The following is a 254,223-nucleotide window of genomic DNA, read 5'->3' on the forward strand; positions in this document are numbered from 1 at the left end:
ATGTTTTGTTCATACATCGTTGACAATGTAATGGAATTTGATGCGACTGTCATACAAGTGAGAGGTTTAGCTAGCTATAAAACCAGGTTCAATCCACCATTTTCTACATTAGAAAATGCCTGTACCAAGTCAGGAATATGACAGTTGTTACCCATTCGTTTGATGTGTTTGGACTTTTGATTTTGCCTTTTGATTTTTGATTTTCCTTTTTGAATTTTCCTCGGAGTTCGGTATTTTTGTGTTTTTACTTTATAGCTTTAAAAAAAATATGTATGAATTCTAAATGCTTACTCCGTTTACATGGTTTATTCATTTGTGTTTTTTAGTCGTTTATAGCCATATACTTGTGATTTGCGTACGTGATATAGCATAATCAGTCATTTGCTGTTGTTTGTTTGCTTGTTTTAGTATTTCATTTGATATGAAATCTTCAGTTTTTAAGATCTGTTTGCCACAAACGACATGTTTTTCGTTTTTGGTGAAATATTTTACCTTTACCGAAAGCTGTAATGTATTAAACATGTTAACATATAAACATGTTAATATGTTAACATGTTAATGTTTTGAACAGCGGTATACTACTGTTGCCTTTATTTAAAATGGAATTCATTTGATAGGTCAGATTTTTAAAATACAAATTGAAACATACGTTTCCAACCGGTCGGGGTTCATTTTTCACTCCTTTGAAAGTCATTGGTTATAATGTAGTGAGGTTGATAGAATTATTTTCCTCGGTGTTAGAGTGTAACCTGGATTTGTTTTCTCTTAATCGATTTGTGATTACTGTTGCCTTTATTTTGGGCTGCCTTCCAGAATCCTCAGTAAAAGAAAGTTTTACAGGAATGGACTGTGCTAGATCTAATGTATGTTTCTAGATTGTAAAGTTTTAATTTTTAATGAATGTAAAGTAAAGCATTTCTATACCCAAATCTTATTACATGGGTGTATAATCTAGAAGTTTTGAATACATTGTTCATATCCTCTTTCGACGACATCAATTCCTATCTTATTGATCTATTAAATAATAGTGAAATTCGTGGTCATATCTTGTTAAATTTGAAAAGTGTTTTGACAGTTCTAACAAGTTAAAAATGAGACAATTCTATATTTGTCATAACTATGTTTGCAAATAGAAAAAGTGTCGTATAAAAGTCATCAGATTTACTAGACTTATATATTTGCTCGTCGGACGCACGTTTTATCTACATTGTCACAATTCCAAAATGGTATGTCAAATCTAGCAATCTTTATTTATGCGTAGCGAAGAAAATGAGTCTCAAATGATTTTAATACTTTTCTACAATATCATTTGTAAAAAGGGTGAACATGAAATGTCTTGCCTTGTAATTAAGAACTATAACAAAAAAACACTTTTTATTATCCTCCCTCCCCCTTCGATCGTCCACTCTGAGTATCCACTACTTTAGTGTAGATAATTCCGGATGCACATATATCTCATTCGAAAAGCAAACCAGTTGTACTTTTTGTTTGGTGACCAAGGTTGCATTTTGTCACATGGTAAAAACATAACCTCCATTATTTTTGTTTTATTAAGCCCGGACTATTATCTGTGGCATTCGATCGGAAGTCCATTCCCTAGTAATAATGGACGTCTTATACACATTATCCATCTTAGTAAATACTTACTTAAATCTATATCATCAATAGCTATTATTAATTGCACATACATAATCATAACTTATGTTAATATATTATACTACATTTACCTTTTGTTTTCAATAATATTAATTCCTAATCTCGTAAAAGTCTTTTTTGAATGCTGGTGTTAACTTATATCAGTTCAGCTTAATCATATTGAGATGAATTTCCACTATTACGTCCCGGGTTTTACAGTACTTATCATCATATATGATCAATTTCCTGTTTGTTTCATTGTTAAGGTGCAGCACTTAAATATGCACTTTCTTTCTTTTTGTCACGTGACCATTGTGACAATAAAGTCATATTGAAACTAAAAATCGATATTTTTTTATTAAACAAATCAATCGGTAGTAGAAAATGTCTCGCAAAGTCGTTAGGAGATCTTAAAAATGTCTCCTTTTCACAACAAACACTCCAAGGACATTTATAATATCTAAATATAAACTTCTATTAATAATAAAGCTACCGTTAGTTACCTATTTTTAGATTTCAAAATTCCAATCGACCGGAAATATCTAACTACATGATGAAATAACTTCTGAAAAGTAAGATTTTGTTGATATTCATTAAACTTAAATTATCGTTCGGACCGGTATTTTTTTTTCATGTTTGAGCGGAATACTCATCTACAGCGCAAAAATAAACACATATAATGTTCTTATATTCAATAAGGCAGGTAGATGGATTAACAAATATAATGATTTTATGCTAAATGGTGTAAAACTAGAGTGTGGTAAATATAAATATTTGGGTATACATTTTGGTGCATCTGACTCCTTTACACTAGCCCTCGATGAATTGTATAAAAAGGCACTAAAAGCCTATTTTAAGTTATCTAAAGATTTTTTATCCTTGCATCCTTCAGTCAAAACAAGCATCATCATCATGCATGCATGTTTTTGATCATACCATCAAACCCATTCTATTATACAGCTGTGAGATATGGGGAGCCTTTAACCCAATGTTGGCTAAATATTGAAATGGAAAATTTTCATTTGACCATATCGATCTACTGTAGATTACCTGCTGAAAAAAACATACTTAATTCTGTTAATTTATTCTTGGAGCTCCAAAAAAAGCACCAACTTTGCAGTATTAACTGAGCTGGGAAGATTACCGATATACTTTAATATGATTAAAGCAATGACTAAATACTATTACAGACTAGAAAAATCAGACGCCAACTTCCCATTGTTATATAATGCATTTAAAGAATCAAAGAAATTGTCAAAGAAACCATCGTGGTATAGGTCATCTGAGAAACTTCTTTCACTGATTAATAATTACCAAATATCCTCAGACAGGGTTAAACCAATTGACAACAGAAAACTAAGAAATGACAGGCTGAGAGATTGGGGAAAAAATCTCAAAACTCACTCAGATGGAAAACTTTGCACATATGTTACCTTTAAATCAAATTTTGGTTGTAAAACATCTTAATATTGTTAATTTTTTTAAAGATAGACGGAGTCTAACAAGAGTTCGCATATCTGCTCACCATTTACTTATAGAGAGAGGTAGATATAGTATTACTCCCCGACACAATAGAATATGTAAGAGATGTTGTAGTAATGAGGTCAAAGATGAAACGCATTTTCTTTTCAACTGTGATATAGTTTATCGGACCAATGGAAAGACATGATAACAATCATAAATAAGTTTTGCCAAATACAGCTAAGTTAATATATTCCTCAGTAAGAAAAGCCTTAGTATTTCAAAAATTGAAAAGTTTTGTAAACAGTTTATTTATAAATCTGTTTATCGTCCAACTCCGAGGAGACGGTAACAACTTTGTACTTGTCATAGGAATGTCAAATTATTATATTGATGGAAAGGTAATATCCTTTTCAAGATCACAATATGCCATTACTCTTATGAAATTTTACAACTTGAACAAAATCATGTTTATAAATCTGGATCTCTATAACATTCTTGAGAGTAAATATTTACAAAGGAAAATACTGTGCATAGTGGAAAAGGGTGAAGCAAATGACTGTTCGGGTCTGGCAGTAAGAAATAATAATAAGTATGTTCCTATTCTCTTCCCCTTCACCTCCGAAATATCAAATTGTCGGTCACTACTAAGTTGATTGATTAAATAATCAAATGTTCTAAACGATACAAGATGTATATCTATAATACTAAAATTACGAGGTCCAATTTGTCAGCCGTCATCACGTAAAAACGACGAATCAAAGAATTCAACTTTATATATAACTAATATAGTACAAAGGTCTAGATTAAAAATTACACCACTCCAGGCCCCTTTCACGGTTTTCCACGTAATTAATATTGCCAATAATTAAGAAGTTCCGGGTCGAGTCCGATACCGATACCATGAATAGTATATTCACCTTTTACCTTATCTGTACGTTCCGCATCTGACAGGCGCACCAACAAACGGTGTATTCAGGATTAATATGCTATATACACGGGTCATAATCACTAAAATAAATTGTCAAATTGTTACCTATATTGTAGTATTTTAATCAGTAAGACTTTCTAAGATAACAATACGAATACTAAAAATCTGGGCTAAAAATAAGGCGTATAGGTACAGTTTTCAATTTGTTAGCCGGCATGACGTAAAACAGCGAACCAAAGAATTCAACTTTATTTATAACTAATATAGGACAATGCTGTTGATTAAAAAATACTCCATTCCAGGACCTTTTGTTTTCCAAATAATTAATATTACCAATAATTGATAAGTTCCAGTTCGACGGGTTCAAACAGAGAGATTTGAAAGCAGAGTAAGTGATAAGTTCCAGTTCGACGGATTCAAACAGAAAGATTTGAAAGCAGAGAAAACTGTGTATCTTATAATCGGCATGACTTTATCAGATGACAATACTAATACTAAAATAAGGCTTGCGCATAGTTATATACTTTAATCCAGTCACGGACCCGCGATATCACGGGTGTGTTTTAGTTGATTTAAAAACTGGTAACTTTGTAAAATCTTAGACATATCCCAAGATCTGCATACATATCATCAATCGAAAAGCAGACTAGTTTTACGTTTCGTTTTGTCGTCATATTTGAATTGCAATATATGGTAAAACATTAGCTCAATATTTATCAACCTTCGACGAAAGTTTTTATAACTTTGTATAATATAAATGATCTTGGAAATCCTTTCATCTACCCCATCAATATCAATTGCATACGTAATTTCTGTTGATATAATTAAATTCAGCTTTCGCTTTCCAATAACATTCCAAATCAAGTGTAAATACTCAACATAGTTTAACGCATCTAGGTTAATTTCCAGTGTTGAGTCCGTGGATTAAAAATTGACATAATCACTGATTTCCTGAATGAGCGAAGCACTTACAGGTACGCGACAATGGTTTTAATCTTTGAAATGTGTTCTTTGTATCACGAACGTCAAGTTATCATATCATATGATAACCAAAAATATAAAATTGCTAAAATGCAAAAAAAAAAGTAAAATCACAAAAATACTGAAATACGATGATAATTCAAAACGGAAAGTTCCAAAAGCAAAATCAAAAGTTCGACCAGATATAAAAAATGGATAACAAGTCGTTTCCCTGACCGGATACAGACAAGTTCTGTAGAAAATGGTTGATTAAACCTGGTTTTTATAGCTAGCTACACCTGTCACTTGTATGACAGTTATCTTTATAATTCAAAATTCCGATCGGCCTGATAGTATCTTGAATCAACTAATTAAATTAAGTAAAATTTAAATGGTCAATTTTCTACCAAATCAACTGTTTGTTTCTCTTCCATTAATAACCCGGGAACGAGGAAACAGCTAAAATGCTTAAATCGAAATCTTTGACCTTGTACAGTGTTTTTCAATTAAACAACCACCGTAATAGAAATGTAGAATTTTAATGATTGAGAAATAAATGAAGATCCAAGGGGTAATCCAAATCCTTTGCCGTTCAAGAATATTCTAATGTCTTCAATATCGTTGACAATCCTATCCCTAAACCATCCCGTTCTCTCTTTATACATGTAATTAACCATTGAATAAAATATTGGTCCCAGCTCAAATGTCCAAATGTCTTGCAAATGTGTGAGATCCACATATAGTGTACTGTACATTATGTCAAGATGCATTGAATGAGATATAGGATTAATTTCAAGGGGGTATTCCCAGCCACTATCCATTGCCATTCGAGATCATAATATGGTTGTGGCAACTTTAGAAACCTACGAGATTTTTTGAAAATTGAACTCAAATTAATACACACTGTAACTAGTTATTTCGGCATTTATTGTACTTGGTAGCTTGACAAATTGACTCATATAATACAATTGCTCTTTCGAGTAAAATTTTGGTTAATTTCATGAAGACATTTTTAAAGATAAATGTTCATAGCAATCATATCATGTTGCCCAAAGAATGCGATTCTAATATTGGGATATGTCCCTGAATTCTTTTATTACAATATCAAATGAGCAAAGGACAGAGTAACCGTTTTCTTTATAAAAAGATTACACCAATTTTGAGATAGAACAGTGAAACTTAACTAGAGGCTCTAAAGAGCCTGTGTCCTCACCTTGGTCTATGTGAATATTAAACAAAGGACGCAGATGGATTCATGACAAAATTATGTTTTTGTGATGGTGAAGTGTTTGTACATCTTATTTTACTGAACATTCTTGCTGCTTACAATTATTTCTATCTATATTGAACTTGGCCCAGTAGTTTCAGTGGAAAATGTTAGTAAAAATTTACAAATTTCATGAAAATTGTTAAAAATTGACTATAAAGGGCAATAACTCCTTAAGGGGTCAACTGACCATTTTGGTCATGTTGATTTATTTGTAGATCTTACTTTGCTGAACATTATTGCTGTTTACAGTTTATCTCTATCTATAATAATATTCAAGATAACCAAATACAGCAAAATTTCCCTAAAATTACCAATTCAGGGGCAGCAACCCAACAACGGGTTGTCGGATTCATCTGAAAATTTCAGGGCAGTTAGATCTTGCCTAGATAAACAATTTTACCACTTGTCAGATTTGCTCTAAAAGGTTTGGTTTTTGAGTTATAAGCAAAAAACTGCATTTTACCCCTATGTTATATTTTTAGCCATGGCAGCCATCTTGGTTGGTTGGACGGGTCACGCCACACATTTTTTATACTAGGTACCCCAATGATGATTGTGGCCAAGTTTGGTTTTATTTGGCCCAGTAGTTTCAGAGGAGAAGATTTTTGTAAAAGATTACTAAGATTAACGAAAAATGGTTAAAAATTTACTATAAAGGGCAATAACTCCTTAAGGGGTCAACTGACCATTTTGGTTATGTTGACTTATTTGTAGATCTTACTTTGCTGAACATTATTGCTGTTTACAGTTTATCACTATCTATAATAATATTCAAGATAATAACCAAAAACAGCAAAATTTCCCTAAAATTACCAATTCAGGGGCAGCAACCAAAAACGGGTTGTCCGATTCATCTGAAAATTTCAGGGCAGATAGATCTTGACCTGATTAACATTTTATCTCAGTCAGATTTGCTCTAAATGCTTTGGTTTTTGAGTTATAAGCCAAAAACTGCATTTTACCCCTGTGTTCTATTTTTAGCCATGGCGGCCATCTTGGTTGGTTTGAAGAGTCAGGCCACACATTTTTTAAACTAGATACCCCAATGATGATTGTGTCCAAGTTTGATTTAATTTGGCCCAGTAGTTTTGGAGAAGAAGATTTTTGTAAAAGTTAACGACGCCAACGACGACGACGCCGGACGCCGTATGCCAAGTGATGAGAAAACCAACTAAAAATGATGTGATTCAGTAGTTTTAACGAGAAGTCTATCAAAACTGTTATTTGGAAAAGCACCTATCAAACTAGTTTGTTGGAAAACAGTACGACATAAATTTAGGTGGATCTATTGAATAACAATTGGATGGGATGTGAGTTGCCTGAAAGATTTTCTGACCAACCTTTTTTGTCAAAGATAATTGATCTGATACAAGTATATATTATGACTTTGACTATGCATATTCAAACTTCAGTTTAATTATTCATTGCATACATGTACATAATGACTATTTCATGTGCATTCCAACATACTTCTGATGAATACTTTCACTGAAAAACATATATTGTGACTTTTTTTCCTGTTACTGTTTTTCCTGAGACTTTTTTTCCTAGGTATTTTGTGACTTTTTCCCCGTTTACCCAAAATATATAACGTAAACACCTATATGACCTAACAACAAATTGTAACTGTTTTTGTGACTTGGTTGTAGGTGTTGCTCTCCACTTTTAGCAATTTATTCAAAATTCTGACTAAAGTGCAATTTGTTTTATACAACCAACTGTTCACAAACAAATGCAAGGTGATAAAATAAAGCATACTTATAATCCTATAATTCCACTTCAATAATATTATAAACAAGAATGTGTACACGGATACCCCACTCATAATATCCTTTTCTATGTTCAGTGGACCGTGAAATTGGTGTCAAAACTCTATATTGGCTTTACAATAAGAAAGATATTATCATAGGGAACATGCATATTAAGATTCAAGTTGATTGGACTTCATCTTCATCGTAAACTACCTTGACCAAAATCTTTACTCTGAAGTGGGCACTTTCATTTTCTATATTCAGTGGACCGTGAAATTGGGATCAAAACTCTTGTTTGTCATTTAATTTACCATAGGAAAGATAGTATCATAAGTTGATTGAACTCCATTTCATCAAAAACTACCTTGACCAAAATCTTTAAACTGAAGTGGGACAAACTGAAAAATAAATGGACAAACAGCATTTGCTAAATGACGAGTACAGCATGTTATACATTGATGTAAATTTCATTCAATACCTCTGGAGCGTGCTTATTTTCCTTATATATATGCAGCTAGGTCAGAGAAAGACAGGGGGAATTCCGAAGAATTTGATTTATATGCAGCAAAGATTAACATTTTTCAGATTTTGATTTCAACTTTTAATGCTTTATTCGGATAAAAACTGATCATAAAATATTGTGTATTTGCCTGTATAAAAAAGTAAAATCACCAAAAATACTGAAATCCGAGGAAAATTCAAAACAGAAAGTCCCTCATCAAATGATAGAATATTGAACCTGGTTTTATAGCGAAACTTCTCACTTGTACAACATTCATATCAAATTCCATTATATTGACAACAATCCATGAACAAAATGTCACAAATAGGGGTACAACAACAACACAAGTCCCACCCACTGGGTGTTATTTCTAATAACACAGTTCATCTTAAAACAACAACATGGTTTTTATATTGATTTTCTAGACTCTATCATTATCATATAAGAAAGGGATTTTTCGGTTCTTGTTCACTAGTTTTTCAACTGCTAAATTCAGTCATTTTACTGAAATTTATATTTGAAAAGTTATCAAAGGTACTAGGATTATCATTTAGTACGCCAGACACGTGTTTCGTCTACATAAGACTCATCATTGAACTTATTTGAAATTAAGTTATGCCCAAGAAATTATCTACAAATGGTTGTCTTGATGATTAATGGAGTTTTATTTATAGTAGAACCTTGTAACATTTGAACATTTTTATCACCCATGCAATGTATAATCAATACCTTGTTGCTTTTCTATTTGTATGACATCAATACTTAAATAATTTATATTACGAAACACCCCTCAGATATGATACCCTAGGATATTTTCCTTGCTTTTAATTGGGATAACACATGATCAGCTTTTATTTGGTGTTCTTTGTTAATTATTCATATTAAAATAAACAAATAAGAGAAAAATATTTTTTATTTTACAATCAAATAAAGGACATGGTTTAACAAAATCATAGTAAATAATAAATAAATTAACAATGCAAGTATAACTGGCAATAACAAATTGAAAAGGATTTCTGACTGAATGTGTAACCACTCAAAAGTCATCTAAATGATCGATTGACAGCAGAATGCATTGAATGTGTAGGTAAAGGTAATATCTTTGGTAAGCTTGCTTGCTAGTTGAACCGTGAAGTTGTTATTAGGTTAGGAAAACTACCCTCTTTTAAGAATAGATTAGTCCCACAGATAACCAATCTATCAGTCTGTAAGACTAGACTACTCTGTAGTATACATGGTATGCATAACCTAATAATGACTTCATGGTTCACTTAACAAGCAAGCTAATCAAAAATATTACCTTTACCTACACACTCCATGCATTCTGCTGTAAACCTCTTTAATTTATTAAGGAAGTAAGATAAATGTTAAACCACATGTGAAACACAACACAGCCTTCAAGTTATTTGGTTGGAGGGATAGCTTTGTGCTTTTACCTATACATATCCAATTAAATTTAGGTACATGTATATTAAATTTGGCACTTGTGGCAAGTCATAATTTTATAAGAACTGGTTTATATATATGCAGTCATGTTTTAAAATTCCCTTGTAAATTCATATTGCCAATAACTTTGGTTAAGTCAATATAAGACATTACAAAATTACATTTTTTTATACCAAATATCAGCAAAATATCACTATGAATAGCTGGAAACTTGAGTAGAACCCATATTTAAGTTAAAAGTAGGTCGCTGGAATGGAATCAATTGTAACTACATGTAATTGATGCACATCATAAAATAAAAATACAAACAACCCAATTTTATTAAAACATTCAAGTTATTGCCATCATTTCAAACAAAGGACATAGAATAAGGAAATAAAAGAGACATAACTGCATCTTTTCAGATGTAATGACTTTTTTATGTTTAGGTGTAATGACTAAAAAGATTAGATTTCAAATGTTTAAAATTTAACACATCATTCAGGTCACAATCTGGTAACAAATAATGGTTTATTTTCAAGGGGAATACCTCCAAAACTGTAAAAATTAAACATGGGCTTGTTAAAAGATTCATTAAATAAAATATAATTTGAACATAAAGAGTGAATAAAATAAAAGATCCTAATGAGTTTTTTATATTTTAATTTAATATTTGTCTGACGATGAGTATTTTTTTCTTTCTAATTCACCATGGTTAATTATCTTTACAATGGAAATATGGTTCAGTCTTACCAATAATATAAATGCATAGATATGATGTCACACCGCTTTCTCTCTAATGATTGAATACATTTTATTTCTTATAAATATTTTTCCAACCTTCAATATGAAGATTTGATAATTTATTTCTTCTTGATGTCTTTCCAACCTTCAATATGAAGATTTGATAATTTATTTCTTCTTGATGTCTTTCCAACCTTTAAATATGAAGATTTGATAATTTATTTCTTCTTGATGTTTTTCCAACCTTCAATAAATGTATAATAGTATTATTTGTCGTGTTTTGATCATGAAATCTTGACACGTTTTACCATTGGTTCACCGATTGTTTCTACACTATCGTCTGTAGCCATTTCTACCATTACATTTGCACACTTAGGATCACCAGTGTCTTCATACTGTATACACACAACAAAAGGATCACCCGAAGCACTTTTCTCAAAGTGAACTTTAGTACCCTCTATTCTATGTTCAGAAGATTCGTCCGTAATATCATTATTGCCATTACAAATGTTTTGTGTGATAGTCTCCTCTAAGTTCATACTTGTTGGCATATCTAAGTTAGAACTTGAGACATTGTCTGTAGATGAACACATACTAGTGGCAGGGGACACTTCCTGAACAAGTTCTATACTGTTTTGTGGCAGGTATTGATGGTTCTCAGTTGACATTGTATTTAATATTAAAGGAACAGGTTTGTATTCACGTTTAAGATTAAGTAAATGTTGATGAAGTAAACTCCTATGTTGATTTTCCATTTGTTTAAGAATGTTTTCTATATTTTTGTCTAGGGGTACACTCAATTGTTCTAAATAGTCTTGTTCACGTTTCTGATATTCAGCTATTTCATTTCGCAATTCATTAACCTACAAAAAAAATGTAAATAATGAATTAGGTTTTATTCAAACAGGTTAAATTGGGTCTGTTAGGGAAGACATCAAAAGTTCAATGTAGGATAAAAATCTTAATTCACATAGTTTTTTCACTGACCCCCACACCCCCCTCTTAACTTAATTTGGGAAAAATTGGTTGACCAATAGGGATATATGTAAAATCGATTTTGGATTAACAAAACTTGCAGCAATGTTGACCCCCAACCCCCAAACTATTTGATTTAAGTTTTTTATCCTACATCGATCTTTTGATGTCGTCTCTTATAATGGTTAAAACTGACTACATCAAAACAATTAGAGATGTGATAAGATTGTAAATACCTACCAGATTCAAAACGATTTGTGTGCAAACAACTATGGGCTATCACAGTTAATTGCCTTGAAGAATAGGTAAAAGCTCAGACCATAAGTCAGCAGTAAAAGGTCAAGACATGACAAATTGTGAACTAATTCAAAGAGATAATAAACTGCCTTTTTCATGACCAAACAAAAATTATAAACAAGTAAGATAGACAGCAATGAACAACCACTCTTCCTTTCTCTTTGATTGGTAGCTGTTTCTTAGACAGTTATACCACATATACTTCCATTCAGAGTCTAAAGAATATGTTTGACTTCCAACAGATTGTTACTTTGCCAAAGTTAAAACATTTATCCACTACAGATTTATAACAGAGTTGTTATTTGATGCCAACTTGTGTTTGTAATTCAATATGTCAGACTTTTGACCCCGGGTTCAATTTTTAGGGGGTTCAAAATACCATATGACACCGGTAAGTATACAATAACATATATTTATTGTTATTAAATATTTCTGACTTGTAAGACTATCTTTACTTTGCTTGTTTAAACTTACCCATGTTTGTAATTTAAATGATTCTAACTTGAAAGATTGTTTTGTCTGTCTTAATCTGTGTTTGTAATTCAAATATTTTTTTAATTGTTGTTTATGCTGCCATAACCTACCTGAGATTGTAATTCTGATATATCTGATTTATAAGATTGTTCCACTAAGATTTTCTCCACCTCTAATTTTTTATATTTCTGTTTAAGATCTTCAAATTGATTATCTGTATTCTCTTCCTCAGCAATCTCTTTTTCTTCCTCTATATTAACTTCTATATTCACCTCCTTAAAAATAAGTGAGATAATTCTATTGACATGAAGATAAAAATAACTCTAATAAAGCATTTCACTACCCATTATTTGAGTACAGTAGACTCCACCTAATCGGATATCGGTTAAACGAATATATCGGCTATTGTAACATTATTTCAAAATACCAAACCATTCCCTATATGTTTAATGTTAATTTTATCGTGTAATCGAATATCGGATTTAAGAATATATCGGCAAATCGGATAAGAATATTCAGATAATTTTGTTAAAAACCATGTACAATCGGATATTTTCAATGTTTTTCTGACAGGAAGTGGCACCGAAAGTTATGAATTTGCAAAACAGGAAGACATTCAAGTGGGTGTAAATAAAAAGTGTGATGAAATTTTCCAAATTCTCAAACCATTGGACAACCTTCAATAAGTATCTGACAGATCTAAAAAGTGCTCATGTCTTTATCATCAAGTTGATTACACAATGAGTCATTCTTTATAGGGTAATAGTTTCTGAGAGAAGTATGATGACAAAATGAGTTCAGTACAAGGAGAGACAGACGATGCAATTGCAACATAGCCCCACCATGGTACCACTATTCTTGAATGAGGTAAAACTTATCTCAATTTATGTCTATAAATCGCACCATTTTTTTTATTGGGAATTTTTCATATTTGTCATTTTGGGTCTAAATATATAGATTGCTATGCAGTACATGTTTTGCTTATTGTTGAAAGACCTATATATATATAAACTAAAGATTTTCTTATCCCAGGCATAGATTACCTACTAAGCCGTATTTGGCACAACCTTTTGGAATTTTGGATTCCCAATGCTCTTCAACTTTGTACTTGTTTGGCTTTATAAATATTTTGATATAAGCGTCACTGATGAGTCTTATGTAGACAAAACGCGCATCTGGCGTACTAAATTATAATCCTGGTACCTTTGATAACTATAGTGACTTATAGTTGATAACTTCTAAGTTATATAGTGTCTGGTGGAGAGTTTATACAACATCTTTCTATTGTAATATATGTTAGTAAGAAAAGATCCATAGAAAATACATTTCATCTTTATAGGACAAGGATTTGTTAGAGTTCGCGAAAAGTGTCAGTCCTCAGGATTTCACCACCAAAATTTTGCATAGGACTGACACAATTTTAGTATTTTTCAATAGATTGATAGTGAGGACCAGCAGATTTTCTTCGAGGACCACCAGGGGAAAAAAAAATCACGAACTCTGAATTTTGTGCATTATGTAGACTATACATATCAAAGCAGTGAGCCATCAATTTAGGTTCAAAGGTAACAGTCTACAGAAAGACATGTTCCCCTACATGGACTCATTATTCTGACTTCATATCAACCAGTCTTTACTCTCCCACCTGGCCTTGCGGTCATAAAACTTTCGAGACAGTTTTTTGTACTCATACTCCAAAATCGACTAATCAAAATGCTGGATTTTATCTTTCAAGCATGATTTTTGTGCTCTGACTCTGAGCACTGAGCAAAGTTTTATGACTTCAACCCCTGAATGTTGTGTGCTTAACCGAGAAGTTCAAAAAAACTATTTTGTTTGAATTGACCAGGATTCAAACCTACCACCTTTTGCACTCAGGTGAACATGCTACCACATAACCACTGAGGCGGTTCATAATACTTACATCATTAGCTATAACTTGTGTAGGTGGTTCACAATACTTACATCATTAGCTATAACTTGTGTTGGTGGTTCACAATACTTACATCATTAGCTATAACTTGTGTAAGCGGTTCACAATACTTACATCATTAGCTATAACTTGTGTAAGCGGTTCATAATACTTACATCATTAGCTATAACTTGTGTTGGTGGTTCACAATACTAACATCATTAGCTATAACTTGTGTAGGTGGTTCACAATACTAACATCATTAGCTATAACTTGTGTTGGTGGTTTACAATACTTACATCATTAGCTATAACTTGTGTAGGTGGTTCACAATACTTACATCATTAGCTATAACTTGTGTTGGTGGTTTACAATACTTACATCATTAGCTATAACTTGTGTAGATGGATTACAATACTTACATCATTAGCTATAACTTGTGTTGGTGGTTCACAATACTTACATCATTAGCTATAACTTGTGTTGGTGGTTCACAATACTTACATCATTAGCTATAACTTGTGTAGGTGGTTCACAATACTTACATCATTAGCTATAACTTGTGTTGGTGGTTTACAATACTTACATCATTAGCTATAACTTGTGTTGGTGGTTCCTCTTGTATGATCATTATATGATGTGTCTGACCATTAGAACTATCTACAGTTTCCTCAGCAGCAACAGATGTGTGGATTTCACCTGACTTTACATTAGTTAAACTCACTTGGGTTGGATGGCTTATTGCAGCTGGAAGATAAAAATAAGTATTCAAAGCATTATAAGTGTGCTGTGATCCAGTCAATCAAACCTAAACATCCTCAATGATTACTAAATATAAAGCTTATATGGCTATATGTGTTATGTTGGAAATGATGCTTTTTAGATATCATATGTTGTCTGCTCTTTGGTCGGATTGTTGTCTCTTTGATGTATTCCCAATTTCCATTCTCAAATTCAAACTTTTTTTAAGCAAAGTATTTTTAATGTTTTATGTTACAAAAGAATTTTTTATACAGTTATGGTGGAACATAACACTACAAGGAGATAACTTTGTGAAAAGCAGCCAAATATTCGCCCAAGACCACAATTAATGACCCCGCTTTTTGTTGTCCACGAATATAGTTCTTTTTAATTAGAGTGTATTTTGACTTAATTTTTTTTCTTTCCCTTCCTCACTCATTTCTTAGATTTTTTGGGGTGGAAATGGAAGAAGAGAGGTGAAATAAATTTTTGGAGGTTGTATTTAAACTGATTTTGATATGGAATGAGTGATGAGGCCAAGTGCAAAAAGGTAATATTTACAGTTTTCGGAACATCTCTTGACTTGTCAATAGGGGTATGGATGTGTATTGGCTAAATTTGTAAGATGTGTGAAAGCAATCTTTCTGAATTTTGGATATATTTTTGGACTTGAACTATACATTACACACACAAAAAATTGGACAAAAAGATTCGGTGCAATTTTTTTAATGAGACAAAAAGTTATAAAGAACTAATAGAGGAATTAATTGTGGTCTGTGGCCTGTTATAATCACATTTTATTGTTAAGGAAAAAAAGCTTCTCAATAAAAAAAATTTGTGAAAAATGAAATTTTCTGATAAAGAGTGTGGTTCAAGTTTTTGAAATTTCAATATTTTTATCAAATGGTCAAAGCAAAAATATTTTGTCAAAATTTTTGAAAAATTAAAAGAGCCAAATTAATTTTAGTCAATGTGTTTGGTACCCCCTTACAGTGACCTTTTAACCATAGGTGTTAACACATGCCACAAGTTTGTTACTGACCTAATTCATGTCCAACCGACGTAGACATGACAGCTTCTGTAAGGGCTGGATGGATAGAAAGACCGGTACTATCAACAACTGTAGAGGTCATCTCATCTTCATATTTAGGAGGATACACTTCCTAAAAAACATTTATAAATTCATATATAATATAAAATGTTTGAAGATCTTTTTGTAATCTTTCAATAAACACTGCTTCATATATAGTATTCAATTTAAGCAACATGCAAGGATTATATAAAAACATTTGATATAAACAAATATAAAGAAGTATCTTTCTTTTAAAAAAAAAGGACTTAGGGTGTCTCATGTGGAATATGATTTGCTAACCTTTTTGGTGTACCTGAGATCACCCCCAATTTTTGGTTGTGTTCATGTTGCTAAATCGTTAGTTTACTCTGTAAAGTTTTGTGGACTTTCATTTTTTTTTATTTTTTTTTTTTTTACATGGCTTGGTAATTTCCTCTTAGTTTTATGAGTTTTAAATATCCTTTTGTTTTGATTTTTGATATTTTAAGTTATTATTATGATCAGCATAAAAGATTTTTTTATATTATAATTAGTAAGAAATGTCCGTTATATGTAATCTTTTTTTGACCTGTATTCTGCTTTTGTTTCCTTCTGTATTAGTTTTATAGGTGCACCATCTCATGTGATTATTTTCAAGGTCTGTAATTACAAACAAATTTTCCATTCATTTTTTTCATAAATCACATTCATGAATCTAAAAAAAGAAAAAATTTCTTTAATATTAAAAAAAAAAAATCTTCATTAATTTCCAATTATATTAATGCCATCTTTGTCACACATATTTTGATAGAAAATATACTTCATTCATATATTTACCTGAGCAATTTGAATCTGAAAAGTGGTTTGTGGATTTCTGAAGTGTGTTTTGTAATGTTTAATAGCTTCGTCTCTCCTGTTAAATCCATTACGACATTTATAACAATGCCAATGTGCTCCTTTAAATTTTTTCTCTCCTTTTATTATACCAACAATGTCACAATGATCACAGCAGCGTAAAATTTTCAAACCTGGAATTATAAAATAGAAATTGTAAAATCAGCTCGAGTACATACTTTGGGTTTAAAGTTTGACTGATATTAAAACAAATATCAGTTTTTGTAATCATGTCTTAAATTCTCTTTTTTTTTCCTCTCCAACTCATCTTGCTTATTTTCAGGTAATTTTTAATAATAAAAAATTGTACACTTGAGTTGCAGATCAGATTTTAATTTCTGTGACTTCTATGGAGAAGCCCTAGGTTATGGGAGATAACTCCATCTACCAGAAATGTATAATGTAATTGTTTGCACCTGTCAAAAGTCAAGAACCATTTGTTCAATGGTCATGTTGATGTGGTTCATTTTTAAAGTGTAACTTGTTTTTTATATAGATTAGACCATTGGGTTTCCAGTTGAATGATTTTACACTAATAATTTTGTGGCCCTTTATAGATTGCTGTTCAGTGAGCAAATGCTGTGTTGAAGACCATACTTTGTCCCATAATGGTTAACTTTTTACAAATAGTGACTGGCATGACTGGGATGTTGAGTTGTCTCATTGGCACTCATATCGCATCTTCTTATATCTATCATCTTATTCAATTTAATAAGTGTTTGTAAATTTGAAAGTTCAGTAATGCAAATAATTCAAATACATGAATTTTTATATCTGTTGAAGTATGTAAATTTAGGGAAAATATGCTACTTAATTGGTGCTTTTTTAATATATAAATAGTACAAATGTATCTATTCAGTACAATTATATTTACCAGCAAAGTCTATTCCTTTATCTACATGTTTAACTCTATAATGAGCCTTTAGTATGACTGGGTCATGATACAATTCAGTCTTCACACAGAATGGGCAATGCATGTGTAATGTACCATCACCACACCTTTGATCCACACATCTTATGGGAGTTAAATTATTTTCTGTACCTTTAATCCGAACACTTGGATGAGTCTGAAATATCAAACAAATCACAATTCATTAACATATTACAGATTTTTACATCTTTATTAATATCACTGTTATTCTATCCTTACTTTTAAATATTTACAAAATTGATTATTTGGATCAGGAGATAGCTTATTTCTGACTACAGAGTACCTAGCCTAGTATCCTGGCTCACTGCTTGAGAGTAGAGCAAGACAGAATAAAAAGACATGGTTTCGTCAAGTGGATGTAAGAATGTTGCTAATGAGATACATTGTAGCATCATTTCTTGTGACACTGCTGGAAATATTTGAACTGCGACAAATCTGTTTAGAATTACTTGTAATTTCATGTAAACTGTTTATTTAATAGCAAATCTAATCCAAACGTTATTGATTAACATTGCCATTGTAAATCACCAGTTAATTAATAACGGGGTTGATACCTTAAATGTACCTTACTCTTTTAGAAAGCAAAAGACAGTTCAAGTACCACAGGTAAGAATAACACAATTTGGACTTCACTTCTGGAGCTACACTCTGGAATGACCTGCCTGACGCGACACATGTGCAGTCGAACCTGAACCAGTTTAAAAGTATGATCAACAACTGGGAAGGCAACTCATGCAGATGTGGCTCTTTGAAATCTTAATGCATTTTATTTTATTGTTTTTACATTTTTAATGCTACTTTTAGAACTGTCTTGCAGTTGCTTATAATCTAGTTTAGTGCTTTAATTGCTTGTGCCTGCTTTTATATATATGAACTTTGCTTATACTTATGCAACATGTGCAACATAGCTGTCTCTATATTGTCTATTGTGCTGTCCTAATATTGTATGTGTTATTATTGTTATTGATGTCGTCAAAACGCTCTACAGTCAGTACAGAGCTTATGTTTGTAGTATTTCATGTTACCCTATCATCGTGTAATGTGTTTTCGTACTAATAACAATTTTCACTGCTTACAGTTTTCACTGTTGAGTTTTTATTCCGGTGTTTACTCAAATTTAAAAAGCATGTCCTGTAGATTGATTTAAGGTATCTAGATTTTTTTTCAATGCTTACTACGATTTTTTACTGTTTCCGATTACTTTGCGATTTTTGTATGTCAAAAAAACGGCGTCATATGTATTTCGTATGAAATAAAAATTGGATCAGTACACGGACAGGAAATGACTACAAAATCCGGAAATTAATATTTTCTAAAGTCGTGGTTCTAATGATCGCTTGAATCATAAAAAAAGTAAATAAATACTTTTCAGTACTAAAAATTACTAGTAAATAGTTTTAGGTTGGTAAATTGAGTGCTGAAATTTTAAGATTTTGATTAATTTCAGATTGGCACCTGGTTTGTACAAAATACATTATTTTTTCTAAAATAAAATGCAGTTTTTAAAATTTAGGATTAAATATAAAAAGTCAAGACTGTTTCATCTTCATGAATCAAGGATGTATACAAAAAAATTATAAATGAAATATTGAATAATTAGATTTTGAACAACCATTTTATATAAGAACCCTACTAATTTTAACTCGCTGGTTTGTAATTAAAACGGCCCAAAAAGCACATGACAGTCATATGTCTTGAAGATCCGGTATCTGACTTGCAAAAAACATATCTGGACTTTATTTTAACCCTTCAGAATTTTTTTCTATAGCTATTCTAGTGATGCATATTTTTGACATTAAATAAAAATGGCTAAATAGGTCAGTTTTATTTAATTTGTTCTAACGTCTTTAAAAAGCGACGTTGAATATGTTTAAAATATGTCAAGTTGTAGTGGTGTTGTTGTTCTAAATATAGAAACCGAAAAACACGCCACAATGTACGCGTATGCAGCCGAAACCGACGAAATGTGGTTGATACGAAAACATATGACATACGAAAACATATGACACGACGATATATAATTTTTTTTTTATCTATCTTTATATTTCTTGTTTGTAGAACATACACATGGGAAGTACTTCATTCCTGTTCAGCACTCACAGTTGGTTATGTTGATTTTAGTTGTACTACATCTGGCCCTATGTATGAAGTATAATGGGGGTCAAGATGCCGGAATAATGTGTCATACCAAGGAGTTGTTTCCCTTTGTATTTAATAAAAAAAAAGAACATTTAATTACAGTTATTTATTCTGGATAATTGTTGTCATGTCCACCATGAAGCTACTTTCTATGAATTGCATGAAACTTGATAAGGCACATTCCAGAAAGTGTTTCCCCCAAATAAGAGATCATGCATTTATGCATGGCCATGGGTTGATTTCTAAATATAATAAATTGTTAGCAAAACTCATTATCGATTTACAATTTTGCATGAATTATACAAGACTTGAACAAGTTACTCGCTTACAACATAAGTATTCATTGTCAAAGACAATGCTTCTGTCAGCTAGAAGCAAATTCAGTTTGGAAACTATGAGATTAGTGTCTCCTTCTTTCTTTCCTTGTGTTCACGTCACCAAAATATGTCGACAAGCGCAGAGGGATATGAACGTCACTTCCTGAAATTTCAGTCAAAATCTAGGACGATATAGTTTTCTTTGCCGGGATTTCACGCTGACGGATTTTGGACGCTACTTCAACATTGTTTAAATGCTCAGACAATAGAGTAAGACACAAAGAACAACAATATTTTGTTTAGGTATTTATAATCTTAGTCGTACTTTGAAAATGAACAAAGTCAATTAGTTATCTGATGCAAGGCTCCTTCAAATTTCCATTGCTGAACTGGTTTACCAGGAGATGACCCTTATGTTATAAGTTAATGATTATTAAAGGCATTACATGTACAATCTAAACTGTAAATCTTGGATTCTCTCGTGTACCTGCAAAACTTAATCTCTTGTCTTCACTCAGGTATATATTTATGTTTGAAATGAACAAAGTTACTTATGGGCTTTGCTCATTGTTGAAGGCTGTACGGTGACCTATAGTTGTTAATGTTTGTGTCATTTTGGTCTTTTGTCGATAGTTGTCTCTTTGGCAATCATACCACATCTTCTTTTTTATATGTTATTTAGTTACCAATCTTGATTAAACAACTTATCGGTATTTTGAAATATGCACAGGTTGACCTCAGAATCTGTGCCAGTTGATCTATTGACTTCATACAACAATAACTTTTCCATTGAGGCATCAGGTATTTTGTATTGTGATATCAAATTTTACAGGAACCTTTGTGATGTCCTGCAGTAATACACCTCATCGCTAATGTTGACTGACCCCACCACTTGAACTATAGACACATACAACAATGGGGTACCACGATTTCCTGAGAATTACGAGAAAAACATAATATCCCAAAAACAAATTGATATATCCTGAGAAAAAGATTTTTAATGGTGTTATATAATATAGGTGTTGTACTGCTTAAATTAGTGTAAGTATACACTATTAAGGTTTAAGGCATTCATATTTAATAAAAGTACACGCAATCTTCATAAATTCGATTTTCATATCTTGTATCTTGTAATATCCATCGAATGACAGGACCAAATAACAGCTGGACCCATTGAAAAATGCTAATAACTTTTTCATTTCTCAAAGGATTTATCTAAAATTTATCATTTTATATATCGATGTAAGAAGAAATAAATAGATTTCTTTTTTTAAAAACGTTAGAAAACATGACCCAACCAACGCTGATAATGACAGAGCCAACATTGACAATGACAGGACCAAATAAAAATGCTAATAACTTTTTTTTATTTTTCAAAAGAATTATATCAAATTTGAAACGACAATGACAGAACCAAATGGAGTTCTAATTTCTTTTTTATTTCTCAGAATATTTCTCTGAAATTTGAAATATTATAAAATTAGACCATTGTTTATATACATAAATACGGGAATAATGTAAAAAAAGAAAAAGATAGCGGTAATGTGACCTGACCAACGTTGACAATATCAGCTGATAAACCTCGACAATGACAGGACCAAATGAAAATGCTAATTACTTTTTTTATGTTTCATTAGAACATTCCTTTCAAATTTGAAATATAATAAGATAAGACCAATTGATTATATGTACATAAATATAAGAACAATTACAATACAGGAAAAAAGTATTAAAAGCCGTTGTGGTTATGTGACCTGACCTGGCCGATTAAAGTTCTTAATTTCTTTCTTATTTTCCTAAAATTCTTAAGTTTTGATCCATTTATAATTTATAAGGTATTACTAAAAATAAACCTCAAGAAAAACATCCTTTTTAGTGGGTAAAAACTTGACCTAGCTGACAAAAGTAGGTTGGCGGACAGAAAGTCAATGTTCTGAAAATATTAAAAAAACTATGTGATTTTAATTACTGTCATCACAAACTTTATTGGATGGATCAACTTATTTATGGCTTAATTCACACCTTTTGTTTGTTACCTTATAATTGTGATTAAAAGTGTCAGATTATGACCGGTGATTAAACCATAAAAAAACTTTTTCTCTGGATATATCAGCTTGTTTTGGGGATATCACGCTTTTTTAGTATTTCTCGGGAAATCGTGGTACCATACAACAATCACTTTTCCATTGTGGTATCAGATATATATTGTTTTATGAGTTCAAATTTTTCAGGAACCTGTGCGATATCCAGTAATGGCGGACAAATAGCGATAAGGTGTATGCATTAGCATAATTAATAAGATAAGATATATTAAAAATAAGAGAAACTTTATTAACCAATTTGGACCATGAGGGACATGATATTAAAAGTATAGGGTCTGTTTGCTCTTGAAACACATTTGCATCCACATTTCACCCCTGGGTCTGATTGCACATTTTTTTTTATTCAAATACAAATAGAATTTTTAGATGTTTTTAAATTAAATATTTATATTCTCCTGAATAAAAATTCATGATTTTTAAAAAAAATTAACAATGTTTAATATATTTTTTGCAATTAGGGCCTAAAATAAAATATTGTTTGTTTCCCCAATCCCAACCGACCCTGCAAAAACGGTCAGACTCATACATTTTTATTGTCAAAACTAAGTTTAATATTATTTTATTCATTTCCCATTTTCAGGCTTGCCAGATCGACTGATATTGTTCCAGCTTTTGGAAAAAATAAAATTATTTCCTTACCTATCTACCCACATCTGGCTTGGCAGTATTGGGATTGGGGAAACAAACAATATATTAATTTAGGCCTAGATGATAAATTATTAATCATTGTTAATTGTGAATTATTGAAAATTACTGTATTTACAAAGCTAGTTGGTATAATCCTTCAATGTGTTATAGCTTGTTAGGAGTAAATTCAATGAAGATTTTAAATGAAAGACATGAAAGATTATTATTTTTAACTGCTTGTGACGAGTTTGATAGCTGTTGCCCAATTTTACATGTACTAGTAGAAACATGTGACTTAGTCTTTTTATGTGTTTTCTTTGCAGTAAGCATTAAAAAAAACACCAAAAAAAGAAAATATCAGCTTGAAAACGTTATAAATGAAATATAGGACTATATATACATTACCATCTTGTAAGCACATTCACATGTACAATTCTTGCTAGATGTTTTATAAAACTCATATCCTAGGTTCATATCATCAATGTCTTGGACAAAATGGAAAATCAGTGCAAATCAACATTTTGAATAAATTAAAGAGTTATGCCCCTCAGAAATATTAATTACATTAGAAAGCCCATTGCATTTGCTCTATAGCCTTTATTCTCGAAGACATTTATAAAATGTTTAGAACCAAGTCAACAGTATTTTAAGTTGGACATTAAAAATCTGTTCTTGTATTCATATTCATTAGAATAATTTAGAATCTGGTAGCTGAAAAATTTAATTTTTTAATTCTCAAGGTCAAGAGGGGCATTGACAGTTTGTTTATATTTTGTGATTAGGTTTGTCGATATTTAATATAGATTATTATTATTGATGTATTTGCATTGATATAAAATTCTCTTGTTGAGAGCTCGAGTTGTCTTATTGGCATCCTTACCAGTATTTTTATATGTATATCTGAGAGTAAAGAACAAAACATAAATTTTACAGCATAGGTAATAAAATGGTAACAATGGATAAAGAACATATTGCATGGATGGAAAGATCATTTGACCTTGCAGAAGAGGCATTAAAATCAGGAGAGGTTCCTGTAGGATGTTTGCTAGTGTATGATGGGAAGGAAATTGCTGTAGGCAGGAATGAAGTGAATGAAACCAAAAATGCCACAAGACATGCTGAAATAGTTGCCATTGATAAAGTTTTAAAATACTCAGAAGAAAATGAATTGGATTCCAAAGCAGTTTTTAGACAGTGTGTTCTATATGTGACAGTTGAACCCTGTATTATGTGTGCTGGAGCACTTAGACAAGTGGAAATCCCCTTAGTTATTTATGGATGTGCTAATGATAGATTTGGTGGATGTGGATCCATCTTGCCAGTTCATAGTGCAGAGTTACCTTCCCTTGGACCATCATTACAATGTATAAGTAATGTGATGGCTGAACGAGCAATACAGTTACTCAAAGACTTTTACAAGGGGGAAAATCTGAATGCCCCAGAAAATAAACGTAAAGTTAAAAACAGTTAAACAAAAAAGTAGATCAACATAAATAACAACATGAACAAAAGACATATTTGTGAGCTTTGCTCTAAATGCATTAAAATGATTCTTAATAAATCATTGAAAATATATTTTTTTTATTTGTAGACAATTAAGAGGAGAAATCCTTCCAAATCTGATTTTAAAATGTTTGGTTCATGTACATTTAACATAATATTAGTGTGACACACACGGTGTCAGGAATACTTTATACATATTGATGAAATAATTGGAGAAGAGTATTGTGTAGAAATGGCCTTAAGAGCAGTTAGACAGCTAGTGAGTAGAGGAAAGACTAACTTAGCTAGAATTAATGACATTACAAATCCAGCATCTACAGAAAAACGTGAAAGACTAGTTATTCTTGGAACCGGTTGGGGAAGTTATAGTGTATTGAAGACAATAGATAAAAACAAATTTGATGTGATAGTCGTCAGTCCAAGGAACCACTTCCTGTTTACACCATTGTTATGTAGTACAACTGTGGGGACTCTAGAATTTAGGTATGTTGTAACAATGTCTGAAAGTCTGATGGTAATCAACTATTTGTGAAAAGGGAGATAAGCACATATATATTATCCATATTTTTACCTTTAAACTGAAATTACAGTAGAAGGTTGACACTTCAACAAATAATGAAAAATCTTTTTTGCTAAAAAATATTCCACAATCATTAACTTGGATTCAAGTATTTATGATATAGGTTTTGTTATAAGCAGAGTTTGGAAAATGGCTACACAAAATTTGTAAACATTAAAATATTTGCTTCATTTATGTCAAAAGACATTTCCCAATTATAAATATCATATATTGAAAAATAGAACACAATCAATAATATCAATATCTGAGAAATGTTGGCTGCAAAAAAACCTCAGTTTGATAGAAGAAACACAATAATCATAATTTATGAAAAATGTACATGAATACAAAATACATTTGAACCAACAAGCTCCAGACACAATAATAATACAGAAATGTTGGATTTATCACCTTCAGGATGATGAATAGCTATAATAGGGTTTCACAAACGTGATGAATCAGTCTACATGTATATCTAAATAAATATCATGATTGTATCACAAAAAGGCTCAATTCACAAACTTAATATTTATTATATCTTATAAAATATGAAAAAAAATGGATTTGATTAATATGCATTTATCATATATTTAGTACAAAATACAGCTATTTTGTATATATCTAATAAAGGTTCTTTTTCCCAGTCTGTATCACCTACCCTGTATCGCATACCCCGTATCGCATGGCTAAACCTGTATCGCATACCCCGTATCGCATGGTAAAACCCGTATCGCATGCCTTTGTTTTTTTTTTTTTTTTTAAACTAAATTCAGTTTTTTTTGGGTTTTTTTGCTGAAGATTTTTTTTTTTATAAAAATAGGTCAATTTTTTTAATGACGTCATTGTTTGGTATGTAACGTCACGAACATCAAGTTTTCATATTGTATGTGACGTCACGAACATCAAGTTTTTACAACAAATTTTTTGGCACACTAAATGCAACTATAAAAAATACAAAACACTCAAAATTATAACAATAATAAATCAAAATATATTCAAAACAACAGATTGTAAGGTAACCTAGGTGCTTCGTATAAATAATTGAGCAGTTATTTTAAAGCTTTGAAACAAGACAAAAGCAGAATTGAAGGTAACCCAGTGCTATGGATCAGAAAACAGTTCATATAATATAAAACTCTTCTGTTGAAATATATGATAAAGCGTATAATACATGGCAAAATCCATATCACATGCCGTATCACCCTCGACCAATATCATCCCTTGGGCCTAAAGGCCCTCAGGCTGATATTGATGTCTCGGGATAATACGACATATGATACGGATTTTGCCATGTATTATTCTCTATACAATGACATAAAGAATGTAAAGATGATAAAATTCCCAGTTGTCTTCTGTTGACTGTTGATCTAGGTCATGTAATGTTATCATTTCAGATCTGTGATAGAACCTGTTCGGAACACAATATTTCGTCAGCCTGATCATTTCCACTTATCATTTGCTACAAAACTAGATATTGAAAATAAAAAAATACATTGTGAGAGTGTACTAAAATCTGAGCTTAAGTATACCATAGACTTTGATAAATTGGTGATTGGTGTAGGAGCTTTGAGTAATACATTTAATGTGCCTGGGGTTCAGGAACATTCCTTCTTTCTCAAGGTAAGATTGTTTTCATAGGCTGATCTATGCCCCCCCCCCTTTTTGTGGGAAAAATTTGGTTGATTATATAGGGAATCATTGAAGCATGACTGGAGTGGCTCCCCCTTAGGTCAGTCAGCGGGCCCCCACTTAGGAAAAGTTCTGAATCTGCCACTGGTGTTATGATTAGTCCATCATGTCTTAGTCTTGTCTGACCTATTCATCTCACTGAACAATTACACTATATTTGAAAATACCTTTGAAAGATCATTATATATATATAAATAATATTTACTTTACTTCAACTCACAAGTAACAATTCAGAACTATCAGCCCTTGTAGCTGTACTGAAACACTGAAACCTTAAATAGATTTTTCTTGACCCATATATGTAGGAACATATTTAAAAATACGTTTCTTCAAGTAAAAAATGTATTAGAAAAAGAACATACATGACATATAGATTTTCCAAAAAAATTCTGAATGTATAAAAATTAGATACAATGTATATTTGAAAAGAACACTTCATAAGTTTTATGCGTCAGAAGTGCTTTTCTGGATTTTTCTTCATCTGGAATGCTCAATGCCAAATGTTTAAAAGCCAAGGATGTATAAGAACAGAAACAGCTGAAGTCAGAAGGGCTTTATGACAAAAAAGAATCTAAAAAAAATATTGATTACAAAATATTTGATTTTTTTTTTCAATGAGTATTATTGGGAAGATTTAAAAAGTCTTTTAATTTTAACTTTTCTAAATTTCAGGAAGTAGCTGATGCAAGGAGAATTAGGAACAGAATATTAAAGAATTTTGAGTTATCAGTACAGCCCGGCATAGAAGACGCAGAAGCAAATAGGCTGTTACATACTGTTATAGTAGGAGGGGGCCCGACTGGTGTGGAGTTTGGAGCAGAACTTTATGACTTTGTAGAACAGGTACAAGCCATTTAGGTGATAACTGTATTGTATTTTAAGCTCCGACGGCATCAATTGGCGATTTGATGGTCGCAAATTAAGTTTACTTGCAACGCGTTAGTTGAGACAGTAAACGGGTATTTGCGACCATCAGATCCCCAATTGATGCCGTCGGAGCTTAAAATACAATATTGTTATCTCCATTCTAATGAAACTAACAGAAAACAACGTTAAAACATGTACTTAAAATCTGTCATATGCCGTCTGCGCTTGCGCGTACATCCCAAAGCATCAACTGTCAATTGATGCCATTTAAATAAGTGACGTTATCTAATCAAAATGAACGTTACAAACGTTGTTGCATTAGAATTATTGTTTAACCCTGTTAGAGTGGGGCGCTAATATTTGCTGTGGACACAATTTCGCCGTTTTATGATTTTGAGGTGTAAAAACTTCAAAGGATGGTGGAAATGGAAGAAATATGCTGGTTAAATATATTTTTATAACAAATATGGTTATTTTTTAAAATGAGACAAAATTTCAGCACTAACCGCACAACACCGAAAAATGTACAACAATTTTCAACCAATTTTCTAAATGAAAAAAAAAAATTCAAAGAAGTATTTCTAAGTTCTTTTCTTGACTGATTGCGCAAAATTTCAGTTTTTTACACCTTTCAAATGTCTGCTATTCATCTATAATAAAATTTATTTGATAAATATTGTTTAAAGCTGCAGTTATTTGGTTTTGAATAGATATGCAAAAACGGCGAATATGTGTCCCCCGTATCAAAAAATTAGGAAATTTCAAACACCCTTTAGTCACACTTTTCAGATAATTTTTCTCAAAACAAACAGGTTTTCAAGCTAAGAACAATTTGCATTTGAAGTTATCTTCATATAGAAATATCAATATACTTCAAAAACATAAAGACCTGAACATAAACTGAAGAAAACATGGAAAGATATGGCAAAAATGAGCACCCCACTCTATATTTTGAGCCAGTTTAAAGTCAGGAGCCTGTATCCTTTGTTAATCTTGTATGTTTTTTAATTTTAGATCATTTATTTTGGAGTTTAGTGTGTCGTCCATTTTCACTGTACAGTACACATTTTTATTTAGGGGCTAGCTGATGGCCACCTCTGGGGGTGAGAAATTTTCTTGCTGCATTGAAGACCCATTGGTGGCCTTTGACTGTTATCTACTCTTTGGTCGGGTTGTTGTCTCTAACATATTCCCAATTTCCATTCTTAATTTTGCATAAAATATATATATAAAATATGCATCAATCATGTCAATAGGTTGATGAGTCAATAACATATTTTTTTGAAATCTTGAACTGTATACAACAGCAAATATCAAAGTTAAATAGAAGTTAATTTGAATATGGAATTTGATGTTATTGCAAACAAAAATTCCCCACAAATTATATTCATAGACAGGCAAAACTGTGTTACATGTATACTTATTAACGATATCACAGGGTAAACAGAGAGCATAAAATAGCAAGCTCAATATATTATAAGATATTATAAGAGTCAGATATTATAAGAGTAGATTACCAAGTATCTCTAATCAGTGCATTTGTAGTGAAAGAAAAACAATTTTATTATTTAATTTGGGACTTTGAGTGTCTCAGATTATTGCATTTACCTTTTACTTTACTTTACACAATTCTTTATCCACCCTTTATTCATAGCTTATTTTTAGAATTGCTAAATTTGCAAACATTATAATTAGTACCATACATGTTTTCTAGGATATCTCCCGTCTGTACAAGCAGAAGAAACATCATGTGAACGTTACACTGGTAGAATCTAATCAGATCCTTGCTTCATTTGATGAAAGTCTCAGGAAATATGCAGAGAAAAAGATCAAAGAAAGAGACCGGTTTCAACTGGTCAAGTCAATAGTAACAGGTAAAACAGAGTTATCATAAAGGAATATCTTGTGCAACATGAATGTTCCAGTACATTACAAAAATCACCAAAAATTGGCAGTCTGTCTATTCAAATTTATATTTTAATATATGAGGTTCACATGACAGTCAGCAATTTCTAGAGGTCATGTCAACAAGAAACAAGATACGTTCATTATGATTTTTGATGGAACTTAGGTAAATTAAACATGTTTTCGTCATGTTGAAAAGTTGAGTTAATTAGATTGGCATAATTTTGCACCTAATGCTTCTTTACGATCTTTACGATCTATGCATACATGCATATTTAAATTTTATTAAAAAAATCTTGTTTCAAAGGTTTCAAAAGAATGTTAATCAATGTATTTTGTTTTAGAGGTGAAAGAAGATTGTGTTACATTAAGTAATGGAGAAACAATCCCATGTGGTATGGTTGTATGGAGTGGTGGTATAGCTCCCAGACAGTTTGTTAGTGATTTAGATCTGAAGAAAAATAAACAAGGACAGGTAAGTAACGGAGAGACAATCCCATGTGGTATGGTTGTATGGAGTGGTGGTATAGCTCCCAGACAGTTTGTTAGTGATTTAGATCTGAAGAAAAATAAACAAGGACAGGTAAGTAACGGAGAGACAATCCCATGTGGTATGGTTGTATGGAGTGGTGGTATAGCTCCCAGACAGTTTGTTAGTGATTTAGATCTGAAGAAAAATAAACAAGGACAGGTAAGTAACGGAGAGACAATCCCATGTGGTATGGTTGTATGGAGTGGTGGTATAGCTCCAAGACAGTTTGTTAGGGATTTAGATCTGAAGAAAAATAAACAAGGACAGGTAAGTAACGGAGAGACAATCCCATGTGGTATGGTTGTATGGAGTGGTGGTATAGCTCCCAGACAGTTTGTTAGTGATTTAGATCTGAAGAAAAATAAACAAGGACAGGTAAGTAACGGAGAGACAATCCCATGTGGTATGGTTGTATGGAGTGGTGGTATAGCTCCAAGACAGTTTGTTAGGGATTTAGATCTGAAGAAAAATAAACAAGGACAGGTAAGTAACGGAGAGACAATCCCATGTGGTATGGTTGTATGGAGTGGTGGTATAGCTCCCAGACAGTTTGTTAGTGATTTAGATCTGAAGAAAAATAAACAAGGACAGGTAAGTAACGGAGAGACAATCCCATGTGGTATGGTTGTATGGAGTGGTGGTATAGCTCCCAGACAGTTTGTTAGTGATTTAGATCTGAAGAAAAATAAACAAGGACAGGTAAGTAACGGAGAGACAATCCCATGTGGTATGGTTGTATGGAGTGGTGGTATAGCTCCCAGACAGTTTGTTAGTGATTTAGATCTGAAGAAAAATAAACAAGGACAGGTAAGTAACGGAGAGACAATCCCATGTGGTATGGTTGTATGGAGTGGTGGTATAGCTCCAAGACAGTTTGTTAGGGATTTAGATCTGAAGAAAAATAAACAAGGACAGGTAAGTAACGGAGAAACAATCCCATGTGGTATGGTTGTATGGAGTGGTGGTATAGCTCCCAGACAGTTTGTTAGTGATTTAGATCTGAAGAAAAATAAACAAGGACAGGTAAGTAACGGAGAGACAATCCCATGTGGTATGGTTGTATGGAGTGGTGGTATAGCTCCCAGACAGTTTGTTAGGGATTTAGATCTGAAGAAAAATAAACAAGGACAGGTAAGTAACGGAGAGACAATCCCATGTGGTATGGTTGTATGGAGTGGTGGTATAGCTCCAAGACAGTTTGTTAGGGATTTAGATCTGAAGAAAAATAAACAAGGACAGGTAAGTAACGGAGAGACAATCCCATGTGGTATGGTTGTATGGAGTGGTGGTATAGCTCCCAGACAGTTTGTTAGGGATTTAGATCTGAAGAAAAATAAACAAGGACAGGTAAGTAACGGAGAGACAATCCCATGTGGTATGGTTGTATGGAGTGGTGGTATAGCTCCCAGACAGTTTGTTAGTGATTTAGATCTGAAGAAAAATAAACAAGGACAGGTAAGTAACGGAGAGACAATCCCATGTGGTATGGTTGTATGGAGTGGTGGTATAGCTCCAAGACAGTTTGTTAGGGATTCAGATCTGAAGAAAAATAAACAAGGACAGGTACAGTAATAAACAGAATGTGAAACATATAGTTATTAATAGAATAAGTTTGGGCAATCAAATAGGACAGCAATCCACAAGGACAAAAAAAACAAAAAAAACGAATAGATATCTATTCTGGAGGTCACTATGCAGTCTTCAAAAATAAACATGTGCCCATGCAATATTTTAAGCTCTAATCTGTCTCAAGTTTAAAACATTGTAGATATATTTATTATAAGCATAGACTTTATCAAAGATCTGCCATCAATTCCAACAGTTTCCTAATGGTTAGAAAACATTAAGATATAAGGAAAGAGCTCCACTAAGTTAGTTAATGACTTTGAACAAGCCTACTGACATGTGGTAAATCTAGTTTTTGATCATGTCAACTTCCTATTTTTTTTAACGTTGATTAGTTGATTGACAAAAGGAACTTAAGAAAACATAAATTGCAATCAGATTAGAAAAAAATTAAGGCAGTTTAGGTAATACTAAAGTCATTATAACACATTGGGTCATCATAAAGGTTTTCATTTCAGGTAGTGACAGATAAATACCTGCATGTCTTAGGTGATGACAGTAAGAGTGTGTTTGCAATAGGAGATTGTGCTGATATACAAGACATGCCATTACCATGTACTGCTCAGGTATATAATAATAACTGACATACAAGACATGCCCTTACCATGTACTGCTCAGGTATATAAAAATAACTGAAATACAAGACATGCCCTTACCATGTACTGCTCAGGTATATAATAATAACTGACATACAAGATATGCCCTTACCATGTACTGCTCAGGTATATAAAAATAAATACAAGACTAATGGGATGTGGTATGATTGCCAATGAGACAACTATCCACCAAAATTCAAATAAAGTGGATTTAAGCAATTATAAGCAAACATATGTCCTTTCACAATGAGGAAACCCATATAGTTAGCTGTAAGAGGCTTCAGTGGTTCCCTATATAAACAACCAAATTTTTTCCCAAAAAGGGGGAGCCGCGGCCCCCTGTCCCCCTAAATCCGCCTCTGTTAGCAATCAAATAATTACTATATAATGTAAGGTATGATAATAGAGTGTGTTATTTTTATCTTGTATAACAAGTTCATTTCCTATTATATACTGTAGATTTATAATTTTTTTCAGGATTTCAAATTTTGTTGATTTCTTGGGGGAAAATTTTAAAACAGAAAATTGAAATATACAATAAAGTACAAATTTTCTTTAGCTTGAAACAGACTTAATCAACACTACAAAATCAAATATCCATGAAGAGAAATATTTCCAGCAATATATGAAAATTAGTATCAACTGAAACAAATAAACACACAGAACATGTACATATCCAATGGTGTTTCTTTTATTTAAGGTAGCAGAAAGAGAAGGCAGATATTTAGCTAAGATGTTAAATCATGGTAAAGAGTTTGCTGAACCATTTGAATTCCAGAGCATGGGCATGCTGGCTTATATCGGGAAATATCAGGCCCTTACAGATGTTAAACAAATCAAAATGCAAGGTAGAAAATTCAATATCAATTGTATGATAGGAAGTTAGATTTGGTGTTCTTTCGTATTGAGTTTCACTCTTTGTAAATGCTTTTGCATGCAGTAATGTTTGCTATTTACTTGATGTATGTGAGTGGTTTGTATTTCCTTCTTTCATACTAAGAATCATATATCTAGGATATAATACATTTTGTGGAAGAAAAATAAATTCTAACAAATTTGATGCAATATTACTCTACTGGAAAGAGTATATAACAAAAATACTAAACTCCACGGAAATCAAAAATCCCTTATCAAATGGCAAAATCAAAAGCTCAAACACAGCAATGAATGGGAAACGACTGTCATATTCCTGACTTAGTACATGTACAAGCATTTTTTTCATATAAAAAATAGTGAATTAACCCTGGTTTTATAGCTAGCTAAACCTCTTGCTTGTTTCACAGTCATATGAAATTTCATTTTATTGACCAATTGTGTGAACCAAAAAAACAGGCATAATACGTAAAATGTAAAAAATTGGGTTACAGTGGTCAATATTGTAATAATTTCATCACTATAAAAACAAACAAAATGGCATATAGACAAAGCATTTACACATAGATAATGATTACCGGTACTCATAAATATATATATGAGGGGGGATATGATCTTTATCAGGACTCCGGGATTGGGTGTTTTTAAGCTGTGGATTTCAGGATTGACCCTTTCGGGATCTGGGAATCAATTTTTTTGGATTTCAGAACGTCAGGATTTACTTTATTTAAATTCTGGACCTCGGGATTTCATTTTTGTAAGTCCGGGATTTCGGGATAAGGACCCCTCCTATCCCCTCATACATGTATTACATAAAAAAAAAATCAGACCAAACACATCATTGTATTTTATGATTGAAGATCTTTTTTTGTTTTGTCATCTAATGTTTGCGCACTTATAGCTTTGAAAATGAAATACCGATAGTAGAAATATAATGACATAATGTATTGTTCCTAGGTTTTACATCATGGATAGTATGGAGATCAGCCTATCTAACAAGGTTAGGAAGTTGGAGACTGAGGATGCAGGTTCCAATAGACTGGCTTAAAACTTTGATATATGGTAGAGATATATCTAGATTTGATTAAAATATATGGACTGGCTGTTAATTTGTCTTAGATTTGAATAGAACATGTATCAATGGCTACTATTTTTAATGCTTTTAGGTAGAATTTTGTTAGAATTGAATGATACTAATGACTGGTTTTGACCTCACCTGGTCCAAAGTTATAGTCATCATATTGTTATGTGTTTACTTTTTTACATTGGGTAGAGGTATAGGGGGAGGGTTGAGATCTCACAAACATGCTTAACCCCGCCACATTTTTGCGCCTGTCAGGAGCCTCTGGCCTTTGTTAATCTTGTATTATTTTAATTTTGGTTTCTTGTGTACAATTTGGAAATAATTATGGCGTTCATTATCACTGAACTAGTATATATTTGTTTAGGGGCCAGCTGAAGGACGCCTCCGGTTGTGGGAATTTATCGCTACATTGAAGACCTTTTGGTGACCTTCTGCTGTTGTTTTTTCTATGGTCGGGTTGTTGTCTCTTTGACACATTCCCCATTTCCATTCTCAATTTTATTGTTGTCTCTTTGACACATTCCCCATTTCCATTCTCAATTTTATTACCATCATCGTCTGTCTTGACCTTTAATTTTTGCAAAATATTTATCTCTGAAACTAGACCAATTTTAACTTAACCTTCATCCTGAATGATTCTGATGGTATCAAGTATAAAGTTTTGTTTTTGTTCCTTTTTGTTCCTTTTTGTAAAATGTGTTTATTGTCCAGTGGGGGATCCCTTTTTTTGGCGGACCAATGTATTTGAATGGAACATAAAGTTTGAACCCCCCTTTTGTCCTGGGTTGGGACCCCCCCCCCCCCCCCCCCCCCCTTCCTTTTTAAAATGGCTGGATCCGGCACTGTTGTCTAATACCTTAAAAACAATAACAATTCAAGAAAATCTTACATTCTTACATGGACAAAAATGCACAGAATTTCACTATCGTATCTCCTTCCTATTTACACTGAAATTACCAGGTATCTTTTCTATATGATATTGCCATTAAATTGTGATTCTTTACTAGATTCTATGTTGTTGCCTATTATCTTGAAAACTAAAATGAATATGTAAATAGAAATGATAAACAGCAAAAAGGATCAACATTTCAAGCTCTACTAGTACTGGTTAGTCAATATGACTGACACTATTGGATGATAACTTATTGTACCAATTATTGCCTTTAAGGCCAAGTTCAGATGGATATCTAGAGTAGATAGGATTGACACGGTCATATATAACACCTGTTATGATTGGATATAGCTTTCCCCCCATTAGAACTCAATGAGCCCTGGGTTGTGGCAGGGTTACTAGAGATCGACTCAATATCCCGGATGTTATGACGTCGATCCAATCAAATTTGAATGTAAACATATTCAGAGTAGGGGCCTTGTATTTCCGGTAATCTAGAGTCCTTACTCTTCAAAATTATTTACTGTTCATATGGAACTAGAGTCAGTACTCGAGTTCCATCCGAACTTGGCCTAAATTAATATATTTTTGACTAATGCCAGTTTTTGTCTATAATTGTAAAAATACAAGTGAGCAATTCAGGCTCTTTGGAGCCTCTTGTTAAATGCTTGTCACCTGTGCTGTTAAATTATCGTAATTTAGTATTTAAATTGTTGCATTTTAACCTGAATAGTGTTAAGTATTCAGTTTAACAGTTTTATATTTTGAATAGTATGAAAGGTTTACAATTAAAATGTTATGAAGTCTTATTGTGATAAATATAACTAACAGCTTTGATAAACTGTATAGGAAATAGTGCCATAAATTAATGATATAAAAATGGTTTCGATATGTTATTTATGAAAACATCTAACAATAAAATTTGATTTATAAAGTCTTTTCTGTCAGTTGTGATGAATTAATGATGCTGCTTCTTCTTTAAATGACACAAAAATAAAAACTGAAATTACCAGAAGAAATAATATTTGATTGACGAGATCCCGAACATTTTGGTTCTAACAAGTGATAATAGATTTTTTAACAACATGAAAATGTACGGGTATTATTATTTTTTTATGACAGATCTTATATTTGCGTCTTTGTAGTTTACTTATAAATTTAAAATGTGTGGGCATTCATTTTCCAGTGAAGTTGGTGGCAGCTTTATTTAAAAATAAAATTTTCCTTCAACCAAATGATGTCCTTGTTTTAGTATAGGTCCTTCTCACTGGCAGTTGCCATTGTAATTGTCTCAATGATTGTTTAAATTGTATATTGTATTTCTTAGAAATTTACCGAGACCTATCTGTAATATATGTTTTATTTTATGTAAATAAAAATATAATTTAATGTATATTTCTATTTTACTGCCTAAGTTAGTAAGTAACATTTTGGTTTTATTCTTGAAACAAAGAGCTTCATTTTGTTTCACCACTGTCCGTCATATACATCTATAAAAGGCCCGGAAATGACAATGTAAACCAATTCAGACAAGAAAACTAATAGCCTTATTTATTTTTTAAAAAATGAACGAAAAATAAATATGTAACACATAAACAACAGACAACCACTTACTTGGGACAGGCACTTACAAACATAATGTGGCGGGGTTAAACATGTGAGTGGGATCCCAACCCTACCCTTAACATGGAACAATGGTATAACCGTACAACATAAGAACAAACTATAAAAATCAGTTGAAAAAGGCTTCTCATCAGATGGACAAAGATACAAGTGGACGTGCCAGGTACTTGTACATCCCACCAACAAAAAGACACTTAGGTACAGATCTGAGAGTACTCACAGTAAACTAACAGCTAGTTCAAAGCCACTTGCAGCTAATAAAAAAAATCCTGCATTTAAGAATAAATTATCAATCCTTACACATCCAATGGATTTAGTGTAAAGACGTCATAAAAAGACAGAGAAAAACATAACCTTGTGCAATGCCAAGATACAGATATCGACAAATTGTAGATCCATGAATGTGTATATGTATATTACAAATGTACATACTAGTAATATATATTCAATGTCAGATCTCATTACAGTGTTGAATTGGTTATTTTAGAGTAAGTTAATTTAAAGGATGGTACAGTTTCCTTACAATCATGATGATAGTCAGTTACTAGAGATTCATTTATTTCCATGGGTACCAATATTTGTTGATTGAGGAAAAATTGCAATTTCATGGATATTTGATTTTGTGGTTTTGCCAATGTCTCCATCCACATACACATTTAAGTTTGTGGTTCACCGAAACCCATAAAATTAAAAATTATCCAAGGAATAAATAATTAATCTACAGTATCCAAGAAAAGGTCAGGGAAGTGTTAACCATTAACTGACCATTGACGTCAGACAACTACAAGCTCTTATACACAATACAGTTTTGTTTGCAAATGACCTGTGCAATAGACCTGTTCAGAGTTCTTTGTGATAAATGAGCAATGTCACAAGGTCAAGTAGTGTAAATGACATTGACCACTGAAAAGTCAACTCTTTATACATACTTGAATGGTTTAAATGGTTTTACACCAGTCATTTTTTGGGGCCCTTTGTAGCTTGCTGTTCTGTGTGACCCAAGGCTCTGTGTTGAAATCCGTTCTTTTACCTATAATGGTTTTAATCTGAATGAGACAACTCTTCATCCAAGTCGACTTGGATGAAGAGTTGTCTCATTGGCACTCATACAACATCTTATATCTATTGGCTAATCATTATAAGGAATGTATGATCCAAAATGTACATGCTTTGGCAATTTAACTTCAGTGATCTGTTTCAATTCTTTTTTGAAACTCTTGGATTCCAGTATATGATGTAGATTTTTATAAATGAGAGGCAAAAAAGATACCATTTATTTATTTGATCTTTATTCTGTATAGCTACATGTTCTTTACAAGTATATAATGATAGAGTATTACAGTGTTTTTTATGAATTAATATTACGAAAACTGAAACTGACGACTTATCACAACAATACATTTTTTTAACCAAACCCAGTAATTTTTTTTACTTCCATCAGTGAATGTAAACAACACATGTTTGAACAATAATAGCAAAGCCTTTTACAAAATACAATGTTTTATAAAGTATGAATCCAGATAATCCAGTCACACTTGGAATGTACTCTCTAACAATTATTTCACACAACATTTAAAATCGTCAAAATCCTTAATTGTGAAGTATCGTGTCGAGAATCTGGAAAATTTCTGGGAAGATGTCTGGTGTACCACTTCTTAATGAAACCTGAAAAACAGAAAATAACTTATTTATTAGATACTTTTACTAAGATCCTACAGAACCTATGTAAATGCTAACTGTTCGCTATTTTGCATATTTTTCAAACTAGAGGATGTTTCACAGCCATATCTCATCTGAGGGCTGTTGCCCTTTGATAAGATAGTAGTTGAGAAACACCATCTCATGTGAAAACAACATCGACAATCTATAAGTATCATGCAATACTAAAAAACTGAAATAACAAAAAGGAGTAGGGCCATGATATACACATCATAACAAAATAATTATGGAGGTCATTGTATTTGACCAGTGTCATTTGAAGTAGAAACTATTCAGGAAATAAAACAATAATTATTTTTTTTCAAATTGCCAGTTTTTTTATTTTGTATTGAGTAATATTTTTTTCATATTTTTACCATTTTTTTCTAAGTTCAATTTCAGGGAATTATAGGGCCAATATTGACAATTTGTGAACTTATTTTGGGAATACTTGAATATTTAAAAGTAAAAAGGAATGTTTTTACTTTAAAATATCAAAATTAGCTGAAGGCATTAGATACACTCAAATTGTTACAAAATTCTATTTAAAAAAATATGTAGAAATGAAAATTGCTCAGACAGGAAAACTAAAAAAAGCCATTTGGAGTCCTGCAGCTTTGCCACCTGTGCTTTTCTCAATTCAGAAGCTAAAAAAATTTTTTTTTAAATGTAACCACCTGGAAAGATTTATAAAGGTGTAGGAAAGTTGGTATTAAATAATTAAAGCATTCTTATCTTCGCATAAAAAAACTTGTAATACATTCTCCTTATATGACAGGATATATGTGAAAAACAAACTTGACAACAGACAAACAGTAAATGATATAGCATGCAATATGCTTACTTCTACCAAAGAAGGTGACATACATTTAATTGTGCAGAATGGTATCATAGGCTTTCTGTATAACCGTATATACACCCATAGCTCGCGCCTTCAAGGAAAGCTGTCAAATTAAAATTGATACTATTTAACACTTCTCAAGTGAAAATGATCATTTTACTTTGCATGCAATCTTTTAGAAGTTTCAAGATACATAGTAGTTCCTGCACTGGAAAAATGTGTCAATACTTTAAGCTATGCACAACATCTGGATGTTATTTAGATCAATAACTGAAATTACCCTCACTTACAATAGAGACCAGTGTATCAACAAGTATACAAAAATTGAAATGTTATGGATTGAAGACAAAGGAGTAGGTCCGGTAAGAGCCCTTTTTGGCCCCAAAATATAGCAGTTTTACGAAATTGTTAAAATGTAAACTTTCAGTTATTTATTGGATAGTAAAATGGTTCTGCTACATAAATATTGGCTGTTTTTTGGCAATACAATGCACATATATTGAGTACTAGCACCATTAAGTCATGCTAAATTACTGAAATCATCAAAATTCAAGCATTTTAGTTAAATTTTAGACGGTTTCCGTGTAAAATGAAAGTGGCCGCATTCGTGTTCATCCAAAATATTAAAATGGAAGTTGCATTTGATGATAATACATAACATATATAAAGATTGCGGATGAACATGATTGCGGCCACTTTCATTTTTGACAAAAACCATCTGAAAAGTGACATTTTTTCGCATATTTGGTAGATTTTTCATTTTTTAGCTTGATTCGGATCGTTTTTTATGACTAAATGAGTTAAAATCTTTCTGAAAAATAATTGAATCAAATGAAATAGACACTTAAGTGATTAAAAAGTGGTCAAAATCTTTCGTCAGAGGAAACTGAAATTTGAGGCCAAAATCGGTCCTCACCGGACCTACTCCTTTGAAATAAGAAAAGAAAAATTTACAAGGCATAAGTTTTAGAATTTACTTTAACTGGACATGAATCTTGACATACCGGTAAAAATATTTGAGATAATTCATTTGCTGATCACAGACAAAAGTGATGAGCATATAACTTAAAAATTTCCAGGTCAGGAACAAAGTCAAAAACTGCTTTTAAACGAGCTGTTTCTGAATCCTATGTAGTCTGAGAAATATTTTCAAAAACATGCATCAACATATTTTAATTGGTTAATAATGTTATAAACAATGGAATATAAACCAATGGTATAACGTTTATCATCCTTTTGGTGAATGTTTTTGAAATTACTATTTTTTAATAGATTCTGAAAAATTGAATAATTTGTGAGTGTATTATTAATTTCAAAAACACAACAGAGAAAATAACCGAAACAACTGAAAAATTTTCTTTTGTTCAAAATTGAGATTATGTTCCAGTTCATGACTTTATAAGACCTTTATGTGTAATTTATGCTTTTTTTTCATTTCAACTTAAAATTCTGGTTCCAAGGTGTTAAAAATACATTCACTAGCGTATTAACATAAACATGATTGTAATAAAACACAAACACAAAACTATAACATCAATGACAATCTATGAATCATAGAATGTATTTTCTATTTTTTATGCTCAAGGATGTCACAGTTATTTAAAATAATTAAATGAAGTTAAAAATAACAAATAATAACTAGAAATATGGCTTAATTGATTTTCACTGGTGGAGGAAGGCCAAGAGAACCACATCCTGCTAAATATATTATGTTCATTCATCCACAATCAACAAATGGCACCATTCAATCATTTATTTCAACATTTATTTGGTCAATTTGTGTATTTTAAGGATGTTTGCTACTCTTTTTCAAAATTACAAGTTTTTTTTAAAAGAATGTTATAAATTGATAGTATAGAAAAAAGGATAGGAAATAAAAAAGCAGAAATAAATGAAGGGTCTGTGTTCTTCTTTTCGAAATATGAGCCATTGAAAAATTAGCAGTAATTGATGCTCTCTAGATTTTTAAAACATTTAATATTAACACCTTTTTTCATTCAAAAACTATAAAATATAACATGAATTTTAAAAGATTTTCAAATATGGGTTTTCAAAACTTTGAAAAGAAAAAAATGAAGGGTTATATTTAGTGGACAAAATCTTTTATGGCATTATACAGATAAAAGCAGAGGTCTCCAAAATCTGACAAAAATTCTGAAACCCACATTTTTTCAAAATCATGAAATGACAAACTGCAAACCACACCACATGTATATTTTACTATTTAAACCTTGTTATCAAAACACTCAAATTAAACCTACTTTTCCTATTATAACTACTTTCCTGATAGCATTTTAGTCAACATAAGCATACTTCTGGTTAAAATATTTAGCAACAATATACATTTTTAAAAAGCTATTTCGTAAAACCATATAGTTTCTGTTCATAGCTCCAAACATGAACTTAATACAGAAAAATAGCTGAAAAAATTTGTAAGGGTTCCGCGGAACCCAGTGTCTCGCCTACTTTTGCTGTAAATTGCAGGCTCAACAAAAATGAGGTAAAAAATCAATAAAAATATTCCTCTTGATACTATCTTATGATTGTAAGAAGCTTCTGTCCAAAATTGGTAAAAATTAAAAATAGTTGATGAATCTAATAAATGTTTTGAAAACATTAACTGCAGACTGTATGTAATATGTTAACTGGAAGAAAATCTAAGTCCATTTAAAAGTAAAATACGGAAAAAATGGATTTATTTTTTTACAAAATTTACTTCTGGATACTATCTTATGATCATAAATAAGCTTCTGTCCAAGTTTGGTACAAACCCAGGATAGTTTAAGAAAGTTATTAAAATTTAAAAAACTTTAACCACAGAGTGAATGTAATGTTTCCCCGCAGAAAAACTAAGTCCATTTAAAAGTAAAATACGGAAAAAATGGATTTATTTTTTTTACAAAATTTACTTCTGGATACTATCTTATAATCATAAATAAGCTTCTGTCTAAGTTTGGTACAAACCCAGGATAGTTTAAGAAAGTTATTAAAATTTTAAAAACTTTAACCACAGAGTGAATGTAATGTTTCCCCACAGAAAAACTAAGTCCATTTATAAGTAAAATACAGAAAAAATGGAATTTTATTTTTACAAAATTTACTTCTGGATACTATCTTATGATCATAAACAAGCTTCTGTCAAAGTTTGGTAGAAATCCAGTATAGTTTAAGAAAGTTATTAAAATTTCAAAAACTTTAACCACAGAGTGAATATTTGTGGACGCCGCCGCCAACGACGGAATGTAGGATCGCTTAGTCTCGCTTTTTCGACTAAAGTCCCTTCCCTAAAAAAAACACTTTTTTCTTAAATGTATTCTTTGAATTCCAAAACATCTTTTTGCAGCTATTTTTCTTATGAACTCCAACAACTGCTAGCAATAAACCCAATAACACATGATCTTACCGTCAATACATTTACAAACTATCAAAATATTATAATACAATTCATTCATAGGAAGATAATAAATAAAATAAGAGAAGGTTAGAGACAAATCATGGTTGGTGAAGGATACAAAAATAATTCCCCATGAAATTTATTTCCTATGCTTCCTTATTTCAGAAATTGCATTTCAACTCTATTGAAATTTACAGAATTGTAGTATATTCTCTTCATTATGGTAAATTATCTCCATGTATTCAAACCAAAAATATGGAAAATAAAAAATCTGAGTACCCAAAGTTTTCTCAAGTCAACATGCTGTATGTTTTTATCCAGATATAAAGGTTATTTCAAATTATTTTCATTAACAAGGATTATTTCAAAATTGTCCTTAATTTCAAATTATTTTCATTAACACGAACAATTTCAAAATTGTGCTTAATTTCAAATTATTTTCATTAACAAGGACTATTTCAAAATTGTCCTTAATTTCAAATATCTGAATATACATACTCAAGACTTTATTTATGAATTCCTGAAAAGAGAAGTAAAAACACTACATAACAAAAAATAAATTACCACAAAGTTGGTGTTTGGTGGCTGTATCTTGAGTTCAGCTAATACCCAGATGCCATTGGTCAGTTTCAGGGACTGGTACAACATATCTTGTCCCTCAACATTTCTTTTGGCAACAGTAAATATATTATTGTTCCGTAACTTAGCGGAGACTGTATCTGTAAAGGTAAAGAGGTAAATGTATCATAATAAATTGAACTTATAAAATATATCATCCTTAAAGTATTTTTTTGCAATCATCTTTAACAGGAACCAAAAACAAAATCTGCCAAGAGGTTTGGAAAAGAAAACAAGAAAAATTCTAAATATATCAATAAAAGAGCATAAATAAAGAAAATACCACAGGTAAGTTTTGCCGATGTGAGTTAATTCCTTTTTTTTTTATGTTAATATCATAATAACTTGGAATCAGTAGGTACTCCCTAATTAAACAGATCTATATAATGGCTCTTAACCATTCATTTTTCTTTATACTTAATGCAGCTGCATAAGAAATGTTTATATTTCCTTTTAGGTATACCAATAAGGTGCCCTATCGACATTAGGTAGTAAAAAACAAATTGACTCTAGACAGAGTAAGTACTATAAATTCAGCAAATTTTGCCAGCTTTTATTCGAATGATGAATTAACTATTGTGTTTTCAGGAAATGCTGAATAATGCAATCAAAATTTTCCAAAAAATGATAATTTTTTCCAGGAATCTATATTGCAGTAATTTTCCAAAAAATGAAAACATCACAAAAATTTCTGACTTCACAGAATACGATAAAAGCAAACATACCTGCATTATGTTCAACATTACTAATTGTGTATTGGACTTCATTTTGTGCAGGAATATCTTTCCATGTTGCTAAGAAAACACGTTTTTCCATTTCACCGTCTTCCGTAAAGAATACATGTATAGGTACATTAGAACTAAAGTAAAATACATCTATATTGTTTTTAACAGCAACCTGAAAGAAGAACATAGTCAAATTACTAATAATATGAACAAATTACTAATAATATGAACAAATTACTAATAATATGAACAAATTACTAATAATATGAACAAATTACTAATAATAAGAACAAATTACTAATAATATGAACAAATTACTAATAATATGAACAAATTACTAATAATATGAATAAATTAAGTTCTGTCAACTTAAGGTGGTACCTAACACTACAGGGAGATAACTCTGTAAAGTCAGCTAAAAGTTTTAATTACGTTGTGTTGTAAAGGAATATTAAGTTTCTCAATTGTCAAAATTGGTGTTTGTCAAACTGCTATATAACCAGAGTAATTTTTCTGACAAAACGTTTGGTTAAAAATTTTTGATTTGATTTATATTTTTGTTAAAGGGTCAAAATAAATACTATGTATAAATTTTATGAAAATTAAACGAGACAAATTAATTTTAGTGAAAGTGTTGGGTACCACTTTAATCAATGCAGCATAAGCTCTTTTTGTGTAGTACTAGGTATTATTTTTGAAATCTATGAGAGAAATATTTGCCAAAAAAATACTGATACTGCAAAAACACAGGTGTTAAATTGCATTATGAATGATAAATGCCATCCGCTAAGCTATCTTAGCTACCTTCCTGTAGAATTCAAGTGAGCACAGTTTGAAACTGTTATCCAAATAATGTTCTGACTTATATTACATTTTACAAGTTATTAGTGGTCATCTTTTTGGTAGTCGGTTTTCAATTAAGCATTCACCTTAACAAAATAAGGAGAAGAACAATGTTTGTGCACAAATAAAACTGGTTTTAGCCTGCCACATTTTCTGTCTGTAACTGCTGTGGATTCATTCATTTTTCGTGGGTTCCACTTTTTGGGGATTGAGGAAAATTTGTGTTTTCAATAATAATTGATTTCATGGTTTTGCCGAAGTCTGCATCAATCCTGTTTGAGTGGTTTTACATTAGTCATTTTTGGGGCCCTTTATTGCTTGCAGTTTGGTTTGAGTCAAGGCTCAGTGTTGAAGACGGTACTTTGACCTATAATGATTTACTTCTATAAACTGTGACTTGGATGGATAGTTGTCTCATTGGCCATCATACCACATCTTCTTATATCTATATACAAGCCTGTGCATTGAATAATTGATGGAGGAGTCTTATTTAATGGCTGGTGTGTTCTGCTGTTCTGTTTCAGGTAATTTCTGTTATACCTATGTATAACTTCACACGATTATCCATGCATTGCACACCTTAACAACAACAACAACAATACTTTATTTTAAGAGGGTTACACAGTTAGCTATATAACTAATCTTCCCTGAGGCCCTCATCATAAGAAATTAAAAAAAATGCAAACATATACATTGCATACATTAGTGTAAAAAGTCAAGTATGATAATAATGTTTAATACAACTTTATAAAATGTGATGAAAAAAATAAACATGATGACATGATCCGTTGTTAATATTATTGATACAGCTTGGTTGATTTCAATAAATGATCTGTTATTTTGTATTTGAAAGAATTAACATTGGTAATATTTCTTAACCGAATTGGTAAATTGGTAAAGAATGGTCCAGAATACATAAAAGATTTTTTGAACAGTTCTATTTTTGGTTTAGGGAGTATGAGGTTTCCTTGAACAGCATTTCTTAATGGGTATGGATTTCTGTTTGAAACATAATGAAACTTGTTAGTAAGATATGATGGGGCATCATTTTCAATGCACTTAAATGTCATCACTAACTTACACTCTCTAATTTTAGTATGTTACCTGTAAACTAGTTAAAGGTTCCATTTTCTGTATTGGTCCAGTTGTATTCAGAACTAGAGATGTACTGGCACTCTGATTGGGTGGTAAAGGACTCTGTACTTGTAATGGATTGGCTGGTATTAAACCAAAACTAAAATTTAAAATTGTAACCTTTCACAAACTTTTCAAGAATAAGTTTGTCAAAAATTTTAACTAAAATTTACTCATCAATAAAATTTTGTTGTTACATAAAAATCAGAAAGTACCAATGATGAAACTAGGGGAGGTTTGGTGGATGGGAAAAGAAAAGTGATAGAAGGATAAGCAACCTCTTCACAAAAATCACTCAGCAGCATGACCCCGTTATTCATAAATATGAAATTCAATTATCTTTAATTTTTTTTAAATAAACTTATTTGGTTGAACACTATTATTTTGAACTGTTTCCAAGAAATGAAAGCGTTGTATTCAAATCTTACCTATTTTTATTAAACTGTATAGCAAAGCCTGCCATAGGTTGCATGGCTTTATTACTAAATGTCAGATCCATTATAACTTGTTTATTTTTGCGTATAAATGTTCCTGTAACTTCTAAACCTTTGCCTTTAGCTGCAGGTATCCACACCTATAATATATCAAACAAATAATCATGTACTTTTTTATCATTAAAAGAAATTTATAAAACACATTTTGCGTTCATCTAAATTTCTGAATTCTATATAAAAAAATCTTGTTTCAACTCCAATACACAATTAAAAATTGTAAAATATGTAAAGTATGAAAAACTGTAAATATACCATAAAATTCTTTTTCGATGCAAGCAGATTTACATTCTACAAAATAAACCTTTGAACTCCTTTAATAGTATTTTCGTAGTTCTTTATTTGTTAAAATACTTCTCTTTCAAAATTTGCATGTTTTATTAAAAAAAAATATATCTAATGTGTTTTATTCCAAATTTTCTTTTTAAACAATTATTATCAAGTTTTCACTATGCAATTATAGAAGTGTTTAGTTCTTGTTCTAAGAGTAAACAGAGTTGTACAGAGCTAAATTTACCTCTTGTGGTGGAGTATATGACTGTGATTGTGACATTCCAAAGATATCTCCTAGTCCACCTAAACCTCCATCACCTGCAGGGGCTGGACCTCCAAGCTGTAATAGAAAACAGGAAATATCAATATTATGTAGAACATATCATTCTAAAGTAAAAAGATATTAATTGCAAATAATTTATTGATTGTTCGATTGGTGTTTGAAACAACTTCCAGTGCACTTGTCTATATCATGGTGGCATATTTTATTGGTGGAGGAAGCCAGAGAACTCTTCCTCCCCCCCCCCCCCCCCCCCATAATTGGACTTTGAAATTTTGTAGGAAATCTAGCGATCCTACAGATCCACAAATGGGAAAAATTGGCTTCTTTCTTGTCATTGATATATTTCTCCCAAAAAATGACAGCAGAGTTATTACAAACAGGATCTGATATGAAGCATTTAAAAGCATCATATGTTATTTACAAATTCAGTTTAAATTCTTACCAATGAATCTAAACCTTCTCCTAAGAGGTCCATAGCACCAGAGGTCTGTACTGGTGTCTGTGATGGACCACCAAACATCTGTTGTTGTTGAGCCATTGAAGGACCACCCAGGTCCATATCTAGCAGATCTCCTATCAGTGAGTCCACACCAGGGATCACAGTGGATTGTGGAGCAGCTGGAGCACCCATATTTTCTACCACAGCTTGGGTCTCTTGCTCTGCCAAGTTCCCTCTACAAGGAAATAATTTACTTTTTTTAAATTAGATTAATACATAATGCATAAAGAAAAGGAACATGTGTGTATTTGCTAAGCCAGCCTCTAATCACAAATCAAAGTAACCCTTAAGAGAAAGTAATGTCTGACAGGCCAATAAAGTCACACGCATTACAATTCACCACTATTGAGCTGCTGACCAAATAAATAATGTTTCTGTTCAGTATTACATATAATTGAGAAATGTGTGACGACAAATCTACATTTTCGAAATATTTCAAGTATCTGCAAATAAGAAGAACGTATCTTGACAATTTGGAAAAATCCTCACACAATACAACTTAAGGAAGCTGGCTTGTCATGTTTTGGTTTTTTTTGTCAGATATTCGGAATCCTTTGGTTTATCCATTTGAATGCCTTGAAAAAATTTGACAGGTGACCCCCATTTTTCACATGTATATTGATAAGCCGTCTGTAAAAGTCTTATAAAATTTTAATTACTTCTTAACAGTTTTTGAGAACTTCAACTTGTCAATGATAAAGCTATGAAAAGTCAAGAGAGAATATTTTCCTGCCAAAATTTCAATGGCTAATATCTCGAAAATAAGCACGGTGACCTATATATTTTTTTTGCTCTTTGGATTCCTTTATTAACCCCCTATCAATATAAACTAGTGTTTTAAAAAGTTAATTACTGAGAAGCGAGCTCCCTTAATTTACACTGTCAAGCTGCTGGCATAATATGATTTGAGACTGGAATTCAGTTTCTGAGAAAAGTGTGACAAAACCTTCTGTTGATAGACAGGAGAACAAACTTACAAGGGAACTGCAATTTAGTGTTCACTTTATGAGTGGAGGCTTAAAAAATTGTTCATATTGCTAAAATTTCAGGTAACCTTTTTCAGATTATTTTTAGCCTAACGATTGCTAACAGATCTTCAGCATGGGAGAATTCCATTTTTATAATTTAACATGACAGACCTTTTTAACATTTAAATGAAGGTAGTGTTAGAATTCTTTTCAAGTGAATATTTTGAAAATCAAAAAGTCACAAATGAATTGATGAAAGAGAATATATTAAATCAAGTATATGTTTGGTTGTGAAGATAAGGATTACACATATGGCCTTTATAAGTAAAATGTATGTTGATACAAATGAAATCAGAAATCAGAACACATGCACTTCCTAAAATTCACATGGATAGAAAGAACTGTAGAACATTTTCAGTCAGAATTATACATACTGTGGATTCATTTATTTTTGTGGGTATCAATTTTCGTGGATTACAGGAAAATTGCATAATCGTGGATATCTAATTTCGTGGTTTTGCTCAAGTCTACATACAAGCCTATGGAAAATTTGTTATTTGTTTGGTTCACTTGTACCCACGAAAGCCACGAAAATTGGTATCCAACAAATAATAATGAATTCACAGTAGTTGGACAATATCATATAACATTCACAGTCAAACATAGTTGGACAGAATCATAAACATCATCAGTCAGTATTGTTCAGGTTCTTAAGAGAGACAAAGCATCTTCATTCATAAACATATAGAAAGTTATATTTTACATTCAACCAGAATTTGTGGATTTGATAAAAATATGTTAAGAAATAAGCTTATTTTTTAATTAACTGCCAGGCGCTTAAATTCAGTTTAAATAAAACCAATTGTAAAATAAATAAATTCTCTATTCTGGTAAAATGTTGTTTTTTTTTTTTTTTTTTTTTTTTAACTATTTCCATTAAACCACAAATACTGGTAGCACTGATAATGAACTAAAGAAAAAGAACTTTTGCTTCATCCTACCGTCTAGTGGGCTTTCTGTAACTGAAAAGTATTCATAATATGATAAGGTGGTACCCAACACTTAATCTAAAATTAATTTGGCTCATTAATTTTCATAAAATTTTGTGACCCTTTAACAAAAATATAAAAATTTCAAAAATATTGAACCAACCGTTTTGTCAGAAAAATTACACTGGTTATATACTAAGCAGTTTGACAAACGACAATTTTGATCATTGAGAAAATTAATATTCCTTTTACAACACAATGTAATTAAAACATTTAGCTGACTTTACAGAGTTATCTCCCTGTAGTGTTAGATACCACCTTAACTCAAAATTACATAAGTTTGTATTCATGGATGGATGCAGGATTGCTGTTCCAAGATTACTTTAGGAAATACCAAAATCATTAAGAGCTACATGTTTTAAACAATATTTCAGACATTCCTTTTAGATTGGCCACGTACAGTACAACCTATAAATATGTGCAGTTAATTCATCTATCAACATTTTTAATTTTATGCACAGAAAACACATCTAAAAGAAATAGGTCATTACTTACGATGAAGATTTGGGAGGAAGAGCTCTCCTCAGTCCACCTTGACGACCTTCAACAAATGAATTAGGAGGTTTGTGATACACAGAGGCCAGACTAGATATGTGACAAATCAATTCATCAAGTAATGTTGGTTCTATCAGATCCGTTTCCTCTGAGATCAACGGTTTCTCTGCTAATACTACTTCCTTAGCAGCAGCAGGATCTGTTGATAGCAACCTCCAGTAAATATAACCTCTGTCTCTCAAATCTGGATTGTCACTGTCCTGTTTTTAAAAACAAATAAGAAATGTTGCATAAATCCTGTTAACCTGAATATTTTTTGTGAATTCAAATGTTTAAACTTCTATTCATGTATACATGATCATTAACACTTCATACATATATTTTTGATTTCTAAAATAAATTATGGTTGGTCTATTTAATTCGACTATTTAAGATGGATAGATGGATTGATTTAAGATTATCAATTCTGGTTGGGTCATGTTTTTTCAATTTTGTGCATATACAAAATTATCTCCAATGTGAAATATCCATGTGCAGTGTTTTCATTAAGAACCGGCCGCCGGCCATTTTGAACTGTTCAAATCAATTTCTGGCCGGTTCAGTTGTCCTTAACAAAAAAAAAAAAAATCCGATTTTTTTTATCAGATCTTTTTATATTAAAATCATGACAACGGAGTTCGAAGATTTGTGTTTATATTTTAAACCGACATGCGGTTGCAACGACGATATTCATTGGCTGTTATTTCAGACTTCCTGTTTGACACACGTGCTTATCGTTGTTATGATTGAATGAATAGTAATGTACACGGGTTCCACTGTACCCTCGCAGCTCTCATGGGGTGTTCCGTAAACGGAGGGATCTACGTACATACATACATAGTTTTACTGTTTAGGTGATCTACAACGGACCCCGTCGATCTGCCGGCAACTACAAAGCATCCGAAAAGGGGGCAGGGTACATCGATGAAAAATTGCTTTGGCAGAACTTCTGGTCCCGTTCCAAATCATAGATATATTTCTGGTGATAATACTTTCAGTTGTGAGGTATGTAACCCTTTTAAAAGCTATCAAACGAAATTTAGAAGAAGTGGAAGCTCATGTTTTCTTATAAATGAGCCTGGCCAGCACTTCTTCTTTTTCTTTCTTAACACATCTTTTCATACCACCGGGATAATGGGAAGGGGGATATTTAAAACTGCTGCGTGCAGGGGAAGTGCTGTCCAAATTTTTTTAGGGGTCCCCAAAGGTAGGACAAGTATCTGGTTTTAAATGTAAATAGCACCATAATTTTCTTATTGTCCCATGTCCCTATTTGAATAAAATTAACCTCTTTTCAGGTTCAGAGTTTTTGCTACTACATGTAACCTTTTATCAACAATTATTATATAGCCAGAAATAAATTATGATGCTCAATGTAGTATTTTTTTATTCTGAGGATGATCAGATTTTGAGGACGATTGTTGCTGGTGAACTCTATTTTGGCATGAATAACAAGTTTTTATACATAAGTGTCATTGAATTGTATCCATCAATCATTCTAATAATTAATCTCTTAGTGAAGTGATATAAATGAAAATATTTCAATATTATACTTTCTGACTTAGTGATGTTAGATATTTAAATTCAATTTTTTTACTTAGAAAAACTTTAGGTTGCCTACATTAACAGTGGTACTGTACTGTAAAAGTGACATTTTTAGAACAATTATAATTTTCTGCCATGCCCAGAATTCAGGATTTTGTGTCTATTTTTTTTTTTTAATCTTTGATGGTGGGGAAAGTGGTAGAAATGACATTTTCAGAACTATAGTTTTATGCCAGGTATGCAGGTTTTTAAGCCTTTTTGTTAAAATTTTGAGGTGGGCTAGTGGTAAAAGTGACATTTTCAGAACTATAATTTAATGCCCAGAATGCGCCAGAATGCAGGATTTTGCGTCTAATTTTAAAAAAATCGTGGGGGGCAAGCCCCCCCAAACCCCCCCTGTTAGGTTTGGGCCTGCTTAAATCTCTAATTGGCCCCTTCAAACAAAATGAAGTGAAACCCCTGCATGTGTAGGGTATAATGTAATAACATAATGAAAAAAATTTTATTCATTTTTTTCCTGTTTTTGTATATGTTTGCCAAGCGTACAGGTCTGAAAGTTCTATCCATCTTAAATAGGTGAGGGCTATTCCAGAAAAAAATGTAGGAGGGGGTGGGTGGGTTAGAAGGCACATTTTGTGGATTAAGTTGTCTCATTGGCAATCATACCACATCTTCTTTTTTATACATTATATTAATAATACATGGGTGATGGGTATCAGAGCAACTTTTCACACTATAATGCACTATAATTCTCAATTACAATTGTCTGGGTGGTGGGTGCTGACAAAAAGTGCCTGCCAATCCCCCTATATATTTTTTTTCTGGAATAGCCCTGCATTAATCGACTCTGTACTCAAAGAAATTACTCAAATACAGACTTTGCAACACTTATTCTACTTTCTACAATCAATAGAAAGCCTGATGAGAGAATATATAATTATAAATGTTTCTAAATCTATGTGTTTAGACATTTCCTTCTTACCTGTGTTGCTAAGCTGAGAACTTGTTGGACTAATTCCTGTGTGTCTGTTGGCCTCTTTAAAAATAACTTCACTATAGCTGTCAACAACTGAAGTTGTACCTGTGAAAAATAAAAATTCAAACTGGACTATAATTTGATACATTAATTTTACCCAAGACAATATGTTAGGACTATTTAGAAACCAGAGGTTACAAATAAATGGGCCACCTATGAGGCAAAGATCTTTTTTCTTCTTTAAAATTATTTTCATCTATTTTCAGCTGAATTTTATTCAAATTACTTTATACTCCTATTAAAGCCTCTTGTCTATCCTATAAAAGTTCTGCTCCTCTAAATTGCTTCTTTCCTCATTTCAAAATTTACATTTTAAATGAAAGAGGCTGTAAAATACTAACAAATTAAACACATCTTTACTGAGTAAATAACCATTTCATATTAATGTTTGTAAGAAGTTTTACTTTTGCAAATCAATCTTTACCTTTCATAAATTGGAGGCAAATTGAAAACTGATTGTATAAAGGAAAAGTTATATAACCAACCAGCTTAGCTTATATTCATAGAAGGAGAGAAACTATTCAAATTTAACATATATTTGTACCTGTGAGTTTTCATCCTGAAATCCTTCTAAGAAACTCTCAAGTAATTCATCAGCATTGTCTATTCTCTCAGCGTACTCTCCAATAATCCAAATCATAGAAGCCCTGTAATAATAAAACAAAATATTCAAAATAAGGGAAGTAGTTTTTCTGAAAATTGTTATATTATAATTGTTTATGTAGCTGGTAAAAAGTACAAACAAGGTAGATCTAGTATGTCTGGAGAAAAATCAAATTCTAAAAGTGAGTACTAAAAAGTCTTAATATTGCAACTTAAAATTCATGTTCATAATTAACCACAAGGGCCAAGTTATAATGTTCAATCTTTTATGCCTATTCAGTATGTATAGTAACAACTTCATTAGAATACATAATTAAACTCATCATAGATACCGGGACTAAATTTAGTATATAAGCCAGATGCGCGTTTCGTCTACAAAAGACTCATCAGTGACGCTCAAATCCAAAAAAGTTTAAAAGACCAAATAAAGTACCGGTACGAAGTTGAAGAGCATTGAGGACCAAAATTCCTAAAAGATCCATGTCTATATTTAAATGTACTGTAGAATCTTCTAATTTTAATATTATCATGAAGTGGACAGTAAAACTAGTAATTATGATAAATGTCATATATAAATATCAGAATACATATATCTACCTAGCTTCTGGCTCGTCCAAAGTGTCCAGGTTCTCACACAGTGTTGCAATAATACTCTCATATTTGTTTGGGTACTTTCTGAAGATATCCTGTCAAAACATTATAAAGAATATGAGTTATTGATGCATTACAATATTTTTTTTTAAATTATCATGTATTTTCTATGATAATGACAAAATATTTTGCATTGATTTCAAATACCTTGACCTTAATTGGTCTACGAATTTAAGAAAAAAATTATTAACATTTTAATCAAATGATTAGAAATTATTAATGAGGACCTGGTAGAAAAGTGTAAAGAATTGGTCGATGCCACTGCTGGTGGACGTTTCGTCCCCGAGGGTATCACCAGCCCAGTAGTCAAAACTTCGGTGTTGACATGAATATCAACAATGTGGTCATTTTTATAAATTTCCTATTTATCATACTATACTTTACGAGTAAATCCTTCAAAATACAAATTTATACAACTATTACCTTAATGACAACAATGGCTTCCTGTACGACATAGTTGACCTTTGTCTGTATAAGGTCAAGTAATGTGCTGACACACTTCTCGGCTGCTGGTTCTACCTTGATGGCACATCTACCAATAGCTCTGACGGACTTCCTCACAAAGTCTACATCAACCTCTGTAGCATATCTATAATCAAACGAAAGCAGGATATAACATCAAGATGCATTGTGTTGAACATAATATAATTTAATTTTGGATGTAACGCATTTTCTGATTGGCTGACGTTATTTTGTTATCAGCCCAGACATAATTTAGTCATGTGACCATGACGTCATCAACTTTTTTTCATAGTTTTCAACGGTTTAAAATGGAATTTAGAATTAAATTATAAGAAATGACTAATATTTTTTCTGTCTATTCGAAATAACATAAAAAATGTGGTGCACATTGTTAAATAACCTGCTATGCACGTTATTCAGTGTGCACAAATTTTTTTATGTTATTTCTTCATAGACAGAAAAAATATTACAGTCATTCCTTAAATAAATTTCAAAGGGTCGGTGAATAGAAATTATGTCTCTTGACCAATCGGAAAGCTCTTACACATTATAACTCACCACTATTAAGCTGCAGAGATTTATTAATTAGAATAAAAAATATTGGAGATATATATGAAGAACATATTGAGTTCATTCAACATATAAATAAAAGTAGTGGGAAACAGGAAATTAGTGTCTGATATAATAATTATTGTATTTCACTATGCCCTTGTTGTCCTGCTGAAGATAACCTCTGCATCAGTGTTTATAAATGTTACAAATTGCAGGACCTGAAATTTGTATCAAATATCATTAGTACAAAGGAAGAGGGATTTATATATTGACCATGAAAGTCAATTTGAATTCATGAATTCAGTTTCAGATAATTGTTTATACTACTTTATTTTTCCTAAATTCTGAATCAACTGTAAATTGATTTTAGTCATTACATGATTTATAAATGATAATTTAATCAAAGATACTCAAAATTTCCGTCTTACAACTGATCTGAATCGAAATTTTTCCGTAATAAATCCATGGAAGGGCAATATCTGAGATATTTTTTTTAAATTTAGACTTATCAGATTCATAAGAGCAATGGAAAACTGAAAAAGAGAAATCATTTTAAAATTTGGAATTTCACTAAAAGAAGAATTGATGACTTTGTTTTACAATTGCAAATCCAAGAATTTTGTATGTTGAAGATCTATTCTATCCCACAAACTTACTCTTTCAGTTCAGCGAGAACTTGTGCTATATTAGCCTGACTTGTCAATCTGATCATTATGTCCAATTTCTCAAGTTTGACATATATAGGATCGTTGTATTTCACAAAGAATACTTTCATCTCATTCTTCAGGATGTCTGATCTGAAATAGTAAGAAATAACTGATTTTTTTAGACAGAAAGGTCACAGCTGCTGAAGTCATACACCATCATTAAACATGTGTATTTAATTGTTTTATGCCATGCATACCAGTACCGATGGCTGGTTCAGGGAGTTAAGATCCCCCTCTTTGAAAACAAATAAGTTAAAGTCAATGTTCTGATCAAATTGTGACAGTTAAAGTCAAGTTCACGAGTCCAAATAACCCCCCATTGAAAATTCCTGGCTACAGGCGTGTCATGAACTTTGATAGATCTTTCTAGTGCATATTTGTCTGTTTTTTTGTCCTTAATTTAAATACTTTCCCTCAAAAGAATATGTGGTAAGTGTCATGGAGACAACTCCAACCAAAACTTCTAAATCAATTTACAATTTACAATTTTGACCCTTTGCACATATAATTTATAAAATCCTTTTGTTTTCACATTCATCTAGTCCAATTATCTACAATAAATACTAACCTTTTCTGTACAATGAGATTGATATTTCTCAGAGCTACATATTGTATTTCTGCCTCTGCTGACAGAAGAGTGACAAGAGGGGGAGCTAACTTCTTCACAAGTGTCAGAACATATTCTGATGTGGCATCCAACATCTCCATGAATTTCATTATAACCTAAAGAAAACATGAATAAAATCAAAAATAAAACTCTAAAATATTTTCAACTTGCATAAGTACATGAAGTAGATCTCAGTGTTGCTAAATCTTTTGTTTAATGTTTAATGTTTTGTGTTTTTTTGTCTTTTGTTGGTTTTCTTTGACACATTTTTTATGAATTTCCCCTTTGTATCTTCTACCTGTTTTTAAAGTCATAAGAAACGAGTGACTGGTGAAAAATAATAGTCTTCTGTGCATGAATTTATCATTTTTTTCTCATAAATTTCGTATAATCATCAATTTTTTTTTCAATCAGTCAGCGTTGTTGTGAAAATGTGGCAGGTAATTAAACTTCGTGTTTTGAAGCCGAATTTTAAAGATTTTCACCTGGTTGTCAACAATCTACAAAAGAGCATGGATATTGAGCATGTGTTTAAAATTTACAATCAGATAATAGTTTATCTTAAGGACATACATGCATATGTGAATTGCAATCACCAGATTTTTTAAGAGATGGGTCACACTGAGGTCACTTTGTATACGGAAAATATGTCGGGGGAATTGCTTCCTGGAAGGGGAAGCAATTAAAATAAAGTAAAGTAAAAGAATTTTCTTCAGAAAAAAGTATATGAACATAAGTTTTATAATGAAAACTATCCATTGAGTTATAAAAAAAACATATACATTATTTTTTTTAATTTGAGGTTTCTTATGACTTTAAGGAAAATAAATTGTAAGCCTGTAAAACACACATTTCTGTTTCTAAAATGATAAAAAATTAAATAAACAGCATCAGCTATACAATATGACTGTTGTATTGATTTATCTAATGAACTACAATAGGTTTCTAAAGCATGCCTATGTTTGTACAAAATGAAAATTCAATATGTACTAGGAATAATACACCTTATCGCTATTTAGTCCAATCCAGAAAAGACAGTCATTTAGACAACTTCCTGCTAAGGTCAACCGGCTAGAACAGGTAAACAACAAAGGTCATCAGTAACAAGCTGAGGGAGCGAAAATTTTTGAAATCAATCAATACAAAACTTATGAACCACTTTTACGAAACTCAAATTATAGCCAAATATATTTTGTTTGAAGTATTTACGATGTTTTAAACAGGTCTCATTCAAAAGTATCCTGCATGGTGCCATTTTTAAACCAGGCCCCAGTTGGTTTCAACTGGATGGAAAAGTTGTGTAATTTATCCAAATGGAATAGATAGCAATTAGGTGTATTATAAACCTACCTTAACAGCTGATAGAACAACAGCAGCATTAGCATGAGCCAGTCGTGGTGTCACTCTCTCACAAATACTCTGAGCCTCTTTATCATCTTTTGGTGTGTAGTTAGATATAGCATCCAGGATAAACACCTGTCCCCATCTAATATAAAAAGGGAAGATATATTTCAGTGCATTTTAAACAAATGGCAGAAAATATAGGTTTTTCTCAACAAGGATAATAAATCGACATTTAATTGTTCTTTACCTTTGCAATCTATTTTAATTCATTTTAAGCCCTCCATTATATTTTTACTTATTTTATTATATTTATTTACTATTTCTCATTGATCTGTTTGTGGATTTTCCATAATGCATACATTTTTTTTTAAATAAGCCATTTTTGTACCTTTACCTAAGAGGTTTACAAAGTTTATCTGTTTAGAATAAAATTATTTTTCTAAATTTCTGTTCACAACTTGATTTATGCTTTTTCAGAAATTAATGTCTTTGGTATACATACAAATTACATGTTATTGATCTTTTTTCTTTTTAGTTATTTATAAACTGTACTTTTTTTTAAATGTACCATAATCATGATAATAGTTTAGGTTGTAACACATACTGTAAAAGCAGAAATTTTCGTTGGGGATTTAATTTCGTTTATTTCGTGGCTCGGGAAGGTAATCCTGGGGAGGATCGTTCACATATTTTAGAACTTTTAATCCATTTTAAGATAGACATGTTTACACTTCTTGTTACAATTTATGAATGATAAAATTTATAAGTTCACAAATCTTAATAACATATTTTTTCTCAACTTAAAACCCATGAAATTAAATCCCCACGAACTCACTTTTGGATACAAAACCATGAAATTTTAACCCCACGAAAATTAGTGCTTATACAGTATATGGGAATACATTTACTTGGTAAGATGTAGTAAAATAACTATATAACCTACTCTGTACACTCATTCAATGCTGTTAGTAGTTTATTTATAGTGCTAGCATTCATCTCCAGAACCTGTTGAGCTGTAGGGGAAGATTCTAATATCTCAGAGATAGCTGCTACAGCATTGGCTACAACCTGTAAAATTAAGAAATAATTCATGGGGGCTTGAATATATCGTTATTTTACCACGGGTTGGCCCTTTATGACAAATATTTTACCCTGAGCGATAGCGAGGGGTAAAATATCGGCATAAAGGGACAACCCGTGGTAAAATCTAGATATATTCAAGCCCCCATGAATTATTTCGATTCTAATAGGACAATTATCGGATTTTTTTTGGATCGAGCGCTCTAGGTGGAGGCCATTATTTGCCGTTCCCATAAATTAACGCACTTTTAGATTGGCGTAAAAGAACGGAGCAAACAGAATAAGTGACATGCTCAAACTATTCACTAAACTTATTTAGATAGATTTGGATGAATTGTAATGATAACTTATTTATTTGTCTTCTATGTATATAAAAAATTGGGCTTATACCACATTTTATCATCGTTTTTTTACGTTTCATTGTTGTGATGATTTTCGGTATCAAAAGCGTGTATTTTCCCGTAAAATGCTTAAATTATAACGTCATCATTCTATGACGTCGGGTACTTCATTCATGAAAAAACATATGACGTGGGAGTACGATTGGAACAGCCAATGCAATATATTCATATTTTACCACGGGTGTGTACTCAAAGCGTTTGAAGGACGTCATGTTAGAATATCCGATAATTATCAACTTGACAACAGAATTAATATTGATGTTTGTACTATGTTATGAAATGTATATAAAAATCTTTGATTAACACTTTAGGTGTCCACCAGTCCATTAAACTAGCAAAAGATTATTCTTTGAATTCTCTAACCACATTTAGGTTTCACCAATACTTCTATTCAATTCTGACATTTTTTCAGCATATGTTTTAATAATGATGTCATTTATTTTTGCTTATGTACAAATTCTAGCATGCTTTTTAGTAATGCTACCATTTAATTTTTTTTATACATGATTTTCAATTGTGCTGTCATTCATTCTTGCACATTTACAGATGTAAAGATACTGTAACAAGGTAGGCGTACATAACACACTATCTTATATAGACAGTAAATGTACCACGCATGAAATATGTGCAGAAATCATGCTATTAATGCAATTTTTTTGTATGGAAAATGTCAAAATCGAGCTACATCCGATACTAATTTACAAATCATTTATATCTGATACCTGCATGACTTTTGTATGTTTTGGTTGGCTTTCATGTGTTAATCATGCATGGCACTTTCACCTGTGAATATAAACCTAATTAAAATAACAATGCATGAATGACATGCAGCATATAAAATATAATGAAGTTTTTCCTACCATTGGATTAGAATCAGACAGCATGTCACGTAACAGATCCAAGAAGCCTTGGTCCTCCACCAGCTGTGCGTTTATATCATATAACTTGGCAACACAGACTGCAGCAGTCTTCCTTACATAGGGATCTTCATCCTTTAGACAGTTCCTCAGAGGTTGACACAGGTAATCAATAATCTTATCCACTCTGATACAACCCATAGTTCTCACAGCCAGAGCTCGGATCAATGGATTAGAATCTTCACAGTCCTAGAAAATAATCAAACATTTCTTTCTAAAAATAGACATTCTGTAATCACCAATCATTTATTCCAAAAGTTGAGTTTGTGTATGTTGTCTTTGATTTTAATCCATCTGTTATTCTTGGAGAAAAGAGCATATACAAATCATACTGGATTTTTTTCATAGACATAACAGAGTTAATCAGGGTTTTTTTTACATCAAAAACAATAAACAAGATAAGTTTCTAACATAAAATTTACCTTGACAAATGTATTGACAGCTAAGATAGCCATGTCTGGTTGACTTTTGGCATAATTCATCAGATACAAATATACCAACTTCTTTAATTCTAGATTGTCTGTTTGTATGCAGTTCACAACATCAGGGAACAATGCACTGAAAATTAAAAAAACAGCAATTTCAAAATATTTCTGTTGTGTTTTAACACACACGGATAACATTTCATAATGTATACTTGTTGTAAATTACTGTTTCATTTAATCTCTTGTTAAGAGTTGTTTCATGGGCAATCACACCACATCTTATTTTTTTGTATTGAATGATAAACTTGAAAATAATTTATATGGGTTGGATACGAAATTCCATAACAATCTTTTCAAATACTGAAAAATATTCAATACATTTAAAACATTTTTATTGCTGTTCTTCGGTTGGAAATTTGCTGAAGGGATACGTTGATCCAAAATACAATTTGCTATATTTTCATCAGAAAATAAATGGGACAAGAAGAAATATCACTTCCTCTTGTGGTTGTAACATGTGATCTACATTCCACATGAAGAGATAGTTGATATATCACACTGAACAAGGTGTGATATGAATAAGTGAAGCCACAATTAACACAATGGGTTAATTTGATAGGCCTTTTCTGCAATGTAATACACAATTGTGACTTTAGCATTTATTATTTATTACATTGTACAAAATGTAGATAAATGCCAATCACTAGCAAAGATCAAGTCCCATTAATGATTCTCTCTGGCAATAGTAATACATGTTCTCACTCAGTTATATGCAATGGCTATTAAAATCATATTCTATTTAAGGTGGTACCTTAACACTTTCACTAAATTTAATTTGGCTTGTTTAATTTTAATAAAATTTTGACAAGGTATTTACTTTTGACACTTTAACAAAAAATTCAAAATTTTTTAAACCAACCGTTTTGTCACTAAAATTACACTGGTTATTTAGCAGTTTGACAAACACAAATTTTGATCATTGAGAAGCTTAATATTCCCTTTAAAACACAACGTAATTAAAACGTTTCATTGACTTTGCAGAGTTATCTCCCTGTAGTGTTAGGTACCACAAACAATTCATCAGTTCTTGGCATTAACTTCAATGTCATTATTCTAATACATATAAAATTGCTACAAACCTAACATCTTTACCCACTGTCATACTGGCTATTACTTTCTTTACTGCTTCCTTTTTCTTCTCTCTTTTCTCACTCTGTAATTCTGACTTCAGTTCAAATATCTCACCTGAAATTATACAGTTTATGATTGAGGGATGACTGTTGGACTTCACATTCTTAAAGTTTAAAAGGGTCCAATTTTGACTTTTGTTTATTTTCCTCCTAATGTTTTTACATAACTATACATGTGTATTTTTGGCCTTTACCAGTAAGTGTTAGGGTTTGAGCTTCCCAATAAAAATGAATCCATGAATTCAAAAAAGCACTTCTCATACAATTTTTTTTTTCTTTTTATTCATTTGATGAAATGGTGGTACATTGTACATCATGTACATGCATCTAAAAAAAGAATTTTTGAATTGAAGAAGATTGTCCTAATCTATCATTCTATAGCATACGGATACAATGTCGCTGTGTTGTTAATACATAAATACTACTGGTAAAACAAGATAAATAAAATAAACTTGTAAGTGTATTTCATGTAAATATCTTTTCTCTGTCTTTTCTCTAATTCTAATACCAATTAATACCTGACTTTTAAGGTTTGAATATGTCTTCTTAGGTTAATTTTAATTGGCAAAGTATATTACTGTGTTAAGACAACCTGACTTTTAACATGTTTAATTAGTAGAACATAATTACCCTTTTTGGTGGTGGTGAAATACTTGGAGTCTGTCATCTTGAATGGTCTTATTAATCAACCTGCAATTCAAAACACAAACAATGAATTAATCAAAAATCATTTCAGCTTTATGCATTTGCCCAGAAAAATCTACCTGTCATGCCTGTATTATTCTTTTATTCTGGATTTTTTTCTCTCGCGACATTGAATAAAATATAGGAATAACCCTATATATAGGAGTATCAAATGCTTTCTGCAAATTTTATTTTTTTTATTTTACAAAATTAGTTGAAAAAGAACATTGGTATTTAAATTGGAACTCACTTGCAATTGTATTTACTCTAAGATCAATCAAACTTTATGCAAGGGTTGGCGTATGTTTTATGTATGACAAATTTATACACATTTTTTCAAGCTCTAACATATTATTTCTTTATGAAAGGGTTTAGAATCAGAATAACAGTACTGTAAGAGTTGCCACAGTCAATTTTGATTTGATGGTTTCAAATTTTTGTTTTACTGTCTTCGCTACACGTTGCCAGTAAAAAAGTCTTCAACTACAGTACTTTCAATACATTTACTGTCATTTCTTAAATCCATGGTCCATGAATTAGATTTAAGATGTGGTATGATTGCTAATGAGACAACTTCATATCCATGTCACAATTTGTAAAAGTAAAACCGCTATCATGGTTATAGGTCAAAGTACAATCTTCAACACCAAGCGTTTGTCACCAAACAACAACTTATTAACTGAACATCAGCATGATCAGGTTCCTGACTTTGGACAGGTGCAAACAAATGCTGCAGGTTTACACATTTTAACAGGTAACAACCTTCATCCTTACCAGAAACAATAGTGTAACATCACAACATAGAAACACACACTATAAGATATCAATTTAAATGGCTTAACTCAATCAAATGACTTATTACATGTAACAGTAACACAGGTTAACAACTTAACACACACTGAAAAAAAATATTTGATCTATGACACAATGCAAATATATAAATTCAATAAAATAAATGAGGGTCGTAATGGGGGTAACTACGTGACAAATAACAGTAAATTTTCTTACCAAATGACGTTAACGGTCATTTTTGGAGTATGACTAATTTTTATCCAAAAATGACTGTAACAATAATTATTTGAGATCTCTGACGAATCACTATAAGAATATTTTGACAAATCACAATTAAATTTTAACCAATTTGACGCTAATGGTAGCTGAAATTGACTGGTTGACGCCTGATCATGACGTTAAAGGGCTTTACTACCCTCATAAATACACCTTATCGTTAACCCAGGCTGACCCCAGAATCGGATCGACTCGAACTATTGACTAGTCCGAGATTACTCTGACGTCCGACGGCTGTTTTGCCAGACAAGCTGGGGCCGTGGGACGTCAGAGCTTGTCCCATATCAAAAAGTGGATATTTGCCCACCCAAAATAGATGCGCTACTTTGTCGCTTCTGGAGCCGACTGGGGGCCTTGGAATTTTATAAATCGGGCATCAGTCTCTTCATTTTTCATTTATCTCTTCATTTATGTAAGTTTCACCTACCTTCCAACCTTTATTTTTCTATATTTTAACAGTTTTCATAGTGACCCCCCCATTTCAGCATTTTCACTATCATTTTCAAATATTATCACGTGACCACGAGAAAACAGGGTAAATGACCATAATGTAACACCTCGTTCATTTACGATGCACCTGCCTAAAGATCCGAGAGCTTCCGATCGTTTTCGTGGTCGGAACTAAATGCTGATTACCGAAAAAACGTGGTTGCTTCTAGATGTTAATCATCGATCTCCTATAAAGGAGGTAAAAAAATATAAATATTTGCATATTTGAGTCTCGAGGCCACGAACTCTCTCGTAACTTTGACGTCCATATTTGAAAGTGAAAGTGAAAATGCTGAAATGGAGGGGTCACTATGAAAACTGTTAAAATATAGAAAAATAAAGGTTGGCAGGTAGGTGAAACTTACATAAATGAAGAGATAAATGAAAAATGAAGAGACTGATGCCCGATTTATAAAATTCCAAGGCCCCCAGTCGGCTCCAGAAGCGACAAAGTAGCGCATCTATTTTGGGTGGGCAAATATCCACTTTTTAATATGGGACAAGCTCTGACGTCCCACGGCCCCAGCTTGTCTGGCAAAACAGCCGTCGGACGTCAGAGTAATCTCGGACTAACTATTGACGTCATACAACATTCACTTTTTCATTGTGGAGTCAGATATTTTGCATTATGACGTCAAAATTTTACGGGAACCTGTGTGATGTCCAGTAATGTCACATAAGTAGCTATAAGGTGTATTGGGGTAAGGGCTGTGAGATGTACATTGTACCATTATCTAAATAAGAATTATCAGACACTATTAATGTATAATTAAATAAGAGGTATTTAATCATTATCAGTATCCGTACTTTCTCATTTTAATGATTTTTAATGATCTTGACTTTGCCGGCTATGGGGGTGTGTCGTGAATTTCATTCATTTTTTTCAATTCCACAATCACTTTGTAATGAAATTTTAGTGTTCATATTTATAAGTTTAGCAAATATTTCATCAAACAACGATATATTTATAGATCTTAAGTGAAATAATAACATATTTTGGTCATTTTACCTGCCAAATAATTTTATGTTGATGACAAGCCGGAAATGACAGTGGAAAACTGAGAGCAGCAAGGTCAGATGCGATTGTTTTTTCTCAGCAAGTTATGAAATACAACTAATACACAGGAAAGTTTTAATAAACAACGCACCAAAACGTCCTAAATGGAAAAACAATATATGTAATTTAAAGAATAATATCAACGATAAATACAAAATATATGTACAAAATATTTCCAAAGTTTATTTCAAGGTATGTTTCGGTCATTTTAGGTAAGCATTTTGACCTTTTGGATTATTTCTAATTTAGTTCATTGCTATGCGTTGTTGTTATTGATTTTTTATATATTTAGTCATAGTTCTTAAGGTTCTAAACAGAAACAATCTGACTAGACTTTAATAACCTACAAGCCAAATATGACCATGACCTTCCTTCACAAAGTCCATGCTCCATAGACCATACCAAACAAACTACAAACTTACTTAAAGTTTCTTGATATTTATTCAAAAAAGAAGGGAACTGAAAATATAAATACTTATTTAAGTTAACAGGTCCCTGAAAAACAATGGCCGAAAGTGCAACGCACTTGACATCTGCTGTATTCACTTCAAAACCGTCTATTTTTGAGGTTCTTGCTCAGGACAGTCTTATGAGCACAATAAGACCTGCTCTTAAACATGCTGTAAAGGCAAGGCATTTATTTTCCTATTTGGTTTAATTGAATAATATTCTTGAATGTTTATATGTAGGACCAATATACTCTTACAGGCAATGAAAGGAGTGTAGTTTACCTAACTTAACAATGACTTGACGGTTAGCTTGCTGGTTCAGCTAGCAAGCAAGCTAACGAAAGAAATAACCGTTACCTACACACTGGATGCAATCGGCTATAATATTTTGACATGGTTAAATTCATTTCAAATGGATAATTGTCTCATTAACAATTATACCACTTTATATTTTTAAATGTTTGGGTTCGACGACTTACAGAAAAGAGCGACGATTTACAGAAAAGAACCGAAAAGGACCAAAAAGAACCGAAAATGACCGAAAAGAACCGAAAATGAGATCGACATTTTTGGTAATCGAAGAAAATTAGCAAATTGCAAATTATTCAAGTCTGTTATAAATGAAACTATATTTTTCCAAAAAGTTTATTATTAGGTTTTGAAACCTTATGCTGCGACTGGACTACATAAAATAACTTACTGTACACTGATGTGAAAAAATACAGGTAGGGTCAGTCTGAGACTACTATATGTTATAGTTGTCTCAGGGTCGGATGCCTATCTGAGGGAATACCGAAAGCGGATGAGCTCTTTATTCATTTGTATTTCCTGAAAGACGAAATGAAATGACTGTATAGTGCACAAAATTTATAATATATAGCTGAGACTACTTTAACACATAGTAGTCTCAGTATATATATATAGATAATGATGTATTTTTTTTAATTGATTATTCTCCTTTTATTCTCATGTAGCTCATCGTTTTATACCGTAAATTGAATAAACAAATTGAAATGAATCAAGAACATCGTAAAGTTTGTCAAGGTTTACTACATGCTCCTTTCGGTTCTTTTCGGTCCTTTTCGGTTCTTTTTGGTCCTTTTCGGTTCTTTTCTGTAAATCGTCGCTCTTTTCTGTAAATCGTTGGACCGTAAATGTTTTACTCCTTGAGGAAGTCGTGACATTTTTTTTACATTTTTTTTGTGTTTTTTGCAATTTCCCAGTCTGATTTAGCTCAAAACACTGTATATTACCACTGCATGCTGAAATTATCACGAGGGAAGCTGACAAAAACTTAGATTAATTTAGTTTTCAATCATTTCAATAGAAAGATAATCAATACTGTAACAATCTTTTTCAACAAATTCATTTTTCAATGCTCGATTGTGCCCTGTGAAATTCTTTCCACTGACAATATTTCATGTTTTTAATGGAGTATCCGTCTTATGCTTTGATTATGTCTTGACATAATTTCATAGTTATTCATATCCCTCTTGAGAAAATGTTTTCTTTACACATAATAATGAAATTATGCATACTGTCAAAGGAAAGTTATAATTATCATTAAAGTTTTGTTTGTAATGTGCATATTGTCTTTCAATTAAGTTTATGCACTTAAAAGATGACAAGATTATAGTAATTTCATTTACTTATTTATATGTAACTGTCTTTTTAGGTTTTAGCAGAAACAAAGCCAGCTAAATTTGCATGGATGCTGAGATTTTATGATGAAATATACACAATCCTTGATCTAATTCTACAGAATTATTATTTACGTTCACATAGTAAGCATCTTCAAATATATGGTAAAGTATATATTCATAACAGTATTAATCCTTCACTGGACTGTCTTCATTTCAGCTATCATGTCAACAAGTTTTGAAACATTTAGATAACGTAAAACTACTTTAATTTAACATAGACCATAGAAATTCATATTCTTTAAGGAATGACTGTAATATTTTTTCTGTCTATGTAGAAATAACATAAAACATTTGGTGCATACTGAATAACACGCGTAGCCGGATATTTAACAGTGTGCACCACATTTTTTTTATGTTATTTCGAATAGACAGAAAAAATATTACAGTCATTTCTTATAATTTAATTCTAAATTCTATTTTAAATTGAGAAAACCATGAAAAAACGTTGATGACATCATGGTCACATGACTAAATTATGTCTATGGGCTCATAACAAAATAATGTCAGCCAGTCAAAAGAAGCGTTACATTTAAAATTAAATTACTTGCTTTTATAGCTCACCATGTCTTTCTTCTATAAATCAATACACTGTTTGATTGTTTCTTCTAATTCTATTTCAGGTGGTTCTTTTGCTGAAAACTTTTATGGTATTAAAAGAGTTGCTTGTCAGAAGGATCAAAAACAGGAAGATACAAAACTTCCAAGAAGTTGTCTGCTTAAATCTATCTTGTGTTTGGTAAGCTTGGCTCAAAATAGGAAATATTGTTTTGTTAACATAAACAGTCATTTCAACTTTAGATTTCATGGTTTTAAGTCTAGATTAAAGAATTATATCTACTGGCTTTGTGTAAAATTTTAGAAAGTAAGCATTAAGAGATGAGAATTTATATTACATTGCTAAACAATTGTAAGCTTCTTATCCTAAGGTGCATGAAGTAAATTTGGTCTCATGTAAGATAAAATAAAGTAAAAATCATTATGAACCCACACAATTCTTTGTCCATGTAGACATTTAATTTCTAGCTTTAATGTCAGACACTGTTGTGTACCATACAAACATGTTCTGTCTTACAGTGATTAGCCTTATGAAATGAATATGAATCTATTGACCTCTCTGTGCTTTGTAAATTTATATCATTTAGTATTTATTCTGAATATGGGAGATAACTCTAATTTAAAAAAAGGTATCTTTGAATCAAGAATAGCAGACAATGTTTTGAGATGGATACAGTGTGAACAGTAGCTGCTTTTGCCACATCATAGTATATGTATCTTGAGGTGGCTTTTAACCATAAGCAACTTGAAAAACGGCTTGCTTGTTACTTTATTTTAAATCTACCCTAGTTGGTTTGAAAACCTGGCATTTGGCAGTGTGAATAAAATTAATCAATCTTTGTGTACTAACATGAGTAAGGTAAGCATTATTTTTGTCTCAAATGTTTCGATATTCTATAAAAAAATTGATATACAAGTATCAGTATATTAATTAAAATATTTCATAAATAACTTACCTTTTGTAGGTCATTTTGCCATATATAAAACATAAGTTTGACTTCATGTTTGAAGAACTTAGACACAAAATAAACACAGGAAGACTCAGTCAGGTATATATGTATTTGTTTAATATTATATCGTTTACATAAGATCTGCTTGTATGAGAATTTGGCTATCGTTTTTCTTATTACTACAAAAATAACATTAGCATATTACAATCTGGTATAACTTTTAGACTTTAAAAGACAAGAGGTAGCGAAGATCATGAGGTTAATACAGAAATACGACTTATACAGTTTACAAATACAGATAGAGAGTTATAAATGTATGGTTTATAGTCTCCTGGTATTTGTACTTACAATGAAACAAGAGAAGAGCTTTGCAAGCCTCACTCTAATTTTTCTTTCTAGAGCTCATCAGATAAATGTTATGTTTTCCTACACTGTACGAATAGTGTATATGTTCCAGACCGTATGAGTTTTTGGACCGTATGTGTACTTTTTCAAAATACGCATACGGTCAGACAGTACCTGTACAGTCTGACTAATACTAAGAAGTTGGTCAAGTTTAGCAAATACAAATATAAATAACAGATCAACAAATCTTATATCTCAAGTTAATATAAAAAGTTCAATTGATATTGAAATGAAAACTTAATATTCTAACTTTTTAAAAAGGTCATGCTAGTTTAACCTGTTAATCTCCTGTAATTAGCATGTCAGTAATATATTAATTAAAGGCCAGTATGCTCATTGATATTGAGGTTAACGGATGTAAACAAAACGTACAAGGACAATTGTTTTATAATATTTGCGAACTTTAAAAAAAAAATGCATATGCCAAGGAATATGCATGAACTGCAAACATGTAAATGTAAAATAATAATAAAAAAAACACATTTCTTGTGGTATTTAGTGTCAACTTGAGCAAGAGTACAAAAATGGCATTCAGATATAGAATTAAACAAACATTTAATTTCAATTGAACGTTTATTCACTTATCCATCTAATGTAAAAAATATCATCTTGGGAACTATAAAGCTACATATTTTTGGTATTTTTTTTCTTTTTTTTTTCAATTTAACCCATATGATACCAAAACATGTATGGTCAGCAGGACTGTACGAGTATACGTATACGGTCCGGACTGTACGCGTACGGTCTGGAACATATATATATCTGAGTCATTTTGTCTGTTGCTTGAGTAGACTTTGTCAAATGTATTCACAATTTGTATTGACTAAGGATGATTATACAGCTAGATATTCGCCTATGGTTGAGACCTATATATTGTCCTTCAGATTTCTTTTCTTTTAATTTCAGAACACATTGTTATGTAAATTGTACAAAGCCTTTGTAAAAGTGTATCCCTATATCCATATGGTATGGGAAGGCAGTATACTGGTACATTTAATATCCTACATGTTTGGTAAATCAAAATGGCACTCTCCATTTGTAAGACTTTCTGGTGTAGAATTAGTTCACCAAACAGAGGAAGATTTACAGTCAACACATGTTAATAGCCCAGAAGTGTGGCAAGATTTGAGGTGAGTCAAAAGTAGTTTCATGATATGAAATTAAGTTATAAAAATATTTTGACCTTGAAATAAAACTGCAAAAAAATGAGAACAAAAATATAATTTTTCCTACGAATATTTCTAATTTATGAAGACAAGGAACATTCTCCATTTTGTAGCAGTCATGTTTAACATGTTTAAGGATTGTCAAATATATAAAAACAGGAAATAGTCCAGTATAACTTTGATTTGTCCATATCATTAGGGAGTCAAACCAAACTGAAAATAAGACCTGTAAGTTTCATGGCCTCATTAATATTTTCAAAGTTTATTTTGACATGATGGCAGTTTTGTTTTACAGATTAACATTATCATTTCAGCTTGAATAATAAATTACTGTTTGCATGTAAGAGAGCAGTAAATCTAACAGCCGTGACCTTGTCAACAGGTCTCTCAGTGGGTGTGTTCTTCCTTCAGTTTCTTGATTGGTGGTATACTAGTGATAACAATGCTCCATCATTACTGGCAATGCCTACTCCAGACCCTCCTAAGGTTAGTAGACATCCTCTTTTTATGGTTATTGTCATTCAAAGATGATATTTACCAATGTTTTTGCATTTTTGCCTAACATCTTAAAATCTATAATACTATAGATACTGTAAACCAACCTATTTGCGCCGATAATTAATTTCACGTTTAGCCCTTTCTAGTTCACTTCACGATGATTTAATTTTACAATTTTCTAATGTACTTGAGGTAGTTGAATAAGAAAAGATCCAAACATATTTGAGGCAATTTAAATTCGCGTTATATTTCTACTCGCGAAAGAGATATTTTTATAAAGTTAACTGTTCCTAAAAGATGGAGAAGCAACTAGTTTAGCCCTTTCTAGTTCACTTCACGATGATTTAATTTTACAATTTTCTAATGTACTTGAGGTAGTTGAATAAGAAAAGATCCAAACATATTTGAGGCAATTTAAATTCGCGTTATATTTCTACTCGCGAAAGTCGCCAAAAAAAATCACTCTCGTAATACATTGGTTTACAGTAGATTGAATCTTTAAAAAAGTAGAAATGATTAGAATTTCAGGATCTACAAGTAAGGCCAAATAAAAAAGGATGTGTGGTGTCAGTTACATCTAATAAAATTAGGGTAGGTACATTGTAGGTAGGGATTTTTTTATTTTATGTGTTATTTTTACATTGAGTCTATGGGAACAACATTCTGACTTTAACAGTGCTTAAAGAAAAATGACAATAAAATCTTTAGAGTAGGCCATTTCTAAGACAAAAAAGTAGGGAAGGTAGGGTAACTGGAACCACACATATATTTTTATTTGGCCTAAGTAAACAAATCTTCAGGCAACTCTTTATTATTTATTTTAAAATTGATCAGAATATTGGAAATGTGGTTTATTATAAATTGATCAGAATATTGGAAATGTGGTTTATTATAAATTGATCAGAATATTGGAAGTGTGGTTTATTATAAATTGATCAGAATATTGGAAATGTGGTTTATTATAAATTGATCAGAATATTGGAAATGTGGTTTATTATAAATTGATCAGAATATTGGAAATGTGGTTTATTATAAATTGATCAGAATATTGGAAGTGTGGTTTATTATAAATTGATCAGAATATTGGAAATGTGGTTTATTATAAATTGATCAGAATATTGGAAGTGTGGTTTATTATAAATTGATCAGAATATTGGAAATGTGGTTTATTATAAATTGATCAGAATATTGGAAGTGTGGTTTATTATAAATTGATCAGAATATTGGAAATGTGGTTTATTATAAATTGATCAGAATATTGGAAGTGTGGTTTATTATAAATTGATATATTTTTTTCTATATTTTTCAGTCAGCTGTTGATGAAACACTACCACCTAATGATATATGTCCTGTATGTCTAAAGAAGAGAACTAATGATACAGCTTTATCTGTATCAGGGTATGTAAAACTGTTACAATTAGATTAATGAGTTTCCGTGTCATTTGTTCTATTGTGGAGAGTGAGTTGTCTCATTGCAATCGGTAATCATACCACATTTTCTATTTTCTATTTACATCCAATCTGGTAGGCTCTGTTTTAAATTACATTTTCTAATAAAGTTATAATTGATAATGATCATAGTGTTGTAATCATATTTCAAGTTGGTCTCATTGGGGTCTAAGCGTGACACAGGATTGTCGATTTTTTTGTAAGCCTGAAACGTGAAAGTAAAATTATTATATTGTGAATGACGGTCGCAAATCTCCGTTTTACTGTCTCCGCTACGCGTCGCCAGTAAAACTGCATTTGTGACCGTCAAATCTACAATTGACGGTGGCAACTCTTCAACTACAGTACTGTTATTCCTTAAATAAACGAGCCAGCAGTAATTAAATCATAAGTTTATTTTTATTACTTTTCAGGTTTGTGTTCTGTTATCCTTGTATTTATGAGCATATACAACAATATGGTAGTTGTCCAGTAACCAGTTATCCTGCCAGGAAGGAACATTTAATAAAACTCTATCCACCAGGGGCATAGTAGCTGACTATGCATCTCATTTGTGACAGTACATTGAAGTGCTCTTTATACAGATTTCTTGTCAACTAGAAGATGTTTAAGGACATGACAGTACACATATCTACATAGGCCGAACATTTTTGTAATGTCACCTGTGAATATAAATAGCATCTGCTGGTAGATGAAACAAGATTGTTATACACGTATAAGGTAGAATGCATAGTGTATTTGATATCTGCTTGGCAACAGTTATACCTGTATTTACGACATTGCTGCAAGAAACAACGAAGATTAGAAATCCAAATACCAAAGTAGTCTAGACATTCTGATTAAGAATGAAACCACCATTGTTTTTCCGTATTGTGCCAAATGAATTTAATCAGAAAGCAATCGTTTTATGGTAATCATTTTGATTTTTGTTTAAATTATGTTTTTTGTTTTTTGATGAATGTTTTAGTTGTTTAAATAAACTAATTAAATTGCATGTTGTTAGTTAGATGCATGAAGTTACTTGTTTCTGTGATTAAAATTTGTACATTTATATCCTAATTACAGTCAAACCTGTATATGCTGTATATCAAAATTCTCGTTGGATCCTCCTATAAACACCTTTTTTTCTAAATGCAAAGTTATTATTATAGAGGTACAAGAAGAAAGTTCCCTTACAAAATATAAGACAGGCTTTGGCTTAACAAATGTAACTTTTGTGATAGGTTTGACTGTACTTGGTCGAATAAAATCAGTATTTGCTAGCATGTTACAAAAAAAAATTCAGCAAGATACCCTTTTAAATCACTGCAAAAAGTCAACTGAATGGTGAATATTTTATGTATGGATTCCTAGCAAGGGTTTACATGTCCATTAGAGGATAAACCTGACCTAAACCACATTGATGAAGCTTAAGTTTGTTTGGTCTTGTCCCTATCTCAGACATTGTAAACAATAGGTCAATTATATTTGGTGTATAAAATGTTTGTAAGTTGTTAAGTCTCACTAGCAGGTTTCGATCTGACCTTGACCTGATTTGCATGGTTCATTTTTCCCTTAGAAACTATAAGCTTTAGCAATGTGGCCACTATATTTGGTGTACGGTGTCATTGTAAGGTGTACATGGATGTCTTGCTAGGTTTTAGCTGACCTTGACCTCATTTTTTTGGTTCATTTGTTCCTCAGATGCTTTAAACCTGAGTAATGTTGACACTGTATTTAGTGTATGGAATGAGTGTAAGGGGTACATAGCTGTCTGGCTAGTTTCCTCTCACCTTGACCTGATTTTCAAGGTTCATTGGTATATATATGTTAAGTTTTTATGTGGTTTCGTCTGTGTTTTGGATACAATAAGTAAGTTGGTGTATGGAATGACCTTCCAACTGCAAATTATTGATATACATGATGAAAGAGTCATAATAAAAAAATCGAAATTAGTCCTTAAAAGAGTTCAGAAATGACAAACAGTCACAATTGTCCAGAGTCTGTGTGCAGGTAGCTTTCACTATACCAGTATGTTCTGCCAATAATGAATGTCTAATTCAATCAGCAAACTTTATTAAACAGAACTTGAGGAGTTATTGACCTCTAGAATTGACCTGTATTTAGTCTAAATAGGAAAACATTGCAAATTAGACCTTTGTAATTTCTAGAATCATTATGGCAATTCTTATAAATTTAACAATGGTTGAAAATAGTTTTTGAAAAACAAATATATGCAGTATGGGTTTTATACACTGTTGATATGATGACCTTTACCTTCTATGTCATTCAGTGTCTCTTTTTTCATATTTATTTTTAGAAAGATTTTATTATATATAAAACCTGCTTCATTTAATAATTTATTACATAAATATACTTGACCTAGAAGGCTTGGTGGTAACCTTAAATCAGTACCTTTGACTCTAATTTCACCCCTGGCTTATAAAGTGGATTCTTTATTGCATTCAAGACTAGTATTGATGGTCCTTTTTATGGGTTTTATTCTTCACTAGTTCACAGCATTGTGAATGATATAATACATTTACTTGGGAAAAAACCCAGATATCTTGAGTAGCAGGGTATGGAAATTTATCATTCAGAAAGAACAGAAGAAAAGTTTCAAAAATAGCTGTTTACATGATAATTTATTTTTTATTGATCATCGGAAGTAGTGGTTTTGACAATGTCACCTGTGCATGCTATTTGATAAAGTTTATTTTCAGATGTGAAAAGGTCATAACAACTTATAAAAAGTTCATCTTTATCACTAATTTGCATACCAAACATTAAAATTAACCCACCCCAATTTCTAGTATCAAAAAAAGATATGATCTGACCTTCTTTATCTAATACATGTAATATTGAGGAGTCAGCAATTATAAAATTGTCACAATTTGTAACAACTAGACCAAATGGATCAAATGAATCTTGTTTATTAAGCTCGTTAATGCCTGTATAAATATTCAGAACCCTACCACCCTCATCTAGCACAACAACACGGCCCTTTTTACGCCCTAGCTCCATATCAACAACACCAACATTATTTTCACTAGTAACTATTATATCAGGTAATGTAAATAATTGTTTCTTATTATTGTCAAATTCATATTCCGTTTCATGTTTTCCTTTTGAATCCAGTACTATAATTTTCCGTGGTCGTTCATAAGATGGTCCACTATCTTCTGCACTTGAAATCATGACTTTATTGTTTTTAGTCACATGTATGGACTTTGTAATGAGAGGCGAAATCTCATAGCAACTTTCTTTGATTTCCATTACTTCTTTGGGTAATTCAAGTAGTTTAGATAGTTCACAAGACAAAAGAAGATTCCCGGAGGGGGTTAAGGCTATTGCATAACAATGCATTTTTGGGATACGATTGCTGTCAAGCAATCTGTAGACTTTTACCATTGACCCTATGACACACTCCCTCACGTCATTCGTTTTATTCTAAACATTCGGCAACATCTCAGATTCTTATGATTGTCTTGCTTTAAAAGGTAAAAACAAGCAAAACAATTGAACATAAACAACTTTCCTGTAATGTTTTACTCATAATCTTCATGTGTGATATTTTCCTTGACTTATATGCGTGTTTTTAACAATACGGAAAATCAGAATTAAACAGTATTTATATTTAGTGTTTTTATAAATTTAGAAACACGTCAGAGGGAATTCCCAAATTTTGATAACTTGCGAGAGTTCTCTGATATCCGATCGATAATTCTATTTCTGTCACAAGAACTGAAGTGGAGTATTTCTATATTTTACCGTTATGAAACTGATATTTGATACTGTACTCTCATAAAGAAATGGAGAACCATTCATCATATCATTTAATAAACGTTCTTGTTCCAAATCGTAAGTCGCGGTTTGTGTATGTATAAATGTCCATGCGTGGTCTCACTAATTAGAGACAAAAAGAAATGTAGAGACAAAAAGCGTCAAGAAGCGACAAGAAGAATAATATTAGCAACAAGAAACTATTTAGCGACAAGAAAACATTTTTTTTATTTATATTACTTATTCGAAACAAATATTAAAAAATATGCAAAAGAAAACAATTTCAACGACAGGAAAGTTAATTTTGATAGGGGGGAAAATGAAACTTGTAAATCTAATTCAATTGTTACATTTATTTACATGATATTTTATAAGGTATCACAGGAAGTATATTTTGTCTTTTTAGTTGTTTTTAAAACCATATTTGTACAATATATAATTAACTTGCAAAATGCATTATTTGTGCATAATTGTCCAGAAAATACATACACAAATTGTGAAATACAAATTAAGAACTGAAATCAAACAAGAGGAAAACATAATTAAAATGTGAATATTTTTCATCATTTTATTTAGTGTATTGTCTCATTTAACGATATTTATCATGTTTATGCATATAGATTGAAGATTAAAGGAAACTGATGACAATCTTGAGTTTTCAACAGGTGTTCACTATTCGGTACAATAATTTTATATTCTGGTGCGTGTAATTGATGAAGGTGTTAATGGATGTTATTGTTGCAATAAAACAAAGGACACGCACCTAGTTAATCTCATTTGTTGCTCTTAATTGTGTATTACCTTAGAGTGAAGCCACAGCTAATGTTGGTCCTATCAGGAAAAATTAATTGTACAGTTAGGAAGGAAATAATATTTCATGTTTTTGTTTTATTAAATCCTTCAAAAGGAAGGTGACAAATCTTTGTTATTATTTTCATTTTATAGCGTTTACATTTCCTTTGCTCTTACACATGTTTAATTTCTACATCTATCAATATGATAATAAAAAGTACACAATCTCTTCATCGATTTTTTTTTATTTCTTCATCTTTCAATATAATCTTAAAAAATATTTGAATGTATTTGATAACAAAATGTATTCTTGTCACTAAATAGCTTCTTGTTGCTTTTTGTCACTTATTATTTTTCTTCTTGTCGCTAATTAGTGAGACCCCACATGCGTGTAGTTTTCCTGATTTCAAGGGGTATCAGATTGAGTGATTCCCCGCTTCATTGATTAATTTGAAACTCATGGGATTCTTTCTATGTCTGTCTGTATATGGAGGGCTATTGTTGTTGCATAATTTTAAATCACATGCATAATTTAAATTAAAATAAATGTTTCATCGTAAAAATTACCAATAACACCTCTTCAGCAGAAATGGAATCTTCCATGTTATCGTTTCGAGTTGTCTCCCTTTTCGAAGTATTCGTCAAGAAGAATTAACTCGTTAATGCCGGTAAACGTCGTATTATATTAAGAACGATCTCAATGTAAACAGAGGAGTGTGTACGGAAAGGAGTCATGCCCTCTGACCCAAAGGAACTTCAATAATTAAAGAGTAAGAAATGGGGTTCCTCCTAAACTGGTCTGCCGTTCTATATATAGCTTCGCACCGAAGGTCAGTGTAGCGATAAGTGAACACAATAGGGGTCCAGTTTAGGGTTCCTTCTAGAATTACGGTGATAAGATACGGAAGCAAGTTAACTCGTACCACGGCATTGGAACCAAAAAAGTTAACTTGTACTACTGGGAAGTCGTAACATTCAGAAAAATATATAAAAAATATGATGTTTTATTGTTTTCTGTTTGTAAACTTATTAGAAATAAAGTTGAATTACTTGAATTTTACACAGGAGTTAAATGAAAACTTAGACAAAAATAAAGAATGTTTTAAAGCATTAATGTTTTAACTGATCTTTCAAACTAGAACATAGGCGGATCCAGCCCCCCCTTTTTTTGTGGAAAAAATTTGGTTGATAATAAAGGGAATCATTGAAGCATGACTGGAGCGGGCCCCCTCTTAGGTCAGTCAGCGGGCTCCCCCTTAGGAAAAGTTCTGGATACGCCACTGTAGAACTTAATCCAGAGGAAAGTTAAAACATTGCTTTAACTGTACCTTATTAGAATTGAACATGTTGAATATGTATATATCCAATTTAAGTTAATTAAAGCTGTAATCCATGATCACAAATTGAATGCTATGTTTACAATTGTTGAAAGCCATGTGCTTTTTTTGCGGGGGAAATGCGGACCCCCTTAACAGGAATCAGTTAAATTTCATTGTTACATTTATTTATAGACAGTAAAAATAATTTTGACAATCATTTTGACTAACTGCTAAGATTTAATTATTCATGAAAAATTTTCTTCGGGTGAAACTGTATATACCTTAATTATCTACATCTGCCACAGTATTTTCTATCCAATATACAAGGAACATAAGCTACAAATTGGTCATTGTACTTTCAAATTATATACATTTTACAGACTTAAGAGGTATTGGGTGAAAGTAACGTATATCATGTATATTCATCATTTAACACCATTTGAATGCATTTAAATAAGTTGGTACGAGTTAGCAATGGTACGAGTTTGCATTGGTACAAGTTTTTTTTTAATGGTACGAGTTTACAATGGTACAGGATAACTATAATTCGATAAAACACAATTTAAGTACATGGCTCATACACTTGTAACGGGGATTGGCTATTCTTTAAGTTGAGTGACTATTCAGATTGTTACATTTTGCATGTGCAGTTGAATTAGTTTACAGCTGTACCAGTGTTACCGGCCAAAAATGCTTGAGACTCGCGCATGTTCATGCTTTTTTTGCAACAGTATTCTTGGATCTATTTCTTTCCTCTTTGATCTTTTGAATTTTGGCCAAATCTCATGCATTTGTTTAATGAAAATTTGGCAGAACTGCTATACATGTGTCAATGAAAACTATGGCAATCGTATCCCTCAGAGCATTCTGCTCTTTGATTATGGATGGTGATTTAATCATTCTATTTTCCGACAGCACTACTTTTGTAAGGGTATCTACTTCTGTATCGCTAATCCACAATGAATCATCATTACAGCTCACAAAACTATTAAATGCAGAGTCAGTTTCCCACTGAAAAGCAATCTTAAAATCAAACTCAGTTTCAAATGTCAAAGGAACAGATATATCTACCAAAAATCCATAAAGCATAGAATTAGTAAAATATTCCAAGAGAATAAGTTTTGGGATCATGACTACTATTTTTGTTTTTTCTAGATTTTCTAGTGTTTGGTTGAGAGCACTTTGATTTACACTGAACACCTTTTTGAGGTTATTGAATTTCAACAAAGTATTTGTCTCATCCAACTCCTGCTTGAGAAAAGCTATACCATTTTGAATTATCTTCTTTTCTTCCTCAAATGTTTGAGTATATTCTTTCTTCTTTGTTTCAAGTTCCTCAAGAAGTTTATTTGTGTTCTCACTTATTTTTTCTTTCAATTCTTTATCTTTCTCTAATATTTCTTCTTTTGTTTTTTCATAAATTGAAGGATTAAATGTGTCCAGACTTTTCTCATGAGCAGTTAGTTCACACACTTTCTGATTCATTCTATTTTCCCTAGTTTTAGAATTTTGATTTTTTCATGAAAAGCTTCAGCTATTCCTGTCATGCTATGGTTCTTATGAAATCTAGAAATGCAACTTTGACAAACGAGTTCATTGCACATGACACAAAATGAGCTACACCACTGTCCGAAGTGTTTGACACATTGGATCTTTGTCATGTCTGTGTTTTGTTCTTGATCTGTTTGGTGCTTTAAAAAGTCATTTATGTCTATTAATGTATGCTCCTTTGTAAATTTTGGGTGAACTTTTTCTTGACAATTTTGACACATTTTTATATTACACTCAATACATTTCCACTGAATAACAAGCTCTAGTTCACAAAGTTCACACTTTTTCTGATTTTCCATTGCTAAAACCTAAACTGCTTCAAAACTAAAACTTTCACTTTAAAAAACGATATGAATAACTTTCAGTAAGAGCATCAATACTTATGAAGTAAATAAGTACTCAGAGGTAAATGATATGGGATATAATCTTTGATATGGTCAAAGTTTATGTAACTATCAGTGTTTGTTTGCTTAAATTTAATAATAAGAGATAGTTCAATGATAAATATTAATCAATTATATTTGCAGTTTTAGTGCATACAGTATTAATGTACTGTATAAACACATGTCTGTTGTTTAAAACTTCATTTTTTGACCATCAATGTATTGAATTAGGAAATATACATTTGTAGTTGGAACTCCCCCCCCCCCCTTTTATCCTGGGTAGGGAACCACCCCTTTTAAAAATGGCTTGATAGGCTCCTGATGTTGACTTGTTTGATGTAGTGTGTACAACTTATGAAGTTAAGTTGATGTCTCAAAGACATTTACATCACACACACTTCAATTGAGATATAAAAAATAAGGGAAAATCTGTTTTTTTTTTTTTTCATAATGAATTTGTATACTAATCTAAACATTATGTTATTTGATTTGTTGGTTTGTTTTGGGCTGCTGCATCATTATCTATATCTATTTATTTATAAAAGGTAAAATATAATTTTAACAAAAAAGCAAACCCCAATTCTATTACAAATTTCTGAAAAGAATTGGCTTTAAAAGCACAGGGAAGAAGTGATAATTGTAACTCTACATAGTAAAAATGTTAATGGTATATATTGAGACCAAATGTTGAAATGGAATGAAGTCATATGTTGCTAAACACAAGTTTGTTTACTCTAACTCCTAACAATGAAGTTAGGAATTTGTTGAGCAGATAACTTATTTGCTTTTCATTTCCCTATTTTAATTCCTGAAATATTTAGAAAAAAAAAAATCTTGACTACCTACCTTTTCAATATTAGATATTTTGAATATACTTGTAACAACAAAACTTAAATTTTTAAATTTAAGAGTTATTTCCCTTTATGTATGAATTCTTAGATTATTTATAAAAATTCATCTTTAACATTCATAAGATTCTTTCAGTGAGTAGAACGTTATCATGGGGTGTCTTGTACTCAAAATAAAAACGCATTGAATACAGATTTTTAATTTATAATTATTTAGTTTGACATATGTAATTGAATTTGTTATTAAAAATTCAGTTTAAGTTTATAAGTTGTTAAGATTAATAATTTATTTCATTTTCTTTCAAATTTAATTGATTTTTGCTGTGGTAATTTCCGTTTTGCATGCGATTAATCAATAAGGCAGTTAACTCTTTTTGCATAAAATAGTGACCTCTTTAAAACAGATTACAGCAATGAATTGACTTAATAATAGTGTAGTTTTTTCCAAGTTTCCTGCATTATAAGATCAAAGAAAACTTAACAAATTTTTGCCTTAATTGTAATATGAATATATTTATAATGTCCTGACACAAACCAGGAGGTCTTCTATTTTAATAAACAGTTAATTATAACATATTAGTTGAATTTTCAGGGCACAAGAAATTTTAAAAAGTGTTCTTTTATATTACCTCATAATTTATTAATTATTTCATGTGGAGTTTTTATTAACCATTTGTTGTTAGCAACTTAATTAGTAGACTAAATATTTCCATGCAAGTTTCATCTGAAATTCAAAGAATACGACTTTTCATTGGAGCTGATGAGGCAGAAAAGTTTTATTAACAAAAAACTGTTTCATCAGTGATAAATAATAACATTAGAATTAAGAATGGAAATGGGGAATGTGTCAAAGAGACAACAACCTGACCATAGAGCAGACAACAGCAGAAGGTTAGCAATGGGTCTTTAATGCAGCGAGAAACTCTCACACCCGAAAGCGTCCTTTGTTGGGGATCTGTTCAAAATTAAAGAAAGGACTATCAATGGTGAAAATTAAAGTAGATGGGGAGCTAACATCAATGAGTTTAAAACCCAACAATGTAAATAACACAAAGACATATAGGAGGAAACATACAGGCTTCTTAGCTATATCTGGCTCAATTCTAAAAAGGTCAGAGTACATGTATAAAGAAAGTTTCAAAGATATACCATCAACAGCATTGTTTTTAGACAACAAAATAATAACAAAAAATCAAAGAAATGCTGTAAGACAACAATTGACAAATGTTAACTACTGTTAATATAAATAAAATATGAATACAGTGCTTGATCAAATATTGGGGTATGTAAGAGTTAATGAAATGCATATTTTTCGTACTCTCTTGCCAGTAACATATTAATGTTTCTTATTTCATTAAGCATCACTTTTCTTATGAATTAATGATACATGTTTAATATATATAGGTTCTTATTTCATTGAAAATCACATTTCTAATGAATTAATGATATAATATATAACTTCTAAACAGGCCAATTCACACTTAATTTATAATCTATCATTCTAGATTGCAGTAGCAAGACTGTTTATAGACTTCTTAGCATCTTATTAAGTCATATTTAACTGTTTAGATCTGTCACTTTATCAGTTACGAGGATGAACACAGAATTTACTGACTTATTTATAAGGTATATCTTATCTCTTATGAGTCTATATCAAACCAAATAGGGTTGTAAAAGTTTGATTGTGTTGACTCTTTAAACTTTTCATTTCGTTAGTGGGGGTAGAAAGTTAAAACGTTACTTTTTGATCTCAGCAATTTTCAAGTGTTTTTTACGATGTAATTTTCATTGAATGTTTGTTACTTTTGTACATATACCCGCTCTTAAAAGTTATTGCGTTTATTAAGGTTGAAGAATAAGTCATGGTCATAGTAGTGGAGGTATTTCATTAGACATATTAAACTAGAAATTAACTTTGGGTTAGAAAATATGACAAAACTAAGATTTAATTTTGTAGTATCATATAAAAAAAAAAGATGTGGTATGATTGCCAATGAGACAACTATCCACAAATGACCAAAATGACACAAACATTCACAACTATAGGTCACTGTATGTCCTTCAACAATGAGCAAAGCCCATACCACATCAACTTATTTCATTGGAAGATTTAGAAAAGTGATTGACAAGTTGCTGGCAACTGAAAGAGGCAAATTCCTGAAATTTATTATTAATTTAAGAAAAAGTTATACATGTACCTTTTAACATTCAAATAGTGGCAAGGTAATAAATATTTCTTTTTGCTTAGATAATGTAAATCCAGTGATAACTTCTTTTGGACTGCTTGAATATAACTAACCTACATTTCAAACAAATGTCATTCAGAATTAAATTTACAGAAATGTCTGTTTGCTTTCAGATGGTAGTGATGAAATATTTCTAACAGGGAAATTGAAGAAATTTTCTGTTTGATTAAATTGCATATATTGAACCTTAATAAACAAACTTATTTACTCTTATCACGTTGAGAACAAGATAAATTCAACTTCCAAATCCCGTTCACACATTGATGTAAGAAATGAATTGTATGGCTAATCCTTTCCCTCTATTGTGGTGGCATTAAGGGGAGATAAGTGTCCAGCTACTCTCAAGTGCCTCTCTGTTAGTTCATCATAAATAATAATACCAATACATGGACAGTGTTATGTAAATATAATTATCCATCGAGTGACTATTACCATGTTTGTCTTATACCTTTATTAATAGTTTGTATCCATAACTATGTAAAATAACAACTTTACAAGACATGTGTTAACTACGTATTACTAGAGTTGCTACGTAAAGGATAAGTTTTCATGTAAAATATTTTGTCGATTACATTTTAGAGTTTAATATGCTTATAAGCCATTATTAATATTTAATGAAATGTTTTAAAATGAAAAATTCATTTTATCTTTATTTGTGCATATATTCCTCTGTCAGTCTTTTACATCAGCTGTATTGAAAATAGGTGTCAAACATGTTGTTCCACTTTCTGAAATGAAAATGAAAAAAAAAAAACATTGTTAAGGGATATTATATACATATTTGTTTTAATGTTAAGTTTTATCTAGGCTTTACTTCATTATTTTATAAAATATAAGATACTGTCTGAATGGAGATGGAAGAGGGTAAATGCTTTAATGAGCTTCCCCCTCCCCCCTCACATAAAAAAGTAAAGAAGATACAACCTTGTATTTTCAAAAAGCTATTTGACTTCTTTGTGATTGTTTAAATAAGTACATTGGTTGTTTATAAAATGGAAGAATTATCAAGAAGTCACAGAATTAATATAAATTTAATTTGAAGAACTTACCAATGTTATTTATTCATACAGTTTTTATGGATTTCACAGTGTTTTTTAAATGACCATGAAATATTAATACACCAAAAGCTGAAATAATGAATAATAAAGTTTAACAAAAATTGCTATATACAAATATTAGATTTAGAATTTTATAACATGTTTCTTTTCTTTTCAGTGAATCCCACGTAATCCAATGTGTATTGAAAAATGATATACAGTAACAGATCTTTAAAACGGAACTTGAACAAGTTAAAACAAATCCATGTAATTACAGGTAAATAGAAATAGATACTTTACATTAAAATTTAATACAATATTTAAATTACAAAAGAACATGAAACATATCCCATGTCTGTTGTTGCACTATTGCATTCATTTAAATAGTTGCATGTCAAAAGCTTACATCATTCATGAGAGTAAATAAATCGTTCTCATAAATATTTATCAAAGCTAATTTGTACAAATGTTTCAAATGTTTAAGAGGAAATAGTTTGAATTTTCCAGAATGCTTTTACTTGTGAAAATTCCAATGGATAAAAACACATTCAATATATATATATATGTATTGATTATAGCAACTTCCTCAAATTCCAACTCTTATATAAAATATTTCATTAAATCTATTATGCTTAGATTCAGGTTGCATTTCTGTAAATATTGACAATGCAATTTACCACTCCTTTTACAACTAAAACTGTACCCCTTTTACTATGAGGTTTGGAAAAAAATCTTATCCTAGAATTGAAAGTTCATATGCACCACAATTTTTTTCATAGGTCAAAATATAGGGCTGTGCAGCATATTTTCAACGTTTATATGCCCTGAACTTCTCAAGTTTAAACTAACAGTAATTTTCATTAATTTTCTATGAATATTCAAGATCTTCCAAAAATAGGCCTGTTTTGAGAAACAGCTGTATTTACAAAGTGCAACCATCAGACATGACCCCAAAGCTCTGTGTAAATGTTTGTTAAACTTATAAGTACTCAGGACGGGTGAGAATTTTCTTCTCCATATAGCACATATTATAATCTTGACTTATTAAAAAAAATATGTATATATGTCACAGAAACTACTGAACTGAATGATTACATATTTGGTCAGCAGCATAACAATGATTAGGATTAATGAGCCACTGCTTGTTGTATCTCTCTGACACTTACTTCCTGTTTGCTAATGCTTGAAATTTTTCTATTCTTTTATTGAACTTTTCCTTGTCATATTTTTTTCAGGTACTAGTAACAGGATGACTTTAGTCAGCTGCTTTGCAGACACTTTAATGAGTTTTAACATTTGAGAGCTTTTCCCTGATGAACAGTAGAGGTATTCTTAGTATGTTCAACTTTTATAGCATTATAGCATTAGATTAAGATGTGTCAGGTATGATTACCAGTGAGACAACTCTCCACCATAGATCAAAAGACATAAAAAAAAACCCATAGTAAGCCATAACAGCCCATATCTGACAAAAGCTTAACAATTCAAACAAGAAAACTAACATCCTGAATTAGGTAAAAAACTTTAGAAGAATAAACAAATTTGATATACAGCAACAAACAACAACTATTGAACTACAGGCTCTTGACTTTGGACAGGCACATACAGAATGTAACAGGGTTAAACCATGTTTGTTGGCACCAAACACTCCTGTTACCTGGGCAGCAATGTAACAGTACAACATAAACATGCTTCATGTGTGATAAAAAAGAGAAAGACCCAAATTCAATTCTTAAACAAAATAACACTTTTCTACAGGCTTGTTTGTTTCTCAATGTTAAAAATTTGTTAATATCATGAAATATGAATCATCAATGAAAATTCAGTTTACTCTCATAAAAATCAGTACATACCAAATTCACAATTCACTGTAGTTGGATAGATATTTTCTAGTGGTATACATCTTATATATATCAAAATGAAAAGAAGAAGATGTGGTATAATTGCCAATCAGACAACTCTCCACAAGACTAAAGGACACAGAAATTAGCAACTATAGGTTTTGTACAGCCTTCAACAATGAGCTAGTTCAAAGCGCATACTACAGTCATATATGTGTGGCTTATTTCAATTAAGTTTGACATACTGTTGTGTAATAAAAGAAATATGTGGAAGTTATTGTAAATTATTTGTTCTTTTATAGTCTCTTGCAGTAAAGAAAAATTTCTAATAAAATCTCATAGCTGAAATTTTAACCAAATAGACTCCTAGCCGTCAAATACATTTTAGTATTGAATTGATTGGAAGTGACATATATATCATGTATAAATGGAGAGAAAGGACACAATGTTTTATTTGTTGATTGATGAGGACCTTCCCTGTGGAGAAATCGATGAAGATTTGGTGAAGAGCTTGTTGAACTTGAGCAGAGTATAACAGGTGAGCTTAGAGGACAAACATAAGTATTAGTAGATTCTGTCCTTTACCTTACACTCAGGTATGTGGGTTACCTGAACGCTTACCTTAACGAGATGTTTCTGGTATGTGATAGACAGAAAATCAATAGTAAATATTAACGACTTGTTATCAATAACTGACAGACAATAACTGGTATTGTTTGACATCATATGTCATTTGAGTAATGATTGATCTTTTGGGAATAATTGTAAATTAATGATTTTTTGGGATTAGCTTCTCGTAAAAGAAATTCTTAGACAAACAGTTCATTTGAGTATCATATATATTGTTTTCTATTTGTATAAGTATATGAATTCTTATTATTAACCTTTTTATGCCATGATAGTTTTCCGATGTCTTATGGTTTAGTTGCAATCGTTGGGAAAATTGTCTTATGCATTTAAAAACTTGTCTTGGCCAAAAAAAATTGTGAAAAAATCCATAATATAATCCCCTTAATATTTGAACCACACGTGTAAAGTATTACCAAAGTTTGTTAGGCCTGGTCAAACCTGGATACCAAATTTTTTTTTGAAACTTATCTATAATGAACCCCAAATCTTTCTTATTTATAAACCTATGCTCCTTGGTATGAAAGTTTTCCTGTGTTTTTAAGGTTTTATTGAAATCATTAGGGTATATCTGTTATCTTGCTTTTAACTTTATACACTTTTAAATTGTCTTATTTAGTTTTAAAACATAAAGTTAATTAAAGATTGACAATATAAATACACGTGTGACAAAATACCAACAATACCATGGAAAAAAAAGAAAAACAACTAAAGGTTCAACAATAATTCACAAACACTACATTTTGTGTATATAAGAAACCATATACTGAGCAACACATACCCAAACAAAATCTGGGGATGCTCTGAAGTGTTCCAAAGAATGAGCAGATCCTGCTCCTCATGTAGCACCTGTTACAGAAGTTTGAAAAGATTCTACCAAAATTTGTTTTTCTAAATCCCACATCCCAAAAGCATGTAAACTTCCAGCCCTCAAGCACAAACATCCCATTCCTAGAAAAAAATAATTGAAATCTGCTGTTTAGCAGGTTGTAGATTTTCTTGCTACTACCTATACTGGAAGTTAGCTTAGGTAGCCACTGTTTGTTCAATGTAAACATTTTACGTGCAAAGTTTTAAATTCTTTACTGCTAGCTGTATCCTAATTGATTGTGTTATTCTATCATAGTAATAAGTTGCGGAAAATTATATTTGAGCAAAATGTTGATATGATATGATGAAAGCACTTTGGAAAAAAATTGTGAAAAAAATTCATAAAATAATCCCCTTCACTTTTGAATCATGTATGTAAAGTATTACCAAAGTTTGTTAGGCCTGGTCAAACCTGGGTACCAAATATTTTTATGACACTTATCAATAGCGAACCCCAAATCTCTGATAAACCTATGCTCTGTGGTAATCAATCTCATTTAAAAATCAATAGCTGTCCAATCAAATACATTGATCTGCCAATAGTGAAACAAAGTGGGTTATCAAAATTTACAAAAATATTGACATAGTCGATTTGTATTTTTCTGCCCTTTAGTTCATAGCCCGCCTATGCTTTCGTTTTCATTTCTCAGTTTCTGCAATTAAAACTAGTAATAGTTCTTGTCCAAAATAGAACAAATGTGAAATTAAAAGCGCATTTTCAGGTATTTCAACGTTGGGGGGTTTTACGAGCTATACCTGTCCCCTATCCCAGGTGTAAACGATTTATAATCAGGTGAGACATACTTTGATGATAAGGACTCTATAGAAAGTATAAGTTTGTATAAGGTTTGTTTTACCTACAGTGGAAATATTTAAAGTAACAGTCTATATAAACGTGTATCAGTACATGTGTTCTTTTGAGATTGGGAGTAACTGCCATCTGGTATGAAATTACAGGTAGGATCAAATTCTGAAAAATAAAAACAAAAAATAAAATATGTCACATTATGTTGAAATTCATATTAGTAAATGCTTAACTTTTTACATTTAATAATGGTTACTTTGACTTGTTTCTCTGGGATATGCATTTTGTTGCCATGAAGACCAGTAGAGATGCTTTTAAAAAGAAGCATGGTCATTCAGTCAGTTGAAAATAAATGAAATACTTTTATATTTTGAAAATAAATGAAATACTTTTATATTTTGAAAATAAATGAAATACTTTTATATTTTGAAAATAAATGAAATACTTTTATATTTTGAAAATAAATGAAATACTTTTATATTCAATTCTCTTCAAGGTTATGATAAACAAATCATTTCCAATTTATAATGCCATGACTGCTGCCATCATGGAATGCCATACTTTTTGTTATAATGCTGAGCATAGTTTTTGTCTTCTCATTTATGTTGTATTGATTAAAAATAGCAAGTTTTGGAAAAAAAACAACTCTTCAAAAACTGTTGTGTGATTCAAATATATATAATTTTGAATAGGGCAATGAGGGGGATAGGATCCTTTATCAGGACTCTGGGATCTGGAATTTTAAGCTTAGAATTTTGGGATTGACCATTTCGGGATCCGGGAATTCTTTTTTTTCAAATTTCAGGACCTAGGGATTTCGTGTTTTAAAGCCTGGGATTTCGTGGATCAGGACCCCTCCTTACCCCACCCCCCTGGCAATGCTTTTTCTTCATACAGATCAAAAAGTATTATATATGTATGAATCAGAAGTTTATGATTTATAGATAAAAACTGGAGTTTTTTATAACCTTGACCTCCCATACAGATCAGTATTAAAAATATGTGTGGATCGTAGAACCTTGATAAACACATTTTAGGCTTATCACCAAATGTGTGGTACTTGCTTCACCTCTGATGCAATGTTGAGATTTAGATTCTAGCTTCCATTTAAATCAACATCGCATTTAATAGGGTAATAACCCATTTCCTTGTTAGACAAAATAAAGCAGCAGGTTTAAAAACATGACAATACTATTTTTGTAGAATCTTTGTATTCAATCTATATCCTACTTAATATAACCATATCTATTTATCTGTTTCTGTAATTAGTCATTGATTTATATACTTATTGTAACATTGTAATCATTAACTTACAAATGGATGTATTAAGTTGAAGGATTTTTATGCTTTGATATTCAATATGTGGACTATATTTTCGGTAAGCATTGTTTTGGGTATGTTTATTTGTATATGGTAAAAATCAGGAAATATATGTAACATAAAAGTTATAAAAATAATTCCTCATTTTGTATGGGTTAGGAGTATCAATGAGAAAATTTTGTGTGATACCAATTTTGACACTATCCTTCAATTTATGCCAAATTGTTGTATTATTTCAGTTAATGCAGTACCATAATAAGTTAAAACTCTGATTACATTAGCCTAAAACATAATCTAATAGGTTATGTAAATTTTGAAAATTATAAATTGTGATTTGCAGTTTGTCAGTCAGATGAGTGTTTAAATAATTATTCCCCCACTTTAAAGGCTATATTGCAATCACATTAATTGTCAATCTATCTGTTTGTGGTCGGCCAAATAACTATTACAGTTACAATTCAGTTATATCCTTTAAAATGTGACCACTTTTTGGATTTATTCAGTGTCGATTCCAGGGGGGTTTCTAGAGGTTGGAACACCCCTTTTTATTGATGATCAATGCTTTTGAAAAGGGACATATGGTTGAAACCCCCTTTTGAAAATAGCGTTATCAGCCACTGCTATCAGACAACAACTTCCTATAAGCTGAACAATTACAATATTTTCTTCATATTTTTCATATTTCTAATTAACTGAATTGTTCATTACGTTAGCTCAACAGTGATGAGTTGTAAAGCTACCTATCGTACTTATGTTTTCTTATATTTAGAATTACCAAGGGTAATGCATAGCATCACTTTGAGGTCAACTTCTCATTACAACTTTTTTTTTGTTATAGTTACTTTGTCATTTTAGCCAATTGATATTTTATCGTATGTTTTTCTATGTTGTGATGTTATGCTATTGTTTCAGAAAAAGGGAGAAGGTTTGGATCCATTAAAACGTTTAATCCCGCTGCAAATGTTTGCACCTGTCCTAAGTCAGGAATCTGATGTACAGTAGTTGTCGTTTGTTTAAGTAATATATACGTGTTTCTTGTTTCTCGTTTGTTTATATAGATTAGACCATTGGTTTTCCCATTTGAATGGTTTTACACTAGTAATTTTTGGGCCCTTTACAGCTTGTTGTTCGGTGTGAGCCAAGGCTCTGTGTTGAAGGCCGTACTTTAACCTATAATGGTTTACTTTTTAAATTGTTATTTGGATGTAGAGTTGTCTCATTGGCACTCACACCACATCTTCCTATATCTATTGATGGTGTACTTTTAAGAATCAGAACTTGTCATATTGATAGACTCCAGGCCCTGTCTTTTGTTGACCACCTGATATCTTATGGTTTTCAATGTGTCTCTGGTTTCTTTATGATATATACCTCATATCTCCTTTATTAGTGGCCACAGTGGCTGAGTGGTCTAAATAGTGGAACTACTGTATCACTAGACTGTCGAAACTGATCTTGTGAGTTCAAATACCACACAGGGCGGGTACACTCGACTCATATGATGACATATCTTAATTGACTAGGATTGTCAGTTTTCCTACAGAGGATTAGGGGTTCTCTCCAGGCACTCTAGCTTCTTCCACTCACTAAAAATGACTGCCATGAAATAGCAGAGTAGTGTTCAACACCCATCTATCAACTTTCTCCTTTATCTAATGCAAAAAAAGCTAAGTAGATTTTGACATAGGTAGTTGATAGATACGAGGATAGGTCATGTTGTATTAAGTTATCCTACCAAGATTTACAGGGATCAGTCCTAGAATCTATGGTATTCTCGTTATCATATTCACTTATTTACATTTCTCCATTATACAAACCTACAAATCCATATTCAAATAAAAATTCTGGCATGAATATTTTGTATTTAAAAATCTAGATTTCTTACATTTAAAATTGATGTATTTGGAATTTATTCAAAATGTAGTACAATTAATGCATATTTTTATCCAGGAAAAAATATGAGATATTAAGGTAAGCCAGATAAGATAGATTTTAGGTATATTTTAAAGCTTTTATATTTTTAAAATTTGTTCTTAATCTGACTTTTGTCTAAAAAACTTTGAAATAGTCCTCTTTTTAAAAATCAGAACGAAATTTTTCTATTATAGTAGAAATATGTGTCCAACATGGTTATACAGAAGTACAACTTTGTGAGGTTTATTGGCATTTTTTCGACCTGATGTCTCATTTTAAAGGACCTGGCCAATTAAAATTTTTAAAACAGACTTTCCTCAAATTGGCTTAAAAGTAACCTGTTGATCTAAGCCCCATTTAAACATGACCTAGTGATATAAAAAGTGGCTTTACTGGAACCCCAAAAGATATATTCCAAGAAATTTTACATAATAAAACATGTTTACAGAAAGAGGGAAACCATTGATTTTAAGTAAGGAAAGGTAAACAGTGACAGGCTAAATACATCAGCAACAAAAACACTTTAAATCTAACATGATATCAGTGACCTAGAGGGTTTTGTAGTTGGTCAATATCTAGATTTCAAACCTGTTTAAACTTATCAGAGCAGCTTGCTATGTGTCCTATTGGCTTTGTGTTTTTTGCTATTCCTGTACAGATTTTGTGTCATGAATGATCTTTTCTTCTGTAGTAGTGGTGTTTCTACCAAAACAAATATACTGACTTCCGTTGCCTTTTACATAAATAACCAGTAAACAAGCAACTCTTTACCTTCCTGAAAGCAATTTAACCAGACATATATCATATTGGAGCTGTAACTGCCTCTGGAGTTACTTCCCCTTATTTTCGTCCCTTATTGTAGGTATATGTTTAAATTCATTAATGATTTAACAATCTCTGGAGAAGATTCTTGGCCTGTATTGCTATATTCCTCCATTAGACTCTTATAAATTATTTGTTTTTAAATTGACATAAATTATACAACAGTTAATGGACATTATTCAGGGTCCCTCTACAGTAGGTCTGTTTATATTGGCAGGCATCCAGTCGTCTCTGCATTCGATACAATGACAGACATGTAAATTAACATTTAACAAACTGAAATTAGAGGATAACTGTCAACATTTAATTTGAAATCTGGGTACAAGGAATAGAAGAATTATACAATTTGTATTTGGGTTTGAAATTTTGAAATATTAGTTTTGCCTTCATCATTAGCAATGTTAACCTCAAAATGTGCATCTTGTGCATTTAAAATTGGAATCGAACTGTTTGGTTATTTATATATCTTTGTGGTTTTAAACATCATATAGATGAATAGATCATAAATAAATATTGTGGTTTTTAATGAATTTATATTATTTGACTATAATCTGGGCCACAGCTTAAAACTGATACCTTTTTTTGTAATTACTTTATGTTGGATTCATTTTCTCAAATCACTTTTATTCAACTTGAATGAATGTATTCTAAAGCATGCCAAATGCCAAGTACTTTTCACACCAGTTTGACAAACATTTACACTTTTGAAAGTTTTCATTAACATTCAGATATTTTTATCTGAATTCTACCCTTTACTCTACATTGATATATTTTAATCCTACTTTTTTGACAAATTACTGTTAGAATGAAGAATTTAATCCTTTAAAAATCTTGACTTTAATAGTTTGTCAGATTGAAAGCAAATTAAATAGATATTTTTCTGGTTGAATTGTCACACCTGATCGGATAGATCAATACACAGGTGATTTTTACCTTGATGGGTGAGGACGACTTTGGACAGCCCATCCACTACCCCTAATTATATCTCTGGATTTATGATTATATACTTGTGATGGGCTCTCGATCAAAATTAAAGGTAGGATTTGATGTTAAAGGTTACCCACTTTTTATTTGATATCAAATGATATCTGATGAATGGGCTACGTAATTTGAGCCAAATGCCAATAGTTATAAGAAGTTATAAAAATATACCTTGAGGTGATATAAGTATATGAATGCAGGAATAAATATCAACAAAAGTTAATTAAGCTGTGTGCTCTTGGCTAATTTGTTTTAGGGGTACTTGTCTTTAACATTACAGATGGAATAAATAGCGATAGATGTGATTCTTTTTCAATTAGTGATAAATTTCTATACATGAACGAGGTTGGATATTTAGACTTCTGTTGAAATGTCCTTAAAATAAGTTACATGTATTTTACAAAATTTGGACGTTTATCAGGAATTTATACAAAAGACAATTTAGTGTTTAAGATATGGATGTTATCACTTGGTTGAATGACAGTGAAAAGGTAGGAGAAATTTAAATTTCAAACATTTCATAAATAAATAAATATTGATCTGTGATTTTGTTAAAATTCGATTTGGCAAAAAATTTAATTGATTATACTTAGATGAGTTTTTCAAACAGATTTAAGATGACTTTGCCAAATATAGTCAAAGCTTAAAATGATTACTAGAAAAAAGTATTTGCTTTACATTCCTTCATTCTAAAAACCCTACAAGTACATGAAACAATCTATTGAGCTAATTTATTTTTTAATACTCAATATTAACTGTAAATTTTGTCTTTTATGGAATTTGCAGACATGAAATTCATTGGAGTATTTTGAAGATTTATATGTACAATGACATTGAACATTTTCTTGGAATTTGTTCAGATTTTGCCCTTGTTGACTCTGATGTATGGTTGTTTTCAGTTATCCTTTTCATTTTCTGTCTCTTGTTCTAGTGACAATTAGGTAGAAATGCATCTCTTTATGAACTTTTGTTTTTAGGTTGCTGTCAGTGTTTTGTCCCTTAGAGGGGCATTGTCTGCCCCAGCTTTTCAACATCTTATTTGTATGCAGTGTACTACTTTATATTTCATTGAAGGGTAACAAGAATTTGAGTGTCACATTTATGACTGAGGTTTTTAGTGACTTTTAAAACATACTTGGAGGAATCATCAAAATTCTTGTTTGTTTCATTGTAAAAGAAATACACTTTGCATTATATAAATAACACATTGGAGGTCAAATTTATGTGTGAAGGGTGTATTTATTGAACTAAGAAAACTAAAGAAGATTCATCTATGAGAATTCCTCGATTGTTTCACTTTCAAACATATGACTGCCTCTAACATCCTTGAAAATTTTTCAGAGACTTTCATGGTGAAGAACAACAGTTAAATTTGTGTTCCTTTGGAATGCTTATTGCGCAGTTATTTCCCATTCATCTCATAGATAACCTATTTTAACTGCATTATATATAGGGCAGAACAATACTGTAAAAATACCTACAATATTTGGCAGATTCTCAGTATAAATGAAGTACTTTGACTGAAGTACCCAGGGTGCTATAAATCTTCTTAGGTACTAATATTTATAGATTAAGTCACAATTATGTGTAGAAGACACTCTTAGGAAGGCAATATTAGAAAGTTATCACATGGTGTCAGAAGTCACTATCGCCCTGTGTAAATAACTGGTCTCACTAACAACCTTTTAAAGAGTACTTGATACTGTTATAGAAACTTAATATGGACAGTAAAGAAAACTAGTTGTTACATGTAGTGTAAATAGAAGGATGATTTAAATCATTTGAAGATCAAATAATTGCTCATCAGAACAGATAACGAAAAGGGATTAAAATGGAAAAGAAAAGATTATATCTGTAGCACTTAAAGGAAGTTTTATTTATTTTGTATTGTTTTTTTCATTTAGACTTTGATCAATGAAACAAATCTTTATTTCTTTAAGCTTGTCACAATGTAGCCTTTTTGTGCTGACATGACAAAAAAAGCTAAAACCAACAACTAATTTCAACAAGTTCAGGGTCTTTGAACTTGTTTGATTTTTTTTTACACAGAAAGCTCAAGGGTGCTTTCGAGTAATAATTTCTTATGACAATTATAGCTTATCTAGGCCTTTTATTGATCAGAAACTGTTTGGTGTACTTACTTGTGTAAGCAGATCAGAAAAATTCTTGTTTGTCAGATTTGTTTTAAAACCTGTAATTGAAAGATATAAAGGAAGATAGCATGTTTGATCAAATTAAAGAATACAGGAAAAAAATAAAGATTGTCTTCAGTCGAAATATTAAGGGAAATTTAAATAACTAATTTGAGTAATTAAACAACCGGACTAGTTGGTTTTCTCAGCAATAATGAAACTATGATATTAGTTATTCCTTTCATATTCAGCCAGAGAAACCTAATATCATGATTAAAAAATATATATATAATGACTAAACACGGTTTGTACCTTATTTCAAAAATGGGCCAAGACTTTTATCAATTAACTTTTAATCAGGACAATTTTTGACATATTTGCATTTAAATATATAGGTATAAATTTCATTTGATTAATTCCACAATAACTTGTTGTGACCACATTTAATATTGACATGAAAAATAGAGCTATTTACTTTTTATGTTTTTTTTTTATGAATTTCTGAGTCTTAAAAGTTAATGAAGTCCTTTAGTATCACTCCATATACTTCTTCATTAAGTTCACATCAAAAGGTCTTCTAGAAATGGGATTTTTATATTACAAAATACAAATACATGTGTGTGATGTGACAGGCTCAGTTTGTAACATGGGGAATAACATTACAAGTTGAGATATTTAATTAATGGTAAATATTGAATACAGAAATATATATAGTCTTCTTTTTGTTTAAAAAAATCTTCTAAACTATGTTATTTTTTTGTATTGATGTGATCTGGAACTAATTTATGAATTATTTGTTCACAACGAGGATATTTAATCCTGTCAAGACCTTTTAAAGCTGGCTATTTTGAATGGATTTTTCTCATTTTTGAAAGTCATACAGTGACCCAAAGTTGCTTTAATCACATCTTTTTGGACTCTATTTGATAGTTGTCTCATGGAAATTATACCACATTTCCTTATTTTTTGTTTTATATTTTTCCAGCTGACTTATAAATTTTGGCTGAAAATTGTAGAAATGGCAATTGTCCTACTTTTATTTTTGTTTTACCTGTAGATTGGAGCTTATGTAGGTACAGCATTCATTACCACTGAACTAGTATATATTTGTTTAGGGGCCAGCTGATGGCACCTCCGGGTGCATGAATTTCTCGCTACATTGAAGACCTGTTGGTGACCGTCTGCTGTTGTTTTTTCTATGGTCGGGTTGTTGTCTCTTTGACACATTCCCCATTTCCATTTTCAATTTTACATAAGTGATACTGATGAGTACGTTTGCATTTCATTCTAGTCAACAAAGTTTATGCAAAAAGAATGCAGGTGGGATATTTATTTATCTTGTTTAACACATGTATATAGCTTCTTTATTATAAAGCCGTTTGATTTTTTCCTCCTGGATAAAGCGATCAGTGATATTGAATGTTATATTATCCTCAGATGAAAATGAGAGCTTTTGTCAATAGAATATTGTTTGTTAATTATTACAACTCATTGTTAACATGGTTAAGAGCTATTGAATTATTGAAATCACATTAAAATTGCATTAGAAAAGTTAACGATCATTATATTTTTTAATATTTTTTATTTTTTTGCAATTCATAATTTATAATTTCACATGCAATATGATTCTGCCATGTCAATTTCAAAAAAGAGTTTTTTTTACATAACAGAACGTTCTATTAACCTTTGTTTTGTTGGAATGTTTTATTGACGAAGTATTGGTATTTTATTAAACCATTTAGTATGAAGAAGTAGATTGTTTGTAGAAGTACTTGAGCTCACTTGATAATGTTTGTCCTGCTGATATCACTTTTACATTGATCTGCATTGAAGAAAAAAACAGAATATCGAGTTATTTTTTATACAGATCATATATATTGTAGATTTTTTTTTTTTTTTGGTACTAATTTTCATTTATTGAAATAGTTTTTCTCATTTGAATGGTTTTTATTTTTGTCAGTTTCAAACCTTTTATAGCCATCTATGCAGTATCGGTTTTCTTCATTGTTGAAGTATATACAGTGATTTATTTACATTTTTCAAATCATTTGGTCTCTGATAAAAAGTTGTCTAGTTTACAATCATACCACATCTTTAATTTTTTTATATTATGAAAGGAAGAACTACCAATTCTTTGTTCATACCAAGTACAGAGAATATTATTACGCCATTAACATTCGTTGGTTTTACGTTTGATTTGATAGCTCCTCTATTTCTTTACAAGACTTAATAAAAACAAGATCTTTCAAGGGCACTTGGTATCAGTACTGTTTATTTTGACAATTTTAAACAAATTTTGACTAGCACACTGAATATTATTATGCCATAATATACGTTAGTTTTACGTATGATATGATTTGATAGTACCAATATTTCTTTATAAAACTTAATAAAAACAAGATCGTTCAAGGGCACTTGCTATTGATACTGTTTATTTTGACAATTTTAAATGTTAAATTTGATCTTGAATGTTTCAAATTTTAATTGTGACCACAAGTCACAAAAAATAACCACAGATTTTAAATTTGTAAATTAGATATATTCAATCCTTGATCTCTTTAATAATTTAGAAAATGAGGTCATATCTAGTCTCAGCTTGTAATAATCTGATCACACAATACATTAACTCACGTTATTTTTGATATTTTAAAAATCTCGGTTAGTTTTCAATTACGGTTTAACTGAACTCAGATGACCACTCACTATTATTATAAGTCTCATGTTTAGAAAATTGTGTTTCAACTGAAGTAAAAATATTGTATTGAATTTTAACTCCTACGAATAATATTGTTAAATTCCTATTGTATCGATAACACTTTATTTTATCATCAATCAGTTCAGTTAGCTTTATATAACTAGAATTTAGATGTTTACATTTTTGCTTCATGTTTATGTATAAGTGTGAAATATTTATCGAGAGGTTCAGTTGTATTTGAACAAACCAAAAACATTTTTCGTACAAACAATTTGTCAACTTTAAAAACATTGTCTGTGGTACGTAATACTATTTCAGGTTATTTAGAAATCATCTCAGAAAAAACTTAAAATACTTGAAAAAGTTAGATTAAGTAGTGATTACTCAAAATCTAAAATCTTCTCATTTTTCTCAGTAGTAAAAATGCACTTGGACACATTTCTGAATGAACAGCATTTTGGAATCTGTTGAAGGTTTACTAGTCTGCTACCATCTTTGCCTTATAAATTTTTTAAAAATAGTTTTGATGGAATAATTGCTGGTTGCTTAATGTCCATTGCTACCATCTTTGCCTTATAAATTTTTTAAAAATATATTTGATGGAATAATTGCTGGTTGCTTAATGTACTCTTTAAAAAAAATTCAGATAGTAATGAGGGGCCTCGGTGGCTAGGTAGTATAAGCAGTTACTATTGTAATCACTAGCCAGTCAACTTTGAGGTTGTGACTTCGACCCCCATTCATGCAAGTGCACTTGACTCCAATCTTAATTGACTAGGATTGTCAGGTTTCCAATCGAAGGTCAGTGGTTTTCTCCAGTGACTCTAGCTTCCTCCACCAATAAAAACTGGCTGCAAAGAAATTGCCCAAAAGCAGTGCTTAAAAGTGGAAAAATCTAAATGGAAATTAGATAGTAAAGCTTTAGGTGCCTGGATGAAGAATGATAACATAAGTAAAACAAGGTCTACCTATATCTAAAAATGGAATAAGCTACCATTACTTTGACTTGTTATAAATTATATCCTCTCGTGGATTAATCAATTTATAAGTCATACGGAATGGTGATTTACAATATATTTTAGAGGACAGGTGCTTGAGTTAATACCTGAAGCTTTGGGTGGTATTACACTATTGATCAAAGTTTATAGATGTCGTGTTTACTTGAGGGTAGATGGCTTCAGTAAATTGGTGCAAATGTTTTAGTCGATAGATTACGAAGAATTCTTAAAGAGATTGCTTGTCAAACATAACAAAAAGTAATGAAAATGAAAAAAATGTAAACATAGGGGTTTGATGAAGAAAAAATAAATAAAATTGAATACTTTTTATAGCTGACTATGCCTTATGGGCTTTGCTCATTATTGAAGGTCATATGGTTACATATAGCTGTCAATTTCTGTTTCAATTTGTCTCTTGTAGTGAGTTTTCTCAATAAATAAAGAAATTGATTTGTCATGTATAAGGTTAATGTTGATATTTCTGTAGAATATTCTGAATTTCACTTTGAGTATGACCAAGTTTATAACTTTTCTTGTAAGTGTTTGCAAATTTGTTTATGATTGATATTGATTAAATAATGCTATGTTATAATTGAATTTTATTTAAAGAATTATTTGACATGTTTTACGGCTGATTTGATTTCATAATTATAGAAATTAGCCATTGATATGTTTCATTTTTGTTTTAATGGAACATTGAACCCAAGGTTAAGTCAGGAACTATTCAGTTTAACCACTGACTGAAAAACTAGTATTAAGTTCAAATAACATTTGTAATTTAATTTTTCTGCCAGTTTGCAATTTTGCAATGGTTCATAAGCACTTCTCTTTATTAATATTGAAACAAAAACAGTATATTGAATTACTAGTATTTTGTTTCATGTAAAGAAATGATTTATTCATTCAGAAGGAAATATACTTTGGTATATTTAAGATTGCTGACATAAAACGAAAGAAATATTGACGTTATTTATATATATATGTCAAATAAAAAAGCTATGATTTTCAGAAGGTTTTTTTTAAATTCTGTAAATTCAGAATTTCAGACATGTATTTTTCATTGTGGTCAAAGATCACTTTCGAAAATGTGAAATCTTATGACTAAAATTATGAATGTAAGTTGTAAATATTGCAAAGCTGATAATGTAGCCTATTTTGCATTGATAAAAATATAGCAGGAATTCCTTAATTTACGACATAATCATTTTTGTATTGACGGGTTGCTGTATTGTACTTGTATCTCACACATCCCATTTAACACATATATACATAAATCATGGAACTGCAAAAAATCATATATGTCAAATCAAAACCTATGATTATCAGGAGAATTTTTAAATATTGTAAATTCAGAACTTAATTTATGTATTTATTATTGCAAATCACAGATCGCTGTAAAAAATGCAAAATCCAATTAAATTATTTGTGATTGCTAAAATTTTATGAAGCATTACCAATACTTAAATTATGAATGTGGTTTGTTAATATTGCATTAAGCTTCTTTGAAATGTAGGGTATTTCACATTGATAAAAACGTCACAGGAATTTCTGAACGTTTTTGTGTTGATGAGTTGCTGTATTATACAATGTATCCTACATATCTCATTTTACTCATAGACATGCATTGATCATGAAACATCAAGGGATTATTACTTAAAAACTTTTCAAATCTGACATAGCTTTGCTTCTTATATAAGGCTGTATCAAGGAAAGAATCTCAATTGAAATACGTATTGATATGTTTATATTATAAAAGGGAGTTGTCAACTTAAGTAAACACAAATTATGAAATGTTACATTTGTATGAAAAATAAACCTTGGGCTAGACAATTATTATTTTACAATGACTTAAATACTAATAAGAAGGTTGAACTAAAGCAAAGTATACTTGTATATAGACTGAAGTGAATAGAAAAGTTTAAATTCCTTGGCATGAGGTTTGGATTATTATGTCAGAGTAAACAAAGATTTATGGAAATTAAACATAGAAAATTGTCACTCTAAGTGAGATCTCTTTCTATAATTGATAGTTTATTTACTTGATGCATAGTAGGTGATTTTACCCTGCCTGTGTAGTAAAACATAAGTAAATATTGTTTTAAGTATAAATCAGGCCATCAGTTTTCTCTTTTGAATAGTTCAACATTTTGTCATGCCCAGGCATTTTATAGCTAACTCATATTATAAACAGTATGGGTTTTGTCTGTGTCTCAGATACTATAAGCAATAAGTCGTATATTTGATGCATGGAATGGTTGTAAGTTGTGCATGTTTGACTGACATGTTTCATCTTACCTTGACCTCATTTTCATGGATCATTGGTCTGATAATTGTTAAGTTTTTTTGTGGCTCAGTCTTTTTTCCAGCTACTATAAACAATAGATCATCTATACATATTCGGTGTGGAATGATTGAAAGGTATACATGTCTGTCATGCAGATTTGTCCATGCTTTTAAAGACAATGTTATATTTATGTGGCTTGGTCTATTTATCAAGTTCTATAAGTAGTATAGCCACTGTATTTGGTGTATGGAAGGATAAAAAGACACACATGAATATAACCTTGTTAAATGTATCAATCTCTTAAACTTTGTTTCATGACACATTGGAATATAGTTATAGAACTGAAATATATTATCTATTCCAAGTTTTACATATTTTCTTGCCTGCATGAAAGTCTTAAAAGTCACAATGAAGAAACATAGCTTTTTAATTACTATTGCATGTCTACTTTTCATTGATCAGTTGTCCGAAAAAGGAATATCCTTTCATTTTAACACATTTACCAATTATGTTCAGATTAAATGATAAACAAATCGATCAGCTGATGAAAGAGCACCTGCAATCAAATTGGATATGTATCACCTCATCAATTAAGATTTGATTGACCTAACTATTACCATACATTAAGGTAAATCGTAAATTACAATGAGAAACTGACAGTTAGACATTGATTAGATACCACAGAGACAATAGATATCTGTGGTACATTTAACTTAAGGAAGTTGACTGGGGGTATTGGAACTTCAAGGAATAGGAATGGTTTGTTGCTTAAATATTGAATAAAGTGCAATATTCTGTCTTTCATCGACTTGAAATGCAAAATTTCTTTGTGGCTATGTAGCTTAGGAGAAATTGATTTATGAAAACATTCTGCCAGCGATTTTATGCATTGTTCTTTTGTATTTGGAATTTTGGATAGTACATGTTTGAAAAATAAGAGATATGGTATGATTGTCAACTATGAACATTGTCCACCAAAACCCCAAAGGATAATGATTTTTACAACTAATGTGGTTTCCAAATCAAGCAAAACAAACGTTATATAAATATAAGGAGATGTGGTTTGAGTGCCAATGAGACAACTCTCCATCAAAGTCACAATTTGTAAAAGTAAACCATCAAAGTACGGCCTCCAACACGGAGCCTTGGATCTCACCAAAACTTGTTCATTAAACTTGTTTTTCAACTCTGCGTTAATGAACCAACTAATACGAACATGTATTGAGATATCCTTTAAACCAGTCAATATTTAGTTCATAGAGTATCTCATAATAAAATATTCCCTTTAAGATTCCCATCAACTTACATGCACAGTAATAAAGTATAAAGCTTTAGTAACAGTTGTATAAAGCTTTAGTAACCGTTGTATACCACATGTGCGAGAGTGAGACTATTATATAAAGTGATTATTTGTGTATTGAACAGCATGAGACTCTTTATTTACAAAACATTACCAGATTATACAAAACTTTTGAATACAGGATTATAGACTGAGAATGTATCATGGTTAAATAGTAGTACATAGTCTGATGCAGCTGTGTCTATTCATGAATGTATTATAGCTATAATACTTCTCTTTGGTCTGATCAATGTTTATAGAAATCTTTGTAAACACTGCTTACCGCTATCCTGATACAGAAAAAAAAATCTTAATTTTAAAAGTACACTATCAGTTTTGTGGATCTTACTTTAACTATGACTATACAATTAGCGTCAGTAGATTTTTAGTGAAGAAGTAGGGGAGGATTGGTCAATCATCATGAAAAACTGAGAAATCAGCTCGGTGACTCCAACATGGTGACACTTGACACTGCAACCTTGTCACCTGATATCTCCATCATTCCACCTTGCAATCTTGCCACCTGATATCTCTGTCATGTAGAAAAAAAAGTTAAAAAAAACTGCTGTATTTAAATGTATTATATGATTAAAAGTGACCTGGCGACCTGAGGCAGTTTTTAAATTTGCCTTTGTGACCTAAGGGGCGATACAAGCAATACTGGAGCCCACCTATTACATTACATTACTTGCCTTTTCAGGCAGAGGAAAAGATGACTGTAGTGTTTTTAAGTCTACATGTAAACATGTCAATTTAAAATGTATTATTCTCAGTGTCTCCATATAGATATCAATTCTGAAGTCACTTTTCATAGCTGTATGCAAAACCTGTGATTTTTAGACATTCAAAAAGGGGTGGACATGTTTAATCTGAGTGTTCGTTGTTTCATTATGTTTACTGCTCTGAAGGGGTCCATCCTATTGACACCTTCCAAGTTCAGACACTGCCAATTATTTTTTCAATGTGCTACCTACTTATTCCAAAGTTTAGAACTCACTTCCATTCAGGTTTTGTCCTTAAATATAGACGACAAAAATCTCAATTTTTATTCCTATTTATTATGTATAGGTGAGAATTGATTATTGTTTTCTTTTTTCACTGTTGATTGTTAGACAGATATGATATTATAGTCTTTCTAATTGAATTCAGTTTGTTGACATAATTTTGAATTTGTAACTTTTTAACTTTTTTCAAAAAGTTACATTGAACTATAATGACAAATATCTAACTTTTTGCATACTGTGTTATTAAGTGTATAATCATTTTAGTATGAAGTTTTATTATTAAAAGTCTTAGTTGTGGGTTGATACATGGAAATTATACTTATTACTCAAGTACCGTACCTGTTCATATTAAAAAGCAGATATACATTTGAAAATAAGTAAGAAAAGTTGTATGTACAATTGACATGAAATAACCATTTCCAATCTCTTCTCAGTAACGGAAAATTAATGAGAGAAGGATGGACCACTTATATTTTATGAATTTTTGACTATGTTGTAAATAGAGTACACTTGACCTTTACGACTTTTGATATTTCAGCTTAAATCTTTTATAACTAGACAGACTAGCAAGTTGTTTAAGTTGACCTTAAATGGAAGTTGATTAAATTCACCTTAAATAGAAGTTTTTTTTAAAGTTGATTTTTGATGGGAGTTGTTGAAGTTGACCTTTAGTGGAAGATGTTGAAGTTGACCTTTAGTGGAAGATGTTGAAGTTGACCTTTTGGTGGAAGATGTTGAAGTTGACCTTTAATGAAAAATGTTAATGTTGACCTTTAATGAAAGTTGTTAAAGTTGACCTTAAATGGAAGATGTTCAAGTTGACCTCAAATGGAAGATGTTGAAGTTGACCTTTAGTGGAAGATGTTGAAGTTGACCTTTAATGAAAAATGTTAAAGTTGACCTTAAATGGAAGATGTTGAAGTTGACCTAAAATGGAAGATGTTGAAGTTGACCTTTAATGAAAGATGTTGAAGTTGACCTTTAATGAAAGTTGTTAAAGTTGACCTTTAAAGGAAGATGTGGAATCTGATCTTTATAATAATTTTAAGGTTGACAGTTAGTGGATGCTGTTGAAGTTCACCTCTAATGTAAATTGTTGATGGTCATCTTTTGATTTATTGATAATTGTTGAAGATGAAACCTTATCAAAAATAGTGTTCATCTGACTAAGAAATGTATGATTAAGTAAGAAGTAAGATTACACAAATGAAATGTCCTCTAATTAAGGATATAACACTTCAGGAATAAACAGAAGTACTACAACATAGAATATTTGAAATGCTTTTATATGACAAAAGAACGTATTAGCACATATAGACACTGTTATGTATGGAGAATTAAACAAACAACAGGGTCAGACTTTGGTACAAACTGTTTGTAATGCAAATAACACAGGTGGTCTATAGTAGTTCTAATGATATGTAAAATGGAACAAATGTGACATGGACATTTTTTAAACACATTTATTTGAAGTCCATGTTAAAAAATATGAATTTTAGATTAGTTAAATGCAATTTTATTAATCAAACTTTAAATTTAAGGTTAAGTGTCTTCTTTTACTAGTAAAGATATATAAAAATCACAATTTTTCCATATTTTGTAATATAAGTCATTTGTGGGCCCTTTATAGCTTGCTGTTTAGTGTTAGCCAAAAGATCTGTGTTGAAAGCCACAGCACTTTTACCTATAATTGTTAATTTTTCAAATTATGACTTGGATGGAGAGTTGTCTCATTGGCACTCACACCACATCTTCTTGTATCTACATGCAGTTTTACAGTGCTGAGTGGTCAGTTTTATGTGAGGAAGGACAAGTGTCAGGAGCAGACAAACTACCTGTGAGCCAATCACTGAACAGAAGATTAAGTGCACCTTGCTATATGTTTCTACATCTATAGTCTTGATCTTACAAAACATGTTTAAGGCCCTTTATAGCTTTTTGTTCAGTGTGAGCCAAGGCTCCGTGTTGAAGGCCGTACATTGACCTATAATGGTTTACTTTTTTTTAAATTGTTATTTGGATGGAGAGTTGTCTCATTGGCACTCACACCACATCTTCCTTTATCTATTAACCCTGCTTCAATTTTGTGCTTGTCTCAAGTCAGGAGTCCTTGGACATTGTTGGTCTTGTATGATTTTAAATTTCAGTTCATTTCTGTGTTTTGAAGTCAATTATGACGTCCATTATCACTGAACTAGTACACATTTTTGTTGAGGGGCTAGCTGAAGTACACCTCAGGGTGTGGGATTTTCTTGCTGCATTGAAGACCCATCGGTGGCCTTCAGCTGTTTTCTGCTCTTTAGTCGTGTTGTTGTCTCTTTGACACATTCATGAGTTCTATTCTCCATTTTATCTTGATGCCCTACTATTATAGCAGTTTGAAGTAGTGTTGATTACAAGATTTGCAACCTAGGTCAATTCCTCCTTGTGGTCCAGTATGTAAGTTCAAAAGAAATTTTGTTTTCTTGTGGTTCTGTATACATGTAAGTTAATTTTAAAGAACTATTGTTTTGTGAATGACTATGAAATTTCTCTTCTTTATTTATTTAACTCCATTTGATGTTTATTATAAGCAGGAAGTTAATCAAAATCCAGATTAGACCTACTTTGAAATAGATATTATATACATGTCGTGTATAATTGTATCAAATCTAATTATGTTACCTGTCAGGTAATCAGATATACCTATGAAAGGGAAAATTTATATCATTTCATTTACTTTTGAAGGGAACTTTTCTCCAATAAATGGGAATTTAACAGTTAAAATAGAGGATGTTTTTTTACAAAGTCTTAATTCTGACATTCTTTAATACAAAAGATTTTTGTAGCATAATTAAATAAAAACAGTCGGTAAATCTGCCCCTATGTAGATATTGCTGTATTAAAACAATTTCTATGGATATTTCAACTCAAAACTTAGAATTTTTTTATTTACCATAAAAGATTCCCATGATTGACTTATATTTAGTAACGTCCGCTTTAATACGATAACTTCTTTTTTGGACTTAACAAAATGTTATTGCTATTTGTCTGAAAATTACAACTGAAAAGGAAGTGACATTCTGATATTTGATCAAGATTTTAATATAATTGATTGATTTTCATTGAATTCAAGTATTATGTCACTCCAGAATACCTCTTGGAAGCTCAACACCAGGTTATAAATATGGATATGATTAATGTCAATATTGGAACAGTGGGATATCCATATTATTCTATAGTTCATTTTTGAATTACAAATTCCACTAAATTCACAAGCATATACATTTTTGAAACCAGAATTATCCTCTTCATATAAGTATAATCATTTTATTGTCTTAGTCTGATATACTAGTATATCTTTTTGGAATTGATCCAAACTAAAGCCAGCATTATTTTGCAAAAGGACGATAACAAGAAAAAAATCGAATTTCAAGTTGTTCTGATTTGTAAAAGAGCCAATTTACCAGATATAACTGTATGCTGACCTCTAGTTGACTTGTGGTATTTCTGAGTTGTTAGGTGGCTATCCCATTGAGGTAGAATCAGGTGTGGGTGTGGTGGGTGTGTTCCCTCCTAAAATCTGCAAAAAATTGATTATGTGCCCCCTTTTGATACTTTATTCAGGATATAAACTGTTTATATTGTCTTTTGATGAACCCAAACATGTTCAAACTGCAGATTAAGAATTTTTTTTTCAATTCTTTGCATGCATCTCAATATCTTTATTGACACATATTTGTTTTACAATATAATTCCAGTTAAATGATTTAAGTTACATTAAAGTTATCAAAGTTAATCATGCACACACAAGGAGACAACACAGTGTAAAGTAGATTAAATGTTAAGTTTATCTGTAATCTAGTATAAGAAAAAAAACCTTAAATTTAAATTTTAGTCAATTTATGGAACATTTTATATATTTTTAAATCATTGATATGTATAAACTCTTCAAGGAGATCTGTTTTAATTATCTGATCAACTTTAATTGATCAATTATCTATGATAAAAGTGAGGATTTATTTTTACCTTGTAGAATTTAAATGATTTGTTTACATGTAAAACATTGAAAATTCTTGACATTCAAATGTTTGTTTGACCTTTAAGTAAATGTTAGAATAAGTATACATTAGTGCCTTTAACAAACAATAAGACCAAATATTCTTGACTTTTTGCAACTAAAAAAAAAGATAATATTATACTTTCTTAAGTATATTTGCACTACTTTGCAATTCTGAAAGTGTTAAATTTGGCAAATTTATAGTGGTAGTCTAATAACAAAGAAGCACCACTGTCTACCCCAAAAAACAAAATTGAGAATGGAAACAGGGATTGTGTCCAAGAGACAACAACTTGACATAAGAGCAAAAAGCCAAAAACAGCCATATGCCACCAATAGTCTTCAATGCAGCCAAAAAATGCCTCACTCAGAAGCTGGCTTCAGCTGCATCATCAGGCCCTTAACATTAATGTATAGTAGTTTAGTGTAATGGAATCCTAGTATTAAATTGTCTTTTTCAATGCCTTACTTTGTCTTCATACAACATTCCAGTGTTGGAATTGCAAAAGAAAGATAAAAAAGTATATATTTCCTACAGTTGTAGTTATTACAGAATATTTTCATTGAATTATGTCTGATTTTATAAATTCATTATATTTTGGCCAAAAGAACGTCTAATTAAACACCTGCAACTCTTTCTCACAAAATTTGTGATAAGATTGATCGTAGTTATACTGAAATCTTCATGACATACATGTATATGATATCAATATCTCTTTTCCAAAGATTCAATTAGCAAAGAGCAGCAGGGATTTGAACAGAAGAATAAATTCCATTTCTTTATGGGGTATACTTTTAATTTCAATAAATCTTTAGGAATTTGTCAGATTTTACACCTATTATATGAAATTTACAAGACAAATTTCTCTGACTTCTATCGACTTGCAGATAACGTCAATCAAGTTATAATTTCATTTAATTATTTTACATTTGTCAGATAACAGTGGGAAATTGAAATGTCTGAACAATATAAACAAGCTGTATTTGGCTTTAATGAAATAATTTTATTATGTGTTACATAACTCACCTGTAATAAATATGATCAAAAGGGATGATTTCAAGGACTTTTACATTGCATTTATACAATATGTATGTAGGAAAATGATTGCCTTACAAATGCATTCCGCGAGACGCTATTGTTAAGTGTTATCAAAAATCATGTTTTCTAGGGTGTATTGATAATAATCAGACTGAGACTTAGCCACACATTGAGATAAATGTCTTATAATATTGGCTGTTCCAAATAGTTCTAAATTTTCACCACCATCATACTGCATCCTAAGAAATATTTGCTAGCAATTTTTATACGACCGCAAATTTTGAAAAAATTTTCGTCGTATATTGCTATCACGTTGGCGTCGTCGTCGTCGTCGTCGTCCGAATACTTTTAGTTTTCGCACTCTAACTTTAGTAAAAGTGAATAGAAATCTATGAAATTTTAACACAAGGTTTATATATGACCATAAAAGGAAGGCTGGTATTGATTTTGGGAGTTTAGGTCCCAATATTTTAGGAATTAGGGGCCAAAAAGGGCCCAAATAAGCATTTTCTTGGTTTTCGCACTATAACTTTAGTTTAAGTTAATAGAAATCTATGAAATTTTGACACAAGGTTTATGACCACAAAAGAAAGGTTGGGATTGATTTTGGGAGTTTTGGTTTCAACAGTTTAGGAATTAGGGGCCAAAAAAGGGCCCAAATAAGCATTATTCTTGGTTTTCGCACAATAACTTTAGTTAAAGTAAATAGAAATCAATGAAATTTAAACACAATGTTTATGACCACAAAAGGAAGGTTGGTATCGATTTTGGGAGTTTCGGTCCCAACAGTTTAGGAATTAGGGGCCAAAAAGGGACCCAAATAAGCATTTTTCTTGGTTTTCCCACCATAGCGTTAGTATAAGTGAATAGAAATCTATGAAATTTAAACACAAGGTTTATGACTATAAAAGGAAGGTTGGTATTGATTTTGGGAGTTTTGGTCCCAACAGTTAAGGAAAAAGGGGCCCAAAGGGTCCAAAATTAAACTTTGTTTGATTTCATCAAAATTGAATAATTGGGGTTCTTTAATAAGTCGAATCTAACTGTGTATGTAGATTCTTAATTTTTGGTCCCGTTTTCAAATTGGTCTACATTAAGGTCCAAAGGGTCCAAAATTGAACTTAGTTTGATTTTAACAAAAATTGAAACCTTGGGGTTCTTTGATATGCTGAATCTAAAAATGTACTTAGATTTTTGATTATTGGCCCAGTTTTCAAGTTGGCCCAAATCGAGGTCCAAAATTAAACATTGTTTGATTTCATCAAAAATTGAATAATTGGGGTTCTTTGATATGCCAAATCTAACTGTGTATGTAGATTCTTAATTTTTGGTCCAGTTTTAAAATTGGTCTAAATTAAAGTGCAAAGGGTCCAAAATTAAACTAAGTTTGATTTTAACAAAAATCAAATTCTTGGGCCTCTTTGATATGCTGAATCTAAACATGTACTTAGATTTTTGATTATGGGCCCAGTTTTCAAGTTGGTCTAAATCAGGATCTAAGATTATTATATTAAGTATTGTGCAATATCAAGTCTTTTCAATTGCACAGTATTGTGCAATGGCAAGAAATATCTAATTTCACAATATTGTGAAATAGCAATTTTTTTTTAAATTAAGAGTTATCTTTCTTTGTCCAGTAAAGTAAGCAAGAAATATCTGCAAGATTTTTTTTAATTGGAGTTATCTTTCTTTGTCCAGAATCAACTTAAATCTTTGTTATATACAATATACAATGTATATTCACTTTTTACTACCAACTGATAAATTTAAATAATCTTTACCATTCAGTAATAACAAGCAGTTTTTTTACATCTTAATATTTTATGATGTATTTAAATGAGTAGTAATTGTTGCAAACTTCATTAGAATATTTTAATTGAAATTAGTTTTGGAATAAGGGAAAGGGGGATGTGATTAAAAAATTGGGTTCAATTTTTCTCATTTGAAATTTCATAAATAAAAAGAAAATTTCTTCAAACATTTTTTTGAGAGGATTAATATTCAACAGCATAGTGAATTGCTCTAAGAGAAAACAAAAAAATTAAGTTCATTTGAATACATTCATTCTGTGTCAGAAACCTATGCTGTGTCAACTATTTAATCACAATCCAAATTTAGAGCGGAATTCAACCTCTGCGGTCGTATAAAGCTACGCCCTGCGGAGCATCTGGTTGTGAATTAGTGACAAACCTTTGAAAAGAGACATTGATAAATTAGAGAAGTATTTTGTAATAGAAGGTTCCCTGTTAGGAGTATAATATCTCCTTGGAAACTGAAGTTTTTGAAGTTTTGTTTATTTGTAGGAATCAGTTGATAGCACCGTCACTTACAAACATTGAACTATAGAGGATCCCCAAATCCACATCAAATACTGAATTATCAAATTTTATCATAATTTTGATTTATATGGTGGTTCATATTATAAGAAATATACATATTGAAACCTAGTAATTCTAGTCTTTGACTTTTTATCACATATGTATTGAATAGGGCTTTTCAATGAAAAAAAAGATGCCATTTTCTTTAAAAGATTGGAAGGCACTCGTGATTTTAGGAGCAGATCCAGCTATTTTTAAAAGGGTGGTTCCCAACCCAGGATAAAGGACTACAGAGGTGTTCCAACTATATGTCCCCCTTTAAATGCATTGACCTCCCAACCTCTCCTGGATCTTCCACTTGATTTCATAAGCTGTATGTCTCAAGGTTGTCTGTGTTTCATAATCTGACAATTTGACAGAACAAGTTTTGAGGTCCATGTATAGATACCAAGTGACTATGCTAAAACATTTAATTCAAAGAACTATAGACAATGAGATGGCTAAAAAAATAGACAAATCATGATGCACTAACAATATTTATAATTGAGCACTCCTCCAGCGGTATACTTGGGTTGAACTTGTGTCTATGAATCCATATTTATCAAGTTTAAAACAATGAAGACATGTATAGATATGACATCTTAGTGTGCAATTTAAAGATGCAAAAAAATAAGAATTGTTTCATTCCACCTGCAAGATCATACTGGATTATGCAGAATGGTAAAAATCTCTTTTATTCAAATTCAAGATAAGAATCTATCTTTTGATCAAATTTGTGGACAGGGATAAAGAATTCTAAAAAGAATAATGGTCAAAATCTGTAGATCTCAGATAAGAAATTAATCTGTTAATCATATTTCTGGTCAGAATAGGTAAATTGGTATCTACGATTAAAAAGATTTACGGGTAATTTTGGTACGTTTATAAACAGACAAGAAATTTCAAGATATTCCATATCAAGACCTTTTGTATCTATTGATATATACCATTGAAAAACTAATGAAAAGATTTGTGTTTAAATTTGTAACCCCACAAATTATTCACCTGTGAATGTTCAAACGGAAAATATTGTTCAGTTAAACCAACACTGATTTAAAACGGTAGATTGGGTTATAGGTTTTAAATCAGAAGATTTTCTCCTGTTCGATTGGAATTTCATTTTGGCGTGTAAATATAAGGAGACATAAGTACATGTAAATAACAAGGACAGATTTTGAATGAATCCTTATCTTCTTACATATGCTAAATTAATTCTCTAACAAATGTAACGGGATTTAGGTTTTAAACTTGACTGAGTTCTCCGATAGTTTAAAAATGGCACTAACGGAACATTCATGTCAACATTGGAAATCGTGAAGGCCTCCAGGATAGTCAGATCACTTTAGTAGCAAATACACAAATTATATTTATTGGAATAATTACTATTTATTTACAGAATAATACAAAATATTTAGTAAAAATGTGAGAATCAATTTGTATTGTGGAAATTAAATCACCGATATTTTTCGATAATAGATAGGATTAATGGCAGGTAATTGGATTTTGTATAGCTTCGAGTAGTGGACCATTGATCTTTGGACGATCTTTTGAGTTATTATTTAGTGAGATTTGTAGTGGTAAAAAATAATTCATATTAATCCTATGGAATATTATAGTAGCGAGATGTAAAACATTTGGAATTTTAAAACGTAGACAATGTATAGATCAGTAAGTAAAATTAATTCATCTTTAAAATTAAACATAAGTACTGTAAATTCAGAAATTACTGAGTGCATTTATAAGTGCTTTTATGAAGAATGAACAAAAAAGTTAGATTAATTACTGCGATTTCAGAAAAAAACTTAGTACAGGTATATTTTTCTGATATGAGAGACATATATACACATGTGTATATTCTGTCTCTGCTGATATCAGAATGCAGCTTTTACATTTCAGTCCAGTTTTGTGTAATACCATTGTGTAAACTAGGCAATATAGGAAAGGTGTACTGACATAAGTAGTCTCTAAACACAATAACTCCAAATGGAGCTTTCGTTAGTACAATGTAGAAGCCATTGTGTAAACTATTATATGCAGTTTTAGTCTTCCCTCTCTAGTTACCCAAATGGTACACATATTACATAAAAATGAATTGTTTTTTTCTCCTTTTTGGGACTATAATATACTAACATTTTTAGTATAATAGTCCCAGCTCATATACAGTCTTATCTATGTACAGGTACAGGGTAATTTATATTATATTTTGGCTGGGATCAGAGAAAAAAAAAGGCACACACTTAACATAGAAAACAAAATATTCAATTAAAAGACACATGAAGACAAAGTACTGTGAGTGCAAATGTGAAATAAAGATAATTGAGGCCTTGGTTTAATTACACCTAATGGTTCGAGTACACAGTTATTGTCCTTTGATTTTTGTTGTCCACGAATATAGTCCTTATAAATGTGGACAGTGTGTTACTTGCCATTTTTTTTTTTATATCCCTTCCAAATTTATTTCTCCATGTTTTATGCCTCAGATAGCAAGTAAGGGGGGTGGGGGGGGGGGGGATGGAAAGACACTGTAAAAAAAAAAATGGGTCATAAATATTAATGTAAAGTAGCGATTAGGTCCAGCTGAAAAAGGTAAAAAATTAGCACCTCGGAAGCTGTCAAAAGATTTCAAGATCCCATTAACATAAAATTGTCCATATTTTGAGTTAGAGCTGATGAAGTTTTCTATAATTTTGTTACAATTTGTCCCAAAAGTAGTACAACACACTGTAAAAATATTATTGAGAAAGCACATGTGGGATTTTTTAAATTTTCATTTATTGTCTAAAAGAAATGCACTACAAAATAACTGTTTACTCTGACCTAATAATCATAGGTACTTATCTATGAATTGTTTTTTACGTAGGTAAATTTTTCTTCAGAGACAAGTGCCTGTGCTTATAATTGTGAAATCAGAAATGTACATGTATCAGTATTACGTTGACAATAATTGTCTGAACTTGCACTGAAATAGTGGGGACCTTTAAACCTTCTTTATATGTATGTTGACAGCTAATAGTATTTACTATTATATAAACAAGAATAATAAGTTAACAGGTATACAATAACACATAGTTATCAGCCATCAACAGGCCCACTGTTTAATATCTCTGTATAACGGATTTGTATTATGAGTCTCACGTCTGTCACAAAAGTTTGCAAGTTGTTTGGGGACGTGTGACCTTCATGCTTACAAATATTTTATAAGTATGTGATAAAATAATCTGTTGTAGAGGTAATTTGATCATCTGATAGTATTATACAGAATAATTAAAGTTTCTTGCTAGCTTCTGTTGAGGTGCTTACCTACTAACAGCATCAAAGTTCACTGTCTTGTAGGTATGGTTTATGTCAAATTCTTAATTTTCTCTGTACATAGTGTTTTATGGACTGCTGTTTTTCTGTGCATCTTTTTTCGTTTGGCCATTGTGTTGTGTGGTAATTTTCAACTTATGTTCTTTGATCTTCTCCTTCACATGATATCAAATTTTAAAAAATATGTGTAGGACTCAAATCTATGGCGGGTTCCAAATCTGTGGCAGATTCCTAATCTATGGCAAATGTGACGTTACAAACGCCAAACAACTCAAATCTATGGCAGATTTTTGTTTACTCCAAATCTATGGCAGATCTTGTGGAAAGGGTACCGTATAACGTCACAATTGAATATACTGCCATATTACATCTTCGCCGCATATTACAATGGTGGAACCCATAGATTTGAACACCATTAAAGATGAAGAATTTCCCTGGCAACAATTTGTGGGTTGTTTAAAGGAAGATGTGACATATTATCCCGAAGATGGACCAAATGTGCTGTACTGGCCGAGTCCCGCGATGAATTATGGCTATTTTCAGTAACGCATATTTTAGAAAAAGGATTTTTGGGGCCCTTTATAGCTTGCTGTTCAGTGTGAGCAAAGGCTCCGTGTTGAAGGCCGTACCTTGACATTACACTGGTTTACTTATTAATTGTAACTTGGATGGAGAGTTGTCTCATTGGCACTCATACCACATCTTCCTATATCTAGTTTGACAAATTGTAGTAGTTAACTGTCTACGGCTGGCAAAGTTTATAAAATGATATATAAAATTACCGGATACAAATTTGATTCAAATCGTCAGCAAATAAAAAAAAAAAGATGTATTAACGATATCGCTGAAATAAATTTTATTTGAAAATTCAAACTGCATGTTTATTTTTCTTTGCCGTTACTTTTTTAAGGTCTTTCCTCTCCGCGAGGAAAGACCTTATTGTTAAGGTCTTTCCTCTCCGCGAGGAAAGACCTTATTGTTTTTCGCATGTTTTTTTTTTTTTTTTTTCATCCAGCATTTGTTTGACATGGCCTCCCCTCGTTTCTATTGGAGTTATCAAAACCAAATATGGACCATCGGTAGACCTCATTATGAAGTATTACCAGATGAGGCTGTGTAGGATTTCATCATCCCCTTTAGAAGTTATCTCCCTTTTATTGATTTTTTTCAACATGGCCCCCCCTCGTTGTTTTTAAAGATATCATGATCTTATTTGGACAATAGGTACATCTCATCATGATGTATTACCATATGAGGCTGCATAGAATTTCATCATCCCCTTTGAGAGTTATTTCCCCTTGAAACAATTTCTTTCCTTTGCTCATTTCTCAAAAAAATTTAGAGATAGAATCGATTTGAAAACGGCAACATGTACAGAAACAGATGGCAATGTTAATGAACATATACAATCATTTTGTTATTAACCCTTATAAGGAGTTATTTCCCTTGAAAAATTGTATACTATTTTAGAAAAAATCTATTTCGAGAACTGGAAGTCGTAAAGACTTTGGACCTTCACCAATAATCTTTAATTCATGTGACCTTCAATATGCATCCAAGGTCAAAGGTCACAGAGTGCAAAAAAAAATTACGCTGCAATTTCAAGCTTACATATTAGGAAAACGATAAGACTTTGCTGCCTACATACAGCGTATAAAATGTTCCTCTCGACGAACTCTACATTTTATATAATAAGCCCAAAAATGTCCGACCGTCTGTTCAAAAGTTACAACGGGATGATTCTTAAAAGTATAGTATTTTGTGTATATCTTTTTAAAGGTAACAGATATCAACCTACTATAAACTGAAAAGATGATCAGTAATTCAAGACCTTCAATTTGAGGTCAATGTCAGGTCATGATGAAATTTCACCTTGACCTTCACATTATACTATGACCTTGACCTTGTGATATTTGAAAGGTCAAGTGGTCTTGAGTTGAATGGTGATAGTCCCATGTCTCTACGACTTCCGGTTCTCAAGTTTGGTATTGCATCATATATTTGATGATTAATTGTGACCTTGGTGAACATTGAAATTGTCCCAATTCTTTTTCTATGATGTTGTCCTTTAACTGTAGATCATTTACCATTTAACAGATTTGAGATATCTGCTGTTGTTTTAGAGATAATGCAGTTTGAAATTTTGCGAGCGGCGGCATGTATTTCTGAATCAACAACAGCTTACCACTTAAAATGTTTAAGAAATTGAAGAGGTTGGCATAGTTATATGTTTGACCAAATACCAAAAACATTCCATGGGAAAAAACACCAAAAAAATCATTTTGAAATTTTCATGTTTTGCATTGACTTTGTAAGTTTCATAACTTCTATTTATATAGTTGATATTGCATCATTATTTGCAATTTGTCAAATGGGGTCATCTGATATATCAAATTGAAGGTCTTAATAAACTCTACTTAAAAATGAAAGTTTTAACCCCCCTTTTCATCCCAGGGGGACAGGTTGGGTCATTTAGTGCAAACATTCAAATTTCTCAGATGGTAAGGTTGTCGCATATCAAATGAAAGAACATAAAGCGTACATTTCAAATTTCAAATTGACGTCCCCCAAAAATGGGTTGGATGGGGTCATTGAGTGCAAAAAATAAATTTTCTTTTAAGATAGGGTTGTTGTATATCAAATAAAAGGTCATGATGTGTACATTTGAAATATCAAATTCCCGACCTCCAAAAATTAGTTGGATAGGGTTATTAAGTGCAAAAATCAAACTTTCTAAAACATGGAGTTGTCGCATATCAAATGAAATCTCATCTACTCTATGTTACATACATCATAATTCCGATCTCACAAATGTAGGCGGATGAGGACGTTAAGTGTTAAAAGCGAAAAAGTTTCAGAAGGTATGCTTGTCGTATATCAAACGAAAAGTCGTACAAAGTACATTACGAAAACATCACTTTTACTGGAAAGACCTTTCAATTGTTTTACAAACAATTGAGATACTAGTTTTTCGCATGTTTTTTTTTTTTTTTTTCATCCAGCATTTGTTTGACATGGCCTCCCTTCGTTTCTATTGGAGTTATCAAGACCAAATATGGACCATCGGTAGACCTCATCATGAAGTATTACCAGATGAGGCTGTGTAGGATTTCATCATCCCCTTTAGAAGTTATCTCCCTTTTATTGTTTTTTTTTCGACATGGTCCCCCCTCGTTGTTTTTGAAGATATCATAAACTTATTTGGACAATAGTTAGATCTCATCATGATGTGTTACCATATGAGGCTGCTAAGGATTTCATCATTCCCTATGAGAGTTATGTCCCCTTGAAGCAATTTCTTTCTTTTACATTTTTCTCAAAAAGTATTCATGATAGAATCCATTTGAAAACGGCAACATGTACAAGAACAGATGGCAATGTTAATTAACATATACAATCATTTTGTTGTTAACCCTTATAAGGAGTTATTTCCCTTGAAAAAATATACACAATTTTTGAAAAATTGTATCTAGAGAACCGGAAGTCGTAAAGACTTGGGACCTACACCAATAATCTTTAGTTCATGTGACCTTTAATTTGCACCCAAGGTCAAAGGTCACCGAGTGTAAAAAAAAATTACGCTGCAATTTCAAGCTTTCATATTAAGAAAACGATAAGAGTTTGCTGCATACTTACAGCGTATAAAATGTTCCTCTCGACGAGCTCTACATTTTATACACTGAGCTTAAAAGTGTCCGACTGTCTGTTCAAAAGTTACGACGGGATGATTCTTAAAAGTATAGTATTGTGTGTATATCTTCTTAAAGGTAACAGATATCAACCTACTATAAACCGCAAAGATGATCAGTAGTTCAAGACCTTCAATTTGAGGTCAATGTCAGGTCATGATGAAATTTCACCTTGACCTTCACATTATACTATGACCTTGACCTTGTGATATTTGAAAGGTTAAGTGGTCCTGAGTTGAATGGTGATAGTCCCATGTCTCTACGACTTCCGGTTCTCAAGTTTTGTATTGCATCATATATTTGATGATTAATTGTGACCTTGGTGAACTTTGAAATTGTCCCAATTCTTTTTCTATAATGTTGTCCTTCAATTGTAGATCATTTATCATTTAACAGATTTGAGATATCTATTGTCGTTTTAGAGATAATGCAGTTTGAAGTTTTGCGAGCGGAGCCATGTATTTCTGAATCATCAAGAGCTTACCACTTAAAATGTTTTAGAAATTGAAGAGGTTGACATAGTTATATGTTTGACCAAATACCAAAAACATTCCATGGAAAAAAACACCAAAAAATCAATTTGAAATTTTCAAGTTTTGCATTGACTTTGTAAGTTGCATAACTTCTATTTATATAGTTGATATTGCATCATTATTTGCACTTTGTCAAATGGGGTCATCTGATATATCAAATTGAAGGTCTTAATAAACTCTACTTAAAAATGAAAATTTTAAACCCCCTTTTCATCCCAGGGGGACGGGTGGGGTCATTTAGTGCAAACATTCAAATTTCTCAGATGGTAAGGTTGTCGCATATCAAATGAAAGAACATAAAGGCGTACATTTCAAATTTCAAATTGACGTCTCCCAAAAATGGGTTGGATGGGGTCATTGAGTACAAAAAATAAATGTTCTTTTAAGGTAGGGTTGTTGTATATCAAATGAAAGGTCATGATGTGTTTATTTGAAATATCAAATTCCCGACCTCCAAAAATTAGTTGGATAGGGTTATTAAGTGCAAAAATCAAACTTTCTAGAACATGGTGTTGTCGCATATCAAATGAAAGCTCATCTACTCTGTTCCATACATCATAATTCCTATCTCAAAAATGTAGGCGGATGAGGTCATTAAGTGTAAAAAGCGAAAAGTTTCAGAAGGTATGCTTGTCATATATCAAACGAAAGGTCGTACAAAGTACAATACGAAAACATCACTTTTACAGGAAAGACCTTTCAATTGTTTTATAAACAATTGAGATACTAGTTTATTTTATTGTTTATAAAAAGCGGCCTCCTTGTTTGTTATTCTGACTTTGTCTTATTAGTTTGATAAATGAATTGGTTAAACAGGTACCATGCACAGATTAAAGAATGTTTATTTTTTACAGGGCACATCATTTTAATCTTGAAGTCTTTAAGGCATATGCATATGCATTTATCATTTGGTTGACCATTATGGAATGTTTATTTCACAAATGTTTATAGACATGCTCCCGTTGTCGTATTTTTCCACTTGCTTATGACAAGTCATTGGTAAAAAATGTACTGCATTGTTTTCCATTTGCACAAAACTTGCCATAGGTTTGGAAACAACATAAATCAGCCATAGATTAGGAAATTACAAAACTTGCCATAGATTTGGGATGGCATGACGTCACATTTACCATAGATTAGGAATCTGCCATAGATTTGGAACCCACCATAGATTTGAGTCCTTCATATGTAAATGAGTATATGAAACAATTAAGTTCTAAGAAGTAAAATTTTTGTGTTTTTGTATGTATTTTTTAAATGTACCAGACATTTTTTGGTCAAACTAGATCAGTCTATGTTAATTGTGATGATTTCAACTTTCCAATTGTCAGCTTCCCATTTCTCAGCAGTATGTTTGTTTGTTTTTCCCTTTATTTCATTTGTCCATGTTATTTTAATGTAACTGAGTATGTAAAATGATAAGTCAACTGCTTGTTTTAAATTATAAGGAGAAAAAACTCTGGCATCTCTGTATATTTTTACCAGACTATTTTGGTACAAATGTGCTAATATCACGTAATACAGCGATGATTTCATTTATCTGTTGAAATATCAATTTGATTTCCCCTTGCCATTGTAAAAATGTCTGAGTACTATTCTTTCAAGGTTTCAATGTTATTTTTACAATCAATTAAGTAATACAAATAAAAACTTGAGGAACACTCTATAAGAAGTATAAAAAGTTCTTAGTCTACAAGATTTACCCATATTGCTTTATTGTATGTAATCCCTATTGCAAACAAGATTTTATAAAGGTTTATATAGTTTTGTACTGGCAGAAAGAAAATGAACTTGACCTTTAGTGTATGTTTATTTTATTAATACAGTAGACAAATCAAAGGGCTTAGTTTGAAAATTGAATCCTGACTTTTACCCAGCGATTGGTATTATATTCACTGAGGTATAAACTTGAATGTATTGGAATGGAATGACACGGTAAATGCCTAGATCATTTGTATATGGGAAAAAAAGATAAAAAATGTGAGCTGCTTTGGATAGAAATCTACCTTATGCAAGTGCATGTATACATGTACATGAATTTGACGTTGATCGATTTTGAAACATTTATATAGGAAATAAAAGATGGATTTTGGTCTGCTTTGTAGAGTACTTATATCAACACAATATTCAAACAGTTATAAACTGGAATCCGCTTGTAATCGCTTCACCCAAACAACCGGTATGACCCGATTTTTAGGGCAAAATTTTGCCCTGCAGAGATTGGACGATATTTTGTTGCATAGCAACATACAGTATCAGAACATGTAAACAAACAGACAATTTGTTTCCTTTTGCATAGAAAAGCATTAATTAATGTGTCAAATATATCCCTATTCTAAATTTAAATAATCAATTACATTACTTAAAGAAAAAATATCGAAAAAGGGTATAAATTTGACATGAAAATAAAATCCCGCTAAACTTCATGAACGATTTTTGCAAATCAACTTGACGTCATATAAAATGGAAACTTTTGAACTGAAAGCTGTGGTTTTGACAATACATTTTAACCTATGAAAAAAGGTTTCATTGGATGTATGGAAGGAAAAAAGATTAATCCTTCACATTTGCGATAACATTTCTTGGATTGTAGCATTAAATAAAACTTCTTGTGTACAATATGAAGTGCTGTGTAATACATGTAATTTAATTGGTCGACTAATCAGATCTACCATAGATCGGCTCACACCGGCTGTCTATGAACAAAGTGTAGTAGTCAGCCGAGAACCAGCTTAAAACAGTTACAGACTTTACAAAGAATTTTATCAAGTAGAAAAAAGTTAACAAATGGATTGATAGTCATTTACATAGGTCCATTTTTTTCTGATGCAGCACATTATACTGTGGATTCATTATTATTCATTGGATACCAATTTTTGTGGATTTAGTGGGTACAGGGGAACCACAAAATTAAATGTTCCACAAATAAAAAAAATCTAAAGGATGCTGACCTCGACAAAACCACGAAATTAAACAATCACAAACATGCAGGTTTTCCTTAATCCACGAAAATAGGAACCCACGAAAATAAATGAATCCACAGTACATTGACCTTGAGATGTATTGGCTGATTTGCTTAGTTAGATAATGGTCTCATTGACCTTAAGATGTATTGGCTGATTTGATTAGTTAGATTATGGTCTCATTGACCTTGAGATGTTTTGGCTGATTTGTTTAGTTAGATTATGGTCTCATTGACCTTGAGATGTATTGGCTGATTTGATTAGTTAGATTATGGTCTAATTGACCTTGAGATGTATTGGCTGATTTGTTTAGTTAGATTATGGTCTCATTGACCTTAAGATGTATTGGCTGATTTGATTAGTTAGATTATGGTCTCATTGACCTTGAGATGTATTGGCTGATTTGATTAGTTAGATTATGGTCTAATTGACCTTGAGATGTATTGGCTGATTTGATTAGTTAGATTATGGTCTCATTGACCTTGAGATGTATTGGCTGATTTGATTAGTTAGATTATGGTCTCATTGACCTTGAGATGTATTGGCTGATTTGTTTAGTTAGATTATGGTCTCATTGACCTTGAGATGTATTGGCTGATTTGATTAGTTAGATTATGGTCTCATTGACCTTGAGATGTATTGGCTGATTTGTTTAGTTAGATTATGGTCTCATTGACCTTGAGATGTATTGGCTGATTTGATTAGTTAGATTATGGTCTCATTGACCTTGAGATGTATTGGCTGATTTGATTAGTTAGATTATGGTCTTAATTGACCTTGAGATGTATTGGCTGATTTGATTAGTTAGATTATGGTCTCATTGACCTTGAGATGTATTGACTGATTTGATTAGTTAGATTATGGTCTCATTGACCTTGAGATGTATTGGCTGATTTGATTAGTTAGATTATGGTCTAATTGACCTTGAGATGTATTGGCTGATTTGATTAGTTAGATTATGGTCTCATTGACCTTGAGATGTATTGGCTGATTTGATTAGTTAGATTATGGTCTCATTGACCTTGAGATGTATTGGCTGATTTGTTTAGTTAGATTATGGTCTCATTGACCTTGAGATGTATTGGCTGATTTGATTAGTTAGATTATGGTCTCATTGACCTTGAGATGTATTGGCTGATTTGTTTAGTTAGATTATGGTCTCATTGACCTTGAGATGTATTGGCTGATTTGATTAGTTAGATTATGGTCTCATTGACCTTGAGATGTATTGGCTGATTTGATTAGTTAGATTATGGTCTAATTGACCTTGAGATGTATTGGCTGATTTGATTAGTTAGATAATGGTCTCATTGACCTTGAGATGTATTGGCTGATTTGATTAGTTAGATTATGGTCTCTTTGACCTTGAGATGTATTGGCTGATTTTCTTAGTTAGATTATGGTCTCATTGGCCTTGAGATGTATTGGCTGATTTGATTAGTTAGATTATGGTCTCTTTGACCTTGAGATGTATTGGCTGATTTGCTTGGTTAGATTACTATCTCATTGACCTTGAGATGTATTTGCTGATTTGCTTGGTTAGATTACTGTCTCATTGACCTTCACCCATCAGTTTCTTTTGTTCTGATTAATTGGCTGTTGACCAATCAGTTATATTTGTATCATATAATATTACAAAGGGTTTTGATATTGGAAATAGAATTATACTGTAAGACAAAAAGATATGAAGTTATTTTAACGTCTATGATCTCTAAAGTTCATTTAATGCCTGATCTCAAACTTTGATGATTTTTTTTACTTTTACATGTAATATCCAGATTTTAAATTTATAGATTATTGATTGTCCTCAATTGATTTCTTGTTTTAAATAAATGTGCAGGTTTAAAATGTTAATCGATTCTGTCAATCAACATCAAACCTTGAGATTATTTGTGTATGGTATTGAGACAGCAAAACATGGAAAGGAAGGGAAAAAACAAATATACAAACACTGTCTATGATAAAATTTTAAAACTGGTTTAATTTTTTAATTTATTATTTTCAGAGTGGTAAAATGGTAGTAGAAGGGGGTAGTGTAGAATGGAGTGATGATGATGCTGTCAAGTCTGGGTCAAATACAGGTAACTTTATTGTGCATATCTGAGAGGTTTCATCCTTCTAAAATACAAGTTTTTGTTTTTTATATATATGTATGTTGGATATTAAGTGAATGATGATTCATATGATCAATACTTTATGAATAGGAACATAAGATAAACAATTTATGAGTTGGAACATATTAGCCCATTGCTAGTCCATACGTAATTGTATAGTATAAAAAGTTTGGCTGTCAAATTTCAAAAGATATCATTGTGGTAAAATTTAAGATGTGGCACTCACACCACAACTTCCTATATCTATTGTGATAAAATACAAGTTTATGTCTATTATTTTGAAAACCACTATAGTTGCAGTGGTGGACCTATAACTTTTTATCAGAGGGGGGGGGGGGGCACTGCTTTAGTGATTCCCTATATAATAAACCAATTTTTTTCAACTTTCAACTTTGTCAATCAGTTGTGTCAAGTTCAAAATATGTAAATAGAATTAGCAATCATTAGTCTAAATCTCACGGTGGCTTTTAAGAAATAACTTATAAGGCTCTTTAGATTATCATGCAATACAGTTTACCATGTACAAATACATATTAAATATATTAACTTCAATGTAGATTTATTTAGTTTACCTCCCTTTTGGAAAAAGTCCAATATTTCACTTGAAAGTACAATAGTCAAATGAGATAATAGTTAATCAAATGCATTTAAAACCAACAAAAGAGGGAGGTCATAATATTTTTAATACTTTTGTTAACAAATTGAAAATCAAAATTTGAGAAAATTTATTTCTGCTTGCAGTTAAGATTCCATATAAATCATATTTTGGTAAAAATTTTACTTTAATTTGATGATGATTTTTCTCAGTTTGTATACTATCTGATACATGTCTAGTCACAATGTAAATTGATTGTGCATTTATTTTATTGTACCATTAGTGTTCAAGAACACAAGTACATTAAAAAATAGTATAATATGATAAGAACTGTCAGAGTATACTGGTAGATTAGTTTTATTGATTTTGTCATAAAGTAGAATCTACCCATTATGGAAGCTTACAATTCAGTTTTACTTTATTATGCAAAAATAAAATCACTTTTAAAAAAAATTGGTTTTGATATGTGTCTTTGATTGCAAAATTGTACAAACACAAACCATGAAAACTGAAGTAATTTGGTAATACAAAGAAAAACATTAAGTATTCCAGAGTTCTCTCCCTTCAATAACTGTTATAGCTCAGATTTAAAATACTGACTACATTGATGGTCATGATTACACATATATGATATATATTGTTTGAAATAGAATAATAATTAACAACTGCAGTAACTGTTGCTCAATCAATCTGTGATCTGAATATTTCTTTCTTTCGTCAATTTTTTTTGTTTTTTAGCTTTTAATGCTATGTTTTTGAAGTTTCAGTGCTCTAACTTTAAGATACAGACTTATGCCTTGGGTAAAATATATTTATAAAAAAGTAGAAAAAAATATATATATTTATGACTTGTTATGATTTTCATTCATGTATTTAATGTTTGTGAAAACAAATATTTTATTGATATTTTTTATGATTACAGAAGGTGATGTAGCCGATGACCAACCACCAGAAAGAAAAGGACATAAGAAAAACTTTAAAACCCCCATAACTACACTGAACATGAAATCTGATCCTATATCAACAATACTCGATAAAATAGATGCAGAAATATCATCTTTATCTAGGTCACAGTCGGTAGGTTTCATCATTTATTAGGTCACAGTTGGCCAGTTTCATCTTTATCTAGGTCACAGTAGATATTTTCATCTTTATCTAGGTCACAGTCAGTAGGTCATCTTAGATTGGTTTGCACTTGTATATAACCAAATGTTATGTTATATAGTGCTAATAAGTTTCTGCAATATTTTTACCAGTAAACTTTTAGAATGAAGCTTTCTCTGTACCATGCTTCTTCACTGCAAATCATGTTTGTCTTACGGTACTTGACACAAATTAGACTTGAATATTTTTTTTCCTTTCCTTTGAATCCTCGGCTATTAGAAATTTAGGACAAAATTTTTGTGGTTGTATATTGGTATGACGTTGACGTCTTTGTAGTTGTCATCATCGTCATCTGAAGACACATTGTTTTTCGCACTATAACTTTAGTTTAAGTCAATAGAAATCTATGAAATTTAAACACAAGGTTTATGACCACAAAAGGAAGGATGGGATTGATTTTAGGAGTTTTGGTCGCAACAGTTTAGAATTAGGGGCCAAAAAAAGAACTACTTTAATTTTCAAAATTTGATAGGCCAAATAGGTATCTCTAGAAAAACATTATCAAAAGCAATCATGGTGTCAATATTCTTTATATATTAGACTGTATAGAAAATTTTAAAATATTTTCAAAACTTCTGCTCAAAGTTTTAACCCCATATTGTTTGCAACTTGCACATTGTTTAAGAAATATAAAATCTATGTGTCTGTAGCATAAAATAGGACGGAAAAGCTATCCATCTTTACAATTTGTATATTTTTCTAAAAATCTTGCATATGAATTTTAAATTTTCCAACAATAAAAGAGGGACGAAAGATACCAAAAGGACAGTCAATCTCGTAAATCCAAAACAAACTGACAACGCCATGGCTAAAAATGAAAAAGACGAACAGAAAAACAATAGTACACATGACACAACATAGAAAACCAAAGAATAAACAACACGAACCCCACCAAAAAATTGGGGGTGATAAAACATCTATAGTTTATCTGTGTATATTCACTGCTGTAAGATCTAGGTACAATTTACCACAACTGACATGATAAATGTATATCGTCTCTGGATTGAGAAATAATTATGTATGGAACCAATTCTATTTAATCACATTATTGTCCAATCTATTCATTTACGTTTAAATCATTTGACAGCTCTTTGAACTCTTTACACTTAAATGAATTTATTCAGAAAATTTAATATGGAGCTTTACATCTATTAAGAATAATAGTTACGTTTTATGGACATTTGATTATTTTTTTGTCATTTTAATCATGGTTGATTAGGCGGTGGTTTAGGTTATTGGTAAGATCTGCATATAATGAATTGAAGTAAAGGTCAACCATACTCGGCTCACCTGATATTTTGGTCTAGTGTGGGTTATTCTTGTCATTTGCCTTTCTGGTTTTTAACTTTTTAAACTTTCATCATTTTCTCTTAAACAGTTTAAGCAAACAAACCTATGACATTTCATATCTTATGTATTAGGTTTTGCCTTATTTGCGTCTTCCCTTTTATGTCATTTGTTTAAAGAAAAATGAACTTTCAGAGTGCAGGCACAGCTAGTACTGTTATACATCGACCTTCGAGTAGGTCAAGGTCACCTCACAGACCAGATGATGAACTAACCAGAAGTCAATTAGAGAGACCAGGTATTAGTAACATATTGTCATTTCTCAATACAGTCCTAAACATACTCTTATTTACACAATCCTGAAAATGGCTTGAAAGCATACCTGCCATTACTGTCACTATTTGAGGGGGATTTCCCCCATGGAGGCTCCCAAATTGAAAATTTAAAAGAGCAATTATGTCCACAATTTTAACAAAACAATCAATTTTACAATAAATTGAGGCTTATAAAAGTATGAAAAAGCCAAAAAACACAATATACTGTATTTGAAGGCCCCCTTGAAGGATTTTTAGAAGTATGGCAGCCATCTTGCACACAAAACCCACATGGGCATTTTGAAAAATTGGTCATTTTGTGAAAGTTATCGGTATATAGTGATTTTGTATTGCAATTTTTTGATATTTATATTTTAGAAATAAGATGTGGTATGATTACCAATTCACTGAAACAATTTTAACTCTTCAAAAAAAATGAAATGTCACAGCAATAAGCAGCTATATGTCTATGATAATGTAAAAAATTTAAACGAGAAAACTTAAAGCCTAATTTATGAACAAAATATTAAACGAAAAAAGGCCTTATTCATGAACAAATTAATGAAAACGGAAATACAAATATGATATACAGAAACAAACCACAACCACAGATGCTATCAACTTCGACAACATTCTCAATAGATTATACACAGAAATTAATAAAAAAAAGAATTAAAAAATTTGAAAGTTTCTATTTGGTTGTAACATCATTTGCAATTATACTGAACCTAAGTCACGTAATTTGTGTGAATGAATGTTTCATCAGTCGCATTTCTGAAATCTATAATTTTCCTTTTTCCACCATGAAATTATAACAATTTGCTGTAGGAAACATTATTTTAAAGAATGAAACAATTTGGTTATCTTTGTTATTTAGGACCAATGAGAGCTACACACAAATATAATGATAGTTACTCAGGATCATCAAGAGGAAGAGAAAGTCCTTTGGTGAATGGGGATTCCAGAATTAATGGTGATATTAGAGTCAATGGTGATACCAGACACAATGGTGATAACAGACACAATGGTGATATCAGACACAATGGTGATACCAGAATGAATGGTGATATTAGAGCCAATGGTGTGGCAGATATATATAGTGATATGACAAATGATAGTAAGTCAAGTTAGAAAGCTGTTTAATCTGTCAATTTGACAGGCAATATAGCAAAGAAGATGTGGTATGATTACCAATGAGACAACTCTTCACAAGAGACCAAATGACACAGAAATTAACAACTATAGGCCACTGTACTATCAATTTGATATGCAAGTCTGTTGAAGTCTGTAATTTGTTGATTATACCAAGCATTTGTGTTCTTCAATAGATCTAAGAAGATGTGGTATCAGTTCCAATATGAGACAACCTTCCATTCAAGTCACAATGTGTAAAAGTTAACCTTAATAGGTCAAACTACAGCCTCCAACATGGAACCTTGGCTCACACGGAACGGCAAACTATAAAGGACCTCAAATATGACTAGTATTCAATGTACTTATGTAGCGTGATCCACTTTTAAAAAACACCCATTCATCCCTTATAATGGGAAAAAGTTAAACCTGGCTTTTTTCATATTCAAGACATGTTAGGTTGACATAGCACATTTGCTCCTTATAAAATAACATATTAAATTCAGAAAATTAGGTAATGATTTGAAAATAAGAAGAAGAAAAAATAAAATTGGATTTACTAAATACTTTATATTGTTTGGTTTATATACACGACTCCTTCATGTCATTTATCTAAACAGATCAATAGCCATTAAAGTGTGCAAGTATTGTTTAGTATTCCCTTCTATCATTGAATATTACATAATTACAGATAAAAAGATGTATGCTCAAAGGATATTGACTTCAGCTATGCAAATTGTATAGACAGATGCTAATATCAATCATTTTGATGTTAGTATTTTGTTATATAGTTGCACTTTATCATACTTATCTTAAGGTTAATGACCCCTTCTGTAGGACTGTGTAAGTTTCAATTTTGTATTTTGAATTTCTTATATGATAATTTTTTAAGACTTCTTCATGTTACCAAATGTTAAATCTGTTAGACCAGAAGAAAGTAAGAGTATTCATTAGTAAGCCATTACTGAGGGAGGGTAGGAGGGGTCCTGGTCCCGAAATCCCGAGCTTAAAAACACAAAATCCCGAAACCCTGGGCTTTAAAAACCTGAATTTTCAAGTTCCCGAAATTCTATAAAGAATTCCCAGATCACGAAAGGGTCAATCCCGAAATCCCAAGCTTAAAAACACCCTTTCCTGTAGTCCTGATAAAGGTCCTATCCCGCCTCATTACTGAAAGTACAGCATTTTACGAAATTTTTCTCTTGACGTTACTGACTTATAATTTTCTTTCTTAGGAGAATAGAGTGATATAAAAAAATATCGCTAGAATTTAAGGACACACATGCATTTGTCAACGTAATAATAAACGTCTTCAGAGACAAAATAGCAATAAACAGATTATCATTGGTCATCTCAACTCCATTGGTTTTTCTCACTTTTGCTGTACCACCTCAAGCCAGAAAATCAAACTCATTAAGATGACCCACCATAATCTCTAAGTACAGCATGTTTTAATGGTGCCTTATTTTTTGATAAATATACATATAGATTTGCTGTCATATTGATTCCCATTTTTTTTCTGTAAAATATATTATAGAGATAAGTATGAAATTTTATAGATGTTAAATGAATTTAGTGGTATAAGGCAGTATTGTTTTTACCATGCACCTTGAAAGAAAGGCTATTCCTGTGATGTCTTTTTAATAATTTTGGTTTCTTGTTTGTTGTTAGTGTTAGAAATTGTTAAAATAAAGACTTTTCCATATTGTTGCATGCACAGTTTATAGCGAATACAAAAACTACATGAATAATCCTATTAAACTAATATCCACTAGTCTCAACTCTCTCCATTTATTATAAAATGAATGAAAACTACTCAATTTCAGTTTGATTAAAACAGTTGGTATTGAAGTGACATATATTTCTATAGAGGGTGTGAAATACAGCGTTTAAATTATAATGGTAAACTTTTACATGTCAATTCTAAACTCAAACAAAATCATTGAAATTAAATGTAAAGCGATTTCTGTATAAACGGAATGCAACAATGAACAGGATTAGACTTAATCTGTCATTACTTAATCATGAAATACACCAATGTTTACTAATGCACGAGAATTAAATGTTAATGTATTGCCGATCTTTTGAAAAAGCACTTTTATAAGACGTAGATTTTATTACGATTTTTGTGACTTCTTTGACTTTAGGAATTATTGTTATGATTTAATAATGGAGAATAATGGTGTAAAGAGACATGTCAGGTTCAAAGACGGTAAATAACAATAATTATTTTACTATGAAAGGAAAATAAAAGTTTTTATGCATGCTTAACACATTCTACTTTTATCATGTTTATTGGAATACTATGTTGAAAAAAATACTGAAAAAAAACAAAGTACTGGTAATTTGGTAGATTCCCTTCTTTCAGATAACTGAATTACAAAAATAAGAAATAAAACTGCAAATATGTATTTTAGTCTAACGCCTACACTCTAGACTTTCGTTACTAAAACTGTAAAGATTGATAAAGGTTTCAAGAAAGATTATATATGATTTCGATGAAACATTTTCACAGTAAATTTATAGTTAACAAATTAAACATGTAAAACAGTTTCCAAATTATGCAAACAGTTTTTTTCATCTAAGAATGGTCCGATTATACTGCTTAGTGCCAAGTTTAATTTATAAAACTCATTTAACAGATATTGAAAAGACAGAAATAAATAGCGTAAGGTTAAACCATCTTGTCCTGGATATGTATCTCTAATAAGAAAAATAGAGATATTAAGGTTTTGAATTAGAGAAAACTTACCTAATGAATTGAGAATATGATTTTTTAATTATTGAGGTCATATGTATTTTAAATAATTAGGGCCCCGACTAAAAGTCGGGTCGCCCTATAGTGATCAGTCTGTCCGTCCGTCCGTCTGTCTGTCCGTCCGTCTGTCCGTCCGTCTGTCCGTCCGTCCGTCCGTAACACTTTAACTTTGTGTCCGCTCCATATCTAGAAAACCGTTATGATTTCATACTTTATACTTTACATGTTTATTAACCACCACCAGAGGGCGTGTCATGATGTATGTACAACTTTCTAGGTCAAAGGTCAAGGTAAAAAAACTTTGGTTTCAGTTGACAACCCTATGTCCTGTGGTGATGATCGTGTCCGCTCTATATCTTGAGAACCCTTATGATTTCAAAGTTTATACTTGACATCCATTTTAACCAACACCAGAGGGTGTGTCATGATGTATGTACAACTTCCTAGGTCAAAGGTCAAGGTCAAAAACTTTGGTTTCAGTTGACAACCCCGTGTCCTGTGATGAAGATCATGTCCGCTACATATCTAGATAACCGTTCTGATTTTATACTTAATACTTAACATGTTTATTAACCAACACCAGAGGGTGTGTCATGATGTATGTACAACTGCCTAGGTCAAAGGTTAAGGTAAGGTCAAAAACTTTGGTTTCAGTTGACAACCCTGTGTCCTGTGGTAAAGATCGTGTCCGCTCCATATCTGGATAACCTTTATGATTTCAAAGTTTATACTTGACATCCATTTTAACCACCATCAGATGGCGTGTCATGATGTATGTACAACTTCCTAGGTCAAAGGTCAAGGTAAAAAAAACTTTGGTTTTAGTTGACAACCCTGTGTCCTGAGTTGAAGATTGTGTCCGCTCTATATCTTGGGAACCGTTTTGATTTCAAATATTATACTTGACATCCATTTTAACCAACACCAGAGGGTGTGTCATGATGTATGTACAACTTCCTAGGTCAAAGGTCTGTCTATCTGTTGGTCTGTCCATCGCTTACAATTTTGATTCACACTATATTTATTTACCCAACGTTATTGACAACGGGGCCCACAGAGATGGCTTCCATCTCAATGATATCTAGTTTATTCTGAACAGGAAATTTCCACATACCAGCACAAAAGGGTTCATATAACATGTCATGGATTCAGTCAGTTAATTATAAGACTTATTGAAACCCCATATATTCCAGCATTGAGTATTAGCTACACCATACATTGTATTGTCCTTGTTTATATGGGTTGATAGACTTCAGGTTGTTAGTTTACGTTCATTGATTAGAAAGTTAATTAGTTTATCATGTTTTATTTCATTTTTATACGCCCGTCAAAATTTTGACGGGACGTATTATGGTTTACAAATGTCCGGGGTCCATCCGTCTGTCTGTCTGTCTGTCTGTCTGTCTGTCTGTCTGTCAGTCTGTCCGGCGTAAACATGTCGCACCGTAACTTGAGATCGACTTATCCAAATTTCATGAAACTTAACATAGTTGTTTCTTATGATGGTCAAATGATCTGTATATTTTTTGGTGAAAATAAGATTAAAACTTTTTGAGTTACGGCACTTTGTAACTAAAACAGGGGTGTGTTTTTTTCACATGTCGCACTGTATCTCAAAAACGATTCTTGATTATGGCTTAAAACTTTAAACACTTCTAAGTTATATTAATCTTAATATCTGTATACTTTTTGGTGATGATTCAAAATTTTATTTTTGAGTTATTGAGTATTTTGTAAAAAAGGGGGAGGTTTTTTTTACATGTCGCACCATATCTCAAAAAAGATTTATGATTATTGCTTAAAACTTTACACATGTCTTTGTTATATTAATCTAAAGATCTGTATACTTTTTGGTGATGATACAAAATTTCATTTTTGAGTTATTGAGTATTTTGTAAAAAAGGGGGAGGTTTTTTTTACATGTTGTGCCGTATCTCAAAAACAATTTATGATTATTGCTTAAAACTTTACACACTTCTTTGTTATATTAATCTAAAGATCTGTATACTTTTTGGTGATGATTTAAAACTTTATTTTGGAGTTATTGAGTATTTTGTTAAACAGGGGAGTTTTTTTTTACATGTCGCGCCTTATCTCAAAAATAATTTATGATTATTGCTTAAAACTTTACACACTTCTTTGTAATATTAATCTAAAGATCTGTATACTTTTAAGTTTTGATTCAAAATTTTTATTTTAGTGATATTTAGTTTTTTGTAAAAAAAACAACAGGGTTGGGGGTTTTACATGTCCCGCCGTGTCTCAAAAACAATATATGGTTATTGCTAAAAACTTTCTCAGAAACTATTTATGATTATTGCATAAAACTTCCACACAAGACGTCGGGCGTATCATGCGCTCATGGCGCAGCTGTTTATTATTACATGTTGTGCCGTACCTCAAAAACAATTTATGATTATTGCTTGAAAACTTTACACACTTCTTTGTTATATTAATTTAAAGATCTGTAGACTTTTTTGGTGATGTTTTAAAACTTTATTTTGGAGTTATTGAGTATTTTGTTAAACAGGGGAGGTTTTTTTTACATGTCGCGCCGTATCTCAAAAATAATTTATGATTATTGCTTGAAACTTTACACACTTCTTTGTTATATTAATCTAAAGATCTGTATACTTTTTGGTTTTTCAAAATTTTATTTTAGTGATATTTAGTTTTTTGTTAAAAAAAAAACAGGGTTGGGGTTTCACATGTCCCACCGTGTCTCAAAAACAATATATGGTTATTGCTTAAAACTTTCTCAGAAACTATTTATGATTGTTGCATAAAACTTCCACACACGTCGGGCGTATCATGCGCTCATGGCGCAGCTGTTTATTTAAAAATTCCAAAAGGTATTGTTACAGTGATATGTTAAAAACATAACAACCTAAAAATTAAAAAAACCCACCAAAAATGAAGCAACTGAAAAAGAAAAAAGGCAAATAAATGAGATCATTTGTCTCTGCTTTCAATGTTAGTATAAAACAAGCATCAGAGGTAGGATTGCCAATGAGACAACCATGACAGGGCCTTTAGTAGCTGACTTTATGAGCTGGTTTTATCTCAGTGTTGAAGATTGTTTTCATCCGCATAATTTGGTCTCTGATTAAAAGTGGTCATATTGGCTATCACATCACATCTTTCTAAACTAATGTTCAGTAAAAGTGAATCTCAGAAACTACCCTTCAGAAGTCCTTGTAGATCCTGATACTTTCAGAATGCCAACTGAATTGTCATCTATGGTCGGGTTGTTGTCTCTTTGGCACATTCCCCTTTCCATTCTCAATTTTATGATTGTAGATTTTGGTTTGTTGTAGGTTTGCTGTCTCTTTGATAGTCAGACATCAACAGTAACAACCAGATAAAATTCTATTCTATGGTTAGATCATACAAGTACTTCATGGAATAAATTTCAGGAATAGTAAACTTACCAAACAGTTATATTTGCATATTATTTTTACAGCTGAAGATACACAAAGGAGAAAAGGACAAAGTGATTTAGATTCTGTTTCTGCTCACGATGTGGATGAGAAATTCAAACAAATTTTACGCAAGAGAACAGGTATTTATATCATATTAAATATATTTGTGACAAATTCAATATTGAGGGGAGAAATAATTTTAAAAAAAACATCTTGTCAGAGCAAAAAGATAGATGGAGTGATATACATGATATATAAAAATAGGATAATATTTCAACAACAATTGAAAAAACTCAACAACAAAAAATGATATGTTAAGGTTCAAATAATAAACTTCAACAATTTCATTTGTTTTTTGTCCAGCCTGCAACTTTTGTCGCAGAAAGCTCGACATAGGGATAGTGATCCGGCGGCAACGTTAGCTAATTTATTAAAAGATTTATATTTTAGAAGGTGGAAGACCTGGATGCTTCATAATTTGTATATGGATGCCTCATGTTATAAAGTTTCCGTCAGTTACATGTGGAATGACCTTGACCTTATGTTCATGGTTAAGTGACTACTTAAAAGGTTCTCATGCCGGTCAGATAGTTTTCACTTGACCTTGACCTCCTTTCATGGATCAGTGAACAAGGTTAAGTTTGGTGGTCAAGTCCATATCTGAGATAGTATAAGCAATAGGTCTTGTATATTCGGTGTATGAAAGGACTGTAAGGTGTACATGTCCAACTGGTGGGTGTTATCTGACCTTGACCTCATTTTCATGGATCAGTGGTCAAAGTGAAGATTTTGAGGTTGTTTTTTTTTCTAATACTAATTGCAATAGGTCAACTATATTTGGTGTATGGAAATATTGTATGATCTATATGTCAGTCAACCAGGTTTTATTTGACCTTGACCTCATTTTAACGGTTCATTGCTCAGTGTTAAGTATTTGTTTTTTGGTCTGTTTTTTTTAAACTATAAGCAATAGGTCAACTTTGTTTGTTTTATGGAAGAATTATTAGCTATACATGCCTGCCTGGCATGGTTCATCTGACCTTGACCTCATTTTCATGGTTCATTGGTGAATGTTTAGTTTTTTGGGTTAAGTTTATGTGACAGTTGTCATAAAGCTTTATATTCAGGACTATCAAAATAATATCAATGATAAGTAAAGAAGGCAAGACATTTCAGTGTGTGCACTCTTGTTGGAACAGTGTTGGTTTGGGATAAATTTTAAATTGGACAAGAGTTGTCACATCAAGAGTAATATGATATACAGTTTTGTTAATGTGGGAAAAGATGTATCTCAGAATTTGACAAAAAGTTTCTTTATGCCAACCCGATTCTAAAACACCATGTTGTGACAGATCATATACAAAATTAAAGAAAAGTTTTATTATTTATTTTGGACTTTAAAAGTCAATGACTTTATGGTCTTATGTAGGAATGGAGTATTATAACCTTGTTAATTCTCAGTTATAATTAGTCTAATCTGGTTGTGTGGATTATGTGTGATAATCTGTGTAAGCAATACACAAAGACATATTTTATTAATCATTTTTCTGAGAACTGTTGTAGACTTGAAAAAATGTGTTATATTTATGGGGCACAAGAATTAAAAAATTCTATTAATAGACATGAGGGGTTTATTCAAAGGTTTATATATCAAATATACATAAAGCAATTTTAGAAGAAAAAAAATGTTTTTAAAAATCATCACCATCAATCCATATGTATTCCATATCATCCTTATATCCTCTGATGCATGAAATATTTGCCACTGGATGTTAAGTAAGCAATAATCTCTCAAACAAAGTCATCTTCTCTTTGTCCTTTTTTTTACCTTTTTTATTTTTTTTTACTATACAAAAATTTAGTGATCCCTTGAAGTTCTGTTTCTTAAATTATATGTTGTTTGGTTGTTTTCTATTTTTCCCAGTGACTCTAAGCAACTATTTTGAAAAGTTTTCTCAGTCTCTTGGAATAGTTAGATTAATTATTAGAAAACTGTCACACCCCATAAAAAAGCAATAGAAACTGTTTCTTTATAATTTTTACCAAATTAAAAAGAACCTCAATGAAACAGAATTTAATACTGTAAATTCAGAAATTATTGTGTGCATATATTTTTGCTATTTTTGGAAAATTGACTGAGTCAAGTTATTTGCATTAATAAAAACCTCATAATTATTTCGGAATTTACAGTAGTACAAATTATTTTGATAAAATAAACACTTTTAAAAAGGAATATGTGTATGTGCTTATTAAATAGAAACACAAATAAGTTTAAATAGTTTCTTTCCTGTCATATGCAGAAGATACAATTTTATTTTTATTTTTATTTGATATTGATAGTTTAATTTAGCTTTATGATTTAACAGGTTATCAAGACAAACCATCAGCCCCAAGTGATACAGACACCGTTAGAACAGAAGATTTCAACAGAAAATTCCAAGATTCATTAGTGTATAGTTCAGGTAACAAGCTTGGCTTTGAATTATCTCCCCTTTCCTTAGTTTTCATCTGTGCAATTTATTATTTTGTTCTGTTTAATAAATTGATGAATTATGATCAGTCTTTTAATTAAAAAGGGTTATCAAAAATAGATGATAACCTCTTTCAAATGCATCTGAAAAAAAAATGACAGTGCTAGGTATAGTTTGTAAATAATTTTTTTTGTCAAAATTTTGTTTAGGTTTGATAAATAAAATCACTTTAAATTTCCTTTTGCACTTATATATTTCTGAACTTCTATATTTAACAGTACATTGTACTACACTCAAATTTTTATGATGTAAGCTTCATCGTTATTACAAATTACAACATATATTTCTATATGTATATCTCCAAAGCTTCAATTAATAAGGAGCAAACATTAAAGATATGATTTTATTAATCTCACAAACTTAAAATTTACAGTGTTAACAGTCTACTTTAACTTTTCCATTTTTTCTCTTCAGTATTTTCATTTGCTATGCATATGTCTTCAATATGTTTAGCTTTATTTATTTTCATTTTTTTAGCTCACCTGACCTGAAAGGTCAAGTGAGCTTTTCTCATCACTTTGCGTCCGTCGTCCGTAAACTTTTACAAAAATCTTCTCCTCTGAAACTACTGGGCCAAATTTAACCAAACTTGGCCACAATCATCCTTGGGGTATCTAGTTTAAAAAATGTGTCCGGTGACCTGACCATTCAACCAAGATGGCCCCCATGGCTAAAAATAGAACACAGGAGTAAAATGTATATTTTGGCTTGTATCTTTGAAACAAAAAGATTAAGAGCAAATCTGACAGAAGTAAATTGTTGATCAGGTCAAGATCTATCTGCCCTGAAATGTTCAGACAAATCGGACAACCTGTTGTTGGGTTGCTGCCCCTGAATTGGTTATTTTAAGGAAATTTTGCAGCTTTTGGTTATTATCTTGAATACTATTATAGATAAAGATATACTGTAAACAGCAATAATGTTCAGCAAAGTAAGACCTACAAATAAGTTAACATGACCAAAATTGTCAGTCAACCCCTTAAGGAGTTATTGCCCTTTATAGTCAATTTTTAACAACTTTTCATCATTTTTTGTAACTTGTACAAAAATCTTCTTCTCTAAAACTTCATTGCCAAATTTAACCAAACTTGGCCACAATTATCATTGTGGTATATAGTTTAAAAAATGTGTCTGATGACCCAGCCTTCCGAACAAAATGGCCAACATGGCTAAAATTAGAACATAGTGGTAAAATGCAGTTTTTGATTTTTATCTTTGAAACTAAGACATTTAGGGCAAATCTTTCAAGATTTAAATGTCCATCAGAATAAGATCTATCCTGTCACAAATTTTCATATGAATCTGACAACTCGTTGTTGGGTTGCTGCCCTAAAATTGGTAATTTTAAGGAAATTTTGTAGTTTTTGGTTATTATCTTGAATACTATTATAGATAGAGATAAACTATAAACAGCAATAATGTTCAGCAAAGTAAGATCTACAAATAAGTCAACATGATCAAAATTGTTAGAGGACTCCTTAAGGAGTTATTGCTCTTTATAGACAATATTGAACAACTTTTCGTTATTTTTGTAACTTGTACAAAAATCTTCTTTTCTAAAATTATGGGCCAAATGTAACCAAACTTGGCCACAATCATTATTAGGGTATCTATTTAAAAAAAAGTGTCTAATGACCCCACCTACCAACCAAGATGACCAACATCAGTAAATACAGTAACAGGTGAGCGACACAGGCTCTTGAGAGCCTCTAGTTTTAAAGCATCATCGTTTAAACATTCTTTAAGGATGTATGGGTTAAATATTGGAAAGAAGAAATAGCTTGAAAACTTTATTTTTAATGATAATTATATTAGGAATTAAGGAAGTTTATTATAAGATATGTTTTTTTTTCTTCTCAAAATTTTAATGGTGAATAAACAATTTGGACTAGACACTTATAGCCATGTACAATATCTGTGCATTAGCTTGATATATACATCATCATATACGCACTCAAACACTTATATTAGTAATATCATATACAACTGCAATATATATAAACCATTTCATAGTCATGGTTCATTCATTTCATTCATTACACATACTTTTCCAATTTTTAATATAAAAAATGTTTTTAAATTCACGACTAAAAGCCATTAATAGTAATTGATATAAAAATAAAGGTTAAAAGATTAAGAAATTTATGATTTATAATTTTATGCTAAATTTTTAATTGATGTGCTTTTGACAGTGTTAAATTTGACAGAATGTTAAATGTTGTGATATTTGTTTTAACATTGTTTTGTAAATGCTCTGTTGGTTAACCAGACGAAACTGTGGAGTACAAATCAGACGCTGATGAGAGCTCCTCCGAATCAGAAAAATCTACCAAAGGCGAGGAGTCGCTACAATGGGATTATTTTGACACCGTCCCAAAGTCTGCTTCAGGTGTGCTGTTGTTTATGTATTTTGTGGTCTTTGGATGTTGTTTTAGTTCTTACTTCACTGGTTTGTGTCTACCTTCTAACTGAGTAAATAATACAACAGCTGATTTGTCCTTGCCCTTGAAAATGCACAATTTAATCCAATCACAAGCTTTGACATATCAAACACATTGTAACACAGTTCAATCCGTTAATTAAAGTCTCCCCTATTAACATATTTTTTTACACTTTTATAATAATAACCAAATCCACAGTACCTTAATTTACTGAAATTTTACACGACCTTGCAGAAGTCCAACATTGCCCAGTTTAGAAAGTGTCTCTGTATTTTGTTTATTTACAAACCTGTGTTGTTTATTTTATTCTTTATTGTAGTTTATTTACTAGATTTCTTTTTTAGTAAGAGTGTTTTTATTACTTTTATTTCAATATATAAATGTGGCGTAGATAAGATTTATAGTTGTAAAGGATTTGTTTAAATTGACTGCCTGACATAAGGTAAATAGAGTTATCTCCCTTATCATATCATTAATTTTATTCATTGGTTGTGGGATATTCATGAATCTTTATCATGTGACATCAGGTGAAGAGAGTTGTGTCCCTTTTCAATACCATTTCTCATAATCTCATTTGTTACTGGATATTGTGGCAGGTAGAGCAGAAATAGCACAGGAGAGGTTGCAAAACAGAATTCTTTATCAATAGTACTGTATGCTACCATGCAGGGCCTTTATTCGTCATCTTCCAAAAACACTTTTTTGCACCAAAGGGTTTCCATACTTTAAGAGATCAGCTGTAGATTGTATTTATTTTGAAATCAATGCATATTCCCTCATTTGTATTGTCCTCAGAGTTATTGTGCCATATGAGCCCATATTAGATAATACACCTTATCGCTAATCCTGGCTTACCCTGCGCTTGAACTTTTGACGCATACAACAATCACTTTTCCATGTGGCGTCAGATATTTTGTTCTATGACGTCAAAATTTTAAGGGAACCTGTGAGATATCCAGTATTGGCGGACAAATAGCGATAAGGTGTATCGAATTCAAGAGAGAAAAGACAATTCTGAAGATGTTGGCTTATCTAACATACAATAGAGGTTCTTGTTGATGCAAATCTAGAAATAAGATAAAAAGTGGAAATGAGTGAAATTGAAGTTGTTTGCATCAAATTAACTATCTGCATGATTTAGGCTCTTTGTAATGAAACTACAGATGAAAGGTCTAAATTTTGAGTCTGTTGGTACAAAGATTTCAGTCACTTCGTTTATTGCGAATTCCTTACATAGGCCCATTGGTACATAGTTCACAGCTTGCACTTTTATCACATTTATCCATTGAGTTTATACACTCACAATAGATAATAACGGTGAATAGTATATCATAATGGTTGCACAATCCTGCTACCCACTTAAAATATATTATTTCATTTAGATCATTACTGTTATTATATTTTATATCAAATGTTAGAAAAAACAAGTATAGTATTACTTTTGATTTAAGGGAAAAAATAAAAGTAATCCTCATTAAAAGAATTTTTTTTAGGTTTTATAAATGGTTTACAATTTGTTTGAAATATTGTTGATTTAAGATAGGTATGATATATCATAAAAAGCTGTTATTGAGTACACATTTTTTCTTCGAATAAGAATAGATTATAACATTCCCATTTCCATAGTGGCTCGGGAATCATCCTGAGACTTACATATCATCCTTGAGGCTTAAGCCGAGGGTCCATATGGGTCGAGGAATGATACCGGGGCCAATATGGTAAAGACATGTTATAATCTTTTTATCACATATTTAAGTCTGCAGAAAAGATAAAAAAAAAAAAGGTCAATTTTAACAATTCAAAGAAACATAACAGGTAAAATTTTAAACATTTTATCTTAAAAGTGTCATTAAGGATGCAATGACGTCATGTCATTTGGAATCAAGTCACAATAACTAATAACCTCTTTTTTGGTGCGGGCAATTTTGAGGTTATTACATATGCAAAACCTGACTTATTCGTAACAAATATGTGATAACTTTAATGTATAGACCATTTTCATATTACTGACTTTTGACTCTGTAATTTATATTTTCGGGACAGGTTACCTCATTGTGGTTGGACATATCATGGTTCTCGGTCAAGCTAGAGCAATGTAAATAAGTAAATTCAAGATTTTAATCTGTATAATTTTGAGGGAAAGTTTACTGTTTAATGCTTTGTACACATGACTCAATCATCAGAAAGCAGAAAACTTTCCCCCCAAATTGCACTGTTTATATATTTGACCTTACTTCTTTGGGTTGCTCCTAATTGACAGAGTACCAGGATGTCCTACCACAGAGAGGTAAACTTGCCGAAAGAAATAGAACACAGAGTCAAAAGTTGGTAAAATGAAATAAGACTATTGACTAGACATTTTGAACTCAATGAAGAAAGTTATAAATAGCACACTTATTTTTTGTGCGTTTAGGACCAGTCATAAACCACTTTTTAGTGTCTAAACCAGAACTAAAATCCTACTAAATTAAAAATAAAATAAAATGAAAAATACAACATAGACTTTAATATTTTAGATTTCAACAAAAGAGGTATAGTAGGAGATTGATGATTATAAAACTTTTGATGAAAATTGTTGGTAAATTTATTTAAGGATTCAAAGAGGATGATTCCGTATCAAATGACAGCAGGACTAGAACTCCACAACAGAATGGGGACGATAGAGAGGCTAAAAGTTTAATTGATCGATTACGTCCAAAAAGTAGGTAGAATTATAAATATGAAGCAAATATCAAGTTGTCAATTATACTGAACATTCCAATTGTTTTGAGAATCAAGGTGTGCATTGTTTGGCTGTGCACAAAGTATGCATTAAAGGCCTTGTCTGTGCGTATGTTAGGCCTGCAATTTGATTCAGTTCTCTACTTTAGTTAGCTTCTATCAAATATTATGAAATGGATTCAGATTGCTTATAACTATAAAACAAAGCTCATGTTTAAAGTTGGGTGGCTTTGATTTTACAATTAATGATTGAACTTATTGCTTTTTTGTAGTTGTATTAAAAAAAATATGTTTTCCATCCATTGCAGGTCCAGAGTCTGTTATAGAAGCTAATGTAAAATCTATTTTATCCAAAAAGCGTGAAAATGGCACTGTACTTCCTAACCAATCACAGCGTTCTGTTTTCATTCAAGACCTTTATTCTAAAGCCTATAAAACTGTTTATTCTATCCTTACAGGGTCTAAGTCTTCACCACCTGTGTATAACAAACAAAAACCTACTAACAATCACCTCTCATCACCTTACAATTCACTGCGTAAACCAATCTATGTCAGCGATGCTGAGTCCGTCAGGACAGAAGACTTTGAGTTCCGCTTCAAAGATTTGATCGTGAATCAGATGGACAGTGAGACAGATGTCACAGATAATGACCCTTTACATGCCAAGGTCAAGGAGATTCTACAGGTCACACTGCCTTGTAAGTTTAAAGTCTTATTTACTGAATCTTATGTATAATCCTTTATATTTCTGTTAGTCCCTAATCAGAACTTACACAAGTTATAGCATGTAATTTTTTTCTTGCAGGCTAGATAAGCCTAAAATTGTAATTTCTACATGTAACATTTTTATATTTTCTATGCTGTTTTATTATAAGAAATAGTGTTGCCTACCAGAGGAAGCATTTAAAGCAAATAAGAGAAGAAAAACAAGGCTGTAGGCAAAATTTAAATCAAAGTACAAAAATGTTTATGGACTGTAGTGCCATTTTTCTCATTGTCAATCATACCACATTTCCTAATGTTATATGTTTTAAACTTCAAAATGACCAGAATATATGTACAATGTCTACATCTATTTGTTGTTAACCCTTAACCAAGGATTTGTATAGTACCATACAAATCCTTGCCTTAACATGACATCTACCATAATCAATCGGAATTAATGTTTTTTTACACAATACTGTCTGAAAAATAACCATCAAAATGAATATGTTTTAACCATTAAATGTTGAATACTAACAGCAATGATCCTACAAGGGCATATCTCTATAATGGGTAAGTTTTTTGGTTGAATTATCTCCCTTTGAAGAGGATAACAATCACTACTTTGAACAGTGTGGGCACTTGTGTGAGGTTTATTTGATTATTTCTGTAAACTCCTCTGCAATGGTATTTGGAACTCCCAGGTATTAATGAATGATGTTGTGAAAGAATAAAATTCATAAAAATTGAAATGGTATATGATTATTGAGACATACATAAGTGTCTGTAAAAAGTTTGTTGCTTGCTAGACAAGTTCTTGCTATTTGATACACATCTTGGTCAGTGTTTTTTTTTTATTAATGCACTTTGTTTTTGACTGTATCAGAATTTTAAGCCATGTTGAGTTGGAGGGTACACACAATGTGAGAACTGTTTTGTGATTTCTTCTACTGATGTTAAAATATCACAATAATTGAAAATGAATGCATACTTAATGGTCACATGCTGCATACCAATGTTTTTCTTCAATCATTTACTATGGATTCTCTGTATACAAACATTTATTTATCATAATAAGATTTTAATCTTTAACACAAGATGGTATTCCAGTATTGCCTTTTGGTCTTTGATGCAGTTATTGTAATATTTTCATTGTTATTTGGTCCAAATATTTAAATTCAAGCATTTAGTTTTATTTTGAAAGAAAACTTTGAGATTTATGAATTAATAAAAACAATGTCAAAGAATTTCAAAATGAATTGAAACATTATAAAAATTTGTAAACATATAAAATATAAAGAGGTTAAATGTGTCTTGTTTGAATTGTGAAATTAACAGGCTATTAGAAGGTACAGTTTTATATTTTTCAGATCGTAAGAATGAACGAGAGAGAAGCCAGTCAGAGACTGATGTACGTCTGAGAGACAGAAGAACAGAAATGATGAATGGTGATGCCCAATCCTCTCCAAGGGACCAGAACAACAGGTAGGGTTTTAATAAACGTATTTACACTTTTGGTATTTAGCTGTATTTTGCCTACGAATGACCTTATATCACCTCCGAATAACCTTTTGACGTCAAGCAACAATCACTTTTTAGTTGTGATTTCAAATATTTTGAATTATGAAGTCAAAGTTTACGGGAACCTGTGTGATGTTAAGTAATGGCGGACAAATTTGCATACAAGTGTAAATACGTCTATTGTTAATTAAAGGAAGAGCTCCCAATGTTATACCTTTTTGTTAACTTTTCAGGTATGGGTTGTATTATTTTGAAGTAGTGATGCTCCATACACCTTTTCGTTATTTGAAAATATAAACCACTTGACCAGAGAATCTGTGCCTCTTATATAAAAAAAAAATGTTAGCTGTCCTTGCATGTTATATGACATGCAAATTTGCTATTTAATTTTTGAAACAGTATTTGACCTTTAAAAAAGTGCTATAATTTTAACAATTTTTGACAATTGTAATGCGTCTACTCTAGAATTAGTATCTGAATATTGATGTACATGTATATATATTGTATCATTTCCAAGGTTTTTTATTCTGAAGAGAATAATTTCACTATTGATTTGTGATTGGTCACAAGACCGCCAGGTGATCAAATAAATCTGTAATTATTATCTGTTATATAGTTATTTAAACATGAGAATGTGTCGAGTGTTAACAATACCTTAGTCAGAAGACCATTTGACGTGTAATTAGATTTTTAAGGCTAAAAAGGTAATTTTATTGTCAAAAGCCTCTCAATTTACCAATTCTATCCATGAAAAATGATATTAAAAGCTTTCAAGACAAAATTGAAAAGGATCAGCACATATTTTTATAGAAAAAATGATCTATAAAAATATGATATTATTTTCTGACCGTCAATTCCCTGAAAGATAATTTTAGTGGCTATTAGTAATTAGTGGTGGATTTAGATAATCCCAGGTGAATGATTAATGACAATATTTTGAAAAATGTTTTTATAGTCAACGATTAGTAGTTGAGACCCATTGTTTCAATACTATTTCCCCTAATGAGCGCCGGTAGTGTCAGCACTTTGAGTGGGGGTAAATCAGATGAAGATACATTAGAAGACGAGGTTTTTGACAGTTTTTGTAAAGATTATGAGACAAGAGTTCCTGTTAATATACAGATCCGTTTTGAAGAATATACAGCTGATGGTCAAGTCATTTGTTTTGACCAAAAGACGGAAAACATAGAGGCCTGGATCGGTACTAATAACTCAACGCAAGACACACAATCATACTATAAGTAAGTTTATTTATGTAGATTAGAGACAAAAGCTTCAGTTTTTGACCCACCAGCAATGAAGTGAGAATTATGCATACTGTTTCTATCATCAGCGGAGAAATAAGTTTTGTCATTAGAATTGACAGTTTAGAAATATCTGTGTGAACAGTGTTTTTCTTAATTCTGGATTAAAAAAAAGGAATTGTTTTATTTCAATATCTTAACAAGTGGTACAGGTAAGACATGTCAGCCTTTATAACAGGTGCTATGCCTGTGAAAAATTGTTGTTGGTCTTCGACAATATTCATTGTTTTTACGCTAATGATGTTTTTAAGTTATTTGTTGGGGTAATGATCTGGTTGCAAATAGACAGTGATTATCTATTATCTTTGAGTTATCGAATGGTTGACAAAGATTTGTATAAAATATATATGAACTCACTAGGTGCTAGCTAAAGAAGCTACATTATAACACCAAAAAAATAACAATCTCAGGTCTAGCAATATGGTTTATAAGAGAAATGTGGGTAAAGCATATGTTAGTTGTATCATATTTTGAAAAATACCTTTATATTAAAAAAGAATAAGTAGATGTCAAGAATGATAAAAGATTTCACTCTTTGAGCAGACAAATGGGCAAATGGGAAAAAAAGGGGGGAAATAAAACCACAAACATGGAGAACTGAACATTTTACAATTTCAAAACAACATATAATTCCACTTTATGAAAACTAGTGATGAACCTGGGGGGCGAGGAGGGGATGGTTAAGGAAGGGAAACCAGTACCTACTGTTCCCTTGAATATCTCATGACAAGTCTTGAACAGTGACAGTCAGGGCTGGATCGTAGAATTACTGCTTCTACTAGTTGATTAAACTTTTATAGCAATGCAGAAGGTTAAATTTATATTTTCATTTGAACATTTCTTTTGGTTTAAAGTGTTTCATCTTCCATTTATCATATACCATTTTTTAAAGCTGTCTTTTTTTCTTTGGAAACAAAGGATTCAAACTTGAGTTATAATCTCTTATTTATTTCCTTTGATTATAAGTTGAAGCTGTATTTGTTATTTGAAAAAATACAGAATAACGACATAATCCTCACAAGATTTCAATGTATTTCAATGTCTTTGATGTATTTAGTTTCATTTGATCTATTAATTTAATAAATCTGCTGTTGAGATGGTTTTTCCCTGAAATGGACCTAATCAAACCAAACAAGATTAAATAAAATAATCAGGAAAGATTAAAAAAATAGTATGATGTAGAGGTTCAAATTTGAAGGTTGTAACAAAAAAGTATTATTTTAGAGGTTCAAATTTTAAGAATGTAAACATTTGATTATTAGAAGTATGTCTTATGTGTCGAGTTAAGCGTAAGTACTTTTATATGATTTTATCTCAATTAAGTATTCTAAGACAGATATGGGTGAATCTTGTATAACTTTAAAAGCTCCATCGATTTATCTATCATTTTTTTGTCATCATTACAAACAAATATGAAATTTAAAGATGAAAATTAGATTAAGAGTCAACTGTTCCTGAGACTTATTGCGCAAAATTTTGTTTGAAGTTGCTTCACATAACTTTTGTACAAGTATTGTGAGGGAGAATCCATAGCTCTTGTATAATGCTGAGTTCACACATAATTTGAATTCGATTCACATTTCTAATTCGAATTAGTTTAATTCGCATTCGAAACGTTTTACGTCCTAACGTCAATTCTAATTCAAATTACAATGCGTGTTAAATTAACAACGTTAACATTTAATTCGCATTGGCAAAATGTATTTCTAATGCGAATTGGATAATTCGAATTAGCCAATTCGAATCAATTCGAATTAAAAAAGAAGAGCCTGTGAACGCGATTAACGAATGAGAGACATTGGTGAAGATTATCCCCACTTAATTCCAGGTGGCGCTGTGGTAGATCAGGTCCAACAATTAACATCTGTGTGTATGATAAGAAAGCCAGCATGCATTCATTGCCACATATGATACACAAATATGTGTATGCTGATAAGTCTTATTATGATTAAAATAAATCTCTGTCACTATTTTTATTTTATTCACTATTTAGTATATAAATGACAAATGTGTCAAATTTTGAATACATTCCATCAGTGACTTTCTATACTTACTTAATATAGAAAGTCCCTGATAGCCTGAACTAAAAAAAAACTTAAGGAGTGCATGAGTATTATCATGCAGTGGAAAAAAATTGAGAGAGTTTTTGTTAACATACTTACAAGTAAAGATATAAATTAAATGAATGTATTTCTTTCTTTATTAATTTTTTTAAAGAATGGAATGTAAAAGTGTTGTTTAAGGTACATGTATATATTTGTGAGTATTTAATAATAATCAAATTGTTTACACAAATATAAAAAAAATATAGTATGATTTAAATAAATTTCATTAATTAAACGGTAGAAATCTTTATACTTGTATATAGGACAAATTAAAAACAAAACCTAGCTTTCAATTTCAAATTTGATGGGTTTTTTTTCCATTAAGATACTTTAATTCTTTTTAAATGAGAATCAAATGACAGAAATTAGAATTTTGGAAATGACTGCACATTTTTTCATCAAACTCAATAGATATATATCCATATGCGGATCCAAGGGGGGGGGATATCCTAGGGGATCCATGGCCCCCCTTTCGTGGGAAAAATTTGGTTGATTATATAGGGAATCACTGAAGCATGACTGGAGCGGACCCCCCCTTAGGTCAGTCAGCAGGCCCCCCTTAGGAAAAGTTCTGGATCCGCCACTGATATCTGAAACAAAAGGGTTAAATACTTTTCAATACAGCTCAGCAATTGATCAACAATAGATTTCCGAAATACCTACGACTGGGAACATAAAATAACTCATTTTTTGTCAAAGTAAAGTGTTATATCAAAATAAAAAGAGCAAGAAATCATCTACAAAATGTTACATAAATAAAGATCTCATTATTTTAGAGTCTCTGTGTGACTGTTGCATGTTACTAATACGGACCTGACAGCTCATTGTAAACATGTCTCTGTAGTTCACTTTGACATGACAGTTTTCCTCTTTCAAGAGTTGTAGTCAGTCAGAAGGCAAAAAACATTAAATATTGAATATTTGTGTCGAGGTCACTTCTTTTTTTTGCCTCTTTATCAGTGGATTAACAGAAAACAATGCAGTATTAGCACTCAAATGCCAATATACATCCCGAAATAAACTAATCACACTAGATTGGTTCCGTACTTGTCTGAGGTAACTTAGGTGTTAATGAGTGTTTGGCCAACAATAATGATTATTACTTTCAAATTACTTTTTTTTTTTTACTTTTAAAGAATTTTTATAACTCATTGCAAAAATATAAGAACTTCTTTTTCTGAAAAATATTTCAAACCGGTAGTTCTTGACGAATATCATATAATCTAAGATTGTTAAATTCTATTTTTCTTTTTCTTTTAAATTACAAATTAATTTTATTGAATATTTCACTTCAGTTTTCAATTGTCAAAACTTGTAACTGATTTATGATCGCTCTGCAATGATAAAGATCACAGCAAACTAAAATGTTTTTGCTAGCTGTTCATTCTTTTAGTTTTATAGTATATGTATGCATTAGCATTATATTTTCGTTATTTAACATTTTAATGCTGATATTTTCATATTTTTTTAAATGCAAATTGATACTAAAAATGAAAAATAAATAGCAAAATAAATAAAATAAAAAAAATTGAAAAAGAAAATAATTCCCCCAAGTCATATATTATACATGTTATAGGACTGCTTTTCATATTTTTTCCTTTTTGTTGCAAGTGTCCATTTTTTATTTAAAAAAAAAATTAAAAACATATGTCCATCTCTATAAGACACATTCAGGTTAACACGACATCAGTAAAAGATATTAAGTAATGAAAAACTTATTATTATAATTTGTATACAAACAAACAATGTAATTCTCAATAGGATATAGATAAGAGATGCTGTGTGTTGGACCTGATCTACTGCACTGCCACCTGTGTTATCATTAAAGGGGAATAATTGACCAATGTTCCTCATTAGGCCACAGACCACAATTAATTCCTCTATTAGTTCTTTATAACTTTTTGTCACATTAAAAAAATTGCACCATGCACTTTTGTCCAATCTTTTGTGTGTGTAATGTATAGTACCTGTCCAAAAGTATATCCAAAATTCAGAAAGATTGAAGCAATCACTTTTACAAAATTAGCCAATACACATCCCTACCCCTATTGACAAGTCAAGAGATGTTCCGAAAACTGTAAATATCACCTTTTTGCACTTAGCCTAATCACTCTTTCCATATCAAAATAAGTTAAAATACAACAACCAAAAGTTTATTTCACCTATCTTCTTTCATTTCCAACCCATAAAAACTAAATAATCAATGAGAAAGGCCAAGAAAAAAAATAAAGAAAGAATACACCTTAATTAAAGGGAACTATATTCGTGAACAACGAAAAGTAGGGTCATTAATTGTGGTCTTGGGCCTATTAGACCCTTATTCTTCAATTAAATGCCAAAAAAATTAGCATGCATTAAGTTTATTCTATATCGAACCAGCATACAAAATTTCAAATCAATCCGACAAGTTTTATGGTAGTCCTGATTCTTTTAATAACACTACCCTCATGTTAAAATTTACAGGAATTTTATGGCAGGAAATTTACAAAACATGTATCTACTAGAAAAAGTTAAAGTTTAATAACTTTCTTGTTAAACAAGATATTTTAAAAAAGTAAGGTGTCTGTAGCAGCTAAATGGCTAAATTTCAAGAATTTGAAAGAAATTTTTAAAAAAATCATGTTTTTTAAAATAAAAATTGGGTTTTTTCAAAAATTCTTGTTTTTTTAGCTAAATTAAATTAAATAAAATTCCTTTAAAAATACTTAAATACAAAACTCACTTTCAAAACTTATCTTAAAAATAAGCTTATCTTATCTTTAATAAGTAAAATATAACTCAAACAATAATTAGACAAAATTCACAGGTACTTGACTTGTTTACCTGAGGTACCAATATTCATGTGAAACACCAGGTCATGTTACATGTAATAAAAATTTCAAACTAGTGTAATTTCTTTATTCCTTGAAATATCACATTCAAATAAACTTTTTATTGAAGTTTAACTATTTGTTTATTTTTATCAATAAAGAGATTTAAATATTTTAAAAGATTTTTGTAAGAATTTTTTTTTATTAAAAAATACATCCACATGATCAAATTTGACAACAAAAATTATTTAAAAAGTTAATTGAAAACATCCAATATGCTTTCTTGTTAAATTAATTACTCAATAAATTATTAGGAAACATATTTTCATAGATTTGATCAAACAATCTTAATCTGGACCCCTGAAAATGAAATAATTGGCTTAACTGGATACTGTTAAGAAAACACTTAATTTAGAGTTGCCTCAGAAGGTGGTCTCTGTAACACCATACCACATATTGCACCAAAGAACAAATATGTACATCAAAGCAGATATTGTACATCACTTTATTATAAATATCAGGGTGTCCAAATTTTATGCCATTAGTCCAAGTTGGGATATAACTGATCCAGTTTAATTTTTCAAAATGTTCACTAAAGGTCATACCAAGAAATGGTCAAAGAAAGACAACTCTCCAAGAAATCCTGGATGCTTCCAAGCAGGCAAATCCAGTGGTAGAAGCAGAAGCCAGACGTCAATACAGATCCCTGAATCAGCTAGTGCAAGTACTTCCTATGTGCGGCAAACTTTTAAATCGTCTGACTGCAAAATGGAGACGACTGGTAACATCTGTACACTTCGACCGCTCGATAATGCTGACCTGAAAAGAGAAGAAAATAAAGAATTACATTCTGGCATGAGGTGTATAGACAGTCAACTAAATATAAGCTTGATCAACACTAATATTTATAAGCACCAAGTGGACTCACCATCCTGTCCTATGTTTATTGCTGACTATTATGAACAGAAAAAGTGGGGAACTTGCTGGCAGTTTACCTTAAAATGCATAGCCTGTGGTTTTATTGGAGACAGAATGAAGATGTACAAGGAAATAGCTAATGGCAAACCAGGACCCAACCCAGGACAACCAAATGTAGCCCTAGCATCTGCTTTGCAGGACTGTCCAATTGGAAATACAACAGTGCAGCAACTACTTGCAGGAATAGACACACCACCACCATGTAGAAGCAGTATGCAACGCACATCCAGCAGAGTAGCAGCTGAAATGGTCAAGCTGAACAAAACAGACATGGCACAGAAACTGGAACTTGTAAAAGAAGTGAATAGGAGGCGAGGTGTCCCAGAAAATGAAATTAACATAACTGTGGATGCACGATACAACAGCAACACAATAGTTAGTAAAAAGAAGCCTGGTCAGAATGCGACTCAAGTTTTTGCATTGGGAATAGAAACAATAACAGATAGAAAGTTTATTGTAGCTGCTGTTGTACAGAATAAGATGTGTTGGAAAGGGGCATGGCTTAGAGGGAAAGGCTTTCCAATAGAATGTCCTGGTCATGAAGAATGTACAGCAAATTTATACAGAGCTGCTGCCCTGTCAGAGTATGAGCTGGGAAAAGAGATGGGAAACCAGATAGGACTCCAGAAATGTCTGGTACGGTATGTGACCACAGATGGAGATGGACGTTCAGCTAAAGGTATTGAAGAAGCCCTTGCAGCTGTGGAACCAATGTGGAAAGTAGAAAGACTGGCAGACCATGTACATTTGGGACAGTCTCAATTCAGGGCCTCTTTGCGAGCTCAATACAGCCCGGGAATGTTCCATGGTAAAACCAAAGAGGAAAATAAACAACTTAAGACGGTGTTTAGCAAAGATCTAAAGTGCAGATGCTCCATGATACTAAAGAAGCTGATGGAGAAATATGACAAAAACATTAATGAAATAAGCAAAGACTTACCAAAAGTGCTCGATGCTACCCTCCGCTGCTATGATGGTGATTGCACCCAGTGTCCTGAATATTCCATTGTCTGCAAAGGTGATGATGCACTCAACTGGTGGAGTCGTTCACATTACTTGTCAACATACCAGATCACTGCCCTGCAAATGGATAAAACAGATAAATTTTTACTTCAAGAAATCCTGAAAATGAAATTAACTACAGCAGCTGTTGAAAGCATGAAACTTTATGACAATACCAACAAAAATGAAGGAGTTCATAGAGCACTGAGTGTAAATTTGCCCAAAAATGTTATTTACTCCAAAAATATGGAAGGACGACTTGCTTCAGGAGTACATAGAAACAACAACATGCCGGGAACCTCAACACAACTTAAATGTACGAATCTAGGAGTAGAACTTTCAGAACGAAGTAAACGTTACCTCAAGAAAATGGACACTGACTTTACATATAACCAAGATTATATACTAAGACCAGAAGTTCAAAAAAGGAGATTGCAGCAGAATGCAGAAAGGCTTGCAGAGCACAAGACATGGAGAGAACTGAATAAAAAGCATGACTATTACTGCAAAGGTCAACTAGATCCACAGCCTGCCTTACAGTTCCAGGACCATGACAGCTACTGCAAACCAAAACTTCCAAGACCTGCTGCAGACTGAGATACCAGAGCCACCAGCCAACAGAATCATAAAAGGTCCTTTTAAGGGCCACCCAAATATTAAAAAAAGAATCTAAAGTTGTTGTACAGTAGTTTCCAAATTTCTTTTCTTTTTTTCCTCCCATTCTGATAACAAAATATATTTTTTTTGCCCGCCCCAGAAAAAAAAAAGAAGTAAAATTAAAAATATAGAAGTACCCGATAATCATTTTACCCAAATTATTATTGTCCATTTTCAACTCCACTCTGCATGGAGGGAGGGGATCTGGGTGGCCCAAGCAGGAACTGGTTGAAACGCATGACTGCCGGCTGTTGTTGAAACCATGAGGTTCCAACGACAGATGTTCGACAGCAATGCATTTCGAATTGTGGCACAGGTGCGAAACATCATCAGTTTTATCAATAATGATATTCTGATGATGCACCATGTAGGCAAGCCTGTGCACATGCATTTGTCTCCACCCCCTGGCATCTGGAAATTTACAATTAATAACTCCATATTTGCCATTAGGTGTACATAAACCTGTCCAAATTTGACACTGCCCATTATAGCCAGGGGCAGAGCTTTCTGTTAATTTCTGACTATATTTCAAATAAAATGCATCCATTTTGAAGATGTGATGTTTTGTAAGACAATAGAGTAGTAATATATTATTAAAATATAAAAAGGGTCCAACATTATTGACAGAAAGGGCTGAAACTGGGGTCAAAGGGCTTTCAGTGCATCAAAATGGCCAAAAATGCCTTAAATTGCATAATATTGCCAGTTTAAAAATTAAAATTGATTAAAATTACAATAAAACAATAATATTTATCATTTGAAGTGACTTTCTGCCAAAAAAGTTGGCCCTTTCTTCATTTTCAAGAATTTGGGTATCAGCCTCTTAGGCCACAGACCACAATTAATTCCTCTATTAGTTCTTTATAACTTTTTGTCACATTAAAAAAATTGCACCATGCACTTTTGTCCAATCTTTTGTGTGTGTAATGTATAGTACCTGTCCAAAAGTATATCCAAAATTCAGAAAGATTGAAGCAATCACTTTTACAAAATTAGCCAATACACATCCCTACCCCTATTGACAAGTCAAGAGATGTTCCGAAAACTGTAAATATCACCTTTTTGCACTTAGCCTAATCACTCTTTCCATATCAAAATAAGTTAAAATACAACAACCAAAAGTTTATTTCACCTATCTTCTTTCATTTCCAACCCATAAAAACTAAATAATCAATGAGAAAGGCCAAGAAAAAAAATAAAGAAAGAATACACCTTAATTAAAGGGAACTATATTCGTGAACAACGAAAAGTAGGGTCATTAATTGTGGTCTTGGGCCATTAGATTCCCATTAAATTCCTAAGCTGATGGAGAGTCCATTTTGGAAATTTTATGTTTATAAACAGGGGATATTTATGATGGTGCCCTGTATTTATAAGTGCCATCATGTATAGATGTTGATGTCAAATTGCTGCATCTCTTTTAGGGGTTAATAGCTTTGTGGCATGTTGCAAGGCAATCTATCTGCCCTATCTTGTTTTCTGTCTTTCCACACTATGTTCAAGTTCAAACACCTCAGACCCTACCTTTTTTAATGTATAGTTTTACTTTAAATTAAGGGCAGGAACAGACAGCAAATTGAGTTATCTGCCCTGATGTATCACATTATTTGATGCTGTTTAAAAACTTAATATGAAGTGCCACTGTGGTCTCAGTAAAATCAAATACTGGCATGAAGAGTCTAGTATGTGTATGGGTAGGGTGATATGTCTACCTGCAGACTGGTAAGCAAGGAAATTTGAAATGTAACTCAGGGATTTTTATATTCAGTTCTTATTTGTGATTAGACATATTTTGTCTACAATAACCTAGATTCTTTCCAAATGTGAGTAATTAAGTTTTATCGATTGTTCTTCTATCAAGAGTGACTTTCTTAGTAACCATCTCAGGGACACGAGATAGTCTTGCAATGAGATGTAGCTGAGTAACATCATTAAATTTGAAAATACCATTTATCATTTGTTTTAGTGGGCAACATCATTGACTTTGGCTAATTGACTATGTAGTATGGGCTTTGGTCATTGTTGAAGGCCGTACAGTGACCTATAGTTAATTTCTGTGTCATTTGGTCTATTGTGAAGGGTTGTCTCATTGGCAATCATTCCACATCATCTTTTTATATTTATTACGTTATAAGTGTTCTTTCTTCAAGATTGAGAAAAACCCATATTACTGGAGCAGCATAAAATGGGAATGATTATCATACTGGAAGATCAAAGGAAATTATAAGACATAGTAATAAAAGGATATTCAAAATGTTTCCTGTATTATTTCTGACATTGTAGAAGATAAGTAAACATAAAACATTAAAACAAAAACATGAAAAGAAATCTTCTCTTTCTTTAACAACTAATTTTTCTGTATTCCCTCTGTAAGGTTGTTGTCTCAAAAGAACAATTGTTCCACCTTTATATTTTAATTGGGATGCATGTTCGTGTAAGATTTTGTCTTGATGTCATCAAATATACAATAAAGTTAGATTATATAAAAACTTATATTATGATATTAATTCTAGTTAGAATACACGAAGCAGGCTGATTAAACATTGATTTATTAATGAATGAGTTTTCTGGGATGTAAACTATAGGCTATTTTTCTTGACAGAAATAAATTCCTTCATTCTGTTTATGTGACATGTTTCTTCAGGAATATTGATGAAACTGAGAACTAATGACAATAAATGGCTCATGTTCACAGAAAATTTATGATTTGTTCAGTCTAATGGGGAAATATAAAATCAGAAATGTAAGTAATTGTGATGTTTTTACCTGAGAGTAAAATTAATTATATGTTTTTGTATGACAAGATTCAGAAAATATCTGTTTATATAAAATATCTGTGGTGTGTTGTAATTTATTTCTAAGGTTTGTATTGATTCAGAAAAAAATGTAGGGGATAAATATAATTGTATATTGTCTATCACATTTTCACTCACTACCTGTAATTTTAAAGTTTTCTTTTAAAATTTGATATTATACCTCCACTGAAGTAAGGGTTTTAGAAGCTGGGTGCATGATTTTCTTGCTCAGTCTAGAGCCATTGGTGGACTTCTGCTGTTTTATGCTCTTTGTCGGGTTATTGTCTCTTTCACACTTTCCTGATTTCCATTCTCAATTTAAGAGTTGGTGCTATACTGTAAATACCTTGTCAAATCTGTATGTTCTTCTATCCCTCTGTTCAACACTTTTTTCTGAAAAATTATTTCGTAGAATAACTATGTTTAGTGAGGAGCTTGACAGTGATAAATTGTAATGTGTTGATCTGCCATATACCTACTTCCTGTATGCTTATATTTAAGAAAATAATATGTGAAATGGAATTGAAACAAGTTATATAATATTTTACAAATAATTTTTAACAAAATATAGTCAATTTCTTACATCTTCAATTCACATCAGAATTGAATTAAATTTATTTCAAAGGTTAGCATTATTAATATTTTTATGAGTTGCAAAATCAAGCATGATCAGCTAAAAATAGTGGAGTTTAAGGCGGACTGAAAAAGTAAATGATATAGAATATGGCATAGTCAGCTCATTTTATTTGTGGTCATTCTCATTAAAGTTTATTGAAATTGTGCCAAAGGTTCACATCAGCAATATCTTGGAACAGTTCAAAAACCAGGGAGAATCAATTATTTTTGGGGGAGTTATGTCCCTTAGGGTTGTAAAATAATATGCCTATTCACATTGTAAGTCCACCCACACCAACAGTTTACAGATTTTCTTTACATTAAATTAGCAATATTTTGGACAAGTTTGAAAATCTGGTTTTATCAATTATTTATACAGAGGTTATTTCCCTTTGAAATATGAATAATATGGATTTCGACATTATTAGCATTCTTTTGTCATTATTACTACATTTCACACCTACTTTTCTCAACAGAGTTGAAAGAAATAAATGTAAAATTTAACATCAGCATCATGTCATATAGGAATAAGAAATCCTTGCAGATTAATTATTTTCAAGGAAGTTATTAGAATCAAGACAGTAATAACACAAATTTATTCATTATACATTTGGAAATTTTATGAATTAAGATTGTTGGAGTTCATAGGTCAATTACATTCATGTCAGAGAGAAACAAACTGAATAATGTTTACTGAGGCAAATAATTATGTAGCTATTAGAAGAACAGCAAAAAGGTTTGAGAATGATATTAGAAGTGATGGAGACAGTTAATAACAGGTCTTTGAATGTTGGAATATTGATCTTAGACTCAGGAGGATAAGAGCTAAATATTGTATACACCTGTCTATTGTTAAATACCTGTGAGCCTCTTGATAACTTATTTATTTTTTGGTGTTGCTGGTGGGTCCATTGCTATATAATTTTAACATATTTATCTTTTATGCATTATATTTTCCTATGTACTCTTAGCAAGCACGTTATTGGAGGTTCATACCACATCAATAAGTGCTCTTCTGAAAATAATTGAAGAATTGCTCCCAGTTACATATGCATCACCTCAGTCTGTGACAATTACATGTCAAAGTGAGCTATACAGATCGGGGATTTCTGATTGATCTAAACAATTAGTGTTGTGTGTGAAAAACAAAGTTCAATGAGAATGTTTAATACAAAAGAATTGGCATATCATATATCAATAAGTCTATAATAACTTGGAGTATGATATTGTATTACATTCTTGTCTTTACTGGATATACCATTCTATTTCCTGAAGAATTAGAGAAACATTAGGGAAATTTAACTTTATTTTAATGTAAGTAAATGTAATTTTGTTAATAATATTTATTAATAAATTATTTCTTCGTTCCCATGATATTTCAGGTGTCAGTTTATGTAATGTACTGAATATCAATTTTAAATAAAACTTTGAATTGAATTGAATTAAATTTTAAAAGAGGAAACATAAAAAAATGATAGCCAAATAAATCTTTTAAATTTGGTAACATAGATTCATTCATTGATAATTCACTTAGATTCCAATTACTGTGGATTCATTTAATTTCGTGGGTTTCAATTTTCGTGGATTGCTGAAAACTTGCATATTCATGGATATTTGATTTCGTGGTTTTGACAATGTCTGTATATTAATATATTAAGCCTATTATAAATATGTATTTCGTTGAACATTTGATTTCCTGGTTAACCCATACCCAATGAAACCCAAGAAAATTGGTATCCAACGAATAATAATGAATCCACAGTAGATGGATTGAGGAAATTCTATATTTTCATAGTTATTTGATTTTCGTGGTTTTGCCAAAGTCTGCATACATACCTTCGTCACATACATTTGTACTTTGTTGTACATTCAATTTTGTTGTTCACAGTTGTCCAGGAAATCTAGGAGAATTTGTATCCATCAATTAATAATGAATCCCTCAAATAATAATGAATCCATAGTTCTTCATTTTAAATAGATAGACTAAATTAGCATTAAATCTATTTTATCACTTCAAGATCAAATGAAGAAAAAAACATGCATGGTCCTTTTTGTAAAGGTTAAATGGTTTTAAGTCCCTGGTATACAATGTACTGACAATCCTTGTGTTAATTAGTTTGGTTCAACCAGGGTTTGAATATGCATTAAAATATTTTCGCTCTTAGTTTTTTATATGCAAAAATAAAGTACTTTTGTGACTTAGCCTAGCTGGTGTAGAGAGTTTTCACATGTATTTTTTTTAAATTGACCAGTGGCTGAATGGTAGATTATACTGTGGTTTCAAAATTGATGACTCCATTTACATTTTCTATCTCAACAAAAGCTCTGCTGACTTTTTAGTTACTTACTGTGTCAAAGAATTTGGTAATTAATTTCATTTATTCAAGTGAAGGAATTTTAAATTATCAAAAGATTTTAATTTATGAAAAATCATTTTCCAATATTTCTTACTTGGAATTATCCATTGGGCATCATCTTACATTTTTCTCTAATTGCCAAAATGTTACCAAGGGTATGGTTGAACTCAACATGGATCAATCAAGGTCAAAATGATGATGTTTCAGAGTAACTTGTATCATTCCATTTTAGCTAGTAACTCAAGTACAGAAGAAATCAGAGTAAATCCGCATTGAGGTCAACCTGAGTATGTAACATTTCTGCATCCATATTAACATTGATTTGATAAGAATTTAAAGCTCAATTTTAATCAACATGTTGACCTAGATTATAAACATAGCTAACTCATAAAGATGACAGTTGATTGGAATTACACCTGCCAGACACAGTATTCTGATTAAGAACTGTCATTGATAAAAAAAAAGAAAAAAAGAAGCATAATTCCATTAATAAGTTTCCTTAAAGTTGTATGTAAATTTAGATAATTAATTGAAAACATTTTGCAATACATTTGTAAAGGGGATGAAGTTTTATAATAATATAGCCAAGCATTAAGTAAATAAATATAATTGTAAATAAAAAAAAATAACATGGATTGCCATTGTAATTAAATCCTTTATTGAAGCTGCAGTGCTGCATGACAATTAATTGGAAATTTGTAATAAAAACATAAATAATATAGAATTTGATGTCATTGTTTTAGCATCCCTGTATATATTCATATCATGGCTCAAAGACAAAAGTAAATGTTTACTTGCAAACAAATAAAAAAATAATGTTTCCATGGAAATGTAATTTTTACCTGAAACAATCTATGGAAAGTAATAACGGTATTAGATATTAGGTATGACATTTAATCACCTGTTAAGTCTATTAAATATAGATATTAGATGTAAGGATTTCTCAATTCATTGTTTGACTATATTGTTTTTTCCGATGTGTAAAGGATGAATGATGTCGATGGTATTGGATGACGGAGGTACAATAGATAGGTCAGCATTATATTTTGTCATTTAAGCAGGTGTTTGTTCTGTACAAACCAGGTCAGCAATATATCTGTTTAATTTGTCTGTCTTTTGTTCAGAAATTTAAGGTTTACATAGAACTCAAAAGTTGTTGTATTATGATTCAGTGTCAGTATAACTCACAAATTCAGAATAGTTTTTTAGTTACTTCGTTATTATGAGAAAAAAAATAAAAAATCTTGAAGACATTACAAATTTTGTTTATATAATTGATATATTTGCATTTGTAACATAAAAAAACACAGCACATTTAATAACCATAAACTTCAGGTATCGACACTAGCAAAATCTTGTTACTCGTGGCTTATTACCCGATATTTCCATGGAACTTAACTGTGCTTTACAGCATAGGAGAACCTTGTTTTAGTGATAAACAGTATTGAACACATTCTAAGACATCCTAAAGTAAATGTTGATAAAACATTTCTTAAGATGACATAATCACTATACACAAGAGCCTACAATTCAGAGGAAAATTCAAATCAGAAAGTCCCTACTCAAATGGCAAAATCAAAAGCTCAAGCACAAGAAACGAATGGATAAAAGTGGTTATATTCCTGACTTGGTACAGGCATTTTCTTATGTAGAAAATGGTGAATTGAACCTGGTTTTAATAACGCTAACCCTCTCACTTGTATGACAGTCGCATGAACTGTATGAACCTATAGTTGCTGAAATCAAAGTCATGTGATCTTATGAATAGTTGTCTCATTGTCTATTATAAAACATATCATTATTTTTATTTAGAATTTCACCAATTTTGAGATTTAAAAAGATGAAACATTTGTCACTAATTAAAATTAGATCCTGTTTATTCATTTTTTTATTTCAAAACTAAAACACATGCTCTTATTAGTAAATTAAAAACATGTACTAAAATTGTTTCTTTTAACAAAAGTGACAAGTGTATAACATTGTATTTCTTTAGAAATAATTCAAATTTAATAATTCACAAGTAGGAACCATAATACGGAAGACATTGAAATTATTACAAATTTGTTTTTGATGCAGGAGTTTAAACCTCTGGGGGTGAAAAAAGGTTGCATTGAAATCACGAAAATATCCTAAGTAAGTTGGTTCCTTGCAAGATTTGTTTTAGAATATTAGTTCTTCTTTGTTGTATATCAGGAAACTTCAGTATGTGGTATATTAGGTAGGAGTATTTTTTTTATATTTTCCCGATGCTTAATTAGATAGGTGTAAAATTACCTGCAATTTCCAAGGACACCTGATGTTTCTCAAAATAAATAGTTAACTATTCAATATTGAACATTGTGAGTATTATTGGTCAATTAGCACATGATAGTTTCCATGGTTTTCAGTCCTGATTTTCCCCCGTGAGATACCTGATTTCAATCATTGATTTGTATTTGAATTACATTGGTTAAAATCTGTCATGAAATGAGCCGTAAAAAGTATACTAATCTTCATGGATTTTATAAAAGTCATCCTTATTATCTCAAGTAAGTGACCATTAATCTTATCTCAATTCAGTATTCAATATGTTTTCACCAATATTTATGTCAAAATCTATATCTACAAAAAAAACGTACTATATATAAAAAAGAAGATGTGGTATGATTGCTAATGAGACAACTCTCCACAAGAGACAAAATAACACAGAAATTAACAACTATAGGTCACAGTATGTCTTTCAATAATGAGCAAAGCCCATACTGCATAGCCGACTGTTAAAGGCTCCGAATTGACAATTCAAAAGAGAAAACTAACAGCCTTAATTATTTTTTTTTTTTAAAATGAATGAAAAACAAATGTAAAACACATAAACAAAAGACAACCAACGAATTAAAGGCTCCTGACTTTGGACAGGCACATACGTACATGATGTTTGTTTTTGTCTCTGGGTAGCTGTCTCATTGACATTCACTCTACATCGGTGTTAATCACATTGGATTTGCATAGAATTTTTTTTTTCTTTTATTGTAAAATCTAATATAATTGTTTTATAAAAAAAAGATGTGGTTTGATGGCCAATGAGACAAATCTCCAGAAGAGACCAAATGACACACAAATTAAAATTACTAAAGGTCACCAAACTGCCTTCAACAATGAGTAAAACCAATATTTATTCTTTCATATTTAGAAACTATGATAAAAAATATATTACGGATTATAATTTTTTTTTCTAGCAATGTTTTATCAATGCAAAAATTATCGGACATGTGTATTCTGCCTACAATTTCCTAAATGACATAGCATTTCATGTTTCATCAATACATATCTATCAGCATCCATAGGTTATGAAATGGGATGAAAAATTGTCAAAATTGATGCTTTTTGCACCTGATGACCATCGAAGGGACATCTTAACTGTGAAAGTAAAGAAACCTTTATATTTTATAAGAATATATTATATTAAAATTGAGAATTGAAATGGGGAATGTATCAAAGAGACAACAACCCGACCATAGAAAAAACAACAGCAGAAGGTCACCAACAGGTCTTTAATGTAACGAGAAATTCCTTCTCCCGGAGGCGTCCTGGAGCTGGCCCCTAAACAAATATATACTAAGTCGAGCGATAATGAACGCCATACTAATTTCCAAATTATACACAAGAAACAAAATTAAAATAATACAAGACTAACAAAGACCAGAGGCTCCTGACTTGGGACAGGCGCACTCTGCTTCACACTATAAATAAACTCATCATAGATACCAGGACTAAATTTAGTATATACGCCAGACGCGTTTCGTCTACAAAAGACTCATCAGTGACGCTCGAATCCAAAAAAGTTAAAAAGGCCAAATAAAGTACGAAGTTGAAGAGCATTGAGAACCAAAATTCCTAAAAGTGTTGCCAAATACAGCTAAGGTAATCTATGCCTGAGGTAGAAAAGCCTTAGTATTTCAAAAATTCCAAAATTTTTGTAAAATACGTAGATTAAAACATTTTGCAAGTATGTCAGTTTGAAGAACTGATTCAAAGCATTTTTTTTTTACTGATTTGTAACTTTTGAAATAATGGCACAGTAAAAGATATATATACAAGTTTTCTTTTTTAAGATAAATTTCTTCTTTGGTTGTAGTCTGAGCTCTAATTGACTTTACCTTTAATCCTGTTATATAAAGACAGGAAATACTTATATTAATCATTTTCCTGGTAAATTCCAATATATTATCAATAATGAGTTTATATAAACTGCCGAATGGTTTATAAACTAATGACTTACTCTAATGTCAACATTAAAAGTCATGATTTTTCTTAGTAATGGAAATTTGATGTAAAAGTTATTTAAGGAGTTAATCGGTATTCAATTAGCTACAATGAAAGCAGATTCTTACCTATAAAATAAATATTTTAAGGTCTTTCAAGTTCAATATTTTGCTACAAGGTAAAGGATACACTAAGCGTAACTGTGCATATGTTATTGTAGACACAAACTGACACACTTCTGGATAAATTCCTCATTGGGTCATTCTTATCTTTATAAAAAAATCTCCGGTGAGATAATTACTGGGTAGATAAATCTGTTAAAAATCTTGGTCTGCATTTCAATTCAGTTTTATATAAGAAAAACAAATGATATGGGGGTATCCTTCCATGACTTAAAAAGCAAAGGAACAGCTCTTTTATTGCTGTTCTTCATCTGAAAGTCACAGTGAGGCCTTCAATATGGAGCCAAAAAAGTCTCACCTCATTGCAAGTTCAAGACAGTGCTGGGTGCCCCTAGAATGTTTAAGTTTTTAAAGTCATCGATAGCTTTGTCAATTCATTATGAAGTTGTACAAAAATTGAACAAAAAGTTTCTCCATCATCTAGAGACAGCATCCAAGGCATAATTAAAATATCCAATAAATATTTATTTATTTTTCATATCTAATTGAGAAATGGACTGTTTTTCTGCAGGTAATATTTAAATGCCATACAGCCCAGGGCTAACAAAAATTCAAACATCAATTTCATTCTCAAATAGTCTTTCCGATTTATTATACTTTGGCAGAAACATCTTGATGATCAGGAGATGGTATATAACTTCCAATACAGCTGACCTACTTAAGATGCAATTAGACTTATATTTACTGTTGTGTTTGAATAGAAACTGTGTGACCTTGAAAATAACTATATAACCTTAAATCTGAACTGTGACCTTGAAATAGTTACTGTAGGAAACAATGGCCTTGAAATAGAAACTGTATGACCTTATGACCTTGAAATAGTTACTGTAGGAAACTATGGCCTGGAAATAGAAACTGTATGACCTTATGACCTTGAAATAGTTACTGTAGGAAACTATGGCCTTGAAATAGAAACTATATGACCTTGAAACATAACTATGACCTTAAAACTTAACTGTATGACCTTAAAATAGTAACTGTATGATATTGAACTTGAAACTGTATGGTCTTGAAATTGAAACTGGATGACCATGAAATAGCAAAATGGATGACCTTGATATAGAAACTGTATGACATTGAAATAGAAACTGTATGACCTTTAAACAGAAACTGTATGAGTTTAAAATGGGAACAATGTCAAGAATTGATGTTTACAACCAATTCCTTACCTACTAGAAATGAAACATTCTGATTTCAAAATCAATTAAACATATAAACTCTTTACATGACGTTTAGAATTTATCAGGGATAATAGCTTGCAGGTAGAGTAATTGTAATAGTTTTCAGTTATAACTTTAGTTTTCTGATCTCTACTGTGTAATTCAACATATTAGATTTAATGTTAGGTTTGATATTAAATATTGATCATGGAAAAATCAATACACTCATTGCAATTCATCCTCAATATTTTAATGCATGTTTAAATAAGGGTATGATGTTGCAAAAATATTGAAATCTAGTTCTATTTTAGACTGAGATGAAATCTGAAAATGTTTTTTGAAAACAAAAGGAAGGAACATCAAATATCTAGGTTATATATAAAAATAAATCTCTCAAAAAAATGTATTTTAATATTTTAGAGCTAACTTGTCCTTTACTTATAATGTCAGGTCTTTGCAATTTATTACATAAGACTTTAAAAAGATTGTTAGTTTTGAAAATATAATTGTTTAGATGCTTTGGTCTTGGTTGTTACCTCTTAGACAATAAGAGCATTCAGACTATTCAGTATAATCAAACTAATTGAGACCATCAGAATAGTCAGAACAATAAGTCAATCAGAATAATCAGACAATCAGACAATCAGACAATCAGAACAATCAGTCTATTTAGCACAATCAGACAACCAGAACAGTCAGAACAAACAGAAAACCGGAAAACTGACCGCAATCAGAAAATCAGAACAGTCAGACAATCAGAACAATTAGACAATCAGAATTATTAATCAGAATAATCAGACAGTTCAAACAATCAGACAATCAGAAGAATCAGAATAATCAGAATAATCAAACAGTTAAAACAATCAGACAATCAAAATAATCAGAACAATGAAATAAACACTATATTATAATCTTTAATATGATTTGGTTTCATTGCATAAATGAATATTAGAATATAATCACTAACATAATTTAGTTACATTTTTCTCTTCTATTTTTTGCAGGAGGAAAAGGGATAGCGCTGACTACAAGAATTATCCAATAAGTTCTAGTGATTCATATTCAATCCGAAGTCGCGATCAGTTGACTAGAAGTTCCACCTTTGATGAGGTAGATAGTGTGAACTCTGCGTCATACGATTCCAAATTTTCTCGTCAATCAAGTTTTGACGGTTACAATCAACCATTCTCAAGTCGTAGTAGTCTAAGTACATTTTCTTTGTCAGGATTATCCCGATCCGCTAGCCAGGATGGAAACTTTTCTGATTCAAGAGCATCATCTCTGACAAGTTTGATTAACAGTGCAGAAGGATCACAAATCTTTTGCCCTGAAAACGCATATTATAGTCCATTATTAGAAAAACTATTTGAGGATGCAGAAAGTTTGAATTTATTACCGAAACAGAGAATTGGACGTGTTGGTGGTAAACAAAGTAGAACAGATTCTAGAGGCGACCTGATTCTTCCAGATGATGAAGAGGAAGAAATACCATTTGCAAAATATACCTTTAATAAAAAACCAGAAAGTACTGGGAGTAGATCTCCATCCGAAAAATCAAGTAGTTCAAAAGATTCGCGAGAATCCTTTGACAAGTCTGCCAAAAGAGCTCAGTATCTTCAGTCAGCGAGTAATGACTCTTTTTTATCCAGCTCGCTGACATCAAGTCACTTTGATCCAGAAAGCCCATCCTCAAGTGGCAAAATGGATGGCAGAACAGATTCCACAGACAGAAGTCACGGTGGCAAACAAGTATCATCTCATTGGACATCATTTAATGCAAACAATGAGCCAATAATATATCCAACTCCAATGCCTCATGGGTATCCTGGACCACAGCCAAATTTTCCATTTCCTGTCCAGCCAAATCCCCCCTATTTTCCTCCTATGTCATCAGGACAACAACCACCTGATCAAGTTCTTATGAATCTAGGCTTTGGGGATGATGTAGAAAATTTTCTTCCTGCAAGATTTGCACAAGACTGGAAACAAAAAATCATTCAAAAACAACAAGAAATGTATCTGAAAGCTCAAGCAGAACTGTACTATCAACCAGTTCGTCTGCATCAGCGGAATAATTTCACCCGACAAACTTCAGAGATAACAAGCTCTGATTCATCTCCAGAAATGGATTTGACATCTAGAAGCAGTATATCATCCTTATCTAGAGCTGGGTCAAATTCTAAAATAACCACATCTAGTACGAATCCAAAACAAGCATTGCTTATTGAAGAGAAAGTTATTGCAGAAAGACAATCTAGTATTCAAAAGCTTAGAGATTTACTACAATCAGACAGTGTGATTTCTTCTGTGAATAAAGAGAAATCTGTAAATGATTTACGGAGGAGAGAGGCAGAAAACAAAGAAAAAGCAATGGACTTTAAACGTAAACAGTTTGCAAGGGCTAGACAGAAGTCACTTCCTATCTATTTAGAACCTCTAAATGAAGAAGATGAAATTTCAGCCATTAAAAATAAGCTGATTAAGGCAAAATTACACATGGATAGCCAATCAAATGGATCGACTAAAAGTCCGTCAGAAAATTCTACTTCAGATCAGAGTGTATCATCAAGTGCCAGAGGGTCAGTCTCATCAAGTACTCGAGGGTCAATTGGTGATTCAAATTTCACAGACTGTGACATTAACACCTATTTGATTGATACAGAAAATGGAAATAAAAGTCTAGAGAAAATTGAAGAATTCAAAACAGAGGGAGATGACATTAATCCAAATGTACCTAGCATATGTGTAGAAAATAATACAATGTCAAATGAAAGTATTGAAATTGATGAAATTCTAGGAAACCAGCGTAATGAGTTACATGTAGAGCCCGCTATGATCACTGTTGTTTTAAGTGATACAGATTCAAAACACACAGCACCAAGACTTTTGTCTCATTTGACTCCAAATTTTCTTGGTTGGGAGAGTGATGATAAAATGTCACGACGTAGGTCATCATCTAGTTTATCCATTTCACCGATGCCTTCTTCTCCAGTTACTGTTATTGAAGTCGGATTAGATAATCAAAACGATAGTTTGGAAAACGTTACAGATAGCATTGATATGGACGATTTTAATCACAAAGATTCATTGTTACATGATTTTTCTGCCACTCTAGAAGAAAAGATAAATCATCCAAAGGAATATCTTAGAAGAGGGGATAGTCTACTTTCTCAATCTATTGTAGAGAGTGATGAGAATGTTGAATGTTCAACTATGGAAAAAACATATATTAGTCAAGTGAACCATGTGCTACAGAAAAATTCAATTGAAATCGAGATTCCTAACCTTGAGTGTCAAGATATGTGCATTCAAGCAGATGATGGTACTCTGTCTCCAATTATTAGATTTACTGACTATGAATATCTGTTTCAAAAACTTGTAAATGTGGATGATGGAAACTTGTTTTATTTAGCAAAAAACTGTGGAACTCAGTATGAAGCTCAACCTGAAAACATATCTCTGGACTCAGATAAGATTCAGTGTTTTTTTAACAATACACCAGAAGCTTCAAGTAGTCGCAGACAGTCCTTCAGCGGACCAAATTTGTCCCTTAGTGGACCTAATTTACAAAAGGTGCACAATACATTTCACAAAGATGTTGAAGTGCAGACAGATTCTGAAAGTAAACAATCGCTGCAGGAAATGGGAATTCAAACGGAAGGAGATTTAGCTTCATCCAGACCAAGTGTTCGTGAGATTTCCACATCCACCAGCCGATATATAACTCGGTGTAGTTGTTCTAGTCGATTTGATAGGTCAGATTCAGATAGCTCTAATACCTCAGATATTCAGCTCTCTCTTCAAGCAACTATTGATAGACTGGAGAAAAAAACTAGAAAATATAGAGCCTTGTATGGCAAAAAGGACTAGAAATATAGAGCCTTATATGACAAAAAAGGCTAGGAAATATATAGCCTTGTATGGCAAAAAAGACTGAATCTTTGCCATATCTTTAATACGCCCCTACTACAAAAGTCCAGGGCTTTATGTTTTGCAGTCTGTGCATTTGTTTGTATGTATGTATGTATTTTCTGTCCTGTAACTTTTCAGAGTTTTGCATGAAGATTTTTTAAATCAGCCAAAATCCTAGTATAAAATTATGAACTTTTTTGCATGTTCCAAATTAACATTTTGAAAATCTGTCCAACTTCAGCATTTAGTTTTTGTGTAGGATTTTTTTTTTATAGTTTTTTTAAGACATGATTAAAAATGGGTTTGAAATACATTGGTTTCATTTTTAATTTCAGCAGTTATGACCCATAAATTATTGATTTTTTATGTTGTAATGTCAGTTTTAGATGAATTTTCATAATCAAGTTTTTAGCTTAATTAGCATTGAAAAATGATTCTAGTTTGAGTTTTTCTACATCTCCGAAATGTTCTTATTTACTTTAAGCATATTATTGATCCTAATGATGAACAAGTTGTTTTACTAAACATAAAGATGTGGGATACTAATTTTCATGGATTTCATGGGTTTGGGTGAACCACCAATTTCAATACTGAAAAAAAGAGGAATTTTTTATAAGCTTATGTAAAGACATTATGGAAACCATGAAAACAAGATTTTTCAACAATCAACAAAAATTTGTTCCCATGAAAAATACATAAATCCACAGTATATGAATAGCACATACCTGATAGGGTGATAGAGTAGATTATTTCCCTGAGAAAAAATTGTCATCTCAGGCAAAACAAAAGGTTGACAATGACCTTTCTTGGGGTAACAAACTGTTCTATCATCACCTTCTCAGATATATGTTATTTAATTTGTTATACTGAATGTTCTGGTATTACTGTGTATTAAATTTTCAAATTCGAAGTAATTAACTATGTACATACCCGTCATCCATATTTAACAAAGAGCATACTTGATCAAGCATCTCCCTGAAGGAGTATTTGCCATGGAATAGAGTAAATTGTCTACCTTGTATTAACCAATCAAAATCAGACATTTTGACATAAAGTATGATAAATTTTTGTATTGCCATATAAAGATGCATGATAGCTGGACTTTCATGATAATAATTTTGTCAGAAAAGATATGCAATATCTGTATCTTTTTTAGATTTAGGTATAGTGCCTTAAAGTAAAAAAACATCACGAAAGATATACAAGTTCGTTCAACTATTGTGCAATATATTATTCAGCTATTTTATAAATATAGATTCTACCACTGCATTAAGTGTAATACAATATTTATCCACTCGAGACAGTTAAATTTTCAAATTTAAATGTGAGGCTTGTCTGGTCGCCTTTTTTCATGCCGTCACAATAGGAAATTCAGAGGAAGCAAGAAAAAAATCGACGTCGTAATCGGATTTTAACCAATGAAGTACTGAGATCAAATGTACCACACATTGATTAAAAAAATTTTAAGCAATGGGTGCAGAAAGGGATAAATTGACAAAGAATTAGAGAAAGCACTTTATATGTTGTATATCTCCTGAGATTGTTTCTTATAAAATGTATTATAATGACCTGTAGTAAGTGTTTGATCAACTGATTTACATGTACAACGGCATACTGTGGATTCATTTATTTTTTTTTGGGTACCAATTTTTGTGGATTGAGGAAAATTTACAATTTCATGGATATTTAATTTCATGGTCTGCCAAATTCTGCAAACATGCCTTTGGACAATTGGAATTTCCTTGAATATTTAAATTCGTTATTAACTTGTATCTGTGAAATCCGCAAAAATTGGTGTCCAACAAAAATTAATGAATTCACAGTATTAAGTATTTTTGCTTTGTTTATCATTTTTATCATATTTATTTTTATACTTGTACATAAATGATACATTTAATTATCCTTAGAATAAGATGCTATATTGTTTTTGTGGCTTTATTATGACAATTTAACAATATTAGCATAGAAATGTGAGTGTGCCTTATCTTTATTGTCATAGATACGTACATGTTGGCACAGTTGTAACTTATAAGGTATGTTTTCGAAACCTTTCTTTTTTTCTTTTTTTTCTTTTTTAATTTATTATGGAAATTGACAAGTCAATTTCTACAAATAAGTCAAACATGATTTTTTTGCATTTTTGCATTTTGAAAAATATAATAGTTTATATAGCAAAATTGTTCGGCAAGACATGATCTACATACAAGCCTTCATAGCTGAAATCTGTAATATACTTTTTGATGGAGTTATTTCCCTTTTAAGGTTTTTTTTCCCTTTTCATCTCGAGGTGTGTACTACTGGTAGATACATACATGTAAAAAGAAAATTTAAGAAGCAAAAATGATCAGCAGGACAAGATCTACAAATATATGAACATGTCTGATATTGTCAGTTATCTATTTACAGAGGTTAATAGACTTTCGAGTTCGATGCATTTCTGTCAAAAACTCTGGTTTTAGTGAACGTCATTTGTGCATTTAGGGAAGTCGTCACTTCCATTCCAATGTTGAGCCAGCGGTTGGAAAACTATAATTCTACATTGTACGAATTATTCCGCAAATTGAATTTTTAAAATTGACAAACAGCATTGCTGTCATTAGGGAAATGTCACTAAGACGCTTGATGAACGTAAATAGTGCAGGGATACAGGTGACCCCCTTTATCTGATAAATGATGTCATAAAGGCGCTTATAATTGACGAGTTTTTTCCTGTCACGGATGAACTCAAAAGTGGTCTATTGCCCTTTCATAATGTGTTTAGCTAAATATTGACTTGTGTTGTGGTTACAGGTATTTGTCATGTGTTCCCTGCTTTTATCTGTATCTGTTTGAAAAAAGGTCCATATTGTTTTTAAATGCATAATAGTATTCATTATTTTTTAAGTGTTACAGAGAATATATTAAGACATGTGTATATGCTGGATCATATGACATTTGTTTGCCTTAAATTGTTATTGTTATTTTGTATTTTCCTTTTGTACTTTTGTTATTGTATTTATGTTATGTATGTAGCTGGTTCTACAATAAACTTATATTTATACATAACTATTTATTATTTTCATTAAAACAGCTTTAAACACTACTAGTATGTGTTATGGGCATTGCTCATTGTTGAAAGCCATATGGTGACATATAGTTGTTAATGTTTGTGTCATTTTGGTCTTTTGTGGATAGTTGTCTCATTGGCAATCATACCACATCTTCTTTTTTATATTTAAAGCTTACAACCAAAGATTATTGGTAATCTATTCACAACAAAAAAATCAGTAAATTTAAAAAAAAAGATGTGGTATGATTCCTAATGAGACAACTCTCCACAAAAGACCAGATGACACAGAAATTACCAACTATAGGTCACCCTACAGCCTTCAACAATAAGAAAAGATCCTTCAGCATATCCAGCTATAAAAGGCCCCCAAAGGCTTATTAAAAAAATGCAAATGAGCAGCACTTTTATTGCTGTTCATCATCTTGAAGTCACAGTGAGATCTTCAACACAGAACAAAAAACTCTCACCTCACTACAAATTTAAGACTGTGTCTAACACATGTTATGCTTATTGAAGAAGACCTAACAGTGACCTGTTACTGTTCACGTCCTTTTGCTTTGGTCACTTTTCAGGGGTGGATACAGCCATTTTAAAAAGGGGGGTTCCAACTATTATGTCCCCATTCAAATGCATTGACTGACCAAAAAAAGGGGGGTTCTGACCACCACTCCCCTGGATCCTCCAATGCTTATCTTTTTATACAATAGATCCATATAGAAAAAAGCAATTAACAGGATTTCAAAGAATAACAAAACAAATGCTAGACAATACTAGATAATACTGAATCTTGTTAACCTCAAAGCACTCTATCTATAAGTAATGAAGTATTCTTCCACAGACATGTTTAAACTCTCGAACCCTGATGAATAGGCAGTGAGTATAAGTAGGGAATATTGATCTAATGATCTATAGGGATTATAAGATCATAGGTGTTGTAAACTCCTAATATTACTTTAACACTAACAAAATCTGATGAAACATTAAAAAATGTAAAATCTTAAAAATATTGAATTTCAAGGAAAATCCAAAACGGAAAATCCCTAATCAAATGGCAATATATAAAACTCAAACACATCAAAAGAGTCATATGCCTGACTTCAAGTACAGGCATATTCTTATGTATTTTAAAAAAGGTGGATTAAACCTAAAAAAATCATTATATTGACAACAATGTGTGATTAAATTTAGAGACCAAGTACCATTCCAGTAGTAAATGAGGATTTATCTGCGTTTTACTGGTTTACTGGAAATCAAATTAGGGTCCAAAAACATTGCTTTTTATACTGGTTTATTTCACAGTATCATGTTTTAATTATAGCTGACAGCCTTCTGGTGATACGTAACCAAATAATTATGTACTAATGGAATTTGTTAGTATTATGATCGATAATATTCAGATCTAATAATTTAATTATTATTTAAAAGACATCAACCAATACGATGATATAGCATTTCAATCTGAAACATTTATATCTATTTAATTATACACATTGTATAGTATACATTCCTAGTGACAATCAACATGCTGCCGGACTTTATAATACGTCGTAATAAATATATTCATTCCCGGTAACCGTAGCATGATGTTTATGATAGATTTGTCGCTGTCTGGATGAATTATTTCAATGGTTACATTGTTGAATGTATATTGGGTGTGATAATTCTGACTTTATAACGGTATATTATACACGGTACTTTATTGATAGGAACAAAATAAATCCTTTATACTAACAAATGTAGTGTTGACTTGTTTTCATTGAGGATGTACATGGATAATTGTAAAATATTCAAATCACATACGATTTCCATTTAAAAAGAGTAAGATTTACATTTTCTCTTTAAATTTTAAGTGATTTTTTTTTTCTTATTTAATTTAACGCTATACATTAGTACGAGTTACTTTCACTTTATATTATGAAGATATGTCTAGAGATCTATAGATATATTTGTTGTTCAATTATAAGCAGATCTTTAAGACCCTTATGAATGATGCTTTGTTTGTAAATGAAAAAGTTAAAAGGAATGTCAACGAAACTCATGTCGGACCATGTTTGATGAACTTATAGGGCTCTCTTGTGTTTAAAAACATTCCTGCTTAAAATATAGGGATATTACCTAGTGTTTCTGTTTTAAATGCAGTCATATTTGAGAGAAGTTTTGTTAAGTTGGAGAATTATTCATGAAGTTTTATTACTGGTTGTTGTATTATGTGTCTGATGGGATAAATGATGAGCTGTTTGTGATACACGTTTGAGAATATTTGAATTAGATATTAATAAGGATGTTATGAATTAGAAATCATTAAGATTTTACGATGAGTGGACTACGATCTCTAAGCTCCTACCATAGGAGTTATAGTATGTCCTCTTTATCGTCAATAAGGTTTGTAATATATTGTCTGTATAATATACCTTATTATTTGCTATTTGTCTGCCATTACTGTACATCATAAAGATTTCCGTAAAATTTTGATGTCATAATAAAAAATATCTTCCGCCACAATGGAAAAGTGATCGTTGTACAACGTCAATAGTTCAAGTCACAGGGGCCAATTCTCTGGTCAACGGCAACAGATTTCCAAATAGCAATAAAGTGTATATTGTCAACTCCTCTTGATTATTGATACATGTACTTGTGAATTAAATAAGTCTGCAATGATATATTTTCCTTTGATCATAATTTTAAATCTTATTGTTTAAATCATCAATTAATTGTACAAAACATTTAAAAAAAAAAAATGTTTTGGTCAATCATTGAAAACATTTACTAAATCTTATATCAAGGCTTATAGTATGAATGAAAGGCTGACAGTACCGTTCACATAAATAAAGTTTAAAGATGTAGTAAGATTGTCAATGAGGCAACAATAGGCTTTTAAAGTGAATTTGTCACTATGCATCTTAAATCAATGGCTTATTACATCATAAGATACCCATACACATATATTTTAGTTATTTATAAAAAAGAAGATGTGGTATGGTTCAATTTTAATCGAACAGTTCTGATGATTTGATTATAAGAATTGGGATTACATGTTATTCACAGTTTTTTGTATCTAGACAGCTTGTTGAATAACTTTTATTTACATATATCCAAAGAAGCATTAAAGAAATCATGCTTTTTCACCTGAAATTCATTGTCATAATAATCCATCATTGATTGCTCTGAAAGTCTTAGTTTTAATGAAGCAATTTGATAACTTCTGTGTATTATTCAAAGAGATCCAGATAAATCTATATTTCAAAATAATTGTGAGGTTTTTTTCATGTTTAATATAAGTGCCATATGTCAGTCACACTATGAAATATGTTTTGTGATAATTGACAAAAAGCTAAATTCTCCACACCTTGTAGCAAGAGGCTAATCGTTCACAATACATATATATATATATGTGATAATTGATTCAAAATAATTTTTTTCTTGCTCTGTTTCTGGGTTCAATAGACTTTCTGGATCTAACAATGATTAAAATGAGGTGTGGCAAAATCATCAATGAGACTGCAACCATATGCCACAAATGACCATATAAGGACAATCAATATCAAGATTTTGTCAGGCAATACTCAATGTATGTATTGTTTGTTTCAGATCTTCCAGTTCCACAAGAAACAGCAGTAGACGGGACAGCTTAGATGACGAAAGACGAGAGATACAGAGGGAATCAGAGAGAATACAGAGAGAAATAGAAATGGAGAGAAGGGGACAGTCATTCTCACCAAGACTTACAAAGTCTCCTACAAGAGGCATGCTTAGTATTACTGGGGAGCTACCTAAGGTAACTAATATGAAAAAGAAGATGTGGTATGATTTCCAATGAGACAACTCTCCACTAGTGACCAAATGCCACAGAAATTAACAACTGTAGGTCACTATATTGCCTTCAACAATGAGCAAAGCCCATAATGCATAGTCAGCTTTTAAAGGCCCCTAAATGATAATTTAAAAACAATTCAAACAAGAAAACTAACTGCCTAATTTATGTACAAAAAATGAATGAAAAAAACAAATATGTCAAACATAAACAAACAAACCACTGATTTACAGGCTCCTGACTTGGGACAGTTGACAAATTGAATTTGAACACTTGGTTTTCTACCATGTGAGCTTTTGTCATCTTTTGTCCTCTAACTTTCACAGAGACAATTCAAAAGGTCATCAAACAACACAAATTTCCAAAATTAGATAAACGAAAATTTTAACAAAGACAACCATTTATGGTTTAAGACTTGGAACACACACATAAATATATCTTGGTTTATTTTAATGCTAGATTTTAAATAAATGTGTAATTGGCTGTCACAAATCAATGTTTTACTAGGAATTTAATATAATGCCTTTGTACAGCTTTTTGTAGTTTTACATCAGAAAAATAGCCTCCTCATTTAATTTTATATAAGAATATCTATTCATTCATTTGATCTTTTGATTTGCCATTTAAATAGGGACTTTCGGTTTTGAATTTTCCAACTAGTAAGATCTTATATCTAAATATATGCATGTGGGTTTATTTACAGTCGACTTCCTACAATGATTTATCTGGCAATGATGGTAGGAATTCACCTAGGCTTGACCACAGCAGTTCCAATCCATCACGGACTAGTTCATTATTAGAGAGGGCGAGAACTGGACTGTTTCAAGACAGATTTAGCCCCTCTAATGATGCTTCCAGTCCAGAAAGCCTTGGAAGGTCAAGGTCCAGTTCATCACCTGAGAGGCCAAATTCATGTGTGAACTTGACCAATCCTGAAAGGAACAGTTCATTACGGGATAAATTTTCAACTTCTACGCCAAATAGGGCCAGTTCAACATCAAATAGTCCTCTTCGTGATAAAATAAACACCAGAACTGGAATTGAATTAGACTGGTCCAGTCCTATGCATTCTAATCTCAGTAGTCCAAGATATACCTCAAGTCAAAATGATCTGAATAGTCCTAGAAATGGAGAGGATAAACTTGTAAGTGCTCTTATATAGTAACTTAGATATTTTAAGAAAATATTTAAATGATATTTCTATTAAAACAAATCTAGCAGTCCACTACGTTGGTATGTTTTTGTTTAAGAGAATTTGCACTGAGAGTAGTTTATAATTAGTTTAGATAGAAAGTTTATGAAATAGAAAGTTTATAAAATAGAAAGTCATTGTTGAAGGCTGTACGGTTACCTATAGTTGTTAATGTTTGTGTCATTTTGGTCTTTTGTGGATAGTTGTCTCATTGGCAATAATACCACATCTTCTTTTTTTTTATATTTACCTATATCTGATTACTTCTGGCTATCTATGCAATTGTTTTTGTCCTATATTTGTTGGGTCTTTCACCTTTTCAGAAAAGTTTTTTTTAGAAACAATGACTGATAAAGAGAGAATAATAAATTTTCTTGTCCTGAACATGCATGAAATATTTGCAACTGGACTTTAAGGGGGTAGACCTTGGTCCAGGGAGATAACTCTTTAATTCAGTGATGCGTTTGTAATAGTCAAGTTTTATTAATGTATTTTAAGCATCTACCTGAAACAGACTGAAAATAATCTATGTATCCTAGAAGCTTAGAACCTATTTATGAAAATGGCTGACACAAACGTACTGATGATTTTAAGAGTTATTTCCCCTAACCTAGGTCTACCACCTTAAGCAACCAACAATCAATCAATCATTCAATTTACTATAATCTACATGGCGTTCATGTGAAACTATAATTTCTCTTTACAGTCTGTTTCGTTTCAAGACTTGCCAAATTCTCCCAACGTATCGCCATCTAAATACTCAGACACACATAAGGTTAGTATTCTGTGCATTTCTTGTTTTTTTGTAATTACACAATTTATTATTTAGAACACAACTAAAATTCTGCACATGTGAAAAACGCATTGACACTTAAAAAAAAAGTATATTTTTTCCCCCTGATACACAAATTAAATTAATATGTATTCTACTAACAGAATTTTGTGTTTATAAACTCTTTTTGTCAGAATTCTCTCCATTTCTCATCTAAAAAGATAACTTTAATTGTTTCAATAACCCTCTATGCTTTAGCATTTTTATTGTGAGGTAAGACATTTTGTCTTTGATATGCTTTTCATTATAATAAACATTGTTATGGGTTACTGTATATTTTTTTTTTCATTATGGGGCACACATTTTGTGATTTGGTTGGTTAAGGCAAACCCCACATTGAAGTGTTTATCACAGTATAGATTTCTTATGCTTATATGCAAACTTTGGTGAAACGAAATAAAATATCAATTAAAATAGAATCTGTTCTCAATGCAAGAAAATTGGTATCTTAGAAAAAAATGCATTAACAGTAAAAGTTAGCAGTATAAACAGAGATACATGCGGTAAGAGGAGAAGCCCTATGACATCATAGTACATGTATCTACTTGATCTAGCTCATCTTTTATCTCTCTGGTATGAATTACATTAACACATATACTATGGTGTCATAGGCCGTCTCTTCTTACCACATGTTAATCTCTGTTTATAGACGTCCAACATGGAAGGTTCAATTGGAAACTACCAGAGATCATTAACATGTAAAGGCTAGACAGGACACCTTATATAGAATTACAATGATTTTAACAACCATAGTCGAAGGGAGACAATTCCAAAACATTGAAAGAAATATATGTATAAGACTATCAATGTACTTCTTTGAAAGCAATGTAAAGATTGGCATTAACCACTATATTCTGATTTTATTTTTCTCAAAGTTAATTGGAGCTATTTCTTTTTATGTCCCACCTACGATAGTAGAGGGGCATTATGTTTTCTGGTCTGTACGTCCGTTTGTCCGTCTATCTGTTCGTTCATCTGTTCATTCTTCTGTGCGTCCGTTCGTCCAGATTCAGGTTAATGTTTTTGGTCAAGGTAGTTTTTGATGAAGTTGAAGTCCAATCAACTTTAAACTTGGTGCACATGTTCCCCATGATATGATCTTTCTAATTTTAGTGCCAAATTAAAGTTTTGACCCCAATTTCACGGTCCACTGAACATAAAAAATGATAGTGCGAAGTTCAGGTTAAAGTTTTTGGTCAAGGTAGTTTTTGATGAAGTTGAAGTCCAATCAACTTGAAACTAACTACACATGTTCCCTATGATATGATCTTTCAAATTTAAATACCGAATTAAAATGTTGACCCCCATTTCACGGTCCACTGAACATTTAAAATGATAGTTGGAGTGGGGCATCCATGTACTTTGAACACATTCTTGTTACTACATGTAATATTTATACATTATATCATTTAATTCCTTGTAGTCAACATCATATATAGACAACTTAGCCACAGAACCCAGAAGAACTACAACAAATTACAGATCTAACAGTCTAGATAGAGTAAGTGTCTAGATGTACATAAAAGTATTTAAGATTACATGTGTAGAAAGAACCTGCAGATACTGTGGATTTGTTATTATTAGTGGGAGTTTAATTTTTGTGGTTTTCTTGAGTATAGGTGACCCACACGAATTTTAAATTTTCTACAAATTCAAAATTTCTATCAGGTTGTGTATAGAATTTGTACTAAAAAAAAGCAGTACTGGAAATTTACTTTTAATATTTAGTCCTATTTCTTTACTTTAAAACTATTGTAATATTTATGTACCGGGTACTTGTATTTTACAGTACTTGATTTGTACTAAATATTTGGTACAGAAATAATACAATATTCCATGTTTGAAAATCATAACTTCGAGAGATTTGAAATAGAAAAACTTTCAAAATGCTGAAAATGTAATGTTAGTAACCAAAAATCTGTAGTACCTAAATTTCAGGTACAAATAAAGTACTGTGAAATACAGGTACCTAAATATTACAAATATTTATAACAAAATAGTACTGAATATTAAAAGTAGATTTCCAGTAAGTCTACAAATGTTTAGTACAGAAATAGTACCTATGCAAAAGTAGCTGTGTAAACATCATATCAGAGTTGAAGGGTACTTTTATGTTAAACAACCCATTAAAAAGATGGGGAATGGATGCAGAGTATTCAGAACTATTAAATCAAAGAGAAACTTACAACATACTTCATGGCGTATAAATAAGACAAAGAAGTCTACAAAACATTTACCGTAACACTTTTGCATATTTTGGAATAAACTTACACAATTTGCACAGTTTTAATGAGGCTGACTAAAAGTACTTCTAGACATAATAATTTATTTTCATATGCTTTTGAATTGTAAGAAATATATGATAACACATAAAAAAGTAAAATTCCTTACCAATTTTGAAGTACATTTTGTGTGTCTATTTTATAGGAAAGGCCGTCTGAAGGACTGGTGAGTGCCATGAAAGGTTCTAGGTCTGAAGTAAAAGAGGCAGAGAAAAAGTTACAATTGATTAAAGCACAGACTGATGAAGCAAAGTAGGTTAACATAATGGAATAAAATATTCTTAGAGGAATATTCAAATATTTTTTTCTAGAAAAATGGTGTTTAATGTTGGATTCATTGCTTTTTGACATTTTTTGCTTCTGTTTTGATAGAAATAGATAATCATATGAATAAAAAGAGATATTGGGTATACATCAATTAGACAGCTACCCAAGAACACAAAGAACTAAAATACATTTAGAGGACATACAGTCCTAAACAAAAGACTATAGAGTCTATATAAGATACAAGTAAGACCTGTAATTAAAGATCAACCTCAAATCCAGAGAAAGTCAACCTTATAAGAACCATGACCTATGAATTAAGATTCAAAATGTATAGTTATTTCTACATTAGGACTGGGGCTTTATGAGATAGTTTTTTTGCTAAAAACAATAAGATAGTTTTGCTATAGAGATTTTACTGTATTTTGGCTATTATAGAAAAAATGAAAGACTGTCTATTTTTGTGTATTATATGCATCTCTGCTTCCAACTTCTTTTAGGAGGTAAAAAAATGCACCTATACACAGCTAAGACCTGTACTTTCATACAAGAGAGATCTTGATATGTAAAATTTGAATTCTCTATTAAACAGAACCCAGTTGATGTTGACGGAACTCAAAAGAGAAAATATTGTGAAGGATGTCGAGAGAATAGAGGAAGATTTATCTCGGAAGAAAAGACAAGTGAAGAATTACGAAGATCAGTTAAGATCTAGACTGGGAGATATAAGGGCATCGGATAGTTTTATTGATCCTGATGAAAAAGTAAGAGGCCTTCTGAATGTGATGTACCCGGTACAGACTTCTTGTGCTATTATGCATGTGTTAATCGAATTTTTTTTGCATGAAGTAAATGGAATTTTGATATTATCAAGAGCTATCTACCAAACTTGATATAAAAGTGCAAAAAATGAATATCTTCACATTAAATTACCATGTTGGTTCAGAAATTTATGAGTATACAGATCCAATTCTAGTGCTACCTATAAGCTTTGTTAACCGGATTTTTGTGACAAAAATGTCGGTTATTGATTTGGGGATGCTCGGCGGGCGGTCGGTCGGTCGGTCGGGCGGCAATCAAATGTTGTCCCTGCATTAACTCATGAACCGTTCAACCAAAGCTTTCAAAAATTTTATATGTTGTTTCTGACAACTAAATGAAGGTCAAGTTTAATAATGGCGATTTTTACTTTTACGGTTCAGGAGTTATGGTTCTTGAAAGATTGAAAAATGGTGTTTCCAGTCGTGTCCGTGCATTTTCTCATGAACCATTCAACCAAAGCTTTTCAAATTCTAATATGTTGTTACTGATGACAAAATAGAGGTCAAGTGCAATAATGATGATTTTGACTTTTACCGTTCAATAGTTATGGTTCTTGAAAGATCGAAAAATGGCGTTTCCAGTCGTGTTCGTGCATTTACGCATGAACTGTTCTACCAAAGCTTCCCAAATTTTAATATGTTGTTACTGATGACTAAATGGAGGTCAAGTACAATAATGACGATTTTGACTTTTACGGTTCAGGAGTTATGGTTCTTGAAAGATTGAAAAATGGTGTTTCCAGTCGTGTCTGTGCATTTTCTCATGAACCATTCAACCAAAGCTTTTCAAATTTTAATATGTTGTTACTGATGACAAAATAGAGGTCAAGTTCAATAATGGCGATTTTGACTTTTACCGTTCAGGAATTATGGTTCTTGAAAGATTGTAAAATGTTGGTTTCATTCACGTTGTTGCATTTACTCATGAACCATTCAATCTAAGCTTTTCAAATTTTAATATGTTGATACTGATGACAATATAGAGGTCAAATATGATATTGACGATTTTCACTTTCACCAATCATCAGTAATGGTTCTTGTGATATTGCCAGTACACAAATAAATGCTAATAAATCCGGTTTGCTGTCGTTGTGACAGCCTCTTGTTTTATGCTAGAGTTAGAATTAAGGGACATCATATTGTCTTGGAATTTTAAGTTATGCATGTGTTTGCGTGAGACTAAGATTTTTGTTGAATTATTACATATAATTTTAAAATTTAAATTTCTCATACATTTTATACTTTTTTTTAAAGGATAGCAAGGTATGCCAATTAACAAATTTAACACACAATATTAATTAACTGAATTTTATAGAAGTGTGAAGTGTTTTAATCAAGAAAGATTTCATAGATGTTGAGGGGAAACGGTATCTCGTTCACATATCACATATATGCAGTTTGTGTTGTTCATCTTACCATTTTACTAACCTGAGTTTCCTCCCTTTATATTTTCCCAGATAAGGTTAATTTTATTGGAAATGTCATGAATATTGTTTTGATAGCTGAATATTTTCATATTTTAAATGACAAATTTCTCTTTTTCACTTTTTTTAGTTTAATTTTAACATGCTTAGATTACAGCTGATTACGATCATTCATTAAATATCTTTTTTGAAGTTTCTATTTTTAATTTCTTAATATTTTATTTCTGTACTATGTTTGGTGAATTAGAGCCTGAACACAATATGCAATATAATGATATGAAATCCTGAACTCAATACACAACCATATACTGAGCTTGTTAATTTTTCACCAAGTTAACCATTAATAATTTAATTTTGGATGTAACGTGTCTTCTGATTGGCTGACATTATTTTTTATCTGCCCACAGACATTATCTAGTCATGTGACCGTGACATCATCAACTTTTTTCATGGTTTTTGTCGAGCCTGCAACTTTTGTTGCAGAAAGCTCGACATAGGGATAGTGATCCAGCGGCAGCGGGGGCGGCGTTAGCTAAATTCTTCAAAGCTTTATATTTTAGAAGGTGGAAGACTTGGATGCTTCATACTTTGTATATCGATGCTTCATGTTAGGAAGTTTCCTTCAGTCACATGTCCAATGTCCTTGACCTCATTTTCATGGTTCAGTGACCACTTGAAAAAAAAATTCAGATTTTTTGTAATGTTGAATTCTCTCTTATTATAAGTAATAGGATAACTATATTTGATATGTGCGTACCTTGCAAGGTCCTCATGTCTGTCAGACAGTTTTCACTTGACCTCGACCTCATTTCATGGATCAGTGAACAAGGTTAAGTTTTGGTGTTCAAGTCCATATCTCAGATACTATAAGCAATAGGGCTTGTATATTCGGTGTATGGAAGGACTGTAAGGTGTACATGTCCAACTGGCAGGTGTCATCTGACCTTGACCTCATTTTCATGGTTCAGTGGTTATAGTTAATTTTTTGTGTTTTGGTGTGTTTTTCTCATACTAAATGCAACAGGTTTACTATATTTGTTGTATGGAATGACTGTAAGGTGTACATGTCTAGCGGACAGATGTCAAGTGACCTTGACCTCATTTTCATGGTTCAGTGGTCAAAGTTAAGTTTTTGAGTTTTGGTCTTTTTATCTAATACTATATGCCATAAGTCAACTATATTTGGTGTATGGAAATATTTTATGATCTTTATGTCAGTCGCGCAGGTTTTATTTGACCGTGACCTCATTTTCATGGTTCATTGCACAGTGTTAAGTTTTTGTGTTTTGGTCTATTTTTCTTCAACCATAAGTAATAGGTCAACTATATATGTTGTATAGAAGCATTGTTAGCTGTACATGTCTGCCTGGCATGGTTCATCTGACCTTGACCTATTTTCAAGGTTCATTGGTCTTTGTTTAGTTATCTTGATTAATGTTAAGTTTATGTGACAGTTGTAATAAAGCTTTATACTTAGGACTATCAACATAATATCAATGATTAGTACAGAAGGCGAGACATTTCAGCGTGTGCACTCTTGTTTAGGTTTAAAATGGAATTTAGAATTAAATTATAAGAAATGACTGTAATATTTTTTCTGTCTATTCCAAATGACATAAAAAATGTGGTGCTCACTGTTAAAAAAACCCGCTACACGCATTATTCAGTGTGCACCAAATTTTTTAAGTTATTTCTTCATAGACAGAAAAATATTACTTTCATTCCTCAAATGTATCACCTTGTAAATTCATCAGTCTTTCAGACTTTGAGCTTCGATGTTTAAGTATTTCAGGCTTTAATGATTTCATTTTTTCTTCAAGATTTTATTTTGAATGCAGAATTAAATGTTTTGTTAATTTACAAGTAAAAAAAAATATAGTTAAGGTGGTACATTACACTACAGGGAGATAATCATCCAAACTTCTATCGTTATGGGTTAGGGAAATATTAACCTTCTCAATGATAAAAATTAGTCTTTGTCAAAGTGGTATGTATCCAATGAAATTTTTCCTTTTATTTATTTGGTTCAATTTGAAAACTTTATATTTTTGTTGCAGGGTCAAGTAAATATTTTGTCAAAATTTTATGGAAATTAAACGATCCAAACAAATTGTATTCAAGGTGTTTGGTACCACCTTAAGAAGCTTTTCAGTGAGTTCAAACATTTGCTTATTAAGTTTCTTACATTTGTTTCAGTTGACCTCGTTAGAGGAAGAGAATGCCAGTTTGAAAGTGAGGTTACGCCACATGGATGGGTTAGAATTGGAGAGAGATGAATTAGTCAGACAACTGGACTCTGCAAAGGAAGATTTGTTTAATGAACAAAGACAGTCTAGAAATAAGATAGAAGAATTACAAGAAGTGAGTTATCTACCCTCTTAAATATTGTATCAATGCTTGTAGATATTTTGACATTAAGAATTTAGTTATTGATGGAAAAGAGGTCTGGGCTTATTCATTTGAACAATCATGTTTCGAACCTAAAAGTATTTTTAAGTTCCAAAATCAAATTATTCAAATATGCATACACATACTTCATTACAGAAAGCTAAAGAGCTGTAAAAAAGCCAGTTTAAATGAAAAGACACCAACAAAAATAGTTGCAGACGTTACAAGATTTTTAAGAAAGTGTTGTATCGCCAGTTATATTTTTGTAAAAGGTTTCATGAATTCCTCTGTATATTTTCGCCAGTTATATTTTTGTAAAAGGTTTCATGAATTCCTCTGTATATTTTATTTACATTTACTGTTTCAACTGTATTTCTAGTTGACAATTATAAATGAAGGGTTAATAAAGAATATTTTATGACCAAAACATTTCTGAACACAAGAAGCACAAGTTACTACTGACAATGTTATTTAGAATTTTGTGAATTAAAATGATTCCTAAGCTTTACAAAGTAAGTTGTTGAGGATGTATCTATTCACATATACTGAATAATTGATTCAAAAACATAAATTTGATACCTTGTATTTTATTTTACAGGAATTAGAAAATTTAACAGCTCAGGTAGAGGAATATAAATCAGAACCAGGCCATAGACAGAGTAATACTACCTCATTACAGTTCACGAAACTAGAAGATAAAATACACAGACTAGAAAAAGAGAAAGATAACTTAACACAGGTACTTGCTTACATTTAGTCTGTCCAATAGGATTTTGGTTATATGCATTTCAGAATATGTAGAGTTATTTCCCTTGTTGAATAAAAATAGAAAAGGTTGACTTTTTATTTCAGTTGAAGGACAGTGATTAGTCAATTATCACATGCATTACATTTAGACTCCATAGAAACATATTTTGATTATACATTTATATAAATTTAAAATACTTTAAACCTACATTGGCACATTAAAATTTGTTTATCTGTATTAACAATTTACATGAATAAGTTGAATTTTTTGCAGGATAAGAATAAACTAGTAGAAGATTTACGACTGATATCACGTTCACCAAGACCTGAGACAAGTAGACAACAAATATTAAACCGAGACGTGGAAGAATTACGTAATGAAGTGGCCACTCTACATAATAAAATAGGAGCAGGTCAGAGAGAAATTAATAATAAAGAAGATATCATTGGTCGATTAAAGTAAGATATATTTTATATGAGAACGATTAAAATGCATAACATATTGTAAGCAATTGAAGTCCTTGACATGACAAAATAAAAATATTGAAAAAAGGAAATCATCAGCCTGATTTATGATGAAAAAAATAATAGAAAAACCAATATGACAGACTGAAACCAACACCAACTACTAAATTTAAGGCTCCTAACTTGAGACGGGCACATACAGAATATTATGGGATTAAACATGTTTGGTACCACTCAGCTCCTCCAAACCTGCAACATTATGATTTAAAATCCTCCATAAGAAAATAAATCATCAGGCATATTATGTAAACAATGAATTTGGGGTGCATTACTTTGAATGTTCTTGTTAACACCTTTTATAACATTCTATTATGCAAGCAAAGGTATCATCTGCGTTTCATGGACACATTCTCCATTTATTTTTATGCCCCATTTATGGTTATTTTATTTTCTGGTCTGTTTGTCCGCTTGTCTGTTCCTTCGTCACGCTTCAGGTTAAAGTTTTTGGTCAAGGTAGTTTTTGATGAAATTGAAGTCCAATCAACTTGAAACTTAGTACACATATTCCTTATGATATGATCTTTCAATTTTAATGCCAAATTAGAGATTTTACCCCACTTTCTTCGTTCACTGAACATAGAAAATGATAATGCAGATGGGGCATCCGTGTACTTAGGACACATTCTTGTATAAAATACATTATTAATTTGTGGCATTTGAAATGTTTGAAATTTTGAATGATAAACATTTTTTTTTTTTTTTTTGTCTTCTCCTTTTATTGGTGTGTATTCTTTGAACTTGCGTCCTAAAATTGCCTTAAATATGTAATTTTAATCATTACAGACAACAGAATCAAGATTTACAACAAATGTACAGTAAAGAGAAAGGACATAAAGATGGAGTAATGGAGGATCACAAACGATCATTACAAACTCTCAGGAAAGAAATGGTTAGTTAATAACTTTATAATCTTTATATTCATTGAATTTATGATTTTTTTCAGTAAGAGATTCATAAGATCATTCTTATTCATTTTTCAAATCAGCCAGTGGTTTCATGTCTTGTAAATATTTGACAGTCATTTTAATTTCAACTATACAGTATGGGTTTTGCTCATTGCTGGTGGCTGTATGGTGGACATGTAATACTGTATTTGTACTTATTTTCGCAGTGTATTTATTTTCACGAATTTCGCGGTTGGTTTATAATCACGAAAATAAATACATATGAATCTAAATCAAACCTTTCAACTGAAAGGCATTAATTATAAGATCGCAAAAATAAATACCCGGGAAAGTGTTTGAAATACACAATTCGCGAAAATAAGTAACCTAAAAAAACAAAAAAACTACAGTAGCTTAAATTATCTTCATTTGGATAGCTTGTCTCATTGACAATAAAACCACATCTCTTTATTTTAAACCATATGAATACAGCCTTGCTGTTTTTTTTTTTTTTTAAATAATGCTTAATGCTGTTGTTTTATATTTATTTGATAATTCACTTGCTCAAATTTCTTTATTAAAAAACTATGTGTTTGAATGAATTATAGGAAGATTTCTTCAAGGTGAGTTTCTGCAAAAAATTGTTGGAAGAGGATAATAAAATTATATAGTTTGAACTTGTAATCTTATTGTGTTTAATATGTAGCTTTACCATATTAGGGCAAGCAAGGGGTTGTTTGATGCACTATTAGGATTGATAAATCCTTGAAACTACCGAAAAAAATTATAATTATATTTATCCCCATGAAAACTCCATGTCATCAAATTTTTTTCTAAAAATTTGGCATGTATCAGATACTGAATAAAATGTGAACTTTGATACACAACCCAGAGTTACTTTTGTTTATACAAGCAGTTATACTGTGAGGCATTTAAAATATAAATGTGGTTCAAAAACATCAACATAACTTAACCTGCTTAAGGGAAGGGAGAGTTATCTACCTTATTGATACTACCCAGTTAAGATATTTTATCTGCTAGTGTATGTTTAGTTCTTTCATATTATTTTTTAAACAGATATCGTAAAGAGTGTAAAAGGAAATAATAGCAGCTGTCTGGATTTTATTTTTAACTTTCAAAAGAACTTATTTTAAAAATATACAGCTGAATACATATTACTGGTTTAGGATAAATATATTAGTCTGAGAATTACAGCTGATTTCATAATGCTTGCAAAGTAAAACTTTGGTTGGCTTGCTTGCTTTGTTTGTATAATTATTAGCTCAAGTGAGCTTTTCTCATCACTTGGCGTCCGTCGTCGTCCGGCGTCGTTAACTTTTACAAAAATCTTCTCCTCTGAAACTGCTGGGCCAAATTAAACCAAACTTGGCCACAATCATCATTGGGGTATTTAGTTTAAAAATTGTGTCCGGTGAACCGCCAAACCAACCAAGATGGCTGCCACAGCTAAAAATAGAACATAGGGGTAAAATGCAGTTTTTGGCTTATAACTCTAAAACCAAAGCTATTAGAGTAAATCTGACATGGTGTTAAATTGTTCATCAGGTAAAGATCTATCTGCCCTGAAATTTTCAGATGAATCGGACAACCCATTGTTGGGTTGCTGCCCCTGAATTAGTAATTTTAAGGAAATTTTGCTGTTTTTGGTTATTATCTTGAATATTATTATAGATAGAGATAAACTGTAAACAGCAATAATGTTCAGCAAAGTAAGATTTACAAATAAGTCAACATGACCACAATGGTCAGGTGACCCGTTTAGGAGTTATTGTCCTTTATAGTCAATTTTTAAACATTTTTCGTAAATCTTGGTAATGTTTTACAAAAATCTTCTCCTCTGAAACTACTGGGCCAAGTTAATTATAGATAGAGATAATTGTAAGCAACTAGAATGTTCAGTAAATTAAGATGTACAAACACATCACCATCACCAAAACACAATTTTGTCATGAATCAATCTGCGTCCTTCGTTTAATATTCACATAGACCAAGGTGAACGACACAGGCTCTTTAGAGCCTCTAGTTTATACAAGCTTTGTAAATAAGATTGACATCTTTAAACAATTTATATATGCATAGTTTAACCTGTATATATCATATTTGAATTTAATTGGGTGTTATCCTAATGATTGTACAATATACAAACAAAGCAAGCAAACTAACCAAAGTTTTATTCTACATGCATTAGAAAATTAGCTGTAAAGTAAATGGTATACTATATCCAACAAGTAAGTGGCCAAACATGTAGAACATCATCTAAAATTTCCTTGCAGTAATATACGATGTTGTTGTCTTTGGGAAGCATTATATCCATCAAGGAAATGCTCTTTAGAAAATTCCACAAAAAGATGACAAGCTATAAATTTATTGTTTTATTATCACCTATTACATTTACATCTACAGGATTCTGCCATGGTTCAAATGAGAGAGAATATGTTTTTAGAAAAGCAGAAATCTTTAGAGGATTTGAGAAGCACCCTGGAGAAGGATAAGCGTGATGCACTTGCACGGGCAGAGGATAAATTTAATCATCATATCAAAAGTCAATCTAATTCTATTAAAGTAAGATGCAAAAATATTTACCATGAATAGTAAACAACCTATCATTTAAATGGATACACATTCTGATGGGAAAGTTGCACTGTTGTAACTCAAATATATTTTGACCTAGACATTCATCACACTTTGCTTTTACATCTAATTCAGTTATAAATTGTTGTGTCTTGAATATCTTTTGAAGCTATTTTAATTATATGTATATGTGTATCCATTTGCATAAATTGATAGCATCAATTTAATTGTGATTCCTGCTGAAATTGTCTCCCTTGAAATATTGCTACAGATTGAAATTATCTCCCTTTATTCAGTGGAATTTGTCTAAATCAACCCTTTTGGACTTAACACTCTATTTAGATTAGTTAAAATATTTGTTGCACTTATATTTTATTGCTTAAATTTGTAGTGCGTTTCTTGACAAAAGAGTTCTGTTTAGTCAGGTTTAGAATTAACACATGATTTGATATTACACATGTTTCACTAGAAATAATACATACTGCAGTTTAATTGAAATGAAAATTATTCTGTATTTGCAACTTAGTAATAAAAGCCTCTTGAATTATTTAAAAAATTGAAATCCCATCTTTTGTTGTGTAACCATAGGGATTACATAACAAATTTATGAATAATTTATTAATTATAGAAAACTTTATCAATTGAAATTTAATCAACAATATGTTCATGTTAGATGCATCAATATTCCTGATGATTTTAACATTAGTTTACCAAGCATATCATGTTATGTTTTGTAAAGTATTTAGGAAGTCAAAAATGGAATTTTGAATTAAATATACAGTTTGCAATAGTTGAATATATTATCCTCATTGAATGTTTATTTCCGAAGTATATCTGTTTGTCAGACAGTGCAGTAATAAAAGTATTCATTTATAGAACAGTAATCTGCTAATAAATACATTGCTGGTTTTGGGGATTTATACTTTGCCGGAATATGAAGATCATATGTAAACTCAACTAGTCGCCCTATGTCCCCCATGGGACGAAGTGGATTATGTCAATGTAAACTCAAAATGAAAATACATATTTCAATGGGTATTAAATTGGTTGGTTAAGGGAAACCATGAAATTTTGGAAAATTGGGACCCAATTATTCCTATAAAAACTTTGAACATCCTATAGGCTACTTTTATGAAGGTTTAGGAACAGAGGAAAATTTAAAAAAAAAAACTCAAGGAGATTCCATATCTAGTATAGGATTTTGTTACTCTTAACTTAAGCTTCTCAACCAGTCTTGATAGGGAACATACAGGGCTGTATGTACTGAAATTAAAAGAAGGCATTTAATTATTTATGTCCATTATCACTGAACTAGTACACAGTGTTGTATAGGGGCCAGCTGATGCACACATCCAGGTTTGGGATTTTCTCGCTGTTGGTGGCCTTTGACTGTTATCTGCTCTTTGGTTGGGTTGTTGTGTCTTTGACATTTTCCCCATTTCTATTCTTAATTTTATAAGGCTGGATATCTGTGTAGGTAACTGTTTTGACATGTATAGCTGTTATATTGTGTTATAGGATAAAGAAGGAGAGTTATCCAGAATGATAGATTTAGTGAAGAAATTAGAGGAGGACCGAAGGGATGTTGAAACAAGAGTCAAAAGTGATTCACAAAAACAGGTACAATTGTACTTTTAAATGAAAAAAGTTGATAAATTTGCTATTTCCACTCTCGAACTTTATTTTTCCACAATTAAATTTTCTCAAACATATTCACAATCCTTATAACTACCAATCACAGATCAATTTTATATTGGGTAACTCATGTTCTCAAGTTACTCCGTTACTGTTTGTTTTTGAACAATAAGAATAATGAAAACCCCATAGCTACCTCTAATGATTACAAATGGAAAAGAATGTCATTAAATTAAAGAAAACAAAGAAACAATAGGTTTGATTAGTACATTCACTCTTACATGTTTATGAGGATGGCATCTGTGTTGTCAGTACACTCTTTTATGCCCGTTCGCTTCAGGTTACAGTTTTTGGTCAAGGTTAGTTTTTGAAGAAGTTGTAATCAAATCAACTTGAAACTTAGTACAAATGTTCCCCATGATATGATCTTTCTAATTTTAATTCCAAATTAAAGTATTGACCCCAATTTCACGGTCCACTGAACATAGAAAACGATCGTGCGACTGGGGCATTCGGTACTATGGACACATTCTTGTTCTTTTATTCTTTTATAAAAAAGGAAAACCCATAGAGTAAATATGTCATCATGTTTGCTGTTCACATTCTTTCATGTTATAACTGCTAGTTTATTGCATGTATTAAACTTTTAGATTGACGATTTCATCAAGAAGGAGAAATTAAAATTAGAAGCTGACTTTGAATGGCGATTACATAAAGAGAAGGAACAGTTCCAACAGGAATTTAAAGTGAATTTTACTGGATTATCTAAAGAATTGGAGGAGGCTAAGAAGGTCAAGGCTACATTGCTGGCACAGATTGAAAAACTTACTACTGTAAGTAATACACTTTTTATAACTAGTAGCCTTATTATACCCCTGCTTTAAAAAAGTGGGGGGTATACTGTTTTACCTCTGTCTGTCCATCCATCCATCTGTCTGTCTAAGGAATATTTTCTTCATATCTTTCTGAGGATCTATACTACAAGGATTTCTGAAATTTGGGTTCAAAGTTTATATAAGTCAGCTATACCATGTGATGGGATTTCAGATTCAGCACTCAACAACTTCCTGTTTATTACCCAACACTTGTATCATTTTACATATGATAGCCAAGTTAATAATTTTTGTCACATTTTTTTCTGTAACTACATTACAAGGATTTCTGAAATTTGGATTCAAGGTTTATAAAAGTCAGTTTAACTGTGTGATGGGTTTTCAGATTCTTCACTCAACAACTATCTGTTTACCAAACTATTTGGGCAGGGATATTATCAGTGAGCAGTAGCTCGCAGTTTTTCTTATTAGAAGAGCGGTCTAATTAGTGGAATTACTGTATCACTAGTCTTTCAACGCTGAGATTGTGAGTTCATATCCCACACAGGCATGAGTGCTCAACTCAAATCTTGATTGACTAGGATAACAGTTTATCAATGAAGGTCGTCTCCATCATCCTCCACGAATAATAACCTACCACCGCAAAAAAAGCCGTGTAGTGCTGAATTTGGCCATAAACACAAACACCACAAAATAGCTGTATAGTGCTGAATTTGACCATAAACACAACCACCATAAAATAGCTGTATAGTACTGAATTTGACCATAAAAACACAGTAATCAAGCAATCTTTTGTAACTCAACTTGTTATTTATAAATAGAATTATTAAATATAATTTTGAAAGGCTTGACTAAGAATACCAGTACAGGTACTATTTGTCCAATTGCATGGACCAAATAAGTAAAGATTATTGGGTTTTCTACAAATTGATATAGAGCATTTTAGCCATGAGCCACTATAAGAAAAGTTTTTTGCAAGTTACGGCACTGGAGAAGCAAAAACACCTCACATTGTATTAATTATATGTTCTGTTTGGCAAAAATATAAAAATTAAGAATACCAGTAAGAATCCATTGAAATTAATCGTTATAATTATTTTTAAACTTGAATTTAGATAAATTACCAAAGCATCTTTACATCAAACTTTACCATTTCAAAATTTTTCAACACCTTTTCCTCATAAATGAAAAGTTATTTGAGATAAATATTGTGGCATAGGATATTTGATTTTGTCTTTATCATAGGATGATATGGTCAATATTGTCTTAACTATTTACTGCATTGTGTCGTGTATTAAATATTCAATAAGTATAATCCCTACTTACTTAAAAGGTTTACGTTTATATAGAAACAATTATATAACAAGAGAAATGCATTTGTTTTATTAAACATAAATGAGGGGTTTAAAGACATTAAAAAAAATATAGAAAACATTTGTGTATGTGTATGTTCAAGGGCTGGGTAAAGTAGCAAACATGCTATTACCAGGCTACTGAGTGTGTTTTATGGTGAACCTGTGACATATATGTCATGAAAACAAGACATAGCAAGTCTAGATTTCTCACATAGCAAGTCTAGATTTCTCACATAGCAAGTCTAGATTTTTCCAATGTTGTCAACTTTTAAGTTCAGCCTGTGGTTAGAGTTTAGACATCGATTACTTTGTTGAACTTAAAAGTGTAATTTTATTAAATTCCGAAAGAAGTGAAATTTCAAAATAAACACACAAAAAATCAACAAAATTCAATAATTTGACAAATTAATTTCTTAAATGTTTTCATAAAAAGTAATATGTATCTTGATATTTTATGAACAACTTTGAAAATTGACCATTGTTTTATTGAAGTGTTTTAAAATTTATTGCACAAAACTAATTACATTGTAAGTGTTAATTTCTACTTAATTTCTGTACAACTTTTTATTGTTATACACAAAATCTGGTATCCATTATCCTAAGAAGACTTAAGGTGGCAAATAATAATTGCATCTAATGATTAAATCAAATGATGAAATTTTAATAAAATAATAGAGCACCATATGATTAGTAGTTTACTTTCACTGTTTTTCCAAGCATAATATTTATAAAATTTCTGTGTAGGTATTAATCTTTTGGTGATTTAATTTTTATAAAGATGTATACTGTTATCTTCTTTTTATGAATAAAAATTCAAAGCCGACGTGAATCTGATTATTATTGCTGCCGTGTGGGAATCCTGATTTCCATATTTTGAACCATTCAAAAGAAAATGCTGACATGAAATTTGTTTACACCATGAAATCAGATATGTTGAAATCTGACCTGTTTATAATACTTTTAAATAAAGCTTATTAAATTTTTTATCTGCAAACAATAGAATGCACATATGAGTGTTATAATCCAATTTCGTTTTCTATCCGATCTAGGGTAGAATTATTATTCATGCATGTAAAACTGGATCAAATTTCAATGAAATTCGATTTTTAGTTTATTTTTATACAAATGTGTGTACGGGATCATTGATTTTCATATAAGTATTTATTGTTAGAGTTACAATAAATACAAAAGCTAACTGTTTGTGCTGATATCTGTTTAATATTGGATTACGGTGTACTGACTTTGTATAGTAAATCTATTTAGTGTTTAACTATTAAAGACCTATGTAAATTTTTGACATTTATAAACTGAGCTAGATAAGACTGAAAGCTAGGTAGATTTTCTTTCAATTAAACAGTATGTTTGCTTAGTGGATAGGACAGCAAAATACTAAGGCGGGTATTTATACCCTCTGATATTATACTCGTCAGAACAACGGGACTGACGCTGGAGAATTTATTGATCACATGGATATTTTAATGACTTGAAATTGATTAGACATTGCTGATTTCTATTGAACGAGTGAAATTATATGTGTTTTAAGTGTCGGGACCTAATTGCTTAAATATGCCATGACATGTACTTCGGAAAATAACAATTCTATTTGACAAATTTGCGTACCATTGAAAAAGCAATTTGCTTTGTGTGGAATTGTTAAAATCTATTGTTACTTTCATCTAACTAATGTGTTTTTTAAATAAGAAAGTAATTCACATTATAAAGGACCATTATTGAGGACCTGTCAGTTTGTAGCATTTAACTGTTTAGTTTGATTTGGCATTTGTCACTGCCAGTTTATAGTGATATTTGGTTTTGAAACCTTGCTAAAAGCATCATGGATTTGGATTATGATCAGCTTAGAGATGTTAAACAGAGATTCTTTGATTGCTATAAGGTAGGGTTTGAGAAAAGAAAAATTAGGAATTAATTTATAAAAAAATAATTTGTTATTTTTCGTAAAATTATCTTGTTCTCATCAGATATGTCATGCTTAGAAATATTTTTTTAAAAGAATGGAGTATCAAGTATCATTCATTGATTTTCACAGATGACATTAATGAGTTATGTCTTTTATTTTAATGGTAAAAATAACAAAAGCATAGTTAAAGTTCAAGACACTCAACCAAAGCCTATGGGATGGGAATTCAATGTTACTGATCATTTGTGCCATTAGAGCTAATATACATGTACAATGAACATTTGAATTATTAATAACAGGGGAATATAAAATTGATGAGAAGAGTAGATCTGATAACAGACATGCAGTTCTCAGTGTTCAAGATATACTAATCAAGCCTCAGGCCCAAGGCTGGATTTTGGTATTTTGCAAGTCCTGGCTGGTGGGTCGGTGACAAAACTTGAAGACTGAATTCTAATGATTTTTTAAAGATTTTTAAATATATTTCATTATAGTACTTCAGCCATATTTTATCTGTGACTTGCACTTTTAATTAAAACTGCCTATCTGTCAGGGACAGGGACAGGTGAGGGCGTAATGGGTGTTCCCCCCTTCCCTTTTAAAATAAATAAATAGTAATCTGCAAATATTGTATTAAATATGGCAATTTATCATATTCATTAGTTAAAGTTCAATCTTTTCATCGTGTATTCCATATCAAAGCCTTCAATATTTAGAAAGAAAGAACTTTATTCTGCAGTTTTTGTTTGTTTTGTATCATGCATGTGTGTCGTTCAAAGGAACCAGAACCTAATCTTAAATAATATTTATTTATTAGTCTGGCTACTTCATAATTTGATGCTGAATTGTTAAAACCCATGCCAGGAGCTTCTGAGCTTCCCCATGGACCCTAGGCAACCAGAATTAGGTTCCTAAAATCCCAGCCTAGGACTATTGAAAAGTTAAGTAACGCTTTATACTCTAGGATAGGATTTGCATTTGGAATTTCTCGTTATTGGTCTACTGCTGTTAAGTTCCTTCCAATCATTTTAATATACCATAGACAATTAATGGAGAGAATTCTGTATAAAATATGTTAAACCCTAACACTTTTGTTATATTAGAAATCTTTATTTACCTATGGTCAGTTGAAAGTATTACAGCTTTGATTTTGTCTGCAAATATTGCTTTTTATCAGAACATAAAGAACAAAGTTTATTATTAAAAAGTTTTTTGAAGCAGAACATTTTACTTTGAAGATAACATTGTAAATAACACGATTAGAAATTAATCTGTTTAAACTTGGATTAAACCTGGATTATTGGTGAGTGTAAAGGAATTAATAATATGTTATGATATTCCTTACTTGATCAAGGGGATTTTATTATATCATGGAGGTCACTTGATTCAATCAGAATGTTAAAAAATCCTGCTTTCAATGAAGCTGAGGTAAAGTGGATGGGTGTGTGTGTGTGTGTGTAATTATATTTTGGTTAATACTCTGAAGTTTATTTACTTCGGATAGATATTTGGTAGAAAATATTATAATTTTACAGCTATATACATTCTAATGTTGCTATGATATAACTTATTAAAAACAATAAAATATAAGTTTATGTAAATATACACCAGGTTTTTGATAGGTTTATTGTTTATCAAGTATTAAGGTCTTACTTTAATGTTGATTTTTTGTTCTTGTTAAATATGTACCTCAGTGCTAGAAATTCCTGGGTAAACATGATTTTTTTATGACAAGAGTTTAAAATTTATGACAGTCTCAAAATATGTGGTGACATTTTTATATATATAAAATTCAGATCTTTCGTGATATCACCTTTTTGTGCTGATGTGGCATAAAGCTATCACCAATCAATAGACAACTTTCGAGTTCAATGCATTTCCGTCAAAAACTCTGGTTTTAGTTAACTTCATTTGTGCGTTTAGGGGCATCTTCACTTCGATTCCAATGTTGAGCGCATGGTTGGAAAACCTTAATTTTATATTGTATGAATTATTTGGCAAATTGAATTCTCAAAATTGACAATTAGCACTGCTGTCATTAGGGAATTGTCATTAAGTACCTACAAAACAACCATTATTTCTAGTTTATCCTGCACAATGGGGATCACTAAGACGCTTGATGGACGTAAGTAGTGCAGGGATACAGGCGACCCCCTCTATCTGGTTAATGACGTCATAAAGGCGCGCATAATTGACGAGTTTTTTCCAGTGACGGATGAACTTGAAAGTGGTCTATTAATCAATCTAGTCTGCCAATTTATACTTTCCTAGACTGGTAGATTTTCATTTTATAATCAGTATGTGATCCATTTGATCCCAGTTCATGATTGGTCAAATCGAATTATGGTTTCAAGTTTTCTTGCTTTCCTCTGAATTTGCCTTGGTGACTGATCATGAGTGTTCTATTAACTTATTAAGTAGTTACTACTGTACCACTGAGGTTGTTAGTTTAAACCCTAATTATCGAGGAATGTTAGTTTTCCTCTTGATGGATGGTGGTTTTCTCTGGGCTCTCCAGCTTCCTCCACCAATAAAAACTGTTGCTCGCAATAGCCCCAAAACAGTCATTAAAAGTGTCGTTAAAACACAAAAAAAATCAGAAAAATCAATAATCTTAAGTAGTTTTGGAAAGCACGAAATAAATCAACCATTGGTGTATATATGTCATGTAAAAAAAGAACACAGAATTTTGCAAATCATTTGAAAAAGAGAGATGTCAAGTATGTCTGAAAATCATTAGAGAAATTTGATTTCCACCACCACATTTGTGCAATACTATATTTCTCCACTTTTGACATAGATTTCTAATATTTAAAATGTTCAGCAAGCCTCATGTTTAGAATAGGAATATTGATCAGTCTAGATTGGAGAAATATTTTATAACATTTGATGCATCAGCAGATTCAATATTGAACTCTTACATGATAGTAGGGAATTTTTTTATTTAGTTTTTATAAAGGAGACATAGTCAAAACTAAATGTGTTGGCAAGGCTAGTGATTCTTGTCAGGGTTTTAATTTTGTCTATTTATAGCAGGTCTAAGACATGGATAAATTAAAAGTAATTTCTTTTATGTTAAGTGAAACTTCATACTTAGAATCAAAATGTTAAGTGCCATTAAAATGATCATTAAGGTAAAATTTTAGCACATCGAAATCATTTATTTAAAATTCAAAATTTGGTAAGAAGAGGTGAGAATTTAATATAATTTAAAAGCTCACACCTAAGTGCACAATAAAACACTTCTGTTTGATTAATAGTTACGGACGGCTATCATTTTATTAGGCTTTCAGATAACAAATTAATTTAATGATAACATCCAGTGTTTAAAATCTAAACAACAGTTCCTTTTACTTTGATAAAATGAAATATTATCAATGATTTATAGATTAAATTTAAACACCTTTTGAAAGGTATTTTGTACAGGTATTCACATGTTTTCTCTGATTCATAGATCTATAAAGTACACAGGTCTTATGAGTGGAATGCTGTATCAAAAATTAATTCAGAAAGTAAAACAGTATTGGTAGAATAATGGCTTTTAGTAGTCCCTGTATCTCAGTTTGGGTCCAGAAATATTCATAAGGAGGTGTCTCACTGACTGCTATAAAAAGGGCCCACTCCAGCCATGTTTAAGTGAATCCCTAAATAATCAACCAATATGTTCCCTATAAGGGAGGGGGACTGGGCCTTATGGCTCCCTAAATCTGCCTTTGCATCTTCATTAAATCTTCTGTATTTTATGTGCTACATGTAACTGGTATAAACCTGAATTAGAAGATTTCTCATATTCCTGGAAAAAGCCCAAAAGGGGTGCTTCAAAGTGGTGTTAAAACACAGAAAAGCAGATATCTTGCTAAATAAAAGATAAGGCTTTCAGTGAGTGTTTTCTCATGGTTATTTTTGCACTAAATTTTAAATATATAACTATACTTTCAGGAATTGGAAACTCAGCGTCTACAAAATCGCCAATCTGTTCATGACCGTATGTTAGCGGTTGCCAGAGCTAAGGAATCTATAAAACAGGACATGCAGGTCGATATGGAAAAAGTTAAATCCAAAATGAAAGAAGTAAGTTATATCTGTAGGGAAAATTAAGAATTATGGCCTCCTGGCTCCAATTGGTCTGATTTAGGTGTTTAATTCCCCTATGAATAAATTTGTTTTTGTTGAATATGTAAACAACCTACAGAATTTATAATTTTGAATGTTTCCTTAGAAAATCCCATGCTTTTATTCTGTTGGTTTTTTTTCCCTTCTATCCTATAAATGAGTATGATGACCAATTTTCCTGTCCAAAATTTCATTTTTAATAAGCAATCTGCATGATATTTAGAACAACTTAATCATAATAAAGCTAACTGCATGCTAGACTGATATAACTGGGAAAAAGGGAGATAACTCTAACAGGGTGGGGGCTCATGGGATATATCGTTGAAAATTATAGTTCTCACTTCAGGATTTCCAACAAGAAATAGACAAGCTACAAGATACAATAAGAATGCAAGAAGAAGAAATAAAACAATTACGTGGAGAAAGGGCAGAAGTGTTAAAATTAGCTAAAGACAATCAAGGGTCGGAAAGAGTGGAAAGAACTATAATTAATGAAATTAATGAAGAGTGTCGGAAAAATTCACATGTTTTAGGAATCAGTCCTCGCAAAGTTAATATGACAGAGTAAGTTTATATTTATAAGGTAGTTTGGCTGTCACCTTGGACGTAAACAGATCGGTATAGATAATTAATTGAGAATGATTACTGTAGAAATGTAATTTAAATGCATGGATTATTTAATAACCTTTCATCAAACAAATGACTTAGTGTGTCTAGCCATGTAAGCAATTAACCAACAAAAAATACAAGGACTTAGTCTCTACAAAATGCACATATAAACAGTCTTAAACATTATTAAATGAAAACATTGTTCAAGTTTATTCAGCACAAGTAACTTCGAAGGTTGCACACAAATTGCTTGGTATAAAACTGCTACTTTAAAACATTAGAAAATACAAAGTTATTTGGTCTGCATTCAGTTAGCAATTGCATATATGTGTAAATAATTTAATTTTGGATGAAACAAGCCCATAGACATAATTTAGTCACGAGACCGTGACGTCATCAACATTTTTTCATGGTTTTCTATGGTTTAAAATAGTATTCAGAATTAAATTGTAAAAAATGAATAATATTTTTTCTGTCTATTCGAAATAACATAAAAAATGTGGTGCACACTGTTAAATAACCCGCTACGCACATTATTCAGTGTGCACCACATTTTTTATGTTATTTATTCATAGACAGAAAAAATATTACAGTCATTCCTTAAATGATAGATGTGCAGTATACATCAGCAAGACAGCAAACTAACACCACCATAAAAACAAATATGTGGACAAATGATCGTCACTGATAGACAATGTCTATACCATGTGGAAATTGCTTATAGCGCTGGGAGACTTACTTTAATACTATAACATAGTAGTACGCAGATATATAAAAGTAGAAGATGTGTTATGATTGCCAATTAGACAACTCTCCACAATAGACCAAATGAAACCAAGATGAACAAATATAGGTTACTGTATGGCCTTCAACAATGAGCAATGCCCATACCAAATAGTCAGTTCTAGAAGCCTGAACTGACAATGTAAAACAACTTAAATGAGAAATATATAGGCCTAATTTATGTACAAAATAATGGACTAAAACAAGTATAATATGTTATACAGCAACAAACGACAACCACTGAATTAGTCTTTCTGGTGTTGTAATAATTATTTTTTTCATTTAGAAGCTTTCAAATTATTGTTATGAAAGGATAAGTAGAGAATGCATTTCTGAAAAATAGGTCTAGAATAGAAATGTGTATTAAATCTGAGTGAGGAGTGATTTTTTTTTTATCTGATTAATCTTATTGAAGTAAAACATATTTCAGTTTTCGAGAGAATGGTTATAACTCTCCCGGCAGAATACGAACACCAACTACAGCAGCCCTGGTAAGGTTTGGTTAGATTTGTAACCTGTACTTTATCTATAAATATTTAATCCAGAATATATATACTAGGAGCACATCGTGTGTTAAATAATTACTACAGGTTTTTTAATGTCCTTTCTAGTATTTCTAGATCTTTATTTGAAAATAAGCATGAACAAGTTGCACTCTATTGCATGTTTTGTTTTAATATTACTGACAAATTTCACATGTTTGATGCTTTGTATGAATTTAATAAAATCATGGAAGAAGTTTGAATGGATTAAGTAATTTTTGTTTTATAATGATATACTGGATTCATAGTTTACAGACATTTATACCATTTTATTTGCCTGTTGAATATTCTTTGTGCATGACTCATACTTTCATTATGCTTTGGAAAAAACTATGCACTATCTGCTTTAATTTCTACCCATGTAAATGTATATGAATAAATACAAATGTAGAAGTATAGGTCAAGGAATAAAAGTAGTCTCCCCTTACCATAGTATTTTCATTGTTAGATGGGTAGCCGTAGATTTGAGGATAGAAATTCAGAGGTTTGTTTTTGTATAGAATAAATATATCCATATATTCCATATCATTCCCTTCTTTCTCCTGACAAACTCTTTATAAAATTTCTTTACTTTAAAATGCCTGTTAGCTTTTTTAATGCATTTTTTTTCCTTTGCTTAAATTGTTTTTTTAGTCTGCAAATTAATGTTCCATGAGAGTGAAGTAGTTTTGTTTTGCATGTCCAATGAAACAGTATCCACTATTAAAAAAAATGAGGCCCCTTGAATCTCAAAATTAGAAACCAAATGAGCAACCACATTAATGAGCAACTTTGAAGCTTTTTTGAGTTATATTCAAATCTTTTGATATGATGAATATAAAAAGAAGATGTGGTATGATTGCCAATGAGATAACTCTCCAGAAGAGACCAAAATGACACAAATATTAATAACTAAAGATCACCGTATGACCTTCAACAATGATCAAAGCCCATACCACATAGTCATTATTTATGAGTTAAAATTAGGGCTTTGATAAATTTCTGTTACATTTGTTTAATTTACAAATAAAGACCTAATTGTCACATAATGTATAAATACACGACAAGGTTCACATTTACAAAAATGGCTTTGTGATGGTCAGTTAAGGAAAACTGACAGTCAAATAAGATTGAAGTTGTGTTCACCTGATTCTAATTCAAAACCTTAGTGCTGACTGGCTTGTGATACAGTAGTTCCCACTACTTAGACCACTCAGCCACTGAGATCCAAAGACTTGTTCCTGATGTTTTATCTTGCTCATAAAATCAATTAACTGCATGCTTTCTTTAGAGAACTTATCCAGTAACAATTATTTTTCTGATATTATTAACCTTGTTCATCTTGTAATTAATTTAGGAATCTATAAATGTTTTGTTCAATATGAAGTATAAGTTCATATTTTGTATGTACATGTACTATAACAGTAATGTTAATTAAAACAAATAAAAAATCTTAGTACTGCACATGCAAATAGTAGACTCAAATACAGTATAATTATACCCCCGCTTTAAAAAAGGGGGGGTATACTGTTTTACCTCTGTCTGTCCTTTTGTCAGTGCGTCCGTCCCATGAATATTTTTCGTCGCATTTTTCTCAGGAACTACAATACAAGGATTTCTGAAATTTGGTTTCAGGGTTTATCTAAGTCAGCTATACCGTGTGATGTGTTTTCAGATTGATCACTGGACAACTTCCTGTTTACCGAACACTTGTATGATTTTACACATGATAGCCAAGTTGAAAATTTTCGTCACATTTTTCTCAGGAACTACAATACAAGGATTTCTGAATTTTGGTTTCAGGATTTATATAAGTCAGCTATACCATGTGATGCGTTTTCAGATTGATCACTCGACAACTTCCTGTTTACTGAACACTTGCATATTTTTACACTATTAATATTAGCCACTTGCAGCGGGGGTATCATCAGTCAGCAGTAGCTCGCAGTTTCACTTATTACTATAATGATATATAATTAACAATTGTACTAAATTAGTAAATAATACCTCATATACAACTGTTGAAGATGTGTTCTCTTCATGAGTTATCATAAGAATTTTAATGTCTTTTATTGTTATACAGTGCTGCTATTCAATTTTCATATCATTTATCATGTGACTTGATATTTAGAGTTGTTACTGTTTTATGTTATATGTTTGTATTGCTGCAATATTTAGTGTGAATGTCTGATTTATAACACAAATCATAAAAGCCATGAAACAATACTAATGCTTTATCTTGAATTGCTGCCATTTCTTTGAAAGAAATATTGTTCTTTTTTTTATTATTATTATTGATAATGATGGTGTCTGAAATATGAAACAAGAGGGGACATGAATTTCAAGATTTTACTTTACAAAATTGAATATCGGTATGTTGTATTTATTCCAGACACAAAATTTTGAAATTCTCTTGACATAATTCAAAGCCAATGAATGCACTTCTCTTTCTGTGAGGTCTTCATCATGGAGTACAACGTAAAAGCTTACATCTCACTGCAAGTTCAATATTCCCTCTTGCTGAGGTTAGAGCAGAAATCTCTGCTTAATGGTAAAGCTTTTTCCTTGCTATAAGAAAGTACAAATTTTCATGGATTTAAATTAATTTTCCTATTATATTATGTATAGTTAATATATGCATGATTGCAGTGCATGTTTTTAACTGTAGGCTAACTTACGAGCGTGTAATCAAGAACTACGTAACCATGTCAACGAACTGAAACAAGAAATGGAACATCAAAAGAATGTGTTAATTCAATCACAGCGGGAAAAGGTACTAACACTTCATATATCATCTAACAAATATATATATATATATATGTTTTTAGCCAGTTTTAAATGTATGATGAATAATTTTTTACTGGAAAAGAAATAAGGCTACAAACTAAGACTTGACAACATTTTCAAAATAAATGACATATGTAGTTTTTGTAACAAGTGGAAAATTTATATGCACATCTCAATGATATCAAGAAGAAATAAAATGTCTACATTTTCTGGCCTTGAGTAAGTGACTCCTCTAGCACACATTGAATCAAAATTACAGGAGCAAAAAGAGTTAAAATGAAGACCTGTTGCCATCAATTTTTGTTAGGCATACAAGCAGAAAAAATAGGCACAAAGTATCTGCAATATTTGGTAATTGTAATATTTTTCACATATTATTACAAATTACAAGCATGCTTTCTTTTATTTATGCAGCAATATATGCTCAGTGTGTCAATCATTTAACAAATGGGAAAAGGTTTCTAATAGCTGCTGGTTTGCAATTTTACAAAGCTGTTTGTTATCCTACCTATTTATTTTTAATAATTTTGTGAGTTATCTCCCTTGCAGTCAGATATTGTACAAAGTGTAAAGAGTCAGCTGGAGAGAGAGAAAAGTTATGAACTGGATAAACTGAAAGAAAAATTTGTCAAGGTAGGTAGTGCAGAAAATTCAGGAGCCAAGTATTATCCCCACATTTTCAAACGTACTGTCCTGATTTATAAAAGATATTTATGATTCAACTTATTTAGTTTTCAAATAGAATATTTGTCAAAGAAAAATATGTGCTGTTAGCAATATTTATAAATTTCTAAAATTTACTAATAAGACCTTTCCTGATTACAGCAGAATGTATTAAGTGTGTATGTAAAGGAAGAATCTTAGGTTAGCTTGCTTGTTAGATGAACTGTGAAGTCATTATAAGATTAGTAAAATTGAGAATGGAAATGGGGAATGTGTCAAAGAGACAACAACCCGACCAAATAAAAAAAACAACAGCAGAATGTCACCAACAGGTCTTCAATGTAGCGAGAAATTCCTGCACCCGGAGGCGTATAGTAGGTATACTTCCCTCCTTTCAGTGTAGTCTACTCTTAAAAGAGGGTAGTTTACCTAATCAAATAAATACTTCACAGTTCAGCTAACTAGCAAGCTAACCAAAGATATAACGTTTACCAACACACTCAATGCATTCTGCTGTAAAACAGGAGTTGTGGCCCTTTTTATACTTAGAATAAGGATTAGTTTGTTACCGTTAGTCTTAAGCCACCACTGTTTAAACTTTATGTAGGTATTGGTAGAACAAAGGTTTCTTAGTAATCTTAGTAACAACTGATGAATAGTTAAAAGAAATACAGTTTTATCATGTTAAGCTGAAAGCCTTAGTAAATCTAGAAATATTCTACAAATCAATTTGATCTATACAAAAGTCAGGATATGTAGATTAAAAATGTATACTCTTTATTGTCAGTACTCTGAACTAGTTTTGAATTGTTTTAATATTAATTATGCATGAGCTGGTGAAAAGAAGCACTTTCAATGTTAAATGTATATTGTAAAATAATTGCAACCATTGATGCACACAGAAGACATATATAGTTACACTTGATGAGATACATATATTTAGTTTAGTGGTGCAAGTGTATTCTCTCAAAACTGTCCATACCAGGCAATGCTTACTTTAGAATTACTGTAGAACAGTACTGCACATAAAAATATAATTCATTTACAAAAGATAAATGGCAAAATCTTATTCCAATTGATTTATTTTAAGTTATAATACTAGATATGAAATTTCTTTTCCCTAATACCTATATACTTTTTGTATTAATTAAAATTCTTATTTAGATATTAGTCAGTAGCCAGAAATGGAAACCCCCATATACTTTACTCAAATTATTGAGTTAAAATTATATGTATGTCCTCCTATTTATTTATATGTATCTCTCCTTTATTTTAGGGCAACCCTCCCAATGGTTATAAACATCATAATGATGTCAGAATGTAAGCCTTCAGCTAGACCTAGCTATTTATGCTTGTTTCCTTCATATAATCCCTACAGGCTCATATGTTTGTTCTACAATGTAAAGTTTGTACTAATTATAATCATCAGCTAATGCTTGTCTCCCCTTTTCCCGCCTTTTTTACTCAAACCATAACCTCATGTCTAAAGTCTTTTTGCATGTGAATGATATTTCTTATATGAACTAGAATTCTTAAATGTTGTTCTTTATCTATTTTGAATTAAGCTGAAAATAAGATCGTTTGAAATTTATTTGATAATGAAACTGGTGAGCTAGAGTTTTAGTCTACTTTTTATAATAAGGCAGAACCAACAAATTTTTTGAGAGGAGTTTAGAATATATTCCTGTACTGCTATGCGAGGAATGTTTTATTTCTAAAAAAATATATATATATTTATGATAACTGGTATGCTATCAAATGCGTATTGTTCTTTCAAAACTGATACTTTTTACTTTGATATGAGGAGGCTATATTCTAGTTCATGTAAGAAGTGTCAAATAAAAGTTATTCAATATAATGGATATATATCATGTTTTATTAATATCATTTTCATGAAAGTAACATTGTTCCAGTTTGAAACAAAATTTTGGAAATTTTAGGAAATTTTATATTTTTGCAATTTGAGTATAAATGCCTAAATGTTTTGTTTTTTTTATATTTGGAACAATTTTGCTTTATGTTGAAAAACTTATACTTATAATCAAATTCATATAATGCATGATCAGAAAGGTCAACAGGGGTAGACCTACCTTGATAGGAGGAGAACAAGAAAGTATAAAAATAAGAAATATTTTACGAATTATGTCATCAAATTTAAACTGAATCGAATGTTGATCATTTTATTTTATATGATGAAAAATTCTCCTAACCAAAGATCTACCTCTGATTGGTGCCTGACTAATATAAATAGTTTAATTTGCAGTGTATAATATCTTAAGCAACAATAAAATATTTTCACTATGGTAGGTTCTGTTGTACTAGTAATTTTTTGTTGCATCATATAATTTTTACTTTTGAATGGGTTATTTAATAAAAATGTTCATTTTAGTAATTTATTGCAAATTTTAAAGTAAGGAGATGAGAAAGATGATACAAATAAAATCATAAGTTGAGATAGTTTATTGTTGCTTTATACTCAGCTAACATTTATGCACATTACATGTGGGGGAGGATTTGTTACTTTTGCTAAGGGGGGATAACTTATCTGCTAAAGGGAGATAATTCTTGCTAATTATTTGCCTTGATTTTGCTCTGTAGGATCATGCAGATGAAATAAATAGTATAAACAAGAAGTACATTGACCGAGACAAAAAGTACATGAAACTCATTCAGGACAAGAATGAGGAACTTCAGAAATTAAAAGAAAACTTTGACAAGTGGAAAAAAGAAACTGATTCATGGCTACTGCCAAATGGAGATTTTGACCCAAAGTGAGACTGAAAACATATATAACTTCAGCTTAGTTGTCATATCTTCACGCTGGGTTTACAAATATGCACAGTTGTTGGTTAATAAAGCAACAATTTTTATTTAAACATTAGATTTAACCATTTTAAACTCAGTTAATACAATTGATGATCACGCACTTAATAGAAAAGTCAACAAAAGCCTTAATAGCTATTCCATAATAGATATTCTGTAAATTTCAGAACGATTGCATACATTTATTATTGTGATTTTTGAAGAATGTACAAAAATGTAAGAATGATCATTTCAGGAAAAAGCTGTTAACAGATATATGTAGCAGATAAATGTATTAGAATGCCAGTTCTTATTATTGCGATACTCACTGAGTCACCTTCTTCAGGTTAATAAGAATATTGTAATACTTTCTGAATTCACAGTATTTTTAACTTGATCCTGTTTGTGTATGAACTTTATATCTGCAGATCTTTTTAATGCTTTTGGGTGTTTTGCAATGTATATTAATAATTTAATGGAAATGTACATTCCTGTTTTACATGTTTTAGGATACTCAGAATTACAATATTAAATATGTATTTAGTTTTTATTTATTGATTAACAGTTTTCTATAAGAATGTAATGCAAGATGTTCAATATCCTGAATGACTTCATCAAGATATATATAGTATGTTAAAGAACAAGTATGATATACAATAATTGTTTTAAAACAAATAAGATTTTAAAATTTTGACTTTTTATGCAAGTCTGTATATATGCTCTTTAGCAATACAAAAGGTTTTACCTCAGTAATGATATTTTCACAGAGAATTATTTTAGTATTCTTTAAAAAGAGTTTTCAATGCGATGATTTAATTCATTGACTTATCTTTGTTTTAAAGGCAATATACAAAGTCAGCACCATATGAGTATGGACCAAGAACGACAGCTCAGGAACAAGAGTTAGAAAGATTAGAAAGAGAAATCAAAAGACTCACTACAGTATGTATATATTGTCATTAAAGTAACAACTTTTTATATATTCTGTCATAACAAAAATAATAATAATGATAATAAGTATACCTTTTAACAATATAAGGGAAAAAATATAGGACCTATAACATGTTTGATTTCAAATATCTGTTTGATTCAATCCCTTTACTCTGTTAAAATTACTAATTGTGCTTAACTTCCAGAAAAAAGTTTCAAGTTATATTTTTTAAGTGAAATATTTTATAAGAATTTAAAAGATAGTTGGAAAAAAGTATTTGTGAACAATGTTTTGAAGAATGTTAACAAGTTGTCGTAGAATTAAAAAGAATAATTTCAAGTTTATAATAACTGGTAATAAATAAATGTCAGGTCTTCTCCTCTGAAGCTACTCAAGAAATCTGCTTTGCTTTGGTGTTAGTATGTAAATATAGAAATAATATATTGTAATTTTTCGTATATTCAGAATTATAGCATGCTAGTTTTAAACTTTGTAAGCATGTAATGAGATCTTGCTAGTTCTATTCTTCAAACTTACCTTAAAGTTGTTAGTGTGTTTAACCTTACAAACTTGCTGAATCTATACAAGAAAAACTGACATTTAAGTAGCCCTTGTCAAATTTTAAGGGCCATTGGAGTGTGGGCCCCTGCTAATTTCAAACCCTGTAATTGTTAATAAGACACCTATCCAATAAAGTCAAACGGACAAAGATTTCACCAACCAAGGCAATTCACTGTTTCAAAATCTAATGCATTCTGGGTAATGTTTCAAAAGCGAATGATCTGAACAATGAAATCCATCCAATGATGTAACTTTATTTTCATTTTGGTGTAAAAAAACAATGAGATTACCCATAGTCCTTTAGATTCTGAAAAAGTCAAATATGATGCAATTTTTAAAAAGTGGACACAGATTCAGCATGTTTGTATGTTTGTGACAATAACTTTTATGTGTGCATGTGTCTCTTCTCTCTCAGAATCAACAGCCTCCTCCTCCAAGGTACTACAACTCTTACGACCAGGATGATATTAGTACGACTAAACTGGTCAATAATTTACGGACAAAAGTAGCAGAACTTGAACATCAAAACAGCAACTTATCTAAATATTCTTATTCTGTTCCGGATCTGTCAAATCCTGTCTATTACAGGAGGGTAAGTTACTATGGTGATTGGAATTTCTAGGTGAAGGAAGTATTGTAAGATCAGCATTTCCCAATGTTGAAAATTGTTTATCGGTAAAACAATATGACATCTTTTGCTGTCTTTTAAACTAATAATGCTGTTTTAGCAGTATTTTTATAATTTTATTTTGAAATTTTGTTTAAATGATAACACTGCTCTTCAAATTTCTACTGAGGAAACAAATGTTTACTGCTAGAAACTAATAATCACAACTTATTTTTTTCAAGACCAGTATCAACTCTTCAGAAATAAGAGATATTTGAGTAGAAATGCTCTCTGTCAAGAAGCATTTCCTGTGAAAATAAAAACAATTATTGCCAAAGCTACTTAGACACATTATTGAAATTAAAACAAAATTGAATTCAGCAGACAAGTGACAAGAAAAATTGGTTAAAACCTAAATAGTTTAATTTTGGATGTAACGCATCTTCTGATTGGCTGAAGTTATTTTGTTATGAGCCCATAGACATAATTTAGTCATGTGATTGTGATGTCATCAACATTTTTTCATGGTTTTCTGCGGTTTTAAAAGGAATTTAGAATTAAATTATAAGAAATGACTGTAATATTTTTTCTGTTTATTCGAAATAACATAAAAATTTGGTGCACACTGTTAAATAACCTGCTACATGCATTATTCAGTTTGCACAAAAAATTTTATGTTATTTCTTCATAGACAGAAAAAATATTAGTCATTCACTCCTTAAATAGTTTCTACTGTAATGCTTTTTATCTCTAATAAATCTACTGTAGATTCAAAATAATCGTTGGATACCAATTTTTTTGGATTTCGTGGGTACAGGTTAACCATTAGATTAAATGTTTAACAATTTGTAAATTTTACATTGGCTTGTTTGCAGACTTTTGCAAAACAACGAAATCTAATATCCACGAAAGTGTCAGTTTTCTTAAATCCACGAAAATTGGAACCCACGAAAATTAATGAATCCACAATATTAATTATCATTAAAAAAAAACACAAGTGTAGTTGACTTAGTTTTCTACAAAATACTGGACTGTTGTGTCTAGTTTTTGTGGGTGGAGAGATTGCATGAGATTCAATGAAAACACTTTTGAGAGTTCATGCAACTAATTGTAGTCCTTCTCAGCCCAAGTCATGCTGCTAATAGTTTTTTTCAAAGAACATTATTATGCTGTGTTCAACCAAACATGTCAAGAAAATTATTTTATTAAAAATTTCATGAACCTTATCTGTCCTTAAAAAGGTTCAAAGACACATAGAACTATAGATAAAGGAAGATAACTCCAATTGCCAAGTTATTTTCTATTGCTAAATTCAATTAGAGGTTTTATTTTAAGGTTACTTTGCAGCAATTTTTGACATCCCTATAATATTGGGCTCATTGTAATTTATTTGTGAATTTTAAGTTTTGTACTGAATGCTGTGCCTATACCAACTTCTAACTTTCTTTCTAGTGACTCTAACACATAATAATTTTAATTTAATTTAAACTGAACTTAACATACGTTGTTCTATATATGTAATATTCTTTTTTATAATTTTACAAATATGTGTATTAAGTTGTATATGAAGATTTCTTTCAATTTTTTTGTCAAGATTTTTAGATATCTGTTAGTGGAGATGGAAAAGGGACCATAACATCTAAATTTGATTTTTTATAAATATTCAGATACAAAATTGATGTTTTGACTAAGTGAGAAGTTCAAATGGCTCTCCATTTTTATATCTAGCTAAATTTTTGGGTTCAAGACCACAGTTTGTAAGTTATTTCAATAAACATCATTTTTTGGATAGGAAAATCATAATTACGGATTGACATAAATAAAATCCTGTATAATTCCCTTTGATTTTTTTTTGGATTTTTGTATATTGGACTACAACCATACTTACAGTTAGAGGCTTTTCTTCTATTTTACAGACAATGAGATCCCCTTCTCCTACACCTCAGCAAGAGAGAATTGTAAATATTTTAGAACAACGAGCCAAGGAGGCAGATTTTGAATCGGATACTCTATTAGATCAACAACAACGAAGTCGCAATATGATGTCACAGAAAATGCAAGAAATGACCAAACTACAAACCTCATTAACAACACAAACAAAAGTAAGATAAATTAAAATTCTTAAGTCTTATATTAGTAAAAATATTCCTTTAAATTTTAAACAGCTAATAACTTTAGTATATGTCACATAGGCAGAGGTGACTTGAAACTCTAGAGTTTACCATATTAACTCCGGTTTCAACAATCCGAGTTTACTCAAACATCTCAAGTTAACACTGCTTACCCTGGTTCCCAACCTCACTGAGCCAGGGTTAAACTCAAGGAACCCTTCAATGACATCAAACCAATCAGATTTTTTCATTTTTTTATGCTTAGTCAGGGCCTTACCCTAGAGTTACTTGGGGTTATTCTGAATAGCAGAATAGCAACTCGAGTGCGTTCACGTGATACTCTTCCAACTCTGAAGTGGACTGGAGAGTTTCAAGTGAACTCAGCCATATAGTTTCAGCTTATATGGATGTATGTTCTGTATCTCAATCCTTAAATAGGAGCACCACCATGGGTTATGGTGAGTAGGAGGACATTTAACACATTAACACACTATATTGAAACAGATTTAATGTTAGCCTGGACTTGACAGTCAAACTAACAGAAATTCAAATAAACCTTCCCAAAACAGTTTATTCTGTAGTAAGAAAACCAGGAGGTGTTCAAGCAGAAAGATTTTAAAATCAGAGAAAATTATACACCTTACAAACAGTATGACTTTATCAGATGACAATACAAGTACTAAAAAACAGTCTTAATTATAACACATAGGTACTATAATTCAGTAACAGATCCTCGAAATCACAGGTGTGTTCTAGTAGTGTCCATTGTTGAAGCCCATATACTTTTACCTCTTTTGGTATTGTGTGTGTAGTTGGGTTGCTATCTCATTGACATGTGTACACATCTCTCTTTATTCATATCATTTCAGGCTAAACCAATACAGAACATGTTCTGGTAAACTTTGAACAGTTATGAACTGATATTAACATTATATTTTTTTACTTTTCAGGATTTAATTCATTTAGGGCAAGCATATTCTAAATTGAACAACAGTTACAGATACGGCAAGACATGAAGACATTTCAATAAACTTTAGTATTAAAACAATTGTAGCTTTAAGTATGGTGCCAGATATATATATAAACTGTACATTTTGTAAACATATAGCTGAGTATATATCTGTTAGTACTAGTTTATATATACTCATGTTTTGTGGTGACAGTGCTGTACCAAGGCTACTATGCAATGATAATGTCAGTACAATGTATAACTATGTTTCTTACTTAAAGTTAGTATACAAAATTCCTTGTAAGAATAATTTATTCACCAAAAATTCCTTGTAAGAATAATTTATTTACCAAAAATAACTTTAAAATGGAATTTATTTTATGTGTCAAGAGTTAAAACTGGCTTGATATTTCAAAATGGCAATTTTAGATCAAATTTGAATCCATCTGGAATAGTTCAGTACTTCAGTCAAATACATTTGATTATTTGATCATATTAACTCTGTTAATTTCTGAAATTTGAGAAAATATTATCAGTATTACATCTTTGTAGAAAATTTCTGTGGTGACTTTTTTTGTGAAAAAAGTTATTAAAAAAACAGTATTATTCAACCATACCTAATACAGTCATAAACAATATTAAACTTGACCTATGAAAATGAATATTATTTCCAAATATGTATTTTATAGTGGCACTGCCAAGTTTAAGATCTCAGATCTCAGATCTGCAGTGACATCACAACATGTAACTGACCAATCAATGATTAGCAATTTTGTTATGTAAACAATGGTGAGAGGTGATGCGGATAAGAACCCTCTAGATTTTCCATAGACTTATTGCAAATTAATTTAATTGATAAATATCGTTACCAGTTGAATATAGTAATTTTACTCATTTAATATTGTTAAAGACACTATATCATATTTCCATTTTGATTTTTAACATACTATAACCTCTGGTTAAAAAAAAATCGGCAATATAAATAATCAGTAATCCCCTTCAAATAGATGAAAAATCTAGAGGATTCCTGATGGCATCATCCCCTGACAAATGTAAATGCCAGGAAGTCCGGATCTGAGATTTTAAACAAAATCTTGTGTGTTTGGAGCCAACAATGTCATTCCATTAAATTTATACAACAGGTGCTTGAATATCACTGTCAAAATAATTTGCATTTCTTATGCATGAAAACATCCCATAACAATTTGAAATTTACAGAACAAAGATATGATATTACAAGATGAGTGAATATTTGTAGGCACATTTATCTGATCAGAATATTGAATGTTTGATGGAGATATTTCTACTATCAAATGCAGTGAAAGTCTATTAGGATACTTTATGTAGTATTAATGTACACATATACTTTGTGAATTATAACTTGCAATTTGTGAACGTTATATTTATGTAAATATATTTACTTATTATGTTATTCTTTTATGTTGTTATTGCTATTAATAACCAGGACACCATTTCTTAAAGTACCAACAAAATGTACATGATTATGTCTTCCAAAAGGTGTATCAATAAGATTCTTAAAATTCTACTCTGGTGAATGATCTTGGATGAATGCATTCATATAATATATTATATATTATGCGAGCTTGCCTTGAATTTACCACAGTTTGCCCCTTTGCAATTTTGCTTTCAACAACAGTCAGTATGTTATATTTTTTTCCAATACAATTCAAATTAAACTCAATGTGCAAAAATTACAGGACAAACAAGAGACATTTCAAAGTAAAGAAAATCTTTCATATGCCTTGAGAAATGGTGTCCTGTCTATTGGTTATTTAAGAGAATGCAAGTTATCATATTATATAAAAGATGATTTATGATTTATGTTCCTCATTGTAATGTGTAAAGCATTGTAGTTAGTATATATGTGTGGTGTACTATCACTAGTTTACCGCTGGAAAGCAGATCTGATTGTAATATATTTGTTTGAATAGAAGTAGTTTATCAATATTAGTACTTTGATTTAAGACTTTGATTTATCAGAGTTCCCTCCCCCTTGCAAATTAAAAGGCATTTCCAAAGTACAGCACATATTACATTTGCCTTGAGGAATGGTGTCCTGGCTATTAGTTATTTTGAAAGCATGCAAGTTTGTCATATTGTACAAAAGATGATTCATAATGTATCTTTCTCATTGTTATGTGTAAAGCACTGTTGTTAGTATATATGTTTGAATACAGTGTAATGTATCACTGGTTTACGGCTGGAAAGCAGATCTGAATTGTAATATATTTGTTTGAATAGAAGTAGTTTATTGATTAGTGCTTTAATTTAATACAAAGTAACAAAGAAAGGATCCAAGGATTTCTGTGATAATTTTGTTTTATAGAATTTTTCAAATTTTTATACAAACATGTTTAGTTTATTGTACAAAATATACATATTTGAGTGATTTAGTTTTTATAGAACTTTTGTATTTATTTTGAATTCCGTCCCTATATATGTGCCATTTAATGGTTTATTTGATTCTATTTTAAGACCCATAGTTTAATTTGAAGCCGTCCATTTTTTACCGATCATCAAATCTTTTTTTTTATTTTCATGACTTATTTTATTATTATTATTTTTTTTTTTAGAATGGTCTTTTAACTAAAAGATTCATTTTTGTTATCCTCATGGGAGATAACTCTGTATACATTAAAATTTTATCAAAATTAATGTGCACATTTTATATTGTGTCTGTAGTGAATTTTTTTCTCTGTCTGTCTTTTTCTTTTTTATATAAAGTTAAGCCAACTTATCTATATTTTTTTCAAATAATATGTAAAAAACAACTTTTATTTTGAAACTGCCAAGCATTATTCTTTTACTTTCAATAGTTTTATTAATGTATCAATTATTTAAAAAAATCAAATTGTTTGCCTTAAACATTTTATGGATTTAAAGTTCCATTGTATCCTTCACCTTAACTATGTTTTTATAAGTAAACAGAAGATAATTTTTAGGTGTACATTCTTTCATTTTATCCATACCCAAGCAATTTCTTAAAATCTATGGTTATGTAACCATTTTACAAAAATGATTTGTACTTGAATAGCATGACATAAAAGCATATTATTTAAATTTGCACAAGTTGCAGAAAACATTTCTATTTGTACTGCCTACAGTTTTATCAACAAAAGAAAGAACTGAATTCATTTAAGAAAAAGTACCTAGCAAAGTAGCAAGTACATATTTTCATAATCAGTGTAAAGTAAACTATCTTATTACACTAGAAGTGATAGAATAGTCTCCCTTTATTTACAAACAGTATTTAAAAATTATATATTTTTTGGGGAATCAATACAAGATACTCTATAATATGCTCCAAATATTGCTATTTTTAGTTCACAGTGCAGTTTAAAGATATCTTTGCCCTCCCCTCAAATATCAGATGCACTGAAAAAATATATTCATGAATTATTTGTTTTATTTAGCATGCCTTACTAGTTATATATGTATAGCAATGTTAGTCCTCAGGGAAGTTTACTCTGGATGGTATAGCCTTGTTTTTATTCTCCAAAATATCTCCTTTAACATTATTAATTTACCATTGTGATACTTTGTATGTGAGAATATTTGTCAAATGTGTTGAGTTATTTTATTTCTACATGACTGAATGTGTTTGCATGAGAAACTGTATCAATTGTCTGTTTATTAAGATTTTTTTACTCCTACAAATGTCTCTTTCATATTCAATTACATAAATATCATTTTATTTCAACTTGAAAATTTAGTTTCAAGAATAACTCTTTGTACATAAAGGTTAACTTTCAATTATAATCTGGATGATACACAAATTGAGAATATATCTAAATCAACTTTTAAACCAGGGAAAGAAATAGAACATCTAGAAGTTGGTGAAATGTCACTAAAAAGAATTATGTGTTGGTCATCATTTGAATCCAAGCTTTTTACATTGAAAGAATGACCAATTATTATCATGTGTTAATCTTCGATTTAGTTACAGATGTTATGGAACTGTGAGTTTGAATAAAATGATAGGAAATTGTGGATTATTATAACATTTTTAGAAATACATGTCAATTTTGTGATATTGTGAAATTTGTGATTGAAGCAATTTTGAAATATATGACAGAATTATACTGTGATACAAGGTATTATGTGTATTATATAACTATATATTTATACAAATGATAATAAAATATTTATTGAAGAGCAATTTGTGTTTATCACATTCAAATACAAGGCTTTGTTGGATGCATAACTGAACAAAACAAAAAGAACACAAACAATATGGTATAAAGATTAATATAGACACTTTTTGATTCTTCTAATGTCGAAACATAATGTTGATATATTGTATTTCATAGTCAGACCCACACCTTAATGAGCTACATTAATGGTTAATTCAGACTTTTTGGTTGTTTCATTCCAACTTCATCTGGTATGCCTGTATGAAAACTGTTCAAATGAGGTATCTCAGAAATAGGGTATGAAAAGAAAACGCTTATTGATGTTTGATGAAAAGAATAAAATCAACTAATAATTTTCATACGTCTGAAGCTCTTTTCTGGATTGTCCTTTGTCAAGAACACACAAAGCCTATAATGTCAAAGAACTGATTCAGTTTAAGAGTTATATTACTAAAAAGCACCATAAACAATATTGGACAGTATGGAGATTTGGCTTTTCATTATATGTTCCCTTTGGTTGTAAAGGTTCTCAAGTATTCTTTGGACTTCAATGTTTGCAGGTTTCATTCAGAATTTCCAAGAATACTTACCTAGAAAAAACTTCGAACTCATTGAATTTCACAAGTGTTAGCAAAACATTTGTTTAGTGTTATCTGATCAATCCAGTTGTAGTTTTACGTTCCTTGATACCAGAATAACCATTTGAAATGAAAGCATTCGGATTGTTTTCTATCTTGACGTTTTGTCTGATTCTGAATTTGTACTCGGGAAATATGTGTAGTGGTTTAATCTCTTTTTTATGGACCTATATCCAGTGACAATATTTCATTATCGAAATTGAGTAATTATATATAATTATATCAACTTCAAAAAACTTTTTCATTTCACCTTTTTTTTGCATCTTTGTCAGATATATTGTTTTATCGGTAATCTGTATATTTTCCATTTGATCTTATTGTCTAATATTTCCGAGTACCAACTGTATCCCTGAAAATATTAGGCAATACATTGTGTGAAGACATACTTACCTATAAACAGAATAATAGGTAGTTTCGTTTTTGATACTGACTATTTCATGTGGAATTTTATAGATATTCCACATGCTTTAGTGAGTATCAAAAACGAAACTACCTATTATTCTATATATGTTTGTTTTGGATTTTTTCAATCAGTTTTGTTGTATATCTATGATGTATTTTACTGAATTGATCCTTATTATTGCCACGTGAACCAATTATATTTGGGTTTTCTAAAAAAATTCTGTAAATTTGACGGAATAATGAACACTTGTGATACAAGTGGTAGGATAAGCTAGCTATAAACCTACTGTGTCCCAGGAAAATGTTGATGATCCAGAGTTATGTCAAAGAACGTCTCGTCCTTTTCTAAAAAAAAATCATGGAAAGTTACCAATACTTTGTTGATAAATATTCCGTATCAACTTCACAAATAATACACGTAGGTCTTGAAGTATAGATTATAGGAACTGACGTTGTTTATCATATTAATTACGTGATATATAAATAGTGTTCTTTTATATGTCTTTGTTAATTCTTACTTTTACTATTTAGTCTTATTTTGGTAATATCCATTTGACTTGGTTTGGTGCTTATACATGTCATTGTTATATTGAAAGGTGAAAGTTTATATTCTTGTCTTTTTTGTTTGCTTATGTACTTTGTCTTTATGTCTTTTTGCATTTCCTTGTTGACATATTTGATTGTTTGTTTAGAAAGTGAGTGAGATAATAACACAATCTTGCCTGCTGTGTGTACTTTTAACATTTTACCTATTATGTCTGCTATTTGTTTTTGTTCACACATTGTTGTCAAAAAAGTGAAATTTTATGCAACAAGTGAGAGGTTGAGCTAGCTCAAAATATAGGTTTAATCCACTATTTTCTACACCAGAAAATGCCAGTACCAAGTCAGGAATATGATTATTGTTATCAATTCGTTTGATTGATTGATTGATTGATTGATTGTTGGTTGCTTAAGCCGCATTAGCACAAAAAGGCTATATCGCGGCGATCAATTCGTTTGATGCGTTTGTTCTGTTGAGTTTGTTATTTGATTAGAAACTTTCATTATCGATTAGAGTTCCCGGTATTAGTGTTATTTTACTTCAGAACACTGTTGCACACAACTATGTTTTCTTTTAAGCAAAAAATGTTTAACCATGAAATGTCGTTGCAAGAAAAACAAAACCAACTTGTTTGACAATACAAAAACGGAATTTGCCTATCTCGTAATTTTCTATGCAAGAAATTCATAAGGAGGAGAACAATGAAACACCAGAAACACTAAAATGCAACACACACAGAAACGAACTATAGTATAACAATGGTCATTTTCCTGACTTAGCACAGTACATTTTAAGAAGAAGTGGTGGGTTGAACCTGGTTTTGTGGCTAACAAAACCTCCTGCTTTTATGACAATGTTAAAAACAGCTTTATGAACAGTTCATACGACAATGATGCTCCTAATTTTCTTTAATAAAAAAAAATCCCTAATGAGGATTTAGAATTCATATCCCTAAAATCCCTAATATATAGGTCTATTTTAACGGGGTCGTTGGTTAAAATTGAGTACACTCCCGGTGCCTCGTTTCCAGAGCACCTGATATCTCTACAGTTCTTTGGTGTTATTCCGGTTACAGTCTTAATTTTAGTTTTCTATTTTGTGTTTTTTCTTCTTCAATATAACAGAACTATAAACAACTTTTTTTTTACAAATAGAGAGTGTGCCTAGCTATAAAACCAACCATTTAATTCGGAAAATGGTTTTAGAAAGACGAGAATATGACAGTTGATTTTCACGTGTTACGTTGAATGATAGCGTTTGATTTTGTCAGTTTTTATAAATTTCCATTTTTGAATTTGCCTTGGACTTCGGTATATCTGTTAAATATTTTTTGTAATTTATTGATTTATCGTGTGATTCTTTATTATTTGCCATGGATGACAATGAAACTTTCAAATTTGTTGGCAAATGTAAATCAGTGGTGCACTAGCTAGGTGTCTATGCAATTTTCTTAGCTCTACATTGCATAAAGTCAAGCAAGTTATGTAAAGATTTAACAGGATCAATCCAGGATCTGTCATTAACACCTCAAACTGTGTATAGAAGTTTTAAACAAATGGTTGTACCGGATACATTGTATTACAAGTCAATATTTAATATTTACTTAAACAGTGAAATTTATAAAAAAAAAAAAAAAGAAGAAAAAACCCAACACACACATACACACATTGGCGAGCATCAACAGTATAGTTGATAATAATAAAATCAGTATAGATACCAGGAATAAATTTAAAACCAGTTTAAAACCATTGACGTTACAAGGGCCAAATACGTACGAAGTTGAAGAACATTGAGGACCAAAATTCTTAGCGTTTAGCCAAATACAGCTACGGTATTATATTCCTAAGGAAGAAAAGCCTTAGTATTTCAAAAATTCTAAAGTTTTATAAACAGTTAATCTATAATTATGACCATATCAATGATAATTCATTTCAGCACATCTGGTGATTCCCTAGCTGGTGACATAAAACGTATAACACCTATATATTCCTTACTTGGTACATACATGTTCTCATGTAGAAAATGGTGTATCAAACCTGGTTTTATACCTAACTAAAGCTCTCACTTTTGTAACAGACGCATAAATTTCTAGTATTTTGACAACGGAATGTGAAAAAAACCAAATAGACATACATGGAATACATAAAAATGTTAATTCAAAGCCATAAAGATTGGTAACAAAAATGTGTTCAATAGTTTGCATTGCTAGAAATATCGAAAACTCTTTTCCGGAACACCTGGTATCTCCACAGTTTTTTGTTGTTATTCCGGTTGCTCAGTCTAATTTTTAGTTTTCAATGTTGTGTTTTTACTTCTTCAATATAACGGAACAATAAACAACTTTTTTTTTTACAAATGGGGAGTGTAGATAGAAATTAAACCAACCATTTAATTCGGAAAATGGTTTTAGAAAGACGAGAATATGACAGTTGATTTTCACGTGTTCCGTTGATTGATAGTGTTCAGCTTTTATAAATTTCCATTTTTGAATTCGTCTTGAAGTTGTGGTATATATGTAATATTATTTAGTGTTTTTTTTTTGCCATGGCATTAAAACTTTGTTTTTGACTATCAAATTTGTTGGCAAATGTAAATCAGTGGTGCAAAAATAGTCTTCGTCACTAGCTAGGTGTCTATGCAATAGGTTTAGCTCTTCATTGCACAAAGTCAAGCAAGTTGAGTAAAAATTTAACAGTATCAATCCAGGATCTGTCATCAATACTAAAAACTGTTTATAGAAGTTTTAAACAAATGGTTTTACCGGATACATTGTATTACAACTAAATATTTAATATGTAATAAAACAGTGAAATTGATAAAAAAAAAAAAAAAAAAAAAATAGAAAATGGTGTATCAAATCTGGTTTAATACCTAACTAAACCTCTCACTTTCATAACAGCCGCATGAATTACTAGTATTTTGAGAACGAAATGTGAAAAAAACCCAGACATAATGCATAAAAATATTAATTAAAAGCCATAAAGATTGGTAACAAAAACAAAAATGTGTTCAATAGTTTGCATTATGGGAAATATCGAAAACTCTTTGGATCCTAGTATTGCGCGATAATGATAAAATTGATAAAGAAATCCATTTACGTAAACTATATGTAAGTATCGGTTCTGTTTTAATAATTACAAATTTCAGTGTTCCAATGAATATTCAGTATATTGTTCAGCAAATAAAAAAAGGTTCTAAATTTAAACTGTATTATCACTAGGTATTATCTAATTAATATGTGACATGAACCCTTTTTATGGAATTTAACATAAATCGTTTCTATGTCACCCATAAATACCCTTTGATCGAATGGAACCGAAAAATTGTACATTTCTTGTGTGCATTGAATTAAAGATTTCGTTTTATTGTTGTATAACATTTGTAGTTCTGTGCTTTCTATGAATGTTTTATGTGCTACATTTCATAATATGTTGCTAGCATTATGTTTTACTTCTGCAAAAACATTCATTCATCTTTTTGCATTTACATGTGTATCTCCTTTCAGGAAAAAGGCAATCATTAAGGTGCCAATCACTGAAAAAAGACACTTTACGTGAAATGAAACGCGCCATCGGTTATTAACTCGTATATAAATAAATTGTCCATAATTTTAAACTTCGGACTTCGTGTTACAAGATAAAATTACAGTACAAATTCGATTCTCATTTCAAAACAAATTGTTTTTCCAGTTTAAATTCGATCCTTTTAGATATAATTTTTAATTACATCATGCTTGTAATTCTATATAATTATGTAAATATATTTTTTTTATAAAATATCGCACTTTTGATATGTTAAGGGTATACAATACAGTTACAGGGGAGGTAATGACGTTGCTAACGTAGATTGTTAGTTTCGCGACGTCAAATGATGGCTTATCGGGATTTTTATCATTCAAATTGATTTAACTTAAAAACGAGTTCATGGACCCCTCTTTTTTAAAATGACATTTGGTTTGATTACGTAAGAAGATTATGTGTACCGATGTTCATGAAAAAGAACAAACTATAAAAATCAATTGAAAAAGATTTGATCCATCAGACCGGTACAAACCAAAAACATTTAACAAAGTCAGAGACCGGAAATGGCGGGGGAATTTATATCCCTTACAGCAAATTTACTGATAGCTAGTTCAAAGTAAATAACAATGAAAAAAATATGTATCTGTAGGCGAAAAATATCAGTACACATTCGTTTCTGCACTGTCATTATATAAATGGTTATAGTTATACTGACTACGATATACCACCAATTAATACCTCTTAGTAACGATGTTTGGGCAGTCAATCATATTACTTATATTTTATACTTATTGGTAATAAAACATGTTTGACTGGGTCTAAACTTGCGATAAGAATTTCAAAGTCTTGAGATTTTAAAAGCGCATCGCTAAACAGTCATTTTGATAAAAACGAAACTGATATCACAGTTTCAATTTAATAATAAGTGGTAGATTTTCGGAAAATCATCGATACTATTTTTAACAAAGAGCAAGTATTTAAAAGAATTTAAATAGAGCAGAACATCTACCCTGCATTAACATGTTGACCATTGAATGTTTTAAAGAACTACCGGTAAGATTTTTAAAAGTTGCATTTCTATGACTTTTTCATTTATTATTTTTTTTTATCTTCACGTACATTTATTAACAATGAATTATATCAACTATATTTGGCTTGAAGTTACACACACGCTCACACCCGAAGGTATTTATACGTGTGTGATTGGCTGATTTCTCTCTTTAAAATGCTACATACTTTGATGTATGTTAGACATTAAAGGGTAGCAATGGTACAAATATTTAAAATAAATCATTTGAATTTCGCAAATGAAATACTTTATTTTCATAAAATGAGAAAAAGTATTGTATATTGCAATGACACAACACAACAACAAAAGATATTTTGTACGCTTGTCAAGTCTATTTTTAAAATAATCCGTGGATAAAACCATGACCAAGAACAATTAAAAACCCTCTTGCCAAATGGTGACACGGTAGTTTTTCATTACCCATAAGTGATAATAATAGTCTTTTAAGAATTTTTATCACATTCTAACAGTGCCCAAAAGTCTACATACACAGTTAGCTGAAGTACTTTCAATATAATATTCAAAAATGAATGTGAATATGTATCATGACCTTTTATTTTTTTGTTTGCTTAGTTTTAAAAAAAATCTCAAAATATCATTTTCCCCTGTATTTAAAATTATTTCAATTTTTTCTACAACTGATTCATCCCTCAGTTTGGGAAAGTATTTTCAGTTGATAGTGTATGTTTTGTCCAATTACACTGTTCGGATACATTGAGAAACCTAACGTCACGGTAACTTAATTGCACTGTGTACCCAAATTGCACATATTTAGCAAAAGTAACGGCGGAAACTTAAATGTTTTCTTATAGACTAAACAATTTGTATTTTTATTGTTTGACATAATGCACGTCAACACTAGTAAATATATATTTAAATATGCATAAAACGTTCAGTCACAGTATACATCAACAGACGAAGTATCACTGGAAAAATTAAAATGTATGGAAACGTCGCCATGCGACGTCCTCACAAAAGGTCATATTTTTAAAATGAACAAATATAATATTTTCTATTTTTTACGAATTAAACAGTAAGCTTATATCAATGTCCTATTGTCTAAAATATATGAAGAAACAAAGCAAATTATCCGTAATTCGATTTTAAAGGATGTGAATTTAAGCATGGATTCAATTTGCAATTGGGTACTCACCAGAATAATGGATCGGTTGGAGGTCAGTTCAAACAAAGCAAAAAATTATGATTTAGTTTCATGGATTCAAAATTAAATTAGTTGATATATATATATGTATATACGAGTCTAAATTGAAAACTACGTTCAAACCTATGATTGCGTTGGATAAAAACCGCAATTTTTATACGTGTGCATGTCAAACAAATTTCGTTGTAGAAGGGTCTGAAAACAGCACAAACAATATATGTATATATATATAGATAGATTTAACCACTGTATCGAGTGTGAAAAAATATTTATCAACTCGAGAGAGTTAAATATCATATTAACCATGATTTGGTGGTAAAATCTGTTTCTCTAATGACTTCGATATGCAGACAATGGTCGAGTTCCGCAAAAGCTATTCCGGTTGATTATCCGTAAACGTTCCCAATATTATTTTTATTATCTACTTCAAGGACGTCTCTCTTCATCAACATATCATAGTAACAATATCAACAACACGCAGTTCACACAATTGACCTACTATTTACGATCATCGATAATATAAAAGGTAAACAGTAATGCTTTGGTAAATGTGTTTTAATACAACTTAGACCCAATCTCCTATAGTTTTGTACGTTTTTTTCCAATTAATCTTGTACGTTAAAATCGTACACGGCAGGACCAGTATATGGCATTTGTGTTTATGTGTATCTTTGGGCTAATAACAGGTTGAGAACAACCCCCTTAATAAGGGATGTTCCTCAAACAAGGGTCTATTTTCCTGTTGTGGATAATTATAAAACCAAGAAAAACTTATCCTTTTTAATTTCAAAGGGGAAACAACATTTCTAAAAGTTGGGTCCACTTACATTTGGGATGATTTCAATAGTTTACTTTAGTTACACTTTGGCAGAAGCCTCATTTTTATACATTTGTATTATATTTTACTAGTAAACAAAGAAAAAAGTCAGATGTTTCGTGGGTAAACCCTTGGTCAGGTCAATCGTGAAGGGGTGTTCCAGAGGAAACTGTAATACGAATAAGAAAACACCCTCCTTCAAGAATGGTATAGCTACCATTGGAGTATATAATGTGAATCGTATTGTTGCATCGTATATAGCCAGTCAAGGTCGTTAAAAAAACTTCCATTTGTTGTATCGTGTATTCAGTACGACCAACTTGTAAGGTACATAATAGTACCGAGAAAACAAAGAAAAGTGTGTAACCTTGTAGGGTACATAATTGTACCTAGAGGACAAGTAAGTTCTTGACCTAAGTTAAGCAGACTATAAAAGTAGTAAATAAATATAAAGCAGTTTTAGAAAATTGTGAAAATGTAAGCTTTTAGCTATTCACTGGAAAGTAGATGCTCCTACATAAACATGGATTGTTTTTGACAATACAATGCACATATATCATGTTAAATCACTGAAATCTTCACAATTTTAGCATTTCTGTTAAATTTTAGACGGTTTACGTCGAAAATGAAAGTGGTCGCATTCGTGTTCATTCATAATATTGAAATGTAAGTTGTATTTGATGATGATACATAATATATATAAAGGTTGATGATGAACACGGATGCGGCCAATTTCATTTTTGACAAAAACCATCTGAAAAGTGACGTTTTTTGGCATATTTGATAGATTTCTTATATTTAAGCTTGAATCGGATCGTTTTTAATGACTAAATCAGTTGAAATCTTTAACATCAACTAATAAAATCAATTGAAATATACACTTAAGTGTTTGATAAGTGTCAAAAAATCTTTCGTAAGATGAACCTGAAATTTAAAGACAAAATCGGCCCTTTCAGGACCTACACCATTCGTTGAAGTTTCTAAATACAGCTCAAACAACTGTTCACAAAAGACCAAAATGACACTGACATTAACAGCTATAGGTCACCGTACGGCCTTCAACAATGAACAAAGCCCATGCCACATAGTCAGCTATTGAAGGCCCCGATAAGACAATGTAAAACAATTCAAACGAGAAAACTAACAACCTTATTTGTGTAAAAAATATAAACGAAAAATAAATATGTAACACATAAACAAACGACAACCACTGAATTACAGGGTCCGGACTTGGGACAGGCACATACATAATAAAATGTGGTATATTTTATCAAAGCACATTTGACTAACTTGTAGAAAAACTGATGATCTTAAACTCTGCTGACTGCCATTAACGATTGCCATATAAATTGATCACAAAGATGTAACAACATATATCTTCATATTAATATAAACCAAATTGCTCAACTGGTCAGAATATTGAACAAATTGTGCAGTCAAAATGTGAAAGTGCAAGGTGATAAAATAAAATATACTTACAATCTTAAAAGACTTTAACTCCACTTTAATGATGTTGTGACACAATAGACCACTTTCGAGTTCATCCGTCACCGGAAAAAACTCGTCAATTATACGCGCCTTTATCACCGTCATTTGTGCGTTTAGGGGCGTCGTCACTTCCCTCCCAATGTTGAGCGAGTGGTTGGAAAACTATAATTCTATATTGTACGAATTAATCGGCAAATTGAATTCTCAAAATTGACAACCAACACTGCTGTCATTAGGGAATTGTCAGTAAGTACCTACAGAGCAACTATTATTTCTAGTTAATCCTGCACAAAGACGATCACTAAGACGCTTGATTAACGTAAATGGTGCAGGGATACAGGCGACCCCCTCTATCTGGTAAATGACGTCATAAAGGCGTGCATAATTGTTTTTGCCGGTGACGGATGAACTCGAAAGTGGTCTATTAGTTTATCAGTTTGTATAGTTATATTATAGTCATTTCCATGCTGATGGAGAACTGTTTATTTTGAATTGCTATTAATTTGGTTTAATAAAACAAATTGCAATTTGGTCAAAATTTTGAATGAGTTGCAATTGGTGGAGAGCAACACTAACAGTCAAGTCACTGTTATTGACATTGATTTATGCATAAAGTTACCTGTTGCATATTTTGTAAAAAGAACAATTTGGATCCAGTATCATTAGACATTAGACATTATTTTATTAAACCAATCATTGGCCCTCGGCGGGCAAGATACAAAAACATCATAATACAATGATTATATAAACATTAATGAAATACACAATAAGTAATATACAAATAATAAATTGGTAATATGAGCTATGTAGGATATAATTATGGTAAGAGGCATTGAGTGTAATGAGGCCGATTTAATATTTGATTTAGTATTAAACTGGTAATGAATTAATTCTAAAATGGAAATAGACACGCTTACCCTGTGTACACGTTACACTTTTTAATTGTAAAGAGGTAATACAAGTGAAAATTACAAGATTCTTAGACATATTTTGACCATATAAAGCAAGACACTGATATATAGATGTAAAGTTATAATCCATGTTCATCCTTCTTTTCGAACGACCTAAAAAAAAAGATGTGTTCTTTGTAGGTGATGTTATCAGGCATGGTCGCCTTTTTTCATGACGTCAAACTAGGAATTTCAGAGAAAAGCAAGAACATTTTACGTCATAATCTAATTTTGACCGATGAAAAACTGGAATCAAACTAACCACGCTTTGGTAAAAAAAATCAACAGGCCAGGAAAAGGATAAAGCATGTAAGAATTAGAAAAAAACAATTTAAAATTCTAGTCAGTCCAGGTTAAATATTGAAGATAAATATTTCTATTAATTAGGTTTTACAGCTGAGACGACATCGATATGTATTATCAAAGATATGCGGTATGTACTGGTACAAAAATTTTAAAGGGAACAAATGTTAGGTTGTTACAAAAAATAAAATTGAAAATGGAAATGTGGAATGTATCAAAGAGACAGCAATCCGACCATAGAAAAAAACAGCAGCAGAAGGTCACCAAGATTACTAAGACTTACATCCGTAATACATAGCACTGTTAGATTAATACTGGTATAATAATTTGTCCAAGATAGTTTATAGTATACAACTGTTACCTTACTTCTCCAACTTTTTTCGCACCAAGTGAGAAACTTGACAGTGTTTATTTTGTATGCGGTACCTTTCTTCATGTTTAAAATACTTAAGAGAATTGTATGTTAATGTCAGATCTTTCTAATTTGTATATTATTCACAAAATAAAAGTAAGCATTGAACTGGGGAATATGTCAAACGACCCGACCAAAAAGCAGATAATTAACAGCCAAAGGCCACCAATCAGTCTTCAACGTAGCAAGAAAATTCCGCACCCGGAGACGTGCTTCAGCTGTGTATAAACAAAAATATGTACTGATTCAGTGAAATTGGACTTCATACTAAACCCCAAACATAAATATGAACTTAAATGAAAACAGCATCCAAGATTTATAAAGAACATAGGCTCCTGACCTGGGACAGGCAGCAAATTGTGGCCGGTTAAAACATGTTTTTGAGATCTTAACCCTCTCCTATACATGATACCTTTAGCCACTGTAGATCAAAGAAAAAAAATGAATACTTACAATAAAACTCAGTTTAAAAGGAGTCAAAATCCGGTCTGGCGTATTAAATTATAATCCTGGTACCTTTGATAACTATTCAGAGTATGTAACAATGATTCTGAATTATTATATGCCCTAGTAGTAACTGAAATGCCAGTTGCATGCTTATATTTTTATATTCTTTGTGTATGCATGACGTTTTTAAAAGTTTTTAAACATTGTACAGACTTCTGCCTATTGTTAAAACTGTATGCTGGTCTAGTGTTTCATTTTTAGTATTTGTGCGATTGGGTAGATGTCTCATTGTAATACATACACTTGTATTTCTATGTATCTATTTTGACGAATGCATGCTTATTTGTAAATGCGTTTCAAAGTTTTAAAGTTTTAATGAGTTTACATGTGTATCTCTGACATTAGCTGACAGGAAATTATTCACAAATTTGAAAAATCATGAGATGGAATACCAAATTTTCATTTCATATCAATATCATCGACAATATGAGATAACTTATCTACGCATTTTAATCCCCTGTATTTACTCAAATGATATATTGCATATTTTGTAGTTTTATCTAATGAATTATGAGTACTAAAATTGCGAATGAACAGTTCATGATTGACTTGAAATATGAATTATAAGCCTATTATGACAATTCAGGTAAGATCATTAACTTGGAATATGCATTATAAGACTATTATGACAATTCAGGTAAGATCTTATAAGAGGAGAACAATCATTTTTGGGAAAGAAACAATAACAGTATTAATTGAAATGTGTTCTTCTAGTCATGGTGCCGGTTTGTCGAAGCTGTCCTAGGATTTGTCCTGCGAACTTTCTTTGGAAAAAATTAGGATAAAGTCTTGACGGACATGTCTCAGCTTTCTTAGGACTGTATTAGCTATGTTGTCATAGTCGCTGTCCTAAGTGTTAGCGTAAACAAAAATAGGAATTTATAAATTTTTAAATGATTAAGACCAGGGCCCAGTTTCACGAAGCTGTCTTAGGACTAAGACATGTCTTAGGATGGTCTTACGACATGTCTTAGTCCTAAGTGGGTTTCACAAAGTGGTCATAAATTAGGACATCTCTTAAAGTTGGTCATAAAGTTAGGACAACGCGAGAGGTGTCTTATGATGGTCTTAGGACAGTTATACGTTTATTTATATAAATAAAACTCATTTGTTATATTAATTTTGAAAAAAATATCTTATTATAACCAAATTATCTTTTCTCCTGTCCCTGCTTATAACGTTATCTTTCTAGATTGACGGATTATCATGATTTGTCAACAATGAAAATTCGATGTATTGATATAAGATTGCACGATTTTATCCCGTAACCTTTTATAACCAATAGTGTCAAAATTGAATTTAACTCACTTGTACCGATAAAATAATGTCATCATTTTATATTCTTTTTTTTCTTAGTTTTGCATTTAAAAATTCCATATTTGTATTGATGTTTATTGTTTGAAGATAATTTATAAATTGCTTTTATTTTTCTATTTTTATTTTGCAAATCATGTCATTATATTAATCAATACGTTTAGAATAATTTATGGTAAGACATACTACCGTAAATCATATTCATATTTGAAAATATAAAGAACTTGCGACAGGTTTATGATGTCTTAGCTAAGATTATCCTAAGATAGCTTCGAGACGAGGTCTGAGATATTTCCTAGGATAGTCATAAGAGGATCATAAGACAGGTCCTAAGATATATCTTATGACATGTCTTAGGATAGCTTCGTGAAACCGGCCCCAGGAGTAAATAATTACAAAATCAAAATTAAAATATTATTGGTATTATCATAATATATAATTGATTATATTTATCTAAATAATTGTACATTCAAATTTATAAAACAAACAAAAAAGACATAAAAAATATATCAACGTTTTATAATAAATGGAAAAAAAAATTTGGTTAAAGATATGAACATCCCAAGACCATATTACAACAGCTTTTCTATAACCTTAATAAGGTATTTCATATAATGTTTTCTATAGGATATCTTATAAAGTTTATAGAATACTTTATAAAAGCAAGTTTATATAAGATATCTTATATATTATCTGATATGAGTTATCTTAAATATTTATGTTTTTATAAATTATCTTGTGAATTATATGAGATGTCTAATAAACTATAAAAGATATATGATCTTATTAACTACATTAATTTAATATAAACCTTATAAACTTTTTCTTATATTCTACATTTTATCTGTATGAATTAAAGAAGTTTCTATCAAACCGCTACTCACTTCTTTATAAATAAAAAATATAAAATAAAATCAGAGAACTATTTAGAATTATTGTTTTTACGTAAAGCTTAACCGTTTATAAATTTGGAAATTACTAAGAAACTACTCATACATCTTCGGATTTCAAATGTTTAGCTTTGAGCGTTCCTGATGAAGGTAAATCCAGAAAAGCGCTTCAGACGCATACACATTTTGAACGTGTTGTTTTCAATTTTTTTTAACCGGAACGAGTTTTCTACATGTTAACCCAAACATTTATATTTCAGATTGCAGTTTCATTTGACATGAGTAAAGAATATTTCTGCACGAAAAAGTGAATAATGATGTCGAAACAAGCTGCTGGTTATGTCAAGTCATCAAAGACAAATAATGCGAAACTCGGACGAGCGATAGAATATCTTTTGCCACATTGCTTTCAAGAAATAATAGTTAAAAACATAGAAAGTAAACAATTACAAAAGGCTGTTACAAAAAACACTTATCTGAAAACTCATCTTAATCCTGATGAAAGTTTCCAAATTACCAAAGCAGAGACACATGGTTATGCGAACGTTTTTTTTGACGTAACGCTTATTTACAAGCTTGTCAGAAATCTTGGATTGGTCCAAGTCCCGACAAAAGGATCATGGGGTGGTCGGAGGTATCCGGACGATAAGCACACGACAGTGGGTGATGATCTTGAACGAATCAGAATAAAAAGAAACACAATCATACATGAAGTTCTGAGAAGAGATTCCTATGTAACAGACAAAGAATTAGGCTTGTATTTTACACTGTTTAAGGCAATGGCGAGCAGGTTAGAAGGTTGTCTAAGTGTGAATCCGGGAGATTTTGTACAGAAATTCGTCGAACTACAAGTAAACCCTATGGATGAAGAAATAAGTAACTCGTATCTTGAAGCTGTTGAAGTATTAAGGAAGAGATTGCTAGATGAAATCAGAAACCCTACACTAAGTAGTAAGTTACCTAAGTATTAAAGCAAAACGTATGATGTAATACAAAACGTATGGCAAACTGATGAAAGAAACAAGGGATATCCTTCAACGAAGGAGAAAACCTTCAAACCAGTTGTAACCTAAACAAAATCATTAAGTGCATTAACGAAAATAAAGATTATTTTTTTTTAATTAACATTTTGATTTCAATATTCCAGCTATATTCACGGCTAAAAATTGTCATTTCTGGTCTTTTTATTACTGTTCTGATAATTCAATATCAATTTCTTTGTGATTTTGATAATGCAAAACAAAAACCAAACCGAACTCTGTACGTGAAAACATCACCTCTTACCTTAGTTTCTTAAAAAATTAAATGGTTTGTGGAAGATAAATTTGCGGAAGATATGTTTTAAATCATGTTGGGCCCAGCAGTCTAGTAGCAATATTAACCCAGTGCTGTTATATGAAACTAACAATGGTTTATTCAACGAAAGTGATCTTCATCATGAAAGATTGAAAGCCGAAGATGTATATCTATTCAATTATGTAAAGAGCTGTCATATATGAAAAATGTAGCCTACAAGAAAAAACTTAATCTTTTAGATATTCTTAGATATGCTATTATTTTCCAACGGGGAATTTAAGAGTGATATGTACCGAAACACTGACTAAAGATCCGATGATGCTTTGGGATACACGCAAGCCACCAGAAGAGGTATTTGCCCATATCCTAAGATTTAATATAATGACTATATGTTATTATTCATTACAGTAATAAAGATAAACATTACTATACTATATTTGTAGATCCTAAGCAGATCATAGTAAACAAGTGGAAAGAAGAAGACGTAAAATTTGTTAAAACAAATGCAGCTCATTCAATTTTACAACTCTTTGAAACTGACGCTTGTGTTTTAGTTAAAGGTGCACAAGGTGATGGGAAATCAACAACAATACGCCATGTTGCCACAACTCTACATGATATTAACAAATATGAAATTATCCCATGTAAAGGCCCAAATTGCATTGAAAAGTATTATAAAAAGGACCGATATCAGGTTTTTGTTATTGATGATCTATGTGGGGAATATAGTTTTAATCAACGAGAAGCAGATGAATGGTCAAATTCTTTTATTAAAGAATTTATTACAAAGATTTTAGAACTCGGGAATGCTAAATTTTTGGCATCTGTTAGGTTGCAGATATGCAGAGCTGATATGTTTAAGGTATTCAAATTCCTAAACTTTAAATCTGTGGATTTATCAGATAGAAACATGGTTACACTTAAACAAAAGTATGAAATCCTTCAAAAACATTTGCCTGGGGATGCTGCAAAACTGGTAGAGATACAGAAAGACAGAATTTCAGATATAAGTTTGTCACCTTTATTAGTATCCTTGATATACGATGGCATGGACATTCCATTATTTTTACAAAATCCTTTGGATTTTTATTGGAATGAATTTGAGAAATTGGAAGTAGAGGAATTATGCACTTTGTTTTTGTTCACTGCATTTAATGGTGCCATAGAATCAGAATACACAAAAAGCGACAAACAAACTATTTCAACAATTGCAAATGCTTTTATTGAACCATCCCATTCTGTTCAATTAGACATTACGAATCTAATTCCTAAAAGCTTAAATTTACTAGAAGGCAAATTTTTGGTTAAAAAAAATGACGTTTTTACTCCAAAACATAATGGACTATTTGACATTATCTGTTATTATTTTGGCACAAAGAAACAAAACACATTCATACAGTATGCACACGCACAAGTCATAGGTCAGAGAACCATATTTGAATCCCTCAACTTAAAAAACCTACAACAATTCACCATTCTTATAAATAAAGAAAACGAGGAAATGTATTTCAAAAGAATGGTCCAAAACATACGTAACGGGAAGATCTGGGATTCCCTCAACAACTTTCAGCTAATAAACATACTTCAATTCAAGTTAAGATTTGATGCCTATTTGAAAAGACTCAGTAATACTGAGAAAGATGAAATGGTTAAAATAAGAGAAAGATCAGATGGAACAACCAAACCAATGCCAGTTTCTCTTTTATATGTTGCATCCTACTTTGGTTCCTTACATCTGGTGAAGTTCGTTTTGAAACATTCTAATGCACAACTTAAAGATCACCAAGAAGACGAATTTCAACCATTGATTGCTTCATGTGACAGAGGTCATGAAGAAGTTGTCAAAGTGTTAATTGACAACGAAGACAATGCTAATCAATCCAACCATATTGGCATAACCCCAATTATTGCAGCAATTCAGAATAAACATACGAATATTGTAAAAATTTTGATCGAAAACGGTGCAGACATAAACAAAGGCGACCATAATGGAATGACACCTTTTTTGTGGGCATCTGTATTACACAGAGTAGATATAGTAGAACTGTTAATAGACAAAGGGGCCAACATTAATATAACAAGCAGAGATGGATCAAGTGCTTTGTTCTGGTGTTGTGTTATGGGATATCAGGAGCTAGTTTGTTTACTACAAGACAAGGGAGAATTAGGATCAATTTCAAAGCCAAATATAGATGGTAAAACACCTTTAATGGCAGCTTGCTATTTTAGAAGATATGACATTGTACATTATCTTCTCAAAACTTTGACCTCATGTGACGAGGTTGATAAAAACGGCTGGACTGCCTTAATGGAAGCGTGCTTTAATAATGACAATGGTAGCTGGAATACATTCTTAAAACAATTTGATAAGCAAACAGGTATTTGGATTCCACTGTTCAGGCTTTTATCGAACAAAGGTAACATGGTTGATGCTTACTACAATATAATCGAAAAACTTGTTGACAGAACAAATCTAGATCTACAGGATACCGACGGCAAATCGGCACTGCATCATGCATGTGAGGGTCAGTATAACCATATAGTTCATATTTTGACTGAAAAGGGAGCATCCGTAAATTTAGAGGACAAAAGAAAATCCACACCCCTTATAGACGCCTGCTTTAGTGAAGACGATGACATAGTACGCCCTATCATGGAAGATTACAGCAATGGGTGCAAACCAATAATTGAGCAATTGATCTTGAAAGATGCCGATGTGAATGCTGTTGATAAACGTGGGTGGAATCCTTTCTTCGATGGATGTGAAAAAGGAAACTATACTATAGTAAAACGGCTTATTGATTATGTTGCTGACGTAAATAAACGATACAGAAATGGAAAGACGCCGATTGAAATGGCACGAGAGTGTAGAAATCAAGATATCATCGACTTATTAATTCGGAAAGGTGCTAATCCAGATATTAATACGAATGAAGAGGCTGATAGTAAACAAGAATTTAGTCATTCGTATCACAACAATGATTTATCTGATACTTCAAGTTCAGATGAATCCAACCATGATGAGGATAGCTCTGTGCAAAATTTCAAACCTCCTATTAGCGATCGAGAAAAAGGTGAACAACTTCTAAATGCATGCATAAATGAAAATGAAGACGAGGTCAGGGATCTCTTAGAACTCGCACTTGAAAAACATGTTCTAGATTTTTCAAATAGATATGGTAAAACGCCATTGTTAGAAGCATGCAAGAAACAGAATGTAACAATTGTCAATCTTTTGATAGAAGCAGGTGCTAACGTAAATAAAGATGATGCTATGTGTTGGACTCCTCTTCATGAGGCATGCAAAGTAGGAGAAAAAGATATAGTAAATCTACTATTAGAGAAAAATGTCAATGTAAATGCTTGCGATGACCGCGGTTATTCGCCTCTCCTAATGGCAACTCAAAAAGGTTGCCAATCTATCGTTGAACTGCTGCTAGATCATCGCGCACAAGTCAATATTTCCAGTAATGCAAGAACTACACCTTTTCTAGTGGCATGCTCCAAAGGCCATTATGAAATAACCAAACTTCTCATTGTTAAAGGAGCCGATATTAATATAGTCGATGGTTACGGCAATACCCCATTAATGGTAGCTAGCTATTATGGATACTGTGAAATTATTGACCTGCTTTTGGCGAAAGGTTGTGAACTTGATCAGAAAGATATGAAAGGATGGACAGCTCTTTCATGGGCATCACATGGATGTAATAAACGCATTGCTAATACTCTAGTGAAGATAAAGTACAAGAATTTAGTAAGGAAGCCAAGTGACGATTAAGACCACAGTACTGGGAAATAACAGATAACGCTATAATAGATTTGAGAAAGTCAAACACTACCGATGCAACTTTGTCTATGCGTTAATAAACCCTTCTCAATAATCTACCATATATAAGTGTCTAAACTGCATGTTTCTATAGCAATAATAGTAGATAATAATTTAAAATCCAAATCAAACTACCTCCGGATCCTCCTTTAATAGATTTAATTTAGAACTTTAAAATCGGATATAAATGACAATCATATCCAGGTAATGAGAAATTAAAAAATATTTTTAAATAAACCTTCCGTAAGGAAAACCGGGTTACATATTCGTAGAAAATTTAAAAAAAAATACTTTGAAAACCAGATTTGTTGATCTGCCACCATTTGCTTTTCAACAGATATTTACCAGTTCAAAAAATAGATGACGCCAAGTAAACTAAATTTGCGACAGTAAAACAACCGATGGACGTCCTTTAAGCATCAAATACAATACAGTTATCTCTTAATTATTGAACGTCGACTAAAGAGAGAAAGTGAAAGTATCGAGGGCAATACATATGATTGTTTGATATATATTAAGTGGGCTCGCGGGTCTAAATCATTATTTTTTTAAATATAGGATCTCGCTATTTTTTTTCTGTAAATAGAATTTATGCTTTACTAAATGGAAAAATTAAATAAAAGCATGAGTTCATTTAGGTTACAATCTGCCCTTGAAAGAAGCTGATTTTTTTAAGGTACTTTTTTTCTGTTGAACTAAATAAGAGAAAAAAAGCTAAAATCGAACTAAAAAGACCCTTAATTACAGAAATCGCTTAAATTTTACAATAGCTAAGTTTAAGGACAGATCATTTGAAACAAATAATAAAAAATAAAGGTCACCGATGAGCTAAAAAAAGTAATTTCATTTTCTTTTAAAAAAAATGGCATTTTTCACCAAAGGGAGATAATTTGCAGCTTTTTAAATGATATAAACATTTTTAGCTCACCTGGCCCAAAGGGCCAAGTGAGCTTTTCTCATCACTTGGCGTCCGGCGTCCGCCGTCCGTCGTCCGGCGTTAGCTTTTACAAAAATCTTCTCCTCTGGAACTACTGGGCCAAATCAAACCAAACCTGGCCACAATCATCATTGGGGTATCTAGTTTAAAAAATGTGTGGCGTGACCCGGTCATCCAACCAAGATGGCCGCCACGGCTAAAAATAGAACATAGGGGTAAAATGCATTTTTTGGCTTATAACTCAAAAACCAAAGCATTTAGAGGAAATCTGACATGGGGTAAAAATGTTGATCAGGTCAAGATCTATCTGCCCTGAAATTTTCAGATGAATCGGTTGACCTGTTGTTGGGTTGCTGCCCCTGAATTGGTAATTTTGAGGAAATTTTGCTGTTTTTGGTTATTATCTTGAATATTATTATAGATAGAGATAAACTGTAAACAGTAATAATGTTCAGCAAAGTTAGATTTACAAATAAGTCAACATGACCGAAATGGTCAGTTGACCCCTTTAGGAGTTATTGCCCTTTATAGTCAATTTTTAACCATTTTTCATAAATCTAAGTAATCTTTTACAAAAATCTTCTCCACTGAAACTACTTAGCCAAATTAATCCAAACTTGGCCACAATCATCTTTGGGGTATCTAGTTTAAAAAATGTGTGGCGTGACCCGGTCAACCAACCAAGATGGCCGCCACGGCTAAAAATAGAACATAGGGGTAAAATGCAGTTTTTGGCTTATAACTCAAAAACCAAAGCATTTTGAGGAAATTTGACATGGGATAAAAATGTTTATCAGGTCATATCTATCTGCCCTGAAATTTTCAGATGAATTGGACAATCGGTTGTTGGCTTGCTGCCCTCCAATTGGTAATTTTTAAAGAAATTTTGCCGTTTTTGGTTATTATCTTGAATACTATTATAGATAGAGATAAACTGTAAACAGCAATAATGTTCAGCAAAGTAAGATCTACAAATAAGTCAACATGACCTAAATGGTCAATTGAACCCTTAAGGAGTTATTGCCCTTGATAGTCAATTTTTAACAATTTTCATTAATTCGGTAAATTTATGTAAATTTTTACCAAATATTTTTCTCTGTTACTAATGGGCAAGGTTCATTATAGATATAATTGTAAGAAGCAAGAACGTTCAGAACTAAGTAAGAACTTCAAACACATCACCATCACCAAAATACAATTTTGTCATGAATCCATTTGTGTCCTTTGTTTAATATGCACATAGACCAAGGTGAGCGACACAGGCTCTTTAGAGCCTCTAGTTAAAGTCATCTGGGGATAGCTTTTTTGGTTGATTTTTGTACCATATCATAGAGTAACAACTAACACATTGTAACAGTGTAATAAACAAAATTTGTAATGCAAAAACAAATGTTTAATCTTTTGTTTTGTAACCTCGAGCCTCCTTAATAACCGGGCAAATCATTCTGAATTTAGGGTTATAACACAAATAAGAAATAATACACCGTTATTTTTTGATATCTTTTACTTTCATTTTGTCTGATGTACTGTGTTTATATGCCTTTATATGTTTCTTTGATACATATAGGACGTGGCTCTATACTTATACATCCCGTCTTGTGCTATGGTAAATTATGTATTGTGTATTCTTTTGTCTTTAAGATTTGATATTATACTTTGTCTTTATGCCTTTATGTTTTTTTTTTACATATTTGTTTGTTTTTGTAGTGATAAAGATTAGAACACAATTTATATGATATGTTTAGCTAGCTTTAAACCCAGGTTTAATCCACCATTTATACATAAGAAAATGCTTGTACCAAATAAGGAATAAGACAGTTGTTTTTTGATGTGTTTGAGCGTTTAATTTTGCCATTTGATTAAGGACTTTCCTTTTATGAATTTTCATTGGAGTTCAGTATTGATGTGATTTAACTTTTTACATGCTGTTTTGTCTACAAGACAGGCTTTTGCTATAATTGTGCTTATTTTCCATAAACGAAGACGGTTTAAATAACTAAGGGTTAACAAGAAGTTAAGGTCTTTTAAGTAATTTCTCAAAATAATTTTCTTTGATTTTAAATCAAATTTTGTGTGGTTCTTTTTTTGGCAATAACTGACGCCCAGTTCGGCTTTCGCCAGGGTTTTGGAAGTGTAGATACAATTTTTGCTATAATTTCTGTAGTTTTTAAGTTCTTATCATCAAACAACGGTCTCTTTTGTTGTTTTGTTGATTACATTAAAGCATTCGATACTGTTCAAATGCTTATGCTATGGTATAAATTGTTATTAAATGTATATATACTGACGTGTCTACTTGTGTAAGTGTTTATGGTTTTAATCCTGATCATTGAAATAGGCTTGATACAGGGAGAGGTGTTATCTCCCATACTTTTTCATAATATGTTACCATTTTTAAATGGCTTTCAATAGTCATGTTATTCCATACGAAATACAAAAATTTGCTGAGAAACTGTTGAGGCTACAAGATATGCTTGACATATTTTAAAAATACAAAAATAAAACTACAATTATAGTATTTAGAAAAGTTCATGTTAATGCATTATGATAAGAGTGAAATATTTTTGATAATTTTACCTACCTTTGTGTACTTTTAAATTATAGTGAAAACATATATGATATGTTAAATGGTTACAACAGAAATTGTCAGAACAAAGTAGAAATCAAAGAGCTGAATAGCTCTGAGGGGAAAGACGGCCCTTGTTTCTATTTCATTTTTTTTTTTTGGAGAGAGGGGGGGGGATTGTTTGATAGTTTTCATATAAAGAATGAAAAAAAAGAACAGCTAGAAACATGTAGAAAGGTTGACAATATTGAAATCAATTGTTGTTTAATGTAATTTCGTTTCTTTAGTTACGAATTCAGTTTAGACCGATGGAAGAGATCTGCATCTTATAAATCTAAACATTCAATTTAAGTTGATAGTTTTAAAATTATCTAAAATTCAACTAGTTGAATTCAGTCATTTAACAACAACTACAATATTTTTTGAAATCTTAATAGTGTACGACTGAACTGCAGGCTAGTGTCATTTTCCATTTCTTGTGACAGTACTCTTAAGATTTTTAATTTTTTTCTTTAGAAAGTTAGGACTGAAAAATCTATTCAGTTTGAAATTTCCATTGATAAAGTTCCCAGTTAAAACTCTCATCACATGGGTACAGGTTACTATGAAAAAACAATATGATTAATGTAAACTGTGTGAAGGTTGTTTCCAAATCCTACATTATATTATATATGTAAAACTTCGTGAATAAATAGGTTTATAAATGTTTGTCTCTAATATTTTATCAACTCTGCATTTGCATTCAGATATCACAGATCAAATTTATTCGTTCATTCTGTATTAATTTTCGTTTTTTTTTATTGAGTTAAGTCTGCCAATTGATATTTTATGGTGTGTTTTTCTATGTTGTGATGTTATGCTATTGTTTCAGAAAAAGGGAGAAGGTTTGGATCCATTAAAACGTTTAATCCCGCTGCAAATGTTTGCACCTGTCCTAAATCAGGAATCTGATGTACAGTAGTTGTCGTTTGTTTATGTAATAAATACGTGTTTCTCGTTTCTCGTTTTTTTATATAGATTAGACCGTTTGTTTTCCCGTTTAAATGGTTTTACACTTAGTAATTATGGGGCCCTTAAAAGCTTATTGTTCGGTGTGAGCCAAGGCTCCGTGTTGAAGGCCGTACATTGACCTATAATGGTTTACTTTTTTATAAATTTTTATTTGGCTGGAGAGTTGTCTCATTGACACTCACACCACATCTTCCTATATCTATTAAACAACACAATGCAACATTTGGAATTAATTTTTTTCTTGTTATCATTACAATGATTATGTTGGTACACACAATTTAGTTTTAAGGGAAAACTATATATAGCTACTTATCATATACTAAATGTTACATTTTAAGTGTTTATTTTAGTGGATAATTACTCATAAATTGGGGTGCTCCTGATTTGTAGGAAGATTCTCAAAACAAAGTTTTGAAGAAAAAAAAATGAAAAAAAAAATGTTTCTCTCCCAATCTCATGTAGCCCTTGGACTTTGTTTACTTTTAAAGTTGATGACCTACAAATAAAAGTGTTGCATTATATTGATGTTGGAATTATCTACAGCAATCATAATTATGTTTAAATTAAACAAATACGACTTTTTAATTAGTGAACAATCTTTGAGAATGTCTGTCATGTCTGAGACATTTGAAAGAGTTGTCAAGTCACAACTGGAAATTTAGAAATTTTAAGCTGGAGTTTGTGCCTCATAGATAGAGATTTTTTATCAACATTTTTATCGACGTACGCAATGGTTTTTTGGTGTTTAAACTGCATATTTTCCATTTTTGTTAATGATTCTATAACTCCATAGCCATTTTTACTTGATAGAAATAGAAGATAAGGTTTTTTTTTTTAAATTTATTTATTATATATAAAGTTCAAGATAGAGTGATTAGCCATCGTATATAGTTGGTAAAAAGTATCTCTGCTTAAGCTACATTGGAAATTTTGGTACCACTAACTCAAGGGGTACAATCAAAATCACGTGATGGATATACACACACCGGAAGTTACAGTCGAACTCGCCGCTTGGAAGGTTAGTAAATACATTTTCTTGTTTTATCAATTAAATTTTGATTAATAAGTTGGCACACCGAATGTCGGATAGTATGTAGTTTTAAAGTACACAATTGTTTTTGCTAGAAAGCGTGCAGTTATTGCAAACACTTCGACACAGTTCCAAAATTTTCGACGGATAACACACACACACTCAATATTTTTTCAACGGATAACCACACACTTTGAATATTTTTAATCAAAATTTCATAAAATTGTTTTCTTTTTGATTTGTTTGGCAAAATAAATGCATGTCTCAATTGAACACCGCTACTATTGATTTATACAATATTTTTTTTAACGATAAACGCTTGGTTAATTGTCTAAAATCCAATTTTCAAAAATGATACCACACACACCGAAAAAAACAACGGATAACACACACTCATTATTTAAGCTAATCGCAAAGAACGTAAAACAAACAATCATCATGACATGCAGTTCGTACTAAGTGGTTGTCTTCATGTCTTCATTTCATGCTTAGTCCGTTTCTGTGTGTGTTACGTTTCGGTGTTATGTCGTTGTTCTCCTCTTATATTTAATGCGTTTCCCTCGGTTTTAGTTTGTTACCCCGATTTTGTTTTTGTCCATGGATTTATGAGTTTTGAACAGCGGTATACTACTGTTGCCTTTATAGTCTAAACCATTCATTATTTAAGTTTATCTCGTATAAATAATGAAATTTTGGCTAGTATTTGCGGCAACATTTGTGCGACTTATTCTAAAAATAAATAGAAAGAAAATTGATTTTTTTTAAATGAATATAAGAAAAATATAAATAATATAACAATAGATATAATCTATTTAAAACTTATCTCTCATCGCTTCTTTTTAAGATATGTTGGTGTCATGCGTGAGTTACTACTACGGGAGAGGTTAACGACTATGACTGGCTTAGTCTCGATAACCCAGACGCATATTTAAATATAGCGTCTGGGGTGATTAACCGGACTGGTCAGATATTTATAGGGGGCGTAACAAATAATTAAATATAGAACATATCTATTAATAGCACTTCCGTTATCCCCATTATATTTAAAAACAATTAATACAAACGGTAAACAGTGTAACGTTATATGGTCTTATATGTAAAAAAAAATATGTGATTATTAAAAATGACATTTTGTAGTTGACCCTATTTTGCCCAACTTGCAGATGGGCAATTTTAAAAGAACGATCAAAAACTGTAATTAGCGGTAGTATTTTTTCCTGAATTGTGTGACACATGTAAAAAAACAATTAAGAATTAAGACAGGATTTTTTTTCGTGGGAAACATTTGGTTGATTATATAGGGAAACAATGTAGCATGACTGTAGAGTGTCCTCCTTATAACAAGGTCTGGATCAGCGACTGTTTGTGTATAGGGGATACGACGCTCCGATGTCCGCTACGAGAACCCAGGGATCCGTATAGGTGGACCGTTGTAAATAAAGCCATACAATATACCCGAATTTTCTGGTTTCTAATTTCTCCGACATGTATCCCGAACGGCCTATAATCTAGGACATCACCTTTATATGTATTGTCATTTTTTCCGTCTCGAACATTACAATTATTTACCACAAGACGATAACCAAGCAACCCAAAATCAATCTATTTGTATATTATAACACACCACGTTTAATATTCTCTTATCTTCATACTATAAAATGCCATTTTTCTATATTTTTGTATTATAGCATACACTCTCTATTCTATGAAATATTTGCCACTTGACGTTAAGCAACCAACAGTCGGTATATTGATATATATTGTATCCACATTAGTCTGTATTCTTTAATTTTCCCCTTTTTTCTTAGTTTTGTCTCATTCTTATTTCTGTAAATCCTGGTTATAATTGATGCTTTCCTTTTTATACAATCTTTCAGATATCTGACGCACTTACCTTACTCGAAAAGCACACATCAAGTTACGTTTATGGAAAGAAAAAACAACCCATACAAATACTAAGATTTCTTCGATGTAGAAAATCCTCCATAACAACTTATTACTGGCAGATCAGTGCGATCATACAATGAGCCAACTCAGTTTTTATTTACAAAATTAACTGATCTTAAAATTGCAAACGACAGAATAGTCTGAATGTTTCACAATAATCTATATCGCTTAATCCTTTTGGGAAGAAAACTTTTAGGGACCAATCTTCACACAACACCACTTCTCCGTGTCCATGATAAAATACATAGGTTAACTATTCATTCATGAAACCCAATTTAATACTCTTTGAATACATGTTTGAATCAATCACATGGAAAAGATGGAATGGGATTTACCCCATACTGCATGATAACTTGTAAAAATAATAACAGTAAAGTGTATTCTCCTACTACAAACTATTATGCTGAGTTCACACGTGATACGACTGATTCGATTCCAATATCCATCAATGTATTAAAGGGCAGCTTCACAAAAATTCTCCTGTTCATGTAAACCTTTATATAAAATAAGGAGATGGTATGATTGCTGATGAGGCAACAACCTAGTAGAGTTCAAATTACATGGATGTTCGCACTGCTCGGCCTTCAATATTAATAAAACACCATACCATATAAATAACTGAGAAGGGCCAGACATGTAAATGAGATACAATTCAAACGTCAAAACTGTTAAATTTCTTATATGATTTTTAATTTGTTCAATTCTCTGACATATCTGACAACAATGTGGTTCTTGATTTTTGTTTTATTTCTTAATAAAGGTCTGTGTACCTTTTTTTCGCTTTATGGTTGCTGTCAAATAATGTTTATACTGTGATTATAATGATTGCTGCCTGCTACAGTAATTAAAAACAAATCTTTGAATCTTTTTTTCTTATAAAATATGAGTTGTTAATGATACAATGAAAATTCAAGTATTATAGGTTTATTTTTAATTCTTCACATTTTACACATAATATCTGTGTCCAGAAATCTTCATGGGTTTGTCTACAAAAGAAAGTAAATGTTAAAAATCATATTAATTTTTGGTCACCAGCATAGCATATATGAAAAGCAAAATGTTTGGAAAAAACATCATATATAAATATACATTTTAAATGTCTTGGTGCAAGCTGAATCCCGCGCTACCGTACAACATGCGAGATTATCTCGCTGTGTTGATAACACAACCCATTGGTTGCATTGGGTTGTTTCCTGTTCTTTTGTCGGGTTGGTGTCTCTTTGACACATTCCCTGTTTGTATTCTCTATCAAAATCATGCATGCATTTTTATCATTATTGAAGGCCATACAGTTCCCTATAATTGCTCACATCCACCTCGTTTGAACTTGGGGTGGATAACTGTCTCATTGGAATTCATACTGCATCTTCTGATTTGTATAATGTTGACCTTTTGAAACTTTTATTCTCAATTTTTGTTTTAATCTACACTATGACCTCTACATTAGAAAAAAATGCCTGTACAAAGTCTGGAATATGACAGTTGTTATTCATTCGTTTAATGTGTTTGGACTTTTGATTTTGCCTTTTTATTTTGGACTTTCCTTTTTGATATTTCCTCGGAGTTCAGTATTTTTGTGTTTTTACTTTTTAATCATGTTGATGTCTACTTTTGGTAATGTATGTCATTGGGTTCATCGGTTGCTGCCTCATTGACACCTCCTTTCATTGATGCTGCATCTATTGTTTTTAATACTGTCTATTGTTTTGCATAAAATCGAATTTTCAGTGCTTTCCTCATGCCATGGTTTTATTTCAAGGTTTAGAAAGCCAATTGGTATATATTCACGGACAACATTGCATGTATTCTTTTATGATTTTTTTTAGTGTGGAAAAAATGCCTTTTAAAAGTGCAAAAAAGGTATTGTCCAGTTGACCAGTCCAGTCTTTGTTTACTAACAGTATATTTAAATTACTTTTTATTACAACGTGTCCCACTTCTTATATGTTTGTATAAGCTAAATGCATTTGTTTTAAAAAAAATCGAACATAAATCATTTTGACCGTTTGGTGTATGTGCAAATTGACATCTTCTAGATATACTTTGGTTTTCTTCTGCTAATTGTTTTGGATTGCGTTCCCTCCTTTAAATGTGTTCAACATTGGGCATCCTTCCTCCCCCTTTTTTTTTACACATATCAAAATGCGAACTCCATTAAACACTGCAGACAGATACACCAAACTTATCCTGGATGAAGTTCATATTTCAAAGCACTTTTCAATAAAGTATTTATAAAGTTAAAGATACTACAAATCAACCACAAAATGTATTTATAGCGTACACACGACTGTTCGAGTGGTCCCAGTCAATACAAAAATTGCCATTTATTGTATATAATTATTAACTTGCTTGCATAGCACGGACATGCATGAAAGAATATAACTACTCGATGTTTCAGGTTGTACTAGTATTAAAATTTATGTAACAGTTGTGTTGTTATATCATCTTACCAAAGTTTGATGTGCTGTTACTTTCCTTCGCGGTGATGGAAGCCATGCTGTCTGGTGTTTTCCACGACTTGTGTGTCGTCACAAAAAAAGTATAAATAGCTTTAAATAACAATCGGTACACTCGGGCTTTTCAATAGTATTATCGTTGTATAAATTCTTCCGAAGTCAATAACCAACTTCTTGGTTATTCGTCTTGGACATTATGTTTAAATACAAGCTAAAACATCCGATGGTATTCCGAATGTCATAAATTACCATTTTTATATCACTTGTCATCCAGACGCTCTACTTTGAAAAATAAAGCGGCTGGATGATCGAGACTATGACTGGCTATAAAGCCCTTTTACGGTAGGAAAACTGAAATTTATGTATTTATATTGATATGCAAATGAGATGAATTCGGTTCTGTATGTTAATCAAACCTGTTCGCCTTTCGTTATACAAATGCGTTAAGTCCCTTCGATTAACATTCGATAAACAATCAAGGTCGTGAAAGCTGCAAAATGATTTGTCGAACAGAACACCATTCCGAGTTCACTTGTATTAAGACCTCTAACCAGGTTTTGTAAGATACACCACGCGACATATATATATATATATAAGAAAATTAAAGCGATGAGATATTGCTTTTCAATTAAAATGTTATATAGGTTAAGGCTTATATTAAATTGTTCTTATGTTTTTAGTATAATGTAGTAAAATACATAATTTGACTTTGCTCGAAACTTTGTAAATACCTTCAGTTTCGGTTTGTGTGTGTGTGTGTGTTATCCGTTAAATTAATGGGGTGTGTGCGGTATCATTTGTGAAAATCGGATATTCTCCTGTCAAACGACCATTTATCGTAATTATTTGATTGATACAATCAAAATTAAAGATGATGAATTAAAAAATGTATTCTTTTTCCACTAAAAACTCCCATAACATTGAATTTTCAGAAATTTTGTTATGAAAACATATGAGGTGTGTGTGTTATCCGTCGAAAATTTGGAACTGTGTCGAAGTGTTTGCAATAACTGCACGCTTTCTAGCAAAAACAATTGTGTATTTTAAAACTACATACTATCCGACTTTCGGTGTGCCAACTTATTAATCAAAATGTAATTGATATACACAAGAAAATGCAACTACTAACCTTTCAAGCGGCGAGTTCGACTGTAACTTCCGGTGTGTGAATATCCATCACGTGATTTTGATTGTACCCCTTGTAACTGAACAGTGATGTTGACTTGATAGAGTAGTGAGCTTTCTGGTGAGTTTGCTGTATCCATGTGTTTGGTCAAGTCATTAGGGTCACCATAGTCAGTTTTGCAATAATTTGCATACTTATCATATTAGAGATCATTAAGACATGTGTCTTGAGGTTAAGTAATATAACTGTTCAATGTTTTAACAGCATCACAAAAAAAAGTCGTTGTTTATACAACTTTAATTAATCCATTGTCAGTTTTTCGCTTTTAATCATCCAGGCATGTGTCTTAAACTTGCTAGTTGATCACCAGGTAATTGCCTATACTCTTTTATTGCTGTTTATACAGTCTAATCCTTAACACTTTCATAGATAAATCCAGGCTATTTACCTTTTGACATCAAAACAGTTAAAGGAAACTTCCGTTTTTCTCGGACTTTTCCGATATGAAATTGAGTTTCTTGGACTTTTTCCCTGTCAGTATCAATTTTGTAAACAAAAATTTCTACTGAAAATTTTTCGAGGTTGACATTCTCAAAAAGCGGAAGATTTCAAACTTTAACGGGAGGGACGGAAAAGGGTCTTATAAGCGGGAGATTTTGACTCCCGCCGGAAGAATCAGATGTAATCATTCAATGATTAAAATAACCAGTGAAGGATATCCCTACTTCCACGTAGTGTGGCATTCCAACAATGACGTCACTATAAAATATAATGTAGGTTGGATATATTTAGAATATCTTGTCATACTTTTTTTTCCGGATTGTAAAAGAAACGTAAATACTGTAAAGGAGAGCTCAATATACGATAATTTCGAAAGAAACAGAAGGGAAATGTGTAAAAAAAGTGTTTAGAGTCAATCTATTCATTTGTATCTCCCCTTCTCATCAATCTCAGTAAGATTTGTTGGGAGGTTTTCCACACTATAAAAACAAAATGAATGATGTGAGGGAATGTCACTCTGGTCAATCCCATTGGGGATTGCCGGCTTGAAGCCGTTTTCCCCAAAACAATGTTTCCTTTATGGAGAAATATCAAAAGACTATTATACGCCGACATTAGTCAAGGTTTCATTACACTTTGTCATCACTTTCTGATACTTATTTCAATTCTTTGTTGAATAAATGCAAGTAAGATATGGGCTGCACACACAGCAATAGGAATAGAGAGAATTCACATGAAGTATTGTAAGAATATGCTTGGTGTTAAATTATCTACTAACAATGTTAATATATATCAAGAACTTTTATTTGAACAAGAAAATGCAAGATTATAAAAAGCACGTTTAAATGGCTAAATACTGTATACTGAAAAGCTGTTACTGATATGGGGATTAAGAGAGATGTCCAAATAACAATTGTAATTGTTGTATTCTATTAAGATTGAACTACTTTTAGTTGGCTTAGCCAAAACCTTATATCCAACATGTCTATTTTGCTGTCATTAGGTAACGGTTCTTCGTTTGATGTGTTTGAGCTTTTGATTTCACCATCTGATTTGGGACTTTCCGTTTATATTTTTTTTGGAGTTTTTTTGATGCTCCGTTGCATACCTCTCCTAAATTTTCTAATTGTAAAAATGTGTTAGACAGCTTTTGCTACAATTTTATGTATGTAAACCGATACCTCATGTTTATAAAATTTGTTCAACGAAAATAAGACTAAGTAGCCACAACTTAGCTATAAAAGGACATGCATATTTTGTATATAAATGATGTTGAGAAAGAGTTTCATTTCATTCTCAAATATCCTTTTTTATTTTTTTTTATTAAGAAATAAATGGAAAAACCTTTGATGTATAAAACTAATGATACAAAGCTGTGTAATTCAGGTAAATTATTTTTAGATTTTGTAAGCGTAGAAACGATATTTTAAATAGTGCTCATTTATGATTACAACTCCTTCTTTCTGCTATTCTCTCACATAGTGTTTATATTTATAGGTATCACAAATTAGTAAAGACATTTAATAAATGTCCTTATTGGTACAAGGACATCACTCGTAAATACAATCAACATCCAGACTTCTTGTATGTTCATATATTCCACTTCCTATTGTTTATGGTTATTTTCTTTACAAATAATCAAAATGTCGACATTCACATCAAAAACTAACTCAACCTTTAAAAAGACTTATTCAGAAAATATATTGTTACGATACTGTTGTCAGGTCATTAAGGATTGCATATTTTTGTTTTAATATTGATTCAAATTTCGCAAATTCCAACATTGAACGGATTCATAAACTACAAAAGCGCACAGCAAGATTAATTTTGAATAAGCCCTTTAGCTATCCATCTATATCAATGTTTAAATAACTTCATTGGAAGACCAGCTGTTTTACGCGGATGAAGTATTTTCAAGCCATTTTAATGTTTAAACGTATGAATGGACTCGCGCCAGATTATCTTACAAGTAAATTTACTGCGTGCACTGATCCATATAGTTTTTCTCTTAGGTCAACAACATCTGGACATCTTTATATACCAACAAAGTCTAAATACTTCAAAGAGACTGTTCACTATTCTGGTCTAATCATTTGGAATAGTTTTCCAAATGATATAAATGATTTAAGACATATAGAAAGCTTAAAGATGAAATGTGCCAATCTCTTGATCACATAAACAAAATTAATAGACAAATTTTTTTAGGACATTCTTGCCATGCTAGTTCTACAGTCTGTTTTCATGCTTGTGTGTATATATATATATATATATATATTTGTAATTATGTACATATCTATTGATTATTGTGCTATATATGCATTTATTGTTATATGAATTGTTCATTTAAATGTGTGAAGGCCTTGTAGGAGATTAACAATTGTATGTGCAATGAGTTACCTTCGTTAAATAAAGAATGTGTTATTTTTTTATTACGTTGATGTTATTCAATAGAATATAAGATTATCCTATTAGTTGATCATTTGACAGAGTAAAAGGCATACATAAATTTAAAAAAAGAAGACGAATATAAATACATGTAGGTCACAGAATGATTTCCTATTCAGTGTGTATCGTCCTAACCATGTATGAAATATTTGCCACTGGACGTTAAGCAAGCAACCTAAATCAATCAACCTATTCAGTAAGACTCAATAAGTTTTGCAAAATCTTACACACGAATATTTTAAACCTGGCTTAATTTAATGAAAGTCTACATTAAAATTCATCTTACATAATATGATAATGTTTCTTTTTGTTCAACACAGGCTTGCTTTGTTTGATGGGATGAAAGAATAACAAACAAACAAATATGTAAGAATTGAAAACTGTCATTTATTTTTAAAACGACGAAGAAGCAACACAATGAAAAACATGTATAATGAAATCAATAAATCGTATTTATAAACAACATATATGGTTATAAGGACAAAACCTTATTGACCCATCCCATCAGAGATGGTGTTACATTCGAATATAAACACTGACATATTATATAACCAAATAAAACATGAATACTCAATACCCATAATTAAACAAAATTAAAATATTTCAATTTAAAATGGTTCAAAAATAATGTAAAATCCGAATTAGCTATCCAGGGAGGGATGGTGTTTATAATCTTTAGTTCCAAAAATTTTCTGCCACTTCTAACTGCAACTGAAGTGCCTTCTGAGCTCATATATCATGATCAGGGGGAGGAATAACTTGGTATTTGCGTTTCTCCCGAATACGGGCAAAGAGTTATGCCGCTTTCTATAGTACGTGCTGATTTGCCAAAAATCCTTTTTAATAAAAAAAAAATAGCCTTTATTGTAGCAATAATTTAAATTAACAAAATTTCACGTTATTTGTTTCTAAAAGGAGTAGGTCCGATAAGAGCCCTTTTTGGCCCCAAAATATAGCAGTTTTACAAAATTGTTAAAATGTAAACTTTTAATTATTTATTGGATAGTAGAATGGTTCTGCTACATAAATATTGGCTGTTTTTTGGCAATGCAATGCACATATATTGAGAACTAGCACCATTAAGTCATGCTAAATTACTGAAATCATAAAAATTCAAGCATTTTAGTTATATTTCAGACGGTTTCCGTGTAAAACGAAAGTGGCCGCATTCGTGTTCATCCAAAATATTAAAATAGAAGTTGTATTTGATGATAATACATAACATATATAAAGATTGAGGATGAACACGGATGCGGCCACTTTCATTTTTGACAAAAACCATCTGAAAAGTTACATTTTTTCGCATATTTGGTAGATTTTTCATATTTTAGCTTGAATCGGATCGTTTTTTATGACTAAATGAGTTAAAATCTTTCACAAAAAACATTTGAATCAAATGAAATAGACACTTAAGTGTTTAAAAAGTGGTCAAAATCTTTAGTCAGATGAAACTGAAATTTGAGGCCAAAATCGGTCCTTACCGGACCTACTCCTTTAAATGCGGGCAATGAAGGTTTCTTTTACACCTATCATCGATCGAACTATAAAAAATGAAAAAAACAACAAACTATCAGACGAATAAAATTATGAAGTAAATTATAGATTGCATTTTTATCAAGGAAAATAATGACCTAAAACAGGTCATTATTTTATGCCTTAGAATATATTTTATTGAAACATTGTATCGACTCCAGGTTGATTCTGAAAAAGAATGACCCGTCGTTCTGAAATAAAATTACTCCATATAGTATATAAAGTACAATATGTTTGATGAGATAGACGTACAACATAGACATCTTAAAGAGGGACGAAAGATACCAAAGGGACAGTCAAACTCATAAATCTAAAACAAACTGACAACGCCATGGCTAAAAATGAAAAAGACAAACACAAAAACAATAGTACACATGACACAACATAGAAAACTAAATAATAAACAACACGAACCCCTCCAAGCTATCGGGGTGATCCGGAAGGGTAAGCAGATCCTGCTTTACATGTGGCACCCGTCGTGTTGCTTATGAGAATACAAATCCGGTAAATAGTCCAATTCGGTAGGTCACATTCATGAAAGGGAAGGGGATTGTAGTTACGACGTAAGGAACATATCCGATATCATTTGTGAGACGGCTACTGTGGATTCATTTATTTTCGTGGGTACCAATTTTCGTGGATCAAAGAAATCTTGCATATTCGTGGATATTCGATTTCGTGGTTTTGCAAAAGTTTGCATACAAGCCTATAGAAAATTTGTCTTTCGTTGAACATTGAATTTCGTGGTTCACCTTTACCCACGAAAACCACGAAAATTGGTATCCAACGAATAATATTGAATCCACAGTATTCCATAACGGTCAACCAATTCGTGATGGCGTCCGTAAAATTTACGAAGGTATAATTTCAACTTCACCATTTGGAACTCTTGGTTTAATAGCTTCCTTGTAAGCATCAACCCTCTATCAAGAAAATCAGGATAGGAAATGCAAGCACGGGAATATCGTATCAATTGTATGCAGGTGCTGCTGGAATGTTGCTACTTAGAAATGGAAAGTTCACAATTGGAAAGCTGAAATCATCTCTTTTGTCGTAAAGTTTTGTTTTCAACCGACCCTCATTGTCAATTTCTAGATGTAAGTCAAGATATGAAGCCGACTTAACTGTATCTGTAGTATTCTTTATATCTAGTTCAATGAAATAGATGCGTTCCACATAGTCACCAAATTTTGAATTGTTTACTGAAAGTACATCATCTATATAACGGAAAGTAGAGTTAAAGGATATTGCTAACTTCTTATCTTTCTTCCTAAGAAGTTCCTGCATGAAATCAGCCTCATAATAATAAAGAAACAAGTCGGCAAGTAGAGGGGCACAGTTTGTTCCCATTGGAATGCCGACAGTCTGTTGAAAAACACGTCCTCCGAACGTAACAAATATGTTGTCAATCAAGAAATCAAGCATGTTAATAATATCAGCTTCAGAGAATTTTTTGTTTGAAGTGATTCTTCACAAAGTTGGATTTATACCTCCATAAGACAAGATACTTGTATCTACGTTGGCCATTCTTTTTTATGAAGCAAAGTAATACCAACTCTTTCAATTTGACTTAACATATTTTAAGTTTCGATGATGAAATCCAACACTATTTTTACCAACCTATAAAAGAAAGATGGAGGAAGAATTCGAAGGAGAACACTAGATAAAATACAATGTTTTCATCATGAAAATGCAAGAATCTACGATCGGTCCATTATATTTTATCATCATACATAATAATACAAGCCAATATACCAATGTGCTTCAATCACTTTCTCAAAACTAGAATTTACCTAAATGAGGTTGAATAAATAAAGGCAACAGTAGTATACCGCACGATAGAGAAAAAACAATTCCGGTTTACAAACTACAACTTTGGGAAACGTATTAAATATAAGAGAACTACGACACAACAGCGAAATTTAACCATACAGCAACGAACTATAATGTTACTATGTTAATTTCCTGACTTGGTTCAGGGAATTTATGAAAAAATGGTATGTTGAACCTATTTTTTTGGCATGCAAAACCTCCCGCTTTAATGGCAGTGTTAATCATAACATTAGATGACAACATTACACGACAGGGTTGCAATAAATAAACAGATAAATGAATAAAGCAATTGTCAATCATTCACTTGAGCTATACCATTAGGTTTATCAGTTTTGTAATTCCTAGCATTAGAAATAAAAAAAAATGTAATACATATAAATGTTTTAAGTCAACTAAATAACCGCGGTAATACTTCCAGAATTTTTTTTTCTTCAAATTCCCACCTCAATCAAAGATGAACAAACCTTGATGAAATTACGGTTCAACAAAACCATATGGAGGTTATTAAGCTTTTTTCCTTTAGGTTTCTGTCTATCATATACCGTATAATGGGTTATTTTGACGGAGTGAAAATTTTCGCTTCTTTCGCAGTTAGAACAAAATCGGCAATCAAAAAATCAAAAAAAAAATCGCCAAAAATCTCCAAAATAAATTCCGCCAATTTTAAAGGGCACATGCAAAAGTACATGCATGTAAAGCAAAATTTCAAAAAAAAACAACAATCAAAATCAAACGAAAGACTTCAACACGAACATAATAATCTTAATATCTAACGTTCATTGATTCAAAATTGTGTTAGAGAATTTGCTTTACATAGTAACATTATATACTAATATTTAAATGACAGCATAGGTGTGGGGACATCAACTAAGCTGCACTGTTATGGATTTGCAACTTGTTTAAAGGCTAAAACGGTATACCGCACTAATGAAAATTTTGGTTTTGGTTTTGGTTCCTTGTCAACGCTGGTATCAATCTGATTGGCAATCGGACCACATCAACA

The 254,223-nt window shown here is 31.3% G+C and overlaps 9 protein-coding genes across 17 annotated transcripts; 7 read left to right on the forward strand and 2 right to left on the reverse strand.

Annotated features, from left to right (window-relative positions):
• Positions 1-10,595: 10,595 nt before the first annotated feature.
• Positions 10,596-20,564, reverse strand: LOC134680685 (uncharacterized). Its single transcript, XM_063539830.1, has 7 exons — positions 20,423-20,564; positions 17,898-18,090; positions 16,967-17,157; positions 16,121-16,241; positions 14,924-15,084; positions 12,536-12,700; positions 10,596-11,542 (listed from the first exon to the last, which is right to left on the reverse strand). The coding sequence occupies exons 1-7, from the start codon at positions 20,435-20,437 to the stop codon at positions 10,964-10,966; spliced, it is 1,425 nt and encodes a 474-aa protein (XP_063395900.1). The 5' UTR covers positions 20,438-20,564; the 3' UTR covers positions 10,596-10,963.
• Positions 20,565-20,584: 20 nt separating this feature from the next.
• On the forward strand, positions 20,585-35,157 carry LOC134680684 (uncharacterized). 2 transcript variants are annotated; one of them, XM_063539828.1, is made up of 9 exons: positions 20,585-20,713; positions 24,731-25,125; positions 26,596-26,821; positions 27,563-27,733; positions 29,472-29,631; positions 30,007-31,653; positions 32,283-32,386; positions 33,117-33,264; positions 34,247-35,157. In XM_063539828.1, the coding sequence occupies exons 2-9, from the start codon at positions 24,875-24,877 to the stop codon at positions 34,375-34,377; spliced, it is 2,838 nt and encodes a 945-aa protein (XP_063395898.1). In that variant the 5' UTR covers positions 20,585-20,713; positions 24,731-24,874; the 3' UTR covers positions 34,378-35,157. The 2 variants fall into 2 exon arrangements, with proteins under 2 accessions (XP_063395898.1, XP_063395899.1); XM_063539829.1 differs by having other exon boundaries at positions 30,007-31,541; positions 32,279-32,386.
• On the forward strand, positions 20,596-24,724 carry LOC134680686 (tRNA-specific adenosine deaminase 2-like). The gene is made up of 2 exons (XM_063539831.1): positions 20,596-20,680; positions 24,073-24,724. The coding sequence occupies exon 2, from the start codon at positions 24,086-24,088 to the stop codon at positions 24,608-24,610; it is 525 nt and encodes a 174-aa protein (XP_063395901.1). The 5' UTR covers positions 20,596-20,680; positions 24,073-24,085; the 3' UTR covers positions 24,611-24,724.
• Positions 35,158-38,150: 2,993 nt separating the features above from the next.
• Positions 38,151-65,088, reverse strand: LOC134680687 (AP-1 complex subunit beta-1-like). 5 transcript variants are annotated; one of them, XM_063539832.1, is made up of 23 exons: positions 65,009-65,088; positions 62,389-62,448; positions 61,708-61,813; positions 60,566-60,701; positions 60,087-60,332; positions 58,689-58,813; positions 57,752-57,887; positions 56,363-56,517; positions 55,744-55,884; positions 54,497-54,662; positions 54,020-54,108; positions 53,364-53,466; positions 52,766-52,864; positions 50,200-50,459; positions 49,657-49,677; positions 47,631-47,862; positions 47,150-47,245; positions 46,570-46,715; positions 46,112-46,241; positions 44,165-44,336; positions 43,386-43,540; positions 42,831-42,848; positions 38,151-38,553 (listed from the first exon to the last, which is right to left on the reverse strand). In XM_063539832.1, the coding sequence occupies exons 2-23, from the start codon at positions 62,423-62,425 to the stop codon at positions 38,479-38,481; spliced, it is 2,844 nt and encodes a 947-aa protein (XP_063395902.1). In that variant the 5' UTR covers positions 62,426-62,448; positions 65,009-65,088; the 3' UTR covers positions 38,151-38,478. The 5 variants fall into 5 exon arrangements, with proteins under 5 accessions (XP_063395902.1, XP_063395904.1, XP_063395906.1 ...); XM_063539834.1 differs by lacking the exon at positions 42,831-42,848 and adding an exon at positions 39,454-39,530 and having other exon boundaries at positions 65,009-65,050; XM_063539836.1 differs by lacking the exons at positions 42,831-42,848; positions 49,657-49,677 and adding an exon at positions 39,454-39,530 and having other exon boundaries at positions 65,009-65,049.
• A 340-nt stretch (positions 65,089-65,428) lies between these two features.
• Positions 65,429-73,120, forward strand: LOC134681717 (peroxisome assembly protein 12-like). The gene is made up of 8 exons (XM_063541352.1): positions 65,429-65,684; positions 67,181-67,289; positions 67,829-67,944; positions 68,729-68,812; positions 70,025-70,248; positions 70,599-70,770; positions 72,092-72,180; positions 72,645-73,120. The coding sequence occupies exons 1-8, from the start codon at positions 65,562-65,564 to the stop codon at positions 72,760-72,762; spliced, it is 1,035 nt and encodes a 344-aa protein (XP_063397422.1). The 5' UTR covers positions 65,429-65,561; the 3' UTR covers positions 72,763-73,120.
• A 20,607-nt stretch (positions 73,121-93,727) lies between these two features.
• LOC134727435 (uncharacterized) lies at positions 93,728-178,947 on the forward strand. Its single transcript, XM_063591816.1, has 16 exons — positions 93,728-93,840; positions 123,736-123,811; positions 125,362-125,516; positions 127,086-127,188; positions 128,082-128,321; positions 134,557-134,655; positions 136,882-136,977; positions 139,316-139,435; positions 142,081-142,188; positions 142,517-142,906; positions 143,451-143,483; positions 144,281-144,395; positions 175,188-175,374; positions 176,114-176,554; positions 177,309-177,377; positions 178,858-178,947. Exons 1-16 carry the CDS (start codon positions 93,805-93,807, stop codon positions 178,945-178,947), a joined length of 2,358 nt encoding a protein of 785 aa, XP_063447886.1. The 5' UTR covers positions 93,728-93,804.
• On the forward strand, positions 161,465-169,005 carry LOC134680688 (serine-rich adhesin for platelets-like). Its single transcript, XM_063539838.1, has 2 exons — positions 161,465-161,582; positions 165,643-169,005. The coding sequence occupies exons 1-2, from the start codon at positions 161,521-161,523 to the stop codon at positions 168,506-168,508; spliced, it is 2,928 nt and encodes a 975-aa protein (XP_063395908.1). The 5' UTR covers positions 161,465-161,520; the 3' UTR covers positions 168,509-169,005.
• Positions 178,948-179,867: 920 nt separating the features above from the next.
• On the forward strand, positions 179,868-215,091 carry LOC134680689 (myosin heavy chain, clone 203-like). Of its 4 annotated transcripts, XM_063539839.1 has the most exons (20): positions 179,868-179,968; positions 180,573-180,744; positions 184,422-184,586; positions 185,212-185,352; positions 185,635-185,819; positions 186,669-186,774; positions 189,194-189,352; positions 190,880-190,981; positions 191,647-191,829; positions 199,042-199,173; positions 199,562-199,779; positions 201,038-201,098; positions 201,598-201,633; positions 203,797-203,901; positions 204,465-204,548; positions 205,855-205,898; positions 208,223-208,322; positions 209,288-209,464; positions 211,396-211,581; positions 212,541-215,090. In XM_063539839.1, the coding sequence occupies exons 1-20, from the start codon at positions 179,892-179,894 to the stop codon at positions 212,604-212,606; spliced, it is 2,499 nt and encodes an 832-aa protein (XP_063395909.1). In that variant the 5' UTR covers positions 179,868-179,891; the 3' UTR covers positions 212,607-215,090. The 4 variants fall into 4 exon arrangements, with proteins under 4 accessions (XP_063395909.1, XP_063395912.1, XP_063395910.1 ...); XM_063539842.1 differs by lacking the exon at positions 209,288-209,464 and having other exon boundaries at positions 212,541-215,091; XM_063539840.1 differs by lacking the exon at positions 201,598-201,633.
• Positions 215,092-231,027: 15,936 nt separating this feature from the next.
• Positions 231,028-235,787, forward strand: LOC134727436 (uncharacterized). The gene is made up of 2 exons (XM_063591818.1): positions 231,028-231,661; positions 232,450-235,787. The coding sequence occupies exons 1-2, from the start codon at positions 231,028-231,030 to the stop codon at positions 235,785-235,787; spliced, it is 3,972 nt and encodes a 1,323-aa protein (XP_063447888.1).
• Positions 235,788-254,223: the final 18,436 nt, after the last annotated feature.

This window comes from Mytilus trossulus, chromosome 8 (genome assembly GCF_036588685.1).
Source record: "Mytilus trossulus isolate FHL-02 chromosome 8, PNRI_Mtr1.1.1.hap1, whole genome shotgun sequence".
In the NCBI taxonomy this organism is placed as follows: domain Eukaryota; kingdom Metazoa; phylum Mollusca; class Bivalvia; order Mytilida; family Mytilidae; genus Mytilus; species Mytilus trossulus.

What these genes read in the sequence shown, in the direction of transcription:
- LOC134680686 (XM_063539831.1), top strand. Translation starts at nt 24,086, where the DNA reads ATGGTAACAATGGATAAAGAACATATTGCATGGATGGAAAGATCATTT.
- LOC134727436 (XM_063591818.1), top strand. Translation starts at nt 231,028, where the DNA reads ATGTCGAAACAAGCTGCTGGTTATGTCAAGTCATCAAAGACAAATAAT. An exon ending in CAGAAACCCTACACTAAGTA is followed by an intron (nt 231,662 to 232,449) that starts GTAAGTTACCTA and finishes CTATATTTGTAG; the next exon opens with ATCCTAAGCAGATCATAGTA.
- LOC134727435 (XM_063591816.1), top strand. Translation starts at nt 93,805, where the DNA reads ATGGATGTTATCACTTGGTTGAATGACAGTGAAAAG. An exon ending in AAGTCAATTAGAGAGACCAG is followed by an intron (nt 127,189 to 128,081) that starts GTATTAGTAACA and finishes TTTGTTATTTAG; the next exon opens with GACCAATGAGAGCTACACAC. An exon ending in TTCATTAGTGTATAGTTCAG is followed by an intron (nt 136,978 to 139,315) that starts GTAACAAGCTTG and finishes TTGGTTAACCAG; the next exon opens with ACGAAACTGTGGAGTACAAA.
- LOC134681717 (XM_063541352.1), top strand. Translation starts at nt 65,562, where the DNA reads ATGGCCGAAAGTGCAACGCACTTGACATCTGCTGTATTCACTTCAAAA. An exon ending in TTAAATCTATCTTGTGTTTG is followed by an intron (nt 67,945 to 68,728) that starts GTAAGCTTGGCT and finishes TACCTTTTGTAG; the next exon opens with GTCATTTTGCCATATATAAA. An exon ending in CTACTCCAGACCCTCCTAAG is followed by an intron (nt 70,771 to 72,091) that starts GTTAGTAGACAT and finishes TATATTTTTCAG; the next exon opens with TCAGCTGTTGATGAAACACT.
- LOC134680687 (XM_063539832.1), bottom strand. Translation starts at nt 62,425, where the DNA reads ATGACAGACTCCAAGTATTTCACCACCACCAAAAAGG. An exon ending in AAGCCATTGTTGTCATTAAG is followed by an intron (nt 54,109 to 54,496) that starts GTAATAGTTGTA and finishes ATGTTTTGACAG; the next exon opens with GATATCTTCAGAAAGTACCC. An exon ending in TACAGAAAGCCCACTAGACG is followed by an intron (nt 47,863 to 49,656) that starts GTAGGATGAAGC and finishes ATTTCCTTGTAG; the next exon opens with AGGGAACTTGGCAGAGCAAG.
- LOC134680688 (XM_063539838.1), top strand. Translation starts at nt 161,521, where the DNA reads ATGAGCCGTAAAAAGTATACTAATCTTCATGGATTTTATAAAAGTCAT. An exon ending in AGTCATCCTTATTATCTCAA is followed by an intron (nt 161,583 to 165,642) that starts GTAAGTGACCAT and finishes TATTTTTTGCAG; the next exon opens with GAGGAAAAGGGATAGCGCTG.
- LOC134680685 (XM_063539830.1), bottom strand. An exon ending in TTCAGATTCAAATTGCTCAG is followed by an intron (nt 16,242 to 16,966) that starts GTAAATATATGA and finishes AATGTTTTTTAG; the next exon opens with GAAGTGTATCCTCCTAAATA. An exon ending in CACAAGTTATAGCTAATGAT is followed by an intron (nt 12,701 to 14,923) that starts GTAAGTATTGTA and finishes CTTATTTTTAAG; the next exon opens with GAGGTGAATATAGAAGTTAA.
- LOC134680684 (XM_063539828.1), top strand. Translation starts at nt 24,875, where the DNA reads ATGGCCTTAAGAGCAGTTAGACAGCTAGTGAGTAGAGGAAAGACTAAC. An exon ending in TTTATGACTTTGTAGAACAG is followed by an intron (nt 27,734 to 29,471) that starts GTACAAGCCATT and finishes CATGTTTTCTAG; the next exon opens with GATATCTCCCGTCTGTACAA. An exon ending in GGTCAAGTCAATAGTAACAG is followed by an intron (nt 29,632 to 30,006) that starts GTAAAACAGAGT and finishes ATTTTGTTTTAG; the next exon opens with AGGTGAAAGAAGATTGTGTT.
- LOC134680689 (XM_063539839.1), top strand. Translation starts at nt 179,892, where the DNA reads ATGAAAGGTTCTAGGTCTGAAGTAAAAGAGGCAGAGAAAAAGTTACAA. An exon ending in GTCAATCTAATTCTATTAAA is followed by an intron (nt 189,353 to 190,879) that starts GTAAGATGCAAA and finishes ATTGTGTTATAG; the next exon opens with GATAAAGAAGGAGAGTTATC. An exon ending in AGATTGAAAAACTTACTACT is followed by an intron (nt 191,830 to 199,041) that starts GTAAGTAATACA and finishes CTATACTTTCAG; the next exon opens with GAATTGGAAACTCAGCGTCT.